We start from the raw sequence: 282633 nt of genomic DNA on the forward strand, positions 1-282633 counted from the left end.
AAATGAATTGGGGCCCTTGCTTTGACGAATTAGAATAATGTTTAAAGATTGGAAAGTGCAGCACTAACAAGAAACTAAATCCTGTGGAGTCACTTTGCGGCGACTACAACCACTTGCTCACATCCATTTTTGGATGCGAGTAAGAAGTTTCAAGCGGCATGACTCACAAATGCGAAAATGAAACGAGGTGAACTTTCAATCCACAAAGGTTACTATTTATGGTTTCAGGGGTTAAGTGTGTGAAATTTAACTGTTGAATGACTCACACACTTTATATTTTTGATTCTTTTTTTTTTTTGCTGAAATCTTCCCAAATGATGGAGTGCAGCAAGCTGTCGCTGGCAAACGCCAGAGACGTCCAAGCTCTCACTGTGTTTGACATCATGTTTGTTTCTAATGAGAACCACATGCCCACTGCATCGGCATTCATTTTCATACCAGCATTAAAATAAAACAAAATAGAAAAAAAACTTGAAAGTTAGTGATTTAAATATGTCCAGACGCCTCGGAATGCCACAAGGGGGGACGGACGGGCCTGCTCGTCAATGTTACAATGGGGTCCGCGGTTATCAGGTCTTGAAATGCCTAATACATACCTATAAAGTGTAACACTCAATAATAATTCATATGTTTTAAGAAACATATTTAAAGGGAGGAAGAAAAAAATGAAAGAAATGAAGTGTCCACATATGCAGAATTAACACCTGCCACCATTTAAACTGCCTGTGATAAACCAAAATACATTTCAGATGTTCTGGTAGGCTTTTGTAGTTTTATGCTAAGCTAACGCTGACCGTTTTCAAACTGTTCATAATTTCATCGGCTTTACAAGACTTTTCATCTGTGAACTTCCAGATGGGCCTGCAAAGAATTCAGTTTTTACTGTCATGCAAGTTTCTTCGGAGCGACACCGGAAGGCGTGATGCTGAAACGCAATCGGCATGGAATAGTTGCAACTTATCGTTTTTACAGCCCCTTTGGATGGCAGGTGTGTATATTTTATGAACTTTCACACTTGCAGATGTGTTTGCTGTCCCTTTAACTGGCAGGAAATGTCGATGATGAAAATGTCTACTGTGGATTACGAGTCAACTCAACCTCTTGACCTTTCCCTCGTCCCAAAGGCCTCGAGCTAGGCTCTTGTACCATACGCCCCACCCGCTACGCCGTGCATGGTGAACTATGAACTTTGTCTTGCCTCAGATCATGTCTTGCCTTGGTCTCAAAATATGGTACGAGTACCTCAAATGGTGTCCTTTAGTTGTACGCGGATCATTGGCCATGCATAGTTTAGTTTTATTCAAGATTTAAATTCAATAAATTTGTATTTTCTGTATTTTGCATTCTGCAGTATGTCACATCTTTTTAAAAAAAAATGATCTTACAAAAACCGAGACCAGGAATAGTAAAGCTCGGACTCGCACCCAAAATCCCTATTCGCTAATCATGGGTGTGTTTGGACACGGGCTCCAAACACGTATTGCCTCACTCGGAGTGCCACAAAAAAAGGAGTGCCAGTGCAGATGGAGAACAGTTCAAGCTGCTGACTAGTTTATAACATTACTGCGTTTTGAAATTAACTCATTCAGTACCAGCCCCGTTTCAATAGATTGTTGACGTCTATAGTCGGTAATGGTAGTGAATGATTCAATGGGAGCCCATGCGCTCTGCCTCGACAAACAAAATCTCCCCGAGTGAATTTCCAAACGTTACGCAAAAAGAGCGGGAATGGGAATCACATCCAGGCTGCAAAGGTCCAAACTTCATTAATTAGGGGCAGGTCACATGGGTCAAAGTGTGTTTTTTCTCAGGAAAGCACATTAGGCGGATTAACACTAATCCGAGGGGATTATAAACCGTTATCGGGCAGATGGATAGTACTTTCCTAGAGGATCACTTCACTTTGTATCCCTGTGGTGAGGATGTTTGCTTTGGAATCAGGGATTTGGATAACGGCTCCTCTTGTGTCATTTTCTTTGTAAACACAAACACGGTGGACCTCTTGCTTACCTTTGACCTGAGCTCTTAAACCACAAGTGAGGGAACGTTTTCCTATCAGGGACTAGTTTAGTTTGTGTAAAGTCCTCTGAGGGTCATAACGCATTTGAGGGGAAAATAATACGATCAAAATACTTTTTGTTTTTATTATGCTCCATTGTGATCATTTTGTAGGTTAAATGTTTCACCTCTTACTTCAGAATTCTTTTCTCTGAGGTTTTATTGCTTTTATAATTCCATGGCATGCTGGTTCAAATGTTCTATGGTCCACGGGTCATAGGTTTCCAACCCACGTTGTATGTTGATGGATTGTGCGGTTGACACTTAAACCACAGAACTGCTTTTATGCGACACTTATTCAAAACTGTGGTTTACTAAATTGTCAATTTAATCCCTGAATGATTATTATAAATGATATAATTAACATTCAACAATTTCATGTTGACTTTTACCCTTCTGCTTGTCAGTGGGAAAATAATTTATTTTGGTGATAATTCAAACATTGTGAAAGGCCCAATTTATTTAATATCACTATCTTCAGTACGCGAGCATAGTAATAATAACAACTGTACTTAATAAAAACAAAATTTCGGCAAGGGGATGTTTTAATGACCTAAAGTATAATAATAATAACATCATCATATGTAGAAATAAAACCTAACCTATTAATAATAATAGCTGATAATTTTTTTTACATATTTTCTTTATTTTATATTATTTTACTGCGTGCTTCACCAATTGATTTTCTTTTAAAAATACACTACATTTATGCCATGTATTAAACATTCACAAACCACTTCATTAGGCACACGATACTAATGTTGCCCAATAGAAACGCTGTATTCCTCTTACTAAAATGTGTCAGGGTGTCTTTGTTCCACTTGACCTTCACATTTTCAACAGTATGATTCCCGCACAAGAGAAGCGTGATGTTGTGATATTCTGCCTCCCACACAACAGAAAAACGCCTCTTTCCCTGCAACGCAGTCCAACATTATCTTCACTGCCAGGAATCAACACCTCCAACAAGCTGTCTCTGGAAAGGAACACTTGTGCTGGAAAAATACTGTGTTTGGTTACATCACAGTATGATGCAAAAGGAAAATGATTGTGTCAAGTAAGTGGGCGCTATGTATTATATATATTTATCCACTCGAAAAACAAAGAAGACTAAAAGTGTTTGATTTAGTGGATTTGTTTTGATCGACTTAATATTGAAGAGTAATGTTCAAAAGCAATATCACTTCGGTATCATCAGTCCATTCTGTTTGGCAAACCACTCACAACTGAGTCCATCTTAAAGGAACAAATCGGAACGTTAGCACTGATCTTTTTGCCGATAATGCATCGCAGAATAACGTGTCAAGCGTATTCTCGGGTCCGTCCACACTCTTTCTGGTCTTGATTAGACTTGCACCGAACATCTTTTCGGGCCGACACAGAGCGCCTTTCATGTTGTCCCCCCGCCTGGTCCCACTCAACAGAGCCTAAGCAGAAACACGCCGCCGCCCCGGGCAAGGTCAGATTTCTCACCTAACCGCAGCATTAAAGGTACATTGCTCTCCCTAATGGTGGCAGGGGAGGAAGAGGAGGAGGGGAAAACATTGCGGTTATTTTTCATCAATCTCACAGACAATATATTCCATCTCATCACACCCAGAGTGGATGGATGGTAAATGGATGGAGTCCATGTGGTTGTAATCTGCGGGGAACGTCTGGCTCCGCTTTATGACCTGAGAGTCACATCAGCCTTTCAAATCATTCAGGTTATGAACAGTGTCAAGAAAAAAAAAAAAAAAAAAAAGCAGACCTCCACCCAAGGCTAAACAATCCTAATTTGGATTAGCACCCGGTTGTGCTCCTATTGTAGTACTTTGGAATCCCCACTAAAATACTTTCGATGAATTACATTTTAATCCAACTCAAAAGAATGGTTGTGGATTAAATTATAGCCCATTCTCATTGCTTTGTTTGTATCATCATATAAAAGCGATACCAGTATAAAATAATTTTATTTTATTATATTTCACTAACAATTTCATTATCTATAAAGGATTCATGCATCGTTAGCTTCACCAGGGATATTTTGTTTGCAACTTCGTTTTATTTTATATTTTTTCTTTGTTTATTTTTGTAAATGAACTAACCCTTTACAAAAACAAATAAAAAAATTATACCATATTTCAAAATTGCATATATATATATATATATATATATATATATATATATATATATATATATATATATATATATATATATATATATAAGCACACACACACACACACCATGCTTTCATCACCATACCTAACGAGCAAATACAAGTTAATGAAAACATTGCCCAATGTCCCGAATTTTTATTTTATCCTCCACCTGAGTCTGGCATCCAATATACTACATTCACCATAAAGTTAACTTTGCATGACATAGTGCAAAAATATGAGCTCAAATCACTGTTCCATTTGTTGGACTTCCTATTGAGGAGTAGCGTTACAGTCATTGCTTTATAGGGTGGCCCGTGTTTGGCTAACGTCTATACACGGCTCATTGCAATGCTAATCCGCAGAAACGGCTGGCTGTGCGTGCGTGTGCGTGTGCGTGTGTTTTGGGATGTTGTGTAGGAGAAACGGCATAGCTTTGCTAAACGCCATTGAAAGAACTGGCTGCCTCTGTTCTCTACAAATCAAGCAGAAGGGATGGATGTGCGTGGCCAGCGGCACGCCAAACAAATAATCCCGCAATATGATGTGTTTAATTTCCAAAGCCATATGCCCTGCCTGACTTGTCCAATAGGAATGCAATGTCATGAAAAGTGAATAAGACCTGCTAACATTGCATACAAAGCATTTGCTTTCACTGACCTATTATGGAGTTGTTGCACCCCCCCGCCCCCAACCCTTCCCACCACTACCACGCTCCTCCTCCTCCTTTTTCCTTTGCAACTTCTGAGACTTGGACATCTTGCAACAAGCCTCAAAGCAGGCTGGATGCCCTTTTTGTTTGGAGCTTTTCACACTTGAGGGCAGTGCTATTTGCTGTGTACTGAGCGGGAACTATGTGACAGCGCTGAAAAGAGAGCAAAACAGAGTTGGCCCACACAGCTGGGAGGAAAAAAAGGAGACTTGGCTAAATATTGGCTGTGCGCCGAGAAAAGAGAGCAGGCTTAGCATAAAACGACTAAGTAGAACTAATCATCTGTGACATAATAGAAGTGGACATAAACAAGATCCCAGACGACTGAGTGGTACCGCCCAAAACATTGAATGGAACACCATTCGACCTCTGACGACCCTTGTTTGAATTTACAAACAATTGTGCCCATAGGAAATAATGGAAAGTGAATTACTCTTTTTCTGTAAGATTGATTAATTATTAAATGCTCCTTGTATGAATTTAGCAACTCTCACTGAAATACGGCGAAAGATAATAAAAAGAGACGTCAACATGTGGCCTCTCACACATACATGGATTTAACAAAAACACACCTCGGGGCCTTTCATACATGCGCAAACCTCTGGAAGCTCCATGACCAATGTAGAAATACAAGGAATTGGTTAGAAAATGTAAAGAACATTGGAATTGAAAGCTCAACAGGAGAAACTCCAACTGCTGCGTTTGGATACTTTTGCCGTGATTGCAAAGGATTCTGTTTAACGTCATCGTAGCGCTCCGTTGTTCTCGGAGGCTTCGTTTGGCCTCAGTCTAAGTCCTCCTTGGTTCACGGTTTGGCACCGCTGTTATGATGTTTGGACGCATGTCTAATCGAGCTCACTTGGATCGGTTCCTGATGGCTTTCTTGTGTCGATGAACTGTATATTTTTTTTAAATATTCATACGTTGGAGGTGGGTGAACAACATTGCAAAACAAGATGTCCTCCCTGTGACCCAAATTCAGGTGCAGTGGATTAAACCTCATATTTGCCAATTAAAACTCCTTTTAAGCAATTCTTGAATTATTAGTTCATGATGCAGAGTGACGTCTCCATGGATGTTGAAAACAAGAAAGCAGATTACATTACATGTCATATAAACACGTTGATTACCAAAAGGTTGAAATATGACATGTTCAATTGAGTACAAATATCATTCACGTTCAAACTGCTTAACCTCAATGTTATTTGATAACTGCTCTCATTTTTTTTTTTTTTTTTTTTGCATTTAGCAGTGCAACAGTGGGTCATCACCCTTAGCCTAAGAACTCTTACTATTTAATATTATTATCTATTTTTCTTTTTTCTTTTTTTCATTTTGCAGCGCTCTGTTCATGTTGGAGCTTTTTAAAGGGAAATCAGATGGACAACATTTTGTTTTATATATATTGAGTCTCTGGAGTGCCTGCCCACACATCAAGTGCAAAATTAAACAAGTACATATTGTATATCTTGCGCTTCTTTTAATTATATGCAATGCCATCAAGTATGAATGACGCTCTCAAGGTACTCACATTTATTTGGAGATGAATCAATTTTGAAGTCGTCATTGATTCATTGGAAAGTCACTCGCTGCATATCGGGCCTGGTGCGTGGTAATCACCTGTCACCATGGATCCATATTTCAGGGGAGTTTTCTTGTATTATCTGTGCAATGCAACTTTCTTTTTCTTTCTGTGCATAGGCGCTTGTGTTGCACGTTTCTGCGCCTTCCCCCACGACACGGATCCTTTCCAAACACGTCTGTTGACTTCTCATTTTTTGCAAGCTTGTGTTTTCACACCGGTAATTTGACATGCGTCTAGTGAGCTCTTCATTATTTGAATGGAAAGAATCCGGTGTTTTTTCAAAATAAAACACATTTCAGCCGCGCCTAATAAACGAACAAAAAATACACGAGTGATTTTTTATTTTTTATTTTTTGTCATTTTTTTGTATTATATATTTTTATTATTATTTCTGCGGTCCAATGTGGCTTGCAGTGGTTGGAAGAGCTCTGTGTTAGGAAACCTGTTGAGTTGTGGTAAATGATGGAGTTCATTTAGCATGTATGATTCTGGCTACACAAGCACTGTATAAATAAGTTTTTTTGGCTTGATTAAATGCCTGTCCGTGAGGTAATGTGCCGTTTTATTGCCTTCCTGTATCTCGCCACAATGGTGTTAGTAAAAGGCTGGTTACTCTATAGTTGAAGGTCAGTTTCTGTAATGGGTACCATAGCAACAGTGTCCAAAAAATAACAAAATAGTACATTTTTGACAGGTGAGCGTAAGAGTTGGGCATGAATATGATTCTTTTTGTAGCAATTTGTTAATTGGGGTTTTATGTGTTTAATAACCAGAGTTTTTGGAATTTGACATATCAAAAGGCCCAGGTAAGTGGTGAAAACCAACAATAGATCTCCTGCTATCCATCAGGCAGCACCGTTTTAAAACTAGTCATGAGTGTATTTGTGGATATTACTGCTTGGGCTCAGGAGCACGTTGGAAAAATGATGTCAGTAAAAAATAGTTTGTTGCCGGATCTACAAACGTGAAGACGCCGCCATCCAAGGCGAAGGCCATAAATCATCAGCATCCACAAACGCCGCCGACGTCTCTCCGAGCCTGAGCTCATCTGAGATCCTCTGACATAAAATGGAAAAGTGTGCCTTGGCCTGAGGAGCCCACGTTTGAAAATGTTTTAGTGAGCGCCGGTTAAATCAGGCTTGTCAAGCGCTCCAGGCAAATGAGAAAAAGGACCATCCAGGTTATCCAGACAATATCTCTTTGCTGTGAGTAGGTAAAGTCACGTTCTTAGCCATCTTATTGACAATAACATACAACTGCAAAAAAAAAAAACATGGAGGCTTAGTCACGTTGACGCAGCCAACGCCTTGAATCAAGTTGTTTTCCAAAACATACATTTTATTGGGATCACATTGGAATTTGGACCAAAAGTGGAATGTTATGCCTTTTTTTTTCAGATAACAATTCATGTTTTGTTTGAAATCTGGCTAACAAAGGTTGTTCTCAGAAGTGAACCATTAGCTTTTGTAAAGAGGCTTGCCTTTGGAATAGGGTGTCAGAAGTAGTAGGATGGTTTGCTGAGTGGTCTTTGCTCAAGTACCTGGCACTCTGATGTCTTGTCACTGTCGAGGTTTTTTTTTTTTTTTTTTTTTTTGAGTCAATAGACCCAGATCCAGCTCTAGATTGAGGCTATTACTCATCAGAGCCGAGTGAAAATGGAGTGTGGGATGGTTATCCATGAAGCCATCCTTCGTGTGCCTTTGCTGAAAGGAAAGTGAGTGTGCTGTGAACTTGGATAGCATCGTAACAGAGTGACAGAAATTCCTGGGCAATATGGACAAAATTTCCTATTACGTAAAATAGAAATATGTCTATGGATTCAGTTAAAATTAACCTTCGTTTAAGAAAGACCAAAATATAACAAATATGAAATATAGTGTCATAGTTAATATATAGTCTTTTCATATCTGAGGGACTGTGACTCACCTCAAGACGTACGTGCTAGTTATCGTCCTTTGGTTTCCATGGCAATGAGTGTCTGAAGTGGAAGAGAGACAGAGCATGTAATCACTAGAAATGAATATTACTGAGCCCTTTTGTATTGTGGTAAAAATGATGTTTTTCCACCCACTAGAAGATTCCAGTCTGGGTTGTCACTCTTATTCCTCATAGTTTCGAGACGGATGTCAGATGTGAGATGGTTCACCTAAGCGTGGGAATGAGGAAGGATGAAGTATTCCGCTTCAAATTTCCATAAATGGGACAGAAAAGCTACCATGTGCTACATTGGTGTCACACAGAGCTAAACATCCTCCTGATGAAACATATAGTAGTATGCACAAAAAGGTTTGAGAGCGAGAATTTAAAACCCTCCGAGGCGACTTGAGCAAAACTTTCCAGAAGAATTAGTCACATTAAACCCTTTACTTCTCCGCTATAAAGAAGTGACCATTAGACACACAAGAATCCACAAGTGGCAATTATACCACTACAATACAGGCAAGACTCTTGAGACTCAATTCCAAATTTTATTTTCTTGTAAACATTTCCACTCTCCAGGTTTACGAGGGCAAAAGGCGACTGAGCGTAGGAGGCATTTAGCACTTTTCAAACACACTGGGGCATTTTGATGAAAGGTTGCTGGACCTCTGCGGTGCTAACTGCGCTGGATGACCTGTTTATTTGGACTCGGAGGGCGCATGTCCTCGGCTCCTGGAGCCATCTGTGAATAAGATGCCACGGTGGGGTTTTTGTGAGCCAAAATAAGCATCGGTAACGGCCAAAGAGTTCAGCGCAGCGGGGAGGCGTGTGTTTATTTACCGCTCACACACTCGGACTGAACAAACAACACAGAGGATCTGGTTAAGGATTATTTTATTACTTCGCAGTTTGTAGTTTCTACCATGGAAAAATAACATGTAACATAAGACTGTATTTACAATTCCATTTTTACAAAGTGTCTTTACAAGATTTGTGTTGCTTCCCGAAAAAAAAAAAAGACATTCAAAAGTGATACTAAAACACACACAACATCCACATCCACACACATCCAAATCAAACTGGAATACACACATAAATAAATATAAACATTCACTGACTGTTCCACGACAAACATTTCTACAGCCAAGATGTACAATGCATCATTTCCACACGTTATAATTTCATTAATAAACATTACATAGTATTCCCAGTATAGTTCTTTGTTAATCCGTTAAAGGAATATCGCTAACATATTGAAAAAGGACCATTTAAATTTTTCTTTTTCATGCCAACAGAATGCAAACGGTCGCCATGCAAAAGCTCTCCGATTGAAGCGCAATTTTAAAAGTCGAATGGACTACATGCAATGGAACTATGTGACATATTCTGGATGAGACAACCGTGACACCAAACATCGGTCAAAATAAATAGATCTTGTGCTTTTCTTCACAAATCGACGACGTACATATTGGTTTTTCTGTGTTCGCCTCAAACTGTACACAAGCTGCTGTTGTTGATGACTTCCATATTAGCCGCGCACTAACAAATACACAACAGTAGACTTTGTAGTAAAATTGTCAAAACTGTACACCGGTCTGACGTGATGAGTCAGAGGGGTTCCGAAAAGGATGTCTTGTGATGCTTTCAAAGAAGAGGACTGTTGTTTCATAAATGGAAAAGGGAGTGTGGCGGGGGCGTCGGTTTTTGGGACAGTTCACGTTTCCACACTTTCTTTCCGGATAGTCTCTGACAAATGGGAAGGAAAGAACGACTGGATTTGCCTCACTTTGCGACTCAGTGTCTTTCGACCGATGGTTTCTGGTGATGGGAATGGTGTTGCCGGAGTCTGGGCCCTTGGGGGCGGGGAAAAGGCACAGATTAAAGTTGTGAAATACACGACACAGGATTCTTTTATAGAGAGGTTGAAGGACATCGGAGTGTCCCAAGATGTTATTGCACTGATACATTTCGGCTATGAATCTCTTCAAGGCAACGTTTTCATCACACACAAGACTGTTGGTCAAGCTCTGACCTTGCGGGCTTATTCGTTTCCTGTTTCATGGCGTCGTTGAATTTCACTGCCATTTTCCACCCACATACAATGAGGCAAAAGTCCATTTTGTCCCATTTTAATGTTGTCCTCTATAGTAAAATGTTTCTCTACATTTCTTGAGCCAAGGCGCACGTTTGTGTTAGAAAAAACAAAAACACGTCAGGAAAAATGAATAAATTATAGTAGATATCATCCTGTCACAGTTTACTCACAAATGCACTTTGTGTAAAACCTGAGCCAGTTTCCACGAACTTAATCTGGTGGCATGAATGACAGGTGAATACAAAGGTTAATTGTACCTCCTGCCCCTTAGTGGAAGAGAATTTAATTGTTCTGTCTCTCACTAATGGTCACTGGCATATAGATGAGCAAAGATACATTATTTGCAGTAAATAAATATTGTGCTGAAGCACAGTTAGTTTGTACCATTGGGTGCGTTGAGTACCAGTATCTAAAAATTCTACTAGTATCTAAATAATAATAAAGTGGATCTACAAAGCTTTTGTTTTGTTGGATCAAATTCTGTTAAAATGTTACAATCTAGTGCCCTCGGCGAGTCGGCGAGACAGTGTTGCCATGACGACACATTTATTCTCATAAAATGCCAGCGTACCATCCAAAACCGTCTGAAATTCATTTTCGAATCGATAAATTCAACATATTGCAGTTAGCATGTCACACTGCAGACTGATATATGTATAAAGTCTGACGATAAAACTCTATTGTCACAATCGTTCATGGACGCAGGCAAGGCTAATCTGATTTAAAGCGACGGGCCTGTCGCAATGATTTGCGACATCGCAGTTTTTTGGCCTCGCATCGGACATGGATTCGTATTCGTTTGAATTTTAAATGACAGCTTGGACGTCAGAGGAAGTACTGTGCTTATGAAAATATGGACGTTCGTGGTAATATTTGCCTGTATTTTATTTTTTTAACTAATACGTTTACGTCTGGTATGTAGTCTGTAGGTTCCGTCTCACTGCAATTCTCAACAACATAGATGATATAGAAAACGGATGAATGGTTGGTTCCCAAAAGGGCTAATCATCTTGTAGTGCGTCATTGATCTGATAATGTTGAAACAGCTTGAAATGTTAATGGTGGGAAGAGCCTGATGTGAAAAGTGTCAGGAGTGAGCTCATACTTACGGTGTTGATTGACTGCTAATACATTGGGCGTCTGGAAGGTCTTGACAGTGGCGGGGCCTTCCCCTCCGCTCGTTATTACTTGCACCTCCAGTCTGTAGTAGGTGGACGGCCGCAGGTTGGACACGACCAGCAGATTGTGATCCTGACCGCAGAGACACGCAATCAGATGCAATTCAAACCAAAGTTGGCAAACAGAGAGGACTCAGACAAAAACAAATCACGACTTTCATAAGGCCGCCTCGCTCTCGTCTCTGCAGCTGGCTCGATAAAGCGTGCGGTGGGTGGCGTTATTTATAGTCGAGCTCAGGAGGCTGGGAGGCGCAGATAGGCGCACCGTACTGTTGAAGGAGCCAGATGATGTCAAAAAGCCGTTTTCTCTTTCTCGCAGAGCATGAAAGCGAAAAGACGCAAAGGCAGATGAAACGATATGAGAGTGTGAGAACAACGCCGTCTCGGAGCTTTTCCCGAGCGTCTGTCTGCGCACAAGATTCATGAAAGGAAGGCCACGGGGCGTTAACCTAAAGCCAGCCTCGACACTGAGAAATAAAACACAAGACCTGGGAGCTTCTATCTCACGGAAACACAAGCGACTTGTTTCACAATTCATCGTAGCTTCTTATCGGAGTTTCAAACACCCTACAGATTTCTTGATTAATCGTATTCAGCAATGTGATCAAGGAGTCTCTGGTGCAGATCATAATTTTACCGTATGCTAACATTATTTCTGCTCAAGGTTTTTTTTTTTTGTGGACTGTCAGAATTTGCAGACTAGTGAAGTGATTTAAACCTTGTTTATAGAGTATGATAAATGATTGAAGAATCAACTTGCAGTAGTTTAAGACCATGCGCTTTTAATTAATTAATCATTCGGGGCTTGTTTTAAACCCATTTGTTTGGGTTTGGTTCAACAGTCTTGACATTGTGAGTCACTCCACACTTAAATACCAGCAAATCAGGGGATCGGGTTTTTTTTGTTTTTTTTAATGATGCAATTGAGACTCCAACAAAAACTGAGGAGAATACTGCTAACTTGTTGGGATAAAAGTGTTACCCTGGAAACAAGAGCTGAACTATGTGACAATTTGGCAGTGGTATTTCTTACCGGAGGCAAGATTTGGGACTGGGAAATGATGCTGTTGGGCAAGCTATTCTGTCGACTCTCAGTGGTGATTTCAGCCCAGGTGACTTGAAAGCCCGTAATGCGTTGGTGGGCCGCCACCCGAGACACACGCCACAGGAAGCTGCCGGAGATATTTCCTCCGTTGATGGAAAACGTTGCTGTCAGGTTTTCGGGCTTGGCCAAAACTTTAGGAAGTGTTGCAGCTGTTTGAGGAAAAAAAATAATTAGTTTCTTGCCAAGTAGAAGATTGATACCATTTTAGGTCGGTATGCTATCTATAAAGCAAAGGGGAATCACTAAATTACACTTCAAACTTAAATAGCACCGCCAAGGACGGTGCTTTTTCATCCATATCTCTGACGACATTTTGCAAAACCTCCATCAATCACATCTGCAATACATGTTTTTGTACACTGGCCTTGCAGGAGGTTTGCGCTCCACAGAGATCAGTATAAACCGACACTTGCGCAGGGTGTTACGTGCCAGACTATTTCTTGGCTCAATCAGATTTTTTTTTTTCTCCCGGTGGCAAGAATCCCAAAATGTTGAAATCTTGTTTTGATAGTTTATGGATTTTATTTCATTACCTTGATTGAATACACTTGCAGAGTTTAATTGTTATATCAACAGTAATCAGATGGCTTTGTCAAATATCTCAATACTTGCCTCCCTCTCCCGGGCAGGGGATGTGTTTGTGAGTCTTGCTCCGGATGGTAGCACAAGACGGCGTGAGGAAGGTGATGCTCTCCTCCTTGGAGCGTCTCTTGGACTTGAGCATGTGAACCGTGACCTTGTACTTGCAGGAGAACAAGAGGCCCGGGAGGTTGATGTAGTTCTCCTGAGCCAAGAAACACACCATTGAGTCCCGTTGATGACTTTGACATGACATCGGGGGTCACGTCCCACCGAGCCTCTGAGATAATTAAAAGCGCGGCGCCAAGACGGATCACATTCCCGCTCAGGCTCAGAACCTCGCTTTCATTTTTTTTTCACTATGATAATTCGGTGGCCAGACCTGTTTGTGTGCTATGCCAAATAACACGCACTTTCAGGGTGTGAATTCTGGTGGTTTGCGTGATCAAGTGTGAATTTTATCAAACCTAAACTTGGAACGCAACCAAAACAAACGGACTGAGACCACTTGAACAGGTCGGTCTCGGCCCGTTTGTAACCGAGCCGTCAGTTTAGCTGAGATTTGAAGACAGCACAAACCACAAGACTCAAAATGTTGAGTAGAAAGAATTGAAATGTCAGGGATGTTTTGGTCACATTCAGATATAGCTAGTGGGGCATCTGAATACATTACAATATTGTAGTTTCTTTTTAATAATAAAAAAAAGTCCAACTTATACTGTAAAAATTCATCCAACAAGGAAAATATATTTGGTGTAAACCGATTCCTTTTTTCTTATAATTTTCAAATGTCTTGAGATGGTGAAAGGTTGTTTTTTTTAGCTTTAACCTTTTGCCATCCATCCATCCATCCATCCATCCATCCATCCATCCATCCATCCATCCATCCATCCATCCATCCATCCATCCATCCATCCATCCATCCATCCATCCATCCATCATCTGAATTGCCAAATTATAAAAAGATAAATAAAAGTGAACGTGAAATATTTTAATTTGAGTCTATGGAATCTATAAAATGAGTTTAACTTTTTTTTCCCTTTTTTTTTTTTAAATTAAGTTGTCCTCACTAACTTATTCCAAAAGCAATGCAACTGCTTTGGTCCAGACCAGAGAACCAAATTATTGTAAGCACATCCTCAAACATTTTTTAGATGCAGCACCCAAAAAAGTGCATCTCTCATCTCCTTTTTAAGGAAATATCGCTGACGTATGAATTATGATCTCTCATTGGACAAAAAAGTGAAGTTAAACTTGAACAGGGTGCTCCCTGCAGAGCCGCCGTGTACATTTCTCTCTGATACCAAACAGCTTTGATTAAAAGTGAATGAGAAAGACGCTGCGCTCACATGAAAGCACACGGCTGGAATCCTTCCCAGCCAACCTATAGAAGCAGGATGTATATTTCCAAGCAACCACAGTCGGGCTCCCCAAAGAATGTGTTGATTGGCCAGGTCTCTGCCATCCTGTATCAGCCTGAGCCCAAACAGCCCCCCAGCCCTCCCTCACCTCCCTTGACTCTCTTAAAAGGAAGCCTGGAGTGGAGGCTCCTTCAATGCCGTCCTCCATTCCCGGAACATTTGCTTTATTAAATGCCTTTTATTGGCCATCACCCCAATCGCCTGACCACAAGACTGAATTAGAGTGTTCACAACAACAGCCATTGATTTGCCAAGTGCCATTGGGCTTCGGGTTCATCGAGTGGAAGATTTGTCCGGGCTAAAGCATCAAATAAAAACGGGAGGGGTGAGGGTGGGGAGGCACGTGCTTTGCATTGCACAGGGCTGCTGATGAGGCTCTGGCTCAGCAAGCTTGGCCAAACATTTTCAGCATAAGACCAAAATTAGAATTTGGTTCCTTTCTGGAATCCAAACAAGAACTAAAACGTTATTTGGCAATAATCTGCATGTCTGCTTAGAAATTGACTCACAAACCATGTTGGATCCCGAACCAAATTCTTTGGGAAACCCTGACTTGGGTTGAATACATAGAACTGCATTTTTTTTACTCCCTAGTGGCACAATTTGAATATGGCAGCATCACGAGAATGAAAGCACAGATCATTAAATAAGGTCAAAATCTAGGGCATTAAATTTACAAGGACCATTAAATAAGGAAAATGATTGGAGACGGCAGTCACTGCAGTAATGTTAACATTGCCGCATTTAAACGAGCAGGTGAAGACTCCAGAATAACTGAATAGATATTTGAATTATTCAGCAATGTTGACACTTCTTGACATGTTTATATCCATTTTGGACGCATGAGATGTTCCAGGTGTCACGTTGTAAAAGGTGCAAAATGGTTGCCGTAAACAAACCTGCGTGGAGGATTTTTCTGGTCCCCGCGTCTCATTGTGGTGGCAGTACTCAGGCATCCACTGGACGTGGTAGCGGTTCATTCCAGGCTCTGGAATGTTAGATACGAGGGAAAATGTTGAAAAAGAAAAACAAAATCACATAATAGTGTTGTTTGTAGTTATTTGTAGCGCTGTAGAACTGGCAATCAACGGCAGAAAGCATTTTTACTACTTCTTTATAGCAAAAAAAACATTGCTGTTTTAGTGCAGTGGTCTGGAAAAAACAAGCAATTTGTCTGTGGGAATGAGCTGTTTTCACCGTTTTTACTTTTAATAGCGTAAATGCTTGAGAGATGAGTCAATAACAATGACTTTTCTATTGCCAGTCAAAGTGGAAGTGGTTAACTTAGAGTAATTCTCTTTTTAGCAAGATGTCGAAAATTGCCCCATTCCCCAGTTTTTGTATTCTGACAATTTTAAATTAAACACACAAGATATTTCATTAGACAGGCTGAAATGATTAAATGACAACACTCCCATCTTGAGATCAAGATAACTTATCGCTCTCTTCCTATTTTCTAAAAGCGGTCGAAACTTTTCCACTTAAAAACTTTGCCACTGATTACATTTCTAAATCCATGCATTGACGCACCAAGCACTTTTTTTTTTTTTAGCCAAGTAAATGTAGTCTCTCTTTTTTTCCCCCTTTGCTTGTTTTTTTCTGCAGCTGCGTTTTGGGAGGAATCTCTAAAAGGCCACTTTACACCATACATTTGGCAGCAAACGCACACAGTTAGCAGCTAGCTAGTCAGCAGAGCGAAGCATTTAACAGCCGAAAATCTTTCCAGATACTTCCTCCGGGACTTGGTAGAGCCTTAAAGCAGATCTAACAGCACGTAAATAGTGGACAGATGCGCACGGACGACGGCGTTGCAGCTGTTTGCTATCAAGTTGGCAAAATGTCAGTTTGGACCCCAAGTGACGAAAAAATAAGATAGTAATCCTCCTCGGTACAGCCGAAATGACCTTAATTGGACACATTAGCCTTCGTAAAAGAGCTCTCATGAGTTCATCATCGGCGTGGCCCTCCTCTAATGTTACCAAATTCATTATTCATTCAACTGTGTCGCTCCAATGTGTGCAAAAACGTGTCTGATTAATAATTGAACAACGCTGCGTTCGCCTTGCAGCGGGGCCGGGGTTGCAGCGGAGAGATAAAAGGGGCCCTTTGAAGACTTAGACGCAGCGTTGGCACCCGGAGCCCTTTAGCTCTTTGGAAGCAGAAGAGAGGAATTACAGGGTACCAGGAAATAGAGGGGAGGGAAGTAAATAAAGAAGATATGGTGTCTGGCACTGAGAGAGGATGACATGTACAACAAGGAACGGGAAACGAAAAACAGGTACACAGAACAGAAGCAGCTCTCGAGACATTTGCGGTGTCGTGGTTCACTCGGCTGACTTCAAGTCCCATGCTGTTGTATTTGTTTATGCGCCGTATGATCAGAGGTGTCAAACTCCAGAAAGTAGAAACCCTGCCGCAGTTTGGTTTTTGCTACTGGTGCTAACCAACAGATCGGACGGATTAACAAACAGATGATCAAAACAATCGGTTACCAGACGGCTCTGGCACCGTCCAGACTTTTGTTTGGGTGCGAGCCATATTATCTGATGAAGCTTTGCTTTGGTGTTCAAGAAACAGCCCAGAAGCCGAACATAGATTCATTTCTGTCTCAGTATATGTCTAAAATCTGCCTTATGGATTTGGTTCCAGCTCCTTCTGACTGTGATATGACAAGACCTATAGAGAATTCATGACTGGATGGCTTCAGAGTTGTCATTGCCAGACTGACGCTGTCGGCATGTCGGGCAGACAGCGATATTATCTGATCAAGTCCACAATGCATTTTGCTTTGCTGTTCTACAGACACACCAGAGGCCCTGTGATTCAGTGATTGAGTGTATGAGTGTAAATGGTCGTCTGCCCTTGTCAAAGGTGTAAAACGCCTTTTGCCTGGGCTAGACTCCAACGCACCCATGACCCTGAGCAGAATAAAGAGTATAGACCGGACGGATGGAATAAATCAGAACAGTTGCTACCAAACTGCCGACATCGCCGCCGTCCTACAGTCTGCGTGTTGGGCGGACAGCGATATATTATCTGAACAAGTACACAGCTTCGGCATTTTGGAGATACCCCAAAGAACCGAGGTGTTTTGGATCATGATGAATGAGGGTTTAATCACGGTCCAGTTAACCTGTCCTTTCATTTTGTCTGTCACACAAACCAGATGTCCCCAGACTACAACTCGGCGGGCCATCTTTGTGTTTACAGTAGTAGAACCAGGCTTGCCGGAGCCAAAGACGGGGGTCATCCCTCAAGTCTAATGAATGGCAGCGGCACATACTGTACACTGCAGACGAAAAGAAACGAGGAGCCTGGATGAGGATTTACAGTGTTCTCTAACACAGTGATTCCCCGGCCGTGATTGATCGCAGTTAGCGGCGCTCCAAGCCAACCTTTGCGAACAGTTCTGGGCCGAGTCCATCTCCTCGCCTCTCTCTTCTGATTCAGCAGTTGGTGTCTCACCAGGCCTTTCCCTTCAAGCCAGGCTTTGCATTCTTGACTCCGGGATGTAGAGTTTGGCTTGGCCCGTGACATAGATTAGTAACAGAACATGGAGCAGCCAATGGGATTTGACAGGTTACCCTGAGAGCGTTGCTTTCAAGGCTTCCATATTTCCACTCCGGTATTAACCCAAGACTTGGGAAATGGACGCCGCTGGGACAGGCATGTCTACGCGGGCAAGCCTTCCCGTGCCGTGTGACATCAGCTCTTGCAAAACAAAATGGAGTGCCTAAGCGGGGATCTATTAAAGGCAGCTGTCAATAAATCCCATCGCGCAGCTCCCACTCGGAGTGTTTATTGTTCTTTACTAAACAGTGGCTCCGCTCTGCCAGTCCGTGTGCACGTTTTACACCATTTTTTCCTCCCTTTAGCCCTCACACAAAGACACATTGATTCATTTAGTCCATCTAAACAATCAGGTAACGATGAAGAGATTCTTCCATTGTTTGGCTGAAAAGAGCCAAGCATAACACATTATTACGGCATTCATCATTCTAGACCTTAACAGGGTGCTAATGTGATTTTATTAAAGCTATAAATCAATACAGATTTTGTTCATACCTCCGCGGTTCTTCCAGTAGACACGGACTTGCAGCTGGCCATCCTGGTAGAAGGGCGTGCCCACCTCCAGCGGGCCAGAAGGTCGCTTTGCCTTGGCCAAGGTTGGTCCGGCGGGGGGTATCTCTTCTTTCTTTGACTTGTGCCCTGATTTTACTAGGGAAAGAAATGGGAAACGTTTTTTGCTTCTGCAGTTGAAACAGCACATTGATTGTGTCATGGCCGCAACGTGGCGACACAAAGACAACACTTTCCTTGTCAAAATCAAGCTGCTACAACATGTTCTTTATGTGCCGGAGCTGGATAGGTACCAACAGGCTTGAGTCCAAATTCAGCCAACTTCAATGCTACATAAAAATGTGCATGCTTGTAGCACTGAGGCTTAGTCTGTCTGCTAACAGTTAATAAGAAGAATTTTGTGCAAACGGAATGCAAACAAACTTAAGGAAAAACTGACTTTAGCGACGGATCAGCAATATCACACAGAGCACGACTTACTCGCCGCACAATAAGCTGATTCAGTTTGCTTTACAAATGTCGCACTAAATTTAGAGTTATTTCATGTTTTATAAATGTTCATACTAGTCAAAGTCAACCATTTTTGATGTCTGATATCTCTTTGTTTTGTTCTTTCGTTCCCAGCTTTCACTCGGCTAATCTGCTGTTTGCTTAGAAATGTCAGTTTGTATTAACCATGCTGGTCTCAAAGAAAATTACACTTCCCAACTATTTGGGGGGGTATAAAAATATTCTTTACCAGACATCTTCTTTCCCTTTGACACAAAAAGGATCTGGTCTGGACTTTTGTTTTTTTAATGGATTGCTATTTTTAAATTGACATGTCCTTTTATGCTGTGCCTTGTATTTGATTCTCAAGTTCCAATTTCTTGCAACGTCTGACATAATTAATCAACTGTTTTATTGATTGCGTAGAATTAATTGTGCAAACCTGTTAGTTAATATGTAAACATTCTCGTTGACAGGCATATGCATGACAATGAGCGCAACCAATTTCTTGGACAAACATCAAACTCACAATGACATTGACTAATGGGTGATAAAAGTCTCGCAGCTGAAGGAACAGATAAATATTATCCAAGTCTCATGGTGTTTACCTGATTCCGAATTCTGGGTGGTGCTGAATTGCAGCAAGGCCTTGGGACTCTTCAGTCGCACCTGTCCCCAATACGTCACGGCCTGCAGCTCCATCGTGTAACTGCTGTTGACTTGCAGGGCCTCCAGGTCCACCCAGCTCTGAGTCTGTAACGACAGAGGTTGGCATTTGAGTCGTGTCGCTGAAGCTCTTTCTCAAATGCTTGTCACCATCTGAGCTGAGGCTCAGCCTGTGCCAAAGCCAGGCCTGTGGGAAAGCCCTTCTTATGAAGAACACATGTGGAGGCCTCCTCGTGGTGAGGAGATAGCCACCGGGGCCTCGTGAGGGAGCCGTGTTGTCACAGCCTCCCAGGGTTTCCATCCCCTGCTTGGCTTTCTTGCATTCCAGCGGCAACAGTGAGCCTTGATGAGCTCTTATTATTGACTGCGTGCGTGTTTTGACATTCTTGGGCCAGCAGGGTGCTTTGGAAGACCCCAAGGTGCCAAAGTGGAAACCAGTAGTACATGTGTCAATAGGTGTCTGATGTCTCGACTCTCGGTGCCGCATCTGCTCTTCATTTTGAAAAACTAATTCAGAAGAAGACTCTCTGCAGGTGTGTATGTGTTGTCTAGACTGGCAGGTTTTGCATGTCTATCCCTAATGAAATGATTTTCACGGGCGGATGTTAGTGGAAGTCTTCTGTATGTACTCAGGCACTTATGTTACATTTTTGGGGAATCAGATAGTCTGTAAGCCATTTATTTTAAGGGTAATGATATAAGATGAGTTTCAAATGAAACTGATTCTGATTTTGGGATCGCTGCAGTTTAAACAATTTAAATTGGCAGTTATACATCTTTTTAGACGAAATGTCAATTCTTGGTAGTTTTTCGTGATTCACAGCTGGGTTCAGTCGGTTTTCTACGCTAACAGCAGTTGATTACTTGTTGTACAGCAAAGAGCTTGTTCTTATTGCAAACATTTTAGCACAGGTTAGTTCGCTAAAATGCATTTGACGACGCAATATTCCGAATGATGTACAATGCAAACATTTCATTCCTAAAGTGGTTCATCACGGTCCATTTGTTAGCCGCAACTAAGAATTCCAGAAAAAAATGAAGTGGAGTAACTTAGCAGAAATGTACACAGCATCTCAAAGGCTGTATAAAAATGTCAAAGAAAATAATTTATACTGCATGTAGCCATGGATTTATACTTCTCATTTACTAGCCCGATTTCATATACATTTCAGCAACGCGGTTGTAAATTATGAGACTTGGCAAAGTTGTATAAAAACCTCCACAGTGATCGACGCACAATAGAAGGAGGAATGTGCTGTGGTATGAGCGAAGGATGTCTTTAATTTGGGGGGGGGGCGGACAACTGATCTTCTCAAGGCCTGATCAATGAAGACAGTACAGGGGGGTCCTCAGTTTATGATACTTTCATTCCTTTGGCGGCTTGTAGTCTCTTAGTCGTCGGGAAATATTACATGATGAAAAACACTTGTAGGCATAAAGTTAGTACGGCATTACTGTCATCGGCTACAAAGCTCCTATACTGTTTCCATCCTGGTTGATACAGCGATCACAATCACATCATTGTATCTGTTTACCATTTCTACTTGGGTGTTATAAGCGCAAATAAAATGGGTCCATGTCATAAAGCCACAGACACCATGAGCAACAGAAAGGATAAGTGCCAGCAAGACATACGATAAATAAAGTCAGAGAGCAATTTTTAGCCTCCTAGTAGCCTCTGTGTCTGAAGTACAGTAAATAACGACCCAATCATCGTGGAAATAGTGAATGAATCACAATTAATGTGTCCTCCTTCAAAGCATAACTGGATTGAAGGGCTTCTTCAATCAGTCAGCGGAAGGAAAAGCAACAAACAGAAGAGCTGACTCTGTTTGTGATTGATGGCTTCGCATGCAACATTGGAGAATCCCGAGGAGGGGGACTTTGAGTGAGATAATGTCGGAAAGCGGAAAACGAAGCGGGGAGAAAGGACTGGGAGGGAGCGTTTACCCCGTTGGTGGTCTTTCTCCTCCTCTTCTTGGACGGAACCGACGACTTGGTGGGCACGGTCCAGCTCCAGAACACTTTGTAGTGATGTATGGGAATGTCGGGCTCCTCTGGCAAGCTCCAGTTGAGACGAACTGTCACCAGGCCTTCATCACCCTGCGTCACGTTGGTGACACGCAGGCTGCTCGGGCGTGGCGGGGCGGACGGGTCTGGAGGACGAAGGAGCAAACGCTGTCACGAGGGTGACAAATTTCACACATCTGCAGACATTTAAAACGTCGAGGTTCTTTCGGGCGAGTCTAATTGAAGGTGGAGTTACATTTGCAGCCAGAACGCCTTTCACCACTTTGGCTGAGGAGGAGAGGGGTGACTGCTATGACACTTTGTAAAGTCATTAGCCCTCCGCTGACAATGCGCCGTGAGATGTTATGACAGGTGTCATATCACGACTACGACAGCACTAGTGGTCAGGGGTTAACAAACACATGGCGGCCAGCCTTGGCATCGCCGTAATGAACGTGCGAGTGGATTCCGTGTGCTCCCGCTGCTGTGCCGCTGCTCGCTTTTGATGGCAGAGAGAAAGCGGCGATGTCTCTTCCTGGCTCGTAAAGGAACGGATTACATATACTTCATGATTGCGCCTCAGTACAATTTTCATGGTCTGTACCTTAATTAAGATTTCATCTCAGAAATGTCCTTTCGCTATCTAAACACAGTTAGACGTTTACTCAAATTATGTGTAACAAAATGACCTTATAGTCTACCATTCATTTTCAATTACCGTATTTTCCGCACTATAAGGCGCACCGGATTATAAGGCGCACCTTCAATGAATGGAAATTTGAGGTTTTTAGGTGCGCCTTATAGTGTGGAAAATACGGTACTATACTCGTCCTGTATTACTATACTCAACTATCGCTTGAGGGTACTTTATACGAGACTGCTGCTGTGCGGCTATATCAGAAAGAGAGACAGATCAAGAGAGAGAGAGAGAGAGAGGCAGGGCCACTTGCCAGGCCCCAGAGCAAGGGATAATGAGAAAATGACTCCTCTCTCTCTCTTTCTCTCTCTTTCTCCTTCCCTCTGCCACCTGAAACACATTTAAGCCCTTCAAACACACACACTGACACATGGACTCCGCATACCAGCTGACGTTGGCGGCGCAAGACAAATAAGCCTTCCCTTCTTACAAATTGCCTTAACAAAAAAGTGTAGCAGGAGTAAAATTGCAATCAGATGATACGGACCAGGCTATGTAAATAGCGACGCTGTGACCGAACGCCCGGGAACTCATCAGTGCCATGACAGCTCCCATCAATCTATCAATGTCCTGCCACTGATTGGCCTGATTGGGGATCACTTTCTATTCCCCCAAGCGGAATCCCTTTTTTCTCCACCTGTGCCGCGCTCTGTCGGAGCGCCATCCACAATGCTCTGGGGAGCACATGCATGATGAAGGATTGACAGTGCGGGTCAACACATACACAGGCAACACATGTAATACCAGACACATATGTATTTAAGTTTGGAATAGAGTCTCTTTAAAAGACACGTGCCTTTGGATACAAAAATATTCACAAAAAAAACCCAAATAATTGACAACCCACCAAAACTAAAAGCCAGGTGGTTGTAAGCTTATCCTGAGCTTTCCACTGTTCAACATTTTTTTCTTAATGAATTTTCGGTTGGGAAAGTAGCTCCTAATCTACGTGAGGTATCTGGATTTAAAAAAAAATGTTCAGTGCGCAGCTCTGCCAACACGTCAAACAAACTTGTTTAGTGTCATAAAACGAGGCAGCGACATGACGCTAATCTCTAGCAAAGATCTACGGCAAGTAAAAAAAAGTTACGTCACCTCACTGGGAGCCAAGACTACACTTAAATTCATTTGGAAGTCGAAATATCCCGTCTAATTTAGACATATTACATTTACGCGTGACTCTAAGGAAGCGGGATGGAGTGGGGGGGAAACCCTCTTGTAATTGAATTTGGTAATGAAAGGTTTTGAGCACTCGAATGACTGAGTATATTCAGTTTCACTTTGAATTTGTTCATCTCATTGGCCACAACATTAGGTACAGTGAGTCAGTACCATGTGTACAGTTTTTAGACAGCGGAAACCTAAACAGCAAATGAACATCATAACAGTGAGTAGAAATAAAAATAAATGTTTTGATTAGAAAAAGCAAAAATGTAAATCAAGCCAAAAGCTCCACCTGCTCCCAGGTCTTAAGCACAACAAATGGAGGTCAGTGGGTGTCAAGCAGGAACTGACACTTGAGTGCGTGAGACCACACAACCAGCACATATAAACACACATGCAAAATGTACGTACACACCTCTAGCGGAGCGGAAGTGTTTGCTTGGCGCAGTGAAGCCGCGGGTCCCGTGCACATTGACGGCAGCGACTCTGAACTGGTACCATCTGCTGGCTCTGATGTCGGCCAGTTGGACCCGCTCCTCGGCGGTCTGAGGGACAGATGGGGAGAGAGAGACCGGCAGGGGGTCAGGGTTCGCGTTGGGTCAGAGCCTCTGTGCGAGTTTGCTGCCACATCAGTCATCCGCGTGTTTCTCCTCGGTGGAACTTTCAAAAGACGAGGTGACTTTGAGGAATGGGCGACTGTGTGGAGATGTCCGTCACCACGGCGATGTAGTTTCACAGCTGCGACATGCTACGGTGACACACTAACGCTACCTTGAGTTTACATTTCAGTTTGCTACGGTACAGTTCAGTTCAAATCAGTCAACCTTGGACAAGTTTGTTTTGCATAACACTCATTTGAGTCACAGGTGACCTGGAACTTATCCCACCTGACTTGTGTCGAGTTGCTGAGGACACCACCAGTCAGTGCTAAAGAATGGTTTGTGATTAGACAGCTAAATAAACATTTTGTGTTTTGAACTGTACCACCAGCACAAATGAAGAGGTACTGAAAAGTTACCGTACCTGTGCAACGGTCTCCCACTCAGTAGCATCGTCCTCGCTGGGGTGAATACCAAAATTCCAGCGCCGTTGCACCACGTAAAGAACGGGTTCCACCGAAATGTTGAACTTGGAGGACCAGCGGATCTCCAGCTGACCCGAGGGCAGCTCTGCAAACACCAGCTCCTTCCTCGGCTTCAGAGGGACTCCTGCGGAAAACAGCGGTCTGGAAGTTAAACGTTGCGTTTTATTCATTTGCGCAAAACACACTTCAAAAATACATAAAACGCAGCACGGGCGTTTGAGAACGAGACATGATCTCACTGGGATCCACGCTGAGGGTCAACAGCTTCTTCTCTTGACTGTGACAGGTTGTGACACTTTTGGCCGCTGCGGTGTGTTTTAGTAGCTGCGAACGTCAAAGTTCACTCGCGTCACTGCTCTTTGCAATTGGCCTTTGAGTTGCAGCCGCAGAGTGGATGTGTGTGTGTGAGCTTCATTAAGTGCAGGAGGTCAGACTAATGCTCATCCAAGACTGAATTTAGTGCTTCTGGAGTAGAAAATGGGAACGGTGATAATGAGATAGTGATTGGACTACTTGATCAATAAACTGTCAAGCACTTTAGAACGTTACATTAGAAACGTATTGACTGCATCAGTCGGAACGATTAACAGATAAAGGAGAATGATGCTTTCCTGTATTTACTTCTCTGCACGTTGGTCATGGTAGAGATACAAATTTTTTCATGCGGGGGCTGAACTATTGATCTGTCTGGCTTTGCATCCTGAAATGTAACAGTGATGATTACAAATCCGTTGGTGGTTCCTCTTTGTGAGTACGGAAGATAAAATAACCAGGCTAAGGTTCTTTTGAGAACTTTTCAAACAACAAGCCGCTGTATGGTATCAGCTCAAAACCAAGTGTTTTATTATTTATTATTACCAAGTCAAGCCGCACTGAGACGAATAGGCTAGTACCTGGTAGTACCGCCAACCAATGACTTTTTTGGCCACAGTGATGTTTTAGCAGCTGCTCACTTGCATCACTGCATTGAGCCTTGGACACGCTATGCGCAGAAAATGTGAGCTTCATCATGAGCAGGAGGTCAGCCATTAAGTCAAATATAAGAGAGCCAGCTTCGGGATACGGGGACAAGGACTGGACCACATGGAGAATTTGCACCACTTGTATAATTTATTAGCTGGACACACAAGTTGCTGCTACTTCCATAACAAGTAGACCCATGTCGAGATAAGTTGGTAGTATCTTGTAGTACCTCCAGAGATTTCTGGCCACAGTGGTGTGTTTTAGTAGTTGCTTAAATGTCACTTGCATCACTGCACTTGTAAAGTCTTCGCATGGTAAATATAAGCTTTATTAAGTGAAGGAGATCAGTCGAAAGCTCATCCAAGGCTGAATTTGCTGCCATTAAGTAGAAGATAAGAGCGTCGGCTTTGCTGATAATGAGAAAGGGATTTGACCGCATCGTCAATAAGCTGTCAAGCCCGTTAGAACGTTATATTGGACCACTGGCGTCCAAGGCACGTCGGAGGCTACCGCAGCGCTTGTTGGTGGGCAGCGTGATCAAGACCGTGTTTTGACTTCACAGCATTTCATCTAATTGCAACTCATAAAAAGGGATTGGATGAACACGCTGGAAGATGAAGAAAGGGCCCCTTGAGCGCTATGCGGTGTCTTTTGTTTAGTCGCTATGATAACAGCGTCGTACATGCGTACAGCTGGGGGTCATTGTACTGCGGTTTCACAACTCGGCGGCTTGTGTGTTGTTTGCGTGCGCCGCTGGACCGACGTGTCACATTTCCTGCGCCACGACGTGCGCCTGGCTAACCGCAGCATTCCTCCCTTCCACTCCGCCTTAGCTCATCTTCTCACAAAGTCACCCAAGTCCTCCTGCTGCAGACACACAAAACCACACCAGCGCACATCTGTGCTCGCAGCCTGGCTTCTTCCGCAAAATGTGGGAGGGTATCAAATGCACTTTCTCGCAGCTTTGTGCCTTCCAAAGATAACTTTAGAGCCGGGCTCGCTCCCAAGAATCACACAGCGTTCATCTTTCAATGGTCCCGCATGCTTACTCCAGGCACCATGATGTAACTCTGCTGTCCGAGGGCCATTTGGGTGGGGGTGGAGTGGTGGGTTGGGGGTCCATTCAAGTCAACCTTGCCAGCAATAATCATTTCCTCCACTAACACACAAGCTGCCGTTAGGACTGCGCTAATCACGGACAGTGAAAGACAAACACTATGTCGGCTGAGGATGGCGGATAAGCTAATAAACGTTCATTAGATTTCACTCAATTTAATCATTTGGACGTTGACATTTTACGCTCCATCATATTAATGTGAGAGATGATCATTCGGGTTGGGGCATGGATGACTACAATGTAGTGCACGCACCAAGCCTTTCACAGGGTGTGTGAAATTGAAAGTGTAAAGGCGGTGATGTTCCATCCAACACTTTTGATACCAATTTTCTGCATTAGAGCTACTCCCTGAGGTATACCCTTGACTGGTCCCCATCCAATTGCTTGGACCTTAAAGGGAAACAACCATGCAGCATTCATTATAAAGTCTTCAATTAACCAACCATGTGTGTATTGGGAATGTGGAGAGGCGCCATGAAGTAAATGTTAATCAGGGAAAGCAAGTGAGTGTTGCCAAAGAAAACATCTGAATATACATGAGTTTTGTGGTTGTGTGTGAATACTGTCGAGTGAGCTGTTGTGATGCACAGAATGATGGCTAAAAACATCTGGTTTTTGAACTACTGCAAAATCTGGATTAATCTGCCAAAGAGGCTGTTACCTTGGTATATTAGCATGTTAGCAGTTTTGTTAGAATTTACATTTTGTGGGGGTGGCAGTTAAAAGAGTTTTCGTCTTCTTCTGATAAAAAAAAAAAAAAAACTAATAAAATCATATAGAAAGCTCATTTCAAATATCTGCAGGAGTTTTTGTGGTTATTTTATACCATTGGTATATTTAAATTGTTTTACCCCAAGCTATTTCAAATGAGCCCGAGTAACATGGATTGTATATATTATCATTGAGGTTTTTCGAGGTCCAGTAAAATATATTGAATATCACACATTCACAAAATATTGTATGTTTTTCAATAAAAACACGACCTTTGTTGGCTATCAAAAGTCCATTGGGGGTTCCGAAATGCTCAGGCACACTTGGACACATCTGAGAATGATCTCACCAGGGGAAATGCTCCATTTCACTCTGCTTGTGTTTGCTAATAGCTTCCAGCATCACGGATCATCATGGCAATGACTCCACGCGCATACACATCACCCGCTTGTGCACACACAGAAACAATTATACCCTTTAAACCATGAGCGACTAATTAGACCTTTGACACAGAGAGGCCACAAGAACAATTTCACTGGAACGTCGGAGCGTAATGTTGGCGTAATTTTGTGTAAACGCGGCGGCGACAGCTCGCTGTCACGTGCTCCCTTCAATGACGGCATAGGCGGGCCCGTATATGAAGGTCTCCAAAACACATTGGATGGTTTTCATTGACTGGGGTCACTGGAATGTTCCAAGGTTAGCGCTCTTTTCATCTTTCCACATTAACATTCTGTTCACCTTTTGGGGGCATGACATCCACCACTGGAGCCTCTCTCCAAAGATCTTTCCACCATCTGCGTCCATACGCTCACATTCCGGATCACGTGCACTTGCCGGTTATTACTGAGCACTGGGAATATGTGTGCACTGTTGCCGCGGCGTGATTAAAAGCAGGCCATTGCAGCCGCCGTTCAAAGATCGATTGCCCGCTATGTTTCGATTTGGCCTTGGGTGACCGACGACAACAACAACGTGCAACAGCTCAGCACCCTCACAACTCACTCAACCCACTCAAGTGACACAACTTAGCTGTTGGAGTCATATGAGTTGACTTTAGGATCATCCAGTGATTACCATATATTCTCAAATACTCAAATCTACATGCAATCAGTGGAGAAAAAATAATTTAAAAATTCTGTTGAATTTGTATTAAATGTGTGCTACCACACACGATGTATCCCACTAGATTTTTTTTTTAAAAATCTAATTTTTGTTTGCTTTCACTTACCTTTGTACAGGTTCTTGGGGACCTGACAGGTGTGGCCACAACCATTGGAGCAGCATTTTTTGACGGCCGAGCATTCGCCGTCCTCCTCGCAGCTTTCCACGCAAGCCGCCGCAAAGCCGCTGGCCTTCTCCGGGGCGGGACAGTCGCCCTGCTTCACACCTTCGATGGACTTGAGGAACTCGCAGCTGGTGAGGCACTCGTAGTGCTTCTTGGGAAAGAGGGGCTGGGAGAAGGAATGTCCTTTGCATTAAATCTCGACGGAGTAAACAATTTTAATTCAAACGTAAACATTATAATTTGCATAAATCCAACCTTGACTCGTGGCTCATTACAATTTTGCTTCTTAAAACTCCTTCACTGCCATTGACAGCTATAGACGTCAAAGTTGAATTTTAACAGAGCTGGCAATGAATGAGTTAACTTAAATTGTCTGCACAACAGGAGCTTTGCGATTATTTTCAAACATTGCCTGCTGAACCCTAACCGAACCAACTGCAGTAACATTAGTCCACATGGAAAAATGATTCCGGCGAAACTTTGAGGCAGAGATTTTACTTCTCGTAATCCAGTTATGCGAGTTATTCAATTAAATATAACAGCTCTACCTCAGGCTGTTCCTCCCTGTGCCTTTAAATGTGCTACTGTTTATATCAGAGAGTGATATACCTCGCATAAATCCTGGCATTGGTTTTCCTTCAGGTCCCAGGATTCCTTGCAAGGCTCCAGGCACTGTAAAACAAAATCAGGAGGACAGGTGTCAGCAACATCAAAAGATGTTTGATTCCCAAGGCCACACACACACCTTTTTTTTGCTACAGATGCCCCGCATACCTTGAAGTCTTGATAAATAGTCTCTATCGTAAAGCAAACACGGGTCGAGGTCGGTCTATTATGCGCGGACACGCCCTGTCTCTTGTAATCTGTTTGGATTCTTGTTGATGTAGTATCTGACAGATTCCTCCTTCATGCCTTAACAGCACGAGACACCCGCCCCCCCAAACTGTCTGCACTTCGTACTCTTCACTCTAACACTTCACCTGCTCCTCATTTTCATGTCCGAACTTGCTTTTGTCCATATGGCACCAGAAGCAAACTCCTCCCCCTTTACCGGCGGCTTCAACAACACACATTGCCTTCAAGTTCTTGGGATTCCCACATGGAAGACATTGACTAAACAGTTGGCACAGGTGCAGGATAAAATGGACGTGGCAAGAAGCCATTTTGACAAACATAATGAGATGATAGAATTTAGAAAAGCGTTTGGTATATCAGCTCACCCCAAATGAATTGAATTCACTCAGAGTGATTGTACCCAATAGAAGCTGGCAGATGCGACATTAGGGGAGGGTGTTCACATGGGACCGGGAAAGAGGGGGAGAACCTTCTCTGGTGCTGAGGCCGCTGTGAAATCACACAAAGCGCTGCCAGACTGCATCTGCGAAACGACCAGAACGACCCAAGCCGCAGCGACCGCAGCCAAAGCTACTCAATGCACACATGCCTCATCTTAGCATCTTAGCGATGTGACACTGGGACATAGCTGCACACATTCTTGATGCGTGACACTGCCATCATTTGAGATGGGGTGGAAATATGCTTGCTTTGTTCAAAAAAAAAAACTTTTACATTTTTCCGCCTTTTTATTTTTGGGGTTGCTGTTCGATGAAGTCAGCCGGACAATTTTCCATCTTTGGACATCGGATCGCTTCTGCAACATGATTGTGTAAACGGGTATGCATTTTTTGACTACACACTAAATCTGAAGATCATTTGTTCAAGAACTGTGCCCTGTCAAATACTGAAAAAGACCACGATCCTGGCAAGCTAAACGAGGATGAGAAGCGTGTCTGAAAATATGTACCTTGAACTCCTTGCGTCACTTTGAAAAGAAATAATTCATTCCCAGAAGTTTCGGGGGGATCGGTTGTAACTGGTAGAGCACTGAAAAAAAACTTTGACTCCAGATTTCACAACTAACTCTTTTGTCACTTTCTGTGATTTTGTTTGAATGAGAGCGCCAACTGTGTAGACTACATTGACCCTACTGTTAAAATTTCACATTTCATCGAGGGGTGGCTGCAACTCATATTTATGAGCCATTAATTCGCTCATTAGGCGTCTCTGTTGTTATTCTGCCATTGCCAGTGAAAAGTTTATTTGCTTTTTATGGAGTTGCGAAGGGCGGGTGTATGATGAAACATAAATCTGGCTTGTGGAGGAACGCGCTGCGAGCCCACGCCTGTCAGCTCTCGGTTCCGCTCCGCTCTCTATGGGCCAGGTGGTGGGTGTTTCACAGATGCTTTTTCAGAGATTTTTTTTTTTTCCCGACAATATAGATATATGGTCTTTTACAATGATGTCATACATACAGCGTGACTCAAAAGGACCAATGATTGGAGACGTTACGACCTTGCGGGACTTCCATAGTAAACTGCTGTCTAGCCACAAACATTCAACACATCAAATCTGCCACGCCCTTGGGGATCGGAAGGTTGTCGCAATCTGGCAACCAAGGCAAAACGGCGGCTGCATCTAAAGGCCACTCTGCCGGTAAGGCGTCCGCATTGTAAAGCCCAGTAAAGCCCTCCAACAAATCAGTGAACACACGCACGTAAGCCCAAGGATCAGGCTCATTTTACTCATTGAAAGCTCTGAATGCATTCCTTTGCCTTTTTTCTTCGGGATGATTCCCCTTCTGGCTCCTCACAATTACATCCGTACAAGTGAAAATAGATTCATCAATACCTCGACAAGCCTGCGTGCCAAACAGGATGAATTTCCCTAAAATGTCTTCTTTTAGTCTTCAGTGAAAAAGGTTCTAATGAAAGCCCATACAATGGAACTCCAATGAAGATGAACAAGACTAATTGGAATTGGCACCAAACTGTACAGCATCATTCAGACCCTTTTAGTGAGAAAAGTGAGAAAAGAAAAATAACAGTTCCAAGTTAACGGTTAACAAATTTGTCATCATGAGGTGGCTCAACATTGGTGCAAAAGAGACTCACCCCGCAGGTGTGCTTCAACCTGTCACATCTGTCAGCCGTTCCCCCATCCCACCCCCCCTCACACCTCGACCATGCCCCCCATCTACTTCCCAACATTTAAGGAGAGCAAGAGAGAGAATCGCGTCTCGACGACAGATGTCCTGCCAAAGCAAATATAAAAGACTGCGTACGGTTACAAAAGGTGCTGTCATCAATCAGGAGCCTGATCGCTATTTACATAGTTTGATGGGCAGTCTAATCCATGGCAACGGTGCCAACAACAAGTTTGGGAAAGGGCCACAACACCAGTTGCTGCAAGCTCTGCACACCCTTTAAAAGCATTTGCGCACAGGAGGTGGACAATTGATTGATCGGAGTACACTTGCAACATCATGAAAACTTTATACTTCAACTGCACAACCTTTGACAAAACTCAAGTAAGAGCCTAAATGCCACAAAAGAAATGACAGAGCCACACAGTACAAGGGACATCATTGCAATTAATTCCTGATACACAGGGTTAAGTTAATCGAAGTTAATCGATGAATCGACATTCGCAAACATCTGCCTTTACTTTAACCATCAATCCTTCAGGTATTGCTTCATTGTTGTTTAGCTAGTTTTTTTTTATCACTAAATAAAACCAAATAAGCAGAAATAATGGTTAACAGAGTAGTCTAGGAAAATGTTTCTTGGGAAATGAATCGATGGAATAATCGATAAAAGAATTAACTCTAAAAATATTCAATTATAACAGCCCTAACCTGATGACCTTCCATGGCCGCACACTAATGGAATTGGGAGTCACTTTGGGTGGCAAATCATCCGCTCCTTAAATACCATCTGTGTGAACTGCCCAGTGGAGTGTGTTTAATTATCCAATGACATTATGCGCGGACAAATTTTGCCCCTAAAAAAAAAAAAAATAAGAAAGAAACACTGTGTCTGAGAAGTAATCAGGCTCTGGGGGTTGTTTCTGTGCTCTTCAGCAGTTAAGTCTTGACAAAAGCATGTGTGTTGTTGTGTGGCTAATTTCCCTTTTGTCCTCTTATCTGCCTCTCCCCACCAGTGACACACTCTGCATGGTTAAGTAGGAACTTCCATAGTCGGCTTTCAATCCCCATTTCACGCTGTAATAAAATGTTGTGGTGGTGGTTAAGAGGGCAAGGGAGGGGGTGATGAGAGAGTGAGATTGAATGGCCATCGATGCCACAGCCCATCCTCGCTTTGAGGCCGACTGAAAGGGGGACGAGGAAGGAGGGGAAAGAATAAAAAAATCGGGGTGCGCTAATTGTGCAAGGAACTCGCAAAAATCCCAACTGAGTTAGGACGTTTCACACTCCCATTGCTCACCTCCCATCTATTGACCCATCCAGGAGTCAGTGGCACTCGGACATTTTCTTCACTCACGTCTCACTCAATTTTTCTTTCATTTGGCTTTCGCCGAGACGCTACATCCCTCATCCCCCCCCCATTTAATCACCCTCTCAGGCCACGTCCGCTCTAATCCAGTTTTGAAACTCATCTTTCTTTCCCGGTTTCATCCTTCCATCTGCATTAAGCTCGTGTCGAGCAAACGAATGTTTCCAAGCGTCTCTCCAGAAAACGATACTTTTGACAACCGCAGGCTCGTGTTGCTTTTGCGGGTACATTTTCTATCATGTGATATATCTTTCAGAGCCACAGCCAAGGCATTTTCCTTTGCCAGCTGCAGTATCTTTTTTTTTTTTGACCCTATGGCAAGTCACACTTGCAAAGGATATGTTACGCACATGTTCTGGTGTCACTCACTGAAAGAAGTTGTTCACAGCCAATGGAAAATCTTTGCGACTGATGACATCTTTTGCAGCATTGTGTTACCATTTTGGCAGTTGTCGGGCGTACAACCAATTATGCAGCGATTATATTTTGCCTTTGTTAGCATTTTCCCACCCTAAATAAATGTTTGCTTTGTTATAACAATACAAGCAAAATAATCATCCCAATTTGCGACAGGCAGATTGAACGAATGTTAAAACTAATTAGTGGAGGAATTCGTTATGTTTTAGCGGTGCAGCTGCAATCTCAGCATGCCAGTCACTTGTTCCATTTCTCGCTGAGAGAAGCCACACTCGGCGGTTTGACTGTTTCTCTTTCAAACACGACAGGCGGCACGGCGCACTTCGAACCGCCTTTACACGATTCGTTCTCCATTTCCAACTTCTTGGTTTTAATTTTTTTTATAGGTCAAAACGCCCTGACCGGATCGAAAAGTATCGAGCGGCAAGTGTTCCTCAAGACGTGAATGAGTGCAAAAGGTCTAGCGGTGTTCCCGTGATGTCCCTCTGGAGTGCCGTAAAGTTTCAAAGGAACGTTATAGGAGAACGAGTAAATCAGCGAGGCGATATCGCCGCGTTAGAACGTCTAGACATCATTTCCTCCGCCTTACGTGATGTTCAAGGTCCACGAGATAGCAGCACTTTCCCGTCTGCGCAGGTGTGCGTGAAGGATCACGTAGGCTAAAAATGATTAACAGGCTTGAGATGTGACTTTGCAATACGATATTCAAAAGGAGCACTCGTTTCAAAGAGAAAATGGCTTTTCCAGTTCTGGACACTTGATTAGGTACACTCTCCATCCAATACAAGGCCTGTGTCGAAAACATGTTGCCATCCATCCATCCATCCATCCATCCATCCATCCATCCATCCATCCATCCATCCATCCATCCATCCATCCAATCTCGATGCTGGGGTGAATAACATGTCGTATATTAAAAACTAAAACGTTCAGGTCCTGATCTGCAGATTGTATGGAAATGAGTCCAAAACAGATCCTAATCGTGTAGCAATATCCTGCAAGTCCCTCTGACATCTGAAAAGAGGCGTTCTTTATTGCTCAAGCAATACAAAATGTAGATAACTAGGTTTAATAAATGAATTCACACCGAGGCCGTTTCCAATTTCCTCCTGATGACTAACGGCAGTTACCTCCAAATTGCCGAGTAAATTACGGGTGATTCGAGGAATGTTTGCAGTAAACTCTGCCGGCGTCATAACTCCACAATGTTTACACAACACGGACGTTTGGTCGAAAATGTCTAGCTCTTCAAACGGGTGTTGCTGGGCGGTGTTTTTAGGTGGTTGTAGACACGATTTGAAGCATGACTTGAATTATGCCCCAAGCACTAGGATATGTTTATCATTCTGAGGAATGAATCACCTTTTTGAAAGCCTCGACAACTTGAAAAACTTGTCAATATTTACAAATGTGCGTAACCTGGTGTATGTAAAAAAGAACCCAGCTTAAAATTAGACAGGAATGTTAGTTTGAAGTGGCAATTTAGGGCGAATTCCTGGGCCCATTCTTGGGAATTTGTTCAAACGAGCTTGATGCATTTTTCTCTATGTTGGTTAATGTGGGCGGAGCAAGGCGTCAAAGTATTGACGGTATTTTCAAGGCTTTATTATGTTCCAAGAAAACAGCTCCTGATGCAAGTTTTTGGGTGAACATATCCATCGTAACAGGTTTGACAAAAAAAAGTCTACAAGACGCATAACCGAAATTGAACAGGAAGTCCGCCATTTTGGTTTGCACCAGCCATTTTCGGCAAACTGCACAGGTCTTACTTTAATGATTTCCAACAAGGGAATTCACCAAATAAGCCCCAATCAGAAAGAGGTATACTAGCTGGATGGAGGACACTGATTTGTTTTTTTTCCCTGGGCAGTCTAAAGTTGGTGGATTATGACATCAACCTTTCGAGGAGTTGAAAAGTTTAACAACGTTTGATATATTACCTTCTGATTCCAATTTCACCAGTTGCCACAAAATTTAGTGGACGTGTCTATCATAACAGTATTTACGAAAAAATCTCAAGGACCCATTCCCAGAATTAAACAGTAGGTCATTCATTTTGGTTAAATTCCAAAATTCTCACGATGAAAGTTGAAATGAGCCCAAATTGAAAGCAGCAAACAAATTGACGACACAAAATTACTTGCTCTGCCAAATGTGGGCGAGCATGGCATCAAAATATGATTGTCATCTTGAGATTTGCCTCGGAAAAAAAAAAGAGGCTGCGAGGGCCGGTTCGCTGCTTTAAATTTTAATTGACATGCCAGAGAGGGCGCAGACAACAAAGAGGGCAGAAAGTGAGGTAGAGAAGAAGAGGAGGGGCAGCGAGCACATGAATTATACATTCAGCCCACAATCAGAGGTGCCTGCCTTATTTATGAGCAGGAAAGCCCACACAGCTCGGCCCCACTGGCGCTTTGTCCCCCACTTAATACTTCACCGTGCTTAAGTTTCACCCACACACCTCCTGGGCGACTCCTCTTACCGCCATCTCGCGTTGTTATCGCCAGTCGGGCGACAAGAGCTCACATCCAGTGGCCGTAACGAGAGCCCGGCTTATCACCTCTCTCCGAGCTCGGTTTACATTTCATGACAATTAGACTCAACAGGACGTATCCATCCCGTGAGGTCAGATCGATGATAAGGAGGCCACTTGGTCTTCGGCATGGGAACGCCAAAGCCCATTGTGTCAGATCTATCCACGACACGTGATTTACGCTCTCCGAAACATTGCGATGATAGATGCATGGGAGCGAGAGATGAAAACGATCACGTGGAACACTTCTTCCGAGCCCGGGGCCATTTATTGCGACTGTCAGAAGCGCCGATAATGAACTGGCTTCATCCACGCGGAGTACCGAATAAATGCATCACTGTCACGGCAGCCGCTGAGGATTGAGCAGATGGCAAAACAAGATACACGGAATGGACATAATAGCCATTACGCCCACAGGAACTCAGCATGGGAGGAAAATAGAGAAGCTTCCACTCTTATCGCAAGACGTTTGACAAGAATTTGGCGTGCATGTAGAGCGGTCATTCATGCAGAAGAGCATTTGTTCGATTCGAGGTCAGTGGTGCTAGATGACAGGGCCCGGCTCTGTTCTAGTTCAATCACGATAGGTCAGACTGTTGCACAGATGTCCTGTAGGTGGCACTAATGTGCATTGCAAAGTGGATGTCAACAACCACGCAAAAGCAATTTCACGGTGAAATTCCTTCATCAATCGTCCAGATCTCCAGCTATGCTTTTCCTTTCAGATAGTTTCATGAAAATGTTCTCCAAGTTAATAAAAACATATTCTTCCTAAGTGATTTGTGGTTGGCAGATGGAATGAAACTTGCTTTTTGATTGACGCTGTTCAAGATAGGAATGGGCGTACTAATCCGTTTACGTGCTCATGAAGGATTCTGCTCGATTGCGTTTTTTTTGCTCGTCTATGAGACACTGCGACAAGAGTTCAGAACTGAGATAGTTGTTTGCAGTAATGTCATTGCGACATTTTTTTTTTTGTACCCAAAAGGATATTCGTATTAGTACCTTAAACCGGGCTTGTTTACTCATTTTGTTGTTTATATGCCTGGTACAACTAGATAATAACCAAAATCACTTACATATGGAATTTGTACTGCCCAAAACCATGCTTTAGTGATACCAGGCATTAAAAGAAATTCAAGAAAACAAGATTTTTTCTCCATGACTGCATTTGTGCCCTGTGCTGAACTGGCAATCACTCCAGAGTATGGTCTGACTTTAGCACAAAGTTAACTGGGAGACTTGCCTACTCTCTGCGACCCTGAAAAGTACAAACGATATACCAAATGGATGGCTGGAAATTTGATTTCATACAAATGTTTATAGCGTGGGTACATTTCCATGCAAAATGCATCATTACCCTGGAGATGTTCAGCGACAATCCCAAGTCTCGATAAATTGGACTTTTGAGTCGTGCAGAAAAGCAGAGACATACAAATCATGCTGGTTAGAAACACAACCCAGCGTGGTGTCCCCTGATGGGATAAAACAAACTAGACAAACTGTCATCCTGTCCTCCATCATCGAAAATGAAACGGGGCCCGAGGCTTCTGTCTGGGCAACAGCATGTAAGAAGGCATGGAACGCTGTTGGAAGTCGGGAGGGGGGGGGGGGGGGGGGGGGGGCGTCTAATCCCACGCTGCAGACACATTCCATCACTATCTCCATTTGTTTATTCACGTCGCAGAAACACTTCGAATCCACTAATCCTACTTGTCCTCCCAACTTGGGCTCCTGGCAGAAGTGGCAGCTCAGTTTGTCAGGATCATTGTCAGAGCGCTTCAATGCATTCCATTTGCTCAAAAGGTTGAAAGCATTTCATTTTAAGAGCAGATAATCGAGCATAATTTGATTTTGTTTTTTAAAACAACAAAAAGAACCACAATTAACGGAAGCCCCTTTCTAAAAATCTTTGAAATTGCCAGTTTAATATCATTTCAAACATTACCCTTTAAAATAAATAGCTAGCATATCAAGGGGATGTACACTACTCTAGGCACATGTGGCCAAGACTCTCCAGTAACAACCCAGGCTAAACTGGGATCCTCAGAGACAAACAAAACTTATCCAATGAGATATCTGGTTTCAACATACTCCCCTCGCACCAATTACACAAAAACTGCAAATAGGTGATGGTTGAGGATTGGTTCCACAGAAAAAAAAAACTACTACTACACTTTGTATTTTCTCGCAGTCACGGATTCGCAGTTTTGGTACTACATCAGATATTTGTGTCACAATTGGCAATATCATTAAGTCATCTGGAGTACACTACACATATTATAAACAGTAAATGCCAGATTTGGTTGACTCGTCTTTTGTAGGGTTTCACATTTTAAAAAAAATAAATGCATGAGTACCTCTGCTTTAATGTAAGGGCATAGCTGAGGATCTTAAATCAAAGCTGCAAAGAATGCGACTTTTAAGTCATTCTGCTGCAACAATCAACCTAAAGTCAAGGGTCAAGACAGCTGAGATGACAGAGTCTTTAACACACGCACACACATTGTTTCCCTGATCCTTAAAGCATCTCGCATCGAGGTTCAGGGCTACAGCAGCTGGGATAAATCGGTGAGCTCGCATCTGCTAAGCACATCAGCTTTAAGATCCTTGCGATCTAATCTTCCCTTCGGCGAATGCGACCGTCGACGCTTCAGCGGCAAAATATCAACAAACCGAGCGGTATATTTTTGTCACTGAAGTGTGCCAAAAATGAGACCCTGGACAAGGAGGACGAGCGCTGTCGCCGTATGCGACAATATTCATCATGCGAAGATGAAAAAACACCCGGATGACAACGGATTGTCTGGGCAATGGGTCCAAAAGAGGATTTCACCGCAGCTTTCATTGTAATAATCCCACAACGGCATTAAATCCCTTTAGACATAGAAAATATAAGGGACGGGGTTATCTCAACGGGGTCCGTAAACACCCATGCATGTTGTTTTGGTCCTCTGTTAAATAATCGATTTGACCAATGAAGAAGTCTGAACTGCAGCAGTCTTTTCACCTCCTCTCCTGTGGTCTCATCATTGCTTTTTTTTTTTTGCTGTGGGGGGTTTCCACTTTCTGCCACCCACCATGTGAATAATGAGCTCTACATATAGCAGCCACTGAAGCGACCCCCTCTTTGGCCAATGAAACTTAACAACCATGTCCAGATCAGCTCCTTCCTGCTGGGACTGACCAGCCCAAGTTTACACTCCTGTGCCCACCCACCCACGCACACACACAGGCTTAAACTAACACAAATGAATCTGAGGCTGGATTTGCATTGCAAGTGTAAAGTACCCAATTTCGATTTAATGCCCGTATCCATTTCGTCCTGCAACTGTTTGGTGGATTTTGATGACATCAAGCTTGCATTTCCAGTCTGTTACGATTGAATATTTTTACAATCAATTATTCCATAGATTAATTGAATAATCAGATACAATTCTATTTGTATGAAAAAAAGAAAATTTCCCCAATTACTGCTTATTAAGTAATACATTTTCTTTATTTGGCATTATTTTGTGATAAAAAAAAACTAGGAATGTCACATGACTGATGGTCATTGTTTTGAAAGTCAAAACAGACATTGAACACAAAAACAAAACATAAATCAGTCTGATTTTATGAAGGACTAAAGAAATCTAATATTTATTACTTTTGAGAGCCTGAAATCAGAAAATTTGGGCAATCTTTAGTTTTTAAAAACGTCTCTAAAGGATTGCTCAATTATTAAGATACAACATGAATAATTTGATCATCAGTTTGTGGTCGATTGATCAATTCATTTTGACACTTCTGGAATCCACCCATTCAGGGAATATGATGGGACACCACAGTGACAGGTGGCTCCCCGGTCCAGACAGCCCTAGGAGGTGTCGATGCCGGTAATGTGGGCCGACACGGCCAAGTGAGAGCGACGTCTGGCCTCGACTGGACCAAAAGGTGCTTTGAAGTGCGTTTAAGCACACACTTTATCACACTTTCGCACCGCGTCGCGGGATATACGACCGGGCCGCCAGAGACGACCTGACCACACAAATGTCTCGTAAACGGCGCTGACACACTTTCCAAGCTGCCAGGGCTGCTTCCTTCTCAGTGGCTACTTCGTCCCTTAGTTGAGAATAATTGAAGACTCTGCTCCTCGCAGACACTCAATAGGGAAGTTCAAGCTATTTATTTTGGCGTGAGAAGATGTGGGGGTTGGGAGGATGGTGGGCTTTGAGAGACATGTCCTGAATGAGACACAGTAGCATTCCACAGACTGTTGTTCAATATTAAGCACTTCCAAAGATGTTCTCACGGGGGTTTAGCCGGAAATTGTGCAAAAAGTTACACACTACCGAGCTCAAAATTCTATAGCCAGGAACACATGCCAGAAACATGGTGGACTAACTTCACTACAGATTTCATCTTTTCCCACATTAAATTGAGATCATTATTTGAAATCACTTAGGGTTGGGATGGGCCATTAATTTATCAAAGATAACAACTTGCCTACCATGCCAGCCAAAAGAAATCAGACGCAAAATTAACAAAAGTTCCTAAATTACGGTGGCTCATTTAAATTCAACATTAAAGGCTCTTGGGTGCACTCATGCCACTATTTATAAAGTGGCATGGGAAGCTTTGGTAGAAAGTGGAACATAGCCATGAAAACTGAGAGCAGACAATGTTCTCTTCTGAAGCCCCCCCCTCTCTGCGGACTCTTTGTAAATAAAATGCAAGGTACGGTAAAGTCATCATCCCTCAAGTCAAGGTTATAATCCGAATGATGTTTTAATTCTCTTCATGGCGACACAGTATAACTCATGGAGAGGCCAGTCTCGCCGAAGAAACAGCACGCCACCTTTTTGTTATGAAAATGTCAAATAGATTCTTTATAAAGGACAAATACAGCTTTGACGACCTTGACTTCCTCAGGAAAAGAGGTGGAAGCTGACTCGGACGTGTGCTTTTGAAAATATACATTACTTTGGCGCGGCAGTCAGTTGCCTTGGCCAAACGCTTTAAATTAAAAACAGGTAGAAGCTGTGTCCTTCTGCTCGTTGATTCACATTGGCGTGACTTTAGAGACTTAAAAGATTTTGAAAATGGATCTCAAAGTTGACATTTTTCAAAATCGATCGCGGCCAATCAAAAGCGGGCTGTCGTTACGTGCGTGCCGCTCAAGATAATTGGCTTGACAAAGTTTCTCCCGTGAGGTGTATAGTTTCTGTGACAAATTGCCAACCCAAATATAAGCGGTAGACTACACAAGAGAAAAATGGCAAAATTTGTCCACGCTAACTGAGATTGAACGCTCCTGTGCAGACTGAGACTCCATTTATGGTCAGCTATTAAAAGAGGGATGGATGGACGTCGAGGCTAATATTCAACTCGCTGCCCCCGGAGACCTCCGGCTTTTCGGTCATCCCGAAGCAGTTGGGGAGACAATAGATGATAGAACGAACTTTGTCCCCCTCGCTCAATGGACTTGTGACGGCACGATAAAAGACCCCAAATGCCAAATCGCTCCGCTTTGCAAAGAGAGCAAATTAGCATGATAATAGGAAACCGCTGAGACTCGCCGGACACCGCATGCGAGGTTGACCGTGATGACTTTGTGGAGGCGCGTGGAAACAGGAGGCTCGGGGTTCCTAAAAAGCTGAACAGATGGAGCGGGGAGGTCACCGTGTCTTTTGTCTAAATTATTAGGCAGCTCCTTCCTGACTTTTGCTTCCCTCTGTGATGGTTGCGAGCTGGCCTGGCCTTGTGTCCCTTCCACCACCCCAGGGGAACCACCGGCCTTTGTCCAATCTGTTTGACCGGGGCGCTCTTCATGAAGTGAAGAGGCTAATCAACGACTGCAGAGCTATTCACAGATTGCCACTGTACCGCATTTGTCACAATTGTTAGCAACCAGGCCCTCAGTGGGAACTCAAGACCCTCAAGTGTGCTCCTGTTTGCTAACAAATATTGACTCCTGGCCCTGAATGAAGCTCTGGCTTGCATCCTGATGGGCCTGGGATGCAATTAAACCCATTAAAGCAACATTTGTAGAGCACTTGGTTATTTAAATGCAGTCACAAGTTACACACAAAGCCGTGAAAAGCATTTGGACCGTTGCTTCGGTTTGGGCACCATTCCGCACTTTGGATTTAGCAGCTTGAAAAAAGAAAAAAGGGCCCTTTCAAAAACAAAACTGCCGAATGACGAGGGAACGGCGAGTGCCAAGAGTCGATATTGGCCATGGGAGTGGAAAGCAAGGAATCGAGAGTCTTCACAGCGTCAAGGAGGTTGGCCTTCACTGTTAACTTTAAAGTACTCAAGGGGACACAGCAAGATTTAAGAAATAAAAGTCCATTATTTGCTAAAGAGGCTGTCAGACAACATGCTTTCCTTTGCTAAATTACCATTTTACACACCGATGAGGACATTTTATTGGTCTGCCGTAACGCACTAGGTAATACAGACGATGCGTACACGATGACAGCACGTCACTGGCAAAATTTCATTTGGGAGTCACAGTGCTGGGAAGTAGCCACAGAATTGTACTTGGAAAAGCCTGAGAAAAAAAAGGTATATTGAATATCTCTGGAATAATTCTTATTTATTTGAATAAATTGCAATAATAGTTCACGTAACCAGAAAAAAATATTTTCATAGCTTATCGGTAGTGCAGCATAAAAAATAAAAACAATTAAATTATCTGTCTAAAATAAAGAAACAAAAATCTAAAAAAATATATCGAAAATTACTTATTATGGTATTTGCACCATATTGGATATAAATGAAATTTTAAACTGCAGGATCTGAATCGGTATTTCTACTTTTACGACTTATTTTCTACTCAAGCACAAAATGTGAGTATTTTTGCCTCCTCAGGTAATTCCAACGGTGCTTTTGTGAAGGAAGTTGCGCCGAGACACTGACTGTCGCCAGCTGTGAGGCCATATTTAAGTAAGTATGCCCGCCACTGTGCCTTTTCCTGCATTTCCACTTAATTAGCATCATTTATTGAGTTTCTCAGCATGTATGCTCTGGAGAGACGCCACTGAGGGTAAGAGGGAAATTTGTTTAAGGAAAATGAAATCATACAGTACACACTACAACTTTGGGTTTACCACATAGTGCGTATAATGTGACAATGCGAAATGCTCCGCTTATTTGTACAAGAATTTATTGCAATTTCTTAACCCCAAGAAAATACACTGCAGTGATTCAAAAATATATGTATATATTTTGAATGAAATTAATATTCCTTAAACACTTTTTTTTTTGCTTGGCAAAATATGTGGCACATTTTTGGACTGTGTTGGGAAACTAGTGTGGCTTTAAAATAGTCTAATTCAAGCTTAATACAATAAATCTAGTGATGTATCGATTTTTGCGTTTTGATTTTTGCACACCTCGCTATTGTTTTCTTTTACATGCAGCAATGTTGTTTTTGCATAGCAATGAAAAAATAGGCACAAATTGGTGATGTGCAATTATGTCATTAAATCAAATTATCTAAAACGTTTTTGCAAGGTTACGAAACTGACCCTTTTTGTTCAACAGAAATAAAGAAATCAAATACATTTGAAAGCAAAGCAACGGAAGACAATTCTGATGTCAATGAAATGATACGATAGAAAACAAAGAGTTTTGGAGTTTTAGGAAAATGGTGACTTAAACCAGTTTGTATGACAAGTGGCAAAAATACAGACAAATGTGCAGTTTAAAAAAAATACCTCACCTCCAAAACACATTTTTTTAACACTTACATGATGTTTAAATGTCACTTCAAAATAAAGGTTTTATGATGGTGACACTTTCATAATTGTCAGTGGGAATACTGTATTGCAAGCAGGCAGCGCAGTGTGCTAGTGATCAACATGTCTGCCTTGCAGTCGAGAGGATCTGAGCTTGACTCCTGGCTCAGAAAGTGTGTGTTTCCCCCAGGGTATTCTGGATTTAATCCCACATCCCCAAACCATACATGTTCATTGCCAACTCTAAATTGCTCATAGGTGTGAATGTCAGTCAGTCTGAATAGTTGTTTTTGTGCGCTGTGATTGGTTGCCCTCTCGCTTCCCTAATGAAGACAAGCAGGAAAGAAAATGGATGGTTGGCTCCGACATTCATGTAACAAGGGTGTTCTGTTCTCACCGCATATATTTTACACATGCCCCTTAGCTGACATGAATTTGTATAGACATTCATTTTTAGTGTAAATTCTGCTCAGCCAAGGCGTTTTATTTTGAATCGAGGCGGGCCGAACAGAATTGAATTCTGCTTTCACGCTGTGTGAGGAGATGAGCAGCTCTGACAGCTCTAGTGGGCATTGTTCACGTTTCATAAGTTGTACCACGCTGTGCTGGCGTAGCGTTCTTAGTATTCTCGCTCAAAAAGTCTCCGAGGGCCCTGTCAACAGATCCAGACGGGCCCTGTCAGCGCCATCTTTTCAGGCGAGCTGTCAACAGCAGCTTTATATCAGACTTCTTCGCGACGAGGGCAAGAAACATAAACAAGCCCTGGGGGGGAGGGGGGGGCTGTGTGGAGGGGCCGGGCAGGACAATGCATTCTTATCCACATTGTCAAATAACAAGAATCCGAAAAACCCCAACATGAACTATTCTGAATCATTTGAAGTCTGGATGGTGAAGATTTTTTTGATTTTGCGTCAAAATATCTGCGAGCGATTCCTGCAGGCGTGACTAAACTAGTCCTTCCGTGACTCCTGCACTTTATGTCGTATTATCCCCTCCAAGATAATGAGGCGCGCACGCGTCGCGTTCATGACAGGAGTGAAACCACATTACCTTGGAGCACTGCTTGTGATTCTGGCACCACACCAAGGATCCGTTGTTCTGTGGAGAAAAGTAGCACCTGTCATCACACCGCATGGACTTATTAAAAGATTAACATGCACTCACAATATTGCTGTCATAATTAACACATTCTTTAGAGCATGGCGCCCAAATAGTGGATCAGAGCACAGAAGGATTCTGTTTTAAGTTTTAAGTCTTGAACATCAGAGTCACCTGATTTTTTTTTTTTAGATCAATACACTGATAGATGGATAGATAACTTTTGTATTTACAAACTCAAACATGTGCTCTATAAAAAGAAAAATGTTTCCCTATGAATCTGCATGGAGGCGACCAACTTCTGGCCATCTCTGTGAACTGAAGTATATAATTCTTCCGCAATAGTGGTACCTCCCACTCACGAGGGTATTAATTTATGAGTTATTCCAAATACAAACCATCACTCAGGTGATTTTTTGACTTGAGTTGTGATTCAGGTTCAATCACTAAACGGTGGCAGGAAACAACAAGCAGCTTGTACTGCTTGCAGCAACAAGTAGACAGACAATGAAGCAATACTCACAAGCACATATTCTTTATCCTCTGCAAAGAAATGACAGCAGCTTACAGAGTCCTTCAATTGTGCAAGTTTTTCTTTATCATGGATGTATTATACAGTTTTTTGTTATGGGTGTGGTCACAGCACGGATAGAATTAAAGTCTAGCTAAGGCATCGCTAATAATAAATAAATCATTTTTAAAAAGTATGTGCTGTTTATCTATACTGACTCTTAGAAATATATTGCTTCATTTTGTTTCTACTGTCACCAGATTTTTTTTTCCAACAAAGAATCAGAAAAAAACAAAGATGACTGAAGACATGTAATTAAAGCCATGCCGCGCTTTAAGCCAAAGCCCTTTGTGATCAACTCCCATGCGGCATACACACACACACAGAAGAGGTGCTTTAAGTGTGTGTAACTCAAGCAGAAAAGTGGGGTCAGCACTCCAGTTCCCCGCAGGGCCAGCCTCTGGTCAGTTTCAGCCCAACGCGGCGACCTCGGCTCTTCTTACGAGCCGTTTGATCTCTCAACAGACGTCCCCGAGGTCACCGAGGCGGGAACTGATGTCAGTGTGCCTGCGAGGGCTGCAGATACCGACCATTTCCCCCTAACTGCGCTGGAAGTGCCACCTTGCGCTCGCGAGGGTGGGGGCCCAACATTTGTACTCAGTCTTGTGCTGGGTGTTGTAAATATGCGGAGAGCAGTGGGTCATTTCCTGACTTCTATCACTGTGAGGAATGATGCTGTCACTCCGGGCCCGGCTTAATTGCGTTTGCGTGGTGAGCGCTAAAGAGGCTTCAGATGGAGTGGGCAGCCGATGCATATGAAAGAGAAGAAAATAACGAGAGGGAGGGAAACAAAACATGTTTTTGGCCTCGCCGGATGGTAAACAGGCGCCGTAAGAGGATTTGCGGATGCATACGTTGAATTGATATTAGCGCAAAGCAGATTGAGAGCAGCCAGGGTTTTAGGTCACGCTTGTGTCTCACGATAGAAAACTGTCAGGTTTCTTCCGAGAAAAAATAAATAAATCATGGTACGACTGTCAAGCCACACAAGAAGACACAAGGCTTTTCATGCAGCTGCCGCAAACTATTTCTTTTGTTTCTGAAAATACATTTGCAAGCCACGAAATGAAAACAGTGCAGTTCCACAATAACAATAATATACATGGGTGTTAAATGAATGTCTCTCTCAAAACAGAGTGTGATCATCTCATCACAGGAGATTTTGACTGGTTAAAATTGTTCCTCAACAAATAAGCATGAAGAGTCCGATTCTACCCACTACCACAGTGAAATGAGTCCAATGAACATTTGCAGTGGACCAGCCACCTAATCCAAATACAATATGAATAAACACAAATGAGTCCCATACCAACAAAACCTTTCATGATCCATCCATTTTCTGTTTTATTTCTCATTCCCATTTGAATCGGGTGTGTTGGAGAAATGAAACATCTCATACATGCAGAAAACGGCACTCGAGGACTGGACTTTGACACCAGTGCTCAGAAACTCAACTTAAGGTAAAAATGGAACTTTGACATCCATAGTCATCAATGGCAGTGAATGAGTTAATGAATTTGATTGCATCTTAAAACAAATCTAATTACAGAGGGTCCTTACTTTATATATATTGGTCCTGACGTACGACATTAGCTTCGACTGCACAAAGGCTGGTATGGCTGGTTACGTCACTGCCATGTGTTCTTAATGGTAGTTACTTTTGTGCCTCAAGGTAATAGCTCTAAATCAGTGTGTTGACACCTCATTAAACACTTTTCATCCATTGGTTTTTGTTGCCATGCAATGGTTTGATTACATGTGCAAGTCCAGGCAAGTGAGGAAATCATTCTCTTGCCACGTAGCACGAGGTCATTTGATCTATTGTTGAATAAAATGCAGTCGCTTCAGCCTTATCTTCGTCTTATTTGATACGCCGGGAGAATAGGTCATAAAAATATGATGGAAAATTTCAAATTGAAGTCATAAAAGGACTTTCATTCCAGTTAATAGCCTGGATCGGACGTTCACTTGTGGACGTTGCGAGGCTGTGGGATTCGGCCAGACTTGAGAGGGTCGGCAGGCGCAAAGTCTGCTCAAATTCAATGTCAAGTTCAAAGCCGTTTCCCACAATGTAATCCAGAAGGAAAAAAAATCTCATGAGACCTTTGGAGGGAACTTATCATTAAAGCGTTTTAATTTGACATCCAGTGCCAGTAAGTGCCGAGCTTTTAGAGTCAAGGGTATTGGTCAAATGGCTTCAAAGGAATTTGTGATTGTATGATCATGTCTCCAGAGAATCTTTCATAAAAAAAGAGTGTGGATAAAAATGAAAAATGCATGAGTGAAAACGGCAAGGAAATGAAGAATCTTCCTTTCATGGGGGAAAAATGAGCACCAGCTCGGACGGGGCATGCATCAACTGCTTGTGTATAATAGAACATTGTTTGGCCAAGCGTTGATTAAAAAGTGAATTATTCCTCGCCAGTGCATCGTTCAGTTTGGTAGGGGGGGAGATGATTAAATCGCTGTTGGTGCTCACTAACTTATGAGGAATGATCAATACAAGCGGTCTCAATCTGCTGTTGGTGGCAACTTGTAAATAAGACCTTGACATGTAGACCGGAGGCAAACACCACCGGTGGTAATTTATTAAGACTATCATGACTCTACACCACTTTGAAAATCATTCATCCAGTTTTTTTTTTTATTCTTTCTAATGGCTTCCCTCATCCATCAATAAAGCAGTGACAGCACCATATCCAGGGATCCACACAGGATCTAATTTGGTTCTGTGACAGCATCCCTGAAGCAGAGAAACTCAGCAGGATGTTGACCCAGCTGTCCAGGACTTGACCCCACCATGTCAGGGAACGACGGGGAATAATTATAGGTCGGGACTTCATCGCCCTGACTCACCATGACATTCCTCCATAGTATGAACACTACACAGTCGTGATGACTGTCAAGGACCCCAAGCGGTGAATGTTTTCCAGATATCTTCCGGTGTTATTTGGGGTCGTCGAGGAGATGGAGGTCGGGTAGTTTGTTTCTGGAGCTGGTGGACTCGTGTAAACAGCGCATTTATCATAGCGGTCCACAGCAGCGCTTGTCAGCTGAGAAGTCGGAGCAGGTGGCCAGGGGCGTGTTGCATTGTCTCCAAAACCTCTTTTATCTCCAGATTCTACCTTTTGAGAAACAGTTGGCTTTTGTTCCTTGTGGGTTTGAATTGAGTGACTCAGTTTACATTGGAAGACCATTATTTGAATAGGATTTATGTTTGTAGGCGTTAGACTCCAGATTCTTTGCAGGAAGTAGAATGAGAAAAGGACTTGAAAGGAGAGCGGTATCCAATGTGTCCTTTGTCTTCGTTAGAGGGGTCCTCGCCAAAATAACACGCTTAAGGGCACATATGCTGCACCTAAATAAAGGCCCACAACTTTTAGGATTTGTGGCGCTTTGAAGTACTTGGAGGTCCGTCTACCTATTATTACCCAGCATCCTTGTGTCTTCTGTCAATCAATTAGTTTTTTGGCCTTGCCAAAACGACAGACCACATTGAATTGAAGTCAGTCATCTTCACAATGGATCAAACGGTCTTGGTTTGTACAAAATGGCTGACATTTTACATGAAAAAAATCATCCTGATCTTTGCTACTGAGCTACAACACAATCAAAACATTTATCGGTTCTTCTAAGAAGCTTCGTAGCTACTCTCATCACATTTTTTTCCCATCAACGTCCATGTAAAACAATATTACCTAGATTCAAACTGTTGATCTACAACTCATTCAACAAAATGATGTTATCTGGAGCCTTAAAACAGCAACATAACAAATATGAGTAATCTGAGAAAAACCTTTAAAAAGTAATCCTGATCCACATTGCTTAAATTGAATCAGCTTGTCCTTGAATTATACCAAAGAAGCTTCAACCCAAATTTCCTTGGAATAGGCTCCTAATTTATTAAGCAACATCAGAAGGCTTTAATATTTGTCCTTGAGTCCGAACAAACATCCATTCAAATCTGTTGACAATTTATTGGGCTGAAAACAAATCCCACTTTCACAGATCACAATCAAAAGTTAATCAGTTCATCCTGTGGTCTACCATACTCTTAAAAAGCTTCGGACCAAATGTCAATGAAATCCTTTCACAACTTTTTGATCTCTAGAGATCCACACAATAGGGATCCAGAAGACAATCAACCGCATTACAAAACTGTCAAGATTTCTGTCCTGAATATTATTGATCATATTAATCACTAGGCAGGGATTTGATGTCTATGAAGGTGCATTGTGAAAACTTGGAAAGAAATTTGTTGTAATCAGCACTAAGTAGAGTTTAAGTTGTCTCCAGTAAAGCTTCACTGTCTAGTCGAGCGTTTAAGTGTGACTCAGATTTACAAGCGCAAGTGCTATGCTTTAAAAGTGGTTACTGGGGTGGTGGTGGGAGGGGGGCGGGGGGGCTCAGAACCACATAGACCCCCATTCATCCGCTGTCTTCAGCAATGAAGACCTCCAGACATGAGACTAACCCTGGTGGAGGTCTGACTTAGACTGAAACCAATTTTATATCAAAGGCGCAAACAAGGACTAATGGTTCTTTCCGACGTGTTTTTATTTCTTTCACTTACAAAAATAAAACATTCAATTGAATGTGTCAAATTTTTATGGCTTTAACAAGCACTTGACTGGACACTCCTTGTTTTTTTTTTCCTTTTCTTCTGCTTTTCACATAAATAATCTACTACAAGACTGACGCTTTCAGAAATCCCACTTAGCGCATGCCTCCCAGCTTGCTCTCAAACATTTGGCTAATATTTACAGAATGCATGGGTGTTGCCCCACTGTCAATTATACCGGGGGTGACAGACTCCCCAAATGTGGAGAGACGTGTCAATAAATCTGCTTCTCGCAACCGCTATGACATCACTAACTCGTCTACAACGCTGGCAAGCGACGGATGAAGCGTACTCGAGACTTCGTTCTGACATTTAAAACAAAGATTCAGAGTTGACCACATTAGGAAAAAAACTGGCATCTGCAAGTGCTAAATCCTCAGAGTGTCAGTCCAGTGAAGATGATTCAGAGAATGAAAAACAGATCTTTAAATTACATGCGAAATATCTCATTCAGCTAAAGCACAACGAGTGACACGTTCTATAGATTAACGGTGACATTAAAGGAGACAGATTGTGGTTCTTTTTTTTCACAATTTGAAACAGTTCCAGTGATTATTTATAAAAGATAACGAACTGCAGAGTGATTAACGACTTGTCACACTTGGGTTCTAATCACTTGATTTTAGGGAGTGGTGCCATTTCTTACAAATATTCGCTTTAGTTGGACTGCGGCGGAGATAGAACATACTTTTTTTTAGAAGGTGATGGCCAACAAATCTAGTTATGGTGTTAGAGCAGGATATTTTCACCCCTCTGCGTATAAATTGCAAGGTGTGATCTTAACTGCATTCGCATCACAATGCAGATCTGAGCCAACAGCATCTCAGTTTAGCTTCAAAAGCTCACTAAGATGTATTATTATTACCATTTGGCTTTGACATGATTGTGTTTCTGTGCCGTCATTTGACAATCCCAGATTGAGAAACCAAACTGCCAAGTCATAAGTCTGGTGGTTATTAAGGAAATTAGCCCAACTTGTTCCATAAAAGTGCAGCAGTGCAGAACACATGTTTAAAAATAGCCAGATAAAAAGATGTACTTGTTTTTTATGTTCACAATAAATGGGAAAGCAGACTGCACAAAGCAGACTTCTTCTGTTGGTTTAAAGCGTAAAGGTGCTCCCCGTCACATATCAAGTGACCCCCAAATTAAGAGCTTAGTCATTAGAGTAGCAGTCTGAGCAACTCGCGCGCCTGTTAGCGTAATGAGATCCCGTTCCGTTGGGAAACGCATCCACCTGCAGTTCGCGCCGACTCTTGCAGCAGCGCTACATGGCAGCTTAGCACGTTTAGCGCAAATCAGGCGCCGGCGTTTAGCAGGAAGGTGACCTCCCTGCAAGAAAGACGGTGGTGGCCCTCCACACGGCGACATTTGTTGGCATTTATTGGGGGGTAGAGGGCAAGGGGGGCAAGTGCCATGTGTTTTTGCAGCTGACAAGACCATGAGGAACACCCAACACACACACATTTCTACATGAAAGCAATGTGCATTCGTCGCATATGATCAACACTGGCCTTCTATTTTTAGAGGTGCTTGTGCTGCTTTGTTTATCCCGAGTTGCACTGAAGTCCAATGCACCTAACGTCTTTCAGTTTCGACTCTAAAATAACACAAAGATTTGTAGTTTGAAAACATTAAGGCTCCAACCTGTCCCAATGGCAATACAGGGTAGTTCGGAGCTACTCCAGAGCAGAAGAGTTGGACAATTATAAATTAAAAAATGTCTCTATAAGTTTGACTGACCATCGAATTAATTAATCGACATTTTGTGCGATGGAAAAAGAATATATCCCTTTGAGTATTGTTTGACTGTCTATCTACTTGTGTTGCTCCATTGTTTGTGTTCCAGTTACGTTACAACAGTGACATATATGCTAGTTTTGTTAGCCCATCTATGGTTTTTGCACTGTGGGTTAGCATTATGCTAGTTAACTTCTATATCTGCAAGACTGCTGCTTGTGCTGAGGGGAAAACAAATCAGCCAAAGCTCATAAAACAAATTGGTCACAAATCACTAAGGGTGGAGACGGATCGACCCAGGAACATACCTTTTTAATTACTTCCAAATCGGAAGAGGACCTGCGTCCTGGAACGACTGGCGCAGGACCAGAGAGGTTCTACGCTTGAATATTTGCAGTGCACAAGGGGGAAGTTCCTCGATCAGCTATCGAGCCAGCCGGTGGCTGATTTAATGTCGTGACTTTGCAAACCCAAGGCAGTCATTAAAAAAATAACTTGGACAACCCCACGAACAAATTCTCGACATTTCTCGCCAAGTTGCGCTTTAATAAGAAACACAGTGTCCTCTGGCTGTGCACCGCCACTTGTTTTTCTCTCTCCCTCTCCTCATTACTCGAGTGACTCCTTCACTCATCATGTATATTATCCCGCGTTTAGAACCACTGCCACTTGTCCAATTAGCGCTTTCATAGTGACACCAAGACAAAAGCCTTGACCTCTTGATTAATTAGGCCTCATTACAAATGTGCCCAGGTCCGGCGACGCTTTCCCGACAATGGCCGGGGGCCTTGCAAATGCAAATGCGTCGAGCATAAAGAAGAGGCGAGCCCGGCGGACAGACAGCTGAAGGATCAGCGGCCGCTTCTTTTCGCCGCCGTGTCCCCGGGAGAGAACAGTGAGACCGCCGGAGTGTGAAAAACAACTTGTGACACCACACACTGACTCATGCGCAGAATGCAGCTACTTTACACCGGCGTCCCTCTGCGGGAGCCGCAGACTAGTGACAGCATCCCCCCTATGAGTATACAAGACAAGGGAGGGGACGGAGGAGGCGTGGGGGGGAGGGTAGTCTCACTTCATTTAGGGAGGTGCTGATGTCAACTTTTAGTTGCTTCAAAGGCTTTTTTTCCCTCTTGTGTTGATAGAAATATAAAAAAAACAACAACATGAGATTCTGTCTAGAGAGCCGCAACTTTATGGGTTGTTTGGTGCAAACATCCTAATTTTTTTTAGGGTTGTTTTGAACAAAACAATTTGGGGGGGGAAATTAGGTCAAATTGACTGAGAAAATTGTGTTGGTTCCTTAATGACCCAAATTGGGTTAATTTTGACCCAACTGTTTTTAGACTGCAATTTCTGCTTTATGAATTGGGTCTTGAACAGAAGTTGATTCCGTAACTTTAACAAATCATCGCTGATAGGAAAAGCAGGTATCTCCAAATTTAATAGCCAAAATTCTAATAAAAGCAATTTCTATGATGATATTAAGAATCCACATCTGCCCAAGTTTGGGTTTTCCTCACTGGTGTGAATGTACAAAATTGAGAAATTAAAAAGAAAAGTGAAATTTTAGAAACCCTGATTCATGGCGTTGTCATCCAATGAAATGCATGTATTATCAAAAATTAAACAATGTTTTACACTACGACTTTAGATGATATAATTGCATTATTTACCATCATTGGGTTTACCTGTTTGTAGAGGGAACAGAAAAAGGTTCAAGAACACCTGGAATACTTGCCACCTAAACACATTGTCCAAAAGTATATTTAGCTCCAAAAATCAATAAGTGCAGAGAATCTAAAGACCAATGTATGCAATGCATGACATAACTTATTAAGTTTTTCTTCAATTGGTTCTTGAGTGGAAAAACTTTGAGAAAATTGAAGAAAAATGATCCCTTTGATGGGCTGCCCACCAGTCGAGGGCGTACCCCACCTCTCGCTCAAAGTCAGCTGGGATACGCTCCAACTCGAAGGATGGATGGATGGAGAGAATTTTTTGAAATCTTTGTATCTGAATATGGAGTGAAAAGCATCATCCAGATTTGTTATCACAAATCCACGACAGGTGAGTTTGTATACGTTTAATTGGTTGTAGTCAATGCTCCAGCGGTGCAGTGCGTCAAGCAAGAGTTAATGGGGGTTTGCATTTTGCAGCAACAGTAAAGAGAAATTCATTCTATGGAACTTTGACACTTGGCGTGGACGCGCATTCAATTTGCCACCCAAAAGAACAACCGTGATTGATTAGGATACCTGAGAGTGCTTGAAGAAAGCGGAGATGCGCGTGATGTGCAGGCTGAGGCATCGCGAGGCGCACCGGGCTCGGTACACGCTGGACGCCGCCGTTGCCGTGAACGAGTCGTCTTGCCTCCTCGCACCCACGCCGCCGCTCCGCGTGCTCGCCAGCACCGTAATCCACACGCACAGGGCAACGCACGCCCGCAGCTTCCCGAGGAACATGGTGCTCTCTGCTCCGCTGTACGAGATGCGCTCCGCTATGCTCCACTCGCAGTGCTTGTTTTAAATCCCTCCGCGGTTCGCACAGTACTGACGCGCAAAGCTGCAAGCCGGGAAACTAAACAGTGAAACTTCAATTTACACGCTGGGGAGGAGAGGGGAGGGGATGGCAAAAGAGGGCGGGGTCGCGGGCAAGCGTGTCCGGGGATTGGTGGGCCAAGTAGTGATTGACAAGCGCGAGGAGCGTGGGGCAGGTGGATTCCTGGCAGTGCGCAGCGCAGACTTGGCTATACAGTGGACCCCGGCATATTCGCGGTTTGGCATTCGCGGAAGAGAATATTAACACAAAATAAACAATAGTTTCTTAAAGTGTGATTTCTGTTTCGTGGGACAAGTCAAAACTCACAACAAGCACTGTAGTGTTGCATATGTGCAATTAAGGGGCGGAGCCTAAAGTGAGTGAAATGAGGAGCTTAGTCAACTCTGAAGAATTAAAGCTTCTAAAGTGTACCCAAATGCAAGCGCATCCAATTTTGTAAAAAAATAATAATAATGAGAAAACAACATTTTTTAATATTGTAAAAACGATTATGCAGCAATGACAATCAAATAGAATTAGAAATCATTAAAAATGATCTTGGTCTTACACTGTCCCCCAAGTAGCCAAGGCAGGCGGAAACAGCAACAATTGGACGTTACGACAGTCAAGTGCCCAATTTCCGGTGTAATTATGGCAAGCACACTCGTCCTGTAGTTGTAAGAAGGATTGGAGGAGTGAGAAAGGAGGAAAAATGAGATTAGCATTGGAAGATCAATCAAAAATTCATGATAAATCAAAACTAATATTTTGTCAAACTGAATTAGGATTTTATTTGACAGCAATTATGACAGCATTAGTTCTCTGAAGAGAAACAATGACTGCTGTTCTTGAGTAGTTATGTTTAGGTTTGTGTGGGACTTTTAACATTCACTCCTTAAAATGACAACTTTATTCCAATAACATGATGAGTTCTCTCGTGCAAAATACAACAGGAAGACAGTGTACTTTATTTTTTTTCCACTTTCCATTCCGCTGCTTTCATAAGTCCAAAATGGACAACACGTGAGACCTGCTGCCATCTACTGATGACACGCAACACACCAAAAGAAGAGCTCACAGTGTTCCCACATGATTTAACTTTTCCCAACATCCCAGGGAAGCCCTCTCTTCCTCCTCTTCCTCCTGTCGCTTTATGTGTTTTCCAATGGTGCATGGAAAACTATTAAAAAGCATCCTCCCGATTAAAATTCCTCAAGATGGACTCCCGACTTCTGGCACAGTTTCATCGCCTACGGTACGGAGAGAGTACGTCAGAAAATCTCGGAAAAAAAAGGCTGCCTAATTTATTAGGGCCCAACGGAGGGAGTGTTTATTTCGGAAGTTTATGAGACATTTTTGTCAGTAGAAAGAGAACTTCCCCGAGCAAACCGTATTATTCCAATGTTGTTTTTATGAGCTTTTATGGGTAAAATGCACCCCTTCATGAGATGTTGGCTTTAATCGCCGTGTCCCGCATTTACTTGTTCGTGTCAGATAAACAGTATGCAACGTGGCTAATCAAAATGGCTTACTCTATGCAACACAAATGTTAAATTCTCTGAAATAGCTTCTACAGGTATTTTTGTTTTTAAATAAATAGTTGTTATTTGGACATAGTAAGCAGTAGGGTTGCCTGATGAACTGGTACTATAAAGTTAAAACAGGACAATACCATACCTTTTTATTTTCAACTGTGGGTGAGTGCAGTTGAACAAATAATGAATAGCAATGTGCGTAGTTTTATACTTTACAACTCAGGCTGTGGCCACACTCACAGCAGCGCAACCCTCCTTCTGAATTCTGCAGATAATAAATCAGAGGGGGGGGATAAGAGAAATATGTCCCTGTTTTCACACATCAATGTTTTGTGACACCTTCTATGAAGCAATATTTACTTTTGTTTAGTAGTTGAATTAAGTTATTTTTATTTTATCATAGTTTTTTTTAATCTTTCATTGCTTAATACGAATTAAAACATTTTATGTTTATGCCATGACGTCAACCCTAATGACAACAACATATCCAACTTTGAATTTGAGTGAACAGTAAACAAATAAAATTATAACAATTTTACTTTTTTTCCCAAACACCACTATTATTCCAAACACAACTGTACGTATCTCAGAAATGCCAACCTTAGACATTCTGCGTTGCTTTCCCAGGTGGTCCGAGACAAACAGTGGAACTTTGGAGAGGGAAAGATCCCTCGCTACTCTTAAAACCATTTAAACACGGAAGTGTGTGTACCTTAAAAGCAGCATAATGGCTTAATGTGTTGCCTTATTACAGCCATGTGTGCTCAGGGGGTTTATAGCACATGCTGAAGGAAACACGTTGTCTGTGTGCGGTCCTCGTGGTCCAAACTCTCCACGCCATACCTCCATCGGCCGTGATGGTCTGACCCGAACAGGGCTGATATTCACTGTTATAGACAACATCACAACACAAGTACAATTAAAACCTCCAAAAATCAAACCATGTCCTTCGATGACACTCCTGTAAGCATTTTCCAAAGAATCTGTAAAATTAATTTTTTGTTCTGGACTTCAGGAGTTGCCATTGTAAAACCTTGATTAACAGTTCAGATAATGTTTTAAGTAAAACATTGTTAACCTTAACCATGATATAACAAAAATATAGCAAAAGTACTCATCCTTGAAGATGTCAATTTGTTGTTGTATAGTACACTGTACCGGTGCGCCCAATACTACGCAGTTAGCGTTAAGCCTCGCGCGACTCACGTGACGTCATCAATCTGTCACTTGTTGTAACTTGTCTAGACTAGTAGCGCTGTATGGCTTGCAGCAGCGTGCCGCAAAGATGTCGCGGCATTTTAAATCAGGTAATGAAAAAAGAAAGAGGTGTCTTTATGACAATGAGCAAAGACATCAGCAGTCAGGGAAGCAAGGCAACGTAAGCCTCTCTTTTTATGGTTAGGCTTTCCATTGCTATTAATAAATTTTACATATTGACTTCTTAACATATTAATTGATATAAAAAACGTTTTAGACCAGGTTGCTAAAAGGCCAGTCTATTAACTGGGGAAATACGGTAAATTTAAGTGCAGCCAATTTGTTACCTCTATTTACCTATCTGTTTTATTTTTACACTTGTATAGATGCTGTATGACATATTTGACATATTTTTCTGTAGGGCCCCCTGGAGTTCTGAACCGGCTCTATACATACAGTTGATGGATCGCTAAAGCTAGATAGCGTAAGTGACCTTCATAACATAATACTTGTGCGACTTGACTACACCCATGTCTCTAATCTCTCATCATGCACTTGCAGCAAAACAACAGGCCAACGCTTGCTTGTAGACGACTTCAAAGACTTTTACGTCAGTGGTGGCCCAACGCACTTGGTATCATCAAAATGATTACGTCTAAAGAGGCTTTTTAATTCCAATCTTGTGAGTGATAATAATTGTGAGAATGACGCTCGAGGCCAATCAGCCGTCGTCAACACTAAATTAGAAAGATCCACTTCTTCCATTAATGCCGCAGATAACATCTGCAGTCGACAAGTTTGCACTCATGGAGCTTTCATCGCAAGCCAAGTCGGGAAAAGTCACATGCAAGACATAGTTGTACGTGTTTGGATTCCCTTTTTATTTTCTTGGCTGTCAAATAATAAAATTATTACAGGGCAACCGCCTCTTAGGACTCGCACATCAGAATTTGGCCACCCAAAATGACTGAACCTCTATGTAATGCCACCTATGTCATATATATTTTTTGTTTTTTGTTTGTTTTATCATGATTGGCTTCATTTTACATCTGATGAGAAATATTAACATGTATGATATATGTATCATCTCATGACTTTCTCATAACTGTTTCAAAAGTTTTACCCTAAAACAGTTGTTCACTTTAACATCGTTTCAAAATGTCCAAATCAAAACATTGTCTGTACATGATGGCCTCAAACTGATTGTTTGTGTTTCTATTGTTTCTAAGGGGGGGATTACAACTACAAACAAATCAGAGGTTTCCTGTAGAAGATAGAAGATTGAGTTTGACCTCAGAAATTCAAAGTTATTCCTTCTTATTTATAACACGGCTCCAACAGAGAGAATCACATCATTGAACAAGCATCGGACTTGCAAATAGAGCTCCATTATAAACACATAAGTGCTGATTTAGTCTATTTGCTCTCCCTCTTTAGCTCATTCATGTTTCTGAAGCTGTGCTCTGCTATCCTTTCAGGTGAACCGTGAGTGTCAGGATGTGTCCTGGAATTATCCAAATATTGTGTCTCCTTTTCACAGCTTTAGATAGGCTGTCTGCCCGCACAGCTGCTCTTTTGTCCATTCACTTTTTTTTTTGTCTTGCGCATGAGGTTGGAAAAATACACTCGTCATGGACAAACTCCATTTGAGGTCAGTATTTTCTCTCCTTGTCCATCTAGCAAAACAGTGTGGCTTTGTGAAACCGTGTAGTCATTACCTGGTTTTTACAAAGAAAAATATCCGCACTTTTTTGTTAAAGCTATATTGTGCCTTACGTTGACACAGTGATGGTCGAATGGCAGTTCACTATTCCACAGTAGTTATTGAGCCAAATGTTATGGCATACATTATATATGATGTGAAATATTATTGGCTGCAGGTTGGCCTTGTGGTTCACACTTACATTGACACCTATGGACAATTTAGAGTCTTCAGTGAACCAGACATGCATGGCGAGCATGCAACCCAAGCAGGAGGGCCTCATCTGGGATTCAAACAGGGAACCTCAGAACTGTGAGGCAGAACGGAAAAAATTCTAAAATGTCTAATTTGGTAAAGTTTTATAATTATTATGATAAAAAAAAATATTAATGTGAGGACACAGATTATAGTAATAATTGTCAATGACTGGTGATTATCAACAATGACATCTCTGTTTACAACATTCCTAGGAAACCACAATGTCCCACCGCTACATTTTTAAAACATGGCTGTGGGCTTCTCATGTAGTCCTTGGGGGCTACCATGTCGGTGATCAATAATCTAGGAGGGGAAATCTAAAGTAAAGATACATATACCACACATGAGGAGGTCAGGATATTTAAATATGTGAAGTACAGTATTCTGCCGCCAGATGGCACTGTGACCACAGGAAAAGAAATCATTAATGATTTCTCACACAAACGCGCTTACACGTTTTCCAGGGGATGATCCAGTCTTAACTCAACAATGGAAATGTAACAGTTATTTTCTATTTTGAAGCAAACAACACCTATGGAAAATGGAACACATTTTAATATGTGCGTTATCCGGTGCCGTTTCCTTCTTGTCTTAACACTTTTTTTTCCACCAACTGTTATCCTAGAGCGTTATTTTTTTTTTTTGAAAGTCCAACATTAATTTTCTATAGCACTTGCAAGGTCACAGGTTAGACAGAGCCGATCCCCGGTGATTTGGGACAAAAGGTGGCGTACACTTGTTAACCAATCACGGGGCTCAAAACATTCAGTCATATGGACAATTTAAAACATGGGTGTCAAACTCAAGGCCCAAACACCCAGATGTGGCCCACCAGATCATTTCATGTGGTCCATTAAGGAAATAAAATGGTTAGTTTGTTATTAAAAATAAATAATCAAATGTACAGGAAATGTTTATGTAAAAATATGATGAGCTGATTATACAACTGACATATATACATTTATAATGTTTTCACAGGCGTAATGATTCACTGAGGGAAAACGTACCTTGAATGTGGATTGCAGCCAAAACGAGTTTAACACCCTTCTAATTTAGTCTTCAATGAAGCAACATGCATGTTTTTGAAATGTGGGAGGAAGCCAGTGTACCCAGAGGCCAGTGAGCTCCCCTTCAGTGACTCACCGTGAGTAATCATCAGATTCATTTTTGTGGAGGTGAATGCCATTTTTTAAACTACATATACGTATATCCTCCATTTCTGTGACTATCGGCGTAACCTTAAGGTCAGTGCTGGGTGAATATGTTTGTGTCACAATGATATGTTTGTCTGGCTAAATGGAGTCCCATTACACAGCATTATGGCATCCTGACAAAGCAAGGAAGCAGCATTTATAACCTTCCCCCAACTATTATCACTTCTATATACAGTGTAAAAAAAAAAAAAAAAATGTGTGGGGGCTGGGTGATTCATGTAACAACCTGGTTTCATCTGAACCAACTGAACTTAGCACCATTAACAGCGACACAAAAGAACGACTTGATGTATCAAGATGTCATCATCCAATTCAATTATTCATTGAATACACGGTGAAAGCTTTGCCAAGCAGGAACATATCGAGGTTATGACTCACACAATGGTCTCCATGGAAACGCTTCTGTGATGATTGGTGTAACATGGACCCTTGAGGAGAGGAATGAGAGGTTCTGGCTGGGAATAAATCCCACAAAACAAATGCGCTGTGAATGAATACCAGTTTTAGGTTTTAAAAGAAGATCACACAGTATTAAAATCGTTGTCATCAGTGTTCATTAGTGAGTTTAAAAGGTACAAGGTGACATTTAAGCGTACGAACGCCGTGTTTTTTTTTTCAGCTACGCCATGGGGCTGCTGTTCTGTATTTTTGACTGCATGTGTGCTAAAGAGGCAAGAATCCTCTCTAGAAGACACAAAGCACATTGCCCACTTTTATCAGCTTCAGGACAATAAAAGACACATTTTCCCATGATTATGTAGTCATTACTGACTCAAATATAATTAATTATTCCATTCCCGTTTCAAATTGTTGCCATCATAACACATCAGTGCTGACTGTCATGTAAAATGAGCAAAGCAGCATAAAACCGAGGGATGGATAAATAATTTTGTTATAGTTAATTTCCAAAGTGGTCTCACACCTTGGTGTGTTCCTTTTCTTATCAAGTGAGGTTTCATGAAAACATTTAGTTTTGGCAGTAAGGCCAAGATAAACGTAAATAAAGACAAGGCTGAGGATGAAAATAGCAGCCGCCTCAGGGGGAATTCCGACAGAGCGATTTAAAAGTCACTGTAAGAAGAAAACATTGTAAAGTCATCGGCTGCCATTGTAGCGCAGGGGGGCAGGGAGGCCCTCGTTTGGCCAGGTCACCAACCCTTGACCTCTGTCCTCGACCCTGGAATCTCTGACATCTGTCAGCTTTTTCCCGCCTTCTTCTACACCCTAACCCTCCCCCCCGTGCTGTCAAAGGAATTTGATTACCGCAGGGTTGAGGGGCGGGGAAGAATGTGGCTTCCTAGTAAGAGGGAAAAAAAGCCAGGGTGGGGAGCCTTTTTCAAGTCCTCCGAGGGCCATACTACTTAACCTAATAACAGAATTGCCAAGGTTGTTTTTTACTTACTGTACCAAAAAAAAAAAAAATCAAAATACGAATTTACTTTGGTTTTATGTAACTGTTCAAACATAACTACCCTACTGTGTTACTAGGCTAACAATTTATGAAAATGGAAAAAAAAATGAAGTGATTAAAAATACTTTTATTGCCTTTATAGAGGCTGCCTTTTGTCCCCCATCATCGGCTCTGCTCTGTAAGTAGAAACGGCTGGAGTTAAAAGTAGTAGTAGTAGTAGTCTGCTCCTGGTCGTCATGGTAACAACAATAATACGATTGGCCCCGCAGTCAGTATATGAAATGGGGTATACAGCTGCTCACTTGCATGATATGGGCCCAGCCCCTTCAAACAAAATATGATATATTTGACCAAGCAGCAAGTGTGCGAACATAAATAGCATGCAGCGGAAAAGTATAATGCCAGATCACATGGTAGCAACATCATGTGCTTCCAGTTAATCCCTCTGCCGCAGCACATACGCCCACTGGAACCCACTCGACATTGCAGTAGGTACACTTGTGTAATTTAATCAGAAGCAATACATTGCCTTTCTCCAATAATGGTCATAGGGGTTTTTATTTCACGTATAAATATTTGTATCATTATTATTTGTCGTCAAGCGGAAAGATGCGTAGGCTCTCCTCAAATAGCTTCAATCCTTTGTCATTTTTATTCCCCGGCTTGCCCATACTCCACATGTCTACAAAATATGGTGAATAATTTACAGTATATCTGATCGGCTTTTTTTTCAAGGTCCTGAATTCCGTTTCACTTAATAACCTGAACTCTGATAGGCGTGTCTACCACGAAAAAAAGCCTCAAGAATTCAGGAAGTCTACCATTCTGTTTTAACAAGGCCATTATCGACAATTGAAATTGTGCTTCAAAATTGAAATTGTGCTTTGTTTATTATTACGCCGCTTCGCAAGCTAGTTCGCTGTACGACATTCGTAGCCTTGACACCTTCCATGTCAATGGTAGACTAAAAACTCACTACTCGTAGTTCTATTAAGAATGATATTTGGAGTGCCATTTGACGGCCATAAGTGCACGAAGATTACTTCATTTGAATTTACGTACACGTATGAAACATATAAGCCCCACGAGCCATATGTTCCTCACCCTGGAACAAAACAATGGAAATGAGCTCCCTTCAAAATAGCTCGTTATATAAGAAGTGCGCATGTTTGCCACAACCCTTTCTCTTTCCTTTGCTATTGTAAAATAATCTGGCTATTTTTCCCCGCACTCGGCTTGGCTTTGTGTGGAAAATGAGTGTGTGTGCGCTATGACATAACAGTGCGCCACAGAAACCATGTCTAGCCGCTGGAGATGGGAGCAGCAAGGGGGAGGGGAGCTGTCGTACATTGTGTACACAAAGCTCACTCTCTGCTCACTCTCCGATGAATGGCGTCCACACACACATATACTGAATCGCGAACAGACCCACTCTCATTGCACTCGAAACAGAGGCAACCCAATCCATCGTCAATGGACGCAATGAGGAACAGGCATCACCACGCTGGATTTTCAACCCCCACCACCAACGCCTTCCCTTCCTGGCCCTAATAGCTCCATAACTGTCTCGCACCACCCTTCCCCCATCCTTACATATCACCATTGCTCCCCAGTGCTGTCTAGAGAGGTCATGTGACCTTCATCAGCTTCCCCTCAGTGGGGGAGGGGAGGCACATTGAACCTGTTCTTTGTTAGGAGGTCAGCCCAGACTCTGGCAGGAAGTGCTCCAACCGTAAGTCACCTCATAGAGGCGCACAGCACATATTTCAAGGGTGGGGGAGGTGTATCACGGGTGGATTCTGTGTAGATTTAGGGAAGTCATGCATGCGAGTTGAGGAATAAAAGTTTGATCGTTTCAAAAAGCAAGTGTCAAAACAAAATGATGATGACGTAAGATGAGGAACTGGTAGAACGGTAAATGTCAAGGAAATTATTCATTTACTTTTGGGAAATTGGCATTTTCCCGGAGGTCATACCACAGCAGAATATTTAAAATGCAAATATTAATATCAAATATTAAGCATGTCCACTATGGTTCATGTAAGAGCTGAGCAAGAAGTTGGTTTGTAATGCAAGCTCAGATTTGATGAAAACAAAATGGATGTAAAATGTTCTTTATTTAAACACTTTTTCAGTTTAAAAAAAATATTCATTCCTATGAATTACATTGAATGTATAGGAGATCAATAAATTATTATTGTGATGAAATAAATGTACTCATATGTGGATAATATTTATAAGTGCAATCAAATTTTAATTTTATTTCCATTACTAAAAATGGCCTTGCAATTAGCCATGTTTCGTCGTCATTTATATCGTATCTATACAAAACCTTGAATTTAAGTTAATACATATTCATTTGTGTGGAGCTAAATAGAAATATATCTAAATAATCAAATACATAAACAGCAATAAAAGCAATTTAATATTTTTTTTCAAGTTGAACTACAAGTTATTCTTTAGCAAATGTCTTTCAACCAGTAGTTTGAGCATTGATTTACAGTGTAGGGGCTGGACTTTTCATACAATCAGAAACTTGAATTTGCTAGGGCAGAATTGTGTATACAGCTATTGTAATGAACTACTATATAAATATACCTTGGGAAGTGGCCATTGTTTTTATTCTACAGGCCATTAATAGTTTAGTTGTGAAACAAATCCATTAATTTTGTGCACATTGTTGGATCCATTTTAAGGAAAAATATAGGCTGTTACTTTTTTTAGCAGACAACAATAAACTTGTACGTCGGAAGTCCTAAGACCAGAAAAAAATATTGTTAGTGTTGGTCTTTTCATGCGTATAAATAAAGAATAAAACGTGGCATTTCCGTTTTAAGCAGTGTGTGACACAAAAAGGCTATTCAGTGAATGCCAGGCTGTGTTGTTGTGGGTCTTAGCTGGTGTTGTCATTATGGTTGCCATCTTATATTTTGTGTAGTACGGTCGGCCCCAGAACTGCCTGTGGCTTAGTGCAAACAATAGAGAAGAGTTGAAATGTGTTTCACTCCCACTCAAGTTGACTTTTTTTTTTCATTTTCATGTGACAATATTCAAGACTTAGATGACAATCCCCCATAGGAATAAGAAGCTGAAATTTATCTTTGCCTTTTGTAAAGATAAAGTACTGGTGTCCTCCAAAGCACACTGCCAAGCTCCTTATAGTTTGAAGAAGGGGCGGGAAAGCGCTTTAATCCCAAAGCTCTTATAGCTCAAGGCATCACTATTAGTTGGATATAGTGTATTTCCACGACAGCCATTTTAATGTGAAACATACAAAGAAAATGGGGTGAAGTTATTGCGCGCATTTTGTCGTAATTACGGTAACCAAAGGAATGTGTCACACTAGTGTAGAGCCGTAATGATGTCAACTTGTTATTTACTTTCCAAATCTGAATGACTGGGCAAGGCGAAAGGAGAATTAATCAAGCGCCGGGTTGACCAGGCAGGCGAAAAAGAGAAGCCGCGGCCATGGGGGGAGGGGAACTTCGCCTCTAGGCCTGCTAACATGCTCGACTGTACCGTATAGCACACAGTAGTAATACACTCAAAACCAATTTAAACGATCACATTTCATACTCTGCTTTATTTTACGTGTGCGGAGCACCGAATATCGTTGCGAGGTCCACGTAACCGCGAATGTCTTTGTGGTGAAGTAAGCAGCCGCATTGGAAGCTTGATGCTTGTTTAATAAAAACACAAACATGGCCGCTGTGAGAGATACGAGTTCTAAAATGGCAGACAGACGTAATTAATTACATTCTTAAATGTGCGTTCAATATTCAGGTTTAAGGTCACTTCGAAGCAACCTCCCATCCCCCACTTCGCTCTCTCTCCCTTGTTGTATTCAAAGGTCTCTCCACCACTGGCGTTGAGCGCCTGCTTGCTGCCGTCTCTTTTCGCGTCCCCCCTCCCTCGTCCTCAGTGAACGGCGAACTCCTCCGTAGTAGCCCGCAGTGGCGACACGCTAACTCGGCTTTTATTATTATTTTTTTTCTTTACGCCCCCCCTCCCCCACTACCGGGGACGTAGCCGATTTGGCACCCCCACCCCGAAAAAAAAAATACACCAGCGGTCGGAATTTGAAATATGACGCTGAGTAAAATGGGAGGAAAGTCGTCGCTAGCTTGTTGAAGTTGGGAGAATATCCTTGTGGAAGAGGCGGCGGCGGTGGACACCACGAGTTCACTCTCGTAATATCGAAAGGTACGCTTCCAAGTTGTTCTTTGAAATAAAAACTACAAGGTGGGATCGCGTTTATTGTTGTTGTGGGGGAAGAAATGAGTGCATATGGCGCTGAACGTGGATGAGTGTGAGCTACCGGCTCATATCCCCATTGACTCTACACGTGTGTTGAAATTCCTGCCTGTCCCCCTTTAATTTCCCCAATTTTAAATCTTTATTATCCCCGTGTGCCTCTTTGTTTCTAACTGTTTACCCACGGTGGTGTTTACACGCGTTTCCGATCCTCCATTCACGCTTAAAAACAAGTTTTAAGAGGCTTTTTTTGCTTATTTTGACAAAGGACAACAATAAGTACTTTAGCTTGAAAATCACAATACTTCACCTTCTTTTACTAACCTACTTTTGATTCTCTTTGCTCTCCTATTATTTAATTTTGTAAATATTTATATGGAAATGCAGACTTGGGAGACACTTGAGTGGGGGATGGGATTGCCATTCAACTGTACTATAGGTTGCTTCTCGGTTTTCAAGAAACTGTTCATGTTACTGTACATACATACATCTAATGTTACCCCTCCCAAATGACTGGGTGTAAACTCCCAAGTGGTTTCAGTTCAAACAAAATAAACATAGCTATGAGGGTTTGTGCATATCAACCCTTAATCGGACCAATACGCCTCATTGGAGCCATACAAATCCTCTTATTTAACGTAAAACTGATCTTATTATAATCTGTATTTCATAGTTACAACATCAGGTATGTGCAGACGGTCACACACTCCGGAGGGTCAATACAGGGCAAGCAATACCAGATAATCAAGCCAATTGATTGAAATGTAAATGGTTAAATCTGATTGGGCCTGTGACTTGAATTATAAAAAGAATATAACAATTATAGTCAAAAAGAGTTGATGTACTAGTTCAGCCAGCCCAAGGGCTTCCACCACCTATCTTGCACAACTCTAAAACCTATAGAGCGGAATTTGTGTGGATCCAGTTTAAACCACTGTCCTACTTTACCGTCTTGTTCAACCAGCTTTCTCACCAAAGTTGAGCATTTGCCATGAACCCTTAATTGCGGTCATTTTAAGAAACTGTTTTAGTGCCAGTCGTTAAAAAGAACAATAGTGTTTTATGACCGCCTTTCAACTTCTCTAATGTTCCCATTCACTAACTATGTCAGTGTGTACATTGAATGTCATTAATGCTCCTCATTGAGGGGTGGAGTTGGTCATGTTTTATTTTTTTGGGTACAATGTCTGAAATCATTATTTTGTTTGGATGTTTAAATTTTGTACAGCAAAGTCAGCTACCTGAGCTGTGAGATAACGCTACCTTATATCTATCTTTAGACTAGAATTGAACAGAAGACCTCATTTTATGGAACGACTTGTCATTCGGCCAAGCCGTTCAAAGCTGCCAGGGGAGTTGGAGCCGATTCACCTAAGAGATAGCAACAAATCCATTGGCTCATTTCAGAGGACTGTGTTTTGAAAACAGCTTTTATATCCTGTACAAAAGTAGGGCAAGGAAGTCCCGAGAAAGTCAGTGACGACCCTCTGCTGCTGTATCAAGCTGTCCAAATATTTTAGTTGCAATATTTACTTATGATAGATAGGCCATGGGGTTGAGGTGGCGATTCCTCTCCCTCCAAAAGGGACATTGCAGTGCGCATGGGCCTCCAGCCAACTGGCAGACTCAGCGGTTACTCTAAAATAACGTCCTTACAAGTACCAGTCAGTGCAAGGCTACAATTATTATTTATTTATGCTGGGTTTTCATTTACTGTGGTTGTGTTTATAATCTCGGATGAGTCGTTTAGTATCGAAAGTAGATACTGTGTCGATATAATGTAAATAAAAAGTTGCAATAGGCAGTGGTTGAGGTTGGTGGATGAAGGTTGACGAGGCTAGGCAGTGTCTAATGGCTTCTGTTTTCCGCACTCTTTGCAACTTTAGTAAAAGGAATATTGACATATCTGCAACAAGTTTGAGTCAGTAATTATGTAGAGATCGTCGCAGTTGGGCGGAAACCTTTTGTGTCCAAAAATAATAACCACAACTCTTACGCATTATTGTGTAAAAATCAAACATCATTTCAAAATTTGGGATTTCTAGACTTCGCAAATCGGTTGTTCTGTCAAGGAATGGCAAAACACACTTGTTTGTTTTCTATTCAAAACAGTCCTTAGATGTAATAGTAGATTGTAATCCAAATGGTTGCGGCGTTGACAATTAAGGTGTGGGCGCAGTTTGCTTTTAAGTCACAGCAATGGAATGATACAAGGAAGAGATGAAGGATATGGAAAATCTGTGGCTTAGGAACCAATAGAGTGATCTGCAGTTTACAGTAACTAGGGCAAAGGCTTGGTGTGTGTGTGTGTGTGTTTTTCCCCAACATGGAATCAACAGGATTCCGTAGCGTATTCTGAGTCTTGTATAAAGCCGCTTGATGTGTTTCTGCGTCTTTCATTTCCAACCATGTCTATATGACGACAGTGGCCGCAGTTTGAGCCCGATTGATTGTGATATGTAATGCTGATATATATACGCTCTCAGTGTTATGTTTGAATTGTAACACCAGGCAACAACTCCTCTTTCGTTTGTGATTGTTTTAATAAAAAAAAATAGATATCTAATCTTTGGTTGTGACTTTGCGATCATGAGAGACAAATACCGCAATGTGTCTCACAGTGTTTATGAAAAGACGGCTCTCTCTCTCGCGCTCTCCCCTAACCTTCTCAAAATACAAAATCAGGCACCTTATTTAAAATGTTTGTGTGTTGTAAAATCCCAAGGCTCATTGAAGTCGGCACCGCCCGCCACAAAGACATTTTACGTTCTATCAGCGGTGTAACAGCTGCATGACGATGACTGAACTAAAGTCCCAGAGAGAACTGGCCCAAGGGCAGGGCCCGTGAAGGACTCTACGCCGGAGAGCTGACTCATGATTACTGAAACAATCACTTAAATATGTATTAGCAAAGTAAGAATTGAAGCAGTTATGAGCCGAAGCAGAGATGCCAAGACAGTTATGCAAGCTATTAAGTAAATTGGTGTGGTTGATGGCTTGAGAGGCAGCAGTTAAATGGAGTGGTAGAATGCTGCTAATGGAGAAATAGCTTGGATGCAAGATGAGGAAATATCGGAGAGTACAGTAATCCCTCCCTCTTCCACTGAAGTGGTTATGTTTCCTAATAACTTATTTGTACACACGGAAAACAAAAGTAAAAACATGCCGACTGCTCTGCATTGAAGGAAAGTTCAGACATCCGATGTACAATATGCGGCACTCTCTTGTGGTTTGAGTTTGTACACCGTCTTCTTAAATCCCTAGTACGGTAGAAGGTCCCTTTATACGAACGCGGCCAAAGATTCCGTTATCCTCTGTGTGCAAACAGAGCTTGGCGGCCGTTAATAGGTAAACCCCAAAGGTCAGATTTAAAAGTAGAAGGCACTGGCTTCAGGGTTCCACTGCTTGTTTTGTTGCCATGTTGCTCATTCAACGCGAATAACATGCTGTGTTTGACGTTGGATTTTTTTTTTTTTTTTTAACTGACCGTGCTACTGGCTTCCATTTTTTTAGTAGAAATACATTTCCTCAATATCCAAGTTATGGTCAGCATTCGGGTTCCTAAAACAATCGGAATAACCCGTGAGCATGCCTCAACGGACAGAGCCACTCGCGCATTGCTATATCTCGATTAAACCCGCGACACACATTGACGTCATGGGGCAAAGAGATGTCATTTCCGCTGGTTACTTTCTACCATAAATGAAACACATTAGAGTCATCTCACTCACCACGAGAATAAAGCAGTGGGCTGCTTTTCCGCCAGTCTCCATCACCATTGATTACATCTGCTTGTGTGAATTACAAGCCAGACGTATGAACTCGAATATACTGTCGATATACGCAAAGTGTTATTTTCACTGTAGAAACAGAAAATAAAGGGAAATCACCGTATTTCCTGTACGACAAAGAAAAAAAGATTCATTTCCTGAGCAGTACCGTTGTGATAAATTCAGCGGCCTGAGAAAGTTATGACAGCGTTGGTTAATGTGCGTTGTGAAGATATGGATAAACTTCTCAATAGCGCAAAGTGGTTGCCCGCGCTAGTATGAATATTTTAAGACAAGCGGCGACCGAAATAACCGAAGCTAGCTATTCTCATCCACAACCTGGTTATATTCATACACCAACAGATTGTGTCACGTTCTTGTCCGGACATGCTGCAAAGATTATTGTAGTCCAGCAATGGCAGCCGATGGACAAGTCGTAATTCCTCTGTAACTTTGCCATTCGGAAAATGAGACACACATGATTAAGTGTTAGTGTACTCGTTAGTTGGTCGTTGCAGGGTAGTAAGACTGACTCATCAACGTGTTGGTCAATCCTTGTCATTTCTTCTATATGACTGTTGCAACTACAGAATGTTCATTTTACGCATTTGTTTCCTTGTAAGACTTTCCTTATGAGATGTAGTTTTGCAAGCACCTTTTAACGGAGGCAAGACCACGGATCATTTTCAGCACACGACTTGACTGTGACACCCCTGCATGGGCTTTGACATGTCTCAGATCTTGGATGATCATACCTTTGTGCGATATTTGGTACCGGCTGTTCTGGGGGGGAGTGAAGACAGATTGCAGGCAAAGGTGAAAGGAGGGATTCATGTTGGCTGATCCAATCTTGGACTCAAATGCAGTTCTGTCTTTGTCATATGCGATTGTGCCTGGATATTGCGTTAGCTATAAATGTAACATTTGCAGATTTTCCATAGCACACCTTAGTCACAGTCTGTGATTCGCCTCTTGCAAACTCCTTTCACACCTACCGAGAATATTCCTGGTCCTTGCAAAGGTGACAGAACAGTACATCGCTGTAATGGCGCTTACAATATTGGATCAGTCTGTCTAAGCATAGTCCCAGAATAAAACAGGAAAGAGCAGCTCGCACACAACCCATGTGGTGTTTTAACAGATTTTTGTTTTGTACAATTTATAGTCATTAACACACTGCTTGGCAGTATTGACACTTTTTATGCCAACAAACATAGCAATGGCAGATCTTGCAATATTACACCAAAGCTATTGCGGCTTCTGCACGTCCTTGTTACCTTGTCATCAAAAGTCTTCATATTTTAAAAGCCAAACAAGATATTGACCTCTAATGTTCCTTATTGTCCTTGCTTGTCCTATCCTAACATTTAGACAGCTTCACATCCAAAAGTACATTTTGCACACATTTTTTTAACCCACGCATTCAATCATGCATTGAATTGGAATGAATAGAATGACCGTGAGCTTATTTCAAAAGCACTTTCTTTTCTGTTTTTTTCAAATAAAACTGTAGTTAAGTAAAAAATGCTGCTGTATCTGTGGAGAATGGTTTGTGCTTCTAGAATGTTGAACGTTTTTGTTTGTGTAATCTGTGAATACTCGTTGCTCTTATCGAGAGGAGCTAGTAAAATATATAGGTCGGGAGGCCACCGACTTTTTTTTTGAAGTTAGTGATTAGTGCAAAGGGCTTACAAACTTGATAAATGAAATTTCACGTGTTGTGAAATGAACATATTGACCTCGGTCGTCTTACGTAATGGCGCGTTAACCGTTAAATGGATTCTGAAATGTCCTGGGCTTGCTTACTGTATCTGCTCTGGTTAGCCCAAACATATCTCAAACTGTATAAGCCAAGCAAGACCTCAAGTAACAAATGAAATTGTAAATCCAGCTTTTCCTTTACTGGATAGTGAAGACAAAGACTCAGCTTGCTTCTAACAGTGCAGTTTGCTGAGCATATTTCTTTTTTTTAAGGAGATGCCAAAACAACACATCCATTACCGCCTTTTTGTCTCTGTTCATTGGCGGACGAAGCGTTTTCAGTACAGAGCTGCAGTCCGATGATTGGCCGATGGTGAATAACCTCTGTGCAACAGCAGAAATGGAATAGAAAGGAAACAGCGAACAAAGCTTTCTCGATGTTATAAATAGCCTCGTGCCAAGAGGAAATAACCCAAAATGTTGGATGTCTTCCATTGCTGTCCTCTGTTTACTGTGTCTCTTTTTTGTTGAAATTGTTGGCGCGTTCTGTTGTGTTGAGCTGCTGTAATGTCACACTATTTATGTCTTACCCCTCCCTGCTGTGGAAACGCCAGCCGCTTTGGGGTTTACCCTCTAAAGTCTGCAGTGGCGAGTTGAACTGCAGCATTGGGTGAAAACATGACTAAAGAAGTCCTGTGGCTGGACAAAGCATCTCAAGAAAGGAAATTACAGTGATACAATTAGAACAATTTATTTTCTGGAGTTGCAAGCAAAAAATGGAGTTATAAGAAGCAGATGGTGGCAGAAAATTACACACAAAAACAGGCAGATAGGGAATGTTTCTTAAAAAAAAAAAGGCCAAGTACTTCCTTCATGTGCTTTATTGCCACTCCCAGTTGAAGTTTATTATAAAACTAAACAAATAATTTTGTGTTTTGTCATAAACCTCACACCATTATCTTTGCCTCACAAAATGACGCTAGCTTAATGCTAACACACAATTCAAAACACCCTTGAAGAGCTAACCGAACAAACAATGTTGCGGTGCTTATAAGCAACGGATGTTTGAACACAAACAGTGCCGCAACACTTGTAGGCAGACAATATAACCAGTATGCAGTTACTTGCATACTTATTGGACTTCCATCAAAAATGGTTGAAAAGACCGGAAAAACCTGTGCGAGAGGCTTTTACTAGGCCAACAACAACATTGGAGGAGCAACAGGAATTTCTGGGAAGTACCGACTACTTAGCACAGAGGTTCTCAATTGTTGTCACTCTGGGACCTATGTTTTCCTGTTGTCAAGTCGTGACCCATTTTTATAAGTCAGGAAAAATGTCTTTGAGGATACATATTTTAAACATACACACTAACGTAGTAAAGTTATAGTTACAGTAAGTATAGTATTGGTATTTAAAAAAAAAAAACATTAAATTGAAAACAGTGATTTGTGTGTTCGCACCTTCACAAACCAAATCCTTGTTCGCAACTTCATAAACCAAACCCTTGTAAAAAAAAAAAATTGCCCTATCTGGCTGCAATCTATCCCAAATGAATCTGCGACCCACTTTTTGATCCTGACCCACCAGTTGCGAATCATTGCTTCAGTACATGTGACAATAATCTCATCATCTTCGCGTGTCTGGGCTATGACGTACGGTGGTGAAACCTTATCTTACAAAGACAAACATCCAAGGCCTGCTACATTTTGCAAAGACACATTTAAAATCCTGCAAACGCTTGTGGGAAAATGTGTGTTGGTCGAATGCAAACAAGGTCAAACATTCTGGGCCATAATATAAAAGATATGGTTGGTACAAATACAAAGCTGCGCGAGAAATCAAAATGATGGTAACATCCTGGGATCTGTTTTTTTTCAGTTTGCACTTTCAATGTTATTAGTGTTAGTAATTTCAATAAGAGGCTTTTGCTTTCTGCATTTTTGATGTCTTTAGCCGCAGTGTTTTGAAACGCTTTTAGGTGTCGCGCTGTTTGCAATTATAAGTAGTTAAGTGTCATCGCCAACTACTGGCCTGGAGTGCATATTACCGCATTTTAGAGCATTTAATTTTGGTTAATGCGATGCTTTTTTTGTTGCAAGCAGGAATTTGAATGTCCTGCTGCAGTTGTCGCATACACTAATCCCGAGCTCATGTGGGCGTAGTTTTAGCATCGCACCGTACGCATATGAGAAAAAAGCACGGCTCGGAATGAAGCTGAGTATTTCGGTTTGACCTCAAAGTCAGATGGAAGGGAAGCGCGAGGAGTGTGGGGGCTGCTTCGGGTGGCATGAGCAGCTGTTGACAGAAAAGCGAGATCTTCCGGTTGCCATAGTAACATTTGTATTGCCCACACTGCTGTGCGCGTCGCCGTGTTTATAGCTTATTTGTGCAGCCCTCCTGATGCTGGCGGAAAAAAAAGATAATTGCCCAGCCCGGGCTTTTGTGTTGACAACTTGCCGCCTCAAGGACAGTGTTTCTTTCTTTTAGCTTTGTACTTGGCAATCTGTACCAAGACCACAGATATGGCTGTAAGTAACTAGCATTTTACGTCATATAGTGAAAGCGTGCTTGCGAATCATCCATTCGATAACATTTCCTTCTGACAAAAAATGACAGTTTCACATCCTGTCAGTCGTGAGGTACTTCCCGCTTCTCCACATACTACATGTTTCATGAATCTTGAATCTTCACAGATGCACACTTTGTCTTTTGACAAATCACACAATATAAAGGACCTGTCACACTGGCTCACGTTGGCCTAGATTTGATTCTGCCAGCACATCCTCTACCATCTTGTATGTGTAGAAAAGCAAAAATGATGGCGATCTGTGTTGAACTCGCATCATTGCCGTCTTTTCGGCTTGTATTGTGTGGGAGCCATTAAGATAGCAGATTATGTATTGCATGGACGTGTCTTGTACTGAGGCGCTGTCTGTGTCCCGCAATCTCCTTCCACACGCGCACAATCTATTCATTGCCACCCACCCCCACGCTGTCGTAGACACATGCAGGCCGCCTGCGCTTACTCTCAACAGCATCCATATCAGGCTATTTGACTAATAGATAAGGCTGGACATGGGGGGAGGGTTGCTGGACAGCTCATGCAATAAATAGTTTAAGCTTTGTTTTGTACAGTGGTACTATAAAGGAGACACTGGTAAGGGAAGACGTTACCTTCATGTTAACCGCCCGTTTCATTTGTTTGAGATTGTAAAAGAAGGCGCACTTGACTGCTTGTTGCTCGTGGTTGATATCTTATACTCGTGTGACAATGTTAAAAAATTAGATGTGTAAGCGCCTTACACATCTTTATTAACCCTCCTCATTTGTCATTAAAATTAATATATTGTTCGACCTTTCCGAGGTATCACTGTACCTCAGTTATATTCGCCGGATAATGAGTCAGAGCGCATTAGAACTGACGACTTACCGGCGATTAATCCCCCGGGGCCATTTGTTCAATGTCAAAATATTTTTTACGCATATCCTCCCTTTCTGGAGTCAGTGAAAATGATGTTGATGTCTGACGTGAAAATTAGCCCTTATCATATGCATGTATCTATTCTAAACAACAGAAGTTTCTGAAATCTCATAGGCTTGTCAAAGGAAGATGGACGTGAGTCAGATTGAAGGCAATATTGCAATGTCAGACCCTCTGCAATAGGACTGTTGAAATGAGCCAACCATAATGGCTCCGTGCTTGATAGCACTGCACCACATCAAAACTCATCAAAGCTGCACTGGTACGTTGATGTTTTTTTTAAACAGTGTTCTTTTGTAGAGGACAGCATTTCCCACAGAATTGGATTCGCCTTGTGGTATCTCCATTTTTATGTGATCCATCCCACATCCTTATTTACAAGCAAATCATTCATCGGAGCGAGATATCTCATGTTCAAATCTGTCCTACTATGCTTGTTTCCGACCAATCCGATAAGCGCGTCACATGATCTTGCGCATCGCTGATCGAGTGCGAGACATTTAAACTCATCAATGTGGTCCGACTCCAAAAGGGTTCTGATTTACGGATCAATCCGTAATCCACAAATCTGGATCCAAGGATGGAGTGAACTGACAAATTGATCTAATCCAGCGGGCTAAGTGGACGTTTGCTAAAATGCTCCCGCGAAGAATCCAATTTTGTCACCATCCCCCATTTATTGGGCAGGCAGGGAGTACACACATCCATATGCCACAATAGCATACTCGGTTATTTATCGAACAAGAAAATGCCTATGTAAGCCTTATTGTACAGAAAATCTTTTGAAAAATGAGCTTTGGGATCACTACAACCTGGGTGACAAGCAGCCGGTTGGGATGACCTATTTCATTGTCAATCTCCTTAAAGGTCCCACGTTGCTGGTGTGAGCAATCTCTTTGTGCCAGGGAAAGATCTGTAATGTGTAGCTGATCATCAGCCAGTCATTTTATTATCCGTCGTGACTTAAAGGAATGTTAACCAGTGGGTAATTTGCTGAACCACATCGCTGGCGACGAGTGACTCAGAACAGACAAGCCGCACGTCGAATCAGGAAACAGGAATCGGCCGTGTGAGTTGTGGCTGAAACCAGTTTTTTTTTTTTCCCAGATTCATGACCCTGAAATAGTGCAGTGTTTTTCCCTCCTGTCTTTGGATATAAATCGAGTGGTCCTCAGTGTTATCACTTCCCCACCAGTGTTTTCCTGTTTTATGTCAGGGATAGGGGGGCGGGGGGCTCGCTATGAAGTGCACAAATTGTTGTTGTGATTACCTGTTTTTAGGATCATTATATATCACCCTGCCCCCATTCCACCATTCCTCTCTCTCCCTTCTTCTCGCTTCTACTTCCCCTCCCCCACACTCCCTGGCCAAGCTTTCCCCCTCCCCCGCTCAAGACTGCAGCCCAACCAGAAGCTTCAAAGGCGGGTTTTACTCAGCAGAGCAGTTCAAGAGAAAATGGCTGCTGTTTCCAGGTCTTGTTTGCACATCTGTCAGGAGGTGACTGTTCAGGAGAAAATGGGGTCCCTGCTATGCTGGTTTCAGCGGCATTCTTTTCGCAGACCTGCATGGGCTGGAGAAGGCTGCTTTTTGTTTTGCACATTTGAATCAACATCCCGTTTGTTGGAGGATTGCTATTTTCCATTCATTATGAGTGGAATTTGGTGATGTTTTATTATATCTCAGAACCCATGCAATCATTTACAAGCTTTTCTGATTGACCAAATATGTGAATTGAATGAATTCTGGAATCCATAAATTGGGGCCTATAGCTGCCTTGTAGCGTATTGTCTATTTTTAGACTGCCATAAATGCAGCACTGTCTTGCTTCAGCGGCTTTATTGCAAAAGATGTCTCGGCATCCATAAATGTTAACGTTGCACCATTTTTTAACGCCTCGCCTTTCTGTACATAATGCGTATGAAGGCGAAGGGGGACGTGGGGGGATGGGAAAATTGCAGCCCTGCTCCAAAATGCACAGGGCTCATCGGCACAACGCCACACATTTTTCCAGCCATTTTTTTTGTACTGGGCAGTTAAGTGCCATCTGTTTATTTTGTGTTGCATACACAGGAAATCCTGCATTTGCGCTCTCAGTTCCACAGCTGCATTGGCTATTATGTGTGCATATTGGATCATAAATTCCAGGCATGAGCACATCCAATTATCAGCTATGGGGATGTTGTGTTTCTATTTTATTCATACATTTTTTTTTTTAGATTTGTTGTGGAAGACTTAGCGTCTATCTTATTTTGTTTTTCTTTTAACAGGAATACTTCTGCCGTTTGCAGGCAAATAGTGTCGTACATTTTGTTTTATTTCAAGACAACTCAACAATCACTGAGAGCTTTGCGCATAATCGTCCGTGTCATGAAATAAGGTTCAGTCTGTTCCGGGGTTGAAAAATTTTGTTCTCTATGTAGTGTTTACAGGACTTGTTTAAACTAACCATCACAGACACATATCGTGTTTTGAAGTCCTCTTCCTAAGCACAGAGCAGAAAACTAGGACAAGGCTTTCATGTTCTCCTCTTCTTACATTCACGGACATAAAGGTATAAAATGACATTCGATATATATGTACTGAGTAGGTTAGGCTCATAAATGATCCTGGTTAGTGATAGACTGTTGCCTGTTGTAAATAATGAATGTTAGTATGAACATTTCCTGTTATTTTAACAGTGTGTTCTTTGTATTTTCACTCATGTTTGAAAAAACAAATTGATTTGTTGGTGTCAAATAAAAACAGACAGTTGGGACTCCTGCATCGGATTCACGAAAAAGAAAACCTCAAGGTGTAACTGTAGGGCTGCTTGATGTGAGTAGTATTCCACATTTTACTTTGAACCGAATCAAATGATATTATCTAATTCTGTGAATCTCTGTCGTCCAAATGTATTTTTTTTTAGTTCCCAGCTACCATGCATAAGTATTTCTCCTTTTAAATACACCAATTTCCCCTCAAAGCTTTGCTGGCACCATGTTACACCATCTGCACAGACATGTCAACTGCATTGTCCTGTATACAAACTACCGATGACCATCTATTTGCATGCTCTATCAGTTTTGGCCGAGGCCCATAAAACCTCTTAGCCAATGTAGCTCAACAAAAATAATCTCTTAGCCACACTTGAAAGTCATTCGCCACTTTATCTTGAATTTTTATGTTGCTCAACTTTTCAAAGCTGCTTGTCATTTTGCACAACCCTGCAAGTTTGTTTTTACGCAGAAGTCAATGCGGTAGTCACATGTTACTTTCATTCTCGGTTTGCATCAACGGTACTCACTCTCACTCGGTACTCAACCCTCACTACCATGACTAAACACCGCCGCATATAAACAATGCGGAAACTTCATTTGAATGTAATTACATTGTCACAAATCATATGCGTTTCTGGAGAATTGTAGAATTATTCAATTTGCATACATATACATAATGACATTTCCGCTTTGAAGTTAGATGCAGAGTTTTGACAAGAGTTTCCCTGGGAGAATTTTAATCAACCAAGGCTTTTGCCGGCATAGTGAGCCTGGAAAATATTTACATGGCCTCACCCTGTTTCTGTTCTAGCGTATTGTATCACATTTTGCAGAGGGACCCGCTTGGATTCTATCGTTCATGACCAGAATTTAAACCCTGGTCCCCTGTGTCAAAAAGCAGCAGCGTTAACCAATCAACCATCCAATGCATCGCGTGAGCTCCAGCGACTGCAAAATTAGTCTTTAACCTAACCTAGAACATATTGTACTAATAACATACCATTGTTAGTTGGAACAAACTCTATGATGTTTGTACACTAGTATTATGTTAAGATGTTGAAAGTAGGAATGAAAACTAATTTGTCCCCCACCCAAAAAAAACAAGACATTTATGCTTAGCTTTCTACCTGGGAACAAAGAGACACAATTGTTAGCGACGTATCGCTAAACCAAGTTGTGGTGGTAGAAACGTACCCGATCTCCTTTGTAAAAGCAAGCTAGAGAGCTAAAGCTTTTACTTGGCATGCTTTCCACTCATGACATTGATGTGTTTTGGTGTGACTGAGCCTTGAGTCCAGCACGGCAGACATTAGTGTTCCCATGACAACAAGGTTACCCACTTAGCGGTCGACGTGAGTGAGGAGTCACTTATATAAAGATAACGTTCGTAGGCGGTGCCGCAGTTTTGCAAACACTGCTCGGACTGTTCATTTTTTAACCACAAATGAGATGATTACAGCTGATTAAAAGTCGCATTTCGCCTACACCTGTAATACCCTACTTTTAATCAATATAAAAAATGGTAACACGAGATAGTCACACAAAGAGCTTGATGCTGCTTTTATAAACTGCTAACTATAATTTGAAAAATTGCTCTGGAACTGCTGCAACTGCTGGAAACAGATCTCTCTATCTGCTCTTTATTTTTGTCTCGTAAACTGCTTTCCCCCCAACTCCAAATGTTACCAGAACTGACAAGCTAAGCAGAGAGCCTTTCATAGTCCACTCATCACCTCACCGTGGATAAACCTTCAAGCATTTTGTCAGATATGGAGGCCGAGGTAGTAATGTTCAGGGATCATAGCTGGTCTGATTGATGCTGATGCCTTTGCTCCATCTCTAGCGGGGGCCTGAGCGCCTTCAGGCTTCCCTGGAATTAAGTGTGCCGTTTGTTTTCTTGTTGTTGCTGCTGTTGTTGTGACTGGGCTTTCACGAGCCCCCTCAAGTGTAAGCTAATGGGCGGCGTGGTCAAATCAGGACACATTCGCTTCGAAACGAAGGAACGGACGGTTTGTTGTTTCCATGCAGAGGAAGGCCAGAGACGTTTTGCCTTTTTGAATTAATTTGCTGAAGCAAGGGATAAGTATGGGAAAGGAAATGTGTCGTAATAATAACGTCTTACAAATGCTGCGAGTCTCTTCTGCTTTTCTTCTTTTGTAATTTGCTGGACATTTTTAATCGGGTGCTTCCTTTTTTCGAGCTCAGTTTGTCCCACTGGGAGACAGCGGAACAAAACGCATTGTACCTGCATGAATTAAAACTGTTAGTTTAATTACAGAACCTCTGCTGCGGTTCATTAAGGTGAAGTCCCATAACAAAGATTATAGCAAGGTGAAAGAGTTAATCAGTCCTTTTGAGGAACTTGGTCACCCCCTCTGGCTGTGCTCTCTTTGGTAATTGGGACAACACTGTTGTCTGTATTTTCCTCCATCGCTCTTGTTGCTACGTTACCAAAGGGGAATTGGAGTAGCCACGGGCGGTGTTAGCAATTCAAGTTGGACGACCATACATACCTCATACCTGATGCAACATTGATTCCTAAGCAAGTATTCCGGGTGCTATTCAGTTTGCCCGGAAAGGAAAAACAGCTCGTAGGCTTAATAATACAATCAAATTCCACCGCCATTTTCCCCCACATTGGCAGAATCTGTCACTTGCTTTTTATCAATATTTGGACTTCTTTTCATCTTGTATCACGGCTCTTTCGCCATCACGCTGCGGTTTGCCAGGTCACGAGAGGCACCACGTGGTTTTCTGGTGAAAAACCAATCATATTTATTCCAGTAAGAAAATGTGAACCGTGTCTGCGCATGGTCATCTGGCAGACATTCTTGCTGTTTGTGTGGAACAGATAAAAAGATGCGCCGTTGCAGTGATGTGAGTGCCGAGACGTATTATTAATCCCGCTTCTATTTTTGTATCTCTCTCCAGGAGTGAGCCGAGCCTTCCAACAGACCTCCGCTGTTTCTTTGGGCTAAAATGAGTATTACCAGTGACGAAGTGAACTTCTTGGTCTACAGATACCTCCAAGAATCAGGTTGGTCTTCTAAAGCTGACACTGATGCAATTCCGTTTGATTCCATTTGTTTTTACCTGAACTGATTAAAAAAAGATCTAAAGAAGGTCATGTTGACTCTAGTGTTATATTAAAATGGCTCATGAAAGACTAGTTTTGAACGCCATTATTTTTTCTTTGACATGATAAATCTCGTGTTTAGACTTGCAGAACTAAACAATAGAGTTGACAGCACTGTTGTGGGGTGTGTGTTGACAACATCGCTGTTGTGCGCCGTGTAGTCGCATTACTTAGCTATGAGAAACTACACGCACATGCGACTGTTTATGGTAGGACCTGCAAGAACAAGCAGTTGGATGCACGTGTGGAGTGTTTCTTTGCAGTGACATCGCCAACTATTGGCTCAGCGGGAGTATTGCAGCGATGCGTATTTTTATTTTGTTTTCGTTGCTATCATTTTAGTGGATTACGTTGGCAGTTATATTCTTGCTGTTCTCTCGGGTTATATTTAACGTTGAGGATCTCCCGAGATTTGAAAATTAAGACGGAATACTACAAAAAGACAAATACAATCAGGTGATGCCTGAGGTTGTTTCATGTACTGTTTGAATGTATGTATGCATGTATGTTTTGTGATTTTTTTTTTTTCTTTTTTCCCATGGATTTTGAGCAAAAGGTTTGGCCCCATTGTGCCTGATTTTGAAGCAGAGGTGTCTTTAAACTTTTGACTTGCATGCGTGGGGAGCACAGCGGGCCAACCCGCAGCTGTCAAAATCAGAGGAGTGGTTTAACTGCCGTATAATATGTAATTTCCTAGAAACTGAAGTCCCCCCCTGTTAGTCTGTTATATAATCCCCAACTTTCATTCCATACATAACACAAATGTGCACGCGTTGGTGTCGCCAAACACAAATATTGGTGGAAACCCCCTTTAGAGTCGCAATGACCACAGCCTGAAAGAAATCTCAATTTGCTCTAAATAGGTCAGTCGAAATTGAGTCTCAATGACTTTCAGATGTTAGACGTGTTATGTAACTGGGTTTGAGGAAGGAACGGGACTGAGAAACATATGATTTTTGCTTTCAGGTTTCTCTCACTCCGCGTTCACCTTTGGCATCGAGAGCCACATCAGCCAGTCCAACATCAATGGTACACTAGTGCCCCCTGCAGCCCTCATCTCCATCCTGCAGAAAGGGCTCCAGTATGTGGAGGCAGAGATTAGCATCAATGAGGTGAGATGAGATTAACAACTGTCAGTGTTGTCACAAAAAGTTTCGTGCAATGAGTCGCTCACATCGCTTTTTTTGGTTAGGACGGAACGGTCTTCGACGGCCGGCCGATCGAGTCGCTGTCGCTCATCGACGCCGTGATGCCCGACGTGGTGCAGACGCGGCAGCAGGCTTTCCGCGACAAGCTGGCCCAGCAGCAGGCCGCTTGCCCCATGACGGCGTCCACTTCTGGAAACCAGTCCAACGCGCCAAAGAATGGGGACGCCACCGTCAACGGGGAGGAGAATGGCACCCACAACATGAGTACGTTAAAGATCATCGAAAGGAGGCCAAATATTTATTTTGGGGGGGGTTTGCAAAGAATGTAGATGTTTCAATTGCGCTTAAAATTTCCAATAATGAATACGGTGATTTACAGGGATAAATACACCACCGTTGTTTGTGTAGCATGTGTATTGTTGAAGTTGTGTTTTAAATTGTCGATGAGGAACACGCGGTCATGCTATTTCTGTAGCTGATGCAGCTATCAACCATCCTGCTTACACAGCAGAAATACAAGCCCTTATCAGGTGTGCCGTGCACTCAACTGTGCTGCCTGGTGGAAATATTTCTTTTAATTGCACTTATTTTAATGCATACACAAATGGTCCATGCAAATGTGTGCTGCGATAATAGGAGATTGAGGTTACTGTCCTTATCTGTATATTTTGGAACGGATGCTGCTTTATCTACCCACTCACCAATTCGTTAGCTTCAGAAGCGCCGGAGTGGCAAATAATGCGATCCTCGCAGAATGTGCTATAGTTGGCGCTTTGCAGCTTGATGTGTTAGTGAAACCTGAGAGGTGCGGATCAGGTGGATTGCGAACGGGCGAATGAGAGACAGAGAGATAGAGAAAGAGAGAGACTGTTTGTGTCAACATGGACTTGAGGGATTTAATTTCAAGGTGTCAGCAGCAGAGGAAGTTTAGATGTGAGTGAGGCTTTACTTTCTTTGTGTAAAGAAAAGTGAAACTCAGGTTGTTTTAAAGCGGAATCCTTCACCTTGACATAAAGTGACAATTCTGCGCTGATGTCCAAATATTGCGGACATGCACATGTCCGTTAATTTTTTTTTTCTCACATGTTGACATTTTGTTGTGTTCTCAGATAACCATTGTGAGTCAATGGAGATGGATGTGGATGTGGAGATACCCGCCAGCAAAGCCACAGTGCTGCGAGGTCACGAGTCGGAAGTGTTCATCTGTGCCTGGAACCCTGTCAGTGATCTGCTGGCCTCGGGGTAAGATGGAAGGCCCTCGTGTGTGTGTGTGTGACCTGAATTAGGGAAAAACAAAAGAGTGACACCTTCTTGTATGCAGCAGACCTTGGCTCTGTTGTCTAACACGCTTTCACTGCTCAGACTGTGTACACCAATGAGCCGTGAGGACATTTGATGTGACCTCCCATGCATTTCCAAATCAATTCAAGCTTAAGAGGAGTGATTAAAAACGACTCTAAAACACACACTATACTTTGGACTGACTTCAGAAAAACATCAACGCACCCAATAGTTAATGCCTGATTACATGAATCCTAATAGTCTTGGTATTTATTGGCTTTAGTTCGGGGGACTCCACCGCCAGAATCTGGAACCTGAACGAGAACAACAACTCCAACTCCACCCAACTGGTGCTGCGGCATTGCATCCGAGAAGGCGGGCAGGATGTCCCCAGCAACAAAGATGTCACCTCTCTAGACTGGAATGTAGGTCCCAGCTCCTCCGTGCACACGTCTTGTTGTCGTCGTCCAGACTTTTGAGTTAAGAGCTGCGTGTCTTTCCACCCGCCAGAGCGACGGGACGCTCCTAGCGACAGGCTCGTATGACGGTTTTGCCAGGATATGGACGAAGGACGGTATGTTCTGTCATTTGTGCGGAACCATTAACCTCGGTATTAATTTGGGGGTGGGGGGTTATCGGGCTTGGGGTCTCTGCTATAACACTATATTGCTGTCTTCCATTAGGAAATCTGGCAAGCACCTTGGGACAGCACAAGGGTCCCATATTTGCACTCAAGTGGAACAAGAAGGGGAACTCCATTCTCAGTGCTGGCGTAGATAAGGTAGTTCATGATGCCATTTGTCTGTCCCCAGCTGTGAAACGTAAGCTTCTTTTATTTAGGGATGCGCCAGGATCTTTTTTTTTCCCAGAGCGAAAATGAGTAATGTAATCATAAAGTACATATTGTCATGGAAACTAAGCTTGTGAAATATCAACTTGGGAGTTGAGCATATTTACACCCACTCAATTATGATGCAGCACTTTGATATGCTAAACTTGATTTTCCCAGACGACAATCATTTGGGACGCACACACAGGAGAAGCCAAACAGCAGTTCCCCTTCCACTCAGGTAAAGTATGTTCAATCAAGTATGTGGAACAATGTGAAAAGGCACCCGCAGCACATCTTAATGAGCATATTTTTTGTTTCCGACTTCCCACAGCTCCAGCTCTAGACGTGGACTGGCAGAACAACACCACCTTTGCCTCGTGCAGCACGGACATGTGCATCCACGTGTGTCGCCTCGGCAGCGATCGACCACTCAAGACCTTCCAGGGTCACACTGTAAGTATAGGACGCTTGGCTCCGTAGAACTCCTGATAGAATGTCCTGGGGGAGCCACGATAATGAATGCTGCGTGTGTGTGGTAGAACGAGGTTAACGCCATTAAGTGGGATCCATCGGGAATGCTGCTCGCCTCCTGCTCAGACGACATGACCTTAAAGGTGAGAGCAGCGCTCTGCTTCAGGATTTCAAGACAAAGAACACACCAAAGTGAGGAGGCCTCTTGATGTTTATGTCTCCTGCCCCCCTTTTTTTTTTTCTAGATCTGGAGTATGAAACAGGAAACGTGCGTCCACGATCTGCAGGCTCACAGTAAAGAGATTTACACCATCAAGTGGAGTCCGACCGGGCCCGGCACGAGCAATCCTAACTCCAACATCATGCTGGCCAGGTGGGATAGAGCCCTGATAACAGAACTGGTACCCCAAGCGACGCGTTGTGGCGGTTTTAACTCGGTGACCCGCGGCGGTGCAGCCTGACCCACATGTTCACGCATGTGTTCCACTTCCCACAACAAAAGAATGCACTAACAAGCTTATCTTCACGCAGGAAATAAAACAGTCATTGTCAGCACCACTGATACAACTTCCTCATCTTAAGCAAGCCAGCAGCAGCGTTAAAAGCCCCATATAGTTTATTATCTGGGATAAGAAACAAAAAAGCATTCGTGGTGTATTTATTTTTCGGCGCTTCTTCTGTACACCTGCAGCGCGTCGTTTGATTCGACGGTGCGGCTCTGGGACGTCGAGCGAGGCGTCTGCATCCACACGCTAACCAAGCACCAGGAGCCCGTCTACAGCGTGGCCTTCAGCCCGGACGGCAAACACCTCGCCAGCGGCTCCTTTGACAAGTGTGTGCACATTTGGAACACCACGGTGAGTCACAGCCACGGCCGCATCTCCTCAGGGCTGACCAGAAACCATCTTCTCATTCCGATTCCTCCCTCGTGTCCTTTCAGACCGGGGCTTTGGTGCACAGCTATAGAGGTACTGGTGGGATCTTTGAAGTGTGCTGGAATAGCACCGGGGACAAAGTCGGCGCCAGCGCATCAGACGGCTCGGTAAGTGCCCACACAATTGAATTATCAACTTAAAACTGATACTGGAGAAAGACAACAGTATCGGCAGTGAAAATAAAAGACAATAACAAGTTAACACAAAGTTTCAAGATGCAGAAGGTCTCCCAACACAAGTCTATCCCCGTGCAGGTATGTGTCCTCGACCTCCGGAAATAGCGGAATTGGCTGGCGAATCGTTGGAATGTGCAGCAGACTGCCTTCTTTAGACATCAGCAAATGCTCTCTGTGCTCCTGGAGGGGGGGGCGTGGCACGTAGGCGGAGTTAAATACAACAACAACCACAAAAAAACTCACAGGAGCAACTACAAGGACAAAAAAAAAAACGGACAAAGAAGGAGCGACTCACCACCATGCAGGGGTGAAGCCGTCAGACATGGAGCGTGTTGACGATGAGTCCAATTGGAGGCTGATGAAGACAACATTGGAGCTACCCCCGAGTTTTTATGAGGTGTCTCGTGAGGAATCGCTACCATCCGCCACTCCTCCCTCCCGCCCGCAGCGGTCGTCCTCTGCAGCCCGGCCGCTTGGCAGGAAGGGTGACGTAATCGAAACGCATGCCAAAAGGCAGCCATTGATGGGAAGAAGGCTTGCAGAATTCCTCCCCGCAACTCAGCGGTGACACAATGAGGGTCAGCGACCATAGCGAAGGAGGACGGCTCGTCCGAAGACCCCCGTCGCCCCCCCCCCTGCGTCCTTCTCTCCACAGATAGACTTGAAAGTGCGAAATGGTGGAGCGTGCAGTTTCTGGACACCAGTCCGCCCAAAAATACAAACCTCCCAAACCGGCCCAATTTGCTCAATAATTGGAAACAACACGGACAAAAAAAAATGAGTGAAAAAGTGTGGTTTACTAAGAGAATTTTTGCCCTTTTTTGGATGTACATGTAAAGAATGTAAAGATATGTAAATTAGATTAATACACAGACTTATATACTGTGTATATATGTTTATATACAGTCCACCTTATTGACGTCACGTTAGGGGCTCACTAATGGCTAGAGCGGTCTTTGCTGACGGGCCGCAACGAGGCCGCTTTTTAATTCAAAACGTCTTTTTCCAGCGAAGGCACAAACGGCAAAATTTACGAAATCATCATGGTCGTCGTCGTCGTCTTCATGTTGGGTTGCGTGTTCACATTGCGTGTTGAATGGGCTGTACAAGGCCACACCCACCAAACTAGAAAACAGTTATGGCGGGTTCGTCTTTACACATTTTTGTTTTTTGGGCACTTTTTCCCCCAAATCTGAATCCAATCCAAAATGTTAAATTTATTTTTTACTGGTTTGAGCATTAAAAAAAAAAAAAACATTTCCAACTAGTTCCACTCTGCCCCTTTGTTCCTCTTCCATTCCTTTGCTGTCAAGTTACGCTCAATTTTTTGGTTATAAGTGAAAGGCAGACAGTTTCTTTCTCGCCCCTTGCTCCCCTTTCATATTTTTTTTTTCTGTCAGGTGTCACAATAGGATGTCAACGGGTGGTCCATCGTTTTTCTGACTTTTTCAGAGCCATTATTGTCTGTGTCAGACTGAGAAATTGGGCTGTGGGTTTGGTGGCCAATGTGGATGAAAGGCTGTGACAGCTACTATTACTATGTCTCTGGCGCACCCTGGTCCAGGGTGTGGTCACCCGTTTCAAGACAAAACATTCAAGTCGTTCAGTGTCTCAAATAAATCACTCTATTTTGATATCAGAACACTTGCGCATTCAATTGTCATTTCTTTGTTTTGTTCTTTTTAATCAAACTTTACAAATGGAAATGGTGAGTTCTCTGAATGGTTTGTGAAACCGATTACTCCTTTATTTGGAAAAATTAACATTTTTATTTGGAATAAAAAAATCTAAAATTTATTAAAAGGGTTTAGGAAATGGTAAGTCAGTCCAATGTTGAACAGAGTGCAATCTTGAGCAATCAAAAAAAAACTGTTTCATGAAGCAAATTTGAAGCTTCATTTTCCCATCAATAATAAACGGCCCAGTCTCATTACACCTTGACCATGCCCTTGCACAACACACCTCAATCACTAGCAATGTAAGAAACATGTTTGCTACTTTATAAGAATAAAAGCTAAAAAAACACATAATTGGTAGAATACAGCCATGATGCTAAATAAAATAAAATAACTTATTGAGCAGCAGAACTTAACTGTGAGTTGCCAAGCAGAAACTTTTACCGTTCTCAAGGTCACTAGAAGCCACACAAGTGAATGAGAAAATGAGTTGTGTTACAGAGACTAAGGACATCTACTGTTTTTTTTTTTCTTTTCTTTCTTTTTACCAGCTGTAGTTAAGTGCGATGTGACGTTGGCTAGTGCTTCCCTGACGTCCCCAAGGATTCCTCATCAGCATCTATATCGGCATAGTCTGGTAGCTCGCTGGATATGTGGATTTCAACTGTGCTAGATTCTGAACCTAGCGAGACAAAACAGGGGAGGGGGCACCGTATTACTTATTTGTTTTAAATGCATTTTTCTTTTGCAAATGCATCCTGGGAAATACCTTTGCTAAATAAAAGACTAGGGTGGGAAATAAGGTGAGGTCATGACATTTTCTTTGAATGCATTGCATTGAATGCATTTGGCTAAAACAAAATGCCAAAATATTTCCCATCTTATAAATAAATGTGTACGCTAAGTTGTCATTTGTGGCCCGTGTCATGCAGAAAAATTAGAAATCATCGTGTGGATGATTCGAAAACCTCCAGACATGAGTGGAGAAAGATCATGCCAGTAAACGAACTACAAGTGAAAGCGAGGTAAGTTAAAAACATGAAATGTTGCATGCTATAAATGTAGAGTGTTTTTGGTAGAAACAAGGGGGTAAGCACGGCTAAATCCAGCATTCCAGTCAATGACAATTCCATGAAAAATTGCATATGAATGCACAAAAAAAGAATGAAAGGAAATTACAATCAAAATGTTGCACAACATATCAGTAATGTCAGAATACCATGGAAATATATCCACCAGTAGTAGTGGCCGTATTAGGATTAAGGATTAGGATTTCCCTCTGTTTTATTTTTTATTTCTTAAGCAGCCTCTACCGGTATCGTACTTGTATTTTATCAATAGAAAAAATAGAGTATCAAACTTTTGACTAGCTACTAGATAAATGACTTGACTGCAACTCCTGTTTTGTGTGTGTTTGTGTGCACATGTTTTTTGAGCAGTAAAATATAACCAACCCCCCCCGACCAAATTCCCCCAACAGTTCAACTCGGACGTGCTAATTCCAACCTTCTGCCTTCCATTATTTCACATGGGCAAAAAAAAAAACATGCATGGAAATGGGACCAAATTAATCAAATGAATTAGTTCAACACATGCTGGTGTTATGAATGGTGTCATTTAATTCGGCTTTGGTAATTGCTTCAACATGTCTTTTTCTGGAGCAGGACATCACGTTGGCTGTTCGAGTGACGATTTCAATGTCAAGCCAAACAACGTGAGGAACAGAGACATAACACTGAGAGGGGGCAAAAAGGTTAGTGACAATCTCAGGAAGATTCCATAGTGTCAGATTGTAAATCTACTTTGCAAATGACTCACAAGCTTGAGACATATTGGGTGCTTTCACTGGACCGGACCGGAACATAATGGAATCATCTGTGTTATATTATTCTGATTCATCATGAGCTGCTTGGATAACCATCACATGCCTCTGTCTTTTTTTTTTTTCCGTCCTAAGCAAAACAGGAAATGAAAAGCTAGCTCCAAAGTGTGATGCAAGTTTGCATCACACATTCTATTTTGTTTTGTAACCAACAAGGGATGTCAGAAAACTTTCAGGACTGGTGTCACAAAAGAGTTATTTCTTCCAACTAAAATCTGATGGACAAATACGCAACAAACAGTTTGACTTTTTCTCTTAAGTTTGGCATTTTTTTTCTTAAGGTCACCCTTGTCCAATTATGAGCACCCTAGGCGTTACGTGGTGAAAATGAAGCGAATTGATCCGCGGAAAGCAAACAATTATACAGAATGTGACGTGTACTCCAAGTTTTATTCTCATTATCTCCAGCAGAGGGCAGCAACAGTACCGGTAAATACAAAAACTTGATCACAGTGTGCAGAGTTCTGCATAAATAAAACCTCACATTTTAGGATGTTCCGTCAAATACAATAAGCAGTCCATTCATCCGTCATCACCAGCCCTCATACATCGGCGAGCTATTGGTGGCGCCGCGAGGCCAATTACCTTCTGAGAGGACGCTGATGGCGTCGGACTGCGGCTGCCCGTTGCCGTTCATGTTTTTCTTGGCCTCCTGCACGTGGCTCTGGTAGAGCAGGGCCGTGCCCACCATGGAGTTGTGTCCCCCCGCATTGGCCACTGACGTGGATGCTGACTCCCAGGCCAGCTCTCTCCTCCCCCGCGGGCTCAGGTCCACGTCGAAGCCCGTCCAGCCGTGGAAGGCCAATGTGTTGAGGAAGGCCTGCATGGGGTTCAAGATTCCCTGAGACGAAAAAGGCCACACGGCAGTGAGGGTCTGCAGTATCGGGGCTATACCAACCTCATTTTTAGGTATCGGGTTCTTGTGAAAGCTACTGATACCAGGCACCGATATTTAAGGTAAAACAAATTCAACAATATTTGTGGAAATAGTTATTCATAAAAGATATGATTTAAAAAAAATCCAAAATAATTATCACTAATTAAACTATACAAGGAATTAGTGTGTTTTGAAATTTACCATGATAAACCATGTGATCAAGGCAGCATTTCTGATATTCCTGAGGCTGCTGTCGTCAATGTTCCCCTGCATCTCCAGGTAGAAGAGAAGGCTCTCGTTGATGATGTTGGGACTCCAGCTGGAACATCACAACAATATGATTAGCACACAAAAAATACTGAAAATGCTCTAATGAAGAAGACCAAAAACCTACCAAATAAAGAACACCAGCATAATTTTAAAGAAGCGTATCTTTATGGCGCTGGCTAGCCGCCGCTCATTTTCTGTGTAGATCCCTTGACGTCCTTTTAGCAACGATGTCACTGAATGAAGAGGAAGAAAAGAATGCCTTTTTTTATATTTGTAAATTTGGGTCAGATAATTCTGATGTAGTCCAAAAAGCTGACCTGCGGACGTGGTCCGGTGGAAGAAGATGGGGTTGGCCACAAGGACTAAGAGCATGGGCGCATAGGTGGTGACATAGTGAGGGATGGCGTGCTGGAAGCCTTGTTCACAGCTGAACAAATAGGAAATACACAAAAAAGTTGAATATCACAGGACACAAAAAAAAAAATAAGAACATGGACATGTCTCATTAATGGTAATGAAATGCATGGACGTTAGCTTAGAATCGTGGAATTGACTCGCAGGAAGCGTTAACATTGTGGAAGCTGAGCGTCAGGATCTTACTTGGAAATGGAAGGATAGTAGAGCATGGCTACGCCCTCGATACAAAGCAGCAAAGCCAGACCCCATGTGATCATGTGGTACAGGATAATGGTGCTGAGGGAGAAAGGGAACAAGTCATGGGACCACGCAACACATGCCGCGGCTCTTTGTCCTCGGCTTGGGTTTGATAATAAATCTCTTAACTAGTTCAAGTATGACTCCCTACTAATTACTAAGCAAGGAATTAGATTGAGTCAAAAGAACTTTAAAAGCCGGGGGGGGCTTCCAATCATTCCCATAATTCTGCATTTACACAAATGACCACCAAGCACACTATTGCATTTGCGCAATTTATAATCTACTAAACACGTTCACGACATATCCTGCAATTGACAGTTTCTTTTAAAAAAAAAATTGTGCTCCACCTGATTCCTGCAGACGTCTTGACCACCAGGAAGACGTCGATGGCGTAACAAAAGGTCCACCAGAACGAAGCGCTGTAGAACAACTGGATCCACATCTACAAAGGTACAAGAGTGTGCCACCGAGCATCTTTAACCAACTGTGATTTTTTTTTTGTAGACAACTTACTGCGCTGCCGATACAGAAGACTTCCGGCCAAGTTTCTGTACTGTTGGCCTCGGAGATCTGTTCCACCGTGTTGGGCAGGCCCACCCAAAGAGAGGACCTCAAAATGATGCCTGGGGAGGTAACGCAAAGTTATTCACCAGCAATGGATTATGAAGTAACCTCAAACTAGTTCATTAGCCAAACTCATGTCAGTCATCAAATAGGAGGGAGTTCATACAACATGTGCACATCAAGTTTCCTCTAAAAGCATCTGCTTTCATTGACACTGTGCAATCCCATCCATTTGAACAAATCAAATGCCACACCTCAAATAGACTCAAATAGTCTTCTCATTTCCCCTTTACTGTCAAACTGAAGTTTACAGTAACACCGTCAAAGCTTAAATTTGAACAAATAAATGCCATACTTCAAATTGGTGACTATTAGTTTCCCTTTACTACAAGTGCTACATTCATTTGTTGCGATAGACTGGCATGTAAACATGACATTTGTGATGCTGGAATTTGCACAGAAAAATGAACGCCACATATCAAACAAATGCCCCCCTATTTTTGGTGACCAGTGTGGAAAAATGAGTTGGGTGAGGATCCACCTCAGCCACAACACAATAGGAATTAGCTGCATCATAAACAAAATGAATGGATGGATGCATGGATGGATGATGCATTTTTGTGGGTGGATAGATTGATGGATGGATGCCAATCGTGCATATAATTCAGACAACTGTACAAGACACTTAGTACTGTATTTTTAAAATGATTAAGTATCACATTATAACGAGAAATTTTAAAACAGTATTCATTGTAAGGGCGTCTATTTTGAATGATGATGCAAGTGTACCTAATGTTGTGCATTACAGAAAACAACACTTTTGCAGAAAATCAACTTGGATTAGAAGATACCCAAAAGTAGTTACAAAGTACGTCACTCTAAGTGTTACAAAAAAAAAAAAAAAAAAGTTTGTATGATGGTAGCACGAAAAAGTCACCTGTGCATCCCAAAATGTCACACACGCTGATGATGAAGAGTATCCGTGATGAAGACGCGGGTCTGGGCAGCGGATACTGGCCGAGCCTCCTGTAGCCTTTTCTCTTGGGCAGAATCTGCAGCACAGTGAAAAGCACGCTCACGACCGCGCTGGCCGCTGTCACAACTCCGAACAAGAGCGGCTGGAAGGTGACCACCAGCTCGGTGGCCGCGTCCCGATTTGCGCAGCAGAACGTCTCCAGCCGCGGTGACGCCATGACGGAGTCGGCCCGGCTAACTTCGAACCGACACGGGAAGGGAAAGGGGGCAGGAAATCAAAGGAGTCCGCTTAGCCCAATTCTCGAAGTGATCACATGGTAGTGGGAGCGACATCATGTGCTTCCATTTAATCCCCCTGCAGCTGCACTTCAACTATGAAAGCAGCAATGTGCATGCGGGGTGCAACGAGGTAACTTTTAATATAAATAATAATAATGATATTTATTTATAAGTATTCACCAGAGGGACAGGTTTATTCGACAAAGTTTACGCACACTTTTTTTTGTAGTAGTAATATTTTGTAGTTTTTGCGTGCATGCATAAGCGCGTCATTGTTTTGATTTATACATTTAAATAATCTTCGTCATCTTTTCTCTCTTGTGCAACACTGTTCTTTTGTAGATTTAATGTGAGTTGGAGAGTCAATTAGCAACCCACTGCATTAGTGCACCACTATGGAGCTCATTAGTGTGTTATGTGACCTCTTGATAAGAACGATGGCGGAGTCTGTGTTTGGACAAGCTGACCAAGCCAGTCAGGCTCGGCTCTTCCTTTTATGCACGGCTCGTTTCAAAGACTCTGTTTAATGACAAATTGGCAGTGCCAAACAATTTTACTTCACAAGAAAAACTCCAGAGGTTTATTACAATTCCTTAATATTTAGTTTGAAATCAATTAATATTGCAGAATAGAATTCCTTGCAATGATATTTAACTTTTTTAGTGATTGACATTGGTTCAAGGCTCCATCCCAGGGCCCCCATTATTTTTAATTCTCCAAAAATTTAAACTAATGTATTGTAATATTTTTTTCTTTCAAATACAGAGGTTGACTACAATTCCTTACTGTTTTTTTAAATCAATTAATATTGCAGAATAGAATTTCTTGCAATGATATTTAACTTTTTTAGAGTTTGACATTGGTTCAAGGCTCCATCCCACGGCCCCTGTTATTTTTTTGATTCTTGTAAAATTTAAACTAATATAATATTTCTTCTTGTTCTCCTTGTCAATGGTGTCCTAATATGCCTTCCTCAAAACAATGAGTCATTTGACAAATCATGTAACTTTTTTTTTTTGTATTTCCAGGTGTTTTAAAGAAAAAATAGACTACTACAATTGGGTTGGGTTCACCAGACTCCTCCCATCTGTCTCCTACTCCACATTTTTGGTGTCAAATGTCGACCCAACTCCAACCTGCCCAGCCGCCTCCCTCTCATTCGTGGGACCTCCATTGGCTGCGACACACCCACACCACCGAAACCGCCTGCTTCCTGGAGGGCAAATAGCTGCTCTGAACAGGAAATGACATCACAACGCTTTTGTACGTCGAGAACCCAAAACAAAATATGAGAAGCAGATGTGTTTTAGGCGTGTCTTGAAAAGAAGGGTAAAGTGGAGTGTGCAGAAGTGGTTTTAGTGCATGACTCATAGAGAAGAAGAATGTCAGGAGGCCATGAAGAGAGTCAAAGTGGAGCAAGTTTTTTCTTCTCCAATCCTCTGATGAGTGGTGAGTGAGACACAGGAGCTGACTGTGTTTTTACAAGCATGCGATAGGAATGTGTGTGTATTGTCTACACAGATGTTGAAGCAGACTGGAGTCCAATTCATGATGCTGCATCAAATGGTCGCATGCTGACATTGCAAAGGCTCATTGCTCAGGTAACTCAGACTTCAAATAATTAATTTTCAGACTCACGGAGCTTATCAAACATCAACAGGGCTCATCAACTATTATACCAGCAGGCCTGCAATTAGATTTTTCTCCTTTGTGCCAGCGTATTGTCTCTGTTGCTTTGTATTTGAAGCTTTGTGGCACTGTTGTGAGTGGCAGCCTTTTATGTATTATTATGAAAATACAAATTTCCTTAACTTTACAAAGAAGAATTTTCTTAATTTTAAAAGAACAACGATATAATATTGAAAAAAGCGTCATTTTGTTTTAATTATGAGAAAAAAAGTTGCTATATTGCAAAAAATAGAATAAAAAAGTCTAGGATTTTTAACATTGCAAAAGCTGTAACATGAAGTGTTCACAATTTTTGTCATTTTGTGAGAAAATAATTTACAAACCTTTTTGAGAAAATCTCCAATCGTTTGTAAAATGCCAATAATTTTATGAATATGAGAAAATAATTTACAAACCTTTTTGAGAAAATCTCCAATCATTTGTAAAATGCCAATAATTTCATGAATATATTTGTAATTTCACAATAATTATTTTTTTGTAACTGGTGTGTCGTGTCGCTGAACAGGGCGCGTGTGTGAACTTGAGCACGTTGGACCAGGTCTCCCCCCTCCATGGAGCATCTTTACAGGGCCATGAAGGCTGTGTCAAGCTGCTGCTTGAACATGGTGCTAATGTTAGTACAACATCAAATTTCCAATGTGTGTGGTGCTGATTCAGCATTTTCAGCATCCACAAACAGGTACAGTTGAGCTATTAGTCTTAATCTGAGTGGTTGTATTTTGCATTAAAAGGTTAACAGTTCGACGTTGGATGGACAAACAGCGCTGTCGGAAGCGTGCGGCCGGGGTCATGTGACCTGTGTGTCGCTGCTCCTTCGGCACAGAGCGAGGCCTATGGGGAGCAGCGTATCCAACTCTCCAATGCACGTGGCCGCATCAAAGGGTGAGATGTTCCCACACAAGTATGGGGCGCCACAAATTTTACGTCTGCGTCTAAAAACGATGATTTTTCAGGTTACCCAGAATGCATTGAATCTCTCGCCCAGCACGGCGCTGACTTGGATCAGAACATTCATCAGTCTGGCACCCCGCTCCATGTCGCCTGCTCCAGCCAGCAGCTGACTGCTGTGAAGAAACTGCTTGAACTTGGTAAACATCCTCATTGGCTAATTTGCTTAGCTACGGCAGACAATGCATCAGGGCCCTGTGACTAGCACTGAATAAAATTAAAATGTCTTGGCTATGACTTTATGTAAATCTGTATTTATGTGTGTGTGTATTAACACTAACCTAGAAAAAAAGGGGACCCGTGATGGCGCTGTGGGGAACGCCTAAGCCAGTGGGTTTAGTCACCTCTTTCCTACTTTTTGTTTTTATATAACCATATTTTGGAATATGAATTCTATTTTTCCATCTGGAGGGTTGCATTTTATTGTATATTGTTTTCAATTCATTTAATATTTTTTCTTATTATGAAAAGGTAAAACAGATTGGCACCTATTATGGTCACATTTTAACAGAAGCAAAACCACAAAACAAACATCTCACTAAGCCCTCTCTCGCTTCCTAAAGGTGCAAATGTAAACGTGGGCAGGTCCGGCGAGTCCCCCCTGCACATTGCCGCCCGCGCATCCAATCCAGAGATGGTGTCAGTTCTGCTGGAACACGGGGCGGACACCTCCCTACAAAACCCGGAGGGCAAACGTCCTGTGGACTTGGCGGCCTCCGACAGCGCTGTGGAGAGGTTGCTCAGACAAAGTGCAGGTATTACTTTTGAAATTCCTGTGTGAATAAGAGTTAAGTCAAATTTATATTTACTCGTGGGGGGGTCGCCCGCCTCCAGAAGTCCCGAAGTTGATGCAGCTGTGCCGCCTCCACATCAGGACCACTTTAGGCAAACACAGGCTGCATTTCATCAATCACCTCCACCTGCCCACAGTACTCAAAAACTATCTGTTATGGAAAACTTAAGCATTTATTTCATATCCTGAATACAAGTTTTATACGCTTTTTATCCTCACGAGCAAGACATTCCAGCGCATTAGTACTTACTCGTAACCCCTCACACCCCCACCCGTTTTCCTCTGGAAAGGGCTTTCCATTTAATCATCCCCGGCAAAGGGATGTGGCTGCATTTCTCTGCTTTTCCAACAGAGGGAGCGCTCGCATAATCCTTGAGTACAAACATGACTTTGAAAGGATGTTTAATTGAACTACAAAGTCACGTGAAGGTCAACGTCCTCCCCCAATCTCCAGCATGTTGTATTCATGAGCTGGCAGACTTTTTCTCACTTTCATCTCATCTTGTTGATGCTCCAAATAGATTTTTTCCCTCTTCCTAACCAGGCTTTGTGTGAGCCTTTCAAGCTGAATTTACATGTTTTAGACAGCAGCATTTAAGAAGTGCTGTACTTTTATCAAAAACTGAATTTCATGATAAACTTTGATATCATTTTTTTATACTTAGATACGTCGGTTTAATTATTCTTTTTATCTAAAATGTCTCGTATCCCCCAAATTAAAAAAAAAAAAAAAATGACCGCAACATTTATTTCTCATGCCATGAGAATGAAGTCATAGCAGCAGGGTGATATCATGATTAGAGAGGTTCTGGCCTTGTATAGTATTTGCCCTGGCCTTCCCGTGGAACTGTAATATAAGGAGAAAATATTGTATCATAATTTCATTAGGATAAAGTTCCAAAAATGTCCAGCAGAAAAAATAAAAAAGCTGAATTGAATACAAACTGCGCATTATCTATCCATTCGACTGTGTACTTTGTTTCCATGTTATTTTTAACAAATATATGAAACTATGTTTGTGTGGTATCAATTTAGGAAGACTCATTTTTTTTCTTGTGATTATGATGACAATCAAACCACATTCATTCATGCAGAAATGTAAGACATTTTGAAGGCTTCCTCTCACTATACATTTCATCAACTCCATCCAGAACATCCGTCTACTTAAATCCACCACTCATTCATTTTGTATTGATCCCTACTCCCAATCTGGCTGAATGAGTACATTCTGAATGGCCGTAGGTCACGCTAACATTGAGGCAGCTTTGATTTGATGTAAAATCAATGTCATCAAGGGGCTTGTGGCTCTTAATGCTGCCAGCGGAGAGACGCAGCATAGAATTAATAACGGGCGAAGCAATCACGGTGCCATGGATGTGTGGATGAAAGTCACATGGTTGTTTGCATTATTACATGCATCAAGTTGTTGTTTTTTGTGGGTTGTTGTAATCCAAATCAATTTCTTTAAAAAAAAAAAAAAATTGTAGTTGCTTTATTTTATGCACCCTCAAGAGCGTCCAAAGCAACAACACATTCAGGTTTTCCATCTGATAAAGGTTGGCAACAATTTGAAGTGCTCAAACTCAAAAGTAGGTTAGACCAGGCAGTCTCACAGGCCCCCACCACCAAACTTGTAGTAATCAACAGCATTAGCGTGCTCATTATAGCCAGAAATCATTCTACTCATCAGTGGAGCGTGTTTGGACATCACGTTGATAACCAAACCGGGGTGGTTGCTCGTCACGTGCCGTCTTGATTGCTTGGTGTGGGATCTTGTTGCAGATAAGGCAGATTGTCAATAAGCTACAAGGGGCCCGCGCACCCTCGTCCATGCGCTTGCCGCTAATTACTTGTGTATTTTTAGCGGGTCGACGCTGGCTAATTAAAAGCAATGGAGACCGAGATCTCCCGCGGCTCTGGCTCTACCAAATTTTCAATTAGACACATGCTAAGATGGAGGTTTTTTTTGTGTTTTTTTTAGGTGAAAACTGAAACAAAATACTGTGATGGGTAGTAACAAAATACAAATATTGCAATATTGTGGTCAAGTAGATTATTTAAGTATCTGCACAGTCTGGTGGGTTCTGGCATGTGTGAAATGTGTGGTCGGTTGTACAGAGCTTCATTTCTGCGTCAACAAGAATTGGCGTGGCCTGGTCTTAAAATTAATTTCACGCTTCAAATACGTATGAGTTTGACATCTCATGATGTTTCTGCAATTTTGGAAGTTAACTTTTATTACATTGGCTATAAACGTATTATTTGGGCACCATCTTGTTGCAAAGACTTGTGTTTATTTTCCTTATCTGCCATAGAGTATCAAATAAAATGTATTGTACATACATATGGTCACAAAAATACTTTTTTTTCCACCATATTTTTTGCAATAAATATCCTTTTCTGGCTTCACAAAATATCCTGCAAAATTGTTTAAAAAAGTCTTTGTTCTTTGTTGAGGGGCATCACAAAATGAGCCCGTCAATTTGGCGAAGGAAGGTCTTTTTTTGGGGGGGGGGGGGGGGGGTTCTTTGTAGACGTACAGTGGTCAAGATAGTTGCTGGGATGATGACAACAGGAAGACACAGTACAGGTTGAGCACTAACAGAATCAGGACCAAGTAGACTAGAATCTTCTGGACCCACAAACACTTGTTGATGCTCTGCTGCAGCTGGGAGTTGGAGGTCATCAATCGCATCAGCTGGTGGGAGAAGAAAAACAGACTTAGGCCACTTGGCTTTTACACACAATATAGAAGAAGTTTTCAACGGAAACAGCGCTAAACAGAGATAGAGTAAAAGGTTACATGAAAAGATGATTTCCATTCACATAATTTCCTATTGGGAAAAATAACTGCAAAAAAAGTTGCGAGATTATTATTGGGAAATCCTGAACCGAGTTTGGGTGGCGTCACACTCTGACCCAAAGACCCTTAACTGTATAAAAACAAGTAATGCCTGTTAGTAGAGCAAAGAGTTGGCGAGCATTTAGCTTAGCGTTGCATTGTGGCAGAAATAGCATTGCCAAATTGTCTTGCATGTAGGTTAATTATAAGTGAGCTTATCAGAGCTTCCACTCTGCCCTGATATTGATGAGCAAAATCAATTTGGGAGATCTCCAAAAAGACGTTTGGAGGGAGTCAGCCACGCTGTCTCGTTCTTCCGCAGGCTAAGCTAAAGTCCAATGAGGGAAAATGGGGAACTGAAACGTTCAGCGTCTTTGCAGGAAAGCATTAAAAAAAAAAAAAAAAACTTCAATCAGTCCATACTTACTAAGCTGTCATCCGGTGCCAGGTAGCCTATCTGTGCAACATGCTATGAAAATACAAACAGACATTGCACCGTGACCGTAGCCAGGAAGCAGACTTTAGCAACATATTAAAAGTATGCCTTGGCTCTCTTTATGTTGTACTAGTATATAATTGTAATTACCGTCATGTTTATATCCTTGCTGCTTCCGACATCGCCCGCCTCCCACTGAGGGCTCGCTGCGGGTTTGACACTTTCCAGAACATGGCAGCGTAACCTTGAGAGAAAAAAAAAAAACTCAAACGAGACCATCAAGGAAATCTCCAAACCAATAGTAGGGCTACAAACAGTACCTGTGCTCCATGATTTTAGTTTTTTGTACTTCCTTCCAGAACTGCCCAAGTTCTTGCGATCCTACGTTGTCCATCTCAGCGGCCATCACCAGGAAGCGATCCTGGGGGGACGCCTGAGACCCTGGACAAAATAAAAATGAAAGCAAACCTTTTAAAGCGTGAAGAAGCAGCGGATGTCTTTTCATGCTCCTTTGGGCCTGTCAGTCAAAACAAGACAAGCTTTTCTTGATGATGTCTGGCATCATGGGACTTGTCCTCACTTAAGCTCAAGTCATGTTCATGGAACAGAAATGTCAGGCACTTTGGAAGGCCAACCCATGAGAATGTTTGGAAGCATTTAGTAAGATCCAGTAAACTTGGAACGGTACCTCCATGTAGGGACACCACAATATCGATTGAGGCGCCGGGTTCACAGATGCTGCTGCTCGGCTTCACCCTGTACTTCTCTGGTGCTGTGGTCCGAACCTGTTGAGGAACAGCCAGCGTTCTCATATCACTGAATTGTTAGCGCCCCATTAGGAGGAAAAATAGCACTTTATAGTATTATGTTGTATAAAAACATACTTTGATAACAGCTTCAGAGTTCTAGCTATATTTACAATTTTCACTTTTGGCGGGTGGAACTCATCCTCCGTGATAATCGGGGGTTCACTGCAATTCGTTTTAGCTTGAATGATCTGCTAGAAGCAAGCGCTCACCTTGAAGGCCAAAGGGTTTTTGGTCACATTGCTCAGGATAATGAGGCTTTTCTTCTCTGTATCTCCGCAACCAAAACTGAGCTCTTCAGCAGGGCTGCAAGAGGAAAAAAAAAACGCCTGTTGTCTGTTTTGGGACTCATTCTAGAATTTAATCTAGGTCATGCTGACATACAACAAAGTAGAGCCCATTAAGCACTTTTATATTATGCCAGCATTGTCGTATTACCGCCATCATACTTTCATTTAATTGTATCGTCACAACAACATACATGTGCACGCTCACATGGCTTTTTCTTTGACTTTTAATGACCTTTTTCCAAACATAGGTGCAGCCTCATTGAGTTGAGAGAAGGTGAAAGGTGACCTCATTCATAATTTTGCCAGAAGAGTGACAGTTGAGAATGTTGCCTGTTAAGTTTAAGTTGCAAATCTAAACAAACTTGATTACGCAATTAAAAAGTGTCCGACCTTACAGGTTCTACGTTCATTTTTGTGGTTTGGGTAAGCAGTGATGTCATTTGTAACATTCTGCCCCTTGGTCACATTCCACCAGCTCATTCAAACAGGGGCTCACTCTGCGGCTCATCTTCAGCTCTTCTAGACGCCCTTACAGCAATTACACAATTACCTGCTAGAAACAGGAAAGAGCTCATTTGGGAAAATCTGTAACGAGACGCCCACTCCGTCGTTATCTTATCAACCCACAAACAATGCTATAAAACACTTAGGGCACCTTGCAGCCGTGGGGGCAAATACATTCTCTTCCTCTTATCAAGTGAGCTAATGGAGGAATTGCTGTGCGTTTTCATCTTTTTCATGACCATGTGTGTTATTTGCCCACAGCACTCAAAGTGAATCTCAAAGTTGAGTGACGCTTGGGCGAAAGAGGCGATCAAAGAATCCCTGCCCTCTTCTCTCCGGGGGAAGCATTAAAAAGTAAGTAACACAGCTCGCAAACATTGGAGCATTTAAGGCTGGCTGCAATATGTTTATTGGCCTGATTCGTAGCCTTGAGCTGTCAACATCCTCACTTCAAAGCGGCTACGTACTCGGAAACAGATCATGATGGCAAGCTCTGACTAATACTTGCTCGTTTGTACCGATACCTGGTATTGATACTCGTCCATCCCTAAACAAATATTTTAATCAATATGAGCAACTTTCTGGGTTTTTTTGCAAGTAGCTTCTCTCGAGTGTGTTATTGCAGTGTCTTGCTTAGAGTGGCAGGAAGTGTAGGCGCTCTCAACCAAGACAGTTAGTTATTTCACGAGGAAAATATTTTGATCAAACTGCTACACGTGATCCTATTGAACCATTCCTAGACTTTTGTTTGGGAAAGAAAAATCAAGCTCCATTGACAATTGCGAGATTACAGGAAGTATGTATTTCTCCTCCAATAGTAGCCAGGTGTGTGTTTACTAAATTGAAGAAGGGGACAAGTTTGGACGTCAAATTTTCTGACTGCAAGATGCCGTATCAAAGTGACAATTGCGACAATATCCTGCTTCATTGGGTTGAGTATAACAGCAACAGATGGATGATTTTTTTTTTTACGGCTGCCTTGTAGCAATAAATCCACTTAATAGCTTTCCACATAAGTCTTCCGTCACTCCAGATTTTTCTTCCAAGCTTGAATTCTTTTTAGGTCAGCGTTGAACTATGGAATGGTCCATACTACCATTTTTTCCCTCAAGTTGGAAAAATATTTGATGAGATTGTGGTGGAAAAATGTGTTAATTGAGGGCCATGAGTACCTGATGTCCAACAGGGTGCCTTTAAATGTGGTCACGGGTTTCCTGGCTCCTTTGATGCGGTTGTCAACCTTCTCGCTGGTGTCTTCCAGGAAATTCACCTGCAGAGAAAATGGACTCTTAATTAAAAAGTACACACGGAAAAGCAACGACCTGGTGGCATTGGTGAACTCTGGACTCAGCATGCCGTGACTGAAGGGGAATAATTGCACAAAAGATATCATTTTCTTGGAAACCCCCCTTGAAGGTCCCAAACTTGTACTCATTTGAAGCAAGTAAAGTTCAACTAGCAGCATGTCCATTCGAGAATGCAGAACTAAGATAACCCACAGACTTGTGACTTGGAAAAGGCAAAAGTGGAGCATGTACGCACACTTTGGCCTAAATCATCCCACCGCAAGATCATGACAGGATGTTGATTTTGACGATGTTTGCATAAAATGACGGAAAGAAAAAGCAGATGGGAGGTGGGCTTTGTTGGTCATGGAGAGGGGAGGGGCGTGGTTATTGCGCTCACGTGGTTGGGATGCGTAAGCAAAGGTGAGCGGACTTTGCATGTGATGGGAAAGTGAGTGACTCATAGGGGAAGTGTGTGTGTGTGCGTGATTCGAGCAACATGCAAGCTTGAGATGACCACTTTCGCAAGAATGAAGACATTGAGATAAGCAGCTGCTAAGAATAAAACTCAATTTATTCGTCGTTATCATTTTTAAGTGCAAACATGGAACATTCCAAAAATTAAAAAGTAGATTCAATGTTAACACATGGCTTCATTAGTAAATCAATTTTACAGTCTAAAAATCAAAATACATCAGTATTAAGATGATCAAAGGCACTGCTACTACAGTATTTGTAAAACCGATACAAATGTTTGTTCGGATCATAAAAAAAGGCAAATCAAAATCCTAATTAAGATTAACAATGGCAATGAATACGATGATTGGCATATTTTGATTGCTTGAAATGTTATCAGACGAATGAAGTGCAGCTAATGCGACTTGTGCGGTTGTACATTTTGAGGAGGAAAGAAAATTTGATTGGTGCTCATCATTGTGTTGTTTGTAGGCTTTCTCTTCAAGGCACTTGGGTTGACTTGGTCTACTGTTTTAAAACAGTAACTCATTTAGTACTTTTACGGAGTATTTGAGGGTAAAAATATTGTGGCTATCGTTGGGTAGGAGTGCTGGTTGGTGGGCGACAGGAGTGCATTTTGGCGATTGTCTAAAAAAATAAAATAAAAACCAGGCTAACAATTCTGTAGCCTTCGTTCCTTCATAAAAACAAAAAGTCATTCATGTTGTCAGGTCCTTGAAAGGTTGAAATGTAGAGGGTCAAATAGAAATCTCGCATCCGGGACGGACTCAAAAGTGAGCCCGCTCACATGAGCAGCCGGCGGAAATCTTGTGCAGTGTGAACGCCGTAAGTGGGTGCAGTAATCCTACGCTGCATCACCACCTCCAGCCCTTGTTTCAAAAAAGAGAAAGAGGCAATTAGCTTCCGAGTCATCGAGTATCGTGACGTCGGGATCCCACGCGATCTTGTCTGGAAGGGGGGGACAGATGGTGGGCGAGAGCTGGCTCCATTAGGCAGGCTGGTTGGTATGTGAAAGCATAGGACAACCACGGCAGACGCTTTTTTTCCTCAATGCTTCGACTTTCCACCAACACTGTTGTAAAACTTCCTCTTGGTTACAATGAATGATTTGAATAGCAAGGGGAAATAAGCACCAGTGGGAAATAGACTTTCAGAGTTCAGGGTCATCGTGGAGTTGGACTTTGGATTTATTTTCAAAAAGCTTTAAACTGGTCTTGGTTTTGTTGACTTGTTCCCAACCTGCTTTGGTTTTAGTCTTGACTCTGTCTCAACCAAAGTCTTAGTCCTGCCTTTGTCTCTCAAAGGGTTGGTCTTAACTCAGTCTAAATATCTCAAAGTAGTATTCTTGACTATATTTGTTGAAGTCTTAGTTTTAATTCTTAACCCCTCAAAGCTTTGGTCTTGACTTGGCCCATCAAGGTGTTGGTTCTTGAATCCATCTTTATGCTTCAAGATGTTTCTCAGCTTTGTCTCAAGACCTGAACACTTTGGTCTTGCCACCTCAAAGTCTTGGTCTTAATCCTATGTCAATGCCTCAAAGTGTTTGTCCTAACTTTGACTCAAGCTCTCAAAACCGTGGTGTTGACTTTGTCAGCCCACTTTTTCCAGCACAAATAAAGTATAATTAACTTTTAAACAACATTATTAACTGATTTGCATGTCTCGGCTTAATCTGTTCTGCATGGTCAATGTGGTATTACTATATAATGAATTCTTTTATTCATGTGGAATTCAAAGCTTGTGGGTTTTGCCGTTTTCAGCGGTTACGTTTTCAGTTGAGTGTAAGTGGTGTTGGCAGCCAACAGGAGTAGTATAAATGTAGGTCAAGCCAAACTTGATAGGGCCCTCAACATGGAGGCGCATTAAATAACCCCAACTAGAAGATCAAAAGGCTGTCTGATAGTGATGAACTTTCTGCCGGGCATTGATTTCATGCAGGCTTATTTTGCACACGGGGTAACCAAATAGATTGTGAGTGAGCTGCAACAACGGTAAAGTAGAGTGAGAGGGAGTTGGACAGAAGATGTGGATGTATTCCCTCTAGCAAGTGTCTTTAAAGGACGTCCAGTTATGTGGGCGGTCTTCCAGTATTACATCACACTTGACTTAGCCCATACAAAGACGGATGTGAGATGGCGACAGACACTTTGACATCATTGCAATTGAAGATGCTGAAAGTCACCTTCATGAGTGGGAGCTTCCAAATTTGAATATTGAAGCAAGCTCCACAGAGAGTCTGTACACACTGTAATCCTGGACTTACTTTTTGAATGTATTAGAGAACAACAACGGTCTAGCATTTTTGTAATGAATCATTAAGATTAACTAATATACTGTATTTCATCAACTAGTGACCACGTCTGTTATAGTAGACGAGATACAGCCTATGAACAGCATTCATTCAACAGTTGTCATTCAACAGCTGAGCCCATTTGAACTCAGTTGCTAACCAAAACAGCATCACCTACCATGGCAGCCATTTTGTAAATCAGTTCGGATTGAGTAACCTTCACCCTAAACAGCTGCTATTTGTGGAAAGATGGTAGATGAAAGGGGGAGCGATACCTTTTTGGGCTTGGCCACAACCTCAGAGTTGAAGCTGGACTCGAGGCCATCTTTGCTCTCCGGCTCGCTCTCTTTGCTCTCGATCTCTTTGCTCTCGATCTCGTCCTCGCTAACGATGGGTCCGTTGTCGCTGATGGGCGTCTGGAAGTCGTCGTCGGGGAGAGGAGGGTAGCTGTACTTGAACAGGTCCTGAAATGGGCCCAGAGAGCTTATGTCAACATGGGAGGGTGTTTTGAAGGCACACGGTCCATCAAGTATTTAATAAATCTACGCAAACTAATTTAGATACAATAGATAAAAATGATCACAGGAGGAAACCATATATATTTTGTCGCTCCACGTACATTTCCTCCCATGTGCGGCGGTAGGTACTCTGGGTTAATGTACGACTGGAGTTCAGATCTGGATGCAAATTTAAGCTTGCTGATGGCCTCTGGACCCAACCACGTTTTCACAATCTTCCACGCGGCTACATAACGGAGAGAGCAAGAGAGGCGGGTTTAGGGACAGGAACGAGATTTGAACGTTACCAACACACTGGGGGTGACTCTTACCGTTCATGATCCAAGGCATCTCCACAATAATCATCATGGCTGAAATCACACAAGAAGTTGTTTTTAGCTCAATACAAAAAAATGGACAAACGCAAAAATGTTTTGGCTCATTGTTTTACTTACAGAGCAACTTGGGATAATAAATTTTGAAGCAATTGACAACATACTTCACAAAGTCCATGTCCTGCAACAAAGTGATACTTTTAAGCGTCAGTGCATTTCTATTTAGTATGATAAACATTCCTTTTGCATTGTTGGCAATGTTGCGCTATTAAGTCATGTGTGCACACCTAAAACCCATAGCTCGTGTATAATCAGATAAAAGTCATTTGTGTGCCGAGAAAAACTTTCTCAGTATTGTTGCATTAAAAACGACTTTTTTGTTCTAATAATAATAATGTAATAATTATTTTTTATTTTATGTTTGTGTGGGGAATTTACCATTAATTTGTTAAATGTCAGACTTTTTCTTATGTTTTCAGAATGGGTATAAAATATAATTACTGTAGGTCTATTCTTTATTTACAAAAATAAATTATTGTCACTCTGTAGTTGGGATAACATACACCTCCTTTTTTGGTGAACATTTTTGCAGAAAGACTGCTTCATATTTGTCTTCATCTTTTGACACCATAAAGAGGACGCGCATTTTATCGATTAATTACAAAAATAATTGGCGGAATAATAGACTTGGCTGCGAGCCCCAAGGAATCCGTGATGGATATTCAGCGTAGCGTTTCACGCTGACTGCAATCATCACGACAAAAGATTTATCAATAGAGGCGACCTGAAGGGGCTCAAATAATTGGCAGGCGTCCTCATTGCTATGCAGTGGACGCTCGCGCGCTCCTCGGCCTTAACAAGATCATACTGAACAGTGGTACTCTGGCTCCCGCTGAGGCTTGGCTTCCCAACCAGATTTTCTAAACTCTTCATTTTGTATGCACCCTCTATAGCTGTTTTTTTTTTCCTCTCTCTTTCTCTTTCTATGCATCTCGCTGGTTTAGGCCCGAAACTCGTTTGTACGCTGGAGAGCTGTGTGAGGGTGCTCACGTCTGTGACACGGCGCGTTCCAGGATTAGAAAGCCCCTTGAATTGACCAACGGGATTTAAAGGTTATTTTAATCTCCAAAGAGTAAAACCACTGAAGAGCGTCAGTCCCTGCGAGTGGAGCTGATGAGGACTTCACAGCAGCTTAATGGCTTTTTTCCCCCCTCACATTCTGAATAAAATCTAGATGACAAAGAAAACTTACTATATTGCCCAGGCCAGAGTCTGACATGTCAAAAACAACTGTCATGGGCATCCCAGGTTCTTTCTTGACATTTCGCTCCAGCCAGAAAGCCACGTACTTTTTCTTGTCAATGATTGATTTTGCATCCTTCACATGCAGCTTTACCTTAAACCACACTGGGGAGATGTAAGCAGACATTTTCAGTGATTTGCATGCAATAGAATATCTTTTTGTTATCCCAACAAAAGGGTGAAAGGAAACAGCTCAAGTTTCCGACATACAAAGCTTGTTGCCCTCTCTGTCGTATCCATGGAGGAACACCGCCCCGGTCTCAAACATCCACCTGGGAATGGAACTCTCCGAGAGATCTGAGGGAGAAAAACAAGCCTGTTAAGACGATGACTTCACAAATGTGGCTCGTATTTGGGAAGCTCAACACATCACCTGAACCTCAAACTGTGGCGAGGCTAAGAACTAAAACAAGTCTGGCAAGTTGGCTTCATTACAATCACAAAGAGCTATGATTGGATTTCAAAAGAAAATAATAAATGACCTCTGACACAGATTTATAATCACATTCCCCTAAAACAAATGACCGACAAATTTTATTTGCTGGATTAAAGACTACCCCAAAGCAAAGAAACCCCACAGGGTATTTAGACAGTGAGGTTTGTTGTTAGAAGCGGACTATTCATGACATTTAGCACACAATGGAACTCTTGTGTATGGGTGTCCGAGAAGAAGCAGGAAAGGCACTGATCTGACAACCGACGTCAACAGCTCCATTGACAGGAAGCGTTGAAACCCACCCGACCCCGACCCGGTCCCCTCACCGTTCACGCCGTACTCTTTCCTCCAGTGGAAACTCTCATCAATCATTTTCAAGGCGTCGTCCACCACGTAAAGTCGCCACATCAGGTAGCCCTCCACCAGGGAGTTGTCCTTCTGTAGTCTGTCCACATCTCTTTGGTCATATTTGTCTGATGAATCTGACATTTAAATGGACATCTTTTTTTTTTAACTCTAATGATCTGATCAACAAACATCAAATATGTAGCATGCATTAGTGACTCCCATTGTACTGTAAGGAGATTGGAAAATTATGTACCTAGTGTATAACAAGTTAATACATATCGTGAAAGGCAAAACAATAAAATGCTCTTCCGCAACTAATTATGTTCCTCAGTTTAATATAGGGAAACAGTCTAAAGCACAGTGAAATCTTCCAATCAAAGGGGACCTTTGATTTTTAATAGTGTATTATGATTGTGTTGTGGTTAAAGGGTTTTAAGATCTAAGACTTTATTTGTGTTCAGAATTACATCACAGCTAGTATAAATGTGGATGAAATAAAGTAAACGTGTGTGACTGATTTAGCTGGTTCTCTAAAGCTTATCTGGACCCTTCGTGATGATATCATCATGGCGTTGTGTCATGTTTTTCACAGTAGTTAACATGTAATAACTGGTTTGTATGCATGTATAACCAAAAGTGAAACACCATCACTCGCTTACCTTTGAGGAATTCATTCTTAAATCTCTCTCTCGTCTGCTCAATTTTCTCCTCAATGTCCTGCCACATGAGAGTTTATGGAAGTTTACACACGCGTTCAAAAAGAAAAACAACATAAATGAATTGAATAATGCGATCCAGATTCACATTTTAATGTTGGAATACCTGATCTCCAAGGTTTTGTTCTGTTTCAGCCATGGCCAACTGTCACCGGCGCGTTTCCTTCCCTCTGACAGTTGCTGGTTAGCTCGTTCGCTACCTCGCTGCAGTTGGGGTGAATCACTGTAAAGTGGGAAACTGACGCCCGATCGAAGCCATTTTGGCTCGGATCGTTGGCCACTCCTCTCCGCTTTGTTGTTGTTTTACGACAGGACAAAGGGTGGAAGGAGGGCGGATGCAGTTGTGTTCGAGATAAAATATGGTTTTAAAAAGGCGTGAAAGCAATCGATTATGTGATCCGGACGTTTTTACCAGATCACGGAGGGTAAACCAGTTAGCCTAAGCCGGTGACCGCACCGATGTTGACAAAACGAAACTCCCACAATGCGCTTTGCCTGACATGACGCACATTTCCGGGTTGGCGGGTGATTTCGAGTGACACGAACCCGATCGAAAATCAGTTTCACGCCTTTACAAGTGTAAACACTATATTGTTAATTCAGTGATTACATCACAAATGCATCGAGTCGTTTAAAGGCACAATGAAGGGCGTCACTTCGAACCAACTCTCGTTCTGCGGTAAGATCATCACATTTGATCACGCCTTAAGTGACAACCGAGTGACAAGCGAGTTGACATTCCGTAGCTTTTCCTTCCAACCGGATCAAGAAGCGTTCCTGCAGACATCGCAAGGAGCGGCTGTCATTAGCCACAAAAGCGCAGCACGCGTGGACGACGTCATAAGATCTAAAAGCGTCCTATGTTTTCAGAGGAGGACCACCGCGCCGTGCGTCCTTGTGGCAAAAAAGAATAAAAAGGCGGACTTTTTTCTTTATAAACTTTTCACTGTGAGTGGCACAAACCAACTGGAGCCCTGCGTTGAGTTCTCACTCCCTTATAAACCGAATGGGGACGTTTCCATCCTCCAGGGGCCTACTGTGCTTTGGATGCATGCTGATGCTGTGTTTCATGCACCAAGTGATTCAGGAGGGGTCATACGGGTGCCCCTCCAACTGTCCCACTGTCTTATCGGTGAGCTCCCCCTGCATAAGAAACAAGTGTTCATACTGGGACAACAACAGTGCTCCTCTCAGAAGACTGTAGCCTATTTTCTTGGGAGCGGTCGCACCTTGGACGGCGCTGTGATTTTACCTCCCACTTATATCAGCATCACTAGGTGCATCTCTGTGCTGTCAGCCCAGCAAACAGACGACGTGCTGCGGTGCACTGTGGTTGCAGCCACTGCCAATCAGCAACTGGTTTATTTGGAGAACGGCGTGGTGGAAGACACTTGCGCACTCCCGTTTCAAAGACCTGAAGAGATACAAGTGGTCGACACTGGAAGAAATGGAGTCATCTTTGTTGTATCTTTCGACCAGGGCCACGTGTGTGCAGTGTGGAAGGATACATTTGAAGTACGTATGAGCAGCATGTGACCTTATCTTAATTAGGGTGGCCAGTGAAGATGGATTCCTCCCACTTTCCAAAAACATTCCTGTTATATTCATGGAAGACTAGATTCCAGCTCACTTGCGGCCCTAATTAGGACAAGTGCTTTAAAAAAAAAAAAAAGACTAACGGCTAATCACATTGCCCATTTCTCAGCATTATCACACAGTTTGACTTTTCTTTTGCAGGTAGCCGCCCAGTGGTCAGATGTTATCTCTGTGCACGTGGATGACTATCTTGGATGCGGTACCGAGCAAATATTGTTAATTTTTAAGGATGACTGTGCATCGGGGCAGCCGCTAGAACGTTTCATCATTACCGACCTCTGCGGGATCTCCTTTTCTGTAAGGAAAACCAACTCAGTCAATGATACTTAATTTCTAAAATGTCCTTTTTTTCAGTCCAGTAGGGTTGAATGATTTTAAAAAAAACATCTAATAGCAATTTGTATGGCAGATATTGTGATTTTGATTTGATTCCGTTTTCTTCAAAGCACATGATTATAGTAATGTCACCTAACCTGATTTTTCAACAATAGCAAAATGTTGCAATTTTAGAGAGGCGAGCACAGTGGGCAAAGAGCAAACACCTCCCCTCTCCCGGAGAACCAAATGCTCACAATTCAAGCTTTGGAGTCCAGACTGCAGGTGACATCTAAAATCACTGCAGAAGTTGCATGACCACATCACATTTTCTCAATCCTGACCCATGTCTTTTGACTTCCTCTGTCATGTGACTGTCATCTGTCTCTTAGAGTGGACTGAGCGAGCTGCAAGAGCTTCAAGGAGAAGTGAGAGTTAAGGAGAGAGTTGTGCAGCAGTCGGTGCGCGCGCTCACTGATGCAGTCCATAATCGAGAGCCAAATCTCACTCGGCCTGAGCAGGTACAAGCGAATATTTATCTTATCTTCAATCAGTGAGGTTGGAATCCCTTTCAACCTCTCCTCCCGAGGATTCACACCGACACTCGTCACTCATAACTTGTCACTGATAAGTTGGATCCTACACAAAGAGCAGCGTTTGTGATGAAGTAATAAACAAAGCAAATTGCCACCAAGTTCTGTAGCGCACCACTTGAGCAACATTTCTTGCTTAAACACAAGGGTCACCATTTCTGAACCGTATTTGTCTTCTGTAGACATCCAAACTCCAAACCGCCATTGCTTGTCAGGGCTGTCACACACTTGCCATTAGTCATTATCGTCTTTCTTTCCAGGAAGGCCTTGTCTGTCTTTTGGAAAGTGATGACGAGTCAAAGGAAGAGGCCACCGATGACAAGACCCAAGTCATGCCGGCGGTGCCCCGCAGACCTCAAGTTGACAGGCTGTGGCATCGCGTCGTCGACGGACGAATAGTCGTGGGAGTGATACTTGCCACCGACAGCTTAGTGTAATTTGATTTTGTTGTTGGAGAGCTGTTAATTTAAATGTATTGATTATTAAGACTTCATTTTTGTTGAATGACAACACACTGTTAACAACCAGAGTGTAGTTAGATGAAGTGTAATTCTTACTTGTTGATTATCTGCAGTCTTAGGTGAATTTGAGCCAAATGCAGGTGGTTGCCATGGCAACACTTTTTTTTTTTTCCTTCCTCGTCTGCAATAACCTGACTTTTGTGGGAGCAATCTGCTATCTCCCACCACCTGTTCCAGCACATGTAGAGAAAAACTATTGCCTCAGGAGTCATTGCAATTTCTGATGTATTCTCACCATCTGGAATATTGTTATTAATCACCAACTCGTGTTTCTACACACACATCTGTGCTACTGTCCCTGTGATGTCAGGCCTCCTTAGCGCTGTGCTATTTTTGTTGCAGATCAGCGGTCGGTGCGAGCTTATCCATCTTGACAGAGGCGGGCCACGGCTCCACGCCCGCAGTCATCCAAACCCAAAGTCGAGCGTTGTGGCTCCCTGCGCTCGGCCCTTCACCCTCCGCCGCCGCCTCCTCCTCCTCCTCGGCCGCCACCTTCCCAGAGCCAGCAGCCAAAAGAAGCAAGCGGCACGACGCGGTCGGCCCGAATGATCTCAACACGGCCAGACTCGCCGTGACTGCCGTGACCAGGCTGGCGCCTCTGCTGAACTCTGCCCATGTCAAGTGCAATGTCATGCTCCATTATGCTCCGAGACAAGAAGCTTCAGTCCTCGCCAGTGTACCGGCACTGACTGTCCTGCATTGTGGTCAAGTCACTCTAGACATCCACGCTGACTTCAAATTACAGCTGTTGAGCAACCCTGAGCTTAAAACAGGTGAAATTCACACTTAAAAGGAAACAGCACATTTATAGAGTCATTTATTTCACACTTATTTAGAGAGTAAGGTGCTATGTGAAAAGTAGCAGTGACACCTTTCAGTTTCTTCTTCAACTACAAGCCTTTCTAGAAGTTTTATGACTTTATTTTCATGAAATTATTATTTTTCAAAATATATTCTTTGGCTTTATTCTTGTTAAACGACTGTTTATATTATGACCATGCTCATGGAATCACGACTTATTATGCTGTGACTATTTTTCTATAATTCCACATTGAATTGCGTGTTGACCCTGACCTTTTTTATATTTCCCCAGCCGAGGCTCAGGAGGACTTGCTGTGTCTGTTGGCAGTGCTCGATCACTGCGTCTTCCGCATAGACTCTCCCGATCATAGCTTGGGCGATGTTGACGGCTGGCTGCAGCGGAGAGTGGGCTGTAAGAAGGTAGAAGTGAGCCCTCAGCATCGACTGTTCGCTTCTCAAGGACTCTCTTCTGTTTCGCTGCTGTGCTGGCGTCGCGTCAGTCCTTTCCAGGGGGAACTGGCAGTCCACTCGAGGTGAGAAGGATGCATTTGCACTGCCAAAAGCAGAACACTCAGGCATCTTTTGAACACTTGTGTCTTCTACCTATTTGTTTCATAAAACAAGCAGTGCAGCAACACATGTAGACAGACAATGAAACAGGCATATGAGTCAATGGCTTATAATGGGCTTGGTTGTTCTTTGGTAGTCACTTACAGATGCTCCAGCATCTGGACGTCCTGCTAGGTTATCTCCCGGCATCCTCCTCCATCCAGCCCGTCTGTGGCTCAAGAAGAGAGGGGTCATCTGAGATGCTGGCTTTGGCTTTGGAGAAGGAAGTGGCGTCACTACGGGAGTTTGTGTCACCGCTGCTGTGTGGGGAGCAAGAAGATGAGGAGAGTATGTCGGAGTCCATAGAGACCCCCGAGCCAGGCATGCCGGAAGGCCTCCAGAAGTGTCGACTCGCCTGGCAACAGGACGTGGAGAGGCGTATGCAGAATTTAGACAGACGATTGGATGTAAGTAGGTATCGCAAGTTTATTCAAGAGTTGACTGTTGCCCAGCTTGATGGGGATTTAGCAGCCCTCATGGAGACTCAGATGAAATAATGTGATTACTCCTGGAAAAAAAAAATCTAATTTGGCCTCCAAGAGCAAAGTGATGCTGACTTGCTTGCATTCTTTTGTCGCACTTGAGCATATTTCCACTTGATCACCTCCGAGGTGGCATCGCTTCACTCTGCTGCGCTGTGCTCGTCTTAATCCTCCAGACTTTGTGTCCTCACACTATTTGTTGATGCTCTCAAGTTTCACCCCAAAGTGAGAAATGTCGAGGGAGAGAGGTGGGATCGCACAAAAGAAAGCTTTTACTGGTTCTTCACCTCACGGTTCACTTGTTTCCTTCTCGGGACATGATGCAATTTCTCATATGATGCTTCTGTGAAAATGTCACAATTGCACAACATGTCTGACAGATCGACCTGACCAGAAGTCATAAACTGACCAGAGGGGACTCATACTGTATATGTCTGTATTTTCTCCACCCAAGCCTCGTCACACTATTTTTTTTTCCCCCTCTGATGAAGTGCTCTGCATGGCTGCAGTCACTACAGATGCTACTTCATTTTCAACTAGTTGGTGACTTGAAGAAGTAGAACAGGAAATGACTGAGAGGTTGTATTTGCATTTTGCCCTGATAGGCAGGCTCCAGCTCTCTGCAACCCTGAACAAAACTAGCACAGTGATAAATGAATTCCCATCCTAAGAATGAATAATTTGCCCGTTGTTAAATGAATTAAGCAAAACATTAGAAACGGCTTTTTTATAGGATTCAGTGGAACGCAAACCCCTCCTACGCATAAAAAGAGTAAGAAGTCAAGAAAAATGACCCAACCAATATATGCATCAGAGCATGTTTAAAATTTATAATGGGTCAATGCTTGGCCTTCAGTACCCAGACTGATGTGCTAATAATAGCAGCATATTATCCCTACTGTGCAGACCTAAACAGTGTCACATTTCAAAATTATTGTGTCCTATTGTAAGTCTCAACATTTCAATATCTTTACTACTTCATACCTCATAGAAAAAAACCCTCATACTCAACTCGGTATAATAATTCTCCTATGGTTTTCTTTATTTCACGTCGACCCATTATACCGTTCAGCCTAAATAACGACCATAAACAATTTGCTCTCACTCACTCCTTGGCCTTCCTGATTGGGTGCAGTTGCCATGGCAACTCATTTCTCACCTCTCAGTTCTCACAAAGCCCTCCTCCCCACACCTCAATAAATGAGCCAAGTTGGTTCGATCCTGAACGAAACTGCAACTAATCTTTCTTTCACGCCCTGACATATGGCCTAATGACTCCCACCTTTACATAATTCAAACAATATAAATGGGCTGTTATGTTGGCTCAGAATTGATTGGATTTCAGTGATGGGTTAGTGTTATTGATTAGTGTGCAATTCTTGTGATTTGGGCGGGACCACTCACGCAGACTTGCATATTTATCTCGTATTTCCTCATAATGTATGATGTGTGGTTATAGGAAGTTAATCTGCGTCTAAATAGCTGCGGTCTCATTCTGCGATGGCTTTTGGCCAAGTACATCATCATGAGCCTTTTTACGTCAAACGGGCTCTTTTTCCCTTTCAGTTAGTGCTCGAGCCAGCACAACAGTAAAGGTCCATTATCATGCATTGGAGGAAACCCACTGTCAGATAATATCCACACTACCCCAGGCCAAGCAGTCACCCATGGCCAATGTCATCACCTCAGTGAGATGAGACTTCTTATCTGACCTGCAATCGGGCCGAAGAAGCATTTGTCTGTTGTTTTCGTTATACAGGAAAGTAGATCTCATATGACAGAAAAGCAATATAAACGTTTTTTTTTTTCCTCCAATAAATGCTTATGGTTGAGCTGGCCTTCCATGAAGCGAGAGAAAATGAAGCAAATGTGGTGCGGTTATGTTTATTGATGTTCAGGCTGATAAATAAATGTTTTCAATAGTAGCATTCAAAAAGAGTTCTCCAAGTCCATTAGTTGTTCTATAGAATACGCGCTAGGCAGTTTCAGCGTCGTCCTTCCGCCCACTGCCGCCGCTGTCTGCAGTGCATATCTCCATCCAACATGTCAAAAGGTACACAGCCCGTGGCAAGACAAGTATACAGAAAGGTTATTTATTTTTCAATTTACCCAAGCGCTCCCTCAGTTATACTTTATTGGACTAAAGCTACAAAAAAAAAAAAAAAATCTGGTGCATTTACTTGGACTACGTTACTATACACTCAAAATGTCTTTGAAACTGTAAAATAGTTTGTGAAAGTTTCAGTTCAGAATTCAAAGTAGAAACTCGGTTCCTCCCTCGGATCCAAACTTACAAAAATACACTGTACATCAGTGCCCCAACGTTGACACGCACAAATTTACATGGACCAAATAGAAATTGTGTCCTTGCTCTGTGATCAGCCAATGAGTATTTTACAGTCACTGTGAAGGGCACAATTAAAAAAAAAAAAAAATCCTAGGGACCCAAATTTGGAAAACCCTGGTTGTCCCAAAAGTCACTACACACTTTGTTTTTTTCTACTTAATTGCAATGACGATTAGTCTGCTTCACTTCAATTGATGACACAAATGAGAAATGAAGTGTAAAGTGACTTTTGTGGCGACCGGGTCCAGTAGACTATACCGAAAATGTTTTACCGATTATATGGACCTCATAAAACTTACTGCGCTTCGTAGCTGGCCAACAAAAGGTAAAGGACAAAAATCCCATTATCACCAAACACTATGGTTATTTTTTTTTTTTTGCTTTTTCATTCGTAGAAGTAAAGCTCACCACTTTGGTTCTGTGGTGGTCGGCTGATTGGTCGATAGAGAATCGTCACGTCCCAAAGAAGAACTCACTTCTTGGTAGGGATTTTTTTTTTCCTACCCCTATTATTCAGGAGATTCTTGAATTATTCCAAATGCACAAGATGCCATCATGTGCTTTTGCTTCGTCCATCTTCTTCTACCTTGATTGCTTTACAGTATATTGTCTTTAAAGGAAGTGTTGTGATAGTAGATGGTAATATAAAACAAATCCTTTTGATAAGAAGTTCCTCCCGTGGCAACCTGGAGAAGTCTCGGAGGCTCAAACTAAGCTACCGCACGATTACAAATAGCATCTTTGTTTCCGTAATTGTACAGACCTCAAGGCAAAGATGGGTTAGAAAAAGATTTGGTCCACCGTAACCGGAATGCTACTAAATCTTCCCCTCACTACAACCTGAACATTCCCGTTAGATTCACAAACATCCCTGAAAGAACATCACTTGGCATTGCTCCTCAACAATCTTATCTCAAGTCTGCGAAACAAACCGGATAGCGAGTCTCTACTTTGTGTCAATGTCCTCGTGCCTGATTATCTTGTAGGTGATCCAGTAAAAGACGTTGAATATGAGGAAGGCCAGAGGAAAAGCAGCTCGAGAGATCGTGTCTATCCGCTTGGCTCGGTCCACAAACTTCTTTTTCATGTTTTCCGTGTCTTTGGGGACAGAGGGTTGAGGGTTTGCGGCGGCCGGGGCGGCATTCTTAACAGCTGAGCCGTCCTTGCTTGGCAGACACTGGTTCATATTGTAGCCAGCAAAATTAAAACGTCCGTCACGCATGTCTTCATCCTGAAAAAACACATGTGGACACATTGAACTGGCATTAACTAATAAAAGAGAGATTAGATATCATTTCAAAATATTTGTAGCTTCTCTGCACGTAGGGGTCGTTCTCAGAAACTATGGTCCAGGAGTGTGACATAATAGCCCAAAATTAAACTTGTTCAAAAGCAGGTCAAAATGACATATGCTTTAAATCAAACCTTCCTGCAGTGTGCTATGAATAATAATTCACTCAGCCCGAGGTTTGTTTCCATGTGCCTCCACAAACTTCAGGTAAACAGCGAAGGTGGGAAAAGTCTACCTTGTGATTCTTTCTTTGTCTTCGCCTCAAGCGGAGAAACTCCTTCTGTTGCCTGGAGACGAAATTAACCCCAGCGTATTCGAGCAATGCCGCAAATACAAAGAGCAGACACACCGCCATCCAGATATCAATGGCTTTCACATAGGAGACCTGCAGGCAGGGGGAAACATTTTTTTTCTATTAGATCTTCTTCAGTCAGCCTGCGCTTCAATTGCACTTTGATTGAGTTTTGGCATAAAAATAATTCTACCAGGCATGCTTTTCCTGAATAAATCAACACCAGATGATCGTCTTGACATTTCCCTCCTCATATGCGACTAACGAGAGATGCGTCTCAGTGGCATTGATGTTTGTCTGACAATAAACGCGCCGAGGCGATGAGAAACCGCCTCGGCTCCAAACAATCGCTAGATATTGATACCATCTTGTCATCATCGTGTGGAAGATGAAAGCCGTACGTCAGCGTCACCCCGCTTCTTCCGATTAGCATGTGAAACGTAACAGCTCAGTTTTATGAGGCCACTCAAGTGGGCCGACTCACTGTTTTCACGAGTGGCGGCTCATTTTCAATATTTATCACCACGAGTGTCTTTCATGTTTGAGATCGTGATGTGTTTGATGTGCTGTCCCTCCTCATACAAACAGACTAATCACGTCACGTTTCCTCACTGTGAGCAAGTTTGAACACTTTGCAGGTATTCATACAAGCGAGATAGACATTAGTCACCGGCGTTACGCCGTCTTTAGTCAAGTTTGAAAACACTGATCTCTCAGCGCCGTGCGCTACACACTTAGCTTGAAAAAGTACAAAGTGCGTTGGGAGACAGTTGATAGAAACTGCACAGGTAACTGCGAGTGCATCGGCGATTAAGGTGACTTTCTCATTAGCTTTCCTTTTTTCTAAAGTTGCAGTAACTTCCTTTGTGCGTTTGGGATAGATGTGAGCCGGTGCTCAACTCATGCTGGCTTAGACTGATGATAACTGCGATACCAGCCTAAAAGCCTCATTAAGCCAAATCCACTTTACAAGGACCGTATTTAGTCAGTTGGGGGTCCTAGGCAAAACCCAGGCTCCTGTATCGCAAAAAATTTGGAGTATGTTTATCATCAAATTGGGCCTTGCCGCTTTGGGAGTTGTGATAAAAAAAAAAATCCTCTTTTCTTTTTGCTCCATTTACTTCACGACACATTTTACCAAATCCATTCAGCACTCACCCTGTTAAAAAGTTTTTTTTGAAGGGGACTGGAAATCTCAGGGTCCCAGGAAATTGCCTGTGCTTGCTTAATGGTAAATCCGCCCCTGCACTTAACATACCCATGATATGTACGCGGCCTCATATTGCTTGCCCAACATTTATTGGAAGGCCGTTCCAATAATATAATTTGAGTAAATTCCCATTAATCCAGGTCATGATAATCCACAAAATTTTAACTGAATGGGATTTTTTTTTTATAGTAGTCAAAAACATTGCATCCTCATTTCAACTTTCATTCAATTTGGTGAGGAAGTGGAGCATGAGCCTCCGGAGAACTCGTTACGTCCTGGAAATGATCCCAATCAGATCTGGATAAGGCAGACCCCCCCAAACAGTTAAGACCGACAGCATGTTCAGAAGCTCCATCGGGAAGGATCACTCAAAAAAACCCATGTTCTGAAGCGCATACCTTTGGAAGTGACGCTCTGGAGCCAGAGCTTTGCGTGGTCATGGTGAGCACAGTGGTAATACCAAGTGCCACTCGGGCTGGGGCGGCATCCATGTTGATCCAGAAGGACACCCATGAGAGGATGACAATGAGTAAGGAGGGGATGTACATCTGGATCAGGTAGTAGCCCATCTGACGTTCCAGATGGAATTTCACCTCAATGCAGGTGAATTTGCCTGTTGACCAGAAGATCAAATCTGGTTGTGAAACCACATGACTGGGTTGCGTTTCATCTACAGCACAGTCGCATCCACTGACCCGTGTTGTAGTGCTTGGTGCAATAGCCCAGCTCTTTTTCCTCCCTCATGATAAATTGAGGCAGCGTCAGACCATCTGACACCTGCACGGCGCCATTCTCCAGCCACTCGAAGATCAGATCGTTCATGGTATAACCGACTGCAGGGATTCAAAACAAAATAAATCAAATACAACAAATTTTGAACCAGTATGAGACGGTCAACCACTCGTTGCAAACTAGTTGCAGGACCATCGTTGATGCTTACAACTCTCCAGCTGCATTGTACACGTCTGGACATCCATAGGGAAGTTCTTCAGATCCATCGGGCAGGACAGGATGAGAGTCAACCTGACATGACAAAAATGAATAGATACTAACGATAGAAAACAGAAGGTGGAGTGATCGTCGTGTTCTTGTGTCTCCCGTGCGAGTCCTCTGGGATACATCGGCAAGGATTCACTCCAGCGGCTTCCAATCACACTTTCATTACTGCAACTTATTGTCTCGCTGATGCATTCGGGTGCCCACCGGGCCCCCCGCCATTTTTCCCCCATTGCGAACAGCGATGGAGGCTAACCAGCTTTCCCGCCCTGCCTGTACACCTGAGCACCACTCAGCCCCGAGCAGCCTCCATAATAGACTGAAACACTTTCACTTGTGTCTCTCGAGAAGATTGAATTCGGCTCATGTTGGACCTTCTATTGAAATGGAATTAAATATTTTCACACGTGCTGGTTTTCGCTCGACTATTTAGCCTTAATGAAAGTCCCCAATTTGGCTTTGAATTCCTCCTAGATCCATGCGAACCCGTCATGAAGTCCCGATTTTTTTTCCCTTTAATCTTTTGATCCTTAACAAACCCCTCCGAGATTACTGTGCGCTCTTTCCATCAGGAATCTTTTTATTAAAAATCTACAAGCAGTGACTTATGCAATGTCAAAGGGGGCAATCACAATGGGATCAAATCTAATTTAAACTTTGTCTCGACAACCTTTTGATGTTAAAGAAATGAGCTAATATTCACTTTTTATAGTTGGACGCATAATCCCGCTAACTGTACTTTTAATTAGTTTTATAGAAAAAAGGGGCGGGACCAACCCCTTCTAGGCTACTTACTAGATACAAATATAACGACACTACTTTTGCTTACAATTTACTTTCAGTTCATCTTTTGACAACCACACAGCAGCCAATGCGACTTATTTGGAGTAATTTTTGTTTCCCGTCGTCTTTCACCTGATACTGTAGAGGACGTTCCCATTTTTGAAGATTCTCAGCAGCTTGTTGTCAGTGGTGACATCGTGGAAGTTGGCGCCCTTCTCATTGGCGAAGAAGAGATCGGGCTTCCAAATAGAGTCCAACATGGACGGGTCCAGGTCCAGAGAGGAGTCTGGGTATTTGCTGTACGCCAGCCGGGGGTCGTTCCACTTCTGCCGCAGGAAGATATTCACTCTGTAATCCTGCAGACATGACAAGCAGCTTTGCATATTTTTGTGGTGCAGCTTAGGGGAGAGGGAGCACACTGGTGACACAAAGTCAGTCATCTGCATTGTTTTTTAATACAATATTGCTTCTTTTTTTAGTGTGTTGGGAAATTGCAGTCAAAAACATTGCTGGGAAATATCACAGACAACAGTAGTCCCCGCAAAGTGATCATTGGTGAGGAAAATTGACCCTGAAATGACATTGCTTATCTTGTAGCATCTTGTATCAGACATACTTTAAAATCAATAGGATTATTGTGTGGATAAAAATGAATTACCCCATCAATTTGGATGATTATTTTGAATTGATTAGGAGCCCAATAAGGTCCTTGAACAAGGAACCTTCTGACCTAACCTTAACCTACCCTCAGCATTTCAGATTCTAAAAGTCAATAGGATTTGTGTTTTGTAAGTGAGCCAACGAGGCTTGAATGTTTTGAGCTGACTTAGTAGAGAAAGTAGCACGAACCCTATGGATTGGGAACAGATCTAAAGGTGTCCCTTGCTAATCCATAGGGTTCTTTCTTTGTTGTAATTTAAAGATTAATTTAAATTTTGACATTGGAGGGCTACCCTTGTGGTTTCGAAATCTCGAGGGTTCTTGTTTTGGCATGAAAGAAAAAGTTAGCACACGAAATGTTTTCAAAGTCAGCATTACCTGTGCCCTCCAGAAAAAGTCATTTAATCTGACATTTGATATTAGCTTCCACCACCGTATTATGTCGTATCGTTTATATCCTCTAACATTTATTGAACGGTTAAAGTTCAGTTTAAATTCTGCCCAGTAGAGCAGAGAAAACCACATTGTGTAGCTTTTGATCAGATCAAACTCAAAGTACGTCGTCTTGGTTCATGTGTCCTTCAAAATCAATAGTTGTTTTGTTTTGCCACAGTGGGAATTCATATTATTGGACAAGAAGGTTTTTTTTCCTCGTGCAAGTAAAAACTACAATTCTGACTTTGTTGTGTTTCGCTAGGTTGGTGATGGACTACCGCGCATTTCCGCTAAATTGTGGAACGTCGCTGCCCTTGGAAAAGAACTGTGGTAAGTCAAAAACTGATGGACACTGTTTTCCAAAGTAAAAGCAGATGTTTGCAAATATCTTATTGGGTTAAACACGAAAGATAATTCAAAAATCAAAGAATTTTTGCTTTTGAGAGCCTGAAAATAAAAGATTTGGACAATCTGTCATTAAATTATTTTTCGAAACAATGACTCGATTATGAAAGTACGATTAATCTGATAATCGATTTGTTTTTTGATTAATCGATTAATTATGACACCTAACCTCAAGTCATTCAAAATCAATTTCGATCTGACAGAAATAAACCTCTGATACAAAATCATCAGAGAAATGTCTCCTGTAGTGTGAGTCACTTCGCGGGAGGCTACAACAATTTGTTGAAATCAAATGACACGTAAACAACAAGGCACAACCTCACATGCTAACAACACCAATTCAAAAAGTTGCAATGCAAAAATTAAAGAACAACATAAGATACACTTTAAAATGAATGAGCGGAAATGAATCTGCATCATCTGGTTGCCTGACAAATAGTTTCATATGTTGCTTATTATAAAGTGGTGGCGTTCCAATTTGCAATAACTTTTCTCATTAAGTGCAATCATGTCTGAGCCATAATGGAAAGCAAACGATGTGTTTATTAGCTACAGCGAGCAAAGCTCGGAGCAATGGGAAGCATGTGTCACCCCAATGACACGCTCTTATGTTGTTTGACATTTCATCAGCGCGTTGGCGCCTCGCAAGCGTTTGCGCCCGTGTCGGAATCCATGTAATTGTCAGCCCGTGTGCAAATTAACATCCTCCATTCACGATCTAAGTGGTGATTAGCGGCCATTATGAAGCCTTTGCTGGTGTGTTGCCGTGTGGCCTTGCAGGTTTTTGTATTTTTATCCCTGTTAGCAGCGGGGATGTTTTAGCATATCAGCGCTTATGGAAGCTCCAGCCGCCACCCGCTGTTATTGGCTGGACTTATGGAGATTTACCAGCTGGGGTTTACCGTATGAATTATTAACTTAGATTAATGAGGAAAAAAAGCAGGGGAATCATGAAAGCTGGAAGCAAAATGTGTCATTTATATTCGCCGCATGATCCACCATTAGACTCATTGTCATACATGAATCCAATTTGATAAAATTGCTTAACAGTATTCTGTTAACATGTTAAAAACTTTATGGAAGTTGAATGTAACTTTGCTTTCTTTGCAAAACTTTTATGTATGTTCTACTTTACAATTAGAATTCCTTGTTCTTTTTTGGGTAGGTGGACTGAAACAGATTCGTGTAGTCTCTATTAATTCTTAATGGTTGTTTTGAGTTACGAGCGTGGGCACGGAATAAAATAAACTCGTACCTCAAGGTATTGTATTTTGTGAGAGGATGATAAAAAAAAGGTGATGAAATGAATTCACTCAGTGTTTCCGACCCCTCAACTCACCATGGTAGTTTCAGCTATAGAACCGAAGCTGTTGATAAATATGTTGCAGGTAACGTTAACGGGTGGACCTGCAGGTTGAGGGACAGATAACACATTCACTCACACATGTGCACAGTAGAGCAGCCGCAATGTCGGAGAACTCACCATGGTCGTCTCCGTGACCGAGCCGAAGCTGTTGATAAAAATATTGCATGAAACGTTTACGGGGGCACCTGTGGAATGGAATGACAATGATACGCCGTAAACACATTGATTGGGCAGCGGTGATGAGGGATGATCGTGCTTGGGTTCAACCTCCTGGACATTATATTAGGGACACCATCCAATGTAGTTCAATGAGAGCTGTATGATATATTATTTTTGGTTTAATATGTTAGCCTTATGCTAAAATAAAGGCAAATGAATTCACATGAAAGACATTTTATTTATTTTTCTGTAACAGTTGTCAACTTACTTATGACTTGCGGTCTATTAAGCATTCACCGTGACTACTAATTGGTTTTTCGCGATTTTAGTTTCTTTTTTACAGCTGACCTAAAACAACCCCCTAGGAACACAATTTAGCACGAGTTGCTCCTTCGGGCACTCTATAAGAACTTGAGCATCTTTGTTTGCATCAGGGCTTATCTGGCACAATCGTGACATGCAATTAGTTTGCTAGCTTTGCCTACACCCTGAAAATGCTTCTCCCGTTAGAGTGCCTCATTGTCAGCCACAGAATTACAAGGATGGCTTTTTTTTTTTTATTTTAAATGTCTGACTTGGCAGCCAGCGTTTTGACAAGACAGCTGGTGCGGCTGCTTCAGAGCGCCTTTCTGTCATCCGTAAGTAAATAGTAAATATATATAGATACTGTATATATTTAAATATAATTTTGTGGCACAAACATTTAGGGTCAACTTAAGAGCGATACTGGACAAAGAATAACCTTTTTGTCTGCCATTGCGTGTGGTTTCACACATTTAGGGGACACGACCCCAGCATTTGAGAGCAGGGACAATGACTTGATTTTTAACAATTTTTATGCCTAATTTTATGTCCGGTTGTTAAAATGTTTACTTACTTCAATAACCCAGACCAATCACAATCAAACCCAATCAAAACAGCTCTTATAATTGATCTCATTGGATTGTGTCCCAGTGCACCTAATGTTGTGGCCAGAGACTGTACATGCTTTGATGGACATTTTTTAATGTGGAAAAGTGCTTATGAAAAATGCAAAGACTCTGAATGTCCTCATTTCTTTCATAACTCCCAAATTAAGTGACTTTCCCTTCAATCTTGTCTGAGAGCCAAAAAGCTTTCCTTCCAGTCTCCAATCAGATCACTTTCCAACATGGTTTTTATGAGCATCAAATTAAAAGTCTCCTTGCCAGGCATGCCTGCTTTTGCCATTTCAAATCCCAGCAAACCTTCCGAAAGGCGCAAAGTGAAGTTGTCAGCCTTTGCCGCTGGCCTTTTCCCCGCGCGTTCCTCATCAATATTGCATCGGACGCTGTATTAATATTTGCCTCGCTTTGTTGTCAGCTGACTAAGACTTAACGGGGCGAGCAGGAAAATAAAAGCAGCTCACAACAATGTCAGCAAAAGGAAATCTAGGTCATCCTTCAACATTGTAATGCACTCGTCAAGGTGTGACAAGCAAGGGGCGGAAATTGCTTCGTACGAAAAAGGTGCGTTTATGATTCAGCTGCGATATCAAAATAGTATTAGGGCCGCTCACTGCAAGAAAAACAAGTTCCTAATTATTATTTTAGGATATAAATGTGACCAAGAATGCAAGGAAGTAGTGGTGCATGCGTGCCTTTGAGGGGTGTGGCCTAGTGATTGGTGGGAGGAGCTTCTCTGGCTAGCTGTAGCTCCTTGTGAGTGTTTGCAGTTTGTTTTTTCCTTTTGCAAGTCAATTTGCAAGTTGGGAGAAAAAAAAATATTATGACCAAAAGAATTTGCAATATTGGAAGAGTCACAAAGTAAGGGAACAAAATCTTAAAAGTCAAAAAGTCAATATTATGGAATTTAAGACATTCATTAGCAAAATATAAACTGAATTCTAGAATAATATAGTATGACAAAAAAATTAAGAACAGAGCAAATTTTGATAGCAAGATGGAAAGATTCTCTACATAATGTTACATCTTTATTCCATAAGATTACATGTAATATTGAATCTTTTATTTATAGTAGGCCACTGTTGTCATTCTTACAATATTATAACTTTATATTTATTATAACTCTTTAACTTTATGCAACTAATTCCATAACAACCTTTGCACATTCATACCAGTGACTGATTATAATTGCAAAAAAAACCCCTCCTTTAGACTCTATCTTTTGCTGCCCTATTTGACTCCAATTAAAAACTTGAGGAAGACCCTCCCCAAAAACAGCTGGACTCATACCAGCCCACCAGAGGTGTCTCGTAGCGAGCCGGGTCCCCCCCTACATTTCCAGTGACAGATGCTGTTTGTGTCTCCACAAGACGGAAAGCCTGCAGCCTTGCCATGGGGGCACCATCCATCACTTGGACCTGTCAGGGTGACACCCCCCGCACCCCCACCTGCCTACTGCGAGTGCTCATCCAGACCTCCCTACGGACTGTGGTATTTACACGCCTCCCCTCATTTGTTTGTAATGCATTCGTACACATGTCATGATGGGATGTTTGGAAAAAAAACATGCAGCGTTGGGGTGAGAGGTTTTAGCCACTTCATTAGGGTACCTAGATTTAAATTTAGACACACAGTAATTAGGAATGGGTGGGAATCAATTTTCAGTTACCTGATGCCGATACCAGCCTCATATTAAGGTACTCGCATTGGCCAGCGATACTCTTGAGGGTGTTTTTCAAGAACTATTACAATTTAAAATAATATACAATTGCCATTCAGTCATTGTTTTGGGGGGGAGATTTCACATATCAAAAGTACCAGTGGTATCAGTATTGATGACTACTCTATATAAAAAGGCATATATTATAATATCAGAATATCATAATCCTAATATAGTTTGAGTTTGGAACCAGAAGTAAAAACGAAAATGATATAATTTTACTCACTTCACATAATTGTGTTTGCTTTTGCATTTGAACCTTTCATATTGTAACTTTAGATGTGTTTCTAATATTTGGGTTTCCTTAAGTGTCTTATATATGTTATACTTCGCTGCAAACTACACAAGCACGTTTATACATTAAACAAAAGGTTACAGTAATACCTAATGTGTACCTAATGAAGTGGCCAGTGAGCGTCCACATTAATTGAATCAAGTGTACTTACTGGCTTTCTCCGGATCAATTAATGATCAAGCGGTGCTTACTTTTTTTTTTTTTTTTTTGGAGTGTGCAAGTAATTATAACAAGTCCATCCCCAAAATAAATACAAACCTTTAAAATTGGGTCGTATTCGCGCGTCGTAGCCAGATGTTCGACCCATGAGCGAGTCCAGAAAGTCGGACGGCGACATGTTGGACGACGATCGGGGGTCGTACTCCTTGGCGTCCGCGAGCCTGGAAAACACGCACCGGAGCAGCTGTCAAAAACACGGCTCGGGTGTGATGTATTGCCAGGTGGGTGGTACCGTGCGTTAAAGCGCATTACGCGCCGTGTGATTTCTTTGCGTGTGGTGCGAATGTGCGCGTTGTATTTTAAATTACTGTCAGATCTAAGGTAGAAAAAAGGTTACACGTGCGTAAAACTTGCGTCAATTCGCGCAGCAGCGTACCTGAAGTTGAAGAGTAAAGCTCCCCAAATTATCAGCAAGGAGGAACCCATTCCGGGTGCTGTCTTTTTTACTTCTTCCATCTGTCAATGCTCACCCAAAAAGCACGTTCCTCCCCCATGGCCAAGCTCTCGTGTGGCGCATTCCACAGCATACTTTAGTTGCAGTCAACTATTAAAAGGAAAAAAAAGATGGACAAAGAAGGTCGCGAAGAAGCATTAAGGAATGGGCTGAAAATAAAAGAAAAGAAAAAATCATGTTGCTCCCCCGAAGATGCAGCAGACACGTTGGAGGCGCACTGAAAGTGGAGGAATGGGTGAGGAACGCCTTTCTCTCCTTTGGAGGGCTTTTTTTTTATGCGCACGCGCACAAGTGGCAGACGTGTGTTGGGTTCCAATCTATCACACATGGACATTGTACAGTCTTCTGTCAAATTATATAACAATATATATTTATTTGAAAGAATGCCCTCTGATGCATTGACTATCATGCATATTTGGAGACTGATTAATTTTGCAAAACAATCTACGCGTGTGCATGTTTGTGGAGCACCTGTATCCTCGCCACAGTCCACACATAGTGCAAACAAAGGATGCACGCCAGTCAGTGAGAGGCTGGATGGCGAGTATTTGGTGGCCCGGTTACCCTGGAAACAGACTCGCAGGCATATGATTGGAGACGCCGCAAAGGTTGGCCTCTCTGAGTGAGACGAGATGAGATGTGAGTGACAGACAGGGAGGAGGAGATCCAGTGCGAGGCTGCGTGAGCCAGAGGTGTCTCGTGTCGCCACCCCTGGATTAACATTTCCCATTGAGATCAATTATAATTGTAATAACCTGTTACCAGAGTGGCTGTCATAAAACCTGTATTAGTTGCACAGGGCATGTTTTAAGTATAACATTTTAGCATAACTGTTGTTAATCATGACCACATATGAGGTGCTTTGTTGTTTTCCTAATCAGCTAGCACCTTACTAAAGTGTGTCAAACTGGAAAAACAAATAGAATCGCTACTGTGTATGAGAGCGTTTCAGGAATAAGTGTGAAAACAATCCCGATTCATGTCTCCAATGATCCCTTAAGGAGGTATTTTATTTCTCAAACAAATGAAAAGCTTTATTTATAAAGGGGCAAAATAAATTGTAAGATTGCATACAGTAAGGTGAGTTAGTCTGCGCGTGAGCGTCTGCTTGTGAGTAGTGGGCTACAGCAGCCGCTTGAGGATGAATTTACGTCCCCCTTCCCCCATAATTGGTCACACTTCATATAATACAGTATAAAAAAATGCTGTGACTTGTGCCTGACAGTGTGGGAGTGTACTGTGAAGTGACCCATATGGAAAGATAGAGAGTTAGAAAGTGTCATGGTTACTTCCAAAGTGCTCACTCTCATGTCTGTAATGCATGTGGAGTCACGGTGCTTTACTCTGTGACACGCTCAAGGCCATATTGGCGTGGTGCTCGGTTACTGACCGGCTTCCTGATCATCATGGCCTTTCGAAGCCCGCGGAAAAGCCTCCTCTTTTAATGCTGAGGTCACCAGTGTCACATCGCATCACGTGGTGGCGGATATGCGGCATGCTTATAGGTTTTCTTTGTGTGTCGGCTCATATATTTTTTGGGTGTCATCAGAAGCCTAAAGCATGTTTAACTCTTTCAACACAGAATGTCTGCTATGGAATATTCATTTCTATAGTATTGTGAAAAATCCAACGTAGAAATTACTGATTTGATCATCATCTATTTACTTTTGTTTTAGCGGTAATACAATACAGTTCTAGATTAGGTTTTTGTGTTGTCATATCAAACTAACAAATGGATTAATCAGACGACCTAAACAGATTGCAAACAAGTGGACTGAATGGAAGTATGGGCCGATGGTATTTTGTCTCAATAACCGCTAATGCTGGCTGTCATCAGTAATAAACTCAGCTTTTCTTTTTTTGAGGGGACTCTAAGCAGGTCACAATATGATTGGCAGCTAGCAGAGTTGAGTAAACAAGCCATTTCTTTGAAGTTAATTGCCTCCATTTAACTTTTTTCCCCCCTTCTCGGTGAGCAGAGAGAGCGAGGCGTGAACGGTTACGCACGGACGAAAGAGATGCTGTAAACACGGTTAGTTTTTAGCTCTGGTAATGTGTATGGTTCAAAACAAAATTTGTGCCAGTGGGTACTAGTTAGCCTGTTCTGTTTTGGAACAGTGGGTCTGTTCCGAAAGTAGCTAACCAGTGATGGAACAATTCGAACGGAAGAAGAAAGTTATTAAAATAAATTAATAAAATTATTTATTAAATTAATTATTAAATTAAATTTGTAGAAATCAATAGGAAAAAATGCAGTTTCTATTTATCCAACATTTTTTATCTCCGAACTAATTTTAATAGTTTGATACCATAATATTTCTGATCATGGTTATCATACGGTCAGAATCTAATATTAGCCCATGCCCTAATGAATGAAAAACAAATTGACTTTCTACAAACAGACGTATTGACGACTGGACGATTGTGCGGCCTGACAACAATGATAATGACCAACTATGCGTTATCAAAACAAGAATAGTAGGAACAAGCCTTTCTATGTGTGTGGGGGGGGTCGAGGGGGCTCAGACTTTTGCAAAATGCAAAACATGTACGTCTCCACATTTGGTTTTAATGGGAAGCGAAGCAAACTAGGCTTGCTTAATGTGTCCTGATTTATGCGACGGATGTGTGGCAAAAATAACCACCGTATCTTCTCTACTTTTCACATTGTCTCCCAGCTCCAGCAGCTCCATAATGACACCCAAGCGGAGCTTCTGGTGTCATTTTAATGGCACCAATGGCCATTAGTTTAATAAGGGGGAAACTTTGGGCCAGGTGGGTCATGCAATTAAAGGAGGAAAAGTCAAATCCGCGCATCATTAAGAGGAGGAGTAATGTCTCTGTCTGGGAGCCTAAAAGTGTCATTTATCCACACTGTCATTAAAATTACAGCCTCTTAACAAGCAAAGCAATTTTGAAGCTGCCCACGCGTACACACAAAATTAGTGTTGTTATTTTGCGGAGGGGGGATTACGAGTGTATTGTTGTCTAAAACGGATGTTCCGCTCAATTGATAACTTCAAAATGATGCCTCCGAATAATTTACATCATCCAACAAATTCCAAATAAATCACAGCCTTTCTTTGTGAAGGTTCTCGGCTTAGCGGCTGTCATTGATCTCCTTCACTGCTTCGTGCCGGAAGAGCTCACCTGGAATCTAACGTGTATCCGATGCATCTGACGTTGCGGTGCAGTCCATCGATTCCTTATGTCTTTATTCCGCCCTCCCCACACTAATTCCAATCACAAGAGGCTGATCTCCGGCCTTGCACGGATACAGAAGAATAACTTGGAGCTCTTTCGATTGGCTGCCAACATGCCCGCTAGAAGAATGCCAAAGCTTTAATGAGTGGATTCTTGAAGAGAATGGAGGATTTTTTTTTTTCTGTTATTCTCTTGTGCCACAACACAATTATCATAATCCCTCCGTCATGGTAAAACCGAGCTCTTCGGTTTGCTCGTATGTTTGGGCATGTGCTCCCGACATTGAGCGCATCAATTTGGAGCGAATCACGCTCTAAATGCTTGACGGCATGCTTCTCCAGCTTGCTCATCCCCAGCCTGAAGCTCTGAGCTCAAACTCACCTGTCAGTCACGACCCCAGGGGCGTTATCCTGACTGCCATGTTGAACTGATGCCCAGACTACAACCCTCAACATGCGTCTGGAATCAATTTCGATTGATCATCTGTCCATCCATCCCTATTAGCCAAATGAACAAATTAGCACATGCCAGCCAGTAGAGGAACAAGTCAGAAAGACACACTAATAAAAAATAAAAAAGTTTCTTTATTTACAGGTCCCATCCATTTATTTCACAAAGACTTCTCTGTGTTGGATGTAGAATCCGTCTAAAAAAAAAAAAGTTCAACCCTTCTGTAACAATGAGTCATCCCCCGTGTTCCTCCCTCATCTCAAATCCATGTTTACTCCGGTTCGCTGTTTTTCTATTTCCGGCACGTGTGCTCATCTCCGGTGTTCCACGGCCGTCAGAATGATGCAAAAATGGCTTATTTGTGTTTCCTGGCGAAATTACATCAGATGCTCTTTTGAGAGGCGCTTGCAGGAAGTATACGAATCCACCATTTACACAGAGGAGAAGCTTATTCTCTTTTCGCCTTTACATATGTATGGGGACCTTAATCTCTTTCGCACACAGGCGTGTTGAATATGAATGTGTGAAAATGTGACAACCGGGGTGTGTTGTTATCAGGCATGGATTTATCTTTCCATCACAAGGCGAAGAAGAAGAAAGATGTGTTGCGCTTGCACAAACATGGCTTCACAAAAAGTGATTAGCACGCAAGCTGTCAAATAGCAAAAGAGGACATGAAGAGGACGGCCTGTCACGCTCACATAAAACATCCGCTTCTATAGAAAGCAGACTATTCTAGTTTTATGCTGAGGTGCTTTCAAAGATAGTTACCACCTACATGTGGAGGATGAGCAATCTGAGATCTTGTATTTGGAAGGACTCTTGGTTGGGGAGGCCATTAAATTTGCCTTCTCTCACAAGTCTGCCATGGGTAAACTTCTTAAACTAGAGTGCGCTCCAAAATTATTGGCATGCCTGTTCGAATATCGGTCGAAAAGATTTAGCAAAGGATTATATTGTTTTTGAGGAACAGTTTACGGAACATTGTGGCTTCATTATTGGGGTTTGTATATAAGATCTATTTAAACTGCAATCCAAGGATTTCTTGCTTCAAATTTGTAATCAAAATCTCATTTGCAAATTGCCCTCAACAGATGCACAACCATTCCAGAGCTGCTTCCAAAAAGCGTGCAGAGTGAGAGACCCTCGATTGAGAGCAGACTGGCACCCGATTACCAAAGCTGAAATCTTTTTCTTAATGAGAAGAACACACACACATACATACACAGGCAAATTTTTACTTTCTGTTGCTAAAGTGCCAATCATTCCCGCCGGCACCGTAGCACCGCTTCCCCCTGCGCCGTTATCACCATGGAACCATTTTTAGAAAGCTGTGGGGCAGTACACACAGTTGCCATGGAAACGCGGCCCAGACACATTGATAAGCGGATTGGAGCAGCTGTATTTCTCCGATGACTAATGAAAGCGCAAAAAGCGGTGAGGGGGCTTCGGCTGCCAAGCACAATTAAACGCCGCCAATAGGAATCAGTTTGATTTCTCATTAACAGATCAGATAACAAATGACTCTTATCTGGCTCTTGCCAAAGCGCCCGTCTCTCTTTTACCGCCTGCTGCCAGCTTCCTTTGCGCCGGCAAAATGCGGGCAAGCATTTCTAATTTCGACTTTCCAATTGGATGTATTGATCTTCTGGTTGCTGAGCATTCAGGTGGAGGTAGGGGAGGAGGAGTGTAATTCCATGATTGACCACTAAATGGTGGCCCTCAATTTAGTCTGCAGTTGTTAATTTGAAAAAGGAGGAGAAAGAAATAATGTTCTAGTTTAGGGTTTAGTGTCAGGAGTATTTTACTAAGTAATTTCTATATTGCAAATTTCACTTATTGCGAGGTTAGTCTGAAAACAGCACATTTGTTCACTCTGGTGAGAAACAGCCCCACATGCCCTGAATTCAAAAACATTGATTTCGCAAATGTATTCTCTATTCAATATAAAAATCATTCCGGACCAAAAAAAGCAAAGTAACCAGATTTGAATGTCCACATCCAGTCTGCCTGTTATGTCCCGGCTGGCGACTTGGATCTCTAATTCGCGAATCAATGTGTGTGATGAAGTGTCCCCTGGCTGATATCTTTTGGATGAAACCTTTGGAGGGGAAGAAAAAGCACACTGAGTATCAAATAGAACACTATTTAATAACACACAGCCAAATACACCACGACTTAATAATACATCAGACATCCAGTAATGTTCTACAGGGCAGTAACGAGATGCAGGGGGAGAAATTTGGGCCAAAATAGTCCATTGTGACGGATCCCAAATGAGCCCATAAAAGCGTCATCGGGCTATTGCTTAAACAATTGCATGTAGTAATGAATGGGGCTATTACCGAGCCAGCGGTAGGACAAACGGCCATTATGTCACAATATAACAGTGCAATTTCCCGCGAGGCCGAGCGGCGGCAGGCGGAGAGCGGAAATAGTGACGGTGACATAAAAAGGATATTGTTGCAAGAGTAGAGAATAAGGCTTATTCTGTGACATTTATTTAATGTAATGCACCAAAAAAGAGAATATAATGTATCTTATTTACTCTTAAAATGTGTTCATGTTCTGAACTTATGTCCCATGTGCAGTCTTCATGTATGACCCCAGCTAATGTGATTTATAAGTCGTGTTTCTTACAACCCCATTGGAGGGTCAGCAAAGCTTTAAATGAATAAAGGATGAGATGCTCTCTAATTAGTATCGACAGTGCGAGTTAAGTAGACACATCGGTGACATCGTGTCGTCTGGGAGTCATCAAGAATTGAGGCATAGAACTTTTTTAAAAAACAAATTAGAAACTATTAAATTTGCTTATTTGATATTTTGATGAATGGACACATACTGTATACTTTTGTTTTACAATGATAGTAATGTTCATATTTGATTGACACTGTCAGAAAGGTATGTTTTAATATTAAATTCTCTTTATAGCAATAAAACCTCTGGTTTGACTTTCAGGAGCACTTAGACCTACTACGCTACTGTATTTGAATATTGGTCGTTATGGTGGTGCTTCATGTAAAAACTTTGAGAACCACTGACTAATCCATAGATTGAGAACCGTACAGACGATGCAGTTAATGCATTTTGTGCAAAAAAAACCATTTTTTGCCTTCCTTATATCAGTGACTTTACATTAACTATTGTCCTTTAGAAATAAAGTTTTGTGGACTGTCAAGACATTCTAAGAAAAATTAAAGCAATGGCGTTGGCGCTTCGATCAGACAATTCTCCACCGCCCAATAATCAGCCGCATGCACAGAAAGTCAAAAAGTTCCAAAAAAGCACAAAGATGCATTGCACACCGAGCACACGCCATCTTTTCTCAAGTCACAGGAGCCAACATCTGCTGGTGGGCGATACCATTCAAATAACATGAGTCGCCTGTCAGCCAATGACTTGATAATTTCCCTCAGGTAAACTCAAGCGCACTACTCCTTTAATCTGTCAGGGTACATACGTAACAGGAGTCCTCTGGAGAAATTTTCTTTCACGCAGCAGGGAAAAAAAAACACATCTCAGTGGTGCTTGTTAATTGAAAATGTTGATTTATGTTGACATGCGTGAGATTGTGTGTGCACCATCTCTGCTTGAGTCTTGGAAACATGGAAAATTACAGGCGGTGAAAGTCGAAAATATTGTTGCTGTTCATATTACACCGAAGTCATATTTTAAATTTGACTTTCATCATGTACAACTTGGAATCCCGAAGTTATTTATTATTCTTTTCAAGTTATTTTGCACGTAAAATGACATTTTATTATATTATTTTTCAATGACAAAATAATATTATAGTAAAAATATAAAAATATTATTATTATAGCAAGAAATATTCAATAATGTAATTGTAGTTATTTAGATTTATTTTTAATGGTATGCTCAATAGATGTTTTTACAACACTAAAAACTAAATACAGTAAATAGTATATAAATGCACTGCAATTAATCTAGATATAATTATTTGATATACAAATAAAGTACAATTATTTACTTTGCATGCTTGATTAAATGCTCAGCTTGCACTCAAATATTAAACAACTTGATTCTGACTTCAGTTCAGTTGGTGCTGCATGAAGCCACTAGGTAGCAGCATAATACAAAGCATTGGTGCTACGCTCCTTTCCAATGTTATGTTGGATTTATAAGGGTCATTTGAAGGAAATGTCACTCCATCAGGTCATATCTAATTCAGACAGGAGATTTAAAAAAACAAAAAAAAAAAGCTAGACGAGGCAAATTTTCCTCTCGTGCCATCAAAGAATCAGTGTTTTCCATCTCCAGTTTCATGGCTGCTGACTTGCTGTGTTTTTTAACAGTGGAAAACATTGCTCACGCCGCTCATGATGCATCCCTGTGTGGTGACCCACTTGTGCGCTGGCCTCACGAGGACGCGCATACTTGCTCCTTTGTTTTTGTGATGACTCGTCCAAATGTGACCCCTCCCAAAAACTCTCTCCCTTTGACCGCCACGGGGACACACAGGCCCGTGTTGAGTCAATTCGACTTTTATGATAACATTCTAATGCACAAAATTAAATATTTCTGGAAAACATTTTCCTTGAACTCATGTTCCGCTTCGGAGGTTCAAGCAGCCACTAAAAACAAGTGTTGCTTGGCCGTTGTGCCGATCACATCGTGATGAAACATCCCGTGGAGCGTTGCCCATTTGGCCCCCAGTGAAAGGGCCGGATCGGCTCGGGGGCCGCCGGGTCCTCCTTGGTTACCGGATGCCGGCACACTGAAGTGATGGGGACCGCTTTCTGTGAGGCAAACAATCGTTCAGTCTGCTCTGAGCTCATGTCCAACATGACAAATATTCTTGTGAGTCAATAGCAGTGGAGAAAAGAGGTCACTTGAGGATAGTTACTTTCTTGTTTTATATTTCATTGTATTGTGGTTGCTATACTTGTCGACCTGTCTACATATTAGCAGGAGTAGTTTTCTTTTTTTTATTTTAAATTGCTATTTGTTCTCTCACTTCTCTATGTCCTCTCTCAAATGGAATATTGGAAGTTGTTCCTGCTGATTTCGCCCTTTTCACAACCACAATTTAGCAGTTGTTGTTTTGCATTGCTCTCTTTCTTTGCCATGTTGCATTGTTGGTACGAGAAGAGTACTTTAAGTTGGAACAACTTTCAAATACAAATTATTGACATTTTTTGGCAACAATGTTAGTCAAGAGAGCAAACAAGTTGTTTTCTCCAAAACAATTTGCTGAGTTGTTTTTTTCCTCTATCTTTAGATTGGGGGTTGTGGGGAATAGTACAAGGCACTGGGGTTGTGTAAACTGATATTTCTTTGTTGTGAAATGTGGGAAAGCAAATATTCGCAATAGCAGAACTTAAAAGATTTACTTGAACTCCCCAACTTAAAATTTGATTAGTTGGTTTGTAATTTTGAGTTCACCCAACATTTTTTTCCAGTGTCAATAGTTGTGGTTGCGATTGTAGTCCTTTAATGCAGTTTACATGTTAAGTGATTTCCACTGATGAAAAACTGGAAACAAATTCTCAACTGCACTTAGATGTCACGTTATTGTGATCACCAAAAACACATGGACAACAAGCTTTCCTTTGACTTCACAAGGCTTAGGGGATGCAGTTAATAATGACTCATCATCTTGAGACCTTCTGTAGAACGTCAGCCACCACCCTCAAGGGCAGACTTAGCATTAGGCAAACAGACAATTACTAAGGCCTCCAAGCATTTTATTAAAGTTTTCTTTGATTGAAACAAAGCTACTCTTTCTTCACTCTTCTGGAGGGGAGAATAAGGAAACTAAAAAAGGTTTCACTTTTAAACATTTTCTTTAATGATGACAAAAACTTATCAGTTGGAGTAAATGTGTGGAGTTGATGAGCTAGTCTATAATAATCGGCTCATTCGAAGTGGCTGGGTAGAGAAAAGTTTGGGCTTCCCTGCTGAAGTTGCCCTCTGGAAAATGGAATGATGGATGTCTCATGATGCTAAAAGTGTGTGTTTTTGGATTTTGTCAAAATGCCCCCCTCCTCATTGTCTATGCACCCTATAAGAAAACTCATATTTTATTGCACTGTTCTTTGTATGCTTGTAGTAAGATTTATTTTGTGACAGTATCTACTAATACGAAGTTAAAAAAAACTTTTTTTGCGTGTGTGAAATGACTTAGGCATCTTATGGCATCAGTGAGTGAATCTTCAAGAAGATTTCAAAAGCTTTTTCATGGAAGTCTATTTCTTCTCTCTATCCTCATCCTAGACCCCTCCCACCCTTGTTGACGACGTCACCGGGGCTGTCTCCAAAGTGTTTGCGAGCGTCCAGTTAGGGCGCATCTCAGGATTCGCGAGAAGCGGTGCACCCAAAACAGCTCGACGGTTTGCATCTGACGGTTACGCCCTCGGACTCACGGGGAAGACCTTTAAACATGGGTGAGTGCATTTCACTTTTTATTCATCCACTCAAAATAACGCGCAGGCTTTGCTTTATGTGGTTGTGCAAACTTTTTTTCCCGTGCGTAATAGTCCGTTCAAACTTTGACCCAAATTTTAAAAAAAGTACTTGCGGTGTGTTTTGGAATATGTGTTGTCTCCGAAGTGGGATTGAGTCGAGGAAAGCGATTAGAGAGATTAAGTGTTGCCTGATCCCGCCTGTATGTGCCTTCACTCACTCGCGTTATTGTCTCACAATAGATGCACGCCTTTGCCGATCAGTGATTGATCAGCAATCAGATTCAATCACTCAGTGCTTGATAGTCTTGCATTGTTCTCGTAAAATAGCTGGAAGTAAATCAAACAATCACAGGGAATTAGTGCCTCCAGAACACTGTCACATGTTTTGAATGGTTTTAACAGAGGTCCCCCCCCCCCCGAACACACTCCCACCCAACACATCAGCACTTTGCTGTCCACTCAATATTTATGTCTAGTTTACTCAAAACAATAATGGGATAACACTGTTCAATGTTGTTGGTGTTTTTTTTTTTACAATAGGGAATAATTCCTCCACAATGCATTGACATTATGCTGGATATGCTCCCAAAAAAATCCTATCAGCTCCAAATGGAATAGAATTTGCTTGGCCCCCACCCCAAGTAGAAATCAGTTGATGTTGTGTAATCCTAATAAGTGATAACCAAAAAAAACGTCTTTACAAAAATTTCAAGATCTTCTTATGTGTAATTCTTTTTTTATGTCAGATTTTCCTGGAAAAGCAATGCAAATCAATTTCACTGCTGCTGTCATAAACTGCTGTTTTTCTTCTTAGCTGCCATTCAAGTGTAAAAAGAAGTTAGAAGGAAAATGACAAAAAATGATGCATGTTCTGCTCCTAAAACAAGCACATAACTTTGTCTGGAAATGTGCAGATAATGGGAAACACCATAGATGAGCTCACCAATAGCATCTGTGATGCAATAATGGTGGAGCAACACACGTAGACAGTTAATCCGACCATACTTCCTGGCATACATTCTTTATGGCCTGGATTTTACTGCTCCTAGGGGTTCAAGGTGCACACACCAAGAAGAGCAGCACAATGACCAAGGAAGTGAAACAAAGAGTCAAAAAAAATAGTTTTCCCCACAATATTATTGTTATTTTTTTTAATAATAACAAACTGTCTCAGTTTCAGGACATTTTACCACAAAATGGCCGCGGCCATGCAATCTCGTGACACCCCTCCCCGTATTTGTTATGAGGCGTTTGTGAGAATATGTATCAGTGCTCATTAATTCGCTGGGAGGCTCCCACAGTGGCGTCTTTGTGCTCCTAATTTGGAGGCGCTCCTTTGTGCGGCGCCTCCGTTCACGAACACCCAAGTTTGTTGAATCGCCCGAGAGTCTCGCAGCAACATGGCCTTTGAACGGAATCCTCTAACCCTCCTCCTCTTTCTTCTTCATTCTCACATGGTAACCACCATCTTATTTTGTGGTTAACACAGCGAGAGAACATCATGGGCTTAAACCATAAATACAAGACTTGGTTGCTTGGAGTTGAGATGTGAGGATGTTTCGCTTTCATCCAACCAAGTTTTCACCCGCAAGCCGTAAGGGCATTTCCTCATGTGGTCACATGTTGCCACCATTTTGTCATATTACGACTTTCTCACACACACCCAAAACATGCAAGTCCGACCCATTGCAAGCATATTTTGTTATTTCTTTATATGTGCCATGTGATTGACTAGCCACCAGTCCACACACAATTTTTTAACCCACTTGTTGAATAGCTGTGAATTTTGAGAAGACGGTTACTTTCACACAAAATTAGGTTCTTTATTTTGGCCCAGCAGATTGAAGATTGGATTTGGGTGGGCTGAAGCTGGTCGCTATTTTGGCCAGTTTTGTGTACTGAAGTTGAAGCAAATGTTGGAGGTGGCTTGATGAGTCAGTTGGCAACATTGACTTTGGACTCAGGGTCAGGGTTCAAATCCAGGTCAGGTTACATCTAGCATCTATGGACCGAGTTAATTACTGCTACAGTCTGGTTTTTTTTCTAATGAGGAAAAGCAAGGTGCCTATTTGAGGAGGGTGTCTATTTTTGGTTCTTGACAAATCCAGTGAGTCATTGTTCATCATAATGTCATGTTTGTATTTTTATATATATCATATTTAATTTGATAAAGCTGATTGTTTTGTGAAGATTCCATTTTGTGTCACATTTAAGACCTAAATAATCAAACATAGCACACCATTTGGAGCCAGACCCTCATCGTAAAATTCACACTTTTTATCCTTTACGGAAACTTTTCCCGAATTGTAGACACGCTTTCGGTGAAGGTTGTCCAAATCGGGTCCAGATTTTAGAACACGACATTAAATATGAAGTGAGTGCTTCTCGGCTGACGTTCGGTAATGCCTGGGTGATGACAGATGTTTTCCAGATGCCTCTTGACAGCGCAGAGGCATGAACGTGGTGTCAGATGTTACAAAGTTCACTTTGAGATAACTCACACACGCACAAGCGCTTTGTTATGATTTTGTGTCTTCGAAGATGAGTCTCCTGTCTCAGATTTCCACATTCCTCTCTCATCTCTCTGGGTATGTCTGGAAAGTGTCACATCAGCACACACACGGTGGTGGATCGTGTGTGCCGTGACCCAGCATCCTGAATCGGAGCAGAGGAAAGTTTTTTTTTTTTGCTTGTTTGAGTCTAGAATCCCCTAGGCATAAATATGAGTATGAAAAGTTGTTTATCTCCCCTAACGTCCCCCTTGAGATGCGACAGCCAAATTATGCCTCAAATGCGCTAACCTCAGATGACCCATCAATCAACCCGAAACAACATTACGTATTCTGTTTGTTGTCATTAATTGCAGAAATGATGCTTAGTAATGAGGCAGCCGTCACACTTGCATCATTTCTGGGCTTGTTTCCATTTGCCAGCCAAAATACAGTTGACTGCATTCAATTTTCATACGTAATCTTTTTTTTTTTCCTGCTTTCTGTCTCACCATTGTCACCTCCCATGAGAAATGAGAACAAATTACCAATATCAGCAAGGAAAACAATGACTAATCTCCCAAAATAACACAAAAAGCCAAAGAAAAAAAACATCATCATTAATATCCTCATTGACTAGCTGACGTTTTGACACAGGATGACGTTTTCAACTCCAAAGTTTTGTTCTTTCCTGCAGCAAGTGTGCCGCGCTGCTTGCATGTTAATGTAGTGGAAAGTTCTGACCTGTTAAAGACAAAGCAAGCCCATTGACTATTGTGACTTGTGAAGTGATCAGAGTAGAAGGTCCAGACTGGGGATGCCTGTGCTCAAGCATGTGCAGTGAGTGACCTTGACCCCGACTTGGAAGCCTGTTCACTGTGCGTTTGTGTTTTGTCCGGATTTGCCCACACGATCCTATACTGGGCCAGTGACACAATTCTCATCTTTTTGGCTCGAAACAACACCACAATGGATTTGAAGTGAAACGAACAAAATGTGCTTTTTAATTTTAGGCCTCTACTGCAGCTGTCTTCACTTCCTGCTTGCTCTTGAGGGCCTTTTGCTTCCATTTGTGTCTTCAGCAAGTGATTGACTTAGCCATTGCATAACTTCACACTTTTGCCATAAAAAAAATTGATTGCTTTTGCTTTGTCCATCTGGCACATTCTGATCATTCTGAATTTTGATTGTTTGACTTTCAATGTTCCATAATTCAGAATTTACTCCTTCATTGATTTACAGCAGCATAAAACACAATCTAACCTTTATTTTGCCAAATAAATGTAACCTCCTGCCACGCACATGCACGATAAGACTTTTAATGAGGTGTTTTTCGACACATCCGCCATATGTTGGCAGCTTGCACGTCTGCTGTTTGCCAGTGGCGTAGAGGTCTGCATCGGTGTTTTTGTTCATAGTCAGATGATTGTTCTGGAAGGCCCATGGGGACACAATGGAAGCATGCAGCCGGTGAGCATTCATTCAACAGGCGTGCAAGCTCAACTTTTTTCACGTATACGAGGAAACATTACAGAAGTAATTATGTATTTTTTTTTGCTGGTAGCCTGAAGTGTTGAGGCGAGGCGAGTGGTCGCCTAGACACTTTAAGTCTAGAGAGTTTGGTCAGGATCTGGGCCAGAGGATTAAAGCTGCAGGGGTGTTTGGGGGGGGTTAACCAGTGGGGGTTGAAGACCAAAGCTGATACCTTAAGTCTTTTAGAAAAGCAGGATAAAAGTGATCAATGATAGAATACAGTATCAAGAAGTGAATTTTTTATTGGCATAACATTGATGTGACGCAAACAGTGCTTAATTCCAAAGCGTGGCTGTGACAAGTCGAGAGGAATTTGCTAATTTGACATAGTGGCGAAGGCGTGTAATTGCAACTGTGTTCTCAATCATATGATGCACTGTGGTCGAAACAAAGCGAAACATTATATAAAACATTCTTCTCTATTATATCACCACACTAATTTACATGGTTGGCAGAGCTGCGATCTTAGCAAAAGTCACTTTATTAGGCACTCTTGCGTAATCTAATGCAGAGTTTATGTATTATCCAAACCTTGACACATAGTGACACCTTGACCTACGATCTTAATTCGTTCAGTGACCATGCTCGTAACTCAAAACGTGTATCTCAAATCATCTTTACACATTAAAATGAATTGTAATGTCATAAATCCGTTCCAGCCCCCTCCAAATTTTGGTATTCAAAACAAAAAATTATCCAAGCAACAGCTGATACCTTAAATAATCTTTAGTTGGGTTACTCATAAATTTTGTTAACCCTGTACACATTAAATGCACAAGTGAGCCTTCAACAGCTGCATGTGAATCTTCCTTTCAGCACCACCAGTAGAAATGAGTTGTGTCGAAGAAGAATCCCTTCCAGCTAATTCTCCTGCAAGTTCATTTGCGTTTGTGTGTGAGAGAGAGCAGAATTCATTAGTGCGCTCCTCCACGGTGGGACCCTGCAAGGATCGAGCTGTTGGCCGAGTGCCCGCTCGAGTGTATTCAAGTCGCCACAGATCGGCCTTTGTGCTCACCGCCGCTGCTAAACAACCATAAGACAAAAGCATGTTGGGGGTGTCCCCCCCTCTCCGGGTGCACCCAATGAAAATCGCACAGAGCTTTGTAGGAAAGCCCAGCGGCAGATTGTAGCTGGCGTGAATGTGAAATGAAAGCGCTGGTGTGTTTTGCATATCGAGATGGTGCAATGCTTTGTCAAATTTAGGACGCTGTAGAAATAAGGAAGATTAAGTCTTACTCAACATATTTTGTAGGCTTGGTGATGAAAATTTGCCTGAATAACTCACTCAGATTTTTTTCCATTTTTTTTTTATTTCTTTATTTATTTTTATTCAAATGACCTTAGAAACAAAATTTGGTAGGCATATCAATCATGACTAGACCCACACAAAAAAAAATCCATGTCTAAAAACACATTGTAATTCTGTCATTTGACAATCATAAAAAAATGAATTTAGCTTATTCCAGCAATTCAATTCTCCAATCCAGTTTGCGTGTGGGCGGAGCATGGCGCCAAAGTTTGATGACTCATCCTGATGTTTTGCACCCAAGGCTGCCAAGTTAAAGGCCACTGCACACACCTGCTTTCTCTCTCACTTGTTTCCATGCGAGAGCTCTCATTGTCTGCTTACAATCCTCCGGAGGAAAGCACGATAGGCCCACAGGAAGTGTCTCTGCCAAGCTGTCCAAAGTCTGCAAAAGTTGAGCTTTTGTGCAGTGACAGATGCGGAGGAGGGAGTCAAAGCCGATTGAATGAACAGTTGCGTTTTTAGACTGCAAACGAATAATGCTGTATTTTTAAATATGACACTGGAGTTATGCAAAAAGGGAACGTTTGGCAGTGCTCCCTTCTGGTTTAGCTGACGAAGAGGAATGGCAGTAAACAACAGCTTTTTTTTGGAAGGGGTGTTCTCAAATTTGTGACCTCCTAAACCACACACACAGACCCATAGCGGGATATGTGTGCACGTTATGAATGTCTCCAAAGTCCTCAATTTCTCCAAAGTCATTTGAATCGTTTGACTCCCTTTGTATGGGAAAATACATCGGCAACATCTGGAAAGTGTAGAGCTACTTTTTATGACTGTTCTTAACGTGGAGAATATGTGCGAGTGATTGAACACGATGTGGACCAAACGGACACGCCACTCAATCAAGCTATCGGACTGCTTAGTTTTTGACTCATAATTGATTTCATGATACTATTAAGTTGGAATTATAAGGAAAAATGCTATTTGGGGACATTGGTGCTTTGTTTAAAATGATCAATTTTGGGGAAAAAATTTAATGTATCAAAAGTACTTGTGGTATCGGGGCTCGGTATCGGTGCCATCAAATGATAACATTGAACTTTGCTCATAATGCGAAGACAAAATGGCATTATTTAAAGAGACTCGTCGCAGTATTGTAATTTGAAGTACAGCTGTCACTGTTTATATTGCTCGTTCACTTTGGTGGATTGTACGCACAGTGAGGGTTGAAAGTCAGCATTACACGAGTGGATGGAGTCCCAAATGGCTTTCGCTTTGCACACTGGATGCTTTTGGATAGATGGCTGCTTGTCAGCGCTTAAAGCAATAAGGCCATGGATTGACCCACTCTCACAGGAGGTCAGTGAAGTGTACACAGCCAGAAGCGTCCGCTGGCCACTTGTTAGGATTCCCTTTGCCCTCATCTGAGTCCAGCTCGATGTGTTAGCGTCATATTCAGGTTATGTTTTTTTTCCTACTCTGATCCAGAACCAGGATGCCGGCTTTGTGCACCTCAAGGCCAAGTAATTGAATTAAATAGGTCTGCTGAGCCACTTTGCTGTGACAGGTCGTGGGCAGTGGAGGCTTGTGGGGGCAGGGGGCTGTCCAGGAGGGTTTGAAACAGGGCCAAGTGTTGGGTCAGGGGTGAGAGGTTGGCGGCGTGAGGCTGAGGACAATAGCGGAAAGAGATCCCAAGAGGGAGGGCTCCCTCCGTTCATGGGAAACACCTCTTGACACCCCACACCCACCGTCGTTTCCATTATGTCGAGTGTGTGTGTGTGTTTGTGTCTGTGTGTGTGTCAAGGCGAGCAGCTGGACTGTGAGAATGAGTTGAGGAAATGCTCATATGGAGTGAATGATGTTGCCTGGTTTCCTATAGCAACAACAATAAATTTTTTTGTCCCAGCATGTGTTTTAAAGAGACAAAATATTTTTTCAATAGTCCACAAAGAACAATTTCCTCTTGTGACATCAAATTCCCCCATCGCAGAATGAAAAATGGTCGATGCCAGTCGTCCTATTCGTAATGTCTTTCGACATAAAACTGGGAAACTGCACTTATTGTTCTTTCCTCATAAGAAAAAAATAATATATTTCAATTTTATTGTTCAAATCACAATGAAAGCGCTCCGCCGCGCATTAATAAAAAAAATGGTATGGTCATATTCTCAATGAGTGGAATTCAATCTAGCAAACAGGTAGCAAACACGTGATGATTCTGCATTTTTTATGTATATTGGAAGGATTAATTTTCTTTTACTTCCACAGTTAGTTAATAGTTTTCGCCCATCATCATACTCAAACCTTGTCGTTGAAGCAGGAATTCGCCACGTCTGTCACACCAAGATGGAGCTATCCACCAAACGCAAATACGGCACCCCACAATTCTTTTCCCACTCTTGCTAACAGTTTTGGCATGGATAAGCATATTGACATTACAAGTGCGGTCCAATTCTCATACGTCTGCTCCAAAAGAGGCCCGCATCAGTTTTAACTGTCATCTGAGGGTGCACTCAGCATGTGTCTTGTAGAGTTTGGCAAGGTATTGCACGTGTTTGTGGTCATAATCAGTTAGGGTTGAATGATGGTTCACGGCGCACAACCATGTAAGGCATAACAGATATCAACCCGCTATGTCAACACATTGTTCAACCATGAAGAGGGGAAAATATCTTTCGTTGCTTGCATGACTTTTCTCACAATGGCGGACTTTAGATCACTTAACTGAGCTGATCGGACAAGATGAATCACTCAAGGCTGCTGATTGGCTGCTGCTGCTGCGAGCTAAATATAAAGATGCTTATGGCAATGGCGTCGGTGCATGCGAGGGATTAACCGCGCAGAATTGGATTTACAGGCGAGTAAACATATCGTGTAAAGACAAACATACAAAAAGGTTTTATCATTTTTAAATGTAATTTAAAATGAATGTATTATGATTTTTAGTTAAAATGTGTACAAAAATATCTAAAAAAAATAATGAAATCTTACTATCAATTTAAATGAAATCAAAAGTATGTCACGTTAATATAGATCAATAAAAATATGTTATTTTTTTTTATTGTTTTAATGATTGTCTTATATAATTAGAGTAAAAAATATACACAAATACAGCCCAAAACAAATGTGTTTATGAGAAACTTGTTTTCCCATTATGCTACTTTTTAGTGGTGTGCGTGCGTGCGAGTTTCTGGCATCACATTTTTCTGTAATGTAAGATCAATATGAACTGGAAACGAAGCAAGCTTATTATCCTCCATTATCCTAAGTGGAAAATGGAGGTATATATTTTCACCGTAACTTTTTTTGTCAGCTTTTGAAAGATGAGCTCTCTGTAGCCTGGAAGCATCATTTCACATTTGCACATTTAAAAAAAGACAACTATTCAAGAAAAATGCAATGTTTTTCTTTTAAATGAGACAAAGAACATCCTTAAATTGTCAGTTTGAGTCTCTGCGACATCTTTCCAAGCGTGCCTACAGTAATACGAAGCATCTGTCTCACACTTTTCTTGCCACGTGCCGCCAGCCAAAACCACTGCGCCTGTGGATGAGCCACATATTCAGTTTTTTTTCTTTTCTTTTTGGAAGAACGACCGAAGGAAAACATGACTGGAGAGCGTTCCCAGACCTAATAAGAAGCTAACACAAACATGCAATTAGAATAGTGCTGAGTCAGGCGCTGTTGTTGGCCATTGTTTGGTCAAAAACTCGTTATAACAGCAGGAAAGGGTTTGAAATTTGAGGAGGAAACTGCTACTTAAGTGCTGCAAAATGTTCCTCTTATGGGTTGATATTCCACTTTATGAGTACTTTGGTACCTCAAACACGTGCGCCCACGCATGTGGCAACCTGATCAGCTAAAGTGAATTTAAAGATTTGATACATTATGCATCACTCAATCGTTGATTTAAAAACAAAAGCTTCACTAAAATGAGGCATTAAAATGTTAAATTATTACAACCCTGCCATGTCTACAGTAAAGTCACTAGAGTTCTAGCCTCTGTGCTGTGAGCTTCCGAAACAACACGAGTCCACTGATGATTTACTGTCATGCGCTGTAAGCGTAAAATGCGGTGCGAAAGGGCCTTTGAAGGCATCCGAGCGGAAAAAGATGCTTTTTTTTTCCACCGAGCCCCAAAGAGGCACGAGTCTTCATATAAATCAACTCCTTGTGGTTTTCTCCTTTTTTACTCTTATTTCCTCCCTCTCAGTCTGATAAAATGTGACTTTTTTGAGGCAGCAAGCGAACCCCTTCAACTCAATCGACATCGGTTTGTTGCTCATCCGGAACTACTGGATAGATAACCCTCTGTTTTTGTTTCTGTTTTTCACATATCGAACTTGTCTGCCAGAAGTGGGTCAGTAAAATCACTGTAATGAATTTGTGGCCTGGGCTTTTTGTTTAAGCAATCAATGAGTTTGACTGGAGGCAGACAGTGAGTGTTGTTTAGAACTGTGTCACTTCACCACACTGTATTTACCAGTGGGCCACACCCTCCATGCTTCATAGTTTCGACGCTTTAGTAACGACATGCCGAACTCCACCAAATCGGCTGCCTGAGAAGTGATCTTTTGTGGACCGACTGTGGAGCATTCACTGTCGTCGAGCTCGTTGTGTGAAAGTCCACAATGAGGGCCGTGTCTTGGTTTCACAATTTGGTCATCACCCTCATTCAGATGAGGTCCAGAGTGAGCAACTCTCGCACTTGCTAGGATTACTTATATCAAACTTTTTCTGTGTATGCCTTGCTACGTTCTAAATTTTCAAAAGTTACAAAATATTTTTTGTCTAAAGAAACCAATGGAAGTTGACATGGAATTTAGATCATAAAAACCTTTATTAACTTTCTTCACTGCCAGATAAATACAAAAATAAATAAACAAACAAATAAATAATAATAAATAAATAAATGAGGGTGAATGGGAAGTGCAGCCATAAGATGCTCACTGAGCTCAAGTCACAGCATTGTTTTTTCCCCCCCAAATGGTATGCTAATGCACAACAGCAAATATTTGTTTACGAAAAACAACTCTAGGCCATAAATATAAAACAATCCAATAGAAACCCTTTGAGCACAGCGGTAATTGAGTGTATCGTAACCATGAAAACTTATGTATGGTATCCATGTAAACCGAGGATGTCGTGTAAATACCTTAAATAATCCCATTTGAAATGCTTTTTCCATGTTTGCAGAGGATGGAGCTGATTAATGTACTTCATTTGTGTTTGGTTTTAACTTGTGGTGCAATTAGATTGGCTATTACAAAATAAAGATCCAATAAACGTCCTAATGTGATCATAAAAAGAGTTCCAACGAAGCATCTCGTCTTTACAAGCATGATGTCAGCTCGCCTGGTGTTCAACAGAGCCGCCCATGAAAAAAAAAAAAAGTCTCAAGATTAGTACGGCCATTTGTTGTTGTGTTGTGGGATCCCTGCTAAGTTCGCTTCCCTGACCCCTGAGGCTCCCCCTTTTTCTCCCAAGTCTGGTATCCGTGAGAAGACCCCAATCCAGCCCCCCCTTCACCCCACTCCCCACTGAAAGGCCTTTCTCTCATTAGCATGCCCCCGGGGGCCTCTCTACGCGTCGTTGCCAAGATCCTCTTTCCCCCTGTCGCCCCGGTCATCCCTTACCATCGGCCCTCGCCCATCTGTATTTTTAACAAGTTGCCTTGTGTGCGCGCGCCGTCTAACCACCGCCACTTCTTTGTGCTCCTCTTCAACTTCTTCGCTGTTTTACCCAAAATATGACGATTCCAGTAGACACACACCTTTTTGACCTCACATGGGAAACGCAAAGCTTCTTGACAACTCAAAGTTGAGGTCCTACTTGGGGTTCACCCTCATCCATCAGGAATCTATCGGCATTGATATTCATGGTGCTACTTTGGTCTCTGAAAGAGTCTGGGAACAGCATACTTGCTTCACACGTTGAACAATTAAGTGATGGTCAAGTTAGGGCCAGAACAGTATTTGGACGAACATTGTAGGATTTTGGATGGCATTGAGGTTTAGATTGACTTTCGGGTTCAATTCCCACTATGGTGGGAATGTGAGTATAAATGGTTGTCTGTTTCATTGGTCTGGCGAGACCGGTCTAGGGTGAAGACTGCCTTTCACCCAAAGTCATCTGGGATAGGTTCCAATTCTTCCAAACCAGAATAGAATAAGTTGTATTCAGATGGATCAACGGACGGACGGACGGATGTCAGACAATACGGCATTATTAATATATTTTATAACCAAATATTTATATATTAGAAACAACGCTGGGTATGCTGCAGTGCAATGAACTGCGACCACAATAATAAACATATGTCACATTAAAATCTCTGACAGAACATTGCTACCATCGGTTTATTTGTAGATTTATCTGTTTTTATTGTGACGGTTCAACTGTGGATGGATGAGAAGCAGTCGGCGGGTATCATCGGACAACTGCTGCTTGCCGTCTCAGCAAAGTAAACACAGAGGCCACTTTTGATAAATTTCCCCTCACTCCGATCGGCCTTGTCTCGGGAGGGAGGCCATTAGCGGCATCATGACTTTTAAGTGGAGCGAGGGTGGAAAATAAGACTCATAGATATGTTCGTGTTTTGGCAGTGCTGCCTTCAGAGTGCCAGCAAACAATGGTTAGCTGTAAACAGACACATCTGTTAGCAATGAGGGTTACACATCAGATAAAAGGCGGACGGTGCTTTTTTACAGTGATACCGGCCTGCGGGGGCTCGGCGATGATATACGACGTGTGAATCCAAATATGTTTCACATGACAGCCTAATAAAACGGAAAAATTAATTTACAAATGAAATATTCAATACTGTAGGTTTTGAGCAAGCCTCTGGTAGTGATGTAGTAAATAAGAACGTTGTTGTCTACAAACTTGTACTGTGGTCCTTGAATGTTATTTTGGATGTTAAAAATGTTTTCAGCTTTAAAATGGCTAAATGGGTGGAGATCCACTTTTCATAACTGACATCATGTTCTTTTTTTAAGTGTTAGGATATCCTTTGGCAGTCAGAACTTTGTGTCAGCCTCTGAGTCACACATATGGTGTTCCACAGGGTTCAATTTTGGGCCCCCTGCTGTTTTCAATGTGAACTAATGGTTAGCATGTTTGTTCTGTGTTCGAAGCTCAATCTTGTATGGGTTTTCTCCTCTCTGTTAAGAAATAAAATGAATGACTCTAAATTGTACCTCAGCAGGACCATAATTATGATTGGTTACCAGTCCAGGGTGTACTCCACCAATCATTAAGTCAGGTTGGAGATACATACACACGCACCCTAATGAAGACAATCACTATAGAAAATGGATGACTAGATATTGTTATAATTCCGAGGGTGCCCTGTATTTACGCTTTCCAGCTGTTGGAAGGTTTTCAGCTTTGTGGTGATGACAGGCCGTGGTCATGTTGTGGTTGGTGGTGATATATGGATGGATGTAGAGGGGAGGGGGGCGGGTTATGGGGGGGCGGGGTGGCGCCAGCTGCAGGATAGTTAATGCGCAATGTCTCGGTGATGACATATAAAGCAAAGATGCCCTTCTGGCCATCCTCCTTCATCTCAGGAGACACTTTTTTTAAAGTGGTCTAGATGACCCTCGAGGCCAAGCGCTGCATTTTCAATTCTGGTTGGAACCCAGAGGTTGGCCGGAAAAAGCCTTGCCGCGGTTCTCATTGGAGCTCTGAATGAACTGGATGTGATGGAGAGACGCACACAGACACGTCTTTGTTTTCAAACTTCTTGGCCTCTGCCTCTGTGTTTTTTTTTTTTTCCTTTTCTCTCACACAATGACACTCACAAGTATCTCTCTCCTTGTGATGCCAGCGTGACAAATGAGAGCTTAACACAAACAAGTTGTCTGGCCCTCCCCCTCATCCTCCCGTCGCCTTCACAATCCTAACCGGAGCAGGAGAGCTGTGTGGCAGTGAGATCCGAACCATGTGAAAGTCATCAAAGGGAACAAAGTTGCCAACGTGATTTTTATTATGGCCGATGGGATTTGTTAGCTGTCAAACTCGATAAGAAATTTCATGTCAAAACATATAATGATGTTTTGGACATTCAACCCATCGTGTTAGAAATTTTAAGCTAATTTTCTCAAAGTAAATATAATTAAATAACAAAACAAAACTTTATTAACTCTACAATTTGAAATTCCCATTGTTCTATTCCATAGAATACTGGTTGATAGAAGCTTTTAATCGCAACTGTAAGAAACATTCAAGACATTTCTCTGAATTTACGGGCCAATTTTGTATAGCCAAAAGCTATTTAGTGCGTTTTTTGTTTTTTTTCCATACATCCATATTATTAAAATATAACTTTGTCAAATCCACGCAGCTGCATAAGCCATCTGCAGTTGACTCTGGGGCAAAGAACGGTATTTGCTTACTGACTGCTTGTAAAGATGTTCTAAACAGAGAAGAGAAACGCAGTCAGGGGCCCGACTGGCTGATGTTTTAAACATGTGTCACACACCGATCGTCGAGTAGCCAACATGTGGAAAGACACATTTAATCCTACTTCATCACCCACGAATGAGCACTCAAAGAATTTGACCTAAAAAAGGCACATGTACCTAATTTTGTGACCAGTGGTCATGTGAGTCTGTTTGGGACAATCAGCAGGAATTTATTATAAATATAGACAATGATTGAGTCCACGTCATTCTGATTCACGCATCGCTTCCCCCGTTAAAAGGACTTGAATCACTTTGCAGCTGGACTCAATATCCTGTGCGGAGACACAGCACCTATATGTGTCCATCAGATATCAAAGTCAGGAAGTGTGCTAAAGTGGCTACCATGGCAAGTTGGTCTAGCAAGTTGCATCAGGAGATGGATGACTCCACATATGCTCGTATTTCCATTTCCGGATAGGACTTAATTACGAACTGGCACGTTGAATGAATTAGAATTTCTTCTCAGATTTAAAGTTCTGGCTCTTCCTTCCAAAGAAAATCCTCCACCTTGAGCTCTTGACCAAAGAAAGCAAATGTTTAGCCCTGCTTGTATTTTCTGTCGGATAGTTTGCTCCAGTAAAACAGAAAAGCCCGGAACATTTTGTCCCACATCTATTCAGACCTTCGCAGACGCCTGCGATTCCCAGCCCGGGACAAATATTTTAGCATCACCCCGAACTACACAAACAGTCCGGATGAGCGGTCGAGTTAAAGTGCCAGTGGCTGTAGATCTGTTTAAACCTACTCAGCCAGTCAGCTCCCGAGCAGCAAAGCCTGATGGAAAAAGCAAGAATAAAATCTGGGAATTAATTAGAAGGAAGCAGAAACATTCATGCTCAGATTCTAAAATTGTGGTGAGAAGAAGCAAACATTGTTGTGCTGAAGCATCTTTACCGCATTTGGATGCACGCACGCTTTCAAACATAAGCAGGACGTCCAAGACGACAACATCCTGTCACGCACACACACTCGCGGGAGAAGGAAAACATGTTGCGTGTGGTTGGTTGGTTTGCGGCTTTGTGCGACCACCCGAGAGGAAGGCGGCCCCCGTGTGGGTCACTTCATCATCTGCCATCGATTTCCACGACACGCGTGTTTCTATGACAACCTGCACAAATGAATGAATTAGTTTTAAATCTATTTGTGTTCAGGTTGCTTCGAGTGCTGCATCAAATGTTTAGGCGGTGTGCCGTACGCGTCGCTGGTGGCGACCATCTTGTGCTTCTCCGGCGTGGCCCTCTTCTGCGGCTGCGGTCACGTGGCACTCACGGGAACCGTCAGCATCCTGGAAAGTCACTTCTCCACGGTGGCCAGTGATCACGCCATGCTCACCGACGTGTAAGTGGAATTTGATAAGATGGAATTTTAGAGAAAATGGGATTGTTTGACTCCAAAGTTTGTGATGTAATCTTTCTCTGCTGGTATCACAGGAGGCCAAATGTATGAAAAGCAAACCACATTAATGACTTCATTCTGGTTATTTTTAGTCCACTGTGTTTTCCAAATGCTGGCCCAGAGCTGTCCTAATATGGACCTTGTTACAAAAGCGTCCATTAGCCTCGGTAATAAAGGAGGAATGACAGGAGCTGAGTATGTTTGGTGTATGCGTCGATTTAGAAGCCTCTGTTGACTTTCAAAGTTCCTCCGGAGACATCGTCATCAAGTGTCTCTCTACACTTGGACTGAGACTGAGCAGCCGCTCTGCGTTTTGGTCTGGTTTCAGAATACAGCTGATGCAGTACGTCATCTACGGCATCGCCTCTTTCTTCTTCCTGTACGGCATCATCCTGCTTGCTGAGGGCTTCTACACCACCGGCGCCGTCAAGGAGCTGCACAGCGAGTTTAAGACCACCCTCTGCGGGCGATGCATCAGCGGAATGGTATTTTTGTAAACAGCCCATCGGCATGTCACAGTTGATTGTTGGAAGTTATTAAGTGCGCGGAGGAAAGATGAATTGTGAGAAGGTCAAGCACACCACATCGTCGCTCCCAAAGGAGGAGCTTCCTCACACCAAAATCCCACAAAAGAGTTAGAACCTTACACATTTATTTATGTATGTATTATTTATTTTACATGCTTGTTTTGCTATTAATACACACGCTTGTAAAAACATCAATTTGTTTTTGTAATACTACTGATCATTTTCAGAAAAAGAATAATGGAAATGTATTTATTCTAGTTATTCTTTATTCTAGTTCTTAATAATAATAATAATTAATTCAATGAATTTGAATTAATTCAATTTTGTTAGAAAGAAAGAATTCTGACTTTTCTTCAAAAATCATGAAAAATATTTATAAAGTAATGATTAATTAATTTTGATACATTTTAAGAACTCAACAAAGTGCTGCACATATATAAATTGAAAATAAGTAAATAAATAGATGGATGTGATGGATACATTTCTGATGCTCTCTGTGTGTGTCCTCAGTTTGTGTTCATCACCTACATTCTGGGCGTGGCCTGGCTGGGCGTATTCGGCTTCTCCGCCGTGCCCGTCTTCCTCTTTTACAACATGTGGTCCACGTGCGCCACCATGAAATCGTCCGCATCCAACCTCACCGACATCGACTCCATCTGCGTGGACGTCCGTCAGTACGGTAAGACATGGCGAACTTCTTGGCAGATATGCGAGCAGACTTTTGTCAAAGTTTCAAAGTAACCCATGAGCTTTCAGGAATCATCCCATGGAGTGCAACACCAGGGAAGGCCTGTGGATCCACGCTCGGTGACATCTGCAACACCAGCGAGGTGAGACAAAATCCTCCACGTATGTGACGTGGCACTAATGTAGAGAAAACAGATGTGACACCATTTTTTTCTTTTTCAGTTCTACCTGTCATATCACTTGTACATCGTAGCCTGTGCTGGAGCTGGAGCCACTGTGATCGCTCTGGTAAGAAAACCTTAACACAAAATATGTCAATGTTGTGATTCTCTCGCATTCCATTTTAGCAATCCATCTGCAAAAATGCTAGCACTGTGTTCTCATGAGAATTTAGTGGAAAATTGTACAAAAATGTTTCAAGTCAACAATGACTATGAACCTAAACAAACGCTTTTGAAGTGCCAATACGATTACAGGGTTAGTGTATGTTATAAAAAAAAAAAAAAAAAGCTCTATTGGGTATGACCCCAAAACTGAATTCATCTTTTACATTAGTATAGTGGAACCACTGAAGTTCCATTTTTTTCATCTTACTTCAAATTGAGGAAGTGCGTTAAGAGAAGATACATAAAATAAGGAGGAAGACTTCATACGCATTGCCAATCAATATTAAAGTCTCTGTGACTTCATGAATCAATACAAATCTATTGCACATGAAACGTGAGTACAATTCGGACCTAAATAAAATAAACAGTACTTTTTAAAGATTAAATAAAAATGTATCAAGAAGTTAAACACAACTGAAATGTACTTGGGCAGTGATTCTGTCTTGTTTGTATTTGTACTAAATTCTCATGAGGTCTGACTTCACTTTGCAATGTCTGAAAGGATGTTTGTACATCCAAAGCTTTTGTGTATCTAGACTCAAGTGTGATCTATTTGCATTGCGAGCTGACTTTTTATTTTTTTTAACAAAGCGGTCCGAGTACACCCGCATGTTCTCTCACAACCTTCTCTTGTTCTCTTCCACCAGCTGATCTACATGATGGCTACCACTTATAACTATGCCGTTTTGAAGTTTAAGAGTCGAGAAGACTGCTGCACTAAGTTTTAATTTCATTTTTCTTGTTGTTGTTTTTAACAACAGCGCGGCACGGCGCTCGCCGCAAAACCAACTAAAAACAATAGACAGAAAACCTCTCGTAGAACAAAGTGTAAATTGTGCGCTTTTTTTTTTTTTTTTTAGCGAGGACGCCTAATGACACTTGGAGTGTTTAGACTAGTTTGTCTCACGCACTTCTAGATGATGTCACATGATTTTCTCGCAGTACGCACGCCTAAAAAAACCACACCAGTGTTATTTATATTCTTCAATTCACATGCTCACAGAGAAGACAGCATTTAGTCATCAGTATTCACTTGACGTCATTGGATCTGCTTAAATGCATCAGAGTAGACAAATGCAAATAATTGTCAAGTTTACATTTAAAGAAATTTTGAGGCCGCTTGTATTGGTCATAAACCCACTCATGACTTGTCACGTCTTTCATATTTTACGTCAAGCATATAACGAAGGCTCATATCTCGTTTAAGTTACGTTTTCATGATGTGTTAGAGCCACACTGAAAATAAAATAATTATTGAACATATGAGGAACAAATTTTTAATCATTTAGCATTGTAATATTACAACTTTATTTTCATTAATTAGTTCTTTTTTCTTATAAATGACTTTTATTTTTAAATTTTTTACTAATGTCGTAACTTTATTCTTGTTCTTTTACTTTTTACTCTTCTCTTTTTTCACAGCTTCATGACTATGACTATTCTTGTAACATTGTATCAATTTTTTCTCCAAACGTTTATTTTCCTAGCATAAAATAGTCTGTAAAGTTTGACATTTTTTTTTCTACATCAAAAATAAAATAAAAAATCACACTTCTCTTAAACTTTCAACTTAATTCTCAAAGTCTTTTGTTAGTTTCAGCGTGGCTCTAAAACTACTTCTCATTCGTATGATTATGATTTTCAAAACAAAAGCATAAATGTGTTATTTTTTTTACATTAGAGCAGATGCTGGTTTTGCTTTCACTATAAAATGTTGTCCTTCATTTCTTCTCGAAAGTGCCATTGAAGAGCCTTTTTTACTTAACACTGAGCTTAAAAGTCTGTTTATAGTCACTTACCATTTTCATATAATTTAATTACATCTTGTTTTTTCCTTTGAAGACTGTAGCCTTTACATTCTTTATAAAATAAACAAATTTTGTTTAAAAAAAAATCACCTCTTTTATTTCTTAAATCCTGATGAAAATGTGTTGAAACGACATAAATTTAGATTATTTGCGCACGCTCTGTACTAACCTCCAAAAGCTTGCATCCTCTGGCTTTCTTTTTCTACTCACCCACATGCTTTTAAGGTGTCATTTCTGCAGTATTTTAATAATTAATACAAATCACCATCTGACAATAATAGACCCTTTTGACGTCAAACCAATTTGAAACGTCACTATTATTCATAAGGCGGACATAATTAATGAAAAGTAAAGTGAGATTAATTGGTGAAAATCGGTGATATTTCCACATTTCTTTGGTCATTGTGTCAACCTATGAAAAAAATACACATCAGAAAAGTGCTCAAAATCTTTCATTTGAGATATCGCTCATCATCAAATTAAGTTACGAAAAAAACTTTCAGAAAATTCCCTTGTAGCTTTAATCTTTCCCCCAGTTACCAATGATAATAATAATATTAAAAAACGATAAATCTCACTTTCGCTTTCATATTAGTTTAGGTCTCATCACATTGGCAAATACATGAATCAAAACGCTCAGAAGTGATTTGACGCCACAACTGCAAAGGGTCTATTGCAGACGTGTAATGTATGTGGACCCCCACATAATCGTGGTTCCTTTTATAATCCCCCCCAAAAAAATTAGGGCCGACATGCTGGGTGTTCGTGTTGTTTCTTTCTTTCATTTGCAGTTATAATGACTGTCAATAATTCATGACTTTTCGCTATTAGCTGTCTCTTCCTCTCACGAATAGCGGGTGTCCACTGCACTGTAGTTTAAGACTCCTTTTGACAAGCTTTTTGCTTTGCCTCTTCTCTTTGCCCTGCTCACCGGCCACCCACCTCACCCTTCTGTTCCAGATCCACTTCCTCATGATTCTCTCCGCAAACTGGGCCTACCTTAAGGACGCCAGTCAAATGCATGCCTACCAAGACATCAAAATGAAAGAGGAGCAGGAGCTGCAGGACATCACGTCACGCTCCAAGGAATGCCTTCATTCCTACACATAAGGCCATTGCACACACGCACACACACGTTCACGCAAAGGGCACACAAGGCCATTCTGAACCCGTCGGGCTACAATAACCACCTGTGCCGTACTAACAGACTAACACGCTGCAGCTTCTGCACTAACTCCACATGCAGAATTTTGCTTCTTTTACATGCCTCTTTGGTTGTCTTGATCGCCGTTGGCTGTCATTATTTTTAAACCACTATTTGCAAGGTGAATCCACATTATTATTCTGGTTACACATATGGTAACCACAGTGTGACAAGAGGCAATACATTGACAAGTATTGAATTATTCCCAAGTTTATTAAGGCTGTAAAATCTACTCATGACATGCCCAAAAACATGACTGTGAATTTATTTCAACAGATTTAAAAATTGGATAAACGTGCATGAAGGCAGTCTTATGTGCAAACGTATTAACTTCCTGGCCTATATTAACTCTACCTCAGGGGTCTGCTGGAGCTGGATGAACAATGAAAAAATGTAAAGCATGTACTGTACAACTATAATTTTGTATATGTGAATGCTCACTAAGCCACAACATTAGGTATACCTGTTAAATCCAATTCAAAGTGAGACCTTTACTATACTCCAGACTATTTAATGGTGCATCGCAATAAATAAGAATATCGTAGAAATTAATTTACCACATACACAGTGAAATATTTCATGATTGAATGATATCATTGATATTGAATGATAATAGTTTATAGCTAATGAACCCCCCGCCTCTCCAATGAATATGTCAAGAAATTGGAAAGCCCCCCCTGAAAAGTATTTTTTTGCATTTTTAATGAATCTGTAAAAATGTTTTTTTATGGCTTCACAATGTTTTTCACTTTGGCATGAAAAGGGCTTCAAATTCACACTTTTAGAGAACTGACGCTGACTCAAACCAAAAATATGCATCCTAAAATGAGCTCACTTGAACAATTCCTTACAGGGTCTTTTCATCATAGAAAAAAAACATCAACAGTTTTTTATTATTTTTCTCATGCTGTTGTGCTTCCTCCAAAGCTCTCAGTTTGAAAATCATTAATGTGATCCAATTTAAAAACAATATTATAAAATAGCCATTACAATAATGTTGGAAGGATATTTTTACATTCTTGTGTTTCTATTATTGTCAAGCTGAGAACTTTTTTTCATCTTTTGTGTCACTTTACAGCAAGCGTGTCCTTGTAAAGGGTTTCATTGTCGCTTTCTCAAGACTTAGTAGAACTTTTAGCTTGACCTAATGCTTGCCAAATAGTGAGTCCACCACTTTTCTAGCCATAAATGGAAGTAGCTCCTTGTTAACTGTATATATTACTTTTTACAATAAAATAAATCGTTGTGCCTTTTGGAAATGCTAGTAACCTAGTTGATTGGAGGAAAACCTATGAGGTAGTTTTAATTTGACAAATTGTGAGTACTTGTGTATGAAGGATTTTTAATATTTTATAATAATACAGTAATCGTATTATGTTTGAATAGAATGTTCCATGCAGTTCTTGTGTTGGTTCATATTACATAGTGCGGCTGTACCTAATATTGTGGACAGTGAGTAGAATTTTATAGCCTAAATTACACTCTGTATTATAGCATGCCAATATAAGCCATAACAACAATTACTGACTGCAGCCATTAATTACAAATAAGTATTTGAGCCCTCAAATTTACTGTTTTAGTTCATTATTTTGACCTGTAGTGACTCAACAGTGTGATCAAACCGGAAGTGTGCTTGGGTGGAACAAGTTTGGATTATCTAAAGAACTTGAAGGTGTGAACTGTGTAAAATCTTTAAGAGCATTTTTTTTTCATCATTTTTCTATAATTGCATTGGAATTTGATGTTATAATTACTGTTGTGTAATCATTTTATTCTATTAGTTGCTGCGCTAACTTTTTTTGTTGCATGAAGATTGAATGCAGAGTTGAGATACAATGAGGTTTGCTGACTTTGTGAAAGTAGGCAGTGTTTGCCTGTTCTTGTTTTGTTTAATGATTAGCTCAGTAATTGTAGATGCTTTTAGGTTACTTTAGCTGACTGTATGTAAATCTTATTAGTAAACATTTTCTACAAATCTTTTCTATGAATGTTGAAGGGCTTACCCCCAGTGAATTGTAACTTTTAAACAAGCATCGACATTTTTGCAATGGCTATTAGCCAAAGTGTGAATTGCAAGTGTCTCCTTTTGAATCAACCAAAAACGTGAAGAAGAAAAAAAAAAAAGCTACCTATCAATCATTTGGAGGACAAACAAATCAACATCATGTTTTGCTGAAGCGATAAAACCCACACACAATTGGCCTGTTATTGTTTTTTTAATGAAAATAAAAAAGTGAAAGCAAAATCTCTTTTAATCTTTCACTTTACAACAAATACAAGGAACATGTTGGTGTTCATGCATTTCTTCATCCACAATGTATCAAAAGTGTAAAAACATTCACCAGCCAATTAACAGTTCACCAAAAATCATCATCTTCATCCTTGTGAGAGTATGCTGCAATACTGTGGAAACAAAGACGAGCTCATTAAGTGCAACTCGACTTGAGCGGGGATGTAAAAAGTAAAATAGGAGATGAGAAAGCAGAAAATAAATGAAATGTCATTCGGGGATGGATTGTGGAGGCTTATATATGTATTATTAAAATGGATCAGTGAAGCCTTACCTATTATCTTTCTCCTCAGACAAACTCTTGACCTCTGGGCTCACGTGTTCTTCATCTCCAGAGCTCTGACAAAAAAAAAAAAAAAATCATTAAAAGTCAAAATGAGTACAGTGGATTTTTTTCTTTTAAAATAATTAAATAATAATATACCTTATCCCCAAAAGATTTATTTTTATTTTTACTTCCACGTTAAAGCTAAAGCACAATACAAATTGCAATATAACAATATTTATAGCCATATTTTTTATATCAGCTATGAAAAATGACCAATATTACTTCCGCTCACTGAGTCACTTAGTTGTGAAACTCTTCTTTATGATTTGTTGCTACACTGTTTCTATACTGCCCCCTGGTGGCAAAGGCACACACACCAGAAGGAGTGGTACAAATGTCACTGGACATTGAATCATTGAATTCATTATGCCCAAATGGTTTAATTGCTTCTATTTAATTTTGTTACCAGTGCATGGGTGGGATTTACCTTGTCTTGTTTCTTTTCTCTGGCTTCCAAAACCATCTTCATGTATTTCTCCAAGGGGTTTTCATTTGGGCTTTCATTTGGGCCTTCTGCTTCCTGCCTCTTGTCCCCATCTCCCTTGACTTCCTTCTCCTCCTCCACCACCTCCTTTTGTTGTTGTTGTTGTTGTTGTTGTTGTTGTAAGAGCTACGCAAGCACACAAGAAAACAACAAAAGGGATGAGTGGTTTAGACAAAAACAAACAAAAGTAAAGGACTAGTCAGTTAGTTACAGTTTCTTTCTCTAGTCTTTCCACTTCCTGCTGTTCTCTCTCTCTGGCCTCCTCTTGCTCCCTTCGCCTCACTTCTTGCCTTTCTTTTCTCTCTCGTTCCCATCGCTGTTCCTTATCCTCTTTATCCTCAATCTCAGGGGCTGTTGAGATTTGGGAAGATTCTGGAGGAAAAAAAGAAAAGGTATTATAATACCTTACAGGACTTGTCAACTGTTCTTGTCACTCACCCACTCGGCCCCGTGAGTCAGTCGCGGCTACCGGGAGGTCCCTCGGGGACTGTGGGCGGGGGACGGTGGGGCCACCAGGGGCCTCGGAGGAAGAGAGAGGGACGGCAGTGTCCAAGAGAAGCTCTGGAATGTAGCCGGGTTCTAGAGGGAGACATGGACAAAGGGATCTTTTATGCTTTGCCCACCGCCCCCCCTAAACAGGGCCACAGAAGCAGCGAAGAATACATAATCGGAGGCCCTTCATCTTGGCCACTGTGTGAGGTTCTGGTCTCACACAGAAACTCATTAAAATGGTCTGCACATGAGCCAAAACCTCCAGACAAGACATGTCGCCTATTGAGGAAAGTCACAGAAAATCTACATTGCAAATATTTTTATTGCAAATCATATAAAATAATTTTTAAAAAATGTTAGTATATAACATTTAATTTATTAAAGCAAGGAAAAGTGTGGATTTTTTAAAAATAATTAATTTTGTGGATATACTGTAAAATGAAACATGTCCAACTCCAAACTGCCAGCAGCAAACTAGTCAGAGTTCTTTTATGCTGTGTGCGTAAAATGTCAACAAAATTCGGAGTGGTAAGAAGAAGCACCACTTAAGGCTACCTGGTGAAATGCCAGTGAGATCCTCAATGTTTATCATCTCAGGCTGCGGGGAGGAATGTGAGCTGGAGGAGACATGTTGATTTGGAACACTGAAAGGAAAGTAGTAATTCAATGTCAGAGGCATGCATGTTGTTGGGGAAAAAAAATAACAGCAAGTAGCGCCAGACGGTACCTGTGACGATTTCGGACCGTGCTCTGGAGCTGAGGGCTGCGAGGGGGGCTCAGCTCGGGGGAGAATTCACCTGAGCTGGACGCTTCGTCTTGGGGTGCCGAGGGGAGGCGGCTGTCCTGTGACTCCTGGAGCAACGCCGCCGAAGCGACATCTGGCAAGAGCGAAGAATCAAATACTGAAAACTTTATGGGTAAGACCTACATTCACTGGATACATTATGTATTATTTTGAATTATTATTTTTTTAAACTTTTAAAGCTTTTAAGAATTTCAATTTCACATAGTGTGTTGTGTTGAACATGACTATCGACTTTGTGTACCTGCTGCATCTGAAGGAAGCGTCCTCCTGGTGAGGAAGGACACATGTGAGAATGAGCGTTGCTCCTTAGGGGGGTCATCACGTCTCGTAGACTGAAGTTCAGCTGACGAAAGGCTGCTTATGCCGTAAGACTTGCTAGGCTGGTCTTGATAGAAGGTCACTCGGTGTTGAGCAGCTGGAAAGGCGTTTCCGGCATCCACGGCTGCTGGGGAGGGGGTTCGTGCTTTTTTGGGGGAAAGTGGTCGAATGAAGCTCTTTGACAGGTGGGAGGTGTAAGGGTGAGAGAGGTCAGAATTTTGTGTGAGCTGAGGCGAGTCAGCCCGACTTGAAGGCGTTGAGGGGCGCCTTCGTGAGACGCTGGAGCGCGCTGCCCTCTGCTGGTACTTTCGGCATTTTGCCTCCAAGCTTTCAGCCTCCTTCTCCAGCTCTCGCATGCGAGCGTTGCATTCGGCCAGCATCTCCAAGTCGGAGTTGGAGTCGGCGTGCGCAAGCTGGCCAACGTCGCCGAAATAAGCCGCTTGGGACCACGGCGCCGCTCGGTCCATGTGGATGTCGGGGAGGGCCAGCTTGTCCATCACAGAGCGGTCCACCAGGGAAGGCTTGGGGTTGAGGAGCACTTCATTTTCAAGAGCTGTGGAAAAAGGTATTTGACCCAGTTTTATATTTTGAGCCAAAGTAAGCTTCCCCAGCTACCAGATACCTTGTTGGGTTTGGCGAAGCTGCATTTTGAGGTCGTCAACATGAGCGGTCGTCCACCGCAGCTTCTCCTCGCATTCCATCAGCTGCACCTTCAGCTGACCGCATCGCTCCACCTACCGCAATCCAGCCGGGGGTTACTCCGTACATCGATACTCAGCGCACTGTGAGGCGAGAAGGTGAGTCACCTCCAACTGGAGCTGTTTCTGCAGCACGTGCTTCTGGTTGGCAAACTCCTCCTCATTCAGTTTGCAAGCGCTCTGAAGATTGCGCAGCTCCACCTGCAAGGCCAGCTCCTCGTCGGAGGGCTTGCCCAAATCTGAAAGCGGGATGAACATCCGGCGGTCAACATAAACGAGGACACTATTGAAATATTCTGCCGCTCACCTGCGTGGAGATGCCGGTTCTCCTCCTGGGCTTCCTCCATTTGTTTCTTCAGTAGCTTCACTTGCCCCTGCAAGTGTGCGTTGTCTTCTTTCAAACTGGGGAAGTCGTTCATACTCTCCAACCTTTCTCTCAGCAGTTCGTTCTGCTGACGGAGCAGATGAGTTTGCTGCTGCGCAGTGTCGAGCTCCCCCTTGAGGACCAGAGATTTTTTTTCAACGGACGTCATGCGACTCATTCGGTGACTCCGACGTTTTTATCACCTGCAACCGTTTCATCTGTGAGCAAGCTTTATTGTACTCCTCCAATTTGGCTTTGATTGCAGCCGTATCTTGTTCAATGCGAATGCTTTCCTCTGAGAAAAAAAAAAGACATTAAACATGAGCTTAATGCTGAAGAGCAACATTAGGTTGGTTTCAAGATTCACCTTTGTTTCGCTTCTCACTGGTTGTTAGTTGCTCTGTTCTCTTATTGTAATCCTCCTTTAGCTCCATCTTATAACTAAGGTCACATGCACAATACAATGTTAAATGGAAAGTTCTGGAGTTCGAATAAAACAAGTGGGATGACCCAAAAGACAACATCAGATACCTGGAAAGTTCATTCTTCAGTTTTTGGTCATACATGTCTTCCATGGTCTTCACTGCTAGTTCTCGTCTCCTCAGCAGCTCTTCGCCGGCTTTAACCTTCTCTTGGTGTATTTGACAAGTCCTGCATTCCAAATTTTTGTCAATATCATCGTCAACAATACATCTATTTAATTTTATGATTTTGAAACCTACTCCTCAAAAGACTCCATTCGCAATTTCAGCTCATTTTCTCTGTTACGCAGCGTGTCGATTTCCTTCAGCACCATTTGCCTCTGCATGTACACATTTTTTTCCTCGATCTGAGACGATAAAAAGTATCCGCGACGGCATCGGTTAAAGTTAATCACACACACAAAAAAACCTCAGTGCTGCTTGTTATTCACCTCCTGTTGTTTTTGAAGGCGCTCAATGGCGTGTTTCTCCCTGGTGCTCAACGCTTTCGTCTTCATCTCGTAGGTTCTCTCCAGTTCTTGTTTGAGCTTGTCAAACTCTTTCTGGAACTGCACTTTTTCCTCCATCTTGACCTTGGCGAGTTCAACCTCTTTAAAATGCTGCAACTAAAGAGAACACCGACAGCATTAAAGCCGCATTGAAATAAGATATTTGAGGCTTGAGGAATTTGTTTCTGTTACCTTTGTTGTCATTTCAGTCTGCAACTGAGATTCTAACTCTCTCTTATAGGAAGCCAGCTTAGACTGAAATGAAAACCACCTTTCGCCGCTGTAATTCACATTCTCATATTCCTTGTCGATCATTTTCATCTTCTCAACTGGAACGTAATGTAAGGGCACATCATGCATGTGTATTGAAAATTGAAAAAGGAAATAATCATACCCAGAGACTGTTCATAACTCGCTGAGCTTGTTGTCTGAGTGTCGGCATCGCGGCGAAAGCTCGTAGTGTGATGGTCAGTGATGTGAGACACAAGGTTGATTAAAAATCCTGTTTAGAAAATAGAAAATGTGTCACGAACATAATTGACATTTACTGAAAGAAAATAATACATTTCCTTCAATATTGAAGATGAGTATGGGAACTATAAGAGGAAATATATTATTTTATGTACTATATGGCTCACCTGTATTATCGATGGTCTGAGACTGTAAGAAAAGAAGACACATTCAAACTGATGCGTAACATTTCAACAAGTTCAGCTTTTGCTGTTTATTACCAAGGATTTGTAAAGTGGTGAGTCAGGGCTGATTTTAAGACGCCGAAGGAGATCTCCTTTCTTGAGCACCTAAAACAATTCAACAAAAAATATTATTATTATACAAAAAATAATAAGATTCCTTTTTCGGGCTGTAAGCACTTCAGTGTTACCTTCTCTTTGGACAGGCCACTCTCAGGGCAGAATACAGATAATGAGTACTCATAGCCTGAGCTGTGAAGATAGTCAGCCACCATGTTGTTGCAAGCTGATACCAAAAGTGAATCTGATCGCAGTGATGGTCCTGCTCCACTTAACGGTGCTGGTTTTAATTCGTGGATGAGCTGGTTGCGCAGCTGAGTCTTATACACACACCGTAAAAATAAGAAAGAACAATTAGGCAATTGAAAGGAAATCGTTTATTTGGCTAGAGACCCAAATACTGATGACTTACCTTAAGTGTATCCAGCACTCCCTTATCCCTAAGCGTTTTATAAAGCCTCTTCCTCAGCTCGTCTGGGGATAAAGCATCTTCCTTTGCTGACATTTTTTGTATGATTCGAGGTCCTGAATTTCAAGGAATCAAAAGAAGATCGATGACCTCTTGTAACTCTTAGCGGATTCCTAAATGATGTCAGCCAATGTCAACGATAATATGACATTGTGAGAAATAATTTCAAATTTGTTGTTGTTTTTGAGTGGTTTAGGTTGCGCTTGGAAACTCAAGCGCATCCTCATGACGCAGGAGGCGTGCCCTGGGATTTAAATCCGCCAACGGACATCCTGCATTGTTCAACAGTTATAACACAGTAATACATTTGTTGCAAAATGATTTATGCCATCAGCTACATATTTTGAGTTATAATTGTATGATTAGTGTTGTTTTCAACCACTGCTAAAATAATTGATCAAAAAATATTACATAGGTATAATTTTTGCAAACAGACCATGTGACGTGACGTCATCCACATGCGCCAGCCGTTGCTGCATACCGGAAGTTTCAAGAGCAGGAAAACAAACGGTGAGTTTTTAATTTTTATGATAATGTCTTTCGATTTAACCTACACATACTATGTTGGTACTGCCTTTCGTATTCGTATTCATTAACCAGCAATCGTTTGTATATGTCTGTCGTTAATGTGCTAGAAAAGACGCTAATCTTGGACTGTTTCATTGCTATTTCGCTTGGTGTGATTCTACTGCAAGGGACAAGCCGTCAAAATAATGTCTGGCAGTTTTTACTTTGTCATGGTTGGTCATCATGACAACCCGGTGTTTGAGATGGAGTTCTTACCATCAGGGAAACCTGACTGCAAGGTAAGGTGTTCCTAATCATATTAGTATATGTCGCCACGATGCGTACAATTTCAGTGGGTTTATTTTTTTGACCATAGGATGACCACCGTCACTTAAACCAGTTTATTGCACACGCAGCCCTGGATTTGGTGGATGAAAACATGTGGCAGTCTAACAATATGTATTTAAAAACGGTAGACAAGTTCAACGAGTGGTTCGTGTCCGCCTTTGTCACTGCAGGACATATCCTTTACTATGTTGTTGTGATTTTACTCTGCACTGCATGCAGATTATTCATTGATTGTGGTCTAATTTTCTTTAATTACTTTTGCCATACATATAAGATTCATTATGCTTCACGATGTGAGACAGGAAGATGGAATCAAGAACTTTTTTAATGATGTGTACGATTTATACATTAAGGTTAGTCGTCTGTTATCAAATGGCTCTCAATAGAGTTTGTGAGTTATTTATGTGGATTTTTCTGTATTTCAGTTTGCAATGAATCCATTCTATGAGACCAATGCACCTATCCGCTCTACAGCTTTTGAGAGGAAAGTACAGTTTCTTGGAAAGAAACATCTTCTTAATTAACGGTGTAAGTTTGCTCTCTGCGTTGTGTCTTGTGAATAGTCACATGGACTGTACACACATTTCATCTATAAAGCATTTTTGTAATATTATGTACATAGCTGCTCTGCATTAATTGTACTCATACAAATCGGGTGAAAGTTAGCCCGTATAATATCAAAAGCAGGAAGCAGCCTGTGTGTAAAGGAGTGCCATTAAAGGCGGAACACCGGTGTGACACCTGTAACTCATTTCTTCCACTTTGTTTTGTTGAAAGTAATCCTGTCGTCCTATAAACAGGAATCAAAAACCGGTTCTTTTGAGAACCAGTTCCCTTTAATTCGCTTCTTTATTATTATTATTATTGCCTGATGATAATTATTCAGCTAAGTATTTTTGTTCTTAACTGAGAGGCCACTCCACCCTAAACTGATCTCCCAGTTTTAGAAACCTGAAGTTACCACGGCAAAACAATGCCTAACTCACAAGTAAATGTTTAATTTTAAAAAATCTGGAGTGCAGTCTTGTCGAAGGTTTCTTCAAAACTGGCAGAAGTTTGAAGAGTTAATTTTGTTAATTTTTAAAACAGAAAAGTCCAACTGTTTAATCTTTGCTGTCAGCCCAAAGTGGAGAGCCCTGTGCCTGTCACTGATGAGTCCATCAATAGTCATTCTTATCTTGTGAGTCGATAAAACCTTTGAAGAAAATCTGCCTTTAGATATTTCCACCCCCCATCATCATAGTGCTACTTAAGTCAAGCCTTTCATATCTTGGTCATGCCTCAAGGACTAAGTTGAATATGAAAACCGTGGAGGGGAATAAGTTCTTGGTAGCTTTGCTTCCTCTCAAATGTTTGAAATTTGTAGAATAACATCACCTTTAAATTCAATCCACATATTTCTGCAATTCAAGAGTCAAAGAATTCAGTTCATCCCAGATGCTTTATTTGTTGGTTGGCATATGAATAATGAACAACAAATGCAAGTATTATCATTTTATTTCAGTTTTGAGAAAAAGCAACAAAAAAAAGACCTTCAACTGTAAAGTATAAAAAATCAACAGACTCAATGTCCCCCAAACCAAAAATCAAAGGTGCTCTTCAGCAATAGCCACAATTGCGTCACTACTTTCCTCTTAATTTCTTGTACGAGTGAATAAAAAAATGCGTTTCCACTTTTAATGCTTATTAGGGAGCATTTGTACTCTGAGAACTTAGTAATAATCAATTCACAAGGCAAAAACGTGCAAATGTGTCAAAAATCAATTGATTTGTTAATAACATGTGAGGAATAAGAAATAATGGAAATCTAAATATTAACACGATCTTCACATAATTGCACTCATCTACAGATCGGCATGTTTTTAGGTACCCACACAAAGCTAATATGAAATGCAGTTAATTCATTCTTAAAACCTGACCTTTGAACTCAGTGCTTTCGTATTTATATGTAGTAAGACACACTTAGTGCTTCCCCTTTTCAACTGACCTCATCTGTAAGCAAATCCTGATTATTTATGAAGGTTGCAGTGAGCAACGTAGATGTTATGAGCAGCAGGTGGTGGCAGAACGAGGCTTTCTGTGGAGCTTGACCGTGTCCGTTGGGATGAGGTGGTCCGCTCGCTCGTCCATCGCCAAAACCCTACGCACCGCCTCCTCGAAGGCCACCGCTACATTCGTGGCATCCTTGGCGCTGGTCTCATAATAAGGGTGGTCACCATTCTCCTGGCACCACCGCCGGGCCTCCTCGGTGGACACTTGTCTCTCGCTCACGTCCAGTTTGTTGCCCAGCACCACGAAAGGGAACTTCTCCGGCTCCTTGACGTCAGCGTAGTAGATGAACTCTTTCTTCCAGTTGCCCAGATTGAGGAAGCTCTGGTTGTCATCGACGCTGAAGGTGAGCAAGCAGCAGTCGGAGCCTCTGTAAAAAGGAGTCCTCAGGCTACGAAAGCGCTCCTGGCCGGCGGTGTCCCAGATCTGCAAGGTGACCTGGTGGCCATCCACCTCCAGGTCCTTGTTGAGGAACTCCACGCCGATGGTGTGGAAAAGGTGCGCGTCAAACTTGTTGGTGACGTAGCGGTTCATGATGGAGCTCTTTCCCACGCCGCCGTCGCCCAGGAGGATAACTTTCAGGAGAGACGTTTTGGTTGACATGGCTGCTTGTGGAAAATCACTGCGATGAAAGGGATGACCTGCTTAGAAGATGCAACATGTCACTGCTTTAATGAACAAACATAATGCTATAGTATTTCTCCAGGCAAACTACATTCTGGTCTGGTCGCCAGTCGATCTCATCAAATATATGAAGACAGACACCCATGCTGTCTACATCTAAGTTGGGTGAGTAATAGTACACAATTAGTGACTCACGTACAAAAAAACAACATAAAAATGGATACCACACCTTTCCAATGCTAAACCTGCCATTTATGTGCAGTGTTTTATAAACTACGTTGCTGGAAACTAGATTTTTATTGAAATACACAAGGGTCTGGTTCTTTCTGTGGCTGAGTAAATCCAATGTCACTGGCTACTAAATACACAAAATAATTTTGATACAAACGAATCTTAAATACAATCACGAGATGTGACAGCCGGTTGCAGACTCACCACTGATTGATTTAAGCTTCCTCCACTGGTCCAGATCATGTGGTGCAGACCCTGCTACTCAAGTCACATGCTCGTTTGTTCAGTCTCGGTATGGACGGCCATGTAAGCTCCACTTGCACTGCCTGCAAAACAGCGGTTGACTGGTAAATGGTTGGCAGGAGACAGCGACTTCAGCTGGGCAGCTCGCAATGGACCTTTTAAAAATCTGCTAGGTAGAAATGCTCCCAATATGTAATTGCCTCATACATTGCCATAGCTGTGACGTGATGTGTAATGTCGTGCGTACGTCGTATGTCGATGACATATTGCGGTAGAGGAGAATAATCCACAAGCTATTTGACAAATAATAAACAATAAATAATACCGAAAGACATCCGCACAGCTGGGGTTAAGAAGACAGACAAGTTTACTTCATTGCAAAAACGCTACATTGCGGTTCGATCTATTTAGCTTCCGCGCCCGTTTGAACGTGAAAAGAAAGAAACGTGTAATGTATGTGTGTATTTCATCTTGCCTTTTTTTTCGTGGCCCGAGATAATCAACGTCAGGTCGTTTCCTGGTCACTCCGAAGGCTCGATGCTACCGCCGCTAGCCTATTGGGATGCTAACGATAGCGATCCTGCAAGCAATGGACAGCCCCGGTCACGTGACGGAATAAACCAATCAGCGAGCTCGGCTGATTAAAATAAAATAAAAATCATTTGGATCATGTGCAAAACTACCTTTACCTGACTGGAGTGCAAAGTTGAATAATATAAACAGTTGTTTGCAAAGTTGCATAATTTAAACAGTTGTTTGTATTCACGGTGCAGCCACAATAAGAGACAGAGATAGAAAACAAGAAATTTAATGTAAAACTACAGAGAAATGTGAAAGCAGAATTTACAGCAGTAATGCACAATTTTTTTTAATCATAGAAACTAGCCTGTCTTCAAAAATCTATTTGTAACATCGCGTTTCAAATGACTTTTTTTTTTTCATTTAAAGCAATCTATCATACATAATGACTGAACATGACCAAGTGTTGGCTTTTCAATGTTTTGTGACGTTTATAAAAATCAGGCCATGACATTTTAGCTAATATGCAATCACTGATTCTAAGAACGGTTTTGAAACATTGTTGATATGACTTTGACACAGGTGATTCCTAAAAGATCTGAGATTCATCTTCTTGACACGGCCCTGAGGTCAAGACTACATTGTCGAGCCCTATCTCCCCTCCAACGCCTCTTCCGCGCTGAGCTTCAAAGATGATCTGTAAGACATTCATTGATGACATCAGTAGTGTTACCTTCTGATCCATATTATTACGCAACATCGCCAAATGACTCACTGATTGTGGCGCTTCTTCTTTCCAGGCCACAGTGAGGAGCTCCATCTGCCATTCCTGATTCCTGCTGCGGCTCTGCTCCCAAACCGGGTAAGCGTTGTTATCCAACAGCACTTTGAGCGTGCCTACATTGTGACCCACGACACGGTAGTTGAATGTTAGGCAGAAACTGCCTTGCGTGGTGCGATCACTGAGCAGCAACTTGAGCTTGGCCACGTTCTCCTGCTTGCCTAGCAGACCGCTCATTGACATGTAGTACTCAGCACCTGAAGAAAATTTGTGATTGTGATTTACTAATGAACAAAATTGCCATAGTTGCCGTTTTTAATTTTTTTCACATAAACTGTATTAACCAGCACCAATTATATTATGTCATATGTTAAAACTCCCTTCCATCTAATAGACTAGTTATCTTCATCTACTATTTTTGAAAATTCATTACCTCTGCCATGGTATGCTACGCTCCAGTCCATGTCATCAGTCTTGTCTTGGACCCACTCACATGCTCCTTGGTCAAAATTGCAGTCCATGATAAACTCTAGTATAAAGAAAGAAAAGCTTGATTATGATCCCACTTATCAGATAAAAACTCATTATGCAGTAGTATTGTCATTTCTCATACCTTCCTGAAGTGGCGCTGTTTCAAATGGTTTCACCTCTTTGACTGGACCAAAAACGGATTCAAAGTCCTCTGCTGCGACATCGAGAGATAAATAACAACTGTGTATTGTGGTCTACATACAAAATCGATTAACAACTTTTTTTATGTGACTTGAACATTTCCAAAAGCCATACATTGTATTTCAACCAGCAAGTTTGGACTTGCCCTGCTGTCATCATGTCTTGAGTAGGAAGGAACTCTGACTTTTGGATACAGCCCCCCAAGCGTTTAAGAGCAGGCAGCTTTCGACATTCAGTCAAGTGACAGCTGGACTTATTGAACCCGAACACCCTTAAGTGGTCTAGTGTAGTGAAAGATCTCCAGTGCTGATGACAGACCTTCCTGCAAGGAGTCAGTCTGTTTGCACAACAGCTGTTTTGGGGAAAGCGTAATAAAAGGCTTCTTAACCTTCTCCCAGGGTATGGGAAGTTGATCCAGGATGACTTGTGTTGTATCTCTCAGGTCTTACTTGCCAAGAGTAAAAAAAAAAAAAATCTCCGGTAGGTGATGGATGCCTTGAGGCCCGTCTCGCGCTAGGTAACGTCTTTCACAGACCCTGGCGTTTCCCCAAAGATGACGGGTGAAATGCGACCTAAATACATCCGTCCCAACTTTCTTGAACCTATACTTGTTCAAAGACCTTAGGCCCAGCATTTATAATTTTTGTAATCTGAATGATTAGGGGTGTACCATTTAAGGCACCTTTCGATTCGATTCGATTCAGGGCAGTATGACTCAAATATTGAACGATTATCACAATATTGTGGTGTTAGCTTGAATTTTTGAACGCACTTTTTAAATTCCCTTTAGCTTGTTGCTTTAGGTGCCACCTCAAGCTAAGCAACTTTCGCATTTAATAATCATACACCCCGTTGGCATTGTAGCCCGCGTGATCTCACGAAATCACAAGAAATGCAACAATGATGGCCCATGTGACAAAATATAAGCAGAAAACAAGCAGACATTCAGTTAGCATTTACACAGAACTGAAGCCACTTACTAAAAACATCTCCTCTCGGATTGAGCTGGTTGTCTTCCTCTTCTTCTTCCTCTTCTTCAGAAAACTTGTCCACTGGTGTCCCCACAGTTGATTCACCAGTGTGTAGCTCTCCATCATAGTCAAAAGACTGCGGGTGGATTTTCTCAGGCGGGGTCACGACTGGTTCAGGGATGATGTTTTTGATGTCCTCGTTCTCAAGTTTACCTCCCAGATTTCCGGTTCGTTCTTCGTAGTCTGGTATAGCTATAGGCAAGAGGAACTAAATTAGCCATGTGGGATTTCAAACATGTGGGAGGGCTTTCAGTATTTCACCAGATGGTATGCATCGGAATACCTTGCGCACTACAAATGACAACAAAAAGTCAAGACTGCATACATTAACAATCACTAACATGCAGTTCAAACTTCAGATTATGAAATAAATTATCATTCATTACCTGGTTACGAAAGAGTTCAATCACGGCAATATTCGTATAAATGCCATGCAGCAGTTTACAAGCCTGATGCCAAACAGGACCTGCTGTGAGATAACCACGAGCAAAGTCAAGATGACTTCTCGGAAGGAGTTGCGGAAAAGCAGGCGATTAATTCATTAATGGAGTTGCCGGGCAGGGAGGTTGCAATGAAAGCAGCGTCTCGGATTCTGTACAGTCTCACCATTGAGGACATGATCTGCGCTGCCTCTCTTTCCATTCCATGACCTCTGATAAAACGGCTTGACTATAAAAAAATGAAAGCACCTTCATTCACGGCAAACAATCTCTGGCTTTCTTCGTCTACCATCTGTAAAGCTTTCCTGGCTCTGAAGTGCAGGAAATCAGACTGGAACAAAACGCTGATGTATTAATACTCAAACTAAAAATATGCAGCCGTAAAAATGCCTGTCGGTTCTGCGGAGTGTCAGGGAAAGAAAAGCATCTGTTGTTGGACACCGGGTGAAGATTTAGGACATCTCAAATGGAACCTCCGAGACGAGTCGGTTTGTAATTCGGTATCGTGTATCGTATCCGGGATCTCACCGGAGCATTCGAAGCCATTGCCTCGGAAGCCTGACTTGCACCGGCACTTGTACGATCCTTGAGTGTTCAGACAGACAGCTTGATGGCTGCACTTGTTGGTGCTGGATGCACACTCATCCAGATCTGGAAATCACAAGATTTTTTTCCAGATCTTTTTCCTGAATATTACCTTTGGTTTACCTTACCGACACAATCGTATTTGCCATCGACATATTTCAAATCGAATCCATCCCGGCACTTGCAGAAGTAGCTGCCGAATGTGTTCACACATTGCCTGTTATACGGACAAAGGTTGCTTCCGGTAGCGCATTCATCGATATCTAAAGGGAAATCAAACACAAAATGCAGAATCACTCGACCAATCAGAATATTTACATCCCCAGAGTATCAACTCGTTAAAAGTTGTTTCCTTCTATTGATGTTCATGTAGACGCACTGTTGAGATAGCTATTTTGCCTTCAGGTGAGGCTCTATTTCTATTTTATGAGTGCGTCAAGAGGTTATGCCTTATAAATGTCAGGAATGGTAACTTGGCTGAAATGAAAACATGTACAACATTTTTTTTCCCCAGTTTTTGTTGGCTCTAAGTAGGCTCTGAAATGTCTCCAACTCCTTTATCTGTTTTAGTAGTGCCCAAGCCAAGTTGGCTGTATTTTAACTCAGAAAGCGTAGTGGAACTACAAACCTTAATTGCCTCCCTCTGATTTACCAGCCAAGCACGCAATAGCCACAAATTAGAAATTTTATAGAGTTGTCCCCTACGCATAAAACTCCCCAATACATTGGAATCAAGCCAAAGCCAATTCCTTCCCCCCTTTGTATCCCGAGTTTCCTCTTCTTGTCTTACATCCTACTTTGGTCTGTCTTTGATTGCACCATATGTTAGACTTTTTTTTTATTTTTTTTAACAACAGTTTCTTTGCAAGTGTTTTTTTTTTTTTCTCCTCACCTACGCAAGTCCTCTCATCTGGTGCCAATCGGAGTCCCACCGAGGGGCAGAGGCAGCGAATCTCCCCATCAACTTCCTCACAGCCATACTGACAATGAGCGAGTGAGCAGGTCCTGGAATCTAACATGCACAGTCAGCAAAAAAAAAAAAAAATCATAAAAATCTAACACGATGTGCAAAGACCTGGTGGGACTCACTTCCGCAAGATCCATCGGGCAATAAAGTATACCCGTTGAGGCAGTAACACTTGTAACTGCCGTGGGTGTTCATGCAACGATGTTCACACGGGCGAGGGATCAAGCCACATTCGTTTAAATCTTCAAAAGAGAAAGAAATCATTTTTTTCATGTCTCCAACTGGAAGCAGTGCTTTAAAATCCAATCTTTTGAGCCGGAATGCATATTCACCCTGATTGCATGTTTTTCCCGTGTATCCCGGGTAGCACTTGCATTTGTTGGGCCCGACGCAGTCGCCATGCTTGCAGCCCGGCTCGCACTGGGCTGGAAAAACGTTTAGCGTGAAGAAGCAGACAAATATTAATCATTGGAAGGTGAGGAAAAGATGGATTATTGTCAAACCACAAATGTTAGGCTTCCAGTGTGGTTTAAGAAAGTCCACTTCACATTTTTTTAGGACAACAATGGCCTTTAAGGAGCATGGAATATTCTTAATACAGACTACAGAGGCTAGCCAGGCGGAATTTTGCAGGGGTTTTGTGTAATCACACAATGACAAAGCTTCCCATGGTTAGATAATTAGCTGCTTGACAATGTCAGTGGTAGCATCTGGAGCGCGTATAAAATACGTGAAAACAGATGGCTCCACTTCCCCCATTCTGTTTCGGTGCCATTCAGCTTAAACAGTGACTCAGGAAAAAAAAAAAAAAAAGTGATGCCTTTTACAGGTTGTCCCCAAAAACGATTTTGGTGGTTTGATGTGGTTGAGGTTCTTCCACACCAAATTCCAAATCCTTTTTGGGACCTTCCTTGTTCACTGAGGCACGGTGTTCATAAAATAGTCTTCACCCAGACAGATCCACAAAGTTGAAAGCATACAATTGTTCAAAATGTATAGATAAATCACAGAATTTGATTCTTAGACCAATCCCTGGTTATGATTAGAAGGATCTGACTTGACCTTTCTTACCCTCACACTGGCCTCTGCGATTTTTCTTCCATCCATAGCAACACTCCAGCCTCCTGCCGTAGCGACACACACCTGGTTGGCTTCCAGTGGAAACTTGTCTCAGCTGCCTTTATGGAGGAGCAAAGAGAGGTTCAAGGTAAGATGTGTAATCTTATTGTCAAAAACATAATTTATGGACACTTTGCTTTTGCTGCTTAGATGTTCTCTTGACATTGAAACACTTGGTAGTCCATGTAAGCATGTCCAACACATCCACAGTCAAACTAAGTTGCCATTTTTGAGGTTAATTATAGCAGTGGTGTGAAAACACAGTCAAACCAAAGCATCTGCCTACATGTTCCCTTCGGTGATAAAAGTAGGATTCCCCATGGAGCAACAATCAGTTGACAGGATGTCGGTTATAGAAGGTGTAAATCACCCTAATCAGACTCTTCCTGCTTCCTGCACCTTGACACTTTATGCAACATCTCATTACCTTCGGCCAAGCACCAAGCGTACGGTTGTGGTTCATATGTTCGGACATGACGGGCAAAACTAGATTTGGGGTTTTCCTTAAATGTCATTTTATTCAGCAAAAGTATCGGTACTTGGTATCGGTCCCGGTGATAACGCAATAGTTGAATTTTTGTACTGGTATTGGTCTGAAAAAAAAAAAAGAGTGGCGTTGAACATCTCTAGAGTTCTTTTTATTTATTTTTTTAAACTTTTTTAATTTAGAGCCACTTACTGGTTCTTTGTCCAGTCACATTTTCCCAGGAACTTATCCTAGCAACAGTGAAGGACTGACCCTGCATTATTGCAAAACTTCAGACGGTATTTCGGATACAAAATGTCCTGGCCATCCTTTTATCCTCCATGATCTGAGAAGTTGGCACTTACATTTCAAACAGATAGACAAACAAACCCGAGTAAAGTGCGCCACGGATTTTATGATCTTGGCGGAAGTCTATGTTCCATTCAGTGATATTCAAGTGTACTCTGTTTTTTTCAGCCGGCATCTTCCTCCACTCCTGTGCATGTCAGGCATCACATTTAAAATAACGAGAGATTGCATTACACTCGTATATTTATACCCCGTAGTAAATGAAGTCCTTTTACACAGGGATTAAACATCTCAGGAATGCATAGTAGGATGAGTCGCTGGGAAGTTTTGACACCAAATAGACTCTGTTTGGCGGTGGCAGGCAGCAAACCTCTTGAAAGTGGTCTCGGCTCCGGTGGGACTTGAGGAATCCGAGACAGGAGTTAAATTAACCAAAATAGCCCAAGGGAGAGTGACAGGTGCCCTTTAACTTCCTTTGCCCCATTTAACCAACTGTTGGAGTGCAAACATGCAATTATAATTAAAAAAAAAAGTCAAGCGGGTGTAAAGATTTAAAACAGGCTGGGTTTCTAATTTGGCCCAACGTGGTATTGTTTAATCAAATATATGCTGTTAAAAAAAACCATTTAACTCACAAATGCTCAAAATGCTTACAACTCACCTTCGTGCTTCTGCATCTCGAGATGAGATGTGGAGCAGGAGCAAAAGTGCACTGACGACAGTGATTGGAGTCATCGCTGGGAGTTCTCGGACTGGCTTTTGTGTTGCGGTTCTCTCTATAGCTCCTGTGCAAGAGCAGATCTCACGCTTTTCTATTTGCACAATCTACGCTGTGTTGCATTTACCTCCACAACAAAGGCACCTCCAGGGAAGAAAGAATTTAGTCTTTCTCTTGAAAGCTGCAGCACTACTCAGTGTCCCATTATTTGTTCTTTCCTCTCTGGAAATATAGAAGTGAGGAGCGCTAGGGTGGTTGTGAAGTAGGGGTGGGTGGGTAAATGGGGTGGGGATTATGTCTGCTCACTGAAACCCAATACACATACCACATGGAATTCCTACTGCAGGTCTGCAAAGAGAATGAAAACAACTCAAATTGATCCCGTTTTTGTCTTACCTGTGAGAACTTTAACATGCATTAGCCTGACCTGTATAGGCGTCACGTGATAATCAATTAATTGTCCCCCCCTCCCACTTAGGCCTCCCATAAATTATAAACTCTCATACGTCAACATCTGCTCCCCTCGAACCTCAATGATGAATGGCTTTATGATTTAATGGTAATTTGGTAACCATGCAGCTTCAGTGATCATAGTTGTTGTAAACCACATTATCATGTAAACTAGGGCACTGAAATTGATTCAATCAACATCTGTTAGACTTGCATTGAAGCCCTGGTAAAAAAAAAAAGAGAGCAAAAAAAGTCGTACGTCTCCATGGGCTTCTGTCAGCCTTGACCATAAATTGACCACAAGAGGGCGCTCCAAACCGGTACTGGTGATTACTAAGGCATTAAAAGACATCTGGACCCCTAATTTCATGTTGCCAAAGTTCACTTCGAGTATAGCTTGGTGTGGTACAGCTGTCAAAACCATCAAAAACGTACTATCTCTGATATTTCACTTAGTTTTAATGGGGAACATTAAAATGGGATTTGATAGTTTGACAATATGCACCATTGTTCATTTTAATGCAGTTCTTTCTTCAGTATAGTTTCAAATGTGACCATTTTGGAAACTTAGCTGATGAAGCAAAAAGGTTCCCATTTATGCGTATCCAACCTGTTTGCTTATTATAGTGTTGCTTTGAGTACATTTATTGCACAGTTAACTGTTAACCAGTAGGGGGAGCCCTGCCCCAATATGCAAGAAAGCATCCTGTCGTTGGCTAAACAAAAGGTTGCAGCTCTTTGTGGCAATCGTTGGCAAATATGAAATTGAATGAGTTGACTGTGGCTTAATTGATCTGTTAAAGCTTTTGTACTGATTGTGCTGTGCAGAAACGTTTCTTTGTAAATATTGTCCAAGGCTGTGATAATCAGTTGATATGCAGTGGTGATATATTTCATCATTCATACAGTTGTATTTTTTGACAGAAAGCTTGACACATTCAGAACAGTTCTTTGTAACTGTCCAGTGAAAAACAGGTCTTTCCCATAATAACAACAAAAAAGTCGTGACACTTTTTCAATAGACGCCATCGATTTGCTTCAGATAATTTGCTTTATTGCAAACATAGGCGGCCGTTGATTGTGTTGTTTCTCGTCACTATTTCAAAAGTGTTCATTAGGAATAACCTCTAATGCATCTGCTATATAATGCAACTCTGTGGATTTAAAATTGCATGCTGCAAATAATTATGTAGGCCTTGTTAACCCAAACATTGCATCGTGGGCACTCCGCAAGAACTCATTCCGACAAACGCAGTAAGTTAAATAGATGCCAAGCTTTCAAACAATACGTTCTAATTTGATAACGCAGTGAAAGGCGATATCGGACTCCCCATTCCTCAGTCAACGTGGAGACACGCTCATCCACTCAGAGTCATCAGGAGCAAAGCTTTTACTATAAAAGGAGACGTATGACAGTTGATGGGTGACTTTGTAATACGCATTCGTAACCACATCCTGCCCTCAGCGGGCGATGACACGCACGGTCTGCAAGGCGGACTGAAATAAGTATGTGTTAATAAAATACACTTTGAGCTTATGCACTTTCAGCTTAATGGAAGCTGAAGGCGTACAATAGTTTTTATTTCCTTCGAAGTGGGAAAAGTTATATTTTGATTCATTTGTTAGTTGGCTATTTGGAAACATTACAATTAAAGTTATTTCCAATTGCAAATGGGGTAGTGACCTACCAGAGCCAGCAAATGGTGAAAAGGACATTCTACGTGTTAAATTTTGTTTAATATAAGGGGCAGGTTTAGAATTGTTCCAGCCGAAAAGAGGTATTCGCTCTACTGAGTGTCTTTCTTGTTCATGTGAAGAAGTCTGTTGCGCAATAGTGAATTTGACTCGACTATGATTGATGTATGTACGTATCTCCAAAGGACTGTCAAATGATGAGGGATCAAATTGGATGAATCTGTAAAAAATCCTATCTGGGTTTGAATCCTGTGGAATTCCTTTGTGAAGATTGCATGTTCTTCTTGTGCGTGTGTGGGTTTTCATTTTGTGTGTGTTGGGGAGGGGCATTCATGAAGAAGCCAGACAGACACCCTGTTTTTTTTGTTTTTTTTTCATGAGATTTCCTGGTTCAAAACATGATTGTGGTTTATTATTTCTGTCTCAGACAATGCTAAGCGGTAACATGACTTCACTTTTTTTTTTTTATAACTTGTTATAGTGATGTTGGTGTCAAGCGTAATGCTGACCTATCACCTCGCTACAGAACAGCATGAACCGTTCACTTCCCTTTTTGTGCTTCCTGCCGCATCACGCACGACACATTGGAATTTCAAAATCCGAATGCCCCGACGGTCGACCAAAAATATGCCTCACAAGTTGCACAGAAATAATAATTTAATCAAATTTCATGAGACTTAGTTGAGTTTATTTCAGCAATAGAAAACAAGTCACTCTTGCATGTGCATCTAGAGCAAAATACTTGTCGACTGGGATTGTCTCGGAAGCTGCATTTAACCCGTTCACGTAATGTTGGAATCAATGTGGCTACATTGTTTGGTTTTAACTTTGTGCCCATCAACTTAAGCCTCCTGAAAATGAAAAGAAAAACTTCATTTCCTGTTTCTAGCTGGGGCTGAGTTTGTTGTTATTGCTAAACTAGGTAGTATTATCTTTTTAAAGTTCAAATTTTTAATAAAGATCTTATAATGGACCACCATTCCATTCCGGTGCACTAATGCAACTAATTTTGAAGTGTATAGAGGGCCATGCAGATGTTAGTCACAGTCAAGAAACTTTGAACCCAACTATATTGTGACGCTTGCTTTGCACCACACCCTACGCGTGCACGCAAGAAAAAAAAAACAAAACGAAATATTTCTTCAAGTATTTGCCATGCACTGCCTCCTTCTCGTTAAGACATGTAGAATGCAGACATTCTTCACCAGATCTGCTTGCACACGTCAGAAAAAAAATCTTGCCTTAACTGAGATTAATTGAGAAATAGGTGCGCATTATGACATCATTTGCAAATTAAAAATCCCTTTAACTGAAATTCAAGCTCATCAGCGTATTAGTTGCACATTCACCACCGCTCTTAATTCACCAGCTGTACTTGACGTTTCATTTACCGCTTTAAAAGTCACTTCCTGTGTCGCAACACGGCTGTTTGCAAGTGCAACAGGGTGAATGACTGAGTTGTCTCGATTTCCAAAACAAGCTTGCACTAGTGTTGTACTTATAAAAAGGTGAAAGACATAGAAACAAAAAAAAATCTTCAGTTTGATCATATGTGACATTTTGTAGCTGAGACGGAAACAGATTAATGATATTTCTATTCATTTAAATGGAAACAAATGACTTGGTTCTTATATATTATGGTTCACAAATAGATTTTCAGAAGGAAATTCATAATTTGCAGTTCTATTACTATATTTGTGCATCATAACTAGAATGTTATCATTCCTACTTTTCATAAATCACTTCAAGACTGCTTTCAGGTGCAATAAAATCATTGAGGTCACACACGTCCAGCAAGCAACCTATCACCATTTTCTACAAAAGCCTTTCTTCCCTTAGGAGGAATCACATGATTAAATCACTCTTGCAATCTTTGTCTTCCGCCTTTTGCACACACTCAGCTCACTTCCTCTTGTCTTTCTGGCGCGTTCAGTGCCATTGTTTCATGCTCAAGCTTGAGTTTGCTGGAGTCTGACTTTGCACTGTGCATACTAGATGTGCATGGAGACATGAGTGGGGGGTTTGCTTGCCACGTTCACAGCTGGAGAGCTACTCTGCACACCAGGCTGATGCCTCTCTCTCCCTCTTTGTGCTGAGAGGTTGCATGCACATGTCACTTTGAATCACACTACACTACACTGCCGCCGGGACACATCTGCCTAATTCATACTCGGATTGCAAAAAAAAAAACCTGCAAGAGCAAGTCAAAGAAGCTGCGCTTGTTAGCCTCTCACCAGCTATGTGTTGCAAAATAATTTATTCTCATAGTTTTGGGGGTTTGAATCTTGGTGCTTTGCATGTTCTTTCTGTGCCGCTTTTCTTCAGCTTCCTTCCACATTCCAACAACATTCATGTTAGGTTAACTGTTGACGTGAGTGTGAATGATTATTTTTCCTATTCTGAACGTGACCAGTGATTGGCTGGCAAGCATCCAGGATTTACCCCACACCCAAAGTCTTCTGAATACCCACACGAAATGTGACTAAATTAAATAAATGATGCATTGAAGTATTGAGTAAATAAAATGTGTCATATTTGACAACTAGGCAAAAAAGTTTATGGTGGAATTATTCTGGGCCCCTTGTCAAACGACGCTAGCAGTGAGTCTGCCAGAGGCTAAATAGCCATAAAGCCAGGGAAAAAATAAAACACATGTGTAGATGCTTACGAGACTGATCCCTGCAAATGGGGTCTGCGGAGCTCTCATGTGATGCAGGGTTAGGTTGTTAAAATATTTTTAGTGTATCATTTACCATTGTATCATTTCCCTAAATAATGTGTGGCCCTGATGATTGCATTCCGCTTTGGTTTGTTCCTCTTTTACCATATTCGCGTTCTGTTTTTTTTTTTTACTACTTTCTTTGAACTTCCTTTTTTTTGTACCACTATGCTTCACCTAATAGCTGCTTGTCAAAAATGCTTCACCTATGCTTCTCAAAAAGAATTGTCATTGTATTTTGAAGATATGCTCGCTAGAGTGGCATACACAGGAAGCCATCTAACTTGTTTGTTTTCCGCCTTTGGTCACATGATGTGACGCATATAGCGGGTATCATCTTCATTGTTTTAGTTCTCATCCTTTGTTGTGTAGTGTAGAGTGTTAGATTTAAAAAAGTGACTCTGTATGTCTGTTTGCAGCTTTTTAATTGGGAGCCTGACAAAATTTGATAAAATAATTTTCAAGTGCTTGCTTGGCGGTTCATGGGAACAAGAATGATTTTGGCAATGTTGTCATGTGGAATTTGCAAAGAATGTGGCATTATTTTGGGGGCGTGGTTTAGCCAGAGGCATAAAGATCCAGTGTGTTCGCTTGGCAGCACAGGTTATCATATAGTATGTAAAGAATTTGGACATTTTTTCAGATTTTTTTTTTTTTCGAAATCGTGAGATATTTTCTGCAAATAAATGGAAAAAGAAATTAACATACTCAAGATAATCCAGTCATGCAGCAATTGCCAGTATTTTACTTAAGTGGAGGGAGGCCTATGGAAAAACGATCCCAGCCTCCATTTGTACTATATACAAAGCCAATGTTTTGCTGGACTCACTCAGAGTGTGTTTGGATTGCATTTACTTTTAAGAAAAGCAGCTTCTAAGCCATTTAAAGACTTTTTTGGCTTTTTTTTTTTTTTCACAAGTTGGAATGATTCAGGGCTTCGGAATTTTCCTCCCTTACTTAGCTAGTTCTAATGTTTCACATAACTCAGAGAGTCCCTTAGCTGATGTCCTTGCTATGCACTTTGTTACTTACAAAAGCCACCAATGCAAGTAGGAGTTTTTTTTTGTCCATTATGTTAAACAGATAGGAACAAAAATCTTGAATAAAACCAGATATAAAGCACGAGGAATGTTTTGGTCACGCAAAGCCATTGGAGTGAGTGGATTGGAGCGCTTCACACCCTCAACTTTTGTGTCCGCCGATAACACAATAGCGGCAGATTTTTCCCACCAAGGGTTTGATAATGAAGACAAAGATGAATTGTTCTTTTTGTGGCGCAGCGTTAAAAAGCGACAGAATAGCTCAGTTTTGGATTTCAATCACAGTTTTGCAATATGCCGCAAATCTGGTTGGTCTTTCGTGCATAAATAAATGAATTGGATGTGTCAAATTGAATGCAGTTCAAAATTTTTCTGGCCACCATGTGAAATCCAGCTGTATCATATATATATCTATATCTTGGTGTCCTTATTGTGCTATTTTTTTGCAGTCATTTCCTTTGTATGTGTTTGTCTGACTTCCTGTTCCGTTCTGGCTGCCAGCCCCTCGCTTGCAGCCTTCAAAAGTACAAAACAATTTTGATGAGCTCTGTTGTTGCTCCTGCTTCCTTGTTCTAATTTTATTCCACAAATTAAATTGAATAGGGGAATTTGGTTGTCTGTGCGGTTTAGAAAATTGCCTCAATTTTTTTTAAGAAACATAGTTTATTAAACTACTATTAATTGGTGGTATAAAACTTATTGTATGTTTGATGATTTGGAGCCGCACCCCCAACATGCCTTAACTCGAACAACATACTTGCGCAAAACCAAAAAACCCAGGAGGGAAAGTTTCTTGCAATCAGCTGCCCTGCAAACCACACCAATGTGTTTGATCTTCATAGAACTTTTATTCCTATTTTTATGATGACGGTACAGCTTCGAGTCGACTTGCTGTCTTATGCAAATTAGCTGAGTAGTCAGTTTGGTGAGCACTGCTGTCCAGTTTGTTGTCAGTTCATATATATACATTGCCATTAAGCTTTGTACTCAAAGAAAAGTTTTGGTAACTAAAAATGAGGTTGACAGCTTTGATCTTATGATAAAGCTATGTGCCAATATATTTTAGATTAAGAGTCGAGTTCACAGCTAGCACATTACAGGATGTTTGTGGAGATTGCAGCTGTGACTACAGGAATGGTGACAATTTTAGCTAGAAATGTAAAAATACATTTGTGCTCATACCATCACAATCGTGACTTTAGATGCAGTCCTCACAGGAACAAATAACAGAAATCTGTGTTGTTCCCACAAAACAGCCCAAGGCACAGCTGTTAAGAGGCCTGTTATAGTTACATCATCGGATGCATGCACATGATGCAGCTGTAACTTTGCCTCGAATAAATGTACCCTCCCCCCAAAAACATTGCGTAATAGTTTGAAAATTTACTTCAAAGCTTTTCATGAAATTATGAGACCATCATCTTGTATCAAATCTGCTATGAACCGTTTCCCTCTCATTTGCCGTGGAAGCATAAACCAAAAATTCAAATCAAATCCAGACACATCCTTTATATATATTTTTTAATCTGCATATTTAATAAACAGGTGTTCCAGATTTACAAAAAACAGATTTCTGTGGGAGCATTTCCAGGCATTGCGGAATGGTGTGTAAACCAATCATCATAAGGTGTGGTTCTCTTCTCCCTACCCCAAGGAGATGCCTCCACAGAAAAAAAGAAAAGTGGACCCGTGTGAATAAGCCATTCCTTCACTGTGCCCAAAGGTGATTACAGGCAAGCGACATGATGGCGTTGGGCCAGTCATTGCAGATAGAGTTCAGCAGAAGGGCTTGTGGAATGTACAGCACATTGGGTTGCTCTTTACGCCGACTTCTCCTGCTCGATGACTGCAAAAAAAAGAGGGGGAAAAAAAAAAACATTGGCTCAACAATTGATGTGTAAACGAGATTTTAGTCTAATGGGGGAAAAAAGGTCACACACCCTCTTTGGTCGGCAGCGTGTTCTTCTCCTGGGTCTCGGTCTTTTTCAGTTTGGTCTTGTCAAAGGTTGTGACTTCCTCGATATTTGGTTTGTCACACATGGTGGCGTTTCCTTGGGGGGAAAAAAGAGAGAGGAGAGGTTTCATTATGTAACAAAGATCTGGACAATCTAAGGAAGCAAATCATGTGACTTGAAGACCTCGAGTTGAAACGTATAGATGCGGAACCAACGCCCTTTATGGCCGCTACATAGCAAAAGCACGCTCTTAAAGCCCCTCCAAACTACACCGACACACGCACATCTCAAAAGACGCATATGCTTCATCTTCTGCATAACTAACGGCGACTTCGAGCAAGCTTAACATTAGATCAAAGACGCATTTATGAAACTGATGTACACAACGGATGCAACGCCAGACATCCAAAATGAAACGCACAGAATTGAAGTAAAACGGACCCGCATAAGGTTAAGAAAAAGATGCGAACTCACCAGCTGTAGCGCGAGGCAGCAGACAACACGTCAAATAGTGATAGGAGAAGTGCCCTATACTTCCGCTAGTTTCGTTTAAATACTATGCAGTATGTAAATGAACCATGACGTCACGACACGGCTCGTCTTAAAAAAAATGCAGTTATGATTTAATTCTGGAGTCAATATTCTCTCTAAACCCAAATGTACTCTCTATACCGTTTATTTACGTATTTATTATTTATTTTACAGCAGCAGTCAAACATTTTTTTTTAATTCTCAGCTGTGCATTTCTATCCTCCTTTTGTCGGAATTGAATTAAAGATTGTGTTCTTTGCATTTGCATGAAAGGAAATGATGTTATTTCACGTCTATATAGTCAAGCGAATAGCGTTTGAGGTTGCCAAACATTCTCCAAATGAAAAGCGTAACATTAGCGACACTGTGTGGTCGAATGGAGTAATGGCGGCGTATTATTAGTACATTTCATAGATTTTTAATTAAGGTACTATACCCCAAATATATTATTTAAATGTATCCACTTAAAGTGGCTGACAATTACCCTACATTTGTATTGGTTGGTATTTACAGTGTACATTTATTGAGTACATTCTGCAATATATTTTTTAAAAGTAGGATTATTTTACAATTTTTTTAACGCTTGTTTTTTATATAAAATATGTAGTTAGGGTATAAGTTACCCATACTTTTATAATTCATTTTCTTACTAAAATAATCAGATACATTTTACATGAATTCAATGGGTTGTATATATTCCACTCCAAAATCTTTTTTTTTTTTTTTTACCTACCTATACTTATAATTTCCCATCAGTTATCTTTTTTTTCACCCAGTTCTTATGTAGGTATCAAGTAAAGGAGACAGACTTGATGTGCAGGTATTTTTACTTATTTTGTAGCTATAATTCCGGTTTGAAAGGGTTTAAAAAGAAGAAAGAACAATTAGAACATTATCAAGATAATTGCAAGGTATCAATAGTGTCTTCACAAAGCTGCCAACAAGTCATATACCATTTCCTCGCTGTCATTGGAAAAAAAAATGGCGCTCGAGAAGGACCGCATCACCTATTGGTAAAGTACATGGAGTAGGTCTTGTTGTACATGACCTGATTGTCCACCCTGATGACGTTGCGTAAGTTTTGCCAAAACCATGGCTCGGCGGCCGCTGTTTTAGGCCACTCCACCACACTTTTGCCACACAATCTCCTACGGAGCCGCAGGAAGTGGGAATGCTGCAGCACGGGCTCCAGCATCAGCAGCACGATCACGTCCACGTTCTCGTCTAGCAGCCGTTGATGGGCCAGGTACATGGCCAGCCGGAAGACCCCGGTCTTAACATAACCCTCCGTCAGGACAAACATGGTTTTGCGGCTCTGTCGGATGCTCTGAAGGAGATTATCCATCAGGGGCACTCCAGGAATCCAGTCCCTTTGCTCCAGACACAGAGGAAGATACTTTTCGCCTTCCTCTTCCAGCTTCACCCTTAAGTTCGTCATCACCCACTCGGAGACTTGTGGATCTTTTGTGTCGTAAGTCACGAAAGCGTCATAAAGATTGTGGCCCGAGTTCAGGGAGTGGTAGCCCATCAGTTTAGCTTTGGTGTAGTGTAGAATGTAGGAAGCGTCCCAGTAAAATAAGTGCGCACTCGTCACTACAAACATGAATCCAATGATGAAAGAACTTGAAAGCAACCAGAGAAAAAAAGCATGGCTGCCATTCACACACTGGTTGATGTCAAAATAAATGAGCGCGTGACCCTTCTGGTTTTCCGGCGCTTCGCATCTCACATCGGTTGTTAGTCGGGGGATGCGCACACCACTGGTTTCAATCCACAGAATGAAGTCTAACATACGACAGGTGCACTGAAACGGGTTATCGCCCAAGTATAAGTTTAGTATCGGCGAGTCGGGGCCCCTTTGGAAGGTCGATTGATTAATGAGGCTCAGTTTGTTGGATCTCAGAGAGAGAGTCATGAGGCTTTTGGCGCCTTTCAGAAAGCCATCATTTAACTGGAAAATGTTATTGTAACTCAGGTCCAGGCTGGTCAACGTGAACTGAACATTGCAGTCTATACCTGTAACATCCGATATGGCATTGAAGCTCAGGTCCAGACTTTGAAGCTGAACAAAATGACTTAGCTTGTCCCATCTGAAGCCTGTCAGCGAATTGTGACTTATACGTAACGTGGTCAGGTTTTTGGGTAAATGTTCATAAACACAATCGGGAAGTTGGCTGATGTGATTGTCGGATATGTCCAATATGGTCAAATTGATTAGATTTTTGAAAAGTGTAACGTACGAGTAATCCCCTTCTTTCCATAGATGCCCGAGACGGTTGCCCTGAAACTGTAGTTCCGATAACGATTTACTATACAGTTTTTTTGTCGTCAACGTGGAAATGTAATTTTGACTCATATTCAACACTCTCAGGACAGGCAAATTTCGTAAGAAGTTTAGATTATGTGTTATACCGAAGGCTAGAAAGTAGTGAGAATTGAAACTTAAGTCCAGAACTTCTAAGTTTTTCAGTTCGTTGAAGGCATAGTCGTAAGCCAGATCGATCTTGTTGAATGACAAGTCCAGATACTTCAGCGTCGGGATGGAGGAGAACTCCGTGCCGTTAAGTGCTGACGAGAATCCGTTGGCTGAAAGGTTAAGACACGAGATGTTGCCGTAGCCTTCAAATTGCCGCGGGGAGATGAAGAACAAATTATTTGAGCTGAGGCTCAGTACTCGGCCAGCATCGTAGCACTGTTGTTTGATTAACTCGTGCGTTATCTCAAAGAGTTGCGGCTGGCGCTCCCTGATCTTTGAAATGGAATGGAGTCCCATACTCGAATGTTCCACACTTCTCACCTTCGTCGGATATAATCGGTTTTCAGCAAGGTTTATCATTTTCAGGTTTGACAATTTTCTAAATATGCTGGAATTGGACTGAATGATAAAGTTGGTCTGCAGGTTCAGCGCAGACAGGTTTTTCAGCTCGTACAGAGGTTCAAGTGACTCTGCTCTGAGTTCCTGGAATACTAAACCTTCTAAATGCAAAATTCGGAGTGACACTAAACTTGAGAAATACTTGGAAAGACGTACTGTCTGGGGATAGTTCTGCAGTGCAAAGTTGAAAGACATATCTATTTTTTCGAGTTTAGGGAGGTATTTAAAGAACGTAGCTTCCCCGGTGATTACTCTTAGCAAGAAATTAAATGAAATGAACAGTTGTCTAAGTTGTGTCAGATACTTGAACCAGGATGGGTTGATGATGGTCAATGAGTTTCCCGCCACACTCAAAATTTCTAGCTGGGTGAGGTCTTTAAAAGCGTCCGCGTGGATGTAGAGGGACTCGTTTTGACAGGGAGCACAGGGATAAGGAGCGTTTTGACATCTCGGACAGTTCCCTCCCAAGCCGAGGATTTTTAATTGATTCATGCCACGGAAGTCATATTGCGATATGCGCTGGATTTGATTGGATGACAGTTCTAGCATGCGCAGTGATGAAGGCAGTCCTTTGGGAACTTGCGTTAGGTTGTTGAAGGACAGGTCCAAATTCTGCAGTTTGGTCATTGCTGCAAAAGTGCCTTCCGTGATGTTCAAACTGGTCCCGCAAATGTTCCAGTAGTAGCAATTCTTGGCTAGTGATAGCTTGGTCACATTTGTCAGTCCGATAAGGCTGCTCTTATCCAAAGACAAAATCTTGTTACTGTTTAGCTCGAGATCATCCAAACCAAGAGGTAATGCGACGGGCACTGCCCTCAGGCGGTTGCTATTCAGCTGTAGCACACGCAGGTTGCTCAAATTTCTGAACGTGTTGTCATCAATCTTCACAAATTGCTTCTTGTTTGCCTTGCTCAGGTTGATGTGAATGAGATTCGTCAGAGTGGAAAAGGAAGAAGAAGGAACATGACTGATTTGATTCTCCGCTAAGTTCAGCGCTGTTGCGTTACTTGTTATGCCACTTGGTATTTTTTGCAGTCTCCGCCCTTTGCAGTTAAATATGACTTCTGAGGTATTCAGAGCCGTGACATCGCAAGGGAACTGGGGTAACATCCATTCTGGTTTGCTCGCCACAGGCCCAAAACAAGCACAGAGCAGCAGCAACTGCATCCAAGTTGGGCCAGTCTGTAGATGAACAACAAAATTAAGTCAACAAAAAACGCTTGAACGACTTCCTGACCTTAGATTTCACCTTATAATGAATACCTGTATGAGAAGTACCAAATTTATCCAGCAGACGCCAGTAGTGTCCACCATTTTGTTGTGTTTTGCCTTCACTAACCTTCACCAAGGCTTAACAAATAGTTAAATGAAAAAAATTGAAGAGTTGTAAAGTTCAAATTACAAATTAAATCTAAAACTATATACACACACAGTCAAACTTCCAAAACCATACGCAATCCGTTGAGAAAATATATATATTTTTCTCCATAAGATTTTATTCAAGATTTTATGTTATGGTATAAGTCTGAAAATAATACTTAGACTTGACCATGCAGCTGATAATACATTGATGATACATTTTTAACAATAAAATGAACAGGAGAGCATAGAAAGTAGTGACAGCTGTACATTGACGTGATTGCCGCATTGTTATATGAGAAACACTTTGTTTAGAGCTGCAGCAATTGTAAAATGCCCTATAAATAAAATTTGAACCGCACTCTATTTTAGTCAACACAGGAACTGTTGCATGTGGCCCCCCAAAGATGAGATTTATTACAAAAAGGTTCAAGATTACTAGAAGAACAAAAACAATTCAAATTTCTGCCCTTGTATAGCTTGGAGGAGACATTTAAAACTTGAAAATGTAATTAAATACATTTCGATTAGTTACACTCACCATTGCAAATGCTTCACCGATCTCTTTGAATTTCCAAATGCTTTAAAGCGGTGTAAAATCTGGAGTCGCGTAGAAAAAACAAATGCTCCAACTATTTTTGGTATTTATTGAATAACCCGCATAGATGTCTAGCTTCAGACAGTTTCCTGCATTGAGCACAGAAAAAGAATTGCAGAAGTGCATTTGTTTCTCACTTCCCTTTTTCATAAAATGTTGAATAAATGAGAAGTCATATGCATGCAAAGAAGCACTCATATGGCTTTATTTGAATTTTAATGTTCATAGAATGGTCACAGTAAATTATGCATCCTTGGCGGGTACATAGGAGTACTTAAGAATACTACATGTGCCAAAACCTTTATCAGTGTAAGAAATAAAAATGGTAAATGCAGCTATACCTCACTTATTCACACACCAATGGGAATTGTAAAGTGAAATAATTGATTCCACGCTCAAACTGTCACAATTATAATCTTTATTAAATAAATTGAAGTTGTAAGCAAGATTTTGAAGTGTCGTTTCAAGAGAAGTCAACCACTGAAGAGTAAATTGTTCAACTGACACACAATAGAGAAATAACAGGAAGGTCATACTGGTCATACTGGTCTGTTTTAGAGCGTTTCTTTGAAGAGACTGTTGTATTGCTTGTGGCCTTCAGTGGCCAAAACGCTTCTCACGCTGAACCAGAAGTACGGCTGAGCCTGAGGGTTTGTCGGCCACTCGAGAACGGAGCGTTTGTACAACAGTTTACGTAATCGAAGGTACTTGGAATTACAAGGCACTTTCTCCAAGAGGATCAAAACAATAACATCATTTTTTTCATCCATTAACCTTTGCTGGGCCATATAAAAAGCAGTTTTGAAGTTCCCGCTTTTGATGTATTTATTGGTGAGAATAAAAACAGTCCTCTTGCTTTTTTGGATGCTCTGCGAGAGGTTGTCAATCAGAGGGTAGCCAGGAATCCAGTCTCTCTCCTCTAGACACAAAGTCAACCTGCGATCTCCTCGCTTCTCCAGATGGACACACATTTCCTTTGTAAGCCATTCGAACACAGCAGGATCTTCTTTGTCGTAACACACAAAGGCATCAAAGAGAGCACTCTGAGAGTAAAGGCGGCTGTAGCCCTTCAGCTTAGCCCGGCAGAAATGGTAGATGTACCAGACGTCCCACAGGAAGAGATGACTGGAGATGCACAGGATGAGGAAGCTCAGTACCAGGGAAGCATTGAGCATGTAGAGAATGATCGCCAAGTCATTGTGTTGGCAGGCCAGCGGGTCAAACGAGATCACGGGCTGACCTCGTTGTTTCTCCGGAGCGGCGCAGGTCACGTCCGTGGCCAGTTTAGGGATGGGCACTTTGGTGCTGTTGAGCCACGAGACAAAAGAAGTGACATTGCAAGTGCACACAAAATCATTGTTGTGCAAAAGTAGCTTATCCATCAGATTGACGACGTCCTCCGGAAAACTCGATTCTTCGATGTGTCGAATGTTGTTGAAGCTAATGTCTAAATATGTCAGGTTATGAGCGTCCTTGAGGAAATTTGGGGTGAGGGTCAAAATTCGGTTTCTCCTTAAGATGAGCCTTTGGAGAGATCTGGTACAATTTGAGAGCATGTTGGGAACAGTCGATAAACTGTTTCCGCTGAGATCTAAAACTTTCAGCTCTCGTATAAGTTGTAATTTTCCCCAAAGAAACGATTTCAGTCGGTTGTTTTTGATGTAGAGCTCCGAAAGCTTTTCCGGCAGACCGCTGAACACTTGAGACGGAATAAAATTGAGATTGTTTTGAGAAATGTCCAGTGCCCTCAAGTTAAGCAGTTTCTTGAAGTAATTGACAAATCTGATGTCTCCGTCTCTCCAGAATAAATCGAGTCGGTTATCTCTGAACTCGAGAATTTCCAAAGAATCACTCTCCATCTCAGTGTTTGTCGAAATCCAAATCTTGTTGTGGTTCATGCGTAGCTCTGTCAGTTTTTTGAGATTCTTTGTGAAGTTCAGCATGTGAGTAACGCCCTCAGATTCAAAATAATGGTTGTTGTAGCTAATATCAAGGACTTCGAGATTTTTCAGCTCTTGAAAGGCGGTGGAGTAGCGCAGGTCCAGACGATTAAACGTGAAGTCTAAATATCTTAGATGAGTCAGGTAGGTAAATTCCGTACCATTCAGACTTTGGCTCATTGCGTTTCCAGAGAGATTAAGACACCGAAGCTCGGACAGATTTAAAAAGCCCGCATGCAAGAAAAAAATATTATTCCTGCTTATATCCAACATTTTGCCGTACTTAATGCATTCCTTTTTGGCAAATGACTCAGGAGGTCCAAATTCTTTATCTTTATTTTCACACCTGCGTGCTTCTTCATCATATCGGAAGTACTGCATTTCTTGCACTTGCTTTTTTTGGTAGCCGAGCATTTGAGGCCAGAGTAATGGCATCACCTTTCCTCCAACGGCCATTTGCTCTACGGATGAGGCCGTTATTTTGTTGTCGGAGAGGCTGACCATTTTGTAGTTGGGCAAGCCCATTAGGATACTAAGGTTGGTATTTTTAATAAAGTTTGTACCGAGGTCTACGACTTCTAAATGCTGTAGAGACTTTAATGGAGCAATGCCCTCTGGTTTCAGCTGCTGGAACACAAAGCCTTTTATACGAAGGATTTTAAGGGACTTTAGTTGGGAAAAATGTTGACTCAAAGTTAGAGTTTGGGGATATTCCGCGAGTATGTAGTTAAATGAAAGGTCCAATTCCTCTAGACTGCCTAGAAAAAGTGGGAAGTCTGTAATTTCTATCTCTTTCCCTAAATTGTTAGAAGATAGATCAAGGACTCTCAGGTGTCTTGTGGCGTTGAACCATTCAGGCATCACGAATCTCAAAGAGTTACTGTGCAGTTTGAGAACCTGGAGTTTCGTCAACATTTTAAAAGCTGACTCGCTTATTTGGAGCGGGGACTCATTTGGGCAAGGGGTACACGGGAAGGGAACATTGTAACATCGGGGACAGTTTCCGCTTAAGTCGAGGAGCTCTAAGTTTGTTAGGTTTTGGAAATCCTCTTCTGCGACCGCTTCGATTTTATTGTTGTACAGATACAACTTCTTCAGACTTGGAGGCAGATGATGCGGAATAAAAGATAAGTTGTTTGATTTCAGAGACAACAGAGTTAAATTGTGAAGCTGTAAAAAGGTGCCATCTTCGATATAATAGGAAACATTGCACGGATTTCGGTAGTAGCAGTTTTGACCCAGATAAAGTGTCTCAACATTTTTGATGGTGGAGAAATTTGCTTTAAAAATCTGATAGATGTGATTGACTTCTAAGCTCAACAGGACGAGATCCAAAGGCAGTCCTTCAGGGATACTTCCAAGTTGGTTTCCATCTAGATATAGCGCTCGTAGTTTCCGCAGGCTGGTGAACGTGTTTTCCATTATCGTCAAACTCTTGGTGCAGATGTTATCTTTGGATCCGATTTTAATGGGCATGCAGTTGCACCTCATGTCAAGCTCAGTCAGGTTGTCCAAGCCGCGAAAGGAGGTCGAGTTCAACTCAGGTATGTGGTTGATGGTGAGCGTCAGATTGGTGGTGTCGCTTGGAATGCCCGGCGGGATGTGTTTGAGGTTTCTTGAGCCGCAATCCACCAGCACCACGCTCCCGTTGTCAAACTCACTCACATCGCATTTCAGAGTTTTGGGGTAGTGGGTGATAGCTGCCCATTTGGAAGGACAGCAGAAAAGTCCGAGGAGTGCTATGCACATCTGGAAGGAAGCACACAATGTCTTCAGAGAAATCTGTGCCAGAGGAAGGGTCATATGACAGGCCTCTGTTAGGCCAATGTACAAAATCGAATGAGGCCTAATAGCAGTGGTAGCTGCTCAATAGGAGCTAAGTCACCTTTAAAAGTTTCAAAGTGGAAAAATGAAATTATCTGTATGTATTTTTAGATGGGTAGAATAAATAATGTAGGTAGCAATGAGTAGAATTCATATATCTCGGAAAGAGAGAGAACATTAACAATAGATTCATACATGTGTTTTTTTGTCCGTCCGTCCGTCAGCCCGCCCGCCCGTCTATCTGTCTGCCCGTTCCTCCGCATATTAACCCCCGGTGAAAGCTACTCCAGTGGTTACAGCCTATTAGAGATTTTCTTTTGAATGCATTATATATTATATTAATAAACACAGACTAAGAAAGTACATTTTTAAAATGTATTTGAATAATTAGCATTTTTCTTTAGATACATGTTTTATGCCCAAATAGTCATACAATTATAAAATTGCTGTAAAGTAAATAAAGGTTTTTTTAAGGGTGGCCATAATGTTGTCATTGTTCATCATTAATATTTAGTTGAATAGTGTGAGTAACCAAAACATTATAAACAGCTTTTCTTATGACTACGGTCCAAGACACTTAGTGTCAGCCAAAACTAAACATTATTATTTGATGAAGGCAGAACTTTTCTTTGTTGACTTTTCAATTTCTAACCTTGAACAACAATTTAGCTGACCTTGCCACTACTTCTTCATCCGAATATTTTACATGGCAAAATTAAGAATAAGCGTTACTTACCAGCTGAAAGAACATGATGTACACAAGAGATTCTAATGCAAAAGTGACTGAGAGATGAAAGTTGCAGGTGCTTAAACACCAACTGTACGGAGGAATCACTTCCTTATATGATCACACGCACACATTTTTCACATTGAACCTTTAACATGACTTAATTGACTGACATATATATGTATATATATCACAGTTGACAACTAAATATATATTTATATATATATATATATATATATATATATATTTTTTTTTTACTGTAAAATTATAAAATATTCAAAATACCCATATAGGTCAGGCCCCTCCCCTTCCCCTTCCCCTCACCCAGACATGTTAACATTATACAATGCTGCTCTGACACTTAACTCTGAACACTCATGCTGAAGTAGCCCGCCATCATCATCACTAATTCAAAAGGCACCACCAGCACTCAAGCTAGAGTAAATGCTAAAAGCATGAATTATTTTGCATAGTTATGCAATGACACGTGTGTGTGTGTGTGTGAGTAATGCAAATCAACAAACTCATCATTCTCTCAGCTTGTGTTGCTCTGGTTCGACGGCTCAGAGACAAGAACACATTAGAAATGTGCAAAATAATGCAAAATGAATAAATTGGAAATTGTGCTTTGGCCATACATAAAAGTAAACATTGTAGACTTGTTTGAGGTATTTTAAAGTTTTAATGAAGTTGACCAAAACATGACAGGGAAAGTGTACACAGTGTACATGTACAGTAATCACCCAGCAAATGAAAAAGTGCATTATTTTAATTTAATCGCTTCATGTGCAATGATTTGTCCACAGCTGTGCGTAATATTTCCCCACCATAGTAGATAGTATATATTTATATAGATATATTTTTTAAACTTTTTTACAAAACAACATACTATGAGAAGTCTTTAATACAACCATTATAGAATTTAGAATTTTTCTTATAATATACTATTAAATACTCAAGTGGAGGTCTGTATGCATCGTCTTAGAAGGCTTAAATCTTTTTAAAATTTTGTGTTTCAAATATTTCTACATTGTTTAATAAAATATAGTGTACACAAGGCATTTATTTTCTCTCACAGCAGTTCACATTTGTAGTTACACCCACGTCTCGTTACGTTATGGCTTTCAAATCAATAATTGGGTTACGTTATTTGTAGCACAGTGTTGTCATTAAGTGGATTAGTGCGTCTATGATGGCAGCCATGTTGGCAGAGTGATGCATCAGCGCTTTCACGCTCGGGTCTTCGGGGGAGCTGACCAAAGACGCCTCGGCAGCTTTCAGCAGACACACGTAGTTGATGAGCACCTCGTCCACCTTGGCTGCCAACCGGCGCCGCTCGGTGTCGCTGCGCAGGCCTTCCTCGAGGGACATGCAGGCCTGCGTGAGGCAGCAGAGTGTGTGGAAACTGTGCGTCAGCGTGAGCAGCAACTCCTCTGGGCTGCCGTACTCTGCGGCCATCTGAGCGCAGGCGCCGCTCAGCACTTTAGCTTGGGTGATGAGCAGCTGTGAGAAGGTTTCCGTGTCCGTCTGGCCGGGCTCTGCGTTCTTACCTTTGGTCGCGCGGCCGGAACGCAGCAGGCTAAGCATCTCTAAAGCGTCCGTCCGCGCCAGAGCAAACCCCGTTCGAAGGCTGTAGGTTTTTCCCTTCATTGAATTGACATGAGCCAACCTCTCCTCCAGGCTCATTTTTACCGCACTACTCTGCCCAGCCTTCTTCTGGTCGATCGAGGCGACAGAGAACCTGAGCTGGGAGGGCTCCCTGTTATCGGCGTTCTTCTGTTTCCAGGTGAAGCAGCAACTGACCGGCCTACGACATCTCAATGCACCTGCGTCCAGCCGCGCTGCTGCTACTGCTGACTGTGGCAGTCGTCCACATGCTGAATTTAGGGTGACCGAACCGTGTGACAAGCTTTTGGTGACAGTTTTGGCGTACAGTATGCGCTGAGCTTTCGAGCGGTGTTGAGACTCCAATTTCTGACCGGCGCTCTTCCCCGTGAACGTGGCTTTGGTCCTCTCTAACAATGCCTCAAAGCTCCTGGAGCCCGGCATGATGGTGCTCCAGCTTCTCCTACGCATGGGAACCCTGCGTGGCTTCCTGAGGCTGTCTTTGAGAAGGTCACATGAGGATCCGCTCGAGGGAGAAGGCAGGGCACATGGGCTAGACTCAGGTCTGTCCCAGTTTAGCCCAGTGGGCTCCGTGCAGCTTGCTAATAACGATGGTGACATGACTGTGGTGGTGTTACTGGTCTCATGACAGAGCGCTAAAGATGTCTCTTCTCCGAGCGTTCTCTGCTGTGCGCAGGCTACACTAGGGGGAGGAGGAAAACAGAGAACCGTTAAGCATCCAAATGACAATTTCAATATTTGATTTCTCCAACGTGCGCGAGTGAGTCAGTGGCATGACATGACGTAGTTTTACCTGTGGTTTCTTTTATCTTTGATAATCTGTGACCACTGTCCCGGCTGTTTCCAAACCCAGAGTCGGCACTGGTCGTTGCCTGGCTCTTCCTTAGTTGCGTGGGTTCTTTATTTGGTCCCGGCGACGCGTACGCCTTTTCCTCAGCAGAAGTTACATAACTCAACCCCTTCAGCGAGGAGTCGGACAGTACATGCGTGTTGTCGGTGACACAAAGGGGAGAATCCATTGGAGTGACACAGCTGCTGCTCCCCGTGCTACATCCGGCATCTATAGAGGAGCATTGTGAACTTTGAAGACTATGAGCTCCCTCACTCTGCAAAGACGACATGCGCTTGCTCAAATGGTATTCGTATAGCCGTGTGACGTCTTGCTCCGATGACGTCTTCTTCATTTGCTGCTCACCGTCCCGTGAAGTATCAACGCCCTCTGGTCCTTTGGAGGGAGAGCGGAGTTGGCTGTTTAACGGTTGGCTTCTTTCATCTGAGTCCTGTTTCCCTCCCTTTACTGTCAACCTCTCTGTGTGGGAGGCCTGTGACTCATTCACATATTCTGGAGAGAGAGTATCGTCCATTTTGTTTCCCGGCGCTCTGTGCAGCCATTTTTGATGGCGCTCTTTGAGGGGAGTTCGCCCCAGATCAAGCTGATTGACGTAATAGGAATCCCTCACCGTGAAGGTGTTATACTTCCCAACAAGATGCAGCGGCTCTTCCTTAGCTAGCTCTTGGGAAGTCACGTGGGATCTCTCCAAAGGGTCGCAGGTGTCTCGGTGGGTTCGGTTCTCCAAATCCGTTTGCTTCCCTCTGTGCCTGCTCATAATCGAGTCGATGTGTATCTTAGTGAAGTATTCACTGACTGATTTAATTTCCATTGTCTCTGGCTCCATCTCACCACCGTCAGAGTGGAAAAGCTGTGAGGAGGCATTGGTCGCGGATTTCACTTCCTCACCCTGATGCTCCTGTATGGTCCCGGCAACACTTTCACCAAGTCCCTCTGTCTTTTCATCATTGGTGGCGTGGTAACCATCCGTCACTGCTACATGCATCCTCAAGTGGTGGTCCGAGTGTCTCTGGGCGGTGGCTAGTTCCGAACTTTCCGTCATCTCGGATGAGTTTGTCTCATTGCCAGAATCTGATGACTCCGGACTAAACGCTCGTGATATTTCTACACCTGTATGCCACACAAAGACAAAAACATTATTAGAACATTCTTTGTAGACATCTCGGAAAAGAGAATGAGTGACATGCAAAGATGGTAATTGAGAGAATGGATGAAGAGTTCATTTTTGATAGCACAAAAAAAAAACATTTGTAAAACTGCTAGTGCCATCTGAAATGGAATTTTAGATTTTTTAGTTTATCTAGCTAAAAAGCTCACCAGATGTTTATTTACCATTATTTTGGTACAGTACTAACAAACATCTAATGTGTAGGTAAAACGGTTGCCAAATATAAACAAAACACATTAGGTAATGAAAATGAATATGATGCACATACGACTGAAGAAACTCACACAAATGGAAATATAGAACAAAATGAGCTTTATTGGAAAAAAAATGAACAGCAACAAATGAAAAGTGAATGGCTGGAGTATTTGTGATGTTAATGAATGAATGTTACAATAGTAAAAGGGGAACCTGTGCTGCTCTCAGACTGCGCGGGTTCCTCGGATGCAGCAAGGGCCGCCAGTGCTTGCAAGGTGGACACAACTGCTTCATCCAGTGGCTCCCCCTGGTTCTGAGCTCTGTGGCCGGGCACTGAATCTATGAGGGACACTGGGACGTCATTTCGACCCCCTTGGGCTTGACTCCCAGCCTCCTGCTGCTCTTCCTCGTCTGAGCTGTCCCTAAAGCCAGGAGGAGGAGCAGCAATGGCCAGGTTGAGCGAGTGCAACAGTACATCGTTATCCTCCTCGTCGTTACCCTCCGGTGGCGGCGGGAGAGAGGTCAAGTCAATGATGTCATCACTGGACCCTGAGAGGGACAGCAATGTAGGCTTGTCAATGTCACTCATCACCAAGTCCTCTTCGCAGCTGATGTCATCCTCGTCTTCCGCGTCATCCGTTGTTTCTGCGTAGCAAATATCGTGCAGCAGCGGCTCCTCAAACATTTTGGTGGAATACTGATATCCGTCGCCGTCTTCTAGGGCATCCATCATCTTGTAGTCCTCCTCAAGTCGCCTGTACATCGGGCTGTGATTGTCCATAATCTCAAAAGTGTCATCCATCAGTCTCTGGTAGCCCAGATTTTGGGGGTTTATGGTGTCTAAGGGAGGATCTCCAAAAATGAAAGACACCTTTGCATTCCTACAGGGTTCTTGGCCTTTGGTTCTTGGGACATTAAGGTACGTTTGGGTGGATGGTACCCTGCAGAACTCCGCCCTTTCAACCATATGTGTGGAATGCTGCGCCTGGTGGATCTCTGCCATGTAGGAGGCTTGCCCTTCACATCTGCTGCGGTCCAGATATTCACACTCCTGGTCTGAGAAGTCCTGGCTGCACCTCTGGTTGTTTCTATCTTCGTATCCCTTTTGAGGTGTGCTATATGTACACTCGATGGCCTGGTAGTTCTGCTTGATCCTTCCTGCGTGGCCTACACATAGAAGCACAAATGAAAAAAAAAAACTCAATGAAAGACTGATATCAGAATTGTCAAATCTGGGTCCAGAAAGTAAAAACCCTGCCACAGTTTGGCTTGCGCCGGGAGCTAGCTTAAATCAACTGTGGCTTAAACTGAACTGTGGTAGTGATTCATTTTTCTAGACCTGGATTTGACACCTCTGACTGAAACGGCCTTTGTGGACATACTTCTATCCAAACTGTCTGTGTTCTTGGCCACATTGAAGATGGAACGGCGAGAATCCACCAGTAATCGATAGTATCCAGCAGTCAGACAGGCCAAATTCATCGCATCAACAGACTCCATTAAGAGAGTGATCGGCTGTGAAAGAGGCAGAAAAGTAAATTAATCATAAAGATCCTTTTGAATATTTTTTAACAACATCGAAACTGATTCCAACCTTAACATCCAGAACATGTAGCTCCACTCGAACTTTATTTTCATCTTCCGCGTACATCTCGATGCGATTGACGTGGCTGAAATCAGCCAGGAGTGCCACCAGGTTTGTTTTGGTGTTAATCACATGGCTGATGCCATATCTGGGCCCAACCAGCAAGGTCACTTCAGTGTGCTTCTCGCCTTGCTGTGAATAGAATCAGCACAACTATCACTTCCCCATATAGAGTGAGTGCACTGAGTAGTCCATGCCACATATCGTTAAAAGGAGTTTGGCATAAAGAAGAGTTTCACTTACAATAAGTGTCGACTTAAACACCCGACCTCCATAGAGCCTCAAGTCACTGAGATACTTCAGATAATGGACCTTAGCCTGCAAGGCGGTCAGCTGGAATATGCAACATTAGATACAGTCAGAAATGATTCATGGCAGAATTTCTCAGCGACTTCTTGTGTATCTTAGTCAGGTTAAGGATTTCTTTTAGGTCCAGAGAGTAAAGGGAAAAAATGGAGATGAAAGACTGTGAATGTGAGTCTTTTGCCGTTACCTTTTTACCAGGTGGAACTAGATTCTGGTTGGTTTTGAGGATGTGAGTGAGTGCTTTTTTGATGTTTTTCTCTTTCATGCTGGACAGCACTGCGGGAGGCAGGAACAAGGCCAGCCCCCACTCCTTCCTGTGGATGTACAATTCATAAACATTACAAAAGGTCAATCAATTGTGAGAAGAATTGTGGGAAGAATTTTCAAAATACGTATGGATTTGAAACAGAAAGTAAATAATTCAATGGCTCTGACTCTCCCTTACCATGTCAAGCTATTTGAAATCTTTTCTACTTACTCAATATACTTTAGGGAGACTTTCTGGGACTGCTTAGTATTGATGGTCAGAATATACATTTGCAGGGCAGCCAGACGGAGGGCGGTGTCATATTTCAGCTCTGACCCAAATCGCTCCAGTACCACATCATTACAGCTCTTGAGATGTAACAGAGAAAGAGAGAGGACAAGAGGTTACCTTACTGACTGACTGCTCACAACTCGTTCAATAAACATGCATCTAATCTCGCATTTGTTCCTCACCTGGACGTAGAGGTACTCAAACGCTATTGCATCTCTCCGAAGCAGCTCTAAAGGGTCCTTTGGGACAAAAGTGATGCGGAAAAAACACTTCATCTTGTGTGACCCTGGCCTCTTCGTCACCTGAGTTAGCATTTCTTGCTCATGAAGGAGCATCAGTTTGCTGGCCGATCCTTCGGCTCGATGTTCCAGGATCAGAGAGAAGTGTTCGATGCTTTTAATGGACAGCTTCTCTTGTAGTGTCAAGATGACATCCTGTTCAAACATGAATGCAAAAGCAATTTCAAAGTAAAGCAGGTAACGAGGGTTAGTCCAATTTAAAGTGAGAATCTGACGACAGATATAACCCGATAGGCCACAGTGAGCAGTTCTGTCGAAGCAATATAAAGTCGGTTCAGATCATATGATTATATTCCAGAGTGGCCACCTTACCTTAATAGATGTGTTGCTGTCAAATTTAAATGATTTAGTCTGGCCATTCTCCAGGTAGACCTTGAGAACATTTGGCATAAAAAGAAGTGAGTTGTCCTTCACAGATTCCTGAGAAAGGAATGTAAACAAAAATAACTCAGCAGAGGAAAATACAGAAGAATAGAGACATTATTTTAGTTTTTTTTCTAAGCGGTGTAGAGACACGGGTCAAAAAGATGCTTATTTTCACATAAAATCGTACAAAATATTTCAGTCTCCTTTTTAGGGTTTCTCTCAGTTCGTAATGATAGTCAAACAATTTGTTTCCACAAAATATAACATTAAAGGTCAGCTGAGCGTCTCATTTTTGTTCTTTGATACGTTTTCTGATTTAACACCAAAGAGTCACAGTTTGTTGTCTTAGCTGTCTGAAGCCAAAGGGTTCATTACAACAATGTATCAGCCTTTTTTCCCAAATCCGTTCCCACACTATAGTTGCTCTCTCTTTGTGACACATTTTACAAACCAGTCAAATGCTTTGTGGGCTAGCATGTGCCTCCATCTGTCACTCACGCCTACACGCTTTCTATTCCCGAGTGATGAAAGGAAGTATTGGCTTATTTGCTCTGTGTCAACACAAAAACGTTGAGCGCATGTGAGACTTACGGGAACCTGGCCGTTGATGATGACTTCTTCCGCAAAGCGGACTTTAACGGGATTTGTCTTTAATTTGGCCTTTTTGGCTGCGCTGATGAATGCCGACTTGGGTGACTTTGGGAGGGAAAGAAGAAAAGAGGACAGTCAGGCCCTTCTAAAATGAATCCGATATACTTTTCCCCCTCATCTTAACCCACAGTCCAAATGTATCCTCCTTTGAAGCCTAATAACCTTGGTCACCATCAAGAGTGTCATTGAGGCTGCAAAGAAGCGTCTGGTAAATTGAAGTCATTACAAACCGGAATTGAAGAGCTGCTTGGTTCTCTCGAGTATTACGAAACTCAACACAAAGCGTTTCCTTTCTGCTATTCAAATCTCGCTACAAATTTAATTGCTCATTGAATCCGAGAAATTGTTTCATCCAATAAGGCATCCTTGATTAATGCTTGATTACTGGTGAGAATTGTAATATTTCAATTCTGCATTGTGGTGACGAAGAGTTGACTTGTTATTGACTTCATCTGAGGTATGGAAAAGACTCACAATGAATATATTGGCAGTACATTTGGCTAACGATATATTTTCATATTAGAAGCTAACAAATGAATATCTAACTCGAAGATACTTACTGGGTAGGGTTGAACAACGGTCAACAAAATGGACTCCTTGCAACTCCTGTAAAATAAAGCATATCACAGCCTTATACTTTGTGGAAAAAGGACCTGTCATCTAACCAAATATTGCCAAATTCGAGATGTTCCTCCCTAAACCAAATTATTTAGTTTAAATCATCATTGCCAGTCGACATTCATAGTATTTTGAAACCATATTTGGAATATAAATAATACATTTAAAAAAAAAAATCCAAATTAATACATTAAAAATAAACTAAACAATATAATAAATAGAAATAACATAATAATAATAAATAATACATTAAAAAGAAAAAAAAAAGACAGTTTTGAAATGTTCAAATTGCAAATTGTACGACATAAGTGGTTCTACTCTAATGTAATTCAAACTACATATAAACATAAATATTGCATGAGGTCTTCTTCTAAGACCATTTGAAAAAACATCTAATTGCATAAATATAGCTTTTATAAACTGTTTACAGGCACAATGGCCACCATCTTACTCATGCACGGTGCATCGCAAGCTGATTTGAACATTTTGATTGTTGGCATGAAAATGCATGAGAACTGCCAGACTGTGTTAGTCAGATGAGTAGAAGTTTCTTCTTGTGTCGCCCTACCTGACAAGGTCAATAACCCTCTCCCTGGGTGCGGAGCTGACTGGTTCATCATTGATCATGATGATCTCGTCCCCTGGGATGAGCTTGCCTTCTGACGGGCCCCCTGTTCACATTCAAGAAAACAGTCTTGTTGGAATTGATGAATCATTTAAGTAAGCCTGCCCTAGATTTGTCATTTCTACTTCTATGGAGTATTTCCTAAGGTGCCGATAATTGGATGAGTCACCATCGTAGTAAAAGCTGAGTCATTTCACCTGGGGTTACTGAGCGGACCACCACGGGTTTCTCACTGCCTGCCACAAAACCAAAGCCAAGCACCGGGTCTCGTCTCATCTCCACTTTCCGGGGTGCTGGTGGCACAAATTTGTCTCCATCTAGGCGAACCTCTTCCAGGGAGCTGCTCTGGCTGAATTGGCTGTGAGAATAAGACAAGGATTCATGGCATTATGTTCGTTTGTTTTACTGTGAACTAGTTATGTCCCCGTGAGAATGGATTCATTTAAAATGAAAGCGAAAACACCAGGTTCTCATGTAATGTCATCTCTCGTGGGAATGTGACAGCCCTTGCATCTTCTACGACAATCTCAGCATCAGCGCAGTGCAAAGCATTTTTTATTTTCCATCCTTCACCCTCCGAAGACTTTCTCAGCGCAGAATCAAAAGCAGAATCTTGCTCGCATCCGTCCATCCATTTTCTGAACGGCTTAATCCCATCTTGCTAGCAATGTTGGTTAATTAAAGCCTTGGGCTGAGGCAGACAGTGTGTAATTCGCATTTATTCTTGACACGTGTGCTATTCCACAATAATGACTAACAATTAACTGGTGACAAAAGAAAGACACAGCAAAATCTGTCAGTTGCCAAATTCAAGAAAAGAGGGAAAAGTGCTGCAGAATGTTGAGGAGTCAATTCATTCTTATATGTATGTCTTGAAAATATAGCTTTTGAAACTTTTGGACAAAGGACTCTTTTATGTGTGGATTGTACTCTGTTAGGCAAGCATTGATATTAAAGTCAAAAGGTTCAGAAGTGTATGCTTTTAATAACAAGTCAGACCCATTCAACACCATTTACAATATAATCTCCATTCAGGAGGGGACATTTTGTTTTATGTGATGGCCTGGGGCTAAAATGTAGCTTTCTGGTATCACGCTTCTCGGAAATGTTTACAATTTTTTTTTTAATTGGAACCTTATTATCTTCCAGTAGCACAGTGTGGCCACGAATCAGAGCACAGCTTTTATTTGAGCCCCAACATGTGTTATAGAGGGCTTCTTGAAATGTCCTTTTCCCTCTTTGTAAATATTATTTATTGGCTAAATAAATCCACCAATTTTAGGGCTTTTTTCACGTTTGACATTTTTACCAAGAGTAGACCCACAAAAAAACTATCCTGAAGACAAGTCTCCCATTCGGGTTTGATGAGGTTATTTGAGGGTCATTTCGGCCACTTCCAAAAACAAACCTTGACATTTTGTCTCATTGTGACGACACTTAAAACTTGATGGCTGGTGCGACGTTGCATGACGCACCACAAAACTCCTGATGCACAAGGTCAGAGCAAGATCAATCACCTCATACTGTTTATGTGATGAAAGTCCCGTCCTGAAATAATTCACAGCCTTCGCCCGACTGGCAGAAATGTATAGATGCAATAACTCTACTCTGACGTTGTGATTAACTTCCACCTCCGTGCATCGAGTCTATCCGGCGTGCCTTTTCATTTTCACTTGTCCGCGATGGGCTTGAGGCTGTGAAGGCCTGCTCATCCCTGTATTTTTTTAATATTCTTCACTTGCTAAAAGAGCTTGACATCAGTCTTTGTTTTTTTTTTTAATCCTCCTCAAGTGAGGAGCTCAACAGATTGCCAAAAGCATATGGACCTGTATAGTCCCTTCCCCGGTGCCGGCCACCTGCTTAACATGGCTTCATTCCCATTATGTAGCTAGTTATAAACATTAGCAGCTACATACCTCCTTGATGATTTTTTTGAAAGACACCTAGAAAAACACGCACAGACAACATTGCATATGGATTTCATTTTGTATAATGCAGCGTGCCCCAAAATTCAGACAACCGCGGCATCATGCCGACAACAGTTGTTGTTCCAACAGGCACAATTTACATTTTGGAAACGACAGAGCAGTGTTTTTCTTTTGTTCTCTGTTCACACCTGCTTCTTTTTTTTTTTAAACCGTGTTAGCGAATGACTCATGTTCCTTTGCTTTTTGTTTGAAATCTCATCCTCTATTTGTCAACATTTAAAAACGAAATACGGCGTTGTTGCTAGTCACGAGTGGCAACACAATAATGTGTGTGACATTTTGCATCACTCTACTCATTTACACACAGAATTCAACTGCATCTCACTTGTGGATATTTAGAGGAAATCAAATCCCCAAAAATATTTACAGTAATATATCCTATGCTCCCACACAATAGTTAGCTTTAATATGCTTGCAAAGAAGAAACTGAACGAAAAATATCAACGTTTCATTTTACGTCAATTGCTTAAAAAGAACTGCATGATTCAACAATCAATTGATATTATTACTAATTACTACTTCCACCACTGTCACTTTTTTCTTTTTCAGATTTTTTTTGCATCTTGTGCTCTCAACATTTTTCATCTTGGATATCTGCCCCCCCATTCAAGCTCATAGCTGGCCACACCAGCGGCACTCTTAAACAGGTAAGGTGAGGGAGGGGTAGAGAGGTGGGAGAGGGTAAGGGAGGGGGGGGGGGCAGGTAACGCTGTCCTGGCACGCTTTGCATATCTAAAACCACTTACTGCCATTATTACGGAAGTGTAAATTGTCTTTCAACATTTTGTGTTTCCCTTCAACATTGTCTCCTTAAATGACAACAGCGCTATTTTTTGTCAGACACCCACTTAAGTTACCCGCAGCTTAAAAAAACCTTACACGGCTCACCGCGAAAGGTTGAGGATTGAATAGTTTTGAGAATATATAGTCAATACACAAATTTTATCGTCAATCCTTTACAAAAAAAAAACATTGATGCTTAGCAGACATGACATTCAGCAGTACTCCATCAAAACCATCTTTGTCAAATCAACACTCTTTCAAAATCACTCCCTGGACTGCATCACATCCTTTTAATACCGTGTCACACTGTTAATATTAAATGCCCACTGGTTTATTTATATGTGCCGCTGTCACGCAGACACGTTCCTTTAAGGAATGCTACCGACTTGCATTGTGCCCGCCGGCCTCTGTGACGGGCACACAAACGGACGTTTGATTATTCATGAGTCTCCCAAAAATTTGGATGAGCCACGTCTGACGCCGGAACAGCCTCCGTGAATCTGCCTGATGCAGATGCACTCTCTGACTGCATCCAGCACTCTCACTTCTTATATAACACCTCTTCACATCACGCACGCCGGGATACAACCCATGTGTGACTTGGCTTCACCTCCTCTTTGGCGCATCACGTAAATACTCAGGACAGAGAGGAGAATTAAAGATAAAAAATGTCAATCGGTTTATCTGTAAAGTCCAGTCTAACATTTCACCATTATTAAAACACATATACAACACACACTTAGCATCTCTTTACCTTCACGTGACAGTTCATTAAGCCGGAATCCTCTGACGAATGAGCCAAGTAGCAGTTTGAAAATCAAATTGCCGCACAGGTAAATTTAGTTTAAAAAAAAAAAAAAAAAAGAAGTCCTGGATACAGAAGGCTGCGTGCAGAGTGTGGTGGGTGTGTGAGAGGAAGAGTGTGGTGTGCAGGGCACAGAGAAAAAGAAAGAAAGAAAGAGAGAGAGTGCACAGCAGGGTAAGGAAAAGCGAATCAGTATTCCGAATGCACAGATGGAGATGCCGTGGAGGCGGTGACGCTGCTGGAATAATCATAGCTTTGCCAAGTGGTCTGAAACATCTGGGGGGGGGCTCTTTTAAAACACTCACTTGATGTAGCAGTCACGCCCCTCTCTATTGCTGCCCATGTCCCAGCCATTGGGGGGTCCCTGCGAGGTACTCCACGTCCCCGAAGGGGGCGGCCAGCCTGACGACTTGGTCCTGTGGCTGCAGACGATAGAAGGGAAGAGGCATCAAGTCGAGAGTGTTAAAAAACAAGAGTCGTGGCCCTAAGGGGGAATTTTGACTCAGACAAGATGAAGTTTGAAGAATGGTTTTTCCTTTGAGACTTTCAGACCTGACATTTCTTATCTATCCATCCGTACATTTTTTATAGCACTTATCCTGTTCAAGTCAGTCTGGATCCTATCCCGGAGGACTTAAGGAGAAAGACAGGTTAAAGACTGGACTAAGCATTACAATCATAAGGAGGACACACACTGGCGGAGCTAGGATTTTTTTCATCTGGGGGGGGGGATATCTCAAGGGGTCTGCAGAACAAACAAAAAATCCCCAAAATGTTAAAAAAAATGCTGATTAAGAGTCACTATATCCCCCCTTCAGGGTATGGGTGGAGATGTGAAAAAACAAATTATTGGAAACATTGAAAATACCCTAAAGACTGGTCTGGCTCCCCCACTTAATCTGTTTACATGACAACAGTGTCATGGAGACTGAAAATGAGTGATGTGCGGCCCACTTCGGAAATATCAATACCTCCATTAGCACATCTTAGTTGGTACTTCAGTCATTTGAGGTAATTGACTGCATCTTGAAAAATAACTATTTAGACTTTGGCTAAATGACACAGGGTTGTTGGGGACCTGTTTTTGTTCCGCCTAGGGAGGTGCGTGATGCGTAAGCGTTAGCAGCACATCACGCACGCTGCTTAGTCAGTCACTCAGTCAGTCTGACTCTATTCCATCGCATTATGCCAGAGCTTGTTCAGCTCCACAAACAACCGAGATGCGGTTTGTGGAAAAACACTAGAGTTGTGGCAACACAACAAACCTTTTGAAACGCTTAAATCACGACGCAGAATATGAGACATTTTTTTATGAGGCGGACTGTCTCATGTTCTCTATGAACCAAAAACAACATTAGATTTATTCATTAACCTCAAAATATGTGATTAAATATGCATAAAATACTTCAACTAGGATACGATGTCCCTTGAAATGGGCTCAAAGGGGGCTTGATATTATTAGCAACAAAATGCAAACATACAAATATATATATATTCTGCATTTTAATATCTGAATTATAATGGAAATAAATGAGCTGTAGGCTTTGGCGGGTGATAAAAGGCTAAAGTGATCAGTGATCCCAACGCGATCAACTGGACAATGTTGAGTATAAAAATACAAACCAAATTAATTACATAAGCATATCTCACGCTTGTACTTGTGACAGGCATGAAATTGGCTTTTATTTCTCCAAAGTCAGCACATTCTAAAAGACAAATTTCCCGCTAAAGGACGTTTAATCAGATGCACTCAAAAGCAAATGCGAAACTCAAATGGATTCTGTGAAGTTTATCAGAGAATAAAAGCAGCCTTTGTCCACAAATATAGTTCACCTGATCCGAGGCCACGCGTTGCAGCGGGTCTCTGTCTCATCACTTTGTGTCACCGAGCCCGAAATTGTCCTCGGTGACTACTTGCAGATAAAAAAGTAAGAAGCACTTCCAGGAATTTTTTGGGGTCTTAATGCGTGGGAATATTCAAGGGCTTGCGTGAATAAATGTTCTCTCAATTCAATTAGGACATCTGTGTTTGAGTGCACTGTGATGTTGCCATCGCATTGACAAGCTAGCTTCAAATGGATAAAAAAATTCTATTGTTTTTATCCTTCATCCATATTCACGAGAATCACATTTGCATTTGGTAGTGAGTGAGTGGGTGGGGGTCATAAGGTGATTGGAGAAGAGTGAGGTAAACACCATTTTGGCCAAGGCTATCTCAGGTGGTCTGCAAACAATTATTATTATTACAATTATTATTATTTACAAATGCAAAAAATCTTTCAGAAAACTCAAACAAAGATCTGGTGAACATCTGTAAAAAAAATCTATTATCTGGCCGAGCACCTGGTATATTTTGAGAGGGGGGGTTGTGCCACGTGATCTTTTCAAAGTCTTGACCTTAACTAGATTATGGTTAATGTAATTTTTACTCTACTAAGGCCATTACTACTACATACTGTATTTCTTGATTTGAAATTGTGCAATTTTGCATCTTTTGTGTCTTCATACCGATAATTGAATAATTTCCTTGATCTCTTCCTTGCGTCTTTGTATCTGCACATTGAGAGCAGTGGCACTAAGTTATGTCACTTCAAAAGCTCGTTTTCCGTCTAACAGGGCTCTTTGCATCCATTATTCAAACCCTGCTTGTTAATGCGTCCCTAGTTATTGTAGCAGCCATAATAAGTTGTGTGCAGTGCTCTCGCGTCTGCATGGGTGGCTTTGTTAATGCGGCCTGTGTCCGAGAGCATGCCCTGCTCGCATGTGTACACGTGCCGGCGCCATGAGATGTGAAGAATATCATGCCCTCTCCTCAGCAGCACAGCAGTGTTTTGCCATAAAATGAAACAAGCCGACAAGCTATCGAAAATATTGTTTTTTTTTCCTCTGGCGCACACTATTCCTCTCGTTCATGTGAGGCAACGTGTTTGCTTCCCCAAAGCAGCAGTGGGCTGTGTGAATTTCCAGTTGCATGGATTTATATTTGACACACAGAGCATTTGCTTGGAAAAGGCCTTGCGGTGTATATTTAGAACACGTTTACTGCATCCAAAATGATGTGTGTGCACAAGAGAGCAAGCTGTTGGAGTAGCAAAAGTGAAGGGCTTTTGTAACGTTCATATTTGCTCAGTAAAATACCTGCAGTATATCACAAAATCATTTTACCCTGAAGGATTGTGGCTATTGATAGATATATAATTAACAAGTTAAAAAAAATGCTGCTATTGAACCTAACACAAACAACCAGTTGATTCCGTACTCACAGTTTCAGTTGATTTGCCCTCAAGATTTTCGCCCCGAATAACAAACCGTCCCTTTAAATCCATTTTTTCGTTCGCATTAACCGAAGTGTCATAGATCCCGTGATCTTTGATTTCTCGTTTCTTTTCCCAAGCGCTATGCTTTTGAGTTGCACGACTCAGGTTTGCAGAGACGCTAAATAGAGTTCACCCTCCGGTAGACGGTGAAAATGATCTTCCTCCCCATCGCATGAATAAATGATGGCTGTGCAGTCGCATCGGACTAGTAGTCGAGAGCCATGTGGGTGAACCATGCTGCACAATTCATGAACAAGTTACCCAAGCGCCACAATTAAGACATATGCATGCCTCAAGGATATTTTTGATGTCAACCTAACAATTTCAAATGCTTGCCTTTATTTGCATGTCACCGTATTAACTTAAAGCTGACCCACAATACATAAAAAAATGACTTCCTCCTAAACATGAAAGTTAAAGGAAGCAGTTGATTTATTTCAAATTTGAACAGCAGATCACCATCAAATCCGGTCAATTAAAGATTTAACTTGCCGTATCTTAATTAGAATGTCATCCAAAGTTATCTGTAAGTACAATTTGGAGGAAATTACTTTGAGTTATACTTTGTGGGAGACGGGCTCGGATCACTTTCCAGCCCTTCATAAAATCTGCATGACCAACGTGATCCTTGCTTTATCACTGTAGTTCACTTTCTCTTTCATCTCTTTTGAATAACATGAAGACTTCTAGTGTGTTATGAAACGCTGTAATCCTGTTCATGAGCATGGTGATTATGCATTATAGAAAAGCCAAATGGCAAGAGAATCACATCCCAACGCACACACTCAAAACGACTTTTGAATAATTCACGTTGATTATCCCCATTAAGTTTAGTTGTATGCAATCAAATCAAGGCAACACCTGCAAGCACCTTCTTGTTTTGATAAAATCATTAATGAAGTGTAACTCCTGACCAACCTTTACGAAAGGATCTTATCCATAATCTCTTATAGATAGATAGATAAAAATAGAACAACAAATGGCAAGTAAATTACTGTTACTCAACAAAACAATAATTTACGATATTAATACATCCAATAATTATTTTCGTGGCCTATAATTTACGTCATAAAACACTATAATGTCAAAGAGAGACTATTTCAGGGGTGGCAGTGCCCCTGTTGTCCCCCCCCCCTAGCTCTGCCTGTGTACATAAGCATGACAGACGGCGTGTCCAATGTGTACAAAGTCAGCTGGGATGGACTTGAAGTACCTCGCATGATAAGCCCCACCCCCCCAGAAAATCCATGGATCCTTTTCTCCAAATGGACTGAATACATCCATGTATCGTATGAGCGACATGAATAGATGCAGAGCCAGACCCCTAATGCGATTCTGTTCGCTTGCGAAAGCTGTGGAAAGACAGCAGATGAGCGGAGCGCCTCCCGCAAAGAGGCCCGTGGAGAAGTGGCTCAGACAGAGAGGAACCTCGCCGATTAAAGGCTTTATTCCTCTATGACTATTTTTTTTTTTTAGTTTTAGAGAGCAAAAACATGTTTTGTTTTTTTAAAAAAAACTAACCTTCCCTTGAGTTTTTCTGTTTCTCCCACTACCTTGAAGCTAATCCACCCCGGTCAGGATGAGCGCTTGTTCGAAGCAGCTTCATTGTGCTTTTCTATATAGTCCAGTCCAACCGAGGGATTGAGTGGTATTGACTGTGTTAAATATTTGGCTCGAGCTGAAGAAAAAGCCATTCTTTGCTATTTCCAGCAGGAGGTGAGCACAGTCGTGCTCACACTGGATTCTTTATTCACCTCAAGGCTCCATAGCAGCAGTGACCCTCTCCTTCTATTGCAACCTTCTAATCCGATGATTGCTTAATTTAATGATCACTACGTGAGTCGAGGCTGCACGACGTTTCTTCTTTTGACCAAGAACTCACCGCAATGACCATTTTTTGCAGTGTATAGATTGGTCACTAATGTTTTAGTTAGACATCAAAAGGAGGCCACTGTGGCATAGCAACAAGCCACATCAATATTTGTAAACACATTCGATGGCACTGGTATAAAATCGTGCTCTATAACGTTCACTTGAGAGTGCCGCCGCTGTTTCTCTATTTTACCAGATGAACACCGTGTTTGTCTTTTATTAGCCCTGCTATTGTTGCCACGGGCAACCAGGGTATCCTCGGCAGCTCTGTATCGAAAGAGGTTGTGTGTGTGTTTTTGTTCGCTAATCTCCTCTGGGTGGGAATAAAACTGCATCAGGGAGCATCCCACCCACGATGAGCCCCGGATATTTAACTGTGAGTAAGCGAGCTTCCCAAATCCCACCACCTCATTTGGAGTCAGCAAAGAGAAGAAATGATGAGTAAATGAATAAAGTACTCTGTGACAAATTGATTAATGAAGCACTAAAGTCCCAAAAAATAAATTAGATTACAGAATTTATTGATGCGAAGGTTTAACGAGTCCCTAATGAGCTAAATTCTCATTGAAATAAATGTGATATTTTATTCGTAATACCATATATTCGTTCATAATTTTCATATTCAAGTCTTGAAAAAAATAAATAAAAGCAATGCATCCAGTAACATGACATGCATGTCTAACTGCACATGACATAAGACAGGAAGATGACTGAATGAATAAAACAAATGGTTGTTCCTCTTTTAGCCGCCGTGCCTCAGTTGAAAGGCGGGTGTGTCATCCACTTAACCCTCAATTTGACCTTCCTTTTTCTGTTGACGGGGGGAAAAAAAGTACTTCCCAGATCCACGGGGGTAACGAGCCTGGTTAAAGCCCATTGCTAACCAAAACAGCAACACCTAATGCACTGCAGTCTTTCAGAGGAAAGATGTCAAATGAGTTGCTCAAATCCTGAATGAACATTAAAAAAAGGGAACTTAAAACATTGCTTGTTTACTTCATAAAACTTTTATGAAGACATCTGCGCTTTATGTGTTTTTTGTCTCCGTTACTCTGCATTCCTCCCTAATGGTCCTCCACTTGACATAAATTGTCAACATTATTTCCTATTATGCGAAAAATGCATGAAAATAACTGCATTTTCAAAATAATGTTCCTAGGTGACAGCGTGGCTCTGCAAACAACTTCCTGTTCTCTCTCATCATGTGTCATCAGACATCTTCAAAGGGTGAGTAGTTTGACTATTATTTCTGTTTTGCAGTTTTATTTGACTGTGGTGATCTCTTAACACAGGTGACAATTATGAATGTCATATTCCTTAAAAGTCTCCTAGGTGATCTGTTCAAGAAAAATAGCTGTAACTGGCCCCATACATCATATTTGTTACATAAGAAACCACCGCTTCAGAGGAAAAACTACCAATAAGCGACAGGGGATGACTTAAAAGGCATCTGCTAACGCACATTTTTGTTTTGTGCTAACATCTTCCCTTGTTACTCATGATTAGCACCTTTGTATCCATCATGGAGTGTTATCACAACACTTTTAAAATAATATATTTTCTGTAACAATTTGGTGATTAATGTTTCCAGAACTCGAAGGTCACAGTAGATAAAAACAAAGCTGTCGAGGGGAATTTGCAAGAAGATTATATTGTTTTATTCTTATCAGTGAAAATGGATGGATGGAAATTTTACCCCGTCGATGATCACCCAGCCCCAAGCCACGTCACTGTATTCATCTACTACCCCCCCCCCCCCCCACCCCTGTGATGTCACAGATGCAGCAGTGCGCCTCACTGTGTGCTCTTCACTGGCTTTGACGTTGAGCTCAAAAGGACAAAACAGACTAAACGATTGCCTAAGACCTCATCCATCAGCCAGCTGGCTCCCGTTTCTGATCTCCTCCTCCTTTGAGATTGCGCTCTGAACGACAGAGCCTTTAGCTCTCGTGGATGCTGACGAACATTTAGACGAGTCAATAAGTGTCCACGTTAGTGATTTACAGTATGCAAATGGTGCGGGGAATGGATCACACGCACACATGTTGCGGAAAGAAGACATGTCAACGTGTTTCTAATGATGTGGCCTAACAGACTTGATTTATATCAGGTTAGGAAAAGCAAGCAGTCCCAGTGATTAAGTGACGTACGATACTATAGAAACACATTCCTAAGCATCTTTTTTTGTTCAGCAACCAAAGAAAATTAGTCATCCACAGCAATTAATCCAAAACATCATTCAAGAGAAAACCCAAACTGTTTTCGATGTAGATGTCCGGAATAAATCTAGACATTGCCTATTAAATGCTCCATCAACCTGAGCTAAACAGCTTTCTGCTGACTTAAATTCTAGTTGGCAGCTCAAGCGGGGTTGGGGGTAAACAAAAAAAAAAAAAATGCCGCTTTTGCAGGGAAGGCTGCTTTGTGGCGCTTATGAACACTTACAGTCTGCAGTGACGTCAGGGCGCCACTGGGAGACGCCGTGCCACGAAAGAGCCTCGCATAGGAAGAACCAGGAGAAAAAAAGTCTCACATACTAGTATCGGGACACATCTATTTAAATAAAATTGTATTGTAGAGTATGTTAAGTACGTACAAATTATTTCTCTGACAAATTAATATCGTGAATCACCAACAGACTGAGCTAAAAGAGTAGGACAATTTGAACCAAATTAAATCAGTGGTGTTTCTAATGGTGGCAAATCCCATAGGAAGATTAATCTACAATCCATTGGGGACGATTAAAAGCATTTTACAGAAGCGTATACTTTTTAAAATGTATTCATTTACCATTGTTGCTAGTGTCTTATTGCCAGTGACATCCGTTTTGTTGACATCACACAGAAGAAGTATGAAAAATACTAATAAGCTCTTTGCAAGCACTTTGACACTTTGAAGCAAATTAGTTTTTAAATCCCGCCCACATCCTACACTGTGGACTCACAACAGTCCCAATTTATCGTGGGTCATGTGACGAGCATCCCTGATTAGAACTCCTCTGGCGGAATTATTTCAGCAATGTCTAATTATTCATTTAGGTAAGGCAATTGAGAACCGATTCTTATTTGCAAGATAAAAGCAACTCCAAATGCAACGGCAAACTGGACATTCCGTTAAGTACAAGCCTTTGGAATTGGCTTTTGATCAAAAGCTTTTAACCTTCCTGTTTATTTTTAGGTGAGTGTCGTTGACTCCTTAGATATGAGGAAGTTCATGCGGTTTGTTTCCGGGACTAATAATGGGCCACGTCGATACTTTTTGAGTATGCTATCACATGTAGTGGTTGAAAAGATCAAACAGATTCTTATTAGGTGACCAAATGTTTATTATTATCTAATTTAGGGCTACTTGATTTTTTTTTCTCAATAGTTTTCCTGTAATATTTTGTTTGCTTTTAGAATTGCATTGTAGAGCAAATGCCACCAGGCCAAAGCTTCCCAAGTCTCTCTTCTCTCACAGTATAATTTTTGCCACTTCCTTTCTAATTGCAAGACACTTAAAGTCAATTTTGGGTCAGGACATGAATAATAACATTCATCATATTGGGCTTAACTTGCTTGCAGAGCATTTGCACGACCTGAACTGCACCATCACTTGCATCCGCTCCTTTCTACTCGTCAATCACATCATCACTTTTCCACCTGAACAACCATTACAGCCTGCAATTTTTTTTTTCCCCAAGTGTTAGCTCAATGTCTAAAATGACGCCGGCGTTCACGCATAGCACCTAGTGACATGCGCAGGCACAGGCAGCATCAGCAGCAGCAGACTCACCCTGACAGCTTTGGCATCTTCACAAAGCTGAACACATCCATGTCAAGGCAACAAATGTGCCAACTGCTTCACTCGTGCTCCATTGTCCGAACACCGTCTTTGACAGCGGAGGAATAAATAATTCAGGAAGCAAAAAAAAAAAAAAGTGGAGCTTCCACAAGTCAGGTGGAGAGATTATTCGTGTTGTCTGGGCTTCTGCATGGCTGAGTGATTGCCTTGTCCTCGCCTCGCAAATCCACTACAGCGCATGGAAAAGGATCTGGCAGTGTGTGTGGAGCTTCCCCCCGCTGGTTACATCCTTCAAAGCATGCCTGCGTTAAGCCACCTTCATTTAATTTCCATCGCCGCGGAATTATGTGTGGGAGCTGCGCAGGAACAACAGCGTTGGAGGGAAGCAGGGAGAGAGAGCGAGGGAGAGAGAGAGAACGAGGATGGAGAGATGGCAGGGAGGAAACGAGGGAGGTTGAGAGATGTAGGAATGTGAAAGGCTGTGCATAGGAGCCACGAGAATTCCATCTAAAGGATGCAGCCGAAGTCCCCCAAAGGCTGGTGTCATCAACAGCTGTGGAGCCATGAAGGGAGGGAGGGAGGGGGCAGCATACAATATATTGTTGCTGGAAAAAGCAACAGCAGGAGAGCAAGCATGGACCTAATGTATCTACATTAGATAACCAATAAACAAATCACCCCCTACTTCTCCAACTGAGCTCACAGCTGCACATGCTAACTCAAGTTTGAATTTATGATTTTGACCTTTTGAAATTGTTAACGCTTCCTCTCTGTCATCACGGGGTTCCAAATAGTTTTGTATCATTTTTTGTGGTCACAAAGAGGTGATAATATTACCTCAAGCATTTAAAGTGGTATACCCGAAAGATGTGACTGTCAAGGAAAAAGCAGACTGCCCTGCCGGCTGGAGCAATATTATAATAATAGTGTTGATATTTGATTAGCAATGACTGCATTGATGGCACTTTTGCATTTCAGCAACAGAGACTCTTCACGCTTCGCTTTTTCAGCAACAAGTACATTTGTTATGATTTTGGGTCAACAGCCAGCCAGAAAGTTTTCTCTTTCTTTACCAAACGGTTAAGCATGTGCAATGTCCAATGAAAGCTGTCCTCTGTCTTTAAGAGATCCCTGAGGAGCAATTGAATACAGAGGAAACCCAAGCTAGCCAAAATAAGGTGTTACAAAAGGCCCATCCCAGAATCGAAGCTTCATGCTTTGAGGTAAGTGTCACCGTTTGACAGTTGCCAATTGTTTGAAACACTCCGTGACAAGTATGAAGTCATAGCTCTCAATCGGACTGTTTTGTGTGGGCACTTCACTCAGTAGCATTTTACTTTTTGTTGCGGGCAATTTACTCAAGAGTTTTAAACTGCCACTTCTGAAATTGAACCCATGCGCAGCTTTAGGCGTTTGAGTACTGAGGTTCTATTGCATTTTCATTTAACATTTCTTCATGATCTCTATAATATGGTTGACTTGACTTTCTAATTTGTAATTGGGCTCGGAGGCAAAAGCCAGACATGAGCACATATTTTTGTTCATTATGGAGTTGTTAGTGGTGCAAAATTGTAACTATTGCAGAGAGTCTGACATATGAAGAGGAAGAAAGAATGCTAATGCTCGATACCACCAAACAAATCACTGAGTATAAGGAGAAAAAAAAAACTTCTTAAAATCTTGACACCATTTGAAGAATCACTGCAGGTGTGTTATCTCAAAGAAAAAAAAGCATCTTCATAAATCAAACTCATCGGATGGGGCACCGCTACCAAAGCCTGCCAAGAGACAATTAGCCTCGTCTGTGATCCAAGTGGGCCTGATATTTCTTCATGTGCCTCCGACCATGTTTGGATGAAAGAAATAACTCGACTAAAAAGAAAACACTCTGCCAGAAAGTGCTAACATCAAATATCTGTCTACTGAGAGCATCTGCGCCACTGCGAGCAGCTAATTAATGCTGGCAATATATTTGGCTGTGTAAAAATGGAGTTTCATACTGTGGACAGGTTTAAAGAAATGTAGCATAGCTACAACACTATATTTGGGAAAAATCACAACTGTAGACTTTCTCTTCAGAAGGTATCGTAATCTCCATAAGCATAGTAAAGTTCTATTTTCAACCAAAATTCATATGGCACTAGCTCACAACATTTCTAGTGGTAATGTCGTTTATTGTTCGAGCTTCTTAAGTCTGTTCTTCCAGTTCTGTAATTACTGCAAATCTAAGCCGGGTGCTTGGAAGAATAATAAGCATGAATCAATAAATATGTCACATAGTTATGGATGACTAACCAGAAATAACTACCAAACAAAGAGTGGCGGATGCTAGTAGGCGATTTTTTAACCACATTTCGTAGCTGCCTTCTTCAAGTCAAGCGGCAACCCTTCCTCTATTAAAATGCCACAACTTATAAGTCGTTGCTGCGACTGATGCGCCCAATAAAGAATGTTGTCTCTATGACTCAGGGTCAGTCTCACATTTTTTTTTCTCGCTGGCATCACAAAGGCAAGGTTAATGAAAAAGTCAAGCAAGCATACTTTTTAAAAAATCCGATGTCCCAGATTGTTGGAGGGAATTTTTGAGAGACAAAAAAAAGCCATATAGCGTATTTGCAAGAGCAGAGGTTGACCTCAGTGAATGAAGAGATGAGGGCTGATTTAATTTAAATATAGCAACAGTGTCCTTTGGCGCTAGCTTTTGAGAGACTCAGCGTATTCTGGACAGTTGTGTTTGCCCATTCGGGCTTGCCGGCCCCGAGCCATCGTAAGTGGCGGCGGATATTAAGGTCAGACGGCAGCGTGATCTAAGGAGAATATGGCTAAAGCTTTAAACATCCAATCCCCCTGCCCCGCTCATCCCGTACTCTCCCCTCTTGAGTTACTTTCGAATCCGCTGAACTCAGTCGTTTGGGACCACTTGGCCACTTAAAAAACCAACAGTGCTTAAATTTTGCAAGACCCTGCCTTTGGATAACCCCGCGCCTCTAAAAGCTGAAAATAGAGTACAGCTGTTTTGAATGCCTTGCAGTGCTTAGTTGAATCCTTTCCAACATAATTTACGAGTGTATCCTCCTTAAATGAGGTAAACCCCCTCAAAAAGATATTTGTCCCACTCGGGGAAATTCCAGAATTGACCATTCCTGGCCAAATTTGTTTTGAAAGTGACCCAAAGTAAATCTCTACTTTACTACGGTTTTGTACTGTTCGTACTTCTCCAACGAAATTGCGGGAAAAGAGGATCATTTGCGATTTTCCCGAAGCTATCTGTCACTGTAGCAGCAGAAGTATTTCACTTCACTCATGCGATGATAATTTTTGCTGATGTATTCAGTGAATTAAACGGCTTTTAGAAGTGAGATTAAAGATGGCAGTGATGAAGGGTTTCCCGGATGAGTAGTCATTTTCTCTGCACCTGCTATTAAATTCATCGTAATACTTGTTTGAACGTGGGTCACTGGTGGGACAAGTCTGATCCTTTTTTTTAATGTTTCGATTTTTAATCCAAACAATACCGTTAATTGAGTCACTGCAATACACATTTGATATGTTATGTATGCGAAGCACGGATATAGTAGCCTAGGGCCTCGAGCGGCGATTTGACTAAAGAAGTCTGTTCCTCCTCTTTATCTACACAGCCCCGAATTTGAACTCCCCACTGCCTCTACCGTCACATATCTGAAGCCAAAAATGCCACACTAATCACCGAGTAATGATGTGGATAAAATCAGTCACGATACAATCACGAGGCGATAATCCATATTTTAGAGGAAAACGTTCCGCAATCAGGTTATCTCTGTAAGTGAAGAAAAGACTCACACTTGAAACATCCATTTCATATATGTACAATAGGGCTGCACAATATATCTAAGAAATATCTATATCGCGATATTGGCCCAGGCAATAGGCATATTGCAAAGACATGAAATAAGTTCCTTTTGGAATTGTATGCTTTAACTTTGACCAGTCAGATGCAAACTTTTATGTGCATTCAATAGTTGAACATTGGCTAAGAACACATTGAGTTTCATTCTTTTACCACATGAAAAAAAAAGTAATCTCATTAGGTACATATTAAATATCACAAAACTATCAGCATCGCTATAGTCAACATCCGTATCATGCAACCCTCATATATATATATATATATGTATATATATATATATATATATATATATATATATATATATATATATATATATATATATATATATATATATATATATATATATATATAAAATATACACACACAAACACACACAGACACACACAACCAGCATCTAGCGTGAGCCAGTGATCATCCCCGACTGAGTTATATCACGAGACAACACAAGGGCCACCGGGGGACTACTCACTGAATGACAGTGAAGATGCCGAGCTCGTTGTCGTCGGGGTTCATTGCGGCTGACAGGTTCTCGGCGCGGGCACTCCTTCCCAGCGTTTCCCGTCAAGGCATTTAGAGTCCCCCCCCCCCTTCCTCGCACTGAAACGCTCTCGGCCGCGCTCCCCCCGACTCTGCAAAGTTTGCCACCCTCTTGCTTTGATTTGGACTTTTCCTTTCTTGTCTGACTGAGCCCCGATCCCTTGTGATTGCGCACTGCGGCCCCGTCCAAGTGACTGGCCCCGTGCCCCCGGGGAGGAGAGCGAGCTTGTCGCTTCTGCCTGGCTAATGAAATAACATCACATTCCAGGCCAGTGCATCAGAAAACAGAGGGATCAATGGCGAACAGCTGGACTCCGATGGGGCGTCGCCTCAATGAGCACGTTGTTTGGGCAAAATTCACCAACGCTCCACTAGGCCGCCGACAGAGAGATGACGCAGTAGTGGTGGAATCACCTCAAAGGCGTTATTTACATTATTACTGCACACCAATTTGCAATAGCTGACATAAAAATCTGATCCCAGTATGGGGCTTTTAAAGATGGCATGTGTTACAGGCAGGAGAGCTTAAAATTAAGCTGAAAACATAATCCAACTCTATCATTATCTGCCTGCCAACTGTCAACCTTAAACGAGCCAAGCCTAAATCCTATATAAACCAGCAAACTGGATCTTAACCTAAATGTGGCATCCTTTTTTTTTTTTCATCCGTAGTTGCTTGTTTTAACTCTCCGTTTAGAGGCATTCTCTTCAGGGTGTTTTTAACATCATGACTGTTTACGCTCCGTGCAGTCAGCCATGCACGATCGGCGTACACAGTCTTCCATTAGTTATGAACAAAGGCACGTGTCTTTGCCTCTGCAAGCAAATGGATGTGCTTGCGTAACACAGCCCCTGCCTGTACACGTAGAAAGCCTTTCAGTGCTGAAAGTTCAGCTCGCAACTTGGACTCCATGAAGGCTGACATTTTCTTTTGGCTGTTTGCATGCTTGTGCAGAAATAATAGGCCCACACTGAACAGAATATAAATATGGGAAGGAAGTAGTCAATATTGGGATGGAGGTCGTGGGAGTCATTACCAAAAGAAATGCGCCGAAATAGTGTGCTATGAGAATTGTAATTTTCTCGGTATAGTTGTAACACTAAATATTACATTGTTAAATTTTAACCAGATGTTATTGTAGAACAATCTTAATTTTGTGTGGAAAACAAGGCCACATTTTACAAGACAAAGCATACTTTAAGAGCTGAGTCCAAATATCACAAAAAATCATTCAGAAAACATTTTAATTTGACATAATAATGTTGAAAAATAGATATAAAAATTCTATGGGAATACATTCAGAATATAGTCCAAATTTTATCTAGAAAACAAAGATCAGTTTCCCCAGAATACAATCGCGTTATTAGAATCGAGACAGTCAGTATATTACGAATAAATCGCCTTTAATTTCCAGTAAAGTAAAGTCATAATATTTCCAAAAATAAAATAACAAACGTTGTAGGATTGTACAAAAAAAAAATCTTTAATTTTCCGGAAGTAAAATATCAATCAACTTGTGATGAAAAAAAAAGATGCAATCACAATAACGAAATCATAATGTTCGGAGAATAAATTCCTAATGTTGGAAGAATAAACACCTTGCTCGTATCAAATATGATTACATTCCAACCGTTTTCACAGTTCCTGTGCTATCTACGCAGTAGCCTTGCGTGAGCATATGGTCAACGTGTAAAGCAGACAAAAGCAGAGATTTTCCTGGGAGCAAAATCCAGCACATGAATCCATCCAATCACGGGGGCCGGCTCCCGCCCCGGGGCCACAACACACTGCATCAGTGGCCTGCTTTTCTGTGACACGCAGGTCACAGCATTTGGAGAAAGAACAGAGGCTGCTTACTTGTACTCGTGCCAATCGTGAATGACTAAGAACCACATTTAGCATGTTGTCTCTGGGTCATGAAGGCGACAATTGAAGATGAGGATAATGAGGCCCGTGCTGCTCGTTTTGTACCGGTGGCTGCCGGCTCTTTTTTTTTTTTTCGTCACGACAATGTCATGCTGCAAGCCCTCTTGGCAAAATTCTCAAACGTCTCGAAGGATAGCCTCGTTATGAAATTCAATGGAAGTAATCTTCAGAGATTTCAGTACATTCAAGTGCTGCTTAAGTGTGTTTTGCTTTTTTTTATTTTTTATAATTTTTTTGTGTATTGTGAAGGTTCCTCTAGTCCTCTATTCAAATTCAGTAAGATGGTTTAAGAATGCATGACAGCGCAATTAATTCCAATTGTGTGTCGTTGGGGGGTGAAGCGCTACACAAATTTATTTTTAGCCCATCAGCAAAGATTTGCGCAGCTAAGAGACTTTTACTTTTTCGCTCTTATTATTTTATGATGCACAGCGAGCAGCAGATGCACCGTTTTGCATAAAATGATGAGAGTGGCTCAAAGCGCATTGCAAGAAAAACTGTAGCTAATAAACAAAGTGTTTCTGATTGGCCCTCACTAAAAGCTTGCGGTGGAGTTTGGAAAAGCTGGGATGTGATTTGCATTGTTTGGCGACTGCACCGATATCCTCTGCTTTTTTTTTTTTTTTTGCAAACAAACAAGAATGCCAAATAGGTCATTAATCATCGCTAATTAGTCAGTAATCAATAAACAGCCAGGAACAAAGACTTACAGTGCTTGCACTTTAAATCAAAGGCTAGCATTAAGTTGGGGACAATCTTTCACAATCTCATCCATCTTGATCCTTTTTTTTGTACACCGACTATGCCTGAGTGGCATTAAAACGACCCCGGGATACGCTGCTCGATCCGTAGACAGGAAGTGCACAGGAGTCGGTCATTTTTCGTCAATGAGATCACAGGATATCACATTCCTCGAATCGGTGTCAACAAGCCCCTCCCCCTTGCTGCTGCCCCCTAGGAAGATAGGATTCAGCCATTAGCTGAAATGTGGGAGAAAAAAATCAATGTGCCTGCGTGAAGCTCCCGAAGGTCATCGGGCCAACGCTCGAATTCCGCGCGCCGCTTCGGGCCGGGCTCGGAGCCTGCCGGTCAAGCTTCATTTCTAATGTCACGGATTCGAATCGTTATTAGCATGACAGTATGCAGGGTAATTTTTTGTTGATCAAAAGGGAAAGTCGTCGTTAATCAGTCGATGAATATCAACAAAATAGGTCAGTTTCCACACACTAGCCTCTTTTTTAAAACAAAATTGGCACATCCGAGTCATTATTTATTGGCGTTTGACACCAAGCCCAGTGAAACGGGAGATTTCGGCAACTTTCATATAACGACATGGGATACCGCAAATAGATCTGGTGTCACAACAGGCAATGTGAAAAGGACAATTTCTATGAATGTGACATATTATGAACTACCATATCCAACCATTTCACTCATTCTATTTTGATTTGGCATATTTTACAAGATAGACTATAATCTGACCCTTGAATATGAATCATCCAACGTACCTCTGCATTTCCAGTTTGTCATCCACCATGCCACTTTGCTCATTTGCATCCCCATTAACATCCATGTCTCCTCGCTCTTCCAGATACTAACAACAAGAAGGCAAACCGCTTTCTGGTGTGTTGCTTGGTGTGCACAGGGAGGGGTAGAGGTAGAGGCCTCCTTGAAACATTGATAGCCCGGAGTAAATTCTATCAACAGCAAGGGGATATGGAGAAAAACGAGAAATCAATACTTTGCGGCAGCTCGCATTTGAAGCTGCGAGAAACGCAAGACGGCACAGCACCGATGCATACGCTGCTGCTGCTGCAAAGGTGGTTTAATCAAGTGTTTGTCTGACAACGAGATTGCATTTTCCTCCCTCCATTACTCAGCCCCATTACTGGACATGTGCAATTCGAAGAGATGGCAGGAGAAGAAATGATGTCAAATAGATGCACTCAACGGAATACGCTAATGCATGGTTTTTAGTTAGAACTGCTCAAGGACATCACGATTCTTTCTGGAGCCCAAACAGTTCCATCTGCTGGAAATGCGGCATCAATATCAGTGATGACGCATTGGGTTGTGTGGATATTTTTGAGAAGGTCAAAAATGGATGCAAATGCAACATTTCGCTAGTCGTTGGCTTCTATTCTTTGCCCGGTGCTTTGTGAGGACATTTTCCTTGTTAGTAGTGGTTCATAGCACTTCGATGCTATGCTTGGCTGCTCCACTCAAATCTGTGTTTAGCTCCTGAGCGCAACCAAGTGGCCAACAGCTAACATTGCAAGCTCAAATGTGGTCACCTACAACCAATTTTAACAAAGATTGGATATTTATTTTTAGGGAGATTTTCTTGAAAGAGCAACTGGTTAACTTTATAATTCCTGTTATCAATCTATTGCTTTTACATACTGGTGTCATATTTTCCCTTGACCTACTTTAATAGAAGTAATTTCCCCTTTAAATAACTTTCACAAGTGCATGAATATCATCATTTTGACTGCACTACTCAATTAATGTACTGACTATATTGACTTTCAGGATAGCTTGTTAGCGTCATCTAGTGGTCATAACTCTTTAAACCCGTTTTAAAAGAAAGGCGATGACTCATAAAAAAAAGAACAAGAATTCTCAAGAGCATGTCAAACACAATCACCCAGACAAAACAACCTTATTATGAGCAACTATAAAAACATAGTCAAGTTGTTTTCATTTTTCTTCTACTGCTTAATCTTTGGCATTTGTAGTTGCCAAGTTAAAAAAAAAAAAAATGAGAGGAAGGAGACAGCCTCCTACGTACAGAAAAAGCTGGCTGCCAAAAATGCCACATTATCCTTCATAATATTGCAGTCCAACTATAATTAAAAGCAGAAAATGGCATTATATTAATCTGGTCATTAACTGGACGATTTTGTTTTGTAAAAAATGTCTTTTCTTGGCATTCCTAATAGCAGCAGTCAAATGTGCACTTATCCCACTTGATAAGTGACACAGTAGGAAGTGCAGTGAGAATCGTCTTCAACATGGCCACCGCCAAATAAGTGGATCAAACACAAAGCCGCCGACCTCTTATCGCCACTTCCCCTGTCTGTTTGGTGGACCCGCGTATCTGATGGACGCTTATCGAGGCCTTACAGCGCCGGTTCACATGTCACGTTATCACACAGGTCCTTTCCCCGAGGCTCCCACAGGAAGACCGTGTTCCCTGGGCACCGCATGCCAGGGATCTGGAGCGCCCTACAAACTACAGGGACTGTGGGGGGAGAGGAGGAAAAAAAAAATGCAGCGCAGCCCAAAGAGGAGTGGGAATGTATACCAGTGGAAGTCTGTCTAACATTCCTGTCATGCTGAGTGGCTAATAGCACTCAAGGCAAGTCGAGGCCTAATTAGGAGAAAGTCAACCCGAGAAATCCGCATACAGTACGGCTGATGAAGTGGGCCACTTAGAAAACCATCGTGTTCGTTTCATGAAAGACTGTTTATAATTTAAATAAACAGAAAGACCCCAATCTCAGCCTTGCATTTGGAAACAACTTTCCTAGAGGAAAAAAATTGAGATTAGAAAGTCCCGATACCAGGTTTCGATATCACGCTCTATTTTAAGGTATCGGGTTCCCTGGTGGCTGCCGATACCAGCCACCGATACTTAAAGGGAAGGTCAACCCCTAAATTTTCTTAGTGCACCATCAGCCAGAAAAAGCTTTTTATTCTTTACTTAATAATATTAATGCCCACTTTAGTGTAATAAGAAGTTAACCACTGAAAAAGATAAAAACAACCAAACAGGAGAAGAATGCTAATCATTTTATGCTTGTTGAACTGATGTTTTGAATTCTTTGTTGTGTGCGTATTGCTCCCCCAAAATATGTTGTCAAGCTTGTAAATTTTCACTGCCGAACTACTTTATACAACTCACTTTTTGCATTTTATCTTTAAAAACCTCCGTCTCGTTTTTGATGAACACTTAGGCCTACTATGCCACTGTAGTTTTGTATTATTCATGATGCTGGTAACTTGTAGAGCAAAGTATTTTTCTAAGGTGGCACTTGGCGTCAAAACTTTGAAAACTACTGCACTACTGTATAAGGACAACTGATCAATAGTACACACACAGTAAGGAAGTATTCGGAATACTTGTGTAGTCGCTGGTGCCAGCCTTTGCAATTTGTCATTGCTTTTTGTCAGGGGAAGTAACTGGGATGAAATGATGGATGAGTTTTGTTTATCTGCAAATCTTTAAGGGGGGGAAAAAGTTCCGCCTCAGGTCCTGAGTCAGACTCTGGGTGTGTGTGTGGGAGTGCATGTGAAGAGGAGGGGGACTCTTTCATAATCCCATGCAGGGTGATGAGTTGTAGATCCACTCTTCGGGCTCCGTTTGGACTTGTGGCCGCGGGATGAAGCCTACGTCTTGTGTACTCTTGCTGCCCTGGTGATTATTTAAGACCAACATGGCCGCTCAGGGACTCCTAAGCAGCGTTTTCTCCTGCTCCCTCAGTCCCAGGACCATCTCCAAACGTGGACTGAGGCAGACCAGGAGCTTGGACCCGGCACTGATGAGGCACTATGGAACTGAGAGCACGTCCTACCAGGTCAGACACCTCACTCAAACAATAACATTTCACTTTTTTTTTGTTATACTGATGGAATTTTGTTTCTGCTCATGTTGTGCTTATGAAAAACAGGTTGAAAAAGAATGACTAATTGCAAATTCCAGTCATGATGGAAAGTTCCCCAGGGAGCACAGCTTTTTGTAATCTTAAGAGAGGAGGAGTAAAATACAATTGGGGTTTTATTGGATAATTAAACATGACTTAAATTGGGGTATTAAAGCGGCAGAGTGGATAATAGCGCAAGAGAATTTCTGTACTTATGTGTTGACACTAGGCAAAGAGAATGAAAGCAGCGGTGGATGGAGCAACTTTACATGCAAATTCATGTAAGGGTATGAATAGTTTGATACACATATTGAAGTGAGCAGCAACAACAATACACATATTTTTAAACAAACATGTATTGATGAATAATCTCTATAAAAGTGCATGACAATTAGATAAACAGCAACAATTCTAACTATCAGCAGTGGAGTGAAAACAAACATTTCACCTGAATCATATTTCTTTATTTTCATAAGAAAAAAAAAAACGTTTTTTTGAACATACATTGGTATTTGTATTTTACTATTCCTCTACCAATGTGTGTTTAAATTTATTTATTTTTTTCCCCCTTATTTTCTAAAAATATGTCCGACGATATATAAAATTAATGCCATCAATTTGAACTCAGCAGTGGAGTATCAAATCGAATTAATGGAGACTATGAATATGAACAGCAGCAAAAAGTCAGCATATCATATTAGTAAATATGATGATCATTAAAAAAATACAAGAATAATCAATGTCTGCAGATAGTAATATCTCAATAGTGAACGAAAGTTTAGAAAGCGATGCACGTTCCATGAAAACAAAAGTTGGAATTTGCAGGCATTGCGACATTGCTGCATTTTCACAATCGAGCAGACCTCGCTTACGTCAGAAAACGCGGATTCAAACCATGTGTGTGAGTGTTTGTCAAAAAGGGGTGTGACAACATGGAACTACGCTGACACATTTTGCAACTATTTCGTTGGATGCGACTCAAAATGGCCTTCTCATGTCGGAATAATTTGGGACCCAAAAAAAGGTTAACCCTTTAATGGGCCTTTTTGTTTGTACACACAGACACAAAGGAAGGGAGTTCTCCACATTAATTAGCAACAAACAACTTATGTTCAAAGTTAAGTCCAATGATGTTATAGTATCAGAAAAATAAATCGCCTTTTTCTTACCCTGTCATTTTTTTCTCCAAAACAAAAGTGAAAAAAAAAAAAAACATACTTTGATTTACGATCCAGGGCGATGGCCGCAAGCGCCTCTTTTCATTAGTGCTAAATCTGCTGTGGCAGTAACGCGCGTATAATTTAAGACTGTTTGTTCTGCACGGCCAGTCCTCATGGTAACACTGTTTATTTTGTGCAATGGAACCTTGACATTATAAATAGGCTTGTAATGAAAACCAGATATCTGGACCATCTTATAATCGTCAGCAAGAGCGTCGGAGCGCTTATGTAATTCTGATGAAATGGATTAATACTACAGAAAATAACTTTGACATGTCTTCAATGACACTTTGCTTTTCACCTTGTTTTCTATTTCGCTTCATAAGGGTCAAGTTGGAGCCTATCCATGGGCAAGACACGCCAGACTGACTCGTTGCCAGACAATTCCAAGACAAACAAGCGTGCACACACACAATTTAGAGCCTTCAATTAATCAAGATGCACATTTTTAGAATACCTAGTACCTAGAAAACGCACGCAAGCACAGGCAGAACATGCACACTCCACACCGGGATTTGAACTTCAGAACTTTGAGGCAGACACGCTAACCACTAGCACACCATGCTGCGCACAAAGTTTTAAAAAAAATTAGCGCAGCTGACTTAGCATGTCAAACTTTTTGGTGACTTTCCCACAATGCTCATTCCGAAACGGAGACTGCAATGGGTGACAGCGCGTGAGATCTCAGCATACCTCATGAGAGCCTAGCAAAAGAGCAAAAGATCAACTCTGCATTTATTTTTTTCTTTGGGCTTTTTGCCACGTGTATTCTCGAAAAGAAAGACACGCCTCAGAATGAGAATAAAAGAAAATAGACCTAGAACGCAAGCTTCATTTTAAACTCTAAAATTGGTGTGAATGTGGATGTGAATGCTTGTTTGTCCCTATGAGTGTCTGGCGACCAGTCCAGGGTGTTGCCCGCCTCTGTCCCAAAGTCAGCTTGGAAACACTCCAGCTCACCCCATGACCTTAGTAAGGACGAGCGCTATGGAAAATGAAGTTATGTTACTTAAAAGATGGCCGGTACCCTTCTGAAAGATGATGATTAGGATAACTGACTCCGGAACTGAATCATTTAATTTTCATGGGAAGATTTTTCAAACAACTCCTTTTTTTGAACTAAAAAAAGAACATTGCACGCATGTTAATACTAAACGGTCTTGTGCTCACTTGGTGGTGGTGGGGGGTTCAGTAGCCCGAGTGAACGTTAGAACAAAGACGAGTCATCTGGTTTACATAAATACCGTCAAATAGTGAGCCGGCACGTCTTGATCCGTGGCTTTGCTTTCCTACGGGCCCATATTTCTTCCCACAGCACAGTGCCCTTTTTTTGCATGGCATGGAATTAAGCCTCTGCATCGCTATGGCAACTACTCCTCAGTCGGAAGAGCTGCCGGCTGGACGGATGCATGTAAGCACAGAGGTCATAATCAGTTCATTCAAATCTCACGTTTGTTCCCGAGATCTTATTATCTGCAGCGTGTCAAGTCACAGGCCATTAAAGTGACAGTGGGGAACCATATCTTGATCAAAGTGTCTGCTTGGAAAGTAAGGGCATAACAGGGTTAACCTGACAGTAGGTGAGGTGTATTACTTCACCTGCCATGGATTTATTAGGATTTCACTGTACTCTTACAGTTTGCTCTCTGACTGAGATCAAATGGTTCCTCTTACAAGGGGTGCACAGTTATTGTAAATATAGTAGGGATATATAGTTGTAGTGAATGTGAGGGACAAAAAAAAATAATCATACACTATATACACTCAAGTACTCACTCAGGCTTTTTTTATTTATAGAAGATAATGTTTCGTTAAAACGTAGCAATATTTTTTATAAAAGATGTGTGCATTTAATTGTATTTATTACTATTTATTTTATTCATTAATATTAATTTAATTCATGTTATGTTAACGGTGTGTACTTCACCATAGCAACGTTAGTGGAGGCTCATAGGAATTGATGCGTTTGCGTCCCCGTCTATCTGGCGTAAAGTTCATTGTGCACGGTGTAAAGTTCACCCGAACGACGTAAAATCATAAACACGTTAGTAAGATAAAATTTAATCGTGACGTAAACTTCTCTTATGTAATAAAATAACGATATCTATAACGCCTTCGTCTCCATTTAGATTATTATTATCGCTCTTTTGATAAAGTACTTCCGCGATGGAGCGCTCAAGTGGGTCAGTGAACGCGCCACACTTTCCGCTGCTGTCAAGAGTTTGGACCATGTCTGCGAACATGAAGACTCTGTCGGGCAATTTAGTTGAGGATCAAGCAACTTTGGAATGTTTCTTGCAATCGGTGCACGTTTGAGTGTTCGAAATGGGTGAACCTCGTTTGAAGCGAAGCGTTACCTTTCACGTAAGTGTGATTCCATTGTCTCATCAAATTTGCGCTTGCAAACTTTTTTTTTCCTCCATGCACCTTTCAATATGTGATGTGGGTATACATGTTTAATTTTCTTCAGAATAGCTTAATGCGATACTACATTGTGTTACTGAGCTCCCTAGTGAATAATATTATTTTAGGAAATTGCTGCTTTTCTGTAAAAGAAAAAAAATCACCTATTTAATACTAATATTATTTTGGCGGAATAATTAAAGCCACTGCAAATTTTTATGTTTTTATGCGGGGAAAAGGAAATCAAGTCAAGCTCTATTGAATGGCTTCCTGAGCACAGGGGACCACTCACCACCATTCTGAATAGGGCCAAGCGCGTTTCTTGTGTATTATCGCATGTTTCGATCTTTCCATATTGTATGAACTACCTCCAAGCTTTCCTGTCATTGTGTTCCAAGAAAAGGCCAGCACAAGCTTTGCATCTCAACAAAGCCTTTTAATTGGGTTCAAGTGCTGTCTTCTAGGTAAGGAAAGGTGCAGCAGCTTAATGGTCAACTGGAATACAAACACTGTTGCTGTCATGATATTGTCCCAGTGAATGCTAAAACGCAGAAAAATGCTTAAACTCATCAGTGGTGGGAGTTGGAAGGAGTCAAGCTGTCATGAGTGTTTTATTTTGGCTTGCAAAGCAAATGTCCAAAGAGAAAAATCCAAAAAAACATAAATATGTATTCTAAACTTCACACACCACAGAGAAGAGTGTTGTTACCAACCCTGACAAAGTTGAGGGGGTAAAAGTATCTATAGTAAGTACATAAAATGAGGCCTCATGAAAAATCAAGCCGTACTCTCTGCTCTCAAATGCTGTGGCCATCCCCAACGGTGAGAACATGCCTGACTCGACTACCAATCAAAAACTACAACCTCAAATGATGGAGGCCAAGCATCGTACATGTTTTTAGGCAATAAATATAAAGTAGTCCAAAACGTAAGTGCTTAGCGTGCCTTCTTGTGCCACGTGTTGACTTCTTACGGCGCTGCACAAAGTAGTCCATTGTGCACAGTTTGTAGCATTAAACGAATGTTTTTCAACATGAACAGGCAAACAAAGAGATGTACTTATTCTTGTTTCGATGGATTGATGGCGTCCCATCCCTACACCCCCTCAAATATGATACGGTCAAGTCATCTGACTTTTTCCTCCATATTGGATATCGAGTTAGCCCTTTTGACTGACGATTTATGTTGTGTTTTTATGACAACATTTGAGGTAGTGCCAGGAGTTGACTGACTGATAACAGGACAGACATGTCATTTTGTTTTTTTAATGTGCGTCACTGATTGTGTAGTGGTGCACTTGCCTGAATTTGTGCCTGACTCCAGGCAGTGCGGGTTCAATTGTGCCTCACTGATGGTAAAATAATTTTGTTTGCGGGCAGGAAAATAGGCTTCCCTGTCACATTAATCACACGTTATCTGCTCATAAAATAATTCCATCTAAGTTTTGTGTAATTAAGGTGTCGAGGTCGACTTCAACGTTTCAAAGTAGGAGTTCATCGAGAAGTCGAATCTGTAACTTCAAGACGTTATTGAGCTTGAATAAAAAAAGTAGATGAGCACCTGTGGGAAACTTTCTTGCTATTGCATCACAGGTACTTCCATGCGGGAACTCTGATGTCAAATTGAGTCACAGAAGGGACTTGTGCAACACTCGTCTGCCAAAACATTAGACAGACGTGAACAGTCTAATGAGATCCAATATAATTTGATTGGGGGAAGTGTTCATTTAACAACTAATCGGTTATTGGAATTTTATTCTGCCGATATCGGAACCAGCATTGTTTGGGAAAAAAAAAATTGGTTGGGTCCTAGTTTTTACTGTATACTCGCTGTCATACCCTCACATGTAGGAACACAAATAAATATGCAAAAAACAAATCTGTGGTTGAATGCGGTTGTTGTAGAATCTTTGGCAACAGTGTCATGATCGTATTCCCAGCAGGTTATGTTGTTGATCCCCGCTACTGTAGCATGAACCTAATTCTCATTTAATGGAAGCCAGCCACTTTAATGTAAGCCTTATCCTGATAATGAGCAGCTAAGCCTCTTTGGAACACGGCTCATATGATTATCTTGACTCGCGCCGGATGGATCGAGGCGTCTGTAATCTGCGGCGCACGGTGATGCTCGACAAGTTTCTGGATTGCGCATCAGATTATTGGAGTTGTCGTGAGCGCCGAATCACAACGTTTGCCTTTTTAAGCGTGGGGGTTGACAATTGTGCTCATGACTTTGAATGTGTTTTTTTTTTAGGAGGTGTGTGTGTGCTTCTGTGAACACGTCTCAGTTTGCATAAGATATCACTCTTTGGTGTGTGACGCAGGGAAATGATTAATACCGTTGTCACGTTCATGGTCAGTCACATCCTTTTCAAGCTTTTCATTGTGTGTGATAGGTAATTTAGCGTGTGAAGAATTCTTGAAGGTTAAGCAAGTGCTGATTGCGAAAAAAAAATTCAATGACAAATGTGTTATGATTTTGCTTTTTATACACCAAATGAAATATTGAGGTTGTTGAATTGTAGGTTTTTTTAAAAGGATTTTCAGATGAAGGACGATCATGTTTACTTGATTCTTGAACTCATTCACTGCCGACCCAGTTAATATGGATTTTTGACGTCTATAGCCGTCAATGGGAGTGAATGAGTTATGTGGCATTTAGCATTTTCCGCCATTTCATATTTACAAGTGCCATCCCTCAGTTTCTGCTTTACTGGCTGAATTAGGGCCACTGACTTGTAATTGCTTGGTGTCCCAATACTTAGGGCCATATTCAACTATCATATTGCTCCAGTGGATTAATTAACATCATTAGTAAAGGCTCGGCCCCCAGCTACACATCGTCTATTGGAGAACAAAGTGCTGTCACGCCACTCTACTATGCCGGCATCCAGTTAAGCTAAAATTATCCCCGTACAAATGGTATAATTGAGTCTTCGGGAAATTAATTTCACTTCCTTTTAGTGTCTTTTAATTTCTGTGCGTGTGTGTCCTCAGGGAAACTTCACATGGAACAGCGTGTCGGGACGCTCCGTGGGTCTGAAGCCCGTCCCACTGCAAAGCCTCTCCGAGCTGGAGAGAGTTCGTCTGCAGGACGTTGCCTTCAGGCGACTCCTTTGCGATCGGAACTTGGGCTGCCAAGTCACCATTCCTAAATGTATACTTCTATTACTGTTACACTTGTTGTTTTGTCTGTTAAAGCAACTGACACTTCTTTTTTAGATGGCCACAAATACAAAAAGTCGCTCAGGCGTAAGCTGGATTCACTTTCCAAGGAGAAGAGTAAAGACCGAGGTAATGTGTTAAGTGCTTTTTTAGGTACACCCTCACAGGTACCACTTTTGTACCCTTGACACTTGATTCCTCCATGCTCTTGAGTCGGTGCCAATTGGCTAAAGGCTTATGTGGCAGTGTTGCGCAACATCTCGCCGCTGATCTGCTATAAGATTATTCACCTCTCTCACTCAGGCTTTTGTGAAGCAAGGTTAAGGTTAAGATACCCGATTGGGCCCTTAATGGATCGCCGTCAATGGCAGTGAACGAGTTAGGTTTCCATAGATCTCAAAGTTTGCTGAGTCAAAGTGCAGTTATATCCCAACTACAGTAGTTATTTTTAGTGGTTTTTTTTAGATTACATCATGACGTTGAGGCATGTTCCCCACTGAGGAATGTCATTTACTGAAGCTCCTCCTCCACCCTTCCACTTAACCATACTCAGCCTCTGACACTTGAAAAGAATCTCACCAAATGTACTCAAGTTCATGAAAGATAAACAAAAACAGTCTGAAATGGCAGCTCATTGGTTGCAGTATAAAGCCACACCCGCCTCTTCCTTTTTTACCCTTTGTTTACAAAAGCCCTAAGTGCTCTCAAACTGAATATTGAATGTGTGCCAACCTTGGTCCAGCCTTGTTTAATACACTTTGTAATGTCAAATATGTGACTTAATACAATCTAAAGGATATGCCCAACTTAGAAATGAAAAAAATGTTGCACTAACGAACATCATTTATCTGTTTTTATTTTTATTTTTACATTCCTGGATCAAGGTTTTCCTTTTTTGGGTTAAACTAAAATAAATGTTTTTTTGTCACCAAATTTTCAAAATCTATAAAGTAGTTCTTATGGTGATTGATTGGTACCAATCAGGGTTATTAAAAAAATTATATATATTTAATTGAGGAATAATAAGAATTATCCAATGAAAAACTAAGGTCCTGTCTGTCCCGCAGAGGCAACACCGCAAGCCTTCAGCATCCCGTTGGCGCAGGTCATCTGCAACGACCGCACGCAAAAGCAGCGCCACGACGCGCCGCAGGAGCAGCACTGCGACCCCACCGAATTAGTGCTGTCCTTCCTCCACTTCACCTCCACCTTCAAGAGGGCCAACAAGGAGCTGTCGAGCAGCAACTCATCCCTCAGCTCCAATTCAGAAAGTCCCAATAAGTCGCCGTTTGCTCGAGCGGCCGACCCGGCTCCGAGGACGTGCAGGAGGGTACGATTAAAGCTTACAGTCATCCAGTATGACCTCAAATAGCAGCCTCTAGTCTCATATTATTTATTAAAAAAAAAAAAGTGTTTGTCACCCATCCACTTTTAAAGGGCGGCGTGTCAGTGGACTGCATCACCGACCTGGATGATAACCAGTCGCAGCTCTTGGAAGCCCTCCAGTTGTCCCTGCCAGTGGAGACGGCGAGCAAAAACAGGAAGAAGAGGCACGACAAAAAACTGAGCCTAAACCCCTTGTACCCCCAAGTGCCCAAAGTGGTGGAACTCTGCTGCCAGCACCTGGAAAACCACGGTACTCGCATTGTGAAACAAGTTCCCCAGAATCATGGGGTCATTACTTAAAGTCGTATTTTTTTTCACGAATTTATGCTCATGATTCATTTCTGAGAATACGATCATCTCCTTGTAGGTTTACAGACTGTGGGAATTTTCCGTGTGGGAAGTTCCAAGAAAAGGGTGAGGCAGGTAAGAAGTCAGTAATTAGCTACCACTGCATCAGCAGCGTCAATGTATAAATTGGTTTTCTTTCCTCCAGATGCGTGAAGAGCTGGATCAGGGATGGGAGCTCCATTTGGACGAGCAGCACAGCGTTCACGACGTGGCGGCCTTGCTTAAAGAATTTCTTCGCGACATGCCCGACCCACTATTGACTCGGGAGCTCTACACGGCGTTCATCAACACAACGTGTGAGGCGCAAAAACAAATAGGCGTGAACAATAGCAGATGTCAGTCAATGATGTCTTCTCCTCTATCGACAGTGTTGGAGCGGGCCGAGCAACAGAAGGCCATCCAGCTCTTGATGTTCTTGCTTCCTCCTTGTAACTGTGACACGCTGCATCGCCTCCTCTGCTTGCTGTCCGCCGTGGCTGCGCATGCTGATGACATGCTGGACGAGGAGGGACACAAGGTACACAAGATACTCCTTCTTTCACTTACCGTATTTTCCAGACTATAAGGCACACCGGACTATAAGGCGCACCTTCAAGGAATGGCCCATTTTAAAACTTTGTCCTTATATAAGGCGCACCGGACTATAAGGCTCACCATTGATGCATCATGTCAGATGTTTAATCCAAATCACATCATTCTCCATTTTATCTCTTTTATTTCAACTTCAGACGCAACAAATTACTTTATAATCACAAAATAATGATCCATAGTCTTTTTGATTCACGATTCACAGTCTTCAGCGGGGCACTTATGATTGATTTCATGACACAATGCTTTGGGCCAATTTAAATTTAGGAATTTGGTCCATATATAAGGCGCACCGGACTATAAGGCGCACTGTCGGCTTTTGAGAAAATTTTGGGTTTTTAGGTGCGCCTTATAGTCCGGAAAATACAGTATGTGAAGAAACAGATTCTTCAAAAAAAAAAATTATCCGCTCATTCCAAATATAACATTTTATTTTATTTATTATTTTATTCACTTAATGAAGGCATATGCCTTTTTGAATTGATTGCCCTGCTGAACCTTGTGGGAAGGCGAGTGCGCCTTTAATCATCATGTTACTTTAAATCTGTGCTTCTGCTTGTATGCCTAAATGAAGGTCAACGTCACATCTACTGATTACAAGGAAATGAATAGTGGCGGAGCGGTGCCGAGTTGTTACATTGTTTGTAATTAACCTCTGCGTAAGATGTCACAGGGAGATGTGCGTGTGAATTAAGGATTGTGGTTAATTAATCTTTCTGGATGGAGAAAACGTTTTGTATTAAGAGAGTAGGTCGAAGTTGCCTTGTCATTGATAATAACTAGCAATTAGACACGATTATTCATGATGCCTGTTTATGTTTCAAAGTGCAATAATCATCCTTAATAACGATGTATCAATTCTGTCGTTGATATTTTCAGAAACCGGGAAACAAGATGACCTCGTTAAATTTAGCCACCATCCTGGGGCCCAACCTCTTGCACAAGCAAAAAAACTCCGACAAGGAGTTTGCTGTCCAGAGTTTAGCCCGTGCCGAGGAAAGCAACGCCATCATCAGCGTGCTCCAAACCATGATCAACTCGTGTGACTCTCTATTTCTGGTAAGGCACACTCACTATAAACTGTTTACCATCAAGCTAGTGGAATTTTTTAATGGAGTGCAGGCGCCTAATAAAATGTAAACATTAACTTTATACGTTTTTACAAGTGTACTTTTATGGTCACTGGTATACAAAGTAGAACTTCGGTGAAGACTCGGACGCTCTTCCGTGGTGTCAAGTTGAATTTTGTGAAAATAAGAAATACAAGATGTGTACAGTGCTAGTTGAGCCGTTTTACCAGTCTAAAACCAATAACATGCTATCTCAATTGTCTTGTCTGCTCGACCGATGAATTGCTCATTGAAGTGAACAATTTATATGACATGCTAACAACGATATTGCCCTCACTGTCAGGTTCCTGCTGAGCTACAGAATGAGGTGCTGCTGAGTCTCCTAGAAACCGATCCCGATGTTGTGGACTACTTGCTGCGGCGGAAGGATACTCGATACTCGTGGGTATCGACTAGGCTCAGATTGTCTCTTATGATGAGCTAATCGATCACATATAATGTCTGTTTGTTTAGCAATTCAATCCTGAGGGCAGCGCATGAGTCCTCCCTGATGGAGAGGTGCTCCTCTAATGAGTCCCTGTCCAGCGGCGAGGCGTCCCCTTACGACAACAGCTCCCCCGTCCTATCCGATCGACTCCTGCTCCTGGAGGACGACCAGACGCTCTCGGAAAGCGGCAACGAATGCGCGTCTCGAAACTCGCCAGCTACCTTTACCACAGGTAAAGTCGAATTCAGGTGTGCCGCTTTCAACACTTGCTGACAGCGTTTTTATAACTGAGATGAATGGCATTGCATCATCTAAAATCACTCTGCTCCCAACATGCTGTGAAGTAAACTATAATTATACTCTCGTGTAGAATAATTAGAGGTCCACTCAAAGTATTTATTTTTCACTTAGGCACAGTGATTATTCCCACGCTCTCTTTTGTCTATGTGCTTAGAAGAGGCCTTGGAGGATCACTTCTGGGACACCTGGCATCCACTTTTCAGCAAGAACGTCATTGACCTTGACATCAATGGTAATACGTTTTCATCGAAGCAGTGCACTGCAGCTAATTTAACAAACACAGCGAGAACTCAAAATGTGTGTACAGTCCAAAAAAAAAAAAAACATGTTGCGCAAAGCTTTACTTTTCTCACGTCGCACGACACGTAAATAACTCGTGTTGCATTTGTTAATCAACAAAGTGCAAGGAAGACTCAACCTTCAAATGTCCGTCTGTTTTCTCTCAGGCTCCCTCGGAGACATGTCTGAATGGAAGTCATTTGGATCGTCAGAGGGGCTGAGCGGTCGCCAAGGTAACAACAAGCTGCCCGTCAGCCCGACAACAACCTCATTGGATGCTTCGGGAGTCAGGCCACACCTCCCGGCGGCTCGCGGCAGCAGCGGCGACGGCCCTCGCGACCAGACGGGATCCAAGCAACCATTACCTTCATTACACCAAGCACCCATCAGCCAATCCGGAGCCATCGGCTCGGACGACCTGGCAGACAGGGCGAGACGCCCCGTCGATGCCATCCTTGCCGATCGAGGAGATTATTTGTTTCAACCTCTCGGTGAGATGCGTGTTTCTCATTCGGCGCCCTCCATCAGTCTGCCTCACCAACCCCAGAGCGGAAGCACTAGAACTGCGCCTGAACGGGCCTCCGGTAAAGCAAACGGCCATATTTGGCAGATCCTATCGACAAACAATGGAGATGCGCTGCCCGAAACGCTGGTGTGACAAATTCATGAAGACTTTTTTGGCCCATCATAATCAGCCGCTGAGATGATGCTAGTAGCAAATTCTCACTGGTAGTTCAAATCGTTTCACTGATTGTTCTATATACTATGTATATATGCGCTGCTAAGATATATAAATGTCCAAGCATTAATCGTCAATTTATATATGACACGTGTTTTCTTTTCTAAATAGTCTTGACAATCAAATGTATTTCAGCCTTTAAAACATATATGAATGTATTTTCTATTTAATAACTTAAATTTCAGCCAGATTCAAATGCTGAATATAAACACAGTCGTAGATATGTTCATAGTTTGGCATAAGAAACGATATCCACCCGCATTAGATACTGCAAAGAAGTTTGTCGAAAGCCTTCTAAAAGCCTTTTTTTTTTTCTATGTTAATAATTGCACTGCAATTTTTCTGGAACTACTGTAAATGTGCTAAACCTAATGTTTTTAATCACACATTTTTTCTTTACATGCATTAAACACCATATCCACAATCCACCACATTCTCCAAGTGTGTATTCACTGCATTTGTTTTAATTAGCTATATCCTTTTAATCTCACAGATGAGTTGCTGTTACAGGTAAAGCCTACACGTTTTCAAATGCTTTGTTTGACATCATCATAGTAAATGACTTTATATAAGATTATTGCAAATAAGAGGATTCATTTCACTAGATTTGCTCATTATACTAAGAAGCCAGCGTGAATAGAAATGATGCATTTGATTAAATTCTATTTTTTTTTCTTGTAGGTGTCAGAGTCACTGTGACAGTTCCCTTACTGACCACATGAAGGCAGCATTAGACCAGAGGTAAAAGCACCAAGCAATTGTTGCTTCATAGCATTTCAAATCTACTCCACTTTGATACTGCTAAAGCCAATAACTACTTTTGCAGCCTGGTAATGTTTGACATTTCCAAAAGAAAGCTTCACACAAAGTGAAAAGGTGACACAGTGAATACAATGTTATGAGCGCAAGTTATGAGAAGATTTTTTATTGATCTTTATTAGTCTATTATGCCTGGAAAAAAAAAAAAGAGACATGGAAGACTGTCTATTTGGGTTATTACTGTGGCTCAGGGCTTTTTCCGAGCTCCTGCGGCTCACTTTGATGCCACTCGCTGATCTAATAGGCTGAGGTGCCTCTGTCACCTTATGTGAGTGACCCCCTCCTAAGATGTGATGTTTCATTTCGCAAAATGTATCTGGTGGCAGTGCCTTGATGGACATCAAGAAGATGATCCTTTTGGCCCGAGAGCTGCCACTGTTCCCGGCAGGCGTGCCATCTTCTGGCTGGCTGGCTGGCTGGCATCGGGAGCAGCTGGAAGCGAGAAGTCCAAGGTCACCTCTCCAGCAAAATGAGAATGAAGGCGGGTGGCGGACTGTCCAATAAGGAAGAGAGTCACCCCGCAATGTTGTCTCAAGGTCAAGCGTGACAAAAATCTCCTGAGAGTTCCACTAGAGCCATGGTATGTATACTAAGTTTTAGAACCTCATGACTCATCGCCCTTTCATTTTCGTCGTAATCGCTCCATTCTTCTGTCAAGTACAAAATGACCTAGGAAATATCAAAACTTCTTCCACGCATTTGACGGACTGTACTTTGCAACATCATGCAACTGCGATTCACATTTTAAATCATCCCAAAACCGGTTGCCAAGACCCGCCACTCGTGAAATTTTTGTGTAAGTGGAGGCTTGCACGGTTGAATTAATCCCGCCTCAATTGATTGGTGCCTGTTGTAATGGAGAAGCAACAAAGGGCAGGACAGACCAAGCGAGGCCGAAGCAGAGCGAGACCAAGCTGTCCTGGAGAAATATTACATTTCAGCCATCCATTCATTTGTAAACTGCTTAGCCCGCACGGTGTAGAAAGAAGTTACAAAATAATAATTCCAAAGTGCATTATAATCAATACGAGAGGATTGCTCCTCGATCATTCGTGATAGCCGTGACAAATTTGCAGTAATACAGCATTGTATAGTGAGCCTCGGATTCTTATTTATTATAGTGTGAATGAAAGTGTAACTTTTTAGTTCAATTTGGTTTAATATTTCATGATTGCCACGCCGGCTTTATTAATGTCTAATGGAAGACCCTTTTGATCCCAATCGGTTACGTTGACCTCATTGAATGCCATCATCATCACGTTTATGTGCGAGGAGCACACATGGTTTTGTTGTTACAAACACACAACAGCTTTTTGTCAGCTTTGTGCTCGGAGTCTTTTTTTTTTTTTTTTTTCCCTCGACGTGCATATAAACGCGTGCAGATGTGCAATGTGGATTCAGGGGATGCGTCGAGGGGCAGGCAGCAGATCAATGTGGCTCGATTGCAATGTGTCACTTCTTTGGCAGGCTGCATAGTGAATGATTCACTTCTTGAAATTGTATTAGCAGCACGATGCGGCACACTCAAAAAACAGAATGTGTTACTTTGACTTATTTCTCCCGTATATCATAACATGTGACTTTATAAGACAGCTTTCCAGATTCTGTTCCGTATTTTTGTCATGTTGTCGACAATTAGCATGTAGCATATAATTGGGTATGTCTCTTTTCAAAGTCAAAGTCAAAGTCAAAGTCAGCTTTATTGTCAATTTCTCCACATGCCAAAGACACACAAAGAAACCGAAATTTCGTTCCCCCCTATCCCACGGTGACAAGACATGGCTCACAACAGACAAACAGTAAACAAGTATAACAAAAGCGTGCTGAATAAATAATGAATAAATAACACAACAATAAATAAATAAATAATTAATTAAGAGGAGCGTAAAAACGCGTACAGCAGACATTCCCGAAATTAGCGCAACAGTGCCGCACGCTACGCAGAAGGGGGTAGCGAGTTCAGGGCCCTAACAGCCTGGAGAAAGAAGCTGTTGGCGAGTCTGGTGGTGCGGGAGCGCAGGCTCCTGTACCTCTTCCCAGAGGGCAGAAGGTCAAACAAGGAGTGAGCCGGGTGACTCACATCTCTGGCAATCGAGGTTGCCTTGCGGGCGAGGTGGGAGGTGTAAATGTCCTTCAGGGAGGGAAGCGAAGCACCAATAATCTTACCAGCCGTATTCACTATGCGCTGCAGGGCCTTCAAGTTCTGTTCAGTGCAGTTACCACCCCAGACAGCGATGCAACTGGTGAGGACGCTCTCAATGGTGCCACGGTAGAATGTAGACAGGACTGCCTGAGGAGCACATGCACGCCTGAGCTTCCGCAGGAAATACAGGCGGCGCTGAGCTTTCTTTGCCAGTGACGAGGTGTTCGCGGACCAGGAGAGGTCCTCACTGATGTGCACCCCCAGGAACTTGGTGCAGCTCACCCTCTCCACCACAGCACCGTCGATGATCAGCGGCAGGTGTGTCGTGTGACCCTTCCGGAAGTCCACAATGATTTCCTTGGTCTTACTGACGTTCAGCAGGAGGTTGTTGTCCCTGCACCACGTGGTCAGAAGGTCAACTTCCGACCTGTACCGAGTCTCGTCGCCCTTCGTGATGAGACCCACCAGAGTCGTGTCGTCAGCAAACTTCACTATGCGGTTGTCGCTGTAGGTCGCAGTGCAGTCATGCGTCAGCAGGGTGAAGAGCAATGGACTGAGCACGCAGCCCTGGGGGGCCCCCGTGCTCAGCGTGATGCTGGCGGAGATTTTGTCGCCAACACGCACCACCTGAGGCCTCTGACAGAGGAAGTCCAGTATCCAGTTGCAGAGGGTGGTACTGAGGCCCAGCTCGTCGAGTTTGGAGATGAGTCGCTGCGGCACAATGGTGTTGAAGGCAGAGCTGAAGTCCACAAACAGCAACCTCACATATGAGTCCTTTCTCTCCAGGTGGGTGAGGGCCGAGTGGAGGGCAGAGCAGATGGCATCCTCAGAGGACCGCTTGGCACGGTACGCAAACTGGAAAGGGTCAATGGTGGGGGGGAGAACGGACTTGATGTGCTCCAAGACCAGCCGCTCAAAGCACTTCATGATGATGGGCGTCAGTGCCACAGGGCGGTAGTCATTGAAGCAGGACGGTGCAGGTTTCTTCGGCACAGGAACGATGGTGGCAGCCTTGAAACACGAGGGGACGATGGCCTGCTGCAGGGAAACGTTAAAGATGTCTGTGAAGACACCCGACAGCTCCCCAGCGCAGTCCTTCAGCGCTCGACCCGGGATGTTGTCAGGGCCCGCCGCCTTACGGGTGTCAATAGCGGCAAGCGCCCTCCTCACACCGTCGGCAGAGAGGCGCAGGGGCTGCTCGTGTGGGGGGGGAGTGGTCTTCAGCGGGCAAGTGCTGTTCTGGGCGTCGAAGCGAGCAAAGAAGCGGTTCAGATCGTTCAGCAGGCGGACGTCGCCCTCACAGCTCCTCGGCGCGGGCTTGTAGTCTGTGATGGTCTGAATGCCCCGCCAAAGGCTACGTGCGTCCTTGCTGTCCTTGAAATGGGTGGAGACCTTGCACGAGAACGCCTTCTTCGCTTCTTTGATGCCTCGGGACAGGTCGGCCCTCGCTGTCCTCAAGCCAGCCTCATCCCCTGCTCTGAAAGCCTTGTCCCTGGCCCTCAACAGTCTGAGGACAGCCCCCGTCAGCCACGGCTTCCAGTTCGCGCGAGTGACGACGGATTTCGGGCAAGTCACGTCATCGATGCACTTCGTGATGTAAGAGGTAACAGAGTCAGTATATTCCTCTATGTCCGTCCAATCGTTGTAGGTGGCTGCCTGCTTAAACAAGTCCCAGTCAGTGGTGTCGAAGCAGTCACGAAGTGCATCGGAGGCACCCTCAGGCCACACTCGAACCTGCCTCCGAACCGGCCTGGATGCCTTCACCAATTGTCTGTATGCGGGCAAAAGCAAAACGGTGAGATGGTCAGAAAGCCCCAGATGGGGGAGGGGGGTGGCTTTGAAGGCTCCCTTTTGCGCCGAGTAGACCAGGTCCAGGAAGCTGTCTCCACGTGTCGGAAAAGGAACATGCTGGTGAAGCCTCGGGAAAACAGACTTCAGGTTGGCATGATTGAAGTCTCCAGCGAAGATGGTGAAACCGTCAGGGTGCGCCGTTTGCTGTTCACTGACGGCCTGGTACAGTTCGCCAAGCGCCGCGGTCCTGTCTCCTTCGATGTTGGAAGGCGGGATGTATACCGCGACTAGCAGAATCGCGGTAAATTCCCTCGGCAGATAAAAAGGACGGCACTTAATGATCACAAACTCCACAAGCGGCGAGCAGTGCTTACATACCATCACAGAGTCCCGGCACCATTCTTCTCGGATGTAGACGCATATTCCACCTCCTCGCGACTTTCCCCCTCGTACAATGGCACGGTCCGCCCGATAGCACGCTAGCCGCTCCAGATGCACCGCAGAGTCCGGAATGTTGTCACTCAACCAGGTCTCGGTGAACACGAGCACACAGCAGTTCCGCACCGTCCGGTTCGTAGACCTCAGCAGGCGAACGTAATCCATTTTGTTGTCCAGCGATTGAACATTCGCCAGAAGAATGGAGGGCACCGCCGGTCGCGCTGGGTTGGCCGCCAGCCTGGCCCGGACGCCTCCGCGCTTGCCCCTCTTCTGCTTCCTCGCACACCGTTTCCGACGACTCCCAACCGGGGGAGGAATAGCGGGTGAGGTCGGCGACGGATCAGGACGTAGCAGTCCGAGCGCCTTTAATGTCGACGCTTCAAAGTCCCGAACGCCGCAAAACCCACTTCTGCCGATGTCAAGCAGAACCTGCCTGCTGTACTTGTAGCACGGACGAGACGAACACACAAGACTGTCGGACGAACACTCATTAGACGAACAAATCACCGTACTGACGGGACAGAGAGTGGCCGCTGCGTATGCACGCGCCGCCATCTTGACAAGATGTTTTTTTATAAAATGTAGCTCAAATACTCCCTCTGCTACTATAACAGTATGTTTTATTATTAATGTTGAGTTTCCTTAGTTAGTTTCCACCCAGTCAGGCAACATGTTTAATTCATGTTGACTTTTGTTTTTGCCACATCATCCAACTTCTTTAATTATAAAACCCGCACAAGCATGCGAAGACGATGCCGAGGATTCTAACCCAGAACCTCAGAATTGTGGGGTAATAGTGCTCACCACTTCTCCACTAATGTAATAGATTACGCTAATCATAATGCATTTAATATAAAGACGGAAAAAAGCCTTCGCCGCTTCTGGGGCTCAAGCCCCAATAGGATGAAAGTTGTGAACCAAAGTGCCTGCAGTTAATAATGAGGGCTCCTTTGGAAATGATTACAGATGAGTGCATTCCCGTGGAAAGAAAGGAAAAAAAAAAAAAAAGCAAAAGCTGCTCCGGTTGTTGTTTAGGACAAGATGACGGATGAACTTAAATTACACTCCCGCCTCTTCTATTCCTCCCGGCATTAAGGAATTTAGTGAATCAGCAAAAAACCCCGACAAAGCCACCTGCACATTTTAAAGTGAGCACAAGTTCGGGCAGATTGAGTGAACATATGTTGTGTGTGTCTGAATATGCATCAAAGCCCGAGTGGGCCAAGTAAGAAGCTCAGCTCAAAACTCCCATCTGAATGAACTAACATTAAGACGTGTTGATTTCATGACTGAATCCTGCAGTGAAGGCAAAGAAACTGCTCATTCATCATCTTTCTTAATGCTTGGAAGAACACCAAGACAAAACTGTGAAAAAGTCCCTCCGAACTCCAAAACGACTTTCCTCCCTCGGATCTTTCGCAGAAAGAACAACCCATTGTTCTCACAGAGCTGGAACGGGACCGTACTGATCGTTCCGAATAGGCATTCGCTATTGATTGTTATCACTGGAACGCTCAGATGTTGTTTCTGGAAAATAAAAAAAAAATGTGTGTTTGAGCACATCGGTTCACTTCAACTTCACTGGTACCTTGCCAAACCGCAGACCTTCGCAAACATTCTCATTGGCTAGAAAGAACAGTTTTTAAAACAAAACTGAGAATTGCAAGGTTCTGTTGACCCTTTGGCTAATCTAGCCTGTCTTTGTATGCGGTTGCTAGCTAAACATGCTAACATTATGCTACATAGCCATACATAGAGCAGCAGTTATGCTTTCTTCGGAAATTTATCCGGTTATTCCATTGAGGCCCATTTCGTTTCTATTTTTGAGAGACGGTAACAATTAAAAAAAAAAAATAAAAGTGAGTCAGCTTTACAAGAACGCTATTGCCCTCTCCTGTCCTCTGTTTCACTTTTACTCTGCAATCTCTGTGCTTTAACTTCCTCATGGTGGATTTAACCTTCAAAAGCATATTGAACCATCTTCTGACAGTGTCTATCTGAAATGTATTTTTGCGGTTTAACAAAAATTGAATAGTATTGAACCAGGGATTGCAGATGGTGAACGCCTTTGTTAAATCTGAAAGCTTGACAGACTTGGCAGCATTTATTCAAGGTTATGGGTTTTTAGTGATATCGCAAATGTCAAGTACTCCCTATTAAAAATATAAGCAAAAAATAAAATGAAGTCAATACTTTTGTACTGCTTAGTAATATCTTTCCAAATTCTCCATCCACCTCGTTCAGCGGGTCACGTAAAATCATTTTTACACGAGTCGTAATGGTCCGCCTTCTACCGTGACCTGCGGCAGGTCATCTCGCCAATCGTCTTGCTCCGCCCGCCCACGCTGTGCCAAAAGCCCTGAGTCAGCACAGCTCACCCCCAGCCAGCACGGGCGTACGCGCTGCAATCTCGATCCAGGGAAAAAGCGCTCATCACGTCGGCCGTATCTCCGGGCAGCCATTATGCTACCTGATAGATGGCTGAGAGTGAAAGATACGCCTCAGTACTCTCTTTGGAGCAATGTGTCCGCACAACAATAGAGGTATTTAGATTAAAGAAGATGGACGGATTTAATCACGATCCATAGGTGATTCAAAAGAATACTTTCAAATGTTGGCTTCCTCGCTCTTGGCTTTGTTTGTGAAAACATTCCCTTTGATTAAACACTCATGAGGTCTTTAGCAGGCAGAACAATCGACTAGTGATTAGCACGTCTGCCTCGCACTTCTGATATTAGCACAGTTGACTAGTTGTTAACATGTCGGCCAAATAATCACAAAATACTGATTCAAATCTCTTGTGTCTTACTGAGAAATAGTTTACCAGTATAACCGAAAATAATTTCATGACCATTTATGAAGAGGCATAATAACTTGATTGATGATGAAACATAATTTGACCTTCAAATGGGTTGGTGACCCCCGTCTCTAAATTTCCATTGGTACGAATGTTTGTTTCCCAATATATGTGCCCTGCAATTGACTGGCGACCAGACCAGGATGTTCTTCACCTTTTGCCCATAGCCGACCGGGGAGAGGCTCCCGCTCACCCGAGACCCTAAATTCCATCAAAAATGCTGACGCTGTTCCTGCGCAGCATCATTGAGCTGACCATGCAGAGATCCAAAATCCTCCACCCTGATTGATAATAACAAAAAACTTCGGTGCTGTTGAGATTACCGAGTGGGTGTGCTGTGCTGTATTCCCCTTTCGCAACTGGATAAGTGGAGGAAAAAAAAGTTCAGATAAGCGTAACCCTTAAGTGGCAGGCAAGAACACTACAGAAAGAACATATGAAGCTAGAAGTGTGCTTCTTCACTTTCATGGCTGCACAATGCGTTACACAGCCGTATCCAAAACTAACATGGATCCAGACGAATCCGTAGGAGGGGACTTTAGTAACCACATAGCCCATAATATTTTCACGAGATGATGATCTCAAATATAATCGAGTGGACAGACTGCTGTCAATTTCAAAACATTTTTTCACCACTGGAAATGATGACAATCAACAGACTTTTTTTGTTTGTTTATTCTGTGTGCTTTTGTTATAAATATGTATTTTCTTTAAGGATAAATATAGTATTCCTCTGTACTATTTTCTTTCAGTCCCCTACTAATTTTGAACCAAATTCCACCGCCGTTACAAAACAAAAACAAAAAAAAGATCACATGCATAATTAGTGAGTGCATCGTTTGCAAGTGCACAATTATGGTCTGTGACCGTTGGAACTCTCGCTTAGACTTTCCAATCTTGAGGGATGAACAGTGGATTCCTCATATGTGATGTCATTATTGCACGCGTGGGATTTGTGTGCATGAGTCAGAATGTCGCAGAATGAATGATTATTAAGGGGTGGAGGACACCAAAAGCTTTAAATACTTGCTCCCTGTAGTTTCCGGCCTGCTGCCTACTGGCAGCTTCTCAGCTTGAGCTTCATGTCCATCTCCTTTTTATAAACCTCACTTTATAACACGTGTACTTGGTCATGTTTAGGTTGTGATGGCCTGCTGTTCTCGCACTCCACCAAAGAGTTAAAACACTCTCCTCCCCGGAGGCTCTTTGTGCTCCTGTGTAAACCTGCAGTAGAGATGACAGCCAAGTATGTATGAACACACACACACACACACCAATAATGGGAGTGTACAAGAGCAGAGGCAGAACACCTTCCACCTCTTGCCTCCTGCCTTGTTTACCTCCGGGAATCACAGCAGCTGCCACCTAACTCGCCTGCACTCTCTCAGCTCTCAATCCACCAGGGAGGAACACTTACTGTAGCACCGCAGCCATGGGGAAGCAGGTAAGATCTGATTGTGTGTGTGAGAGAGAGCGAGGGGGAGGGGGGCAGTGAGCGAGAGTGAAATACCCACTGGCAGCAAGTTTATACAAATTAAGAGCAGGTCTTTTATCTCCACTTTACAGACTAGCCAAGCTAGTGAGGCTGAGGTGACTGTGAGGGCATAAATCCTCATGCATAAACCCAAATACAGCTGCAGCCCCCACTTCAAGTCTTTTTATATCCCCTAATACTTGGATGCTAATTTATGGAAATGATGACAGCCCACATAAACACTTTAGATGCACTGATGCACAGCCACTCTGGTGGCGCCGCTGTGGTTTGAAAAGGTGCGGCAAAGTATTTATCGTTAGAGGTGTGTGGGGGTGGCGGGACGATTTGGAGGATGTTGAAGTCGGATGTGTCAACTTAAAACAACACCAAAAAAAACAAAACAAGCTCAGGTTTGTTTGTACTTTTGTTCATTTCTGACATGCACGCCAAACTACAGCATTAGTTTGGTTTGATCTGATTCATGCAAAATCGTGTTGGATGCAAAAGTGAATGATAATGTGATTTCAACTGATTATGATTATGACGTGTTGGAATGGATGTGATTTTGAATTGCCTCAATCAGTTGTGGAAGATACTAAAAAGTTATATACATACAAATCCTGACAGAAGATTAAGAATGTCAACTACTCTTTCAATTGAGAAAGTATCAAATGCTAAGATGCTATCCATCAGTATGCTAACATATAACCTCAAAGCAAGTTGAAATGGATTTGACACCTTATGAATTGTCAAGAAGATTTGGTTTTTTTTGTGTGCTCATGTGTCCGAAATTCAACATTATGCAAAATAACCATGAACTATTTTGCCTGTCTTTTTTTTTGTTATTCAGCATCTGCTTTTGCTGCTTCGACTCCACCTCCCCTACCTCTGTTTTCATGACTTTTCTTGATTCTTGGCAAAATCCTCGCTAGCTCTGGAATTATATTTATAAGATACGCTATATACACTCACTACTTACTCCATTGGGTACACCTGCACAATCAAGCGCAGACCTCCGCTAAAGGTGGAAAGATTTCGGTTTGCACATCAACTCGGAATATCTTTCCGAGTTTCAGGTCGGAATATGAAATAAACATAAAACTAAAGTTACACCATTAGTATACATTGGATGTCGAAATAGAGTTTTCCAATATTCCACCCCATTGTGGGTGTAGTGGAGCGAAGACGGCTCATTTGAATACACAATCATTTGCATGACTTTGCCATTTTTAATCTAATGTTTCTATCTCACGTTCCTAAATTCCAATTAAAGGACGAAAAGCGTCTCCATCAGCAGCTGTCGGCTCTCTTGGCTGCTTGTTTTGACAAGGGCGGGAGGGGACGCTCGCTCGCCCTCATTGTCCGAGCCAATAAGTGAGGATGGAAACGAAACGCCCGTGTGCGTGCGTGATAGCCGAAGCGCCAGCTGTCCGGCTCCAGAACATTCTTTTATCAATGACACCGCTGCTGCAAGAGCTCATGGTTAATCCATTTGAAATGCCAGATAATTCCTCACAGGCTGAGGCCAAGGTGTCCCGAACGGCCTTGAAGGAATAGTTTGTCGCTGTGGAGACGGTGTTTGTTTATGTTTGTACGTACAGGGATAATTCATAACACATCATGTCACCTTTAAGACGCCACCAAATAACACATACGGCTTTTTTCAAACTCCGATGTTGCCGCCTCAATTGGCAACATCTGGAGTTATGCCTTCGGACATCGCCGCTCTGTTTTTATGCGTTTATGCCTGATGACGGCGGAACACACCAGATGTTCGCGCCGCTCTCTTTCAGTTGTTGGAGGGTTTGGAGGACAGCCTCACTTCCTCTCCCACAAACATCGGTCACACGCAATAACGGCTTTCATAAATTAACCATAATTGACGCCATATACAACAGAAGATATGAATATAAGAATTTAAGAATGCGTTGCAAAAATAGTTTGGCCTTTCACTGAGCACTCCACAAATGTTTGTGGGATTTTTACAAATCTTAATAATAGAACCTTTTGTTCATTTTTCCTAAATGTCTCAGATTAGGGTTGACCTCCCCCAATTCAGATTTTTTTTTTTTTAGTGGAACAAATTAACTATATCTGTTTAAATATGACAAATGCAGTAAGTTGTTGTATTAAAGATATGAAAGAATTATTAAAAAGAATATAATTGTTTCAAAAGGCCTGAAAGGTTAGTTTGGAATGTAAAAATATGTTATTTAAGTTTAATAATATATAACACTAAATAAAATTATTTTATTAATTATTCCAATTTAATTATTTTGTAATTATTTGAAGGTACAATGTCTATAATCATAGAATATAACAATAATAAAAAACAAAGTCTTATGTTGTGTTTTTGATTTCTAAATCTACTTTTGCATTTAAATTTGGATTTAAAGTGTAGAGTCATTTGCGATAATCACAAGTAATTGTGGATGCATTTCTCTCTCACTGCCTGGCCTTCCCTATCGACTTATGCGATGACTTCATCTCTCCTGCGGTTGCAGTCACGATAAAGGCATCACTCTTCTTCTTGATCTCTTTTAAACACCCCTGAGAAACTGCTGGAACCAATTAGAAAGTTCTCCCAGCAGCAAAGAATGCGGCAGGCGCCTTTCAAAAAGAATCCCTCTTCGTTTTTTTTTTTTTTTTTTCCCCCATTGCGGTTCCAAAAGCTGAGTTGTCAAGCAGTGGAATAATACACCCAAGTCACTTTCACTCTAATTAAGCGTACAACTGCCTTTCCTTGCTCGTTCAAACAAAATGTGTGCTTTGACCTTGTTTGTGTCTCCCTTTGCTCTCTGTGACAGTCTTGTAAATGCAATTCAATCTGACCTTGATGGCCTATAATAAAACCAAGTACATCTGCCCCAGACCCCTTTTTAAGGAAAATCCTTCACATAAATAGATTTATCAACACTGCCCGGGCCCTATTACCGGATTTATACCTGGGTTTTCTTCATGCCAGCAGTTCATAAAAACTAATGTACTGAGTGGGATGACACAAAGACGAGTTAACTGTGAGACATGTAAATTTGTGATGCATGAACGGGAGCAACCCATTTTATTTTAGAGCAGATTTAATTGTTTTTGGTCTCACATTTGTGTTGAATTACTCAAGACAAAATAATATGCTTTAGGCATGAGTGGTGGAGGACTATCACTTACTGCTGGATGGCAGCTAAGTTGTTCAAATTTCAAAACAAACTTCCCATAGGGACTCATGAAAAGTGAATTAATGTGCCTCACAGGCTTCAACTTGATTGACTTAAAAAAAAAAAAAAAAAGACTTTAAAAAGCAAACGTGAACCTTGAGAACAACCGTTTTCCCACCGTCCTTCGAATGTGACGTCTCGCATATTAATGCTTATCCATTCTTTAAAGTTGTCTTTTGAGGGATATTTTTCCGGAACATTTTGGTTTAACTCCAAATTGTGTTACATTTAGGGCCTTCGATTTTGGATGTTGCACTGTATCACCCACAGCGGCGCACGTCTCCTCTCTCGCTAGTTGAAGGCAGCTTTAATGCCATCAAAGCGCCTCGCTGCCGCCGCATGTCGCTCGCTGGCGGGGAAAAGTCAATTACAGTGTGTGTGTAAATTGGCTCGGCTTTGATCGCCCTCATTTATTTCGGATTGTTTGCTTTGATTGCGTCTTGTGGATGCCGAGCCCCACCTTCCCTCCAGAGGGAGGAAAGCAATTAAAATGTTGAACCTGCGTCGCCGAGGAGGAGGGCGCGTCTCGGTCTCATTACTTATTGTCAAGACGAGGGGGGCGGCTCCCGTTAAACGCCCGGCGTCTTGGCTTGAAAAGACACCCTTGATAGCTAAAAGTCAATTAGGCGTCTGAGCATGTGCGAGATCGCCTCTTTCCTCCACTCCCGCCCACCCCCCACCCTCTAATGATGATGGAGTTCCCCATATGATGCACACATGCGACAGCGCAGGCCTAGCCCTGGAGACCGATCCCATCTGTTTACCAGGTTTATGCATCCCCCCGCTTCCCCCTCCTCCCTGCAATAGCTTTATGTTCCCATTTGCTACCCCTTTGTCTTACCCGTGGGGAAGGGCGGGGGAAGGGTGGGGGTGGGGTTAAGGGGGACAGAATCCACGGGGGCAAGTCCTGCGGAAGTGACGGTTCCAAGGCCGCATTTTCCGCTTGCATGAGCCTCCGGCTGTGGCCCGAGGCAGGTTCAGGGTGGGGCGTAGAGGGCGTGTGCGTGTTTTGTTCAGTCTGACATCCATGTGCTCTTGGAGTCGGTGCTGAAGCTGAGGCCGCGCATCACTTCCTCTGTGGATCACGCACATCACAGTACAGTAAGTCAGGCTTCTTTTTTGGCTTGGAAATGTTGTTATTTAGTGTTTGGCTGCGCGGTTGTGCTCAATTCAATGTGACTCAGCCCGCTTGATGTAATGCGCTCCGTATGTATGGTGCAAAAGTCAAGTTATGTTGTTTCACTGGAAAAGGCTGGAGGCCTTCATTTGCATTGCTGGGAATAATATTAAAGAATGTTAGTGGTATCTGACAAATATAACTGACTTCAATGCAGAATTTCTGATGATAAGAGACGGACTGGACGGAATGAAGAAGGATGCGCACGACATTGTGGAGCTACCATGATTGCATTGACTGACTGTTCTCCAAAACATTGATTAATCGAGTCATCAGATAAAAAGTTTTCACAAATAAAATAGGTAGTGTTCATGTGATGTGTAATGAGTTTTGCAAGTTGTGCTGTAGTATCTGTGACTCTAGGTGTGTATGGCTTTAAAAGGCGGGGCCTGGCCTGGTGAGTGACGTGGGTGTCCGTGAATAAGAGCATAGAACTGAATGGTTGTTAATTCCTTGTGCCTATCCTTAACACCTTGTTTGTGGTCTTAGCACAAAAAAAGCAAAAGACTAACTATTGTTCTCCAAAATATTTGCAAATAGTTAAATCCCTCTTAGGTGCTGCTGTTTTGGTTAGCTAGAAGAGTTTGTCTAGAATTGCCCTGAGGTTGGGTATGTAAGTCAGCTGGGATTGGCTCCAGATCCCTGCAAGCTTAAACAGGATGAGTGGTGTAGATAATGAATGGATGAGTGGACTTGCACAAACAGCCATGATGCCCTTGCCAAAATATGGCCACTACGATTGCCACATGCTGTGGCACTCCCCCCCCGCCCCCCCCAAAATTCTAATCTAGTTTATTTCATGTTAGTTTAATTCCTACTTTTGGATGTTTCTAGTGTTTGCATTTGCATTTTTGAAGGCAACCTTTGTACATTTGGAAAAGTGCAAAACATATTGTGTTTGCTTTGCATGTATATGTATCTTGTAGTTATCAGAGGCCTGTCTGATCCCTTGTGAGAGCTTCATTTCTACTTAACCCACATAGATCAAAGTTCACGTAGCTTCGTATTTGCTCTTTTAAAATCATATTTTTCTTCAGTTTCTTTCTGATCTGGTTTTCTGGCCTCCTTCCAGTCTTCATGTGCCAACTGGCAAGCGCGGCATTTTGCTTCAGGCTGCGAGTGGCCTTATTTAAGATCTATGAATATTCATTTGTTTTCAGCACTTTGACAGCCGTGTTATTTATTGATTAGGGAGTATTCTTATGACTGTTTCTCCGTCTTTATAGGGCTTATAATAACAAGCGTGTCAGCGCTCTGATTACAGAAGACGGAATTGTTTTTGTCAGCTTCGGAACCTCTGGATTTGATTATGAGTGAAAATATGAGGCTCTGAGCTCGCCCGCAGTGAGTCTAAGAAAGAAAAAATTGATTTTGTCTGTGTGGAGACTTGATCAAATGTGACACAGTTAATGTTAAATGTTTGGTTGCGCAGGGTAGATCATATTTGTTTTGGTTTGGACACGTAATTGCTGCTTGGACGCAGGAATGCACAGGAATAAAAGTTCTCCAGCCAGACAAACCTGGCGTTGGACCACAGCGGGTGAAATGGGGACAGCTCCCAAAACCGCAAAATACCAGCAGAAGCAAACATTTTTTATTTGAATCCAAAACGGAAGGTGACTTTGGGTTGACCTCAGTCGTAGCGAGGTATTTTGACCTCCTCGGATTCCCCTCTGGCCTCCGTGCTCCAAATGTAAATGTCAGCGCTCTTATTGCACTTTATTGCACCGAAATGAATCTGCCGATGAGATTTTCTTGCCAGTCGTTTCTTCACAGACAATTTATGGATGTTTATGGCTGCGGGGCGGCAACGGTGACACTTTCAAGTCAATTTTCTGCCTGTAAATTATTGGTGGGGGTGACATGAATGAGAAGTGATGTAATGCATGCGGGGTTGTTTTTAAATTGCCAAATTAATAGGGCATCAACCACTTAGGGAGGAAAAACGACAGCACTCTTTCCACCAAGCTTCTCGGTTCAGTTAGGTATGGTAGCCATGTGTTTTTGGTCATTTCTATCGGAGAACACCTTCAACCATCCAAACCGATCAATCTTCTATTTACGATGGATTTTCGGTCGTGGTGATGTTAAAAAATGTCCTTGCGACAGGAAAATCCACCAAAACATCCGGCAAACCTTCGCAATGAACGAACGATGATGCTATCGTACATTTTGCTGTCTTTGCTAACAGTCGCAAATGTTCATCTCCTTGTGGCTTTAAATGTCGCACTTGTAGTCAATGGCACTATTTGAGGAAATACAAAATTGCTACTTTTACAAAAAAAAAACTTTTTCCATCACAGTGCCATCTGCTGGATCTGAAGTTGCATTGCGCCATTTGTTTGTGTTTCTGCTACCCCTGCTGCTTTGAAATCCACAAACATGCTAGGACACTTAAGGAGTCACATCACCAGAGGCCCTTAATTCATTCATTGTTTCCGCGGGGGGGCGGAGTTTCATTGCGGTCACTGGGATCCGAGCGACCCCTCTTCAGGTATTGTGCAACTCCCTAAAAGTGTCTTTACAAACATGTTTTAGTCAGTTCAAATTGGCCCGGGATGCTGCAGGGAGCCTGCCAGTGACAGACAGCGGGAGTCTGCGGCGAGAAACAAACAGGCCGCCGAGACGGAGCGCAAAGGTCCGCCGGTGAAAAGCTCAGAGTGGCGTTTGGCTTCGGCTCCAGGATGCGTCGTCGCTCTTGCTTCAACGCCATGGCAACGGGAGCTTTATGTTCTCTGCTTTCGCTGCCCCTGCTGAGTGTAGAGACTGTGCTAAAAACCACTAAAAGACTAATTGTTTTAAAAGCCACAATTGACATTTTTACTCACTAGTCCCTGTTTAGCGCATACAAGTCTATTATAAATGTTGGTGCAGGAGGTTCAGCTGCCCCCCCTACCCCTACAACCCCTTGCCCACTCATCCCATCTATCATGCTGAGTCCCCCAATGGCCAATTCTTGCTCCTCATCTCCACGTGTGATTGACAGCCTCCCACGGGAAGGAGGTCCTTTTAACGTGTTCTCATGGGACAAAGTTAATGATCCCGGCCAACAAAATAATCGGCCCAAAAAACAAAACAAGAAAAAAGCCTGAGAAGTCTGGTTGAAGCATTTGGAGCGGCCCTGACTTCGTTGAGAGAGGATTAGAGGCAGTGTGAGGAGGCTTTTTTTTGGGGGGGGGGGGGATAGAGCTGAGACTGAGGAGGCAGTTTGCGCATAGAGGAAGTCTCGAGAGGCAAGCTGGTGTTTTATGAGAGGGAATCACTTTTCTGTGCTCATCTGTGGCCTGGCCGACTCACAATCAGGTAAGGGACCGTCTCGTTTTTCTAGCGAGTGTCCCAGTTTTCCTCCGTCACGGTGACCTTTTGCACTCCGCCGCCGTCATCATCATGCTAGTGGTTAATTTACGAAACTGACGCAGTGCCATAACATTGCTCAAAAATCGCACTTGTTTTGAGTGCACTCACTTATGTTTTCATACTTCCATCGACCCCGAGGGCTGCGTTCGGCTTTTATTACACGACACTCTCGGCCGCCGTGACAAGGTCGTTCTGAGTTGTTCCGTCCTAATTCCAAAAGTTACAAAGTGGGTGGGGAGGGGGGAATCGTGCACAGGCTCCAAGCCAGAGTTGAAAACTTCTCCAAACACCATCTCCCTGCCAGTCTTGTTTGACTTGGGTATTTTAATTGCACGCCGCCAAGACATGGCAATCGGCTGCCAACAACTGGAGACAAGTTTCAGACAGTATGTCTCTGCTGTAATGGATCCCTGTGTGCTCTGATTACAGTGGGAAACATACACAGGCCGGCTGATGGACAAAATCCATCTTCTGAATCATTTGTGCTTTGTATCACGTGTAGACTGACCGACAAAGATTAAATGGTGGAAACGATCGATCACTGGTCAATTATGTTTGACAGACTAACTCCCGCCAAAAAGAATGCCTGACGTGAAGTAACTGTGTGCTATTTGGCAAAGCTGACATGGCCAACAAAGAGAAGGATATGATAATCAATAACTAAATCTGCATGTAATGATTGATATTCCTGACCAAGGAAGAGACAGATGGACCCAGTGCTGGGTTAGCTATTAGTTTTCATTTTTAACCAAGCAGTTTTAAGAGTGTGTAAACTGACTCATAAATCATAGGTGTCAAACCCGAGGCCTGAGGGCCAGATCTGGCACGTGATGTTATTTGGTGGTTGTCACATTTCATCATTTTCAAACTTTTCAATACAATTTCCCCAGACCACTGATTTAATCAGACTGCTGCTTATTTATTTTGTGTTATATTAGTGCTTTTTTAATTTTTTCATCACTAATGTTAACACAACAGCAACATAAACCCTTATGGCTCCCTCATCCGTCACTCATGAATACAGATTGCCCCGTACAAGGTCACAGAGCGCTCAGGTCACTTGAGAATTGGTAGAGAGGCGTGGCTCATCCAGGACGCTTTCAATCAATAATAAGTTAATCAACATCAACGACATCCGCTGGCTTTTATAGATCAGACTGTATTCGAATTCAAATGAGATGCCTATCGGGCCTATCATTGCTGTCACAGTCACACAAATGTCAGTGCCGACCTGAAATGTTTTAATGGATTATTCTTCAAATGAAATAATCCCTCACTAGGCGTCAGTATGCCTGAAATTTTTACAAAATTTTTCCGAGTGTCTGTGTCCTGGTGAAAATGTGTTTTATTTTTACTGGAACACAAAATGTGAACATATAAACAACTTCACAGTGATAAATTCCATTAGACGTTCCAACACATCAAGTCCTATTATTTCAAATGATAAAATACTAGTGTCAGCTGTCTGCCGATCAGGCTCAGTGACTCAAGTACCCTATAATTTCCGAGTGCAACGATCAAGGCGATAAATACTTTGCAATTTCAAGTCTATCATCAGTGTCACAGTACATGTTGAGACAAATGTCCCCCCCCTCCCCCATGCACTCAAAGCTGATGTTGATTTGCTTTATTTGAATATGACATAAACATGCTTGTGGAGAGTTATGGCTTCTTTCCACGCTCTGCCCCCTCCTCTCTACTATTGGCCGGCGCTGCGATTCTCAGGCCTGCGTGCCTAAAAGCGGGCTGACACATCGAGAGGCTGGCTGGAAACTTTCGATCCGCCCGCTTGTCAGCGGAGGCCGGATAGTCACGGAAGAGGAGTGGACAAAGTTCACTAAGCCATTCACTCTGTCTCTGCTCTATGTGTGTGTGAGACTCCCTTGCAGCTAGCTCTCTTCCTTGCTTATTGATGGATGCCATCATGACTTGGGTAAGTTGTTTGTGTGCATGCATGTAAACATTGAGTCACCATCAGCGCAAACAGGTTTGGGCCGGCTCGCCTTTACTGATTCCTTGGTGTGTTTTTGATCGGAATGTTTCCCAAAGGGACGCGGATGACTAATCGGGAAGGCTGATGGGGGAACTTTGCAGCATCAAAGCACGACGGAACTTTTCCACCCAGTCAGAGCATCTATTTGTGGAGCAGCATGCTTGTTAAAAAGAGCACATGCATACGGAACTGGAGCTTGTAAATATGTGAAGACTTCCCCCTCTGTTAGTGACCACCATAAAAATTCCTTTATGGCTTTTATTACAAGAGCCTTTCATGCATTACCTGCTAAATGAAAAGTCACTTTTGATTGACACGATGAGGGTTGCCTAAATTATTCCATGCGTGCATCGAACAATTTACATGCTTGACATGAACGCAAGTTGGTACGCAAGCTTTGTCCTGCTAATTGCTTACTTATCTTGTTTGTGTGAGGAGGAATGTTTGACATCTTCCCACGGGAGTGTGTTGTTCCCTTTGATGGCCTCTTGGACAGGCGTTGCCGTGGAAACGCATGTGGGTGTTCTTTAAGGAGTGGATATTAAGGTCACAATTTGTGAAATCTGCAAGATTGTGGACCACCACGGGTGCAACGGAGAAGTAGTGGTTGGTTAGCACGTCTGGTCACAGCTTTGAGCTTCTTGGTTTGAATCTTTGTGATGTAGGTTTGGTTCATTGAAGACTCTTAAAAGAAAGATTAGCTTCGGAAGACAGTATTATGAGAAAATATTTTGGTTTTGACATTTTTTGGATACTTAGATGTTTGAAGTGGAATTCGGAAATTGGAATTAAGCAGAAAAATCAGAGTATGGCTATTTTGCCACTTTCTGTCGTCCAAAAGGAATTGATTCAAAAGATGGATGACTCTTGCTGGCTCCAATGTTTATTACAGTACTTTACATTTGAACAATATTGCCACATCCGTGTAAAAGCCCAGAGCTATCAAATCAACATGCCAAAGAAATGAATGACTCCAGGACTGCAATGTGGTTTAATAAATCCCCGCGTATTATAGCAATCCACAAATATCGCGCAAACGGGTCCCCTGTGGTAGTACTCCTCCGCTCTTGTCTGACTTTTGGACCAGGGTCGGCAGCCAATTGAAGTTGGATCTAAACAATTCATAGCTAAATGTCAAATCCTGCACTGCAGGGTCTACAATAGTTGTAGTTATTAAATGAGCCACACAGTGGTGCACTGTGACTATTTTCTGCATGGTAACCCTTGCTGATGTTTGCTTTCTCCAAATTGAAGTGTGTTGCTGTAACAAAAACAACAGGTTGGAAGTCTCATTGTTTAAAACAAAAAAAAAAATGTTCCTTATGGTCTGGTGCACACATGGTGTTTTCCTCACTGCTGGCACGTGCCAAGTCACACTCAGGAAATTTGTGCAGTTGACCTCAACTACAAGCAAGGAATGTAGACCAAGATTGTTTGGATATAAAATTAAAAATAGAACCACGGTGTTAGGATTTTTCCTATATTATATTTGTAATTTTGTTTATACATTGTTTGCAGTGACTTGGAACAGGGCATCCAAAAATAACTGGATAATGACTTTAAAGACATTATAGTGTATTTATTTTCACTTTAGCACTATTTGCACTGGAATGGAATGTGTTTTGCTGTTTTTAGTTTGAATCATGCTTGTAATGTAACTTTTTTTTAACCTATGTTTACATATCACAAATTCCATGGACCTTAAGTGGAAAGCATTCAAGTGTTCTTTAAGTTTCACTTGCCATTTGAAAACATGACCTTTCGTGTCTTGTTTTGAGATTGTTGGAGATGTAAATTCCTGGTATGCATGTGTGCTGACTTTCAAGTTGGGTTTTTTTTGCACCAATTTTCTCTTACCAGAACCACCACAAAAAGTTAAGAGTAGTTTGCTTTCAACAAAGAAACTGATATAGGCCAAATGCCTTTGTTGTTTGCTTGTTGATGCGTCTGCACTTTTATCCCCACACCCATGGTTTCCATGGCAACGTTTCATGCAAGTGCTTGAACCCCAATTGTAAATTCTGGTTGAATAGATTTTGCAAATTTGGAGTAGTATCCAGTAGTGGCAACAATGAGGCGGACCGGTCAGGAAGCAGGAAGTGTGCGTCTAATCTCAGCATTGCGTCGGGGAGCAGATCAGGGTACATTTGTCGCTCTAATGAAGCGCTTTGCCGGGCTAAAGCCGTAAATCACATTATAGGCCTGAGCGGGCCGCGGCGGAGCGTGGCGGCTTCGTGGTGCACCGGCAGGACCGCGGGTTGGTCACGGCCGCGCTCATTACCTGTAATGACGTTAGGTGTCTTCCCCGAAAAAAAAAAGTGGCTGCGAAGCGCTATGCTTTGCGGCTGTCATTAATGGCTGATAAAAGGCCGCGTCCAAACGGATTAGAAAGTGCTTGAGCGAGAAATTGTCTCCCTATCTTTTGACATTGTCTTCGTTTGATCTCTAAACGAGCCATTACTTGCTCATCAAATCAACGTGCCGGTGATAAGTTCATTTCTTGACAAAGCTTCACGCGTTTGTGCCGAGCGGTGCGTAACTACTGCGATGGCAGTCACGCTTAATTGTATGTCAAAACGTATTAGCATTATCATTTAAGCAAAAATAATTTCACCTTAAAAAAGCAGATTCAAACTTAAGTCGTTGTTTTTTTAATTATACCGGTTTGACACTGGAACGGCCTTGCTTGACCTTGACTGCTTGCTTTACCGTTTTTTGGTGCCGTATGTTTCGTAGGTTGACCGGGTCCGAATGAGGTTGTGATGTCACTGCCTTCTGATTGGGTGACAGAGCTGGACAGGTATAAGGTGTGCCTGTCCTGAACTTGTTGCCAACCAATCACAGGGCATACTGGATAGTCACAAACAGTCATACTTGAATGTTTTTTGAAATGTGGTGGGAAGCCGCAGTTCCGGGAGAAATCCTAACCGAAATTCGAACCCACAAACTCTCAACTGTAGACCGTGGATGAAAGAGATTAAGTCAAAGGCCCATTCGTCATTCCCAGGGAATGTCACTAAGATTCCCATGTCGGTCTCCCAGAACTACTTAGGTTTTGTTTGAATTTAGCGTAGCTTTTAATATCAACTGAGAGAGTGTGTGTATGTGTGTGTGTTTTGAAGCCGGAAGAGGAGTCACTCAGGGGACAGTCGATGAGTGGCGGAGGCATGGAAAGCTGACGGCAAGCTCCACTTGAAGGCCGACTGGGATGTGGCAGATGATGTCATGTCATGTCAGCTTTGGCTCGGTGTCGATCACCGGGAGAGAGTTTAGATGTTGCAAGTCACCGGCATTGTGTTTCCGAGCCATTTGTTTCGGTTGTTACGCCGCTCCGGATTGTCTTTCGGATTTGTTGGACATCTCAGTGTTTGCCGGGTGGATCACGGGGGAGTTTTGTCTGACTTTTTGTCAACGTGACTCATGTGCTTGTCTACACCTCCCTGGTGAATAGCACAACATTGCATGGAGTTTGATGTGGAGCAGTTATGATGCAAGCAAAACGCAGTCCTCTGACTGTATGAAAACGTTTGTAATTGTAGTGCACAGTATTTATTTTGTGGGAGTTTGCCTTAGTTTCTTCTCTGAATCCAACTGAATTAAATTCTTGATCTTCTTGTTCTTCTCCTTGTTCTTCTTCTCCTTCTTCCTCTTCTTCTTCTTGTTCTTCTTCTTTTTATTCCTTTTCTTCTCCTTGTACCTTTTCCTCTTCTCAATTTTCTTCTTCTCCTTCTTCCACTTCTTGTTCCTCTTTTTGCTCCTTTTCTTCTTGTTCCTCTTCTTGTTCCTTTTCTTCTTCTTAGTCTTCTTCTTGTTCTTCTTTGTGATTGGATTCTCTCTATATTAACTGCAGAGTTCCTGGAAGAATTTTTGTCCTCATCTCCGTTTGACACAGCATTGCATTGTTATGCAAAGGTCAAAGGGACACCAACCGACCCACACAAAGGAAAGCATGACACTGATATGAGCTGCTATCACATAAAAGTAACCTTTTTAGCTTATGGGCTGAGCCCCTCTCTTTCTCACTCTCGCTTACTTTCGCTCATACACGTACACGCACACACGCACACAATAACACAGGCGCACACGCTCCTCTTCCAGTATCGGCCATCCCTCCGGCTGTAGGTGGAGCTGGAGCTTTCCTGGAATTGTCGGGCAACTTTTCCTGTTGTGCTGGCTCCGGTCTCGCTCAATCAGCTCTGCGGTGGGATTCAGGGGAATGTCGGTCTCGGGAGTCACAGCCATGCTTCCCAGCCCGCCGACGATGCCTCCTCCGCTCTGGTGGATGTGATTTTTTTTCTACCCGTTGTGGTCAAAGGTCTTCTTCCTTCTGCAGAAATGAATCGGCGGTGCGAAACGGGGCGGAATCCATCGGTGGGTCAATGGCAAAGTGTTGCACAGATTTGTGGTGTTTTTGGAGAAATTTGTAATCCGGCATGTGTTTGTTATGGAGTTGTTATATTTTCTGTATTTGGGCAGCAGAAAACAGTTTGGTGAGACTCCGTTACTCCACTTTATATTCTGTAAGACCTAAGTTGAAGTTATTGATTGGCTGGCATGTCACCTGAGCTTCAGCTTCCGCTATACGCATGAAAGTGACATCACCAGTTTAACAATCCCACACTTGTCAACTCATGTGTGTGTGTGTGTGCGTTAAAGGAACCAACATGCTCCGAGGTAATTGCTCTCTACTTCCCCACTAATGCAAGCTTTTGAGTTCTTCACACATAATGAGCGGGTATGTCAAGGATTCACCCCCCGCCCGTGGAAATAGGGGTGGGGGGGTGTGAATGGTGGAAGGTCAGAGGGTGCGCTATGTCCACTCACAGCTGGGGTGTCTGACCCGGCCCGGGAACAAAGGAGTCAGTGTGTGTGATAGTGTGGAGCTCACGGAGGCCCGAGCCATCAGCAAAGCGGGCCAATCCGCTTCTGCTTGACTGAGCTGTCAGTCCCCGCCGCAGCATATGGTGAAGGATGAAAGGGGTGAAAGTACTTTAGCCGAGCCAAATTAAAAAGGCTGATGATCCAGTTAAATGGCAGGAAGGCAGATGTGTTGCCGTGTTAGACACCGGTGGCAAAATTCTGCCTTTAAAATGGGAACAATGCACGCTTGTCAGTAGTAATGTATTTTAAAGTACAATACAATTCAAACAATATCCAAGTACAAACCGAACAAATCCATCCATTTTCTGAACCGCCTTCCCTCAATAAGGTTTTCAGATTTGGGTTACTTTAGGTTCTTTGTCACAATGACACATGTACGTCCGAAGTTTGAAGTCATTGTAATATGAGCGTTCCTGTATGTGTGCAGAAAGCTGAGCGGCTTCCCTGGATTTCGCTGCCCTCTCCTCTTAGTTTGGCTTGAAGATGGAAACATTGGAGTCGGAGCTGACATGCCCAATTTGCCTGGAGCTCTTTGAGGACCCGCTTCTCCTGCCTTGCGCTCACAGCCTTTGTTCCAACTGCGCCCACCGCATCCTGGTGTCGCAGTGCACCCCCAGCGAGCCCGTCCAGTCCATCCGCGTCTTCCAGTGCCCCACCTGCCGCTATGTCATCAACCTCAACCAACGAGGCCTAGAGGGACTCAAGCGCAACGTCACCCTGCAGAACATCATCGACCGCTACCAGAAGGCTTCTCTCAGCGGACCCAACTCGCCCAGCCAGCCCCGGCGGGAGCGAGCAACCCCAGAAGGCGGCGCCATGACTCAGCCCGGAGATCGGGTGCAGTGTCAGTTCTGCGAGCAGGAACCGCCCCATGAAGCCGTGAAGACCTGCGTTACCTGCGAGGTGTCCTACTGCGACGACTGCCTCAAGGCCACCCACCCCAACAAGAAGCCTTTCACGGGCCACCGCCTCGTGGAGCCCCTGCTGGACTCCCACATGCGAGGGGTCATGTGCGTGGAGCACGAGGACGAAAAGGTCAACATGTACTGTTTGACGGACGAGCAGTTGATTTGCGCCTTGTGCAAGCTGGTCGGACGACACAGGGACCACCAAATCGCCGGTCTGGGAGACCGATATGACAAACTCAAGGTGAGGCGCCTTTAAATCCCTAAAAATACATTTGACACACAGGAAGTCGGTTTTCCCGCTTTATTTATTTGCCATCCAAATTTTTTTTTCAAATACATTTCACGGTAACTATTTTTGCTCACGGCAAATGAATATTTTCATGGTAGCATATTGTTATGACAAATTATTGTCTTAATGGCACTGTATATTTTTAAAACTTAATACATCACGTTCATTGCTAAGCAGTGTTTAATGGCAAAACGCTATATGAGTTTGTTTTCATTTAAAAAATTCACACAATAAATTTAGTTAACAATCTTAGCAAAAAAAAGTTTTTTAAGTACTTATTATAAATTGGTTTCAGTGTAAAATTTACTCAAAAATACTTTACTCTCTTCAAAGTGTTCATTTATTTCTCTAGTGGGAAGAAATAGACTCGTTTTGGAGTAAAATGTACTCTGCAATTTACCGTGTAGTGTTTTTATGATAAAATGCATTAACGCATTTGCTTGTCTCAATAAAATTTAAAATGTTTTCTTTTTGCAAATATTGTTTTCAAAAATAACCAAACGGCACATTTTCATAGCAAACTATTGTTTCCAAAAGTATTTTTTGCATATGGAGTATTTTCATGATAAAATATCAAGTTTACATTGAAAAAAACAGGATAATCTTTCTGATTAAAATAAATAAGGGGTTTCTCTGCAGCATTTCCGCCATATTTATTGTTGCCGTACTTGCCATCTTTTCAGAATGTGACACTTCGCTGCAGGGGTTCAGCTGTAAGAGCTGATGCACTCCCCAACCCTGTTGGAGAATAGTCTTTTTTTTTTTTTTTTAAATGTCAAAGCTTCATACACTCACCAGACACGTGGTACACATTTAGTAATGTGATCCACGCCAAGATCTTCAAAAGCATTCTTGTCTTTACCATGCTAACTTTTGATTGACCCTGGCAGCAAAGACTTTAAGCTTATCAGATTTTTCAGATGTACCTAATGTTGTGTCCGGTGTACATGTGCAGGCCACTGTGTTCAAATCCATCATTTAATGAAGACAATGGCAAAAAATTCCACATGTTGATACGAGATAAAATTCCAGAGCAGGACGGACACACATCAGGCTATATAGGAAGGAAGACCAGCCGCAGTGAAGGTGTGGACCACAAAATGTGGACAAAAAAGAGAAAGATTTTTTCCGCTCATCAGAACAAAATGATTTTAGGAAAAGAGATGTCCATATCGGACGGCTGTTCAAACAATATGAAGGAATTGCATTTACCGGGGAGGACGTATTGCCGGCTCACTAGGAAGAGGATATGCTCGGGCTCACTCTCCTTGCCGTGTTTTTCTATTGGCTGCCCTTCTCTCTGTTTATTTGAATTGCAAGATACTTCCACTTGACATTTCGGCTCAGATGTTGGAAACAATCAGCCTCACTTTGATGGATATTGCTATTTTGCCATATTCACCTTTTCTCACTGCAGCTCAGCGTCTTGAATGGCTTTTCGAATCCTTTCCCTCTTGCGCATGAATAAATCATATGTATTGAATATAAAGCCCATTTCAGCTCACTCTCACCTGCGCTGAAGGCATAATGTGCATTTCAGGGTTGCTTTTTCTTCACTTATTCGTTTTCTGCCGTATGCTTTTAAACAACATGAGCACACCTGCACTAGCTGATGGTAGCCAATGCAAAAATAATTTTTTGGCTGACAACGTCAAAGTGACTTAGTTGTACATCTGGCGCCATCCATTTCCTAAAGTGCTTGTTCTCATTAGGGTCACATGGGCGAGAGGCGGTGGACTGGTTGCCACTTCGTGCACATAAATTAAGCGCCCTAGAATAAAACTATGTCACGGATGACAAACATTGAGATTACTGTCTATGCCCGAGAGGTGAGTCGCTTCTAAAAAATTAACATGATTTTGAGGTGTGCGTTGAGATCATTTCTCGTTGATACTGAGCAGCAAGGACGGATCTTAGTTTTACGTCACCACGATCTTCCATCCAATTCTTACGCAATTCTTCTCAGTCTAGTTTCATCTTAATCCTCAGGTGTCTATTTGAACACTTATCACGCCATCTGCAAGTCGCACCTTATTACCATTTGAATCTTACTGTACAATATATCGCTCCATTTAGTTTTATGTAATGACACATCATAAATCTTTAATTCAGCGGCGATAATGTATCATAATGGGAGAGTCGTTATGGCAGCCAATTACAGCCAAGATATGAAGTTGGAGACATAAGCCTTTGATCGCAGGCGGTGATTAAAAGGGCCGGGGTTTAGTTAGACAGATGCTCGGATAAGCTTCACGGCCTCAGCAGGCGGCGTGATGGCTTCTTTGGCACGTCATGACGGTTGGAGGCCGTCGTACCAATCAGCGGCCATTCCTGTTCTCTCTCTCGCTTAACTCTGCTCCACCATTTATTGCATTCAAAGCGTAGTGTGGGGCCAGAGTGTAATTAAATATTCTCTTTAATGCTGTTGGTTTCTGTGGCTTTTTTCCCCCCAGCATGCCTTGGACACCAACCTTAGCAATCTCATCAAGAGGACCAGTGAGTTGGAAACTCTGATGGGCAAACTCATCCAGACGTGCCAACACGTGGAGGTGAGGCTATTAGCGGTCAGGAAATGGTGGCTTTACATCATCATCAAACACTCATTAGCCTGTAAATCTATAATTATCGCCTACAAGGGCTCAATGCTTGAGGTGAGCGTTTTATTTTCAGTTACAGATAGTTAGTCTGTCAGTCAGTGAGTCAGTCAAACGGTTTGAATCAGTCATAAGAAGAGAAATTAGAGGAGAAAAACAAGAGATCATATTTTTTGAATTTTTTTGTGCGTACTTCGAGAAAATGTAATGTAATTATTGGCATTGATTAATTAAAAGTTTGAATTGGTCAAAAAAATGTGAAATTAGAGGAGAAAAATAACAAATATAATTTTTGAATAGACTTTCCATGTCATCGTTCTATTGAGAAGAATATTGCTGCCCACTTGTGCCAAAGTGGAGCTCTACTTGCTTGCACTATACTGCATCTCATCGGTGTCAAACTCAAGCCCCGGGGGCCACATACAGCCCGCCACATTATTTCACGTGGCCCGCAAAGACAAATTGTGCCTCAACTTTTGTCAATACAAATCGTCCTCACGTTAAAAAAAAAAGATATTACTGGGAATTTTTAATACATTCATCCTTTTAAAATATTTGAACAGTTTTTACTAGTCCCTGATTTCAAAACTAATTACCAGCAACTAGCAAATCAGTTGAAAGTGACTAAACAATGCCTTTGCTGGTTGAAAAGTAGCGCACTCCAGTTTGCCCCAGATACCCGAAGACAATATTAATTTACAATAAATTCCACACGAGTGCGTAGACAAGCAGTTTTGTTTATATTCATCTCCCTTGTGTTTACCTGAGCTTTGTTTCGCTGCACCGTGAAATCAAATTGCTTATTTGTAGTTTAAGTGAGTCAACCCTCTTGTGTGGGATTTGTATAGGCTTAAAGTACACTTTACTTGACGACACTCCATTACTGACTGGTGATTATCTGGACTTGTCTCCCGTGTCCAGATAAATGCATCCAGGCAAGAAAACAAGCTGCTGGAGGAGTGCGACCTCCTGATCAATATCATACAGCAGAGAAGGCAAATCATCGGTACCAAGATAAAAGAGGGAAAGGTACGGTTTGTCACTTTTTATATCTCGATAACCCTATCCGTTGAAATGTTGGAATTCAACAGTGGCGGCCATTGTTGTTGGAACGCTGTTGTAAAAGATGAAAAACTAATGGCTACAAAAGGCCAAATAAATATGAAAAGAAGCACCAAGGTTGAAAACAACCTTTGGTGTGATGGAAGTTCAAAGGCAGAAAATTGATCTTCCACACATGGCAGTTTTTTTTCCAATGCTATTTTCTATTCATTGTTCCTGAGTAAGCCTCATTTTGGTGCATTTTTCACCAATCGATTCCCAGACGGTGCGCCTGAGGAAGCTGGCCCAGCAAATCAGCAGCTGCAAGCAATGCGTCGAGAGGTCCGCTTCGCTCATCGCTCAGGCCGACCACACTTTGAAAGAGACTGACCCCTCTCGCTTCCTTCAGTCAGCCAAAAGTGTCTGCGAGAGGTCAGTGGACAATGAGAGTAAAAAAGTTGATGAAAATTGCAGAGCCTGATTATCCCTCTTTGACATCCTCCAGAGTCTCCATGGCAACGGCATCTTCACAGATCTTGCTACCGGAAATAAACCTGAATGACACATTTGATACTTTTGCTCTAGACTTCACAAAAGAGAAAAAAATGTTAGAAAGTTTGGATTATCTCACAGGTGAGCGTTTTTACTTTTGCTTGCTTTTATGTGGAGCCGCGTTCGTTTTGCTTAGCTTGATTAAAAACAATCGAGGTTGCTGGTTTTCCCAGTAGTTGGGGTTTTCTCAAACTGTTCATCTTCTTACCTCATTCCAAAAATATAATTGCGCTACCTAGTGGAGATGTTGAGGAATTACAGTTTTACCAAATTAAAAAAAAAAAAATGGACAATCATTTTGTGAAAATGAACAAAACCTCATCTCAAGCTCCGTAATCAAACTTTGCCGGGTACTAAAAACAACACAAAAAAGGTCATATGCTCAAACAACAACAAATGTTTGTGTCTGTGAATTTAGCTGCCGGGTTAGTGACTTCATCTGAATTACACTTGTTAGGCATTAAACAAATCACAAAGACCTGATGCTAATAAGTGCCGTCTAATCCCTGCGACAAATTGCTTTTTGTTTGCTATTTTTACCCCCGCGCAGAGCGAAGCCTTTGATGATAATCTCCAAACAACATTTGTCGTTGTTGTTCTATTTTGTTTTCTTCCTTGTTGCAGCGCCAAATCCGCCAGTAATCCGTGAAGAATTATGCACGGCTTCGTACGACACCATCACGGTTCACTGGACGTCAGATGACGAATTCACTGTCGTGTCCTACGAACTGCAGTACGCCATCTTCACCAGCCACACCAATGTTGTCAGTAAGTCAATTTTTATTTTTTATTTTTTTGCTTGTTGATTGTGTTTGTCCTCATTTTGTGTTGTTGCTGTCAGTGTTCTCTTGATCACTTCTAAAAGTTTGATGACAAATTGTGTTCTAGTCATTCAATGCCTCCCTTCTGAGTGCAGCAGCGGGAAAATGTGAGGAGAATATGTGAATGGGAATTAGATTCTTACTAGATTGCCTTCTGCCTTTCTTATGTTCCGCAGGTTTGTGCAATTCCGCTGACAGCTGGATGATTGTCCCAAACATCAAGCAAAATCACTACACAGTGCACGGGCTCCAATGTGGCACCAAGTACGTCTTCATCGTCAAAGCCATCAACCAGGCCGGAAACCGCAGCAGCGAACCGGGCAAGCTCAAAACCAACAGTAGGTCACTTTTCAAATATTTCCCCGGCCAAGATTCCCCGGCGTCAAAGCCCTTTGTCTCGATTTGTCCAAGGTCAACCGTTCAAGCTGGATCCAAAGTCCGCTCACCGAAAATTACGGGTGTCCCACGACAACCTGACTGTGGAAAGGGATGAGACGTCGTCCAAAAAGAGTCACAGCCAGGACCGCTTCAGCAGCAACAGCAGCTACGGCGTCACCGGCAATGTTTACATCGACAGCGGCCGCCATTACTGGGAGGCTCTCATAGGAGGAAGCACATGGTGAATACTCGCAGTCCGGTTTAAAATCAAAATCTGTCATTTTTAATTCAATGTTTTGTGTTGGGACAGTTAAGCAAAAATTAGCAACTAATTAAAACGGAATATTTTTCATGACAATGTTTTTGTTTGGAGGACAAGTAAAAAATAGGCACGTTAGCTTCCATAGCTGTTGCTGTGTCTTAGCTCTGGACGTAGTATTGCTATATAATGTGCAGTGGAAAAGCAAAACTGTTATTCTAGTCATTCTTTTCTTTTCCTCTTTTCCGTCATGGAGGTTCGCAGTGGGTATCGCCTACAAGTCGGCACCAAAACACGAGTGGGTGGGCAAGAACTCGGCCTCCTGGGTACTGTCCCGTTGTAACAACTCGTGGGTGGCCCGTCACAACAACAAGGAGAACCCCTTGGAGCCCTCGCCCCACCTTCGCCGACTCGGCGTCCTGCTCGACTACGACTCGGGATTCTTGTCATTCTACGACGCCGTGGGCTCTCAACACTTGCACACGTTTGACATCCCCTTCGCACAGCCTGTCTGCCCTGTGTTCAACGTGTGGAACCGATGTCTCACTATCCTCACTGGACTGCCCATCCCAGACCATCTAGAGGGAAGTGAGTCGAGCAACTGACTCGCTGGACGTTTTTTGTGGACGCACAATAAATGACTGCTTGTTTTTCATGCAATCTTTTTAATAAGTTTAACAATTTGCGTTTCTGAAATTATTTTCAGGCATTTTACTTTGCACATGTATGTACATTATTCTGCTGGAGCATTTTTAAAGGGGATACCTACTGTTTTAAATGACTAAAATATTTTAAATAGGCTGCAATTTTTTTTTACTTAATCTTAATTTGCGCATTTGTATCCATGTGATGGAAAAATGTTTTTTGAGGAATCATCATAGTTCGAAAGTTGAGAGCTGTGTGATAAATCTCTATTTTTCAGCACTTTGAGGAGGAAAAAAATGACTGCCACAATAAAATGTATTTCTAAGTCACTTTCAAAGTCAAAATATTTTCATTTATATTTTCTAGTTTCAATTAAATTTGAATACTTGAAGAAATTGTAAAGTATGAAAAAAAAAAAAAATCAGGGTGTCAAAATCTGTAGGCATGTCTCCTGAATGGGTGAAAACCAGCCAAGCAACTTTTTGTCTTCAGATCTTTCCAGTGTAAGATGACTTGGTATGACATGTACAGCAACGACCCTGCCAGTGGCTAGCACCTTGTGGTAAGAGCAATTTTAATCATGTTTGTTTTTGCCAATCAAGTGAATTCGCGAGGCTAATTAACATGATCATCCATAGACTTTTTTGCACTTTTGCATTTTTTTCCATCCATTTTTTTACATCCATCCACCCACCCACCTATCCCTTTTCTGAACCGCTTTATCCTCACGAGGGTGCGGGCGCGTTGGAGCCTACCCCAGCAATCTCTGATTAAAGCTTGGACAAGCATTCATCACATTGCAGTCAAAAAGTGGGTAGGGAATAAAAACAGCAATGCGTGTGCGTGTGTGCACGTGTAATTTGACGTGATGTGCTCTGACGTGTATCTTTGTGCTGGTGTAACACAGCTTGAACTCTGCAGTGGCTCCTTTCCAGCAAAGCGGATAAGCACACTGAACTCCACGTGACCTCCCCACGAGACCCCCGGCCGGCTTTTACAAGGTTGCCACCTGCATGCTTTGAGACCCTTCAACAAATGCTCCAGGCCATTATCGAACAATTATGAAAAATATGTACGCGTATGTTCACCGCCTTCATAATTTCTCCCCCAAATGAGTCAATTAGTGTAAAAGAATATACATATAAAAGAAACCAAATTACCCATTATTACACAGCATCAAAAGGTTTTTGCAATTTCAAATAAGACATAATGTTCCCACTAATATTGTTTTCTTTTTCATCTCATCTTGTATGGAATATGTGATATGCTAAACTGCGCCTCAAAATGAAAAGTGCACATTCACACACAGAAAAACAGAAAATGTCCTTAAAAATATGCCTCCAGGCTCCACTTATTCATTTGTATTTATGTAAGCGTTTTTCCAGTGCATTTTTGGTCCCCAGTTTTGTTGTTGTAGAGATAAAATATACATAGACGAAACAGAAATGGGTTTGGAACAAGTAGAATGGAATTTGATAAGAAAGACAACACAATGGCAGACTTTCATGTAAATCGATTTTGAGTTTGTAAGCTCACATGGTTCAATGTCGTGTCCGGCAAAAAAAAGAGTTCGAGGTTTTGCATGTGCCTTTTCATATTTCATTCATGACATATCCTCTACGCTATTTGTGTAGTGCAACCCCACCCAATTACAAAAATATTTGGACTTCCTCCAAAGAATTTTCAGATTTCCTAATAGTTCACCCAAGTCCCACCCAAATATTGCAAGCAAAACATGCAGCACTGACCTCAATCTGACCTCTATTCATTTTCTATACTGCTCATCATTTGGGATGCCAGACAGATGGCATAAACAATCATTCACTACTATAGAGAGTTTAGAGTCACCAATGAACCTGTCTAACATGTTTTTGAGATGTGGGCAGGAAGCCAATGTACTCAGTGAAAATCTCATGCCAGTATGGGGAGAGCCTACAAACTCAACACAGAAAGGCCTGAGCTGAGATTTGAACCTCAGAATTGTGAAGCAGACAAACTAACCACTTGGCCACGCGCTACCCAATATAAGACATCAAGTATTTAATACAGTAATCCCTCGTTTATTCCGGGGTTGTTAAAATCCAGCAAATGAAAGTAACCACAACATCTGCATAGATTTTCAAGCATCATGCATACATTACCAACAAATATAGTATATGCATATGAGTTGCAAGTATTATTTTTGTCCACTTAGGGGTCATCATCCACACATTGTAAATTATAGTTAATACGACTGTGTCTCAGTCCCTGTGAATATGTGCATGTTTTTAAAATGTGAGTCTGCATATTAAGATGTACTATTGAGTAGGGAATGCACAAATTATTCCCAACACATGCTAAGGCTGTTGTGTAAGGGTATTTATGAATTGGGCACTGTAAAATAATAATTTTAATAATAATAATAAATAATAAATAAACAATAATACATTTTAATGATAATGAAATAATAATTTTGGTTTTAAATAATATATGTTTGTCACTTTCAAATATAATTACTTTTTTACATTCATACAAATTAATCTAAAAAATCATTACCGAGACAAAACGTAAACCACTACGTGATTGGCTCACCCTCATTCATTTGCGAAGCCCCGCCTACTAGTATCCCGGAACAGGAAGTAGCATTCGTGTCCTGCTGACGTTTAAGCTACCTCTGTAGCTCCTCCCTACCGACGAGTGACGATGGCGACCACTGAGCAGCAGTCTCTACTCGACTTGACAGATAAGGAGACCCGGGAGAAGCTATCGCTGTGGGACGGACGCCCGGACGCCATGGCACCCCTCACGGGCAAGCAGACGGACTCCGTGCTGGACATCCGAGCCGCCGCCGAAACGATCGCTATCCCCTCCGAGGTGAGCTGCGGAGCTTGCTCGCTAGCATTGATGCTAACTGACTTTCTCATGACTGTCACTTACACTAAACTCACTCATATAATAATACATTAACAGTAATATGATCGTTCCGTTTTTCAGCATTTAATAACTTTTAAAAATGATACTTAATTGAGGATTTACTGAGACTGTGTTGCTGTGTAGTTACCAATTGAGGACCTGGGCAATCTGTCATCTCGCTCTCTTCAATCTACTTTCACCGCTACTGTGCCCCAATCAACAGAGGACATCCTCCTCAAAGGCTTCCAGATGCTCCAGATGGACAATGATCAGATAGAAACTGCACAACAGGTTGCCTAATACTCATTTTAAACGTTCTACATGTCACTAGACACATGCTATGCACTGTCAGCATCACATGTTGTGTGTTGCAGTTTTTTGCCTGGTTTGCCAAGTTACAAGCCAACATGGATCAGGATGAGAGTGCAAAGTACAGGTATGTCAATATTTAATGCTTTTATACTACGCACACTGCTTGGTTGCTCTATGAGGCATGTCCAATGCTACTATGCATTGGTAATAAAGTTTGGAGTTGTGTTCAAACAGTACAGATGTTTACTGTTCTGGTTGGAGAACTCAGTTCAGCAAGAATCAAATTATTCATTAGTTAGATTTTTTCCCCCATATATTGTTGTTTTTTACAGACATAGTGGTTCTCCTCAGATAATTGTTTTTCCAAGCGTCTGTCCAATCTGTCAGTATTTTATCACAGATGTCAAATGACATAGATTTTTGCCAACAAGCTAAGATGCACCTCATCTAAAGCAAGCAATATATTCTACATTTATTTTTGGATTACAGGCGAACGCGAGATGATCTGAACTGCTACCAGGAGCAATGTGATGCCATCCTGAAAGATGTCAGCGCTGCTTTGGAGCAACTGGATTCCTTGCAAAAACAGTACTTGTTTGTGTCCAACAAGACCGGCACTTTACACGAGGCTTGTGAGCAACTTTTGAAAGAACAAGTAAGCAATCATGAGTTCTTTAAAATAAATGTTTAATAGAGTCATTAAATGAATAGCATACATAACATTCCTATTTTGCAATACTTGACTTGTCTGGCTACTTCATATTCAAATATTTTTTTCTATTATTTCTCCTTTGCAGGCAGAGCTTGTTGACCTTGCGGAGAACATACAACAGAAACTCTCATACTTTAATGAGCTCGAGCACATAAACACGGTTGGCTTTTGTTTCTTTTTCTTTCAAGAAATCTGATTTTAGTCAATGTATTATATACACATTTTTTACAAATTTTTCTTTGTCTGCGTTTTCAGAAGTTGAACTCATCCACCTTATCCGTAAATAATGAAGGCTTTATACCAATGCTCTCTAAACTGGATGACTGCATTGAGTATGTTTCTTCACATGTAAGTACTTTGTGTCTTTTGTTCTTGTCACATCATTATTAGAAGTTGAAAGAAAAAAAAAATCCTGCTGGAAAGAAGGGATCTTCCCTATTGGTGTATGTGTCCATACTGAAATTGACTGACTTGCTCATGACTTGTGTGTGTGTCTGTTTTTTTTTTTTTAAAGCCTAATTTCAAAGACTACCCTGTTTACATGGGGAAGTTTAAACAGTGTCTCTCCAAAGCCATGCACTTCATGAAAGTCCACATTGTAAACACCATGCAGAACCTCTCAAGCTCTTTAACGAAAAGGGTAAGACACAGCCATAATTGTATGTTGTTCATATAATTAATGTCATTTTGTTTCGTGATGGAACAATTTTCTGCTTGTTTTCCAGGATCCAATGAATTTGGCCAACGCTGACAATGCCTTTACTCTCTACTATGTTAGATTTAGAGCAGCTGCACCCAAAGTTCGAGTAAGTTTTTTTTAAATTACTTTTTTAAATAAATATTAGCACTGTGCAGAAGTGTCCTTTATTTTCTTCTAGTCGTTGATAGAACAGATCGAACAGCGGGCGGCTAAGATTCCAGAGTGAGTGCTCTCCATTTTCAAAAGTACATTTCCACACAATGGTGTCTGCATCAAGTCTCTGCGTCTTCCTGCAGATACCATCACCTGTTGGATGAAATCCATCAGTGTTACCTGGACCAGAGAGAGCAGCTCCTCACACCCAGCATTACTTCCACCATCACAGATCTGACCCAGCAAAACAGCAAAGACCACTGCGCCCTGGTGAGGCATGACCAAGCTCAAAGCACAGCTCCCCTTCTTAAAAGCTCTCCTCGGACTTTTCACATCGGACGAGAAAGCGCCCAGGCTTAGACCCAAACGTATTTCCCGGCGTCTCGAGGAATCGGTGCACATGATGAATGGCTTCAACTTGCTGACATTTGGGCCGTCGCAAATGTTGTTGGGTGGTTCAAAAGGACTTTTCTGTTTTCTGTGCAGGTCCGCAGTGGCTGTGCCTTCATGGTTCATGTGTGCCAGGATGAGCATCAGCTTTACAATGAGTTCTTCTCCAAGCCCACACCCAAACTGGAGTGAGTAATGCCGCTACATTTTTTGCTGTGTTTTGAAATGCACTGGAATTAGAGATAAGCAGTTATTAGTTCATCAAATGTAAATTCCGACTTGTTTTACTGTTTGACAGCGAGTTACTGGAGAAGCTGTGTGTGTCCCTTTATGACGTTCTGCGCCCTCTGATCATCCACGTCATCCACCTGGAAACTCTGTCGGAGCTCTGTGGCATTCTCAAGACCGAGATGCTGGAAGACCACGTTCACCACAACGGTGGGTTAAAGCTTCTGCTCCCCTCAGAGTGTATTATAATAAAAACAATATCGGTCAAACTGAGGGATGTTAATATTCGGAAAAGCAGATTCTTTTTTTTTTTTTTTTTTTTGTGCTCATAACTTACTCCTAATCTTGTGGTCATGTGGTGTGTATGAAATAAAACTTTATTTTCTGCATGTAGTATTCATAAAATTCCCATCACGTGGTCTGCACAAATTTGTATTGAACATTCACGCACAAGTAGACATGCAGCTGCATCAATTTGAAGATTTCCTTTAAAAAAGATTCATTAAATGAAAACCATTTTCAGATGGCCTAATTTCCGTATGAAACATTTTGATTATTTCTTAATATTTCAATATATTTCAATGTCTCAAATAGAATTTCAGATTTTTCTTTCTTTTCTTTTTTCTTTGTCATAATCAAAGTGATCACTAATTAAATCAAAGCATTCCACTTGGTCTGTGGTGATCTCGCACAGTATTTGAGTTTTGTTTTTTCAATTTAACCACTGAAATAAATGAGGATTTGTACAATATTCTAATTTTAGAAGCACCTGCATGTGTGTTTTGAAACAGCTGGCCAGCTGGGAGCCTTTGATGCAGTGGTCAAGCAGATGCTGGAGGACGTGCAGGAGAGACTCGTCTACAGGACGCACATTTACATCCAGACGGACATCACGGGCTACAAGCCTGCCCCCGGTGATCTGGCCTATCCAGAAAAACTGGAGATGATGGAGGTGAGGCCAGACAGGAAGCCATCACTCTCTGCTTGTAAATTCTGCTCCTAACACTCCATCCCTCTAAAGTATTTACCATCTTATCAATCCTGTGTGTCCTTCTCGCCAGAGAATCGCTCAGAGTTTGAAGGAAGAGCAGATGAAGCAAACGTCCAAAGCGGTCGTCTTTTCCGAAGTTCACCTCGAGGATTCCGACGGGAGAAGAAACAGTAACGCCGGTGCGTTTTGACGCATTACTAAACACGTAGGGTGTCGTAGTCACGTGTCTGACCTTCGTCTTTGTTTACATAAGGACTTGCAGGGAAAGCAGAGGCGTCCCGTCAGCAGCCTTCCGTTTCCCCTGCCGATTTGCACGGCATGTGGTACCCTACAGTTAGACGGACGTTGGTCTGCCTCTCCAAACTGTACAGATGTATTGATGTGAGTACCCCGTAGACACAGTAGAAGAGTTGATCTGGATTTTCTGGAAGGCCTGGCAGATGTCTCAATACATCGTTGCACAACACTGCCTTCATTATCACAAGTCTTTTTTTTTTTTTTTTTTTTATCTCCCCATCCTTGAGATGGCTTTTTGCAAGAACTTCATCCCACATTTTACAAACATGCATGTTCAATTCATTGAAGAGTACATTTTCCATCGGTGTGAATGCTGTACTGCCAATGTCCAAAAGTGAGTGGTCACATTTTGTCTCTGAGAGGTCCAAAATGTGGCCTCAAAAAGGTCTTCAAAAGTCTTTATTTTGTTTTCCATAAAATTGCAGGCATATCAATTTCCATATCTCCAACACCTGTTTGCGGGATGTAAAGTGCCGTGTGATTTACAATTTACATTAGAATGTACCCACAGTGGATTGAGAGAACCATAACACTTAGATGCATCAAGGCCTTCCTTTTTTTTTTTTTCCCTTTCTTTCAATCAGAAGGATCTAGGAGACATTTATAATGTTAGTTGTACTGCTTTCCGCCTCCAGGGTCTGTCTGGGAAATGCTGAGGTTTGGGCATCTGTGGCTAGGATATCCCCATATCTTTTTTTTTCGTCTTCCTAATTCCCATCCCTATTATATTGCTTTTTCCAGAGAGCCGTCTTCCAGGGTTTATCTCAAGAAGCCTTATCTGCCTGCATCCAGTCTCTGCTGAGTGCCTCTGATAGCATCCTTAAGAACAAGGTTTGGCACATGCACTCGCTCAAGAGAAGTTTTGTTAGCCCCCCCCCCCTTCTATTTTTTGCATTATTATAAAAACAGCTGGAAACGGCGCCTGTCTTTTGGACGCTGTAGCCTCCCTAATTCAGTTTTGTTAGAACTTCCTGCGGCAATAGGGTACTTAACTAAAGCAGCTGGGATGTCATTTAAAGTTTATTGTAATGGCGGCCTTATTATGCTCCGCAGACTGTTCAGCCAAGCGTCCTCTTATTTATGGGCCGCTCTCACCTTCAAATTTGCTGTTAATATCTACGCTGACTGGCCCGTTTCAACCTACCATTTGGAATTAATGCGGCAACATCAATTTCGGATGACGAGTGTCCTCCCCGTGCCTCTTTTTTCATCCGCCGATCTTTAATAACGAGCTAGAGCAATAAATGGCTTGGGATGGGGGGGGGCTTCCCCCTCTCGCACAGAATCTTTTCGCTTTCCAGCTCTGGCTGTGCAGAAGTTATTAATTAGCCGAATTTCCTTATCATCTCCGAGCCTGCTTGCGCTCTCCACGTTCTCGACTGCCTGGAAAGACAGACGAAGCTTTTTGAAGCTGTTTGTGGATTTTGAGCAGCGCTACTCTCTTTCTGTCTTTCATCGTTTGCAGACACAAATAGACGGGCAGCTTTTCCTGATCAAGCACCTGCTGATCATGCGTGAACAGATTGCTCCATTTCACACCGATTTTGCCATCAAGGAGATCTCGCTGGACCTGAAGAAAACGCGAGGTAAGATAATTAAACGTTGGTGTTCAGCTCCATAAAGCCCGTCATTACATTCCCATGCTCGTTAAGCAACTTGTGCCTATCACATGCACCGGTGGCAACAATTAATTTGAAAATTACAGTGTCATCCAACACCTTAATCTACGCTAACTGCTGCCTCTCTGGGGCACATTTGCCCCTCCCACCACCTTCACCCAAGGTCATATTTGATTTGTGCCACTAGAGGGCACTCCGACGCTGCACCCTGATTTTGTCATCTATGTGTTCTTTGTCAAGATGCTGCCTTCAAAATCCTGAACCCGAAGGCTGTTCCCAAATTCTTCCGGCTTAACAGTCACAACGCCATTCTCGAATTCCTGTTGGAGGTTTTTATTTATTCCCTCCCTTTTGTCCTTCCTTTAATTCAACATGCCATTCACTGTCTGCCAAGGGAGCCGGCACATGAAAGCATCATTTTCTCTGCTCTGCAGGGAACCCCCGAGATAAAGGAGCACTACATTGACTCCAAGAAGGATGTGGACCGACACCTGAAGTTCAGCTGTGAGCAGTTCATTCAGCAGCAGACTCAGATCTTCACGGCGAACCTTGAGGAGTTCCTCACCAAGGTAACCGCCAGACGTGGCCTCAGGCGGAAACGGCGCGTCCTGACCTTCAGCTCTCAGCTTTTAACTTTATTGCAATCCATTTGGACTGACACCTGCAGACAAATTTCTTCCCTTCAGCTGGGATGTGCGCTTATGATGTTCCCCTATTGTTTTCTTTCAACACAATTCCCTTTAGATCATTTGCGGTCCACCTTTTTTTTTCCCTCCTTCTTTCCCACCCACCCAACTCATTTCCATTGTCCTCTATTTTTGCTAGCAACACCAATTGTTCATTTGGCGAGCTTACAAAATAGTCTCTCTTTTGGAGTTAATTGAATTTGTGAAGACGGTTGAGCGATGTTGCTAATTTCCAAGGTCATCACTAACTCTGTTTTTTTATGGACACAGGTTGCAGAGCTGAAAAACATGGCCATCCAGGGCGGCCCCGCATACACGCTATCTAAACAGCCGTGGGCTCAGCCCGGTAGGTTTTGGGGGATCGGGGAAAGGCCACTGGCATCTCGCCGCGGTTCGTCTCAATGTGTACCGAGCACCCTCCAGGCTATGTCTGTATTTTCCTCCTGAATTTATTTTCCCTCTCCTTTCAGCAAAGATCAACGATCTCGTGATGGCAACCTACCGGGTGATGAAGAACAAGCTGCCGAGCACGCTGCAGAGCATGTCCTTGTACTTGGCCAACAGGGACACCGAGTTCATCCTTTTCAAGCCTGTGCGGGTGCGTTCCTCAAAACAGCAGGAGCTTCTTTTTTTTCCCCCCAACTTTAATCATCAGCCGTTTAAAAGAATGCTATATCCAGCGATAGAGTCAGCTTGAACTCATCCGTAGCGGAACATTAGCATATTTCAGTTAATCACATTAGTCGCACTGCTGTAAATACTGTAGTGAAAGGGGCTGCTAATGAGTTTGGCAAAGATGGAGCACTGCTCTTCAGGTCTATAGTTCACAGGCGGAGTCATAATATGATTAATGGGGGATATTGTTTTATAATTAGACATGACCCAATGCAGCCTAGGTAACCACGTTTAAAGGTCAGTGTGATATGACCGTGTTTCTTCATTTGCTTTTGAACCTGGGACTTTTTTTCAATCCATACAGTGGCAGCCATGCATCCATTGTCTGAAGCGCTTTAAGGGTCGCAGTCTGTCCCCATCATACATGTCAAAAGTAACTTTTTAATTTGTGTATGTCAGTGACCAGGTAGCCAGGCGTCTTAAGCTCTTTGTCTGTATAAATATTTCAGCTCTCGTGATGTGATGTTTTTTTTTCTGTACAGAATAATATTCAGCAGGTATTCCAAAGGTTGCACACTTTGCTACAGGAGGAATACAGCGGGGAGGACCTCCAAATCATTGCATGTCCGTCAATGGAGCAGGTACGCACTACCATGAAGCAAAGAGAACCCAAATTCGACATGTTTTAAATAATGCAGCTGCGAATCTCATTTGTGCTGAGAGCAGATTGACTCACAGCCGCCTTAAATAGGCTACACAAACAAGTCTTCTCTCTTTTCCCAGATTAACCTGCTGCTGTCTGTGAATAAGTAATGATCAGAAGTCTTCTGCTTGTGATGTCGCACTTTGAGCCGCGGGACTGTGAGGGGGCGACAAGAGCCGCGCTCGGAGCTGATCCAGCCCAATAGAGCCAAAGATGTGCTGAGCCATGCGGCACAAGTCAAGATCTCCGCTTTTTTTGTTTTTGTTTCAAACACAGAGGTGTAAAAGAAGCGAGCCGCATCTCACTTAACAGCAAATGGTAAAGGATAAAAGCGTACTTGCACACAGCAATGGTTCACGGCCAGCAAGATGAATATGTTGGAGTGTTCAGCCGAGGACTCTTTGGGTGTGTGAATAGGGGAGCTGGAGGGCTGTTGATCAGTCATTTAGCTAGCGGCCAGTAAGGCAGCTCGCCTTCCGATTCCCTCGATGGCCATTGGAAGGATAACAAGAAAACTGCCGCAAAACCTTTTATTTGCATATTTTAGCACGGTGCTTCTAATGCTCAAAAGAAATGTTTCTGCCTGTGCTACCAACTGCTCAGGTTTGTGATAAGACTTCCAGTACATACAGATCTGTTGCAAGGATGTAAAAAGGACAGATGCTATGTTTTTTTACTTGATTTTCTTTTATACCTAATTTCAAACTAATACTAGTTGATTGGGGGGAAATATAATGTATGGCGTTACAATGATGTGCACACTTGTACTATTTATGGACCTTCTGATTAAAACTATTGATTTGTTTTGACCTATGTGACTTGAATGTAATTCTGTGACCATCATGTGGCTAATGAGACTCTGCCCTTTAGGGAGTCTACTTGTCAAACACGCTGTTACCATCTTTGCACCTGTGCCCTGACCTTCTGTGGACTGACAGTCTGGAATCCGTGCGAAGGGACTGAATGGTCCAGAGTGGTATGTTGATCTTTTCACGGTCTGCTTCCTAGACCCCCAACTGAAGCCTGTCAGGTTTTTTTGCTGGGTGACACTTTTGATTTTGTTGACATATGATATAACATGGCAATTATTTGCATCCACTGAAAACCTACAGCAGTAGCTAAGAAGTGTATTCTTGTTTTTTTTCTGACAAATGATATCAATGGTGTAATATTAACCTGAGGCTCAATTAGTATTCAACGTAACATTTACAAGCAGCGTGGTGAACTAGTCTGCCTATAGTTCTAATATTCACATTTGAAATATGTCCTTTGACCGTCTCACGACAAGAAAATCCTAAATGTATTATTCATTCAGATTTGAACAAATGACAAAAAATGTGCTAGCCTCCTGAAACGTCTCACTTCAAAGATAAAAGCAGCTACCGAAAAGTGATTATTTCACAATAACTAGCTTTACATGGAGACTTTTTTGTGGTCTTTCCATTTCAAATCCTTCTGACTAAAGAGCCTTTACGCATCGGAACAGACCTTTTAGGGCTGCATGACACGATTGAGGCGTTTATATAGAGCGTTTTCATTCCGTTTTGTCATTCAGGTTCATTGTAATGGGACGACAAGGCTCCATTTAAACCCAGCTATT

At 42.1% G+C, this 282633-nt stretch overlaps 18 protein-coding genes and 3 long non-coding RNA genes across 52 annotated transcripts; 8 read left to right on the forward strand and 13 right to left on the reverse strand.

Annotated features, from left to right (window-relative positions):
• Positions 1-7845: 7845 nt before the first annotated feature.
• LOC148394276 (uncharacterized) lies at positions 7846-8639 on the reverse strand. Its single transcript, XR_015859712.1, has 3 exons — positions 8565-8639; positions 8420-8471; positions 7846-8196 (listed from the first exon to the last, which is right to left on the reverse strand). It is a non-coding gene; the product is annotated as an uncharacterized LOC148394276 (long non-coding RNA).
• Positions 8640-9290: 651 nt separating this feature from the next.
• LOC148394277 (anosmin-1) lies at positions 9291-54721 on the reverse strand. The gene is made up of 14 exons (XM_088383632.1): positions 54378-54721; positions 45140-45187; positions 29670-29732; positions 29004-29226; positions 24921-25105; positions 24313-24442; positions 21977-22182; positions 19969-20113; positions 18857-19009; positions 15691-15779; positions 13404-13575; positions 12720-12940; positions 11618-11759; positions 9291-10266 (listed from the first exon to the last, which is right to left on the reverse strand). Exons 1-14 carry the CDS (start codon positions 54582-54584, stop codon positions 10208-10210), a joined length of 2043 nt encoding a protein of 680 aa, XP_088239758.1. The 5' UTR covers positions 54585-54721; the 3' UTR covers positions 9291-10207.
• A 412-nt stretch (positions 54722-55133) lies between these two features.
• On the reverse strand, positions 55134-70080 carry LOC148394278 (uncharacterized). 2 transcript variants are annotated; one of them, XR_015859979.1, is made up of 3 exons: positions 69963-70080; positions 56908-57082; positions 55134-55329 (listed from the first exon to the last, which is right to left on the reverse strand). It is a non-coding gene; the product is annotated as an uncharacterized LOC148394278 (long non-coding RNA). The 2 variants fall into 2 exon arrangements; XR_015859978.1 differs by lacking the exon at positions 55134-55329 and adding an exon at positions 55373-55910.
• Positions 65805-87563, forward strand: tbl1x (transducin beta like 1 X-linked). 4 transcript variants are annotated; one of them, XM_088383539.1, is made up of 16 exons: positions 77672-77737; positions 77932-78000; positions 80874-80979; positions 82045-82190; positions 82271-82490; positions 83336-83468; positions 83791-83932; positions 84018-84081; positions 84191-84288; positions 84517-84577; positions 84671-84792; positions 84879-84953; positions 85056-85183; positions 85502-85667; positions 85751-85852; positions 86000-87563. In XM_088383539.1, the coding sequence occupies exons 3-16, from the start codon at positions 80922-80924 to the stop codon at positions 86024-86026; spliced, it is 1542 nt and encodes a 513-aa protein (XP_088239665.1). In that variant the 5' UTR covers positions 77672-77737; positions 77932-78000; positions 80874-80921; the 3' UTR covers positions 86027-87563. The 4 variants fall into 4 exon arrangements, with proteins under 4 accessions (XP_088239664.1, XP_088239665.1, XP_088239668.1 ...); XM_088383538.1 differs by lacking the exons at positions 77672-77737; positions 77932-78000 and adding an exon at positions 65805-66180; XM_088383542.1 differs by lacking the exon at positions 77932-78000 and having other exon boundaries at positions 77688-77737.
• gpr143 (G protein-coupled receptor 143) lies at positions 87524-93188 on the reverse strand. Its single transcript, XM_088383546.1, has 9 exons — positions 92785-93188; positions 91797-91906; positions 91631-91725; positions 91227-91319; positions 90944-91053; positions 90751-90859; positions 90558-90675; positions 90065-90320; positions 87524-88279 (listed from the first exon to the last, which is right to left on the reverse strand). Exons 1-9 carry the CDS (start codon positions 93038-93040, stop codon positions 88176-88178), a joined length of 1251 nt encoding a protein of 416 aa, XP_088239672.1. The 5' UTR covers positions 93041-93188; the 3' UTR covers positions 87524-88175.
• On the forward strand, positions 92852-108892 carry LOC148394281 (ankyrin repeat and SOCS box protein 9-like). Of its 3 annotated transcripts, XR_015859977.1 has the most exons (9): positions 92852-93231; positions 94130-94550; positions 94623-94702; positions 95296-95403; positions 95522-95672; positions 95744-95878; positions 96302-96493; positions 101671-101763; positions 107299-108892. XR_015859977.1 is itself a non-coding variant. In XM_088383548.1 (8 exons), exons 2-8 carry the CDS (start codon positions 94484-94486, stop codon positions 101697-101699), a joined length of 762 nt encoding a protein of 253 aa, XP_088239674.1. In that variant the 5' UTR covers positions 92852-93231; positions 94130-94483; the 3' UTR covers positions 101700-108892. The 3 variants fall into 3 exon arrangements, 2 of the variants coding, with proteins under 2 accessions (XP_088239674.1, XP_088239673.1); XM_088383548.1 differs by having other exon boundaries at positions 101671-108892; XM_088383547.1 differs by lacking the exons at positions 101671-101763; positions 107299-108892 and adding an exon at positions 96573-98950 and having other exon boundaries at positions 92853-93231.
• Positions 99045-109596, reverse strand: mospd2 (motile sperm domain containing 2). 2 transcript variants are annotated; one of them, XM_088383536.1, is made up of 16 exons: positions 109203-109596; positions 109040-109097; positions 108359-108514; positions 107807-107893; positions 107547-107701; positions 106415-106475; positions 106292-106330; positions 106082-106206; positions 105738-105926; positions 102582-102679; positions 100828-100921; positions 100498-100594; positions 100130-100250; positions 99960-100053; positions 99801-99842; positions 99045-99229 (listed from the first exon to the last, which is right to left on the reverse strand). In XM_088383536.1, the coding sequence occupies exons 1-16, from the start codon at positions 109233-109235 to the stop codon at positions 99077-99079; spliced, it is 1602 nt and encodes a 533-aa protein (XP_088239662.1). In that variant the 5' UTR covers positions 109236-109596; the 3' UTR covers positions 99045-99076. The 2 variants fall into 2 exon arrangements, with proteins under 2 accessions (XP_088239662.1, XP_088239663.1); XM_088383537.1 differs by lacking the exon at positions 99801-99842.
• On the forward strand, positions 109336-159956 carry gpm6bb (glycoprotein M6Bb). Of its 8 annotated transcripts, XR_015859976.1 has the most exons (12): positions 109337-110611; positions 110834-110989; positions 111203-111292; positions 111400-111528; positions 111861-112033; positions 112464-112894; positions 113215-113455; positions 113629-113938; positions 116756-116842; positions 122290-122357; positions 126251-126371; positions 137463-137628. XR_015859976.1 is itself a non-coding variant. In XM_088383532.1 (9 exons), the coding sequence occupies exons 1-9, from the start codon at positions 109739-109741 to the stop codon at positions 116759-116761; spliced, it is 2409 nt and encodes an 802-aa protein (XP_088239658.1). In that variant the 5' UTR covers positions 109337-109738; the 3' UTR covers positions 116762-118275. The 8 variants fall into 8 exon arrangements, 5 of the variants coding, with proteins under 5 accessions (XP_088239658.1, XP_088239659.1, XP_088239657.1 ...); XR_015859974.1 differs by lacking the exon at positions 116756-116842 and having other exon boundaries at positions 109336-110611; XR_015859975.1 differs by lacking the exons at positions 116756-116842; positions 137463-137628 and adding an exon at positions 132317-134032 and having other exon boundaries at positions 109336-110611.
• Positions 115884-127778, reverse strand: glra2 (glycine receptor, alpha 2). 3 transcript variants are annotated; one of them, XM_088383543.1, is made up of 9 exons: positions 127491-127778; positions 127154-127275; positions 123772-123839; positions 121065-121288; positions 120094-120176; positions 119849-119986; positions 119552-119766; positions 117887-118036; positions 115884-117591 (listed from the first exon to the last, which is right to left on the reverse strand). In XM_088383543.1, the coding sequence occupies exons 1-9, from the start codon at positions 127568-127570 to the stop codon at positions 117307-117309; spliced, it is 1365 nt and encodes a 454-aa protein (XP_088239669.1). In that variant the 5' UTR covers positions 127571-127778; the 3' UTR covers positions 115884-117306. The 3 variants fall into 3 exon arrangements, with proteins under 3 accessions (XP_088239669.1, XP_088239670.1, XP_088239671.1); XM_088383544.1 differs by lacking the exon at positions 123772-123839 and adding an exon at positions 123916-123983; XM_088383545.1 differs by lacking the exon at positions 127491-127778 and adding an exon at positions 123916-123983 and having other exon boundaries at positions 127154-127278.
• ofd1 (OFD1 centriole and centriolar satellite protein) lies at positions 159597-165625 on the reverse strand. The gene is made up of 22 exons (XM_088383530.1): positions 165313-165625; positions 165032-165220; positions 164880-164948; positions 164787-164808; positions 164543-164650; positions 164341-164477; positions 164092-164265; positions 163901-164007; positions 163710-163829; positions 163546-163619; positions 163382-163473; positions 163122-163311; positions 162923-163053; positions 162739-162850; positions 162040-162669; positions 161721-161871; positions 161549-161637; positions 160940-161080; positions 160713-160873; positions 160445-160627; positions 159964-160028; positions 159597-159802 (listed from the first exon to the last, which is right to left on the reverse strand). The coding sequence occupies exons 1-22, from the start codon at positions 165403-165405 to the stop codon at positions 159757-159759; spliced, it is 3084 nt and encodes a 1027-aa protein (XP_088239656.1). The 5' UTR covers positions 165406-165625; the 3' UTR covers positions 159597-159756.
• A 188-nt stretch (positions 165626-165813) lies between these two features.
• On the forward strand, positions 165814-166962 carry trappc2 (trafficking protein particle complex subunit 2). Of its 3 annotated transcripts, none has more exons than XM_088383836.1 (5): positions 165814-165879; positions 166065-166175; positions 166253-166395; positions 166490-166577; positions 166650-166962. In XM_088383836.1, exons 2-5 carry the CDS (start codon positions 166083-166085, stop codon positions 166746-166748), a joined length of 423 nt encoding a protein of 140 aa, XP_088239962.1. In that variant the 5' UTR covers positions 165814-165879; positions 166065-166082; the 3' UTR covers positions 166749-166962. The 3 variants fall into 3 exon arrangements, with proteins under 3 accessions (XP_088239962.1, XP_088239961.1, XP_088239960.1); XM_088383835.1 differs by having other exon boundaries at positions 165819-165879; positions 166010-166175; XM_088383834.1 differs by having other exon boundaries at positions 165823-165879; positions 166005-166175.
• Positions 166963-167646: 684 nt separating this feature from the next.
• Positions 167647-169997, reverse strand: rab9a (RAB9A, member RAS oncogene family). Of its 3 annotated transcripts, none has more exons than XM_088383833.1 (3): positions 169847-169997; positions 169333-169454; positions 167647-168895 (listed from the first exon to the last, which is right to left on the reverse strand). In XM_088383833.1, the coding sequence occupies exon 3, from the start codon at positions 168874-168876 to the stop codon at positions 168268-168270; it is 609 nt and encodes a 202-aa protein (XP_088239959.1). In that variant the 5' UTR covers positions 168877-168895; positions 169333-169454; positions 169847-169997; the 3' UTR covers positions 167647-168267. The 3 variants fall into 3 exon arrangements, with proteins under 3 accessions (XP_088239959.1, XP_088239957.1, XP_088239958.1); XM_088383831.1 differs by having other exon boundaries at positions 167647-168914; XM_088383832.1 differs by having other exon boundaries at positions 167647-168917.
• On the forward strand, positions 169043-239534 carry arhgap6 (Rho GTPase activating protein 6). Of its 7 annotated transcripts, none has more exons than XM_088383824.1 (20): positions 169043-169062; positions 170473-170589; positions 170691-170752; positions 175476-175573; positions 206116-206213; positions 213503-213570; positions 217252-217349; positions 226963-227056; positions 233742-233901; positions 233967-234038; positions 234977-235239; positions 235347-235545; positions 235663-235718; positions 235789-235939; positions 236012-236160; positions 237111-237290; positions 237645-237742; positions 237815-238020; positions 238243-238320; positions 238535-239534. In XM_088383824.1, the coding sequence occupies exons 8-20, from the start codon at positions 227021-227023 to the stop codon at positions 239023-239025; spliced, it is 2139 nt and encodes a 712-aa protein (XP_088239950.1). In that variant the 5' UTR covers positions 169043-169062; positions 170473-170589; positions 170691-170752; positions 175476-175573; positions 206116-206213; positions 213503-213570; positions 217252-217349; positions 226963-227020; the 3' UTR covers positions 239026-239534. The 7 variants fall into 7 exon arrangements, with proteins under 7 accessions (XP_088239950.1, XP_088239949.1, XP_088239952.1 ...); XM_088383823.1 differs by lacking the exon at positions 169043-169062 and adding an exon at positions 169379-169544; XM_088383826.1 differs by lacking the exons at positions 169043-169062; positions 170473-170589; positions 170691-170752; ... (1 more) ...; positions 206116-206213; positions 213503-213570 and adding an exon at positions 215366-215381.
• On the reverse strand, positions 170164-177390 carry egfl6 (EGF-like-domain, multiple 6). Of its 3 annotated transcripts, XM_088383828.1 has the most exons (14): positions 177106-177194; positions 176922-177045; positions 175438-175544; positions 174699-174791; positions 174489-174608; positions 174292-174411; positions 173528-173662; positions 173343-173465; positions 172981-173043; positions 172324-172566; positions 171285-171356; positions 171105-171200; positions 170666-170928; positions 170164-170587 (listed from the first exon to the last, which is right to left on the reverse strand). In XM_088383828.1, exons 2-14 carry the CDS (start codon positions 176993-176995, stop codon positions 170480-170482), a joined length of 1617 nt encoding a protein of 538 aa, XP_088239954.1. In that variant the 5' UTR covers positions 176996-177045; positions 177106-177194; the 3' UTR covers positions 170164-170479. The 3 variants fall into 3 exon arrangements, with proteins under 3 accessions (XP_088239954.1, XP_088239955.1, XP_088239956.1); XM_088383829.1 differs by having other exon boundaries at positions 171285-171353; positions 176922-177390; XM_088383830.1 differs by lacking the exon at positions 172981-173043 and having other exon boundaries at positions 176922-177389.
• On the reverse strand, positions 184387-185469 carry tmsb4x (thymosin beta 4 X-linked). The gene is made up of 3 exons (XM_088383837.1): positions 185312-185469; positions 184823-184933; positions 184387-184728 (listed from the first exon to the last, which is right to left on the reverse strand). Exons 2-3 carry the CDS (start codon positions 184920-184922, stop codon positions 184703-184705), a joined length of 126 nt encoding a protein of 41 aa, XP_088239963.1. The 5' UTR covers positions 184923-184933; positions 185312-185469; the 3' UTR covers positions 184387-184702.
• Positions 186178-190304, reverse strand: tlr8a (toll-like receptor 8a). Its single transcript, XM_088383819.1, has 2 exons — positions 190144-190304; positions 186178-189425 (listed from the first exon to the last, which is right to left on the reverse strand). The coding sequence occupies exons 1-2, from the start codon at positions 190144-190146 to the stop codon at positions 186372-186374; spliced, it is 3057 nt and encodes a 1018-aa protein (XP_088239945.1). The 5' UTR covers positions 190147-190304; the 3' UTR covers positions 186178-186371.
• On the reverse strand, positions 190526-194733 carry tlr7 (toll-like receptor 7). Its single transcript, XM_088383701.1, has 2 exons — positions 194701-194733; positions 190526-193889 (listed from the first exon to the last, which is right to left on the reverse strand). The coding sequence occupies exons 1-2, from the start codon at positions 194713-194715 to the stop codon at positions 190755-190757; spliced, it is 3150 nt and encodes a 1049-aa protein (XP_088239827.1). The 5' UTR covers positions 194716-194733; the 3' UTR covers positions 190526-190754.
• frmpd4 (FERM and PDZ domain containing 4) lies at positions 195364-220604 on the reverse strand. Of its 3 annotated transcripts, none has more exons than XM_088383815.1 (16): positions 220482-220604; positions 207460-207576; positions 203776-203936; positions 203522-203624; positions 202896-202941; positions 202276-202380; positions 201631-201738; positions 201202-201453; positions 200960-201096; positions 200669-200795; positions 200419-200508; positions 200125-200307; positions 199913-200045; positions 198744-199697; positions 197111-198277; positions 195364-196994 (listed from the first exon to the last, which is right to left on the reverse strand). In XM_088383815.1, the coding sequence occupies exons 1-16, from the start codon at positions 220523-220525 to the stop codon at positions 195838-195840; spliced, it is 4884 nt and encodes a 1627-aa protein (XP_088239941.1). In that variant the 5' UTR covers positions 220526-220604; the 3' UTR covers positions 195364-195837. The 3 variants fall into 3 exon arrangements, with proteins under 3 accessions (XP_088239941.1, XP_088239942.1, XP_088239944.1); XM_088383816.1 differs by lacking the exon at positions 220482-220604 and adding an exon at positions 216118-216865; XM_088383818.1 differs by lacking the exons at positions 207460-207576; positions 220482-220604 and adding an exon at positions 207104-207428.
• Positions 239535-248440: 8906 nt separating the features above from the next.
• On the forward strand, positions 248441-271064 carry mid1 (midline 1). Its single transcript, XM_088383599.1, has 10 exons — positions 248441-248598; positions 263676-264397; positions 266899-266994; positions 267961-268068; positions 268364-268512; positions 268586-268713; positions 269257-269400; positions 269630-269791; positions 269865-270072; positions 270347-271064. Exons 2-10 carry the CDS (start codon positions 263732-263734, stop codon positions 270693-270695), a joined length of 2010 nt encoding a protein of 669 aa, XP_088239725.1. The 5' UTR covers positions 248441-248598; positions 263676-263731; the 3' UTR covers positions 270696-271064.
• Positions 271065-271250: 186 nt separating this feature from the next.
• On the forward strand, positions 271251-272126 carry LOC148394295 (uncharacterized). Its single transcript, XR_015860103.1, has 3 exons — positions 271251-271297; positions 271468-271545; positions 271643-272126. It is a non-coding gene; the product is annotated as an uncharacterized LOC148394295 (long non-coding RNA).
• A 1232-nt stretch (positions 272127-273358) lies between these two features.
• Positions 273359-281842, forward strand: cog3 (component of oligomeric golgi complex 3). Of its 2 annotated transcripts, none has more exons than XM_088382120.1 (23): positions 273359-273588; positions 273772-273918; positions 274002-274063; positions 274429-274594; positions 274737-274811; positions 274907-274999; positions 275166-275291; positions 275377-275457; positions 275530-275573; positions 275648-275774; positions 275991-276082; positions 276193-276332; positions 276914-277074; positions 277184-277292; positions 277376-277494; positions 278152-278241; positions 278876-278996; positions 279270-279358; positions 279464-279598; positions 279986-280061; positions 280186-280313; positions 280873-280971; positions 281114-281842. In XM_088382120.1, exons 1-23 carry the CDS (start codon positions 273418-273420, stop codon positions 281141-281143), a joined length of 2481 nt encoding a protein of 826 aa, XP_088238246.1. In that variant the 5' UTR covers positions 273359-273417; the 3' UTR covers positions 281144-281842. The 2 variants fall into 2 exon arrangements, with proteins under 2 accessions (XP_088238246.1, XP_088238245.1); XM_088382119.1 differs by having other exon boundaries at positions 273360-273588; positions 277367-277494.
• The last annotated feature ends 791 nt before the right edge of the window (positions 281843-282633 follow it).

This window comes from Syngnathus floridae, chromosome 8 (genome assembly GCF_059516105.1).
Source record: "Syngnathus floridae isolate MCC-2025c chromosome 8, RoL_Sflo_1.0, whole genome shotgun sequence".
NCBI classification, from domain to species: Eukaryota; Metazoa; Chordata; class Actinopteri; order Syngnathiformes; family Syngnathidae; genus Syngnathus; species Syngnathus floridae.

Coding starts and splice junctions, on each gene's coding strand:
- tmsb4x (XM_088383837.1), bottom strand. CDS start 184,922: ATGTGTGACAAACCAAATATCGAGGAAGTCACAACCTTTGACAAGACC. Junction 184,729..184,822: donor CACGCTGCCGACCAAAGAGG/GTGTGTGACCTT, acceptor TTTTTTTTGCAG/TCATCGAGCAGGAGAAGTCG.
- trappc2 (XM_088383836.1), top strand. CDS start 166,083: ATGTCTGGCAGTTTTTACTTTGTCATGGTTGGTCATCATGACAACCCG. Junction 166,176..166,252: donor CAGGGAAACCTGACTGCAAG/GTAAGGTGTTCC, acceptor TTTTGACCATAG/GATGACCACCGTCACTTAAA. Junction 166,578..166,649: donor TGTACGATTTATACATTAAG/GTTAGTCGTCTG, acceptor TCTGTATTTCAG/TTTGCAATGAATCCATTCTA.
- tbl1x (XM_088383538.1), top strand. CDS start 80,922: ATGAGTATTACCAGTGACGAAGTGAACTTCTTGGTCTACAGATACCTC. Junction 83,469..83,790: donor AGTGATCTGCTGGCCTCGGG/GTAAGATGGAAG, acceptor TATTGGCTTTAG/TTCGGGGGACTCCACCGCCA. Junction 84,954..85,055: donor CAGACGACATGACCTTAAAG/GTGAGAGCAGCG, acceptor TTTTTTTTCTAG/ATCTGGAGTATGAAACAGGA.
- egfl6 (XM_088383828.1), bottom strand. CDS start 176,995: ATGACTCCAATCACTGTCGTCAGTGCACTTTTGCTCCTGCTCCACATC. Junction 175,545..176,921: donor CGAGATGCAGAAGCACGAAG/GTGAGTTGTAAG, acceptor TCCTCCATAAAG/GCAGCTGAGACAAGTTTCCA. Junction 172,567..172,980: donor CGCAGATCATGTCCTCAATG/GTGAGACTGTAC, acceptor TCTTGCCTATAG/CTATACCAGACTACGAAGAA.
- gpm6bb (XM_088383531.1), top strand. CDS start 109,739: ATGAAGGGCGTCACTTCGAACCAACTCTCGTTCTGCGGTAAGATCATC. Junction 110,612..110,833: donor TGTGGAAGGATACATTTGAA/GTACGTATGAGC, acceptor TTTCTTTTGCAG/GTAGCCGCCCAGTGGTCAGA. Junction 112,895..113,214: donor CAACCCTGAGCTTAAAACAG/GTGAAATTCACA, acceptor ATATTTCCCCAG/CCGAGGCTCAGGAGGACTTG.
- arhgap6 (XM_088383820.1), top strand. CDS start 226,916: ATGGCCGCTCAGGGACTCCTAAGCAGCGTTTTCTCCTGCTCCCTCAGT. Junction 238,021..238,242: donor GCCAGCTACCTTTACCACAG/GTAAAGTCGAAT, acceptor CTATGTGCTTAG/AAGAGGCCTTGGAGGATCAC. Junction 238,321..238,534: donor CATTGACCTTGACATCAATG/GTAATACGTTTT, acceptor GTTTTCTCTCAG/GCTCCCTCGGAGACATGTCT.
- ofd1 (XM_088383530.1), bottom strand. CDS start 165,405: ATGTCAGCAAAGGAAGATGCTTTATCCCCAGACGAGCTGAGGAAGAGG. Junction 163,474..163,545: donor CAGTGAGAAGCGAAACAAAG/GTGAATCTTGAA, acceptor TTTTTTTCTCAG/AGGAAAGCATTCGCATTGAA. Junction 160,874..160,939: donor TGACTCACGGGGCCGAGTGG/GTGAGTGACAAG, acceptor TTTTTCCTCCAG/AATCTTCCCAAATCTCAACA.
- mid1 (XM_088383599.1), top strand. CDS start 263,732: ATGGAAACATTGGAGTCGGAGCTGACATGCCCAATTTGCCTGGAGCTC. Junction 264,398..266,898: donor ACCGATATGACAAACTCAAG/GTGAGGCGCCTT, acceptor TTTTCCCCCCAG/CATGCCTTGGACACCAACCT. Junction 269,792..269,864: donor GGGCAAGCTCAAAACCAACA/GTAGGTCACTTT, acceptor GATTTGTCCAAG/GTCAACCGTTCAAGCTGGAT.
- frmpd4 (XM_088383815.1), bottom strand. CDS start 220,525: ATGAACCCCGACGACAACGAGCTCGGCATCTTCACTGTCATTCA. Junction 199,698..199,912: donor CACAGACAGTTTGGATAGAA/GTATGTCCACAA, acceptor TTCTATGTGTAG/GCCACGCAGGAAGGATCAAG. Junction 198,278..198,743: donor GCAGTCTGAGAGCAGCACAG/GTTCCCCTTTTA, acceptor TGTGGCATACAG/GTGTAGAAATATCACGAGCG.
- rab9a (XM_088383833.1), bottom strand. CDS start 168,876: ATGTCAACCAAAACGTCTCTCCTGAAAGTTATCCTCCTGGGCGACGGC.
- LOC148394281 (XM_088383547.1), top strand. CDS start 94,484: ATGTCAGGAGGCCATGAAGAGAGTCAAAGTGGAGCAAGTTTTTTCTTC. Junction 95,879..96,301: donor GAAGAAACTGCTTGAACTTG/GTAAACATCCTC, acceptor CGCTTCCTAAAG/GTGCAAATGTAAACGTGGGC. Junction 96,494..96,572: donor GTTGCTCAGACAAAGTGCAG/GTATTACTTTTG, acceptor GCCCGCCTCCAG/AAGTCCCGAAGTTGATGCAG.
- cog3 (XM_088382119.1), top strand. CDS start 273,418: ATGGCGACCACTGAGCAGCAGTCTCTACTCGACTTGACAGATAAGGAG. Junction 275,292..275,376: donor CAAGCTCTTTAACGAAAAGG/GTAAGACACAGC, acceptor CTTGTTTTCCAG/GATCCAATGAATTTGGCCAA. Junction 279,599..279,985: donor TTGAGGAGTTCCTCACCAAG/GTAACCGCCAGA, acceptor TTATGGACACAG/GTTGCAGAGCTGAAAAACAT.
- gpr143 (XM_088383546.1), bottom strand. CDS start 93,040: ATGGCGTCACCGCGGCTGGAGACGTTCTGCTGCGCAAATCGGGACGCG. Junction 90,860..90,943: donor CCACCGGACCACGTCCGCAG/GTCAGCTTTTTG, acceptor CTCTTCATTCAG/TGACATCGTTGCTAAAAGGA. Junction 90,321..90,557: donor TGATCACATGGTTTATCATG/GTAAATTTCAAA, acceptor TTTTCGTCTCAG/GGAATCTTGAACCCCATGCA.
- LOC148394277 (XM_088383632.1), bottom strand. CDS start 54,584: ATGTTCCTCGGGAAGCTGCGGGCGTGCGTTGCCCTGTGCGTGTGGATT. Junction 20,114..21,976: donor GGAGAAAGACCACCAACGGG/GTAAACGCTCCC, acceptor CTGTCGTTACAG/ACTCAGAGCTGGGTGGACCT. Junction 11,760..12,719: donor AGTCCCAAATCTTGCCTCCG/GTAAGAAATACC, acceptor CTCTGCGGTCAG/GATCACAATCTGCTGGTCGT.
- mospd2 (XM_088383536.1), bottom strand. CDS start 109,235: ATGGCTGAAACAGAACAAAACCTTGGAGATCAG. Junction 109,098..109,202: donor AACAAAACCTTGGAGATCAG/GTATTCCAACAT, acceptor CTCATGTGGCAG/GACATTGAGGAGAAAATTGA. Junction 106,207..106,291: donor GATGCCTTGGATCATGAACG/GTAAGAGTCACC, acceptor TCCGTTATGTAG/CCGCGTGGAAGATTGTGAAA.
- glra2 (XM_088383543.1), bottom strand. CDS start 127,570: ATGGAAGAAGTAAAAAAGACAGCACCCGGAATGGGTTCCTCCTTGCTG. Junction 118,037..119,551: donor CCAGAGCGTCACTTCCAAAG/GTATGCGCTTCA, acceptor CCCTGCCTGCAG/GTCTCCTATGTGAAAGCCAT. Junction 117,592..117,886: donor GACAAAGAAAGAATCACAAG/GTAGACTTTTCC, acceptor GTGTTTTTTCAG/GATGAAGACATGCGTGACGG.